The sequence below is a fragment of the Elephas maximus genome, chromosome 4, assembly GCF_024166365.1.
Source record: "Elephas maximus indicus isolate mEleMax1 chromosome 4, mEleMax1 primary haplotype, whole genome shotgun sequence".
In the NCBI taxonomy this organism is placed as follows: domain Eukaryota; kingdom Metazoa; phylum Chordata; class Mammalia; order Proboscidea; family Elephantidae; genus Elephas; species Elephas maximus.
The window spans coordinates 137,396,071-137,684,428 of NC_064822.1; the positions used below are offsets into that span (position 1 = coordinate 137,396,071).

General features: G+C 38.5%; 4 protein-coding genes and 1 long non-coding RNA gene across 10 annotated transcripts; 2 read left to right on the plus strand and 3 right to left on the minus strand.

Annotated features, from left to right (window-relative positions):
* Positions 1-1,536: 1,536 nt before the first annotated feature.
* Positions 1,537-54,582, minus strand: CAPS2 (calcyphosine 2). Of its 5 annotated transcripts, none has more exons than XM_049883913.1 (18): positions 54,522-54,582; positions 47,138-47,247; positions 43,346-43,395; positions 41,382-41,427; positions 41,167-41,292; positions 39,319-39,495; positions 35,296-35,418; positions 29,590-29,657; positions 23,416-23,532; positions 18,827-18,901; positions 17,871-17,966; positions 17,684-17,777; positions 14,633-14,751; positions 13,189-13,265; positions 10,184-10,338; positions 7,421-7,540; positions 4,403-4,499; positions 1,537-2,004 (listed from the first exon to the last, which is right to left on the minus strand). In XM_049883913.1, the coding sequence occupies exons 2-18, from the start codon at positions 47,216-47,218 to the stop codon at positions 1,829-1,831; spliced, it is 1,797 nt and encodes a 598-aa protein (XP_049739870.1). In that variant the 5' UTR covers positions 47,219-47,247; positions 54,522-54,582; the 3' UTR covers positions 1,537-1,828. The 5 variants fall into 5 exon arrangements, with proteins under 5 accessions (XP_049739870.1, XP_049739869.1, XP_049739871.1 ...); XM_049883912.1 differs by having other exon boundaries at positions 53,799-54,576; XM_049883914.1 differs by having other exon boundaries at positions 47,138-47,242; positions 54,522-54,557.
* A 9,192-nt stretch (positions 54,583-63,774) lies between these two features.
* LOC126075816 (uncharacterized) lies at positions 63,775-69,334 on the minus strand. Its single transcript, XR_007517280.1, has 3 exons — positions 69,240-69,334; positions 68,048-68,317; positions 63,775-64,165 (listed from the first exon to the last, which is right to left on the minus strand). It is a non-coding gene; the product is annotated as an uncharacterized LOC126075816 (long non-coding RNA).
* A 12-nt stretch (positions 69,335-69,346) lies between these two features.
* Positions 69,347-137,810, plus strand: GLIPR1L2 (GLIPR1 like 2). Its single transcript, XM_049883922.1, is given in 7 exon segments — positions 69,347-69,457; positions 69,460-69,632; positions 80,706-80,951; positions 82,805-82,908; positions 100,438-100,523; positions 126,398-126,424; positions 126,507-137,810. Coding segments are annotated over 7 exon segments (1,107 nt in total). The 5' UTR covers positions 69,347-69,399; the 3' UTR covers positions 126,920-137,810.
* GLIPR1 (GLI pathogenesis related 1) lies at positions 69,478-183,249 on the plus strand. 2 transcript variants are annotated; one of them, XM_049883920.1, is made up of 8 exons: positions 69,511-69,565; positions 126,398-126,424; positions 159,181-159,607; positions 160,392-160,637; positions 176,189-176,301; positions 179,682-179,767; positions 182,262-182,288; positions 182,392-183,249. In XM_049883920.1, exons 3-8 carry the CDS (start codon positions 159,434-159,436, stop codon positions 182,544-182,546), a joined length of 801 nt encoding a protein of 266 aa, XP_049739877.1. In that variant the 5' UTR covers positions 69,511-69,565; positions 126,398-126,424; positions 159,181-159,433; the 3' UTR covers positions 182,547-183,249. The 2 variants fall into 2 exon arrangements, with proteins under 2 accessions (XP_049739876.1, XP_049739877.1); XM_049883919.1 differs by lacking the exon at positions 126,398-126,424 and having other exon boundaries at positions 69,478-69,565.
* An 88-nt stretch (positions 183,250-183,337) lies between these two features.
* KRR1 (KRR1 small subunit processome component homolog) lies at positions 183,338-196,207 on the minus strand. The gene is made up of 10 exons (XM_049883918.1): positions 196,111-196,207; positions 192,614-192,786; positions 191,588-191,722; positions 191,281-191,406; positions 191,105-191,188; positions 189,709-189,765; positions 188,473-188,643; positions 185,571-185,648; positions 185,365-185,458; positions 183,338-183,670 (listed from the first exon to the last, which is right to left on the minus strand). Exons 1-10 carry the CDS (start codon positions 196,193-196,195, stop codon positions 183,528-183,530), a joined length of 1,146 nt encoding a protein of 381 aa, XP_049739875.1. The 5' UTR covers positions 196,196-196,207; the 3' UTR covers positions 183,338-183,527.
* Positions 196,208-288,358: the final 92,151 nt, after the last annotated feature.

Sequence of the window (288,358 nt, forward strand, 5' to 3'; positions counted from 1 at the left end):
AACAGCAAAAAACATATTATGAGTATGCATATTCTACCTCTACATGAAAACAGCAGTATTGGATAATAAAAGTTACATCTTATTAATAGAGAAACATCTTTAAAAACTGACATATGGATATTTATAATAAGAGTGGAAATTTATATTAAGAGGATACTACTACATTAACATGTTAAATTCCACAAGTACCCTCCTCCACCTTTCTTTTCCAATATAACAGCCTTTACATTTTTCTGATTATAATCACAGGAAATTATGACATACCCGTATTGAGAAGAGATTTTTTAATACGAACTAAAAAAACTCAATGGCAAATACTATATGCATATTGGGCAGCCATGGTATTAGTCATTTTAACACAAAAACAATTTGCAGGATTTAAGATGTCTATGGTTTTACAGTTAGAAGAATTTTTCTTTCCAAAAAGAAAATGTGACTCAAAAATAGTTTGAGAGACATATTTCTGCCAAGATATCTTCTAGCATATTACTTTAATTTTAATAACCTAATTGGAAAATAAAAAGCCAAGATCTAAAGAATTAAGCCAGTGAAAACAGAAATAAAAGGCTTGTACACATTTCTTTTCTGATATTATAGTAGAGAGTTTTAGTACCTCCTCAAATCTTAAAAAGTATTACCTTCAACTTATTGGGTTTACACATATCATTAAAATGCTGACCAGCCATCTTCTGATAATGCTGCCAAAGATACAGATGGATAAAGCAATATGCCTTAAGTCATGCTATACAAAGTATATATTCCTATTTTTTAACCACTTCTTAGTTTGTTTGACACTTTGTTTTCTAACTTGCGTTAACATATGAAATTTAAAATCATGAACTTGGAAACAACCCTATAAAGTTCTTCTATCCCTCTGAATCCCCAGGGAGAAGTGAAAATATAAAAGAATTTAGAAAAAAGATTACAATATATCCAACCATTAAATATTCAGAAAATACTGTTTTATTTACATTTTTATTAAGAATTATTCAATTATCCCTTAGATTCATTATGTGATAATGCACATATTAGAGCTCTTTATTTAATAACGTAAGAGACCATCCCCCTCCCATTTTCATTGTTTCTAGCTAACTGTAGATTCTATGCAGGTAATAATAAAAGAAAGACTAGAATTTGTCACTAGAATAACTGCATTGCACTGTATAAAATAAACAATAGCACATACTTTGCAATTACAAGATAAATCAGTGTTTAAATAAGGATTTTGGGGATAAGCCTCCATCACGCTAAACATCAATGTTACAGAAAACATCTATAATCACACTGCAAGGGAAATTTCCCTTAAACATCCTTTAATTCCTTTAACGTTTTCATATCTTTAAAACAAGTTGTTTAAAACAAGTTTAATTCCTTTACCATTTTCATCTTTAAAACATATTTCAGTTTCATTCGCTTTGGAGCCAATTCCAATTTATCAGACTGAGACTGCTGCAATTATATCTTAGAGAAAATGTTTAAAAAAAAAAAACAAGTATGAAGACAGGAAACCTGGTTATTATATAGAGGCAACCCTAATACAGATGTAACTTTCCTATGGAGCTTAATTATTTTAAATAGGCTCTAAAGTAGATTCAAGATAAATCAAAAGAACGTATCTTTAAAAACATATAGACAGGCACGTGTACACACACACACACACGTACCACTGCCTCTGTCTTTCTAAACATTTCTCTTTCTAGACACAACTTTTTTGAGAAAAACCAGAGTAAAGAGAGTCCTAGAAAAATACATTCAGTGTTCGGCCACACTTTACATTCTATCTCGCCTATAAAATGTCTAGTGCTGATGACATACATATTTTTAAAAACTAAATTCCCCATGGAGTACGTACGATATTAACAAAATCTTCATCATCTACTATCCCTACACTTAGGCCCTCATAGTAATCTTCAAATTCACAGTATGACACTTCATCGGACTTGCTGCGGGCATCTTTTAATGTTTCTAGAAAAGATGATTTGATTTCTTCCTCTGTGGAATGACCTGTAAAATAGTACTGGCTGTGAAACAATCTCCTTAAAATTTCAGTAAAATGACTGATGATGGTAAAGTAATATTTAATCAGCTCACGAAATCTTCTCAACAACTTGAAATCTTATGTCAAACTGCCCTCCAATTTATTTAAACATTTTCTTCTGTGAAAGACAATTTCATGGTGGATAACTTTGAAACACTTTTGGAAGTATCACTTAACCATCTGGTAGGGTCTATTCTTCATGTGTATGCAAAACAGTAGTCACCATTTTAGGTATTCTTACATTTCTCAGTATTTTAGAGGATTGAGCTTTATTCTCATTGGAATTTTGGAAAGAAGAAAACAAGTCAGAAAAATTGCAGGCACTAGTTGTTTTATTAATTAGTTGCTTATTACTGCACCCAGAAAATATTAGAGCAAACGCACGATTCGGGGCCAATGAACATCTTAGTTGGAACTACTTTAACTTCATTAAATCATCCCATTTTAATCTGTGACACTAAGTAGACTATCTCCACTGGGTTCAATGAAATATGATTGACTTTTATCCTATAGGAAGATGTTATTGAGAACCACATAGGTAAAAGGATAGCAAGTCTTTAGTTTGTTATTTAAAGAGAGAACATAAATCCATCTTTTTCTTAAATTTGTTTGATTTTTAAAATTTTTTTAGAAAAAGAGCAATAAATTATTTAAATAATGACCTCTGATTACATTGTGGCCATTTAAGAGAGGGAGAGATCTTAGTGTAATCACCATTTCTGTAGGGAGCCTTCACTGACCACCCCAAATCTTGGTACTCTACCACAGAACTTTTCTCACTAATTTGTCCACCACCCCCAAAGAGGGGAGGCTGCCCTTTGGTCAGTACTGCTCCACCCCAGGATCCTGGCATTGAACGTAAATGAAAAAAGACACTCATCATTTTTCTTTTAATTAAAAAAAAAAGGAATTAAAGATGAAAGGAAGATACAGAAGATGGTCAGATAATAAAAAGAGTAAAAGGAGGCCCATATGCAAAGGCAGAAAAAGGGTCAGAAGATAATAATAATCTTTCAAAGAACAATATCCCAATCTCTGTGACTCTCTAAAATCTTTTACAGTCATGTTTCACTTTAAAATGGCAAGTTTCAATGGGAATACCACCCTGTTTATCTAAAAGGCTGGACAAAAATAGGGTACGAGTTGAATCTGTTTCACAAACCAGAAATTCTCCAGTAGACTTAGATAATAATGCTTTTTGAATGCCTTTCAAACTGAAGGAATAAAATCTGCTTTGGATATTAAGAAGTTTGCTGTCTTTTATAAATATATGTGAGAGATAAAGAAGAAGCACATTGTTCTGTTAAAAAAGACATATTGAATAAACAAGGACTGAATAAGTATGATATTTAGAGGTAATATGTAAAACAAAATGAATTTGTGATTGATACGTTAGCCAAGGCTAAAATTAATCAAGATCTACTCTATGCAAAAACATCTAAATTTTGGTAAGAAAGATTTCTTTCTCTGTTTATCATTTATACTTTTGAGCACATGAGTTTTAACACTGTTTTTTTTTCCTAAGGAAAACACTTTTTATTTAAATATATGTTTCAAGTAGTCAAGAATTTTATACTGCCTTTTTGTCCTCAACCCCAAAACATCTGCTTTCCATCACTTGTAACTAAGCTCTGTTTTGTTCTTTAAAAAAAAAAAAATCCGTTGCCGTTAAGTTGATTCCAACTCATAGCAACCCTATAGGACAGAGTAGAACTGCCCCCACAGAGCTTCCAAGGAGCGCCTGGTGGATTCGAACCACCGACCTTTTGGTTAGCAGCCATAGTTTTAACCACTACATCACCAGGTTTTCCCTCCTTCTTTCAGAGACCAGAAAATATATTTTTTTTTACCAGAAAATATTTTAATGAACAAACACTGAATTTCTAATACCATCACACAGAATCACCTTTGGGGAATCCCATTTCTGTTAAACCCTAACATATTTTTTTCTGTCCATGCCTAAAGAAAGATACTCCCTCAGCCCACCTTAAATCCTCCAGTATTAATAACTTACAAGCAGGTACAGTAAAACTAACTCAGAGGACGTGCATGTGTAACTGCCCATTCTCTAGAACTAGTCTGTTCTGTTCTTTCTAACTCAAATACTTCACCATTTTCTCAGTACGAAATAAAGTTTCTATCTTGATTATAAGCATAAAAGAAAATAAATAAATATAAAAAAAAAAGCCTAAGAATTTTCAAATCAGAAAGGGAAAGTAACTGTCAAGTTTCTAGTTTAAGATTTTTGTTTATTTCCCCCATTAATGGTCCCAAGTCCACACTATACATTAATATAATTTAAAGATACTGCTTTTTTTAAACTAATATTTTAGAAGTAATTGCATTTTGACTCATAATAATTACCTGAAATTACTTGAGGGTGCTTCTTTGCACAGTAACATTTTCTTATATCTATAATAGGCACACTGCCAGTTTTGTTGAAATCCAGTTTCATAAATGCCTAAATAAAGAAATGTTATTTTTTTCTATGAAATCATTAGACATGAGAACTTAATTTTCTATTTTCAGTAGGTTATTTCGGAGTTCTGAACAAGACAATTTAAAAGTACTTAACTGATACATAAGGAAAGCATCACGAATACAAGGAAACAGATACTGGAGGTAGGTATTAGGAATATGGCACTTAAGGATCAGTTCTACCACTTTCTAGCATCCTGACTTTGGGATAGTAACCTAAGCTCTGTTGCCCTGGCTTCCCTTCTGTATAAACTGAAGAGCTGGGGTACCTGACCTCTTAGGTAACTTCCAGCTCTAGGATTCGTTTGATGCTGGTACATAGCCAAGACAAAAGTTCCAGGATTAAAAGTGAACATGCAAAATATTCTATCACGAAAATCAACAAGAAAGTAGAATACCTTATAAATAAGTTTTGTTCCTTTACTTCTTGAAATTTAATACTGCCTTTTGTAATGCTAGCTGTTTTATTGCTCTTCTAATTCAATGCATAAGTAACATGAATTATTTTATTGGGAAGAGGGGTAGGTACATAGAAACACACAACCTACCCAAAGCCACGTTTACAGAAGAGTCAAAACACTAGAATCAAGTTTGTTTAATCACAGTATTATATTCATGGAAATACGGTACCTTATGACTCTTCCTTTGTCCTCTACTCTGAGTACCAAGAGTTACGAAAGAGACACATTCAGTTTCCACTCCTGTCTATAGCACGTAGGGGGGCAAGCCACAGATACTGTCTTAGTTTTCTAGGGCTGCCATAGGAAAATACCTCAAAATGGGTGGCTTTAAAGAACAGAAATTTATTTTCTCACAGTTCTGGAGGCTGGAAGACTGGATCAGGAGACCAACTGTGTTGACTGCATCTAAGGGTTCTAAGAAAGGAATGGTTCCATCCCTGTCTCCTATCTTCCAGTGTCCTGCACCCTTGGTGCTCCTTTGCTGATTATGGATGCATCTGACTGTCATCACATGGCATCTCCTCATTTGTGGCTCTCTCTTAACGTGTCTGTCCCCCCCTTTTATAAGAATCACTCAGAAGGAATTAGGACCAGGGCCCACCCTATTCCAGTATGATTTAATGGATAATATCTTCAAAGAAAAACCCCATTTCTCCAAACAAGATTACATTCACAGGTACAAGGGTTATGATGTCTACGTATCTTTTTTGGAGGGGGGACACATTTCAACCCATAACACTCTGTCCTCTGGTCCCCAAAAATGCATGCCCTTCCCATGTACGAAATACATTCACCCCATCCCAGCATCCCCCAAAATTTTAACCCATTCCAGCATCCACTCTCAGTCCAAAATCTTAACTTTGGAATCATCTAAATCAGGTATAGGCAAGACTCTGGGTATGGTACATCCTGGGCCAAAATTCCTCTCTATCTGTGGGCCTGTGAAATCTAGGATATAAGTTTTCTGCTTCCAAATCCCAATTTATGGAACAGGGCTACAGAGGACATTCCCATTCCAAAAAGGAAAATTGGAGGGAAAGAAGAGATCATGGGTAACAAGCAAGTCCAAAACCCAGCAAGGCAAACTGTATTACATCTTAAGTCTTGAAAATAATCCTCTGTTCTCTGGGACCAGCTGGGCAATGGCCCTACACTCTGGGCAGTGGAAAGAGAGACTCATACACAGGGAGAAGATGCCATGTGAAGGCGCCATCTACGAGCAACAAAGGAACACCAAGGATTGCTTGCAACCACTAGGATTTCCTCTCTCAGAACCGTCAGAAGGAATCAACACTGATTTGGACTTCTAGTTTCCAGAATGATGAGAAAATAAACTGCAGTTCTTTAAAGCCACCCGCGTTGTGGTATTTTGTAATAGCAGTCGTAAGAAACTAGATACTCAAACCTATCACCAGCAGATGTGAGGTAAAAATAAATGCAAATTTATAAATATTATGTGATGAATTTGTTTACTTTAAGGTTTTTATTGTATTTTCTTGGCCAGTAAAGATAGGGATTTTGATTTTTCTACTTGAAATTTATACCTGATATAATTGTTTATACCATTCTATAAAATTAGCTTTGTTTCAATATTAGATACACATATATTTTGTATTAAGTACATATACAAAAGAAAAAGATAAATTTTGAAAACTATACTGCTCAAAAATTTGCTCTTAAAATGGCTACCAAGAGCCCAAGTAATACACAGTTTCCCTTAAAAATAAGGTATCCTATTTTAATTCCAATTTAATGTGGTCATTTTAATCTCCATTTTAACATGGAGCATGCATATTATGAAAATCAAAGCAACATTTTTTAATCATCATTCTAAAATTAAGGAGTCCTGGTGGTGCAATGATTAAGTCCTTGGCTGCTAACCAAAAGGTTGGTGGTTTGAACTCACCCAGCGGCTCCAGGAGAAAAAGGCCTGGTGATTTACTGCTGTAAAGATTACAGCCTGGAAAACCCTATGGAGCAGTTCTACTCTGTCACATGGGGTCACTGTGAGTTGAAACTGACTCAATGGCAACTAACAATGGTCCTAAAATTACATGTATTGAGCACTGACACTGGGACTGCCACAATGCTAAGAATTTTACATATATCATCTCATTCAATCCTCACACCAACTCTGTAAGATAGGAAACTAAGGCCTGGGATATTTAATAATGCATAGAGTCATACAGCTACTAATTTTTGGAGCTAATAATTTGTGAACCGAAGTTTAATTTAGATTTTTTAAAATATTTTCCTAAAGCATAAGTTATTTTATTACTTATATGTTAGCATGTATATGAGTATATTTGTGTCAACTAAACCAAGCATATAGTACAGGTAGAAAGATTTAAACATTTTAAACGGTAATTCATTAGAGTTTTGAAATAATGAATCTAACAGTCTATTAAAAGTAACAATTAAAAAGACTACTTAACAAAGTTACCTTTCGCACAAAGGACTTCCTATATTCATTCATTTCACCAATAATGGCACGTTTGAATTCTCCATAGTCAACCTTGTCACTGCCACTGTCATTCAGAATTAGCCATGAGGACTCAAAATCCTAGAAATAATTACACAGAGATCACTGCTATACCTTTAAGTTATGTATGGTAACACCAAAAATCATCATAGAAGTATGTTGTTACATCTTTTGTAGCCCTAGACAAGGTAACAAAGTAGCTCACTTAAGAAGAAAATTCCGAGAGGTCACATATATATCTAATCGTATTACTATAAGGAACTCATGGTAAACAGTTCTGGAAAGTTAAGAGCCATTTAGTATCTGAGAGACACTGGAGGGACCCCAGAGACTCTGGACCCCGGACACTCTGCTAACTCAGAATTGAAACTACTCCCGAGCCCCACTTTTCAGACAAAGATTAGACAAGCCTATAAGACAAAAAACAACACACGTGAGGAACATGCTTCTTAGTTCAATCAAATATGCAAGACCAAATGGGCAACTCTTATCAAAACCAAGAAGAGAAGGCAGGAAGGGACAGGAACTGGATGAACGGACACAGAGAAGCTGGGTGGAAAGGGGGGAGCATGCTGTCACACTCCGGGGATTGCAACCAATGTCACAAAACAGTACGTGTAGAAATTTTCGAATGAGGAATTAACTTGAGCTGTAAACTTTCACCTAAAGCACAATAAAACTTTAAAAAAAAATGAACCATTTAGGAGTAAGTCATAAATTTATCTTAAGTTCAATTCCTTTTCTACACAAAAAGTATGCTTTACTACTTACTTTGTATTGAACATTCAATTTTTTCTTAATTATGTCTGACAATTCAAAAGTAATTTTAAGTTCCTGAATGCCCCCAAATAGCATCATAACCACTAATTTTATTTCTGCTAGTCTTTGTGCATGGAAGATTTGAATGACTCTAATAATATTCCATAATTCACACTGCAAGATGTTATGTGGAGTAAATTCCTTATGCCAATTTGTTCACTTCACCACTGTCATTAACCTTTTTGGCAAATGCACTTTTTAACAGAATGTTCCATTCACACAGCTCCTGACAATAAAGAAATTCTAATTTTATCTCAATTACTAATTATCTGTGTGACCGTGGGCAGAGGCACCAAGACTTTCTACTTTTCTGTTGTTTTGTTGTTGTTGTAGTAGTAGTTTTTGGGTCTTTTTCCTGTGAAACGAAGAGGTCAAACTAGAGGATCCCTGGTGGTTGTCACTATGTGGGCAACAAGATTCAACATTATGGAAAACACAAAAGACAGGTAAGTCACAACAATGACAGGCAACACCATATTGGCATAAAATTTTACAGTTCATGAGGCATGTCTCCAATAATTTTTCTCATTTGAGCCTCAAACCAGTTCTCTAATTGTAGGTATTTCCGGTTTGTGCAGGCCAAAAGAAAAAAAACCAAACCTGTTGCCGTCGGGTCAGTTGACTCATACAGAGCCTATCAATCAGAAAAGTTCAGAGATCTGTCCAAGATAACCTAGTTTTAAGTAGTAAATCCAGAATGTGAATGTGTATCTATCAACTTCAAGTTCCAGTATTTCTTCTACAAAATACATTGCATCTTATGACAATATCATTTGAAGAAAAAGAGAACAATGCAAGGGAATTCCTTATCTGAAATCCTTGAGGCAGATGTGTTTCAAATTCATATACTTGGAGAATAAAATCCAAATTTAGCATGACATACAAATCTTTAATGTAAAGGACCCTACTGGCCCTTCCAGGGTTATTTCTCTTTCTTTCCTCCTTCCCTCCTTTCCTTTCTTTCTTCTTTCCTTCCTTCTATTCATCCATCCATCCATCCATGCATTCAAATTAATCCACGGACTATCTGTTTAGCAATAGCTGTATGCCAGGCTCTGTTCGAGATGCTGGAGATAGAGCAGGGAACCAGAAGTGCAAGGTTCCTGTTCTAATGAGACTTACAGTCCAGGTGCAGGCAAAGCCAGACAATATCTGCAGAAGTGGTATGAAGAAAATAGAGGATCAGGGGCCAGGTGGGGGTGCTCCTCTAGACAGGAGTATCAGGGTCACTTTCCCAGTGGAGAAAGATGTGGCCTGAATCATGAGAAAATCAAGCCATGCAAAAATCTAGTGAAAGACTACTCATAGGAGTACAGTATACATGAGGTATACATGAAGGCTCGGTCATGGAAAAATGAACATCTGCAGTTCCTGGAACAGACCACATGCTCTCTCCTCTCCATACCTTCACATGTGCTTCTCCTGCTGAAATATCTATGTTCCTCTTCTCTGGTTAATTCCTGCTCATCCTTCAAAACTCAGCTTGGATGTAGCCTCCTCCAGGAATCCTTCCATGATCTTCCCTCCCCTTCATCCATCACCTGGTTCAGAACTAGGTATTTCTCCCATGTGTTCCCAAAGCACCCTTTATTTAACACATGTCATATTTTTATAATCATGTATATATCTCTCCTTGGATTATAATGAGCTTGAGAGTACAGGGTATGTCTTCTCAGCGCTTAGAACAATACCTGGTTAGCAGAATCTTAATAAATGTTTGATGGTGGAATGAATGTTGAAATTTTAAACATTAACCGAACTTGTTGCCTGGTGACTTAACACTGAAAACAGAGAATAAAGAAGAAGGCAACAACAAAGGAACTACTAAAATATCAGGAGAAAAGTGAATAATGCCACCTAAGAATAATGCATTATTCACTGCAGAGAATTAACTGTGGTACATACCTTTTCAGACACTTCTAAGTGAAATAGTTTTAGAGCTTGCTTAAAATCTGCCTTATCTAAATGTCCATTTCCTTCTTTATCCAATTGTCGAAAGTATTTTCCCAGTCCAGTCAAAATACGAACACCTCTTTTATGCAGTTTTACTTTTAGTGCATCTGTGTAGCAAGAAGAGACATGGGAACGACATCTTTCTTGTACAAATGCATCAAAACTGCAGTTGTCCTTCTTGTAAGAAAACGAAAGTCAATATAACTGAAAAAAGTAAAATACAACCAAGTCACGTGTATGGCTGATGACAGAGCCTGGAAAACAGAATGCCTTTATTATAGAGAATTGTATATAAAATCACATGTAAATATACCAGGAGTATAGCACCACTGTGTGGTGAAAGTGTTATATTTTAAATCTAGGAAAATAATATGTTTCACTTTATTGGCATGCGAATAACTGATGTATTACAAATAAAATCTTTTTTTTTTTATTTTCAAGGCTTCCCTTTCATCTAACAATCTTTAATCTTAATCTCTTTCCTCATTCTTTGTTGTTACCAACTAAACTACACAAATGATGCAAAGCGAGTCGCTCAAAAAATCATCAGCCCAAGTTTTACAAAATATTGAAATCTTCAAATTGTAGCTTATATATCATCAAGGCTTTGGAGTGTTAATCTACACTTACACATTTAAAGTCACCCTTTAAGGGATTATTTTCTCAGGCCCCTAGCATTCTGTTTGTATCTCAATGACTTTACTGAATGCAGTTTGTACCATCTTGACTTCTGAAAATACAGGTAACTTCATTAAAGCAGTTATTAAATATAATACAATTATATTTAATTAGAGGAAAGAAGAAGGAGGCATGGTGGCACAGCGGCTAAGTGCTTGGCTGTTAACCAAAAGGTCAGTGGTTCCAACTCACCAACCCCTCCACAGGAGAAAGATGTGGCAGGCTGCTTCTCTAAAAATTGAGTCTTGGAAATCCTATGGGGCAGTTCTACGCTGTCCTACAGGGTCGCTACGAGTCAGAATAGACTTCACAGCAATGGGTTTTTGGTTTAGAGGAAAGAACAAAAATAAACAATGTCACTGATACAATAAGATCCCTAAGTGTCACCTATTGCACTGACCATGATAGAGAAAACTATTCACTAACAACAGCATCAAGATATTTTGGGGTTCAGGTTCTTGTCCCAGACAACGTTCAAATCTGTTTCTAGTCTTCTTACTGTGACTCCCTTATCATCCTTAGGAGATAAATCAGGATTTATCAAAATTTCTAAATTATATGTTGATTTCTGTGATTAGTTCTGTGTTCAGCGCGTTTCTCCCTTCTAAACTTCAAGATTCAAAAGAGAAATTGCCTATTTTGAAGCCACTGTAACGTAGTTACATGCTTGGACTTTAGAAACAGACTGCCTGGGTTTTATTTTTAGCTGTAACACTAAGTACATGACCTTGGGCAAGGTATTTAACCTTTTAAAGTTTCAATATTTTCATCTGTAAAGTAAGAAATAATTATACAACATTATCCTAATACATATTAAGTAGTTGGAACTGGGCCTGGTCTATAGCAGATGCACAAAAAATGTTGATTATCATTACACTAATGCTCACTACTGAATCCTCAGGGTCTAACAATGCTGAGCACATAAACTAGGTATAAAATTAGTAAACTGTTATTATCAGCTAACGTGTATGTTCAGTGTGTTCAGAGATAATCATGTTCCAGGAAGTAAGTGAAAACACTCAATAAAACATGAATGAATCCTGGAGTATTTTCATATAATAGAGCATCTAATGGATATTCAAAGATCGAGAGCGTTATTTTCATTTGTTTTATCTTCTTTGCAGGTATTCAGTAGAATAATTAAAGTGAATACCCCATAAACCTGTTGCAGTCAAGTCGATTCTGACTCATAGCGACCCTTCAGGACAGAGTAGAACTGCCCCATTGGGTTTCTGAGGAGCAGCTGGTGGATTCAAACTGCTGACCTTTCGGTTTGCAGCCAAGCTCTTAACTACTGTGCCATCAGGGCTCCAGAAAGTGAATATATATATTATATAGCACATATAATATAGGTTACATATAATATGCAACTACTCAGTTATTAAGGAGATGCCTTCAGAATGACAGCAGTATGACTGGGTTAAAATTCTGTCCCCAGATTGTAATGAAAACCAATAGTTTTTTTGTTTGTTTTTGTTTTTAAGAAGGAGGGGTTCAATATAGGCAGCAATGCTTTACACTCAGCAGAAATACCTTAACTTCATGAAATGTTTCTGACGTCCCAAAGCCTACGTATATTTCATTCACTCCCCACAAAAACCTTTGAAACTTAATAGAATAGGTACTGTTATCCCGATTTTAGAGATAAAGAGATACAAGATACTTACACAAGGACATATGTCTATTATGGAGCCCTAGGAGAGAGCTAACCAAAAGGTCAACAGTTTGAATCCACCAGCTGCTCCCTGGAAATCCTATGGAGTACTTCTACTCTGTCCTATAGGATCGCTATGAGTTGGAATCCACTCAACGGCAACGGGTTTGGGCCTTTTTTTTTTTTTTTGGTTATATATCTGTTAATCACCAGCATCAGAACATGAATCTGGTTCCCATTCCAGCATTTTTTCTTCTGCATTAGGCCACCACAAATCTCTTTAGGATATTACCTAATAATACATTAAACTAGTCTTATATTACAAAAAATCATTTTTACTTTTTATCCAATTAATGTGCAAAACCCATATTTTCTAGTAATTTCTGTAATTCTTAAAGTCATAATTCACATAATACTAGTTATTCAGTCAGACAGGATTGTTAAAGTAGGAAAAAAATTTTCAAAATTTTAAGGTATGTATTCTTCTCTTAAAAAAAAGGTAAGAAAACAGGAAAAATAAATCAAGTGCCATAAAACTGAGAAATATCTGGAAATGCTGCTTTACCACTTACAAATGAAACGTTTGAAAATTAAAGCTACTTGAGAATATAGTAATAATTCATACCTTGAATGGCCTTGAAGACCAGCCTATCATTGGCTTCTTGACTAGTTACATCATCTCCATGTTCCTCAGAAGCAGTTCTGCAATTGATATATTCACAGTGATAAAAATATATTCTGTTTTGCAATCAAGGGTACAGGAACTCTAAGTTCTTCCTGCAACACACTCAAAGAAATCTCTAACAGTTGGAAGAAATACTTAGTGGTTAATCAAGTCCCACCTCTGCCCGCTTCTTTAAAACCCATTAAAAAACCCATTGTCATCGAGCCGATTCTGATTTGTAGCAATCCTATACAGAGTACAACTGCCCCATCGAGTTTTCAAGGAGGGCCTGATGGATTTGAACTGCCCACCTTTTGTTAGCAGCTGAACTCTTAACCTCTACGCCAGTAACCACCATAACAACCCATTTCTGTCGAGTCGATTCAATTCTGACTCACAGCAACCCTATAGGTCAGAGTAGAACTGCCCCATAGAGTTTCCAAGGCGTGCCTGGTGGATTCGAACCACTGACCTTTTGGTTAGCAGCCGGACCATTAACCACTACACCACTAGATCTTCCAATAGGCTCCTTAAATATGCTACAAGAGCTGAAGTCCTTAAAATCTTCTAAAAACTACGTTTAAACATATACATGTCTTGGGAAACCCTGGTGGCGTACTGATTAAGCTCTCGGCTGCTAACTGAAAGGTTGGCAGTTTGAACCCACCAGCTGCTCCACGAGAGAAAGATGAGGCAGTCTGTTTCCATAAAGATTTAAGAAAAAAAAAAAATTTTTTTTTTTTTTGCCTTGGAAACCCTATGGGACAGTTCTACTCTTGTCCTATAGGGTTGCTATGGGTCAGAATTGACTGAGGGGAAATGGGTTTGATTTTGGTTTTTTAATGGACATTTAGTAAACAAATCATTGTCATTTTGAATTATATTTAGCACCAAGAAAACTCTATGATTAATATTCAAAATTATTTAAGTGAATATTTTGACTCATAGCATTATTTTTTATTATCCATATAATCAATCAAGAATACTGTCCTCAAGGGGGACCGAAGTTCTACTTTATGTTAAAAAAAAAAAGTATCACCTTAACAATATAGGAAAAATTGTTTTAATATTGTATAGATATTCCATCTTTTAAAATTTCTTGCTTTAATATTATACAGTAAAATAAAAGTATTACAACAAAGACACATTAGGAAAGTACTTTAATTAACAAAATGGAACATTTTAATCTTTAATTAATTGCAACTGCTCCCATACGTGGAGTATATTTGAGTACAAGATAGCATATAAAATATATACAGTCTGCTGTGGTTTTAAAAAATATAAGCTTTAAGTAAAGTCAAAATGCTTTGGGATAAAATCTCATTTTAAGCTAATAAAAAACAGTATTTTCACTTAAGATAATACAGTGTTTCCTTTCAAAATGACAAATTCATATTGGACTTACTTGAGAGAATCCAAAGCTATCTGATCAACATTTGTGATTCGAAGTATAAGTAATGCGTTTTCTTTTACACTTTCCGGAAGGCTAGGATGATCAGAACTCAAAAATGTCAAATTTGCACCCTAAGGAAATTGGCAGAGGAATTATTTAAACCTAGAGAGTAAGTACTAAAATATGACTAATCCTAATTTTAAAATATTCAATCTTGATTATATATGACATACCATACTTTATAATGATAAAAAACTGTATTTAAGAATAATATTTAGAAACTACACAAGCTTCAGTTAGTCTTACAGAAAAAGGAGTATCATAATCAGTCTCTCAATTAAAACAATCTTGTAATTATAGATTCATGTGGAAAAAAATGAGAAACTCAGATTTTTAAATAAGAATTATAGAAAGAAAGGACAAGTGGGCACAATCTAATTTATAACATCGCCAGTTGCGGAAATGCAGCTTTTGCTTCACGGAAAGATGCTCTGCCAACTGACGGACCACGATAGATTCATCACACTGTTCTACCTGGTCTTTCGATGATAAACATCACTTAAATAGAAAAATCAATTTTTAACCTAATTAGAGAATCAAGGCTTCCATAACAAAATTCCTATCAAAAACCCTTAATCTAAACTTAGAAAACTATTTCTTTAATTGCTGAGTTAATCAAATAGATATAGCCTGTCACGTGAGAATCATTGAAAATATTTTCCAAGTAAGAAAGCATTGTGGCAGTGCTTGCCAGCAAAGGTTGCCGACAGGTTGCTTCATGTCTGCCAAGCTGATGGAAGCCGCTGCCTGAGTTTGGTGGCAAACAGAGTTCCCTGGCTGGTAGGTCCACCTTTGGGCAGCTTCCCCTTTCCCCTCAGTGTTTGCATAAATATTTTCATTTCTGTCAAAATGACTGGGGAAAAGGCTGTGAAGTGCACTGAGGATCTATGGATCTATCGCCTGATATTTTTAACACTAGTAGCTTTCTAATGGTTAGTTTAAAAAAAAAAATTTCTTATACAAAGTCTAGAAGACAAATTCTTACTCTAATAAACATCCAAAGTTGAGATCGTAAGTAAATCAGGGCAGAATCATTAAAGTAAGGTAAATGGTACATTGGATTTGGTTTCAAAGCTTTGAGGCCTATAGTACCTTACAGTGTTTTTCTATTCCAAGCAAAACACAAGTATATTATATACGTAAGCATGTATGAATACCATTAAACAATTATAATTATCATATGCAATTGAAAAGCTACTTCTCCTCCCAAACAGGCAGCTTTATATTTGTATTGAAACGCAGGTCAGTTACAAAGAGAAGAGCAGGGTAGGTTAGCTCTACCAGGTTTTTCTATGATAAGAGATTATCTTCAGGCCTTTTTCACATATCCATGGAAATGAACATAGTAACTTATCAAAGATGAAACTTAATAGATTTTAGTGAAATAACTACAGAGTGAAAACTTCACAATTTTCTTTCTGAGTTATCCCAGAGTGCTCTTTCTAAATCACGAACCTGCTCACGCCACCTCCCTCCATCCTGCCCTCACCTCATCCTTCAGTGACTCCCCAGTATATTTCAGATAGCTCCTTAACGTAAGGCTGGGTCCCATGTTATCTGCACTTATCATAGCAAGTCGCATTGCCTTGGAAATACCTATTCACGTGTCTGCGTCTCTCATTAGACTGTAAAAAACCAGTTGCTGTCAAGTCAATTCCAATTTGTGGCACCCCCATGTGTGTCCGAGTAGAACTGTGCTCCACAGGGATTTCAACGGCTGATTTTTCAGCAGTAGATCACCAGGCCTTTCTGCCAAGGTGCCTCTAGGTGGACTAAACCTCCAGTCTTTCAATTAGCAGGAGAGCATGTGAACCATATGCACCCCCCAGAGATTCCCACTAGATTGTAAGCACTATAAAAGCAGAGAATGAGTATAACTTACTCACTGTCTCTCTCCAGTGCTAGTGTATGAATATATACTACATCAATGATTCCTGTGGATAATGCTGCATTTTAACCACGAGGTAATGCATGAATATAATTATTTACTGTTTAAGAGAACGATACAAACCCTGGAAGCACTGATGACGCAGTGGTTAAGCACTCAGCCGCTAACCCAACTGTCGCTTGTTCTAACCCATGAACCACTCTACTGTAGAAAGATGCGGCAGACTGTTTCTGTAAAAATTACAGCCTTGGAAACCCTATGGGGCAGTTCTACTCTATCCGATAGGGTCACTATGAGTTGGAAAAGACTCAAAGGCAATGGGCTTGTACAAACTGCAATGGACTCAGACTTATGCTTGGGAAATATCAGCGATAAAGGGGGAAGAAAGCAACAATGCTATGATCAATCCATTCTAAGAAATCCTTGAGACACACCATATGCCAGGAGTTGCCCCTCCCCCAAAAAAACCAAACCCACTGCCGTCGAGTAGATTCCGACTTATAGCAACCCTATAGGAAAGAGCAGAACTGCCCCATAAAGTTTCCAAGGAGCACCTGGCGGATTCAAACCACTGACCTTTCGGTTAGCAGCCGTAGCACTTAACCACTACGCCACCAGGGTTTCCTAAGGAGTTGCCCAAGATGGGAAATTGTAAGGACAGGCTAACTATCAGATATATGACACATCCAGAAGCCAAGTACCCCTCTGTACGGAGGAAACCATGCATCCTCAGAGGATATGCCTGTTTTAGGGTTGGATTCCTCCTGGAGCTACTGAGCTGGCCACTTAATGGTACACGATTGTAGAGCTTTAAAAACTACTAAGAGACAAGCTCTCCTGGAGACTACCTACATTACGGAATTGTGGGGAGGAGTAGGGAAGACAGGGAATAAATGCTGTGCTTAGATACAGACCATGAAGGGATCTGGGCCTGAGAAGCGAAACCTCCTGGGCAACATCAACCATTAGCCACTCACACAAACGTCCCTGCTCAGGAAGGAGGAGAGGAAATAAATTGGAGACTAGAAATCCTGCTCCTCTCCCCCCACAGGATCTTCCCCAAATCTAGCACCCGATACTAAACATTTGTGGATGCACATACACACTTAACTTACAATATAAAAATCACCAAGTTGGTATTGTTTTCCTTTCCTTCTTCCACGCTGATGACTATAAATGTTTTTTTGGATGAAAGGAAGCACATTTGTTCTAGAAGTTAATGGTAACAAAAAAAAAGTAAAGTTATTCAGCTGCTCTCCAAAGCAATCATCTTGAGGGTTGTAACAATGTTTTATGGCATACCTATTTTTCCCAAATTGCCGATATTCATAAACAGTAAGGGACTGGTCATGAGTAAAAAAGAACCCAATCAGCTCTCTACAAGTATCATGTCCATTTCTAGAAAAATAAAAAGATATCAAAGATTTTCAAATAAGGGAATCATTTCAAATTAAATAATAATAAACTAAAATCGTGCCCCTCAATGAGGACTAGCATAATTCTTTCAAGTGTACGGCAATGAGCAAGGATTATAGGAAGCCACAGGGAAAACAAAGCACAGCTGGCTGAAGTGTGGATGGAATTAAAACCTTGATTTTACAGTGATGTGAATAGGAATTTATTAGTGTATGTTACTAAATAGACATTTTCAAAATGTCTTTTCTTTTCAGTTAAAAATAATAACAATGAGATTAGTTAAATTTGTCCCATTTAAATTAAAAATATAAATTCAGACCAAACATTTTTAGGTAATAGGTATTGACTTAATCTACTACAAAAATTATAGGAAATGCCTATTGAAGAAAAACTTAGAAGTACTTATAAAATCTTAAACTTAAAAAAATGTTGAACTTCCAGCAAGCCACTCAAGGATATACATTTATCGTCACCGATTGTCATGGAAAAGCTTAAAAATCACTAACCAAATATGTTAACAAAAAGAAAACACACACAGACACATTTTACTAGCAATAGTACACAAAGAACATCAAGTAGTATTATATATTGCTGAATTTATAAGACTAGGATAACATTAAAGAATTGGCTACCTTGTTAATTTACTGCATTTATCAATAATCTATTAACCTGAGCCATAAAAATTAAATTAAATAAAGCAGCTTACATAAAAGATAATTGTTAAATGGTTTAGGATCTCCTAGTATTAATATATATCTTTAAAAAAAATCTCTTCTAAATTTCTGAAAAGAGAAGACATTGTATAATCACAGGATTAAAAAGTCTTATAAAATCATAATTACCTTGATATGATCCTACCATCAAATTGTAATTTATTGGAAAGCACATTTTCAGTTAATGTAGAATGGGTTCTTATTCTGTTAAGAAATGCATTTTGTTAATAATTTTTTAAGTACCTATGTCTTACACAAAGAATAAAAATACCAAAAAAAAAAAAGTTATGTTAATATTTTATCTAAGGAATCTGTTGTTTTGAACAAGGCACCAACTGGATAAAAGTGAAGGCCCAAGCCTCTCTTTTTTCAGATGGCTTATTTTAGCAGACACAAAGGAAATAACCTTGATATATAGTATATAGGAAGCCCTGGTGGCACAGTGGTTGGGAGCTACAGCTGCTAACCAAAAGGCTGGCAGTTCAAATCCATCAGCCACTCCTTGGAAACCCTGTGGGGTAGTTCTAGTCTGTCTTATAGGGTCTCTGTGAGTTGGAATTGACCCGACGGCAACAGGTTTGGTTTTTTTGGTTATAGAAAATGGGTGATACTAGAACCTATAGTACCAAAGTGCTACAAAAACAAATACTAAACAGAGAAAGCACATTTGTGATGCTGGGTGCCACTATAGTCATCAAGTAACCATAAAAGAAAGGTCAATAAAATCTCAGATACGGCACCCAGAGTTGTGATATCACTGAGCCATTGGGCCAAAACCAGCAACTGCTTACCTCCAGGCAACTAGTTATATAAGAAAATAAATCGTGACTCATTTAAGCCACTATCAGTCAGATTTTCGGTTATGTGTAGCTGGAAACATTATTTACTAAAAAAACAAATTAGTAGAAATGAGTTCTGGATAAAGTTCCAGTACTGGCATAGGTACCAACTATCTGGGAGACCTCAGATGCTTATTTAATCTTTATGGCCTTCAGATAACACTGATTGATATCACAAAGACTGCCAACTGTAAAATTCTGCTCGACAGTATGAGGCAAAACCCAAAAGCACACTCCTTGGCAGGCTACTCCTAACAATCTCCTTCATATTAAGAGAAATTAGGATTCAATGTTATACTTTTCCCTCCTGTTCTCAAATAATTTTATGATAGTCCCATTAAACTGCAAATATAATGACATTGTAATAATGTGAAAAGAGTCCTGGTGGCACAGTAGCTAAGCACTTGGCTGTTAACCGAAAGGTCAGTGGTTCAAACCTACCAGCTGCTCCAAGGGAGAAAGATGTGGCAGTCTGCTTCTGTAAAGATGTGGAAAGAGCCTTGTAAAGGCTTGGAAACCCTGCGGGTGCAGTTCTACTCTTTCCTAACAGGGCCGCTATGAGTCAGAATTGACTCAATGGCAATAAGGTTTAAAGAGTAAGAAGTGTGCACGTCACTGAGATCTTGAAAAGCTATCCCAAAAACATCAAACCCAGTGCTGTCGAGTTGATTCCGACTCATAGCTCTATAAGATCTGGGTCTCTGAGAAAGGCAATTAGGAGACAAGGTGACCAAATGAGAGCTTGTGAACACAGGCAGTCTTGAAAGCACAGTCATCTCAGTTCAATTTAATTTACTGGTATCGGTTTATTGTTCCTTTCAAGACATATTTAGTGAATGCCTACTGTGTGTTTGGAACAATACTGAGAAAATAACCACAATAGTAACACCAACCAGTTATTGAGCATTTCCTAAACATTAGTCTTTGTTAAAAGTTCTTTATGTGCATTGGTTCATTTAATTCCTGCAATAACTCTATGGGTAAATACTACTACCCTCATTATACAAATAAATTTTTACAGAGGCAGAGAGAGGTTAAATAAGTCCCCCAACACCATAAAACTAGTAAATGGCAAAGCCAGGAAAATTCTTGCTCTTAAACATTACATTGTATCGCTTCTCAATGGTGAACAGAATTCAGTTTAACAATGATAAGTTAAAGCTATAGCTTTAAGGAGCCTAGTGTCTTTAGAAAGACAAAAATAAGTAAATAGGCAATAACATAAAATGGAAAGGGCTGGGGTTTTAAGTAATCATAAGTAGCACCAGTACTCTCTACCCAAGTTTTTAACAAATGCAGAAACAAGAATCAGGCAGATGAAGACCAAAATATGAGTTTTGTTATTGATAAAGCTGTTGGAAAACATGGTTTAGGTAACCAAAAAGAAAAACCCATTGCCACTGAGTCAATTCCGACACATAGCAACCCTATAGAACAGGGCAGAACTGCCCCATAGAGTTTCCAAGGAGCATCTGGTGGATCCGAACTGCCGACCTTTTGGTTAGCAGCTGTAGCACTTAACCACAACACCAGCGGGGCTTCCATGGCTTAGGTATACAGCAACAATAAACTAAGCCCTTCCTGCTAAAATTAAACAGATTAACTCATTCTCATGGGGGTAGAGCTGTAAAACTTAATGCATAGAGCCAATTATGCACTTCTGGAAACAGTTGGCTCCCAAGAAAAGCGGGTATGATTTACTAGGCTACACATCACATGCCAGTTCCTGCTTCCAACTTTAAAAAGTTCTTTTGTGAAGAATGAATGAGGGAGATGAAATCCATAAATTCAATAATTCTAATCAATATCCCCACAGAATTGTTCATCAAACTAGACTAGATAAATCTAAAATGTATATTGAAGAGGAAAGGGTCTAGTATGCTAAGACAACATTGAAAGTAAACAAAGCTCAGGTTTACTGTAAAGCTATAGCGAGTGCATCAGGGTAATACTGGTGCAGGAATAATTAACAGATAGATGAAGGCAAAGAGAAAGCCTAGAAATTGGCCTTGGATTTTTGGCAAGTTGATATATGACATGTGTCACATTCTAATTCCAGAAAATAAGAATGAGATCCAGAATGACTTTGTAGTAGGCAAAGAGTTATTAAAGAGGATAAAAAGGACACTAACCATATAGGAGAAAATTGGTAAACTGGTCTACATTAAAACTAGGAAATGCTGTTAATCAAATACACCATCAAGAGAATGAAAAGGTAGTCAGGGAAAGACACATGCAAAGATTGTATCCAGAATATATAAATAAGTTCCACGAATCAACAAAACAGGCAACTCAAAAGACTTGAATAGGTATGTCATACAGGAGAGTATCTACAAGGTCAGTAAACATACAGAAAATGTCGAACTTCATTAGTAACCGGAACCTGTTGCCCTTGAGTCAATTGTGACTCACAGCAACCCTATAGGACAGGGTAGAACTGTCCCATAGAATTTCCAAGGAGGACCTGGTGGATTCGAACTGCCAACCTTTTGGTTAGCAGCTGTAGCTCTTAACCACTACACCACTAGTGACCAGTGAAATGTAAATTAAAATCACAAGGAGATACCAATACACGCCCATAAAAAGAACTAAATGAAAAAGATAGACAATACCAAGCAATGGCAAAGATGTGATGCCACTTTCATACACAACTGGTGGGAGTATAAATTGGTCCAACCACATTGTAAAAACTATATGGCACTATCTTTTAAAGCCAAATATATGCATACCTAATGATCAAGGAATTCCACTTCTAAGTATAGAAATGAGCGCTTAGTTCAACAAAAGGTATGCACAAAAAAGTTCAGGGCAGGACTATTTAGAGCATAGTCAAATGTCCATCAACATCTGTAGATATATAAATTGTGGAATATTTATACAATAAAATATTGTACAGCAACGAGAAGAAAGACAACTACAAGTAATAACATGGGTAAGACTCACAAACACAGCGTTAAGGAAAAGAAGCCAGACACAAAGAGTGAATATTTTCTGATTCCATTTATATATTGTTGAAACCAGTCAGCACTGATCTATGGTGTCAGCATAGGGGGATTAACCTGGAGTGGCAGAGGGATGTGGTTAGTAACCAGGAGGTGGGTACAAGAGGAGCTGGAATTGTCTTGTTTGTTGCTCTAGGAGATTGGCACATGGGTGTGTTCAGTTTGTGAAAATTCCTTAAGCTCTACCCTTAAATTTTATATGCTTTCCAGAATGTGTATTATATTTCTTTTAAAAAAGGAAAGTTTAGATGCCTTCAAATATTTAAAGTTTTGAAAACAAAGGCTTCCAGAAAATAAGAATGAGACCAAGAGATAAAAGTTATAAGAAAGTACTACTTAGGAATCACTGCAGTCTATAAATAAAGAGAGCTCTTGTAGGAACAGGTAGATTTTCAATCTGTATCAAAGCTGAGGTTGGTTGTCAACAGTCAGTGAGTCTGTTGAGGAATTCAAGTGGACTGGACCACAAGACTGTAAAAGATTTTATAAGGCCCAAAGTAAAATGCAAAAAAATAAATTATAAGCAATGGTAATTTTTCTCATACTACTTCAGTAAGATTTAGCCAATATATTGTACACATACAAATTTACCAGTTACTACGTTACCTGTTTTTAAATATGTTATTTCCTGGGGTTGTGGTTGTTACTCCCAAGCTACTAATAAAAAACTTGAAGGACAAAGAGAGTAAGGAAATATCCCAATATCTTAAAATGACAAAATTGTGATCTGAACTTCAACCTTCTGCCTCCCTTTACATATAAAAAAGCAACAGCAACAAAAATATTTTTCAGTTGAACACAGAAGTATGTTTAAAAAAAAAAAAAAACCATTTGGAACATATTGCATCCTCTCTTTACGTAACTAACATCTTCTTACTTTGTTTCATGCAATGTTCTCTTCCTAAACCCAACAGGTGCCATCTTTGGATCTGGAAGGGTACCAGGGCTTCGTGTCCCACTGGTGAAATTTTGTTCTGGATCACTGATTACAGCCCTATGTAGGAAAACACAAAGTGTGAGCATTAAATGTGATCATGTGTTGCTCCAGCATTCACACATTCATAAGCAGTTGGAAAAACACATATACTAAACACAAATTTACACTACTGCCAAAATCATATTTTTGTCAGATATGAATAAATTAAATTACAAAAAAATACTGGCCATAAAAAAGTGACTATCTGGCTGGCTATTTTTCCAGAAGTATTACCTACACATAAATTGAAACCTTGGGGGAGTTAAGAGCTTCATGTCTTTATGATTCTGGAAACAAAAAGATGCTTTACTGGTTTCTGATGCTATAGGGAAGGGGAAAAAAAAAACACAGATCAAGGAAACTAAGGATATAAAGTGATAAGTACCACAATAGAAATGTAATGGGAGAGTGTAGGAAAGGACATACTTAAGGCCTGGAAAGGAAGAAATAGAGAAGAGTTCAGTAAAGGCATCCCAGAAAAGGTGATACCGCACTGACTCTTCAAAGGTGAGGCAAAGTTAGCACTGAGAACAGCAGGAAGGGTACCCCAGGCAGAGGAACAACATATACAAGGGCACAGGTGTTGGACAGTAACAGTGCATTTGAGGAACTGGACACAGTGTAATGGATTAAAGTACAGACTCTGGAATAGTCAGCCTGGGTTCTAACCTCGTCTCTGCCAATTAGCTGTGTGGCATTGTGCAAGTCACTTAACTAGGCCTCAATCTCTCCATTTATAAAAGAGAGGTAGTAACAGTACCTATCTCAAAGAATTATTGTGAAAATTAATTGTGTGATATACACATATTGCCCAAAAAAGTGCCTATCATTTAATAAATACTATGTTTTTTTTTTTATGTTGCTGTTGGAAACCCTGGCGGTGTAGTGGTTAAGTGCTATGGCTGCTAAACAAAGTGTCGGCAGTTCGAATCCACCAGGTGCTCCTTGGAAACTCTATGGGGCAGTTCTACTGTGTCCTATAGGGTTGCTATGAGTCGGAATCGACTCGACGGCTGTGGGTTTGGTTTTTTTTTTTTTCTGGTTATATTGCTGTTGGTGTCATTGGTCATTTTTTGACTCATAGTGACCCCATGTGACAGAGTAGAACCGCCCCTCAGGGTTTTTTAGTTTAATCTTTACAGGAGCAGATCACCTGGTCTTTTTTCAATGGAACTACTGGGTGGGTTTGAACCACCAACCTTTCAGTTAGCAACCAAGCTTTTAATCATTGCTCCACAGGGCTTCTTAATAAGTACTACAGAAGGGTTCAATATTTGAGCTCATGTCCCCAGCCCCTCTTTTACTACATATTCTACTGAAGCAGCCTATCAGGTGCCGTTGCAATAGGCTCAAAAAGAGAGAGTAAGGGCCTATACTAAGGTGGCAGAAGAAACACATGGAAGATGAAACAGATTTAGAAAATACTGGCTTTTTGGAAAAGAATTGGCTTTTGGAGGTCATCCAGTAGAAAGGTCTATAATAACCCACAATGTAAAAGGAGATTCAATTAATAATATAAGAAACATGAAAGTCACACTGTTTCGTGGTTTGTTTTTATTATTGTTACTGTTATTTTAGGAATTGCAGGCTATCCTCATATTCTTACTCCCTTCCTTATTCAGCTTGGATTCCATGGTTCATCATAATTTAACTCCTACACACATTCAATAAGCTTGCCCTCTCTGGCTTTTTTCCTACTTGATGGTTTGAACAGGGATGGTGGGAGTGTGAGTGTAAATTTATTTTGATGGTAGAACTAACGGGGTTCGCTGACAAACTGGATACAGGATTTAAGAGAAAGAGAGGGATCAAAGACATCGCCAAGATGTTAGGTCTAAATAACCGGAAAAATGGAGTGGCCACGGAGGAAGGTTAAAGAGGATCTGGGAAACAGGGAAAATGTTAAATTGGAATCTTAGACTAGGGAGGCATCAGCACACAGATGATTTTTAAAGGCATGATACTAGATGAGATCACTTAGAAAGAAAATGTAAGTAAAAAATTGAAGAGGTCCAAGATCTTAGCCTTTGGGCACTCCTACATTTAGAGACTGGGGAGATGAAGAGGAAACAGAAAAAGAGACAGAAAAGGAACAGAAGAATGGAGAAAAACCAGCCAAGTGTGGTGGCAAGAAACCCAAGTTGAAACAACAAAAACTGTTTCAAAGAAAAGAAAGTGATTAACTCTAAGTGATTATGCTATAATGGGTCAAATAAATGAGAACTGCGGAATCGCCATTAGTCTCTAAAATGGGTACCACCAGTGATGCTGTTCGGAATCGACTCAACAGCACTGGGTTTTTTGGGGGTTAGTAATGCTGTGAAGAGAAGCTGCTGCAGAATGGTGGGGGTGAAAACAAGGTCAGTTTAAGAGACAATGAAGAGATACGTCGGAAACTGTCCATACAATTAATTGTTTCAAGGAGTTTACTGGAAAACATAAATGTAGAATATCCTTTCTCTCTGCCACCTATCTAAATAATACATTTTTTTCAAAGCCGATTTGTCTTACTTCTTCCTTGAAGACTTCCTAGACCATTTCAGACTATCTTGAAATCCTACCATATTTACACGTTGTCATGAAACTTAGCATGTCACGTATTAACACTTTAGTATATAGTTTTCTAAGTGTTATATGTAAGTCTTGTTTTCCCTGCAAGGTCTTGATATTCTTGACAGTTATACCTCAGTTCCCCAACTGCACACCAAGTTACCCTGGAGCATCACAGTGAGCTCAAAGGGGCACTGCAGGATATCTTTAATCTTTTTTATGGGGGCCAACTATATGTAAAATGTACCATTTTCACTATTTTAAATTTTACAATTCAGTGGCATTAAGTGCATTCATGATGTCGTACAACCCTTAGCACTATCCAGTTCCAGAATTTTTCATCATCCTGAAAGGATATCCCATAATCATTAGTCACTCTCCATTCCCCTCTTGTCCCAGCACCTGGCAACCACAAATCTCCTTTCTGTCTTTATGGATGTGCCTATCCTGGCTATTTCATATAAATGGAATCACACAGTAAGTGGTATTTTTGTGTCTGGCTTCTTTCCCTTAGTAGGATATTTTCAGGGTACATCCATATTGTAGCATATATCAGTGCTTCATTCCATTTTGTGGCTGAAAATTCCATTTTATGGATATACAGAATCTTCGTTTATCCATTCTTCCATTGATGGGAATTTGGGTTGTTTCCATCCTTTGGCTATTGTGGATAATCTGCAATGAACATTCATGTACAAGTTTTTGTCTGAACACTTGTTTTCAATTCTTTCGGGCATACACCTAGAAGTAGAATTGTTGTTGTTGTTAGGTGCTGTCCAGTAGTCTCCAACTCATAGCGACCCCATGCACAACAAAATGAAACACTGCCTGACCCTGCACTATTCTCATGATCATTGTTATGCTTGAGCCCATTGTTGCAGCCACTGTGTCAATCCATCTCGTTGGGGGCCTTCCTCTTTTTTCCTGACCCTCCACTTTACCAAGCATGATATCCTTCTCCAGGGACTGGTCCTTCCTGATAATATGTCCTGATAAAATAGGAGACGAAGTCTTGCCATTTTCACTTCTAAGGAGCATTCTGGTTGCACTTCTTCGAAGGCACACTTGTTCGTTGTTTTGGCAGTCCATGGTACAGTCAATATTCTTTGCCGATACCACAATTCAAAGGCGTCAATTCTTCATCGGTCTTCCTTATTCATTATCCAGCTTTTGCAAGCACATGAGGTAAATGAAAACATTATGACTTGGGTCAGGCACACCTTAGTCCTTAAAGTGACATCTTTGCTTTTTAACATTTTAAAGAAGTCTCTTGCAGCAGATTTGCCCAATGCAATAAATACATCATTTGATTTCTTGACTGCTGCTTCCATGGGTATTGATTGTGTGATCAAAAATGAAATCCGTGACAACTTCAATCTTTTCTCCATTTATCATGACATTAGGAGTAGTTGGTAGGTTACCGTATTTAAAGAAGCAGCACCAATCTGTACTGCACAGCAGCTGCACCATTTTACATTCCCACCAGCAATGTATGAGGGTTTCAATTTTTCCACATCCTCATCAGCACTTTTCTTTTTAACAGCCATCCTAGCTGGTGTGATGTGGTATCTCATTATAGTTTTGACTTGCATTTCCCTAACGATTAATGAGTACAGAAGACCAAAATGGCATTGATGCCTTTGAATTATGGTGTTGGTGAAGAATACTGAATACACCATGGACTGCCAGAAGAATGAACAAATCTGTTTTGGAAGAAGTACAGCTAGAATGCTCCTTAGAAGCAAGGACGGTGAGACTTCATCTCACATACTTTGGACGTGTTATCAGAAAGGGGACCAGTCCTCGGAGAAGGACATCATGCTCGGTAAGTAGAGGGTGGGCGAAAGAGAGGGAGAGCCTCAATGAGATGAACTGACACGGTGTCTGCAACAATGGACTGAAAAAACATAGCAATGACTGTGAGGATGGCACAGGGCCAGGCAGTGTTGCATTCTGTTGTACGTAGGGTTGCTATGAGTTGGAACCGACCCGACGGTACCTAACAATGACTAGTGATATTAAGCATTTAAATATCTTCTTTGGAGTAATGTCTATTCAAGTCCTTTGTGAATTTTTTTTTTTTTAATTAGGTTGTTTATCTTTTTGTTGTGGAGTTGTAACAATTCCTTTTATATTCTATATACTATACCCTTCTCAGATATATGATTTGCAATATATTCTTCCATTCTGTGGATTGTCTTCACTCTCTTGATGGTGTCCTCCGATGCTCAAAAATTATAATTTTGATGAAGTCCAATATATTCATTTTTTTTCTTTTGTCGCTTGTGCTTTGGGTTTCATATCATTGTCAAATCCAGGGTCAAAAGATTTACCTCTGTTTTCATCTAAAAATTTTATATTTTTAGTTCTTATATTTAGCTCTTTGATCCATTTTGAGTTAGTTTTTGCATACGGTGAAGTGAAGGCAAGCATCCAACTTTGTTCTTTTGCATGTAGGAATCCAGTTCACTCAGCACCATTTGTTAGAGAGACTATTTCTTCATTGAACTATTTTGACATCCTTGTCAAAATCAATAGGTTTATTTCTGTACTCTCAATTCTATCCTATTGTTCTCTATGTCTATCCTTATCCCAGTACCACACTGTTTTGATTACTGTAGCTTTGCAGTAAGTTTTAAAATTGCGAAGTGTGAGTTTTCTAACTCGTTCTTCTTTTTCAAGATTGTTTTGGCTATTCAGGGTCCCTTGAAATTCCCTATAAACCGTCTTTTCCATTTCCTCAAAAAAGGCCATTGTGCTTGTGATAGAAATTGCATCAAATCTTTAAATCACTTCTGGGAGTACTGTCATCTTCAAAATATTATGTTTTCTAATCCAGGAACACAGGATTTCTTCCCATTTATTTTTCTTTAATTTCTTTCCATAGTGTTTTGCAGTCTTCAGTATATAAGTCTTGTACCTCTTTGGTGATATTTTTAATTTGATGAAAACACAGCGATACGTGACATCTGTCTGACACCATAAAAACCACTAATTCAAGATAATTTATAGCTTCAACAAGAGATCATGGTATACTCCTTCAGTAATGTCATATAGTTGCAAATCTGGGATTTCTGCAGTTGCTGTGATAAGAAGGAAGTGTAAGGTGAAAATCACTATGGAAAATGAAGTGAGGGTGGCAGTATCCTAATGATTCCAAGGTTTGAGAGATACTGCAATGCTCTAAGGGAGAACATATCCTATTATTAAGTAATGTTGGTTAATTAAGAATATATTTTTTTAATGCAATTTATGTGAACTACTTTTCTAAGCAGCCATTAAGTTTTAGGAAATAAATACCTATTAAGTCATTTAGACCTAAATATTTAATAAATGGATCTGTTACATATTTTTAGTGGCCTAGGAGTGCTATGAAAACACGGTAAAACACTAAAGGTGCAGTGAATAAAGAATGTTTGGGAACCTCTGAGTTGGTCAACACTGACCAGTGATGTAAGTGTCGCGCATGAAAAAGAAACTCAATGAAAACTTTCTGTATGGATTTCTGCAACCACCTACTCTTACCTAGACAAGTGGTCTATCATCATTTGCTCAGCAACAGTCTGCTTCTTTCTCTCTGCAGCTACAATTTCCTAAGACAAGAAAATCTCATTTTTCATAAAGCAGAAGAACAAAACAATACTTAACATAGGAGTCCTAAAACATAAACATTTCCAATTTCCATCTTGAATATACATCACTATATCTTAATACATAAAATATAGTACAATACTTTATAATGGTATTAATAAATTTAAGGTCCAATTAATCTATTAAGTACAGTTTATTTCCTAAAAGGTAATGCACTGAATTTTTGGTAGAAACCATGAGAGATTTCCACCACCTGCCTTTCCATCTTATGGAGTCAGAATAAAGGGGGAGAAAACTATAATGTCCCTTCCCTTGAGAGATGTCCTGCAGAAGGCATTTTAACCTACCCCAAGCATACCCTCACTAACACAAAGAGAGTTTGGTCTAACACTATTCACCATTAAAAAAACAGTTGCTGGTGAGTCAATTTCAATTCATAGTGATCCAGTGTGTTGCAGAGTGGAACTATGGTCCATAGGGTTTTCCAGGCTGTGACCTTTCAGAAGCAGATTGCCAGGCCTTTCTTCTGAGGCAACTCTGGGTAAATTTGAACTGCCAACGTTTTGGTTAGCAGTCAAGTGCTTAATCATTTGTGCCACCCAGGGACTCCTGTTCATCAATAAAACCAAAACCAAACCCAGTGCCATCGAGTCGATTCTGACTCATAGTGACCCTATAGAACAGAGTAGAACTGCCCCATAGAGTTTCCAAGGAGCACCTGGTGGATTTGAACCGCCGACTCTTTGGTTAGCAGCCATAGCACTTAATCACTACACCGCCAGGGTTTCCGTTCATCAATAGAAGGGGCTAAAACTGAATTTGAATCATTTAGCCCTACATCAAAAATCGGAAAAAAAAAAAAAAAAAAAACTCCCATCATTAAAAGGATGTAATCCTTTCTATATATAAAAACCACTGCTGTCGAGTATATTCCAACTCATAGTGGCCCTACAGGACAGAGCAGAACTGCCCCACAGGGTCTCCAAGGAACAGCTGGTGGATTGTTACTGCTGTCCTTTGGTTAGCAGCTGTCTTAGTCATCTAGTGTTGCTATTACAGAAATACCACAAGTGGATGGCTTTAACAAAGAGAAATTTATTCTCTCACAGTCTACCAGGCTGCAAGTCCAAATTCAGGGCGCCAGCTCCAGGAGAAGGCTTTTTCTCTCTGTTGGTTCTGGAGGAAGATTCCTTGTCAAAAATCTTCCCCCTGGTCAAGGAGCTTCTCAGGTGCAGGGACCCCAGGTCTAGAGGACATGCTCTGCTCCTGGTGTTGCTTTCTTGGTGGTATGAGATCTCCATCTCTCTGCTTGCTTCCCCTTCCTTTTCATCTCTTGAGAGATAAAAGGTGATGCAGGCCACACCCCAGGGAAACCCCTTTTACATTGGATCAGGAATGTAACCTGGGTAAGGGTATTACAATCCCTCCCTAATCCTTTTTAACATAAAATTACAGTCACAAAACGGAGGACAACCACAGAATACTGGGGATCATGGCCCAGCCAAAGTGATTCACACATTTTTGGGGGGACATAATTCAATCCATGACAGCAGCCTAGCCCTCAACCACTGTGCCACCAGGGCGCCTTCAATATGTACACCACACACCACCACACCCATTGCTGTTGAGTCAACTCCAACTCATAGCGACCCTATAGGATAGAGTGGAATGGAGCCCGTTGATAATACTTGGTCAATTTTCTCAATTATTGGTTTAATTAAACGGTCTTTATATTATTTTTTTCTTTTTCCAACTCATTCTAATGTATTTTTACTACTTTTTAGTTCATCTCAAATTCAAAAATTTATAGTAATTTGATTCTAATTAGATTTTAAGTGCAACTATAATCGCTTTTTGAAAGACAATAAAAGAGGTTAAAAAATTAAGAAGTCAAAATAGAACTTGTTCTGTTTTTAGAATGTAAATTACTATCATCTCATTAATCACTCCAATAAAAGAAATCAAATAAAATATTGTGGTTTAAGATAGAGGCTTTATAATTTTGGGGATAATGTTTTATTTAAAACTGTCACAAAGCATCAAATAAGAATGTCTAAAAGCATATCATAAAAAGTAAAAACCTGAAAAAGTTAATTACAATTATTTAATATTTGTCTATAATTGAATTGTTTTTTGTTTAGTAGAAATTTAAGATGCATAGTTGACACATCCAAATATGTACCATATATAAAGTTTATGCTAGTTAATATGTAACTGCATTTTTTGTTGTTCTCTAAGCCTGTGACACTTTATAATGATGTTTGTCTAGTAATAAAATAGTAATTAGAAGTTGGAAAAATTATGTAACTTATACAGAGAAAGCAAGGTTGTAATATTTAAGGGTGATTCAGAAAGTCGGTGCTGACAAAAGCGTGTTGAAATTATATACAGAAAGGACCCATTTATTCAAAGGGCAGACTTTGGTTCTGCTACAGTGGAACATAAATATAAAACTGAGACAGACAGGGTTAACTGTGCTGGCAGAATAAAAGAGCTGTTAAAAGATTCCCAGTGAAACCCAATGCCTTTGAATTACCATCTACAAATTGGGTAAACAGGAACCACACCCTGTCAACATGAGCTAAGGCTGAAACAACCCATGAATTACTATCTCCCTTTTAGTGTTTTTTTCTAGTCTTTTCCCCCTTTACAGACTTCTGCATGCACAGAAGAACAAAGTGTGATTGCTGTTTAACCTTCCTTAGCCCTCCGAAGATGGCGATGTAGTGCCAAAGATCAGTGCGCTTACGCTATATCCCATAAGTGATGTCAAGGGCTGCCTAGAAGACTCCATCTTGGATATCAGTGGGTTCCACCTTGGATTCCAGATGTGCATGCAACCTAATTAACATGTACCACCATTCTGAGAAGTACTCCCTCCTTGAAAGAAGCCTGCTAAATATTCATTACTCTATTGTCTCCACCGAACCTATATAAGCCCTTGCCTTGCTTCCCTTTTTGAGTCAGCCTTTTGGAAAGGCCTAGCCCCTCATTGACTCCTTTTGCTTGACTCAAGCAAGATAAAGCTTGCTGAAGACAAAGTTTGTCTTTTGTGTGTATTCTTACTCGAGAAAAGACAAGGACCCTTTGTGTCAGATTGGCGATTGGTAACAAAATCAAGAAGCAAACAAAAGAGGTAAGGATAATGAATACCATACAGCCCATGCTAAAAGCCCACCTTGAGTGCTAAACATTATGGTGGTTTATACTTTCTGTAAGAAAGGTTAGAACCACAACTGGACTGGACTGGACCAAAAGCAAAGAAGTTTCTGGGATAAACTGAATACTTCAAAGGTCAGCGGAGCAAGGCTGGGGGTTTGGGAACCATGGTTTAAGGGGACTTCTAAGTCAATTGGCAAAATAATTCTATTATGAAAACATTCTGCATCCCACTTTGAAATGTGGCATCTGGGGTCTTATATGCTAACAAGCGGCCATCTAAGATGCATCAATTGGTCTCAACCCACCTGGAGCAAAGGAGAATGAAGAACACCAAGGTCACATGACAACTAAGAGCCCAAGAGACAGAAAGGGCCATGTGAACCAGAGACCTACATTATCCTGAGACCAGAAGAACTAGTTGGTGCCCGGCCACAATCAATGACTGCCCTGACAGGGAGCACAGCAGAGGACCCCTGAGGGAGCAGGAGATCAGTGGGATACAGACCCCAAATTCTCATAAAAAGACCAGACTTAATGGTCTGGCTGTGCCTAGAGGAATCCCAGCGGTCATGGTCCCCAAACCTTCTGTTGGCACAGGATGGGAACCATCCCCGAAGACAATTCATCAGACATGAAAGGGACTGGACAGTGGGTGGGAGAGAGATGCTGATGAAGAGTGAGCTAATTATATCAGGTGGACACTTGAGACTGTGTTGGCATCTCCTGTCTGGAGGGGGGATGGGAAGATAGAGAGAGTTGGAGGCCGCCGAAGTTTTCACAAAAGGAGAGACTGGAAGGGTTGACTCATTAGAGGGAGAGCAAGTGGGAGTAAAGAGTAAGATGTATATTAATTTATATGTGACAGACTGACTTGATTTGTAAACGTTCACTTGAAGCTCAATAAAAGTTAATTAAAAAAAAAAAAAGAAAGGTTAGAACCACCCTCAGGCGCATTGCTTTAGAGGTCTGTGTAAGCATAAAGGAGCCCTGGTGATGCGGTGGTTAAGAGCTGGCCTGCTAACCAAAAGCTTGGCAGTTCGAATCCACCAGCAATAAACATAAAGCATGTTAGAAGTCACACTGAAGCAAAAGATCTGCTAACAACGAAAAATGGCAAAAGAACTAGAAGAGATAGACATAAATACCATAGTCATTGCTTCTGTGATTCATTTAAGTAGTAAAAAATTAACCAAGAAAGTTTCCATCTACATTTTTTTTAAATGGTGCTAATTTCAGAAGTCTTGAAAGTTCACTCACATAAACATTTCCTTGGAAAACTCAGACAGATGAGTGTTACCACAATATAAGTAAAATTTCCTTGATGGTGAATTTAGACATATTGGCGCTATCAATGCAATCGTAAGGAAAATAAGTCTACTCACCCAGATGACTCTGAATTACACCAAGAACAACACCCAGGGGACCGTAAGTATTGGTTACATCTGTACCAAGTATAACTTCAGGAATATATCAATATAAGCCTTATTTTATTTTTAGGATAAGCTCTTTTATTTTGGGATAATCCTGGTACTATTCCTTATTCTCTCCAGCATAAATATCTAATGGGCATAAAAAATAATGAGCATAGAAAAAGAACTATAAGAAATGTAGCAACTTAGGACATTCCTAGAAAATCAGTCCACCTAGTCCAGAGATTGATTATACATTGCTGTCATTTCAGAAGATATTGATTCTGGAAGCTTGTGAAATGAATAAAATATATATTACAATTTCCGCTCAGTGATAATGGTAATGTAACTAGCTAAATTCATATCGCTTTATTATTCTTTGGTTTATCTAAGCCAGAGTTTTCCCAACTCACAAGCAATCACACACTGATATCCCATTAATCCATTACAGTTGTACCTAAGATATTAATCACCTAGAAATGCCTGGGGTGGTTGGGCTCCAACTTCACATAGCTTTGTCCACTCTCCCTAGGACACTGTCCAAATGTTATAATTACCTCTTTGTGCCAGAACTGGTCTAAGCAATACTCATCAAAATTACTCTAATTGATTTTGTAAAAGCCATAATTTTATATTGGGAGTCTAGAGTTTTGATTTCGTTTTTCCTTTTCCTGAAGAAAATTTACTTTATTCCTGTGTTTTTCCTTAACTGGCCAGAGTTTCACTAGTTTACTTAGCTTTTGACTTTCAGAAAATAAGTAGGTTACTTTTTTTTTTTTTTGGACAATACCAAATAAATTCACTAACATGAATAGTGGCCAATTAACATTTTCCACAGTACAAGCAAATATTTTACAAAGTTTCCAGGCGGTATTTCCACATAAAATAGATCTATAACATGTCAATCAATTATACAAACGAGGACTCATTTTTCACATTAATGAATATTCATCTCTATCCAAATTCAATTCTTAAAATTACTTATTTAATTTTAAGTCCAAAAAATCTTGGAGGACAAATTACCTTAATGGCTTATCAAATAATTAAGTAAAAAATGCTGATAACCTACTGCATCAGATTTTCTTGCACTCCATAGTGCACTGTAAGGGTTGTCTGCATAGCCTTGCTGTAAGAGAGCTTTTCTATCCAGAGTTGTAAGATCATCTTCAATGGGTTCTTCACCTTGCACACTCTATATATAAAAGAGATAAATGAACCATAATATATATTTAGAATAGTTGTTTTAAACAAAATGAGGAAATAAATAAATACTGAATATATCTTTCTTCAATCATGTTTAAGATGTCTTTCTGAGTAGGGCTGAAGAATACAGATTATGGCAGGTCAGATTGCCTGTGTTGGAATCCAGCTCTTCTACTTTGTAGCTGAATGACCTCTCTGTGCTCCAGTTTACTCATAGATGAAATAGGAATTAATAATAACATCTACTTCACAAAAAATGATTGAATGAAATAATACATGCCCAACACTTATAAAGTACCTGACACACAGTAAGCATTCAATAAATGTTACCACTATTTTAACCATTATTATTCATGTTGAGTCTTTGTAAAATTAATAAATGTAGGCATGCCCCCTCCTTCATAAGATTAAATACGGAAGTAAAGTTATAAAGGATGAGCTATATACTTTGAAGAGACAAAAAAAATATTTTTTTCTCTGAACATGCATATAAGAGAATATGCTTATAAGACATATTTATATGGCCATAACAAAAAATGTCCCAATAAGATAGCAATTTGTCTAAAATGTAATAGATACCAAGAGTTTTTCTCCCAGGGCTCATTCTCACTTTCAATCTTCTTTGAAAAGTCAGATCCCACCCTTATATTCTGCTGTCTTCATGATCTTTGATTGCTACACAAAATTTTATTATATGATTTATGATTTATTGCCCGACTCTCCTACTGGGATATAAGTTCCACGAGGGCAGGAACCTTGCCTGTCATTTTTATTGCTGTATCCCTGGTGCTAGAATGGGGGACCAGTAGGAGTGAGCACTCAATGAATATTTAATCAATGAATGAATAAACGAATCCTATTTAAGTATTTAAGGAGCCCTAGAGCTCATTTTAGAGCTCTGGCAGAGCCCTGGTGATGCAGTGGTTAATCATTTGGCTGCTAACCAAAACGTCAGCAGTTCGAATCCACCAGCTGCTCCTCGGAAACCCTGTGGGGCAGTTCTACTCTGTCCTATAGGGTCACTATGAGTTGGAATTGATTTTAACGGGTTTGTTTTTTGGTTTAGAGCCCTGGTGGAGCCCTGGTGGTGCAATGGTTAAGACCTTGGCTGCTAGTCAAAAGGTCAGCAGTTCAAATCCACCAGCCACTCCTTGGAAACCCTATGGGGCAGTTCTACTCTGTTCTATAGGGTCGCTATGAGTTGGAATTGATTCACCAGCAACAGGTGGTAATGACCCAACGGCTACGTGCTTGGCTGCTAACCGAGAAATTGGCAGTTCGAACCCATCAGCCGCTCCACAGGAGAAATATGTACCCTATGGGGCAGTTCTCCTCCGTACTACAGAGCTGCCATGAGTCAAAGAGATTCGACAGCAATAGGTAATTAAGTATTTATCATTTGGAAATGAATTTAAGAAGATATTTTATAATCGTATTTCTGTACCCACTAAGAAATTTGGTTTTCCTAAATAATGATTTATTTAAAAAGGGACCAAAAAGACGTTTAACACTATATGGGAAATCATGCAGAATAAATTAACAGATATGTTTAAGAATAGGCAAAGCTGTACATAATGTTTAGGTTGAATAAACTTTCAGAAGCATTTTATTTTGTTTCAGCTTGTTTTTAACCTTTTAGAAAAGGGAAAAAATAGTGACATCTCCATGTGGTATCTCAGATTGGTTCTAGATAGATCCTACATGGATTTTAAAAAATAGCTAGTATGCTATACCTACTCATAAATTTATCATTTTGTCTTACCTACAGGAAAATGTTAAGTAAACGTAATCATCATACTTCCCTGAAAATACATTCTTGTAGAAAGTAAACTGAATAAAGAACAGCACAACTTGTCCAAGGCAAGGTCATGTAAGCTCCATAGACACATCCAAACTCCCTGAGGGACTGAATTACTCGGCTGAGGGCTGTGGGGACCATGGTCTCGAGAACATCGAACTCAATTGGTATAACATAGTTTATAAAGAAAATGTTCTACATTCTGCTTTGTGAGTAGTGTCTGGGGTCTTAAAAGCTTGTGAGTGGCCATGTAAGATGCTCCAGCGGTCTCACCCAGTCTGGAGCAAGGAAGAATGAAGAGAACTAAAGACACAAGGGAAAGACTAGTCCAAATGACTAATGGACCACAAGTGCTACAGCCTGCACCAGACTGAGTTCAGCATAACTAGATGGTGCCCAGCTACCACCACTGACTGCTCTGAAAGGAATCACAATAGAGGGTCCCAGACAGAGCTGGGGAAAAATGTAGAACAAAATTCTAACTCACCAAAAAAAAAAAAAAAAGACCAGACTTAAAGTCTAACAAAGACTGGAGAAACCCCGAGAATATGGTCCCCAGACATCCTTTTTTCCTTAATAATGAAGTCACTCATGAGGTTCACATTTCAGCCAAAGATTAGACAAGCCCATGAAACAAAAAGAGATTAAATGGGCACACCAGCCCAGGGACAAGGATGAGAAGGCAGGAGGGACAGGAAAGCTCATAATGGGGAACCCCAAGGTTCAGAAAGGGAGAGTATTGACACGTCATGGGGTTGGCAACCAATATCACTAACTACTGTGTATATTAATTGTTTAATGAGAAGCTAGTATGCTCTGTAAGCCTTCATCTAAAGTACAATAAAAATTAAAAAAAAAAATACTTGGTACCGCAAAGTCAATAAACTTTATTAAATACAGGGGAAAAAAAAAGTCTGGGCAAGTGCTCTCTTCTTATGGCCAGTAGTATCATACACTATGTTTCCAAGCCCTTCTTTCCAAAAATCAAGATTGACTTTTTCTGTGTGCTTATGATAGGCCACTTTGTAAGTTCATACTTTTCTTCTATTCTTTACTATGGATTTACATCTGAAATTAAATAGGAGTCCCTAGCTAGGACAAATGGTTAAGAATTTGGCTACTAACCGAAAAGTTGGTGGTTTGAATCCCTGGAAAAAAGGCCTGGCAATCTACATTCAAAAGGTCACGGCCATTGAAACCCAAGGGAGGACAGTGCTACTCTGACACACGTTGGGTTGCCATGAGTCAGAATCAGCTCAACAGCAGCTGGTGGTTAATAATAAATAAAAGAATAGCAATTTAAGCAATTGATGATGTTTTAAAAAAAAGTCTCTCAAAATAAAGCAGAATGCATTCCTGGAACGACAGTTTTAGAATAAAACAGCCGTACCATAAGGTCAGAAACCAGTTCTTAACTTTAAAACTTAGATTGTGAGCTAAAAAAGAAAAAATACGTGTGTGTGTGTGTGTGTATATGTATATGTATATGTATATATACATATATTGTTTTATTTCTAATCCAAAGTCAGGTGAAAAACTGCTAACAGGAAAAAAAAAAAAGATGGCTAAGTCATATGGCTTGAATTTCCTCATCTGAAACGGTGATGATAAAAACAGTACTATCCCTTAGGGTTGTTATTGAGGAATAAACTATACATAAGTAAATCACTTATAGGTTTTAAAAGTAAACACATTTAGAAAAAGTGCCCCTGGCACACAGAAAGTGTTAAACAAGTGTCAGCTATTATAATTATACAGCTAATAGCAAGATATGTTATATAATACATGCAACTGTTTTCTTTAAACTCCATTGTTGTTGTCGTTGTTAGACGTTGTAAAATCGATTTCGACTCATAGTAATCCCATGTGACAGAGCAGAAATGTCCTTTAGGGTTTTCTAGGCCACTATCAGAATCAACTCGATAGCAACGGGTTTGGGTTTTTTGGTATCTTTATGGGAGCAGATCCCCAGAGCCGCTGGGCGGTTTCAAACTGCCAACTTCTCAGTTATCAGCAGAGCACATAACCTTTGTGCCACCAGGGCTTCTGAACTCCATTAGTATTATTATTTTATAAAGCCTCATACATTACCTTCTCCTCTGTCTTGTTTCTTGGAAATGGTTGACACGTGATATTTGATTTTGTCTTTTCTGCATTTCTCTGACTATACTGTTTATATCCCTCTTTCATTTCAGTTTTGTATTGCTGGTATTTTAGTTTATATTTGCCTGTTGGTGCTGGCAGATTTTCAGGAATTACATTCTGCTCCTAGAGGGGAACAAAAACGTATATATATATATAGAGAGAGAGAGATAGATACATATAACCATATCTTATGCAAATAAACATGAGCCTTCTATATCTGTTTGCCAACTACACTCTCCCCCACCTTGAGGTATTTTCCTAAGGACACATGCTAATTGTTTTTTACATGTTGTTGTAAATATATATATATATACACACACACACACTACCCACCAGAAAAAAATCATTATTAATATTATCAGGTTTATTATTTAACCTTAGCATTTATACCCAAGAAACAGACCGCTAAACCTAGCTTCTAAACAGAAGTGGTATTTAAAACACTGAGCTGGAACACCACCGCTGATTAAGTGGAGCAAACAAACGTCTCAGAACGAACAGAAGCCTTAAACACCAGTAAGGCTGTCTTGTTTACCAGCTGAAGATCAGTCCTAGCTCTAAAAAAAAATAAGAGGAGAAAACGACTTTGCTTCCTTCTAGGCTTTATTATTATGATTTTCTACCCGAGAAGAACTCCATTGTCAATCATTTCTTCCAGAATAGCATTAGGAATTGGAGATCACTAATTATGAGAAGCACTGGTTACATTTCTAGAATACTGAGATACTCTGCCTTCATGTATTACTTGGTTCCCTGCCACATTTCCATGGGAGGAGAGATTATAGAGCAACAGGTGATAAGAGAAACCTATTAGGAATACTAAGCAAATACAAGAACATACATACATACTGGTGCATCGAGGAACCAAAAAACCAAAACCGTTGCCATCAATTCCAACTCATAGTGACCCTAAAGGACAGAGTAGAACTGCCCCAAAGAGTTTCCAATGAGCGCCTCGTGAATTCAAACTGCCAACCTTTTGGTTAGCAGCCATAGCACTTAACCACTAGGCCACCAGGAACAGTACATTCCAAAAGGAGCACAGCAAAGCCATTCCAGCCCTGGAAAAGTGTTAAGAATATCCTAAAGTCTAACCCTGAAGAGAAAGATGAGGCAAAGCTTTAGGGTGAAAATTGTAACAAGATACAGACAAGGGTAGTATTTGTGCAAATTTACCCAAAATGAGACTGAGGAAAATATCAACAGAGCTAGCTACAGGAAAAAGATTAGCAAAGACAAAGAAGTAAACCCTACACAATGAAAACTGGTCAGAACTTGTATTCTTAATATGAAATTAAACACTAGATTTTGTCGGAAGTATAAACATATCCCAAGGAGATCCACTGGATAAGCATAATTATTTGCCTCATAAATACATGGGGTCGCCCTGAGTTGGAATCGACTGTACAGCAGCTGTTTTTTCTTTTCTTTCTTTACCCTAATAGCCTAAAGTATGAACCAATTTCCAAGAGCACAACCTTACGTTGTTAAACTAGCAAAACCTGATCTAATATTCGGCCATATTTTTTAAATTACTAGATTCCATCCCAGGATATGCTTGTTCTTGACCAATTTTATAAGAAATTTTAAAAAATTGCATTTAACACCTATGAGGAAAAAAAATGTAAAACAAAGTAAAATTATTTCATTAACATTATGATTTGGGATTTTGATATATAAAATATTTAAACTGGATAAAACGTAGACAGAATGTAATAAAATTTCTGGATTAAATGTAGTTCTAATAACACATACCATAATTCTGAAAGTTGTTAATAAGCAATAAATACTAACCAGTTCATTTAGATGATCCTCAGTATAAGACATCTGACAAGGTGTTACCCAACCAAGAGCAGGGGATGAATTTGGTGGGTTAAAATAAATATGCGCTGTACTAAGTGGGATATTTGAAAAGCCATCCTAGAAATAAAATTAAATGGTACTTACTAGGTTCTACATATAATATTATGTTCGAATTTTTATTATATTAAATATCAAGTAAAATTTACCTCATCATCAGAGTCAACAAGGCTTCCCAAATCAAGTCGTGGGACCCTGAAAGAAATAATCTCTACATCCCATAACTTTTAAAAATTAGATTTTAATAATTACAAATCATATGTTACATCTTATATAAAAAGGTACACTGAAGCCAGGGCTGTATTGAAGCTGGCTCATACCAGCTTGTGAGAATCTTTTGTAAAATGTTCAGTATTTTTCAAACTGGTTGTTTGAACACAGGCTTTATTGAAAATTACATTGAATAAACTTACAATTACATAAATTACACTCAAAAGAAAAAGATGCTCAGAACTGATCACATCCTAATAACTTTACTGTGTTTCACTATTATCTGTGATCTAGACGTTATTTACATCTATTATATCTGTATAATAACATAACGGTACACATCTCTTTCCAACTGTGTTCAGCACTGTCATGCAGGTAGGCTTAAATCAGCCAAGATGGGAGTATTCACACAGAAATCGGCAAATGTTATGAATCCGAAATTATTTTGCTGATTGCTGAGACTTTAAAAAGTGGTGGAGAAAATTAATGCAGATTAAACTTAAAATGTGTCGTGTCTGTAGCTGTTATATTGTGAACAGCACCAAAAAAAAAAAAAAAAAAACTGAAGAAATGTTGTTCTGGTATTCAAAACTATTACTCAATACAGCAAGGAAGTAACATGTCACTCTAAAGTAAATGAAAATATCAGTTAGTACTCATGTTGGAACTACACTGGTTTATCAATCGCAAACACAAGTTTGCAACAGATGCAAGAATTCAGCAAAAATCAAAGAAAGCATTCTGTGAGAATCAACTGACAATGAGATTTACAATAGTTTATGTATTTTATTACTGTGTTAGTTGCTAATTGTTTATATCAGTAAAATTTATAAAATTATAAATCAGTTTGTTTATTTATAATCAACAAGTAACATTTATAACCTTATAATAAACTATCAAAAAACCAGTTATTAAACATTTACCAGCACGCCACTCTCAGCAGCCATTGTCACACACTCAGTACCTTCTATCTGGCGCTTGCGTCTAGCTCAATTTTTTATGTTTAGATGGGCATTTATTACTAGCTATGTAAGAGATACCTATTACGTAGAACCACATGAAATTGATATTTGCCCATTTTTAATGCACACAAATGTCAATTTCATGTGGTTCAATCTAATAAATTACTCAGATGTTCACTCGTATTTTCTAAAAAGTCCTACAGTCTAAACAATATCTGAAAAAATATAAGTCTTATAATTCCAAATATTAAAAGGCAAAAATAATGTAAAATATAAACATAATATATCCTGGTCCAAATATAAGATCATTTTAATAAGACTGATAAAATTATCACATTCCTCATGATAAAATTGAGACCCAGATATATTTATCACTAAATTCATTTGACTATTCCAATTATAAAATGCAAAATTTTACATATCTTGATGAGTTGGAATCGAATCAATGCAGTGGGTTTTAGGTTTGGCTTCAATAAATGCATTTAGCTAAATTTTCTAAATAAAGCAATATTTTAACTTTTTCAGTAAAATTCAAAAATCATATTAAAGAAGATGAAAAAACAAAAGATGAGATGTGAAGTCTAGGGAGGCAGTGAGTTTGTGTTAATGGTGGTGAAATAACTTGGAAAAGGATATCAAGAACGATGGCACATCTTCAAGAACATAACCAATGTCTTCCGAATTGTACGTGCAGAAATTGTTGACATGGTATATATTTGTTGTGTATATTTTCATCAAAAAGTACTATTCATAATCCTGCCATTCTATTACAAGAGCTATTTTAATTTTGTCATAGTAATTTTCTTTTTTTTTTTTCTATACGCACGTAAATTTTTCTGCGGTTCACAATCATCGCTACATACACAATTTTACTTTTTTTTGTCAATATATCACAAATATTTGCCAATAAAATAGTTCAAATGTGAAGAAACATGACTTACACAGGTGAGCATGGATTCTGGATTGTCCATGATTCGGAAGTCCATCCTTGCTTTAATAAAAAAGAGAGAGAGAAAAAAAAAACAGGTATGCATATACCATTTATTTGTATTTTAAAAGATAAGCGATGACGCAATACAATAAAGCTAATTATAATTCTCAGAAACTTCATTTTTCAAGCCTTTCCTTACTGGTTGGAGATGCAATAATAAGCAAAATAGATAATCCCTACCCTTATAGCACTGTCTGCTGGGGAAGACAGTCACTCTACTGAACAGTTATGTGAAAAATAAGTGCTATGGTAGAGCAGCTGCACACAGCATGTATAAGGAACCTAGTCTAGGGAGTTCAGGAGGCTTTTGCTGAAGAAGTAACCTTTAAACTGAGCTCTGAAGGATAAGTGGGAGTCAGACAGATGAAGAGAAAAAAAGAAAAATTGGCTTTGGGCAGGAGGAACAACGTGTGTTATACAGGCCCACAGGCAAGAGTTAGCTGTTGGGAAGGAGTTATATCCAGAGTGGGAAAAGGTAGTGACAGAGCTGTTTCATTATAATCCAAGGAGCTTAATGCACGCATTATAACTTTTGTTCCAAAAGTAATGGGAAGAGAGTGCAGGGTTTTAAGAAAGGAAGTGACACCTATACACATGTAAATGTTCAATCTCAGTACCAAAAACATTGTGCAAAGACATGAAACTTACAGTGAGCTTAGACCATGGAATAAGAAGTATGCGTCAGTCTTAGGGAAAGTTCAAGTTAATAAGAGCAAGAAATAATTCATCCATCAGGGCTTGTATCTTACTTCTGAGATGTTATCTAATACATCATTGTTTGTGATTTGGATAACAAGTATAGAAATTACACTCAAGACTGAGTGTCATCACTGACCATAAAAATAAGAAAATACAAATTCAAATGGGTATCACCTTTAATAGGAGATTATTTTAAATACTAACCTAATAAATAGTTAAATGTAGAAATAATAAAAATCACAAAATGATCATTTCAATAGAAAAAAGAAAAATCCATACAACATAGCCTAAAATAGCAGCACACTTTCATCACTCAGCAAATACATTCTTAATTGTATTTGGGAAACATCATGTCATCATCTAACTTTAGGAAAAAAGAAAACCTAAATATATGTAGCTATCATAGTCGTTGTCATCATCATCATCCCCCAGAAAATATTTTAATATACCTATACACAGTCTTTGAAGTCAAAAGCGTAACTTTCAGAACGGCAATTAACTTTCTTGTCTAGTTCCAACAAAATTGTGCCAGTCAATCCTTACAGTTTATAAGTTCCTATATCAGGAGTCAGCAAGCTATGGCCCATGGTCCTGTTTTAGTAAATAAGGTTTTATTGAAACAGAAACACATTCGTTTACAACCCGTCCGCGGTTGTGTTCACAACACAATAGCAGAGTTGAGCAGTTGCGATGGAAATTGCATGGCCCCTGGTGCCAAAAATATTTACTATCTGGCTTTTTACAGAAAACTTTGAGCATTTTTGTATCCTACCTTTTTTTCATCTTTCGTCATAAGCTAGTTAGAACTGGAGTTCAAAATCCTAGCTCAGCCGCTTAGATATGTGACTTTCGGCAAGTCTCTTAATCTCTAAGTGCCTCAGTTCATGCATGTCTGAAGGTAGTCTAATAATAATACCTACCTCAAAAGTTTGTTGTAAGAATTAAGTGATATAAGTTATTAGAACACTTACCACGGTCCTTAATAAGCAATAGGCATTCAGTATTTGGAGTACTAAGAACAGCCAGATGACATACATCACTTACATATGTTTCTAAATTAAATTTGATATTTACCCAAATCTGTTCTGGATACATGGACAAAGTAGCTTGAAACTTGTACTTAATCAATGAGATACAAAACAGTGATATCATGATGGCTGAGAGGTGATAAAGTCCTAACAATAAAAGCCTAGATTCTCGTTTGACCTAGATAACACAATGTAATATTAATCCTCCAAATATTTTAATTTGGGTTTAAATATAAAAATAGCAGGTTGGTTGATCTATGTTTCATCTGTTGTTGTTAGTTGCCATCAAGTCAGATCCAACTCATGGGAATCTTATGTATAACAGAACAAAACTGTTGCCTGGTCCTGCCATCTTCATGATTTTTAGTATGTCTGAGCCCATTGTATGTTTCATACTCTTGTATATTTAATCATGAAATCATCTCCACTCTGGTTGTCTTCTCCATCTTCTTTGCCTGTCAAAACCCTGATCATTCCAATAAATAGGAGATGTCATTCCTCACTGAAACCTTCTCTAATCCCCAGATTTAACCATTCCCTCTTCTTTGAATCTCCATATTTTGTATGTATTTCAATAGTTGAACACAGTTCAACACAAGTTCACTCAGGTGAAATTACAGATCTTACCTACAAGACTAGAAGCTGCCTGATGGGAGAGTCTTCAACTCATTTACTGTTCAGTCCTTAGCACCTAGCATTGTGCTAAGCGCATTAAAAGTGCAAAATAAATAAATTCAAAAGAATCTAGTCATTGAGATTTCATTTTTGAATTATCAAACTGTACATTTTAAAGTGAATATAAACTACAGCATATATAATAACCATTGAATTATTTTGCTGGATTTTTAATAATACAGAAAATGCTTATGCTTTTATGTTACACACAAAAAAGCAGGATACAAAGTTACATATGCAGTGTACAATGGTGTACCAGTTATGCATAAATCCACCAAAATATTAGTAGGGCTTATCCTGTTGTTACTGTTAGCTGCCGGTGAGTCAGTTTCTACTCATTAGCGACCCTATGCACAACAGAACAAAACACTGTTCAGTCCTGCACCATCTTCACAATCGTTGCTAGGTTTCAGTCCATTGTTTTAGCCACTGTGTCAACCCACCTCATTGAGGGCCTTCCTCTCTTTCGCTTTACTTTACCAAGCATGATGTCCTTCTCCAAGGACTGGACCCCTTCCTGACAACATGTCCAAAGGTACGTGAGATGAAGTCTTGCCATCCTTGCTTCTAAGGAGCATTCTGGCTGTACTTTTTCCAAGACAGATCCGTTCGTTCTTCCAGCAGTCCATAGTACATTCAATATTCTTCACCAACACCATAATTCAAAGGCATCAATTCTTCCTTGGTCTTCCTCATTCACTGTCCGGCTTTCATATGCATACAAGGCCTATGAAAATACCATGGCTTGTGTCAGGTGTACATTAGTTCTCAAAGTGACATCTTTCCTTTTTAACACTTTAAAAAGGTCTCTGGCAGCAGATCTGCCCAATGCAATGCACTGTTTGATTTCTTGACTGCTGCTTCCATGGGCTTTGATGGTGGATCCAAGTAAAATGAAATCCTGGACAATTTCAATCTTTTCTCCATTTATCATGATGTTGCTTCTTGGTCCAGGTTGTGAGGATTTTGTTTTCTTTATGCTGGGATGTATTCCATACTAAAGGCTGTAGTCTTTGATCTTCATCAGTAATGTTTATCCTAGCGGTGGAGATATTGATGTTTTCTTCTTATTCCTACTATTTTTTCTTTTTCTACAATTTCTGCAGACATGTTATTTTAAAAATAATACTAATAAAATAAAAACAAGCTTAATTTTTAAGAAGAGAACCAACTCAATCTTCAAGTAATGATTATCTTCAATTCCGGTGGTTCATTTCTTATAACCTAGGAAGCACAGGTCTTAAATATGTGAGTATAAGTAGTCATAAAAAATGAGGAAAGGAAACAAAAGACTATTTAGTGAGTCATCCTGCAAGAGGAAAATTATTTAGCATACATACTTTTAGTGGCTTCTTTCTTCCAGAGAATGGCTGAGTTTGGCTCCTAGGAGAAGCAGCAACTCCCTTAATCTCTAAATCCATTCAAGTTCACGTATTTACCAAGCACTATACTTTGAAAAAGGTAAAATAAAATTAAAATGATTCTTTGTACTATAATTTTAAATAAACCATGTAAGTATATAATAATCCTACATGGAAGGAAATCAGGTAGTTAATCACTTTTACTTCTTTCCCTAAAATCAATTCTGTGAAAAAAAATTTTTTTTAATTACATTATGTAAAGGAGCCCTGGTGGCAGAGTTGTTAAGCACTAGGCTGCTAACTGAAAGCTCAGTGGTTCGAACCCACCAGCTGCTCCATAGTAGAAAGATGTCACAGTTGGCTTCCATAAATATTACAGCCTTGAACAATACCCTGCTCAAAAAAGACTGGATTATAGAAGACATTTAGGATGGAATGAACAAATTCAGAGAATCCAATGAAAATGAAAACACTTCCTATCAGAACCTCCGGGACACAGCAAAAGCAGTGCTCAGAGGCCAATTTATATCAATAAATGCACACATCCAAAAAGAAGAAAGGGCCAAAATCAGAGAATTATCCCTACAACTTGAACAAATAGTAAGAGAGCAACGAAAGAAACCCACAGGCACCAGAAGAAAAAAAATAATAAAAATTAGAGCTGAACTAAATAAATAGAAAACAGAAAAACAATTGAAAGAATTAACAAGACCAAAAGCTGGTTTTTTGAAAAAAATCAGCAAAATTGATAAAGCACTGGCCAAACTGACAAAAGAAAAACAGGAGCGAAAGCAAATAACCCGAATAAGAAATGAGATGGGCAATATAACAACAGATCCAAATGAAATTAAAAGAATCATATCAGATTACTATGAAAAACTATACTCAAACAAATTTGAAAACCTACAGGAAATGGATGAATTCCTAGAAACTCACCACCTACCTAAACTGACACAAACAGAGGTACAACAACTAAATAGACCCATAACAAAAGAAGAGATTGAAAAGGTAATCAAAAACCTCCCAACAAAAAAAGCCCTGGTCCAGACGGCTTCACTGCAGAGTTCTACCAAACTTTCAGACAAGAGTTAACACCACGGCTACTAAAGGTATTTTAGAGCATAGAAAAGTACGAAATACTACCGTACTCATTCTATGAAGGCACCATATCCCTGATACCAAAACCAGGTAAAGACACCACAAGAAAATTATACACCTATATCCTTCATGAACTTAGATGCAAAAATCCTCAACAAAATTCTAGCCAATAGAATTCAACAATATATCAAAAAAATAATTCACCATGACCAAGTGGGATTCATAACAGGTATGCAGGGATGGCTCAACGTTAGAAAAACAATTAATGTAATTCACCACATAATTAAAAGACAAGAATCACATGATTTTATCAATTGATGCAGAAAAGGCATTTGACAAAGTTCAACACTCTCAGCAAAACAGGAATAGAAGGAAAATTCCCCAACATAATAAAGGGCATTTATACAAAGCCAGCAGCCAACATCACCCTAAATGGAGAGAGCCTGAAAGCACTCCCACTGAGATCGGGAGCCAGACAAGGATGCCCTTTATCACTGCTCTTATTCAACATTCTGCTGGAAGTCCTAGCCAGAGCAATTAGGGTAGATAAAGAAGTAAAGGGCAATCAGATTGGAAAGGAAGAAGTAAAAGTATCCCTATTTGCAGATGACATGATCTTATACACAGAAAACCCTAAGGAATCCTCAAGAAAACTACTGAAACTAATAGAAGAGTTCAACAGAGTATCGGGATCCAAGATAAACATACAAAAATCAGTTGGATTCCTCTATACCAACAAAAAGACCGTCGAAGAGGAAATCACAAATCAATGCCACTTACAGTAGCCCCCAAGAAGATAAAATACTTAGGAATAAATCTTACCAGAGATGTAAAAGACTTATACAAAGAAAACTACAGTATACTTTTGCAAGAAACCAAGAGACTTACATAAGTGGAAAAACGTACCTTGCACATGGATAGGAAGACTTAAAGTTATAAAAATGTCTGTTCTACCAAAAGCAATCTATACATTTAATGCAATTCCGATCCAAATCCCTAGGACATTCTTTAATGAGATGGAGAAACAAATCACCAACTTCATATGGAAGGGAAAGAGGCCCCGGATAAATAAGGCATTACTGAAAAAGAAGAACAAAGTAGGAGGCCTTACTTTACCTGATTTTAAAACCTATTATACTGCCACAGTAGTTAAAACAGCCTGGTACTGGTAGAACAACAGATACATGGACCAATGGAACAGAATTGAAAATCCAGACATAAATCCATCCACATATGAGCAGTTGATGTTTGACAAAGACCCCAAAACAGTTAAATGGGGAAAAGACAGTCTTTTTAACAAATGGTGCTGGCATAACTGGGTATCCATCTGCAAAAAAATGAAACAAGACCCATACCTCACTCCATGCACAAAAACTAAATCGAAATGGATCAAAGGCCTAAATATAAAATCTAAAACGATAAAGATCACGGAAGAAAAAATAGGGACAACGTTAGGAGCCCTAATACATGGCATAAACAGTATACAAAACATTATTAAGAATGCTGAAAAAAAAACTAGATAACTAAAAAAAAAAACTAGGAGCTCCTAAAAATCAAACACCTTGCTCACCCAAAGACTTCACCAAAAGAGTAAAAAGATTACCTACGGACTGGAAAAAGTTTTTAGCTATGACATTTCCGACCAGCGCCTGCTCTCTAAAATCTACACGATACTCCAAAAACTCAACTACAAAAAGACAAATAACCCAATTAAAAAATGGGCAAAAGATATAGACACTTCACTAAATAAGACATTCAGGTAGCTAACAGGTACACGAGGAAATGTTCACGATCATTAGCCATTAGAGAATTGCAGATCAAAACTACAATGAGATTTCATCTCACTCCAACAAGGCTGGCATTAATCCAAAAAACACAAAATAATAAATGTTGGAGACACTGTGGAGAGATTGGAACATGTATACACTGCTGGTGGGAATGTAAAATGGTACGACCACTTTGGAGATTGATTTGGCGCTTCCTTAAAAAGCTAGAAATAGAACTACCAAACAATCTAGCAATCCCACTCCTTGGAATATATCCTAGGGAAATAAGAGCCTTTACACGAACAGATATATGCACACCCATGTTTACTGCAGCACTATTTATAATAGCAAAAAGATGGAAGCAACCAAGGTGCCCATCAATGGATGAATGGGTCAATAAATTATGGTATATTCACACAATGGAATACTACGCATCAATAAAGAACAGTGAGGAATCTGTGAAACATTTCATAACATGGAGGAACCTGGAAGGCATTATGCTGAGTGAAATTAGTCAGTTGCAAAAGGACAAATATTGTATAAGACCACTATTATAAAAATTTGATAAATAGTTTAAACTGAGAAGAACACATTCTTTTGTGGTTATGAGAGGGGGGAGGGAGGGAGGGTGGGAGGGAGCATTCACTAATCAGATAGTAGATAAGAACTACTTCAGGTGACGGTAAAGACAGCACACAATACAGGGGAGGTCAGCACAACTGGACTAAACCAAAAGCAAAGAAGTTTCCTAAATAAACTGAATGCTTCGAAGGCCAGCATAGCAGCAGCAGGGGTCTGGGGACCTTGATTTAAGGGGACATCTAAGTCAACTGGCATAATAAAATCTATTAAGAAAACATTCTACATCCCACTTTGAAGAGTGGCGTCTGGGGTCTTAAACGCTAGCAAGAGGCCAGCTAAGATGCATCAATTGGTCTCAACCCACCTGGATCAAAGGAGAATGAAGAACACCAAGGACATGAGGTGATTACAAGCTCAAGAGACAGAAAGGGCCACATGAACCAGAGACTACATCATCCTGAGACCAGAAGAACTAGATGGTGCCTGACTACAACCAATGACTGCCCTGACAGGGAATACAACAGAGAACCCCTGAGGGAGCAGGAGAGCAGTGGAATGCAGACCCCATATTCTCATAAGCTCAGACGTAATGGTCTGACTGAGAGTAAAGGACCCCGGTGGTCATAGCCCCCAGACCTTCTGTTGGCCCAGGACAGGAACCACTCCCGAAGCCAACTCTTCAGACATGGATTGGACTGGACAATGGGTTGGAGAGGGATGCTGGTGAGGAGTGAGCTTCTTGGATCAGGTGGGCACTTGAGACTATGTTGGCATCTCCTGCCTGGAGGGGAGATGAGAGGGTGGAGGGGGTTAGAAGCTGGCGAAATGGACACAAAAAGAGAGAGTGGAGGGAGGCAGCGGGCTATCTCACGAGTGGGAGAGTAACTGGGAGTGTGTAGCAAGGTGTACATGGGTTTTTGTGTGAGCTACTGACTTGATTTGTAAACTTTCACTTAAAGCACAATAAAAATTATAAAATAAAATTCTAACCTGGAAAAAAAAAATTACAACCTTGGAAACCCTATGGGGCAGTTTTACCCTGTTCTATAGGGTTGCTATCAGTCGTAATCTACTAGATGGCAATGGTATTACATATGTCCTATAAAAAAAAAAAATATATGGTAGGCTGAATAATGGCCCCCAAAGATATTCATATCCTAATCCCCAGAACCTGTGAATACGTAACCTTACTTTGCGGGGGTGATTAAATTAAGGATCTTGAGATGGGAAGATTATTATCTGGTGAGCCCAATGTAATCACCAGGGTCCTTACAAGAAGGAGGCAAGAGGATCAGAACGAGAGAGAGAAGACATAAAGATGGAAGCAGAAGTCAGATAGGAGAGAAGATTCTAGGCAGCTGGCTTTGAAGATGGAGGAAGAGCATGGGTAGTCTCTAGAAAGCTGAAAGAGACAAGGAATTAAATTCTCCCCCTAGAGCCTCCAGAAAAGCCAACCCTAGTTTGAGCCCTTAAAGACTCAATTTGGGACTTCTGACTCCAAATTAAGTTCCTACTGTTTTCCGGAGTTACTGGGTGGCGCAAATGGTTAAGTGCTTGCCTGCTAACTGAAAGCTTTGCAGTCTGAGACTACAGCAAAAAAATAAGTTTATGTTGTTTTAAGCCATTATGTTTGTAGCAATTTGTTATGTTGTTGTTGTTGTTAGGTGCTGTTGAGTCGGTTCCAACTCATAGTGACCCTATGTACAACAGAACAAAACACTGTCCAGTCTCGCGCCATTGCAGAAATATAGGACTAATGTGTGTCTTTCTTCTTTACCACAATGAAATACATGTATTTACTCTTTCCCCAAACTTTTATGAGTTTTGGTTTTGACGGAGGAGGTTGATAAAAATATTTTTTAGCAAACAGTATTCTTTATCTAATAAAGAGAATAAAACGTAGTAAATGGTTCAATTAGTAATTATGTGCTGATAGGTAATATTAACCGACTTGCAAATATGTAATAAAAGTCAGACAAATATCTGTTATCAAAATTTTGTGTATTTTATTTTACACTTCAACCTTGTATTGAATTTTTTAAAGATTCATTCATATTGTTTTTCTATTATTCCAATTGCATTTAATTAAAGAGCAAAACAATTTTGAGGGATTCTGTTGTTGTTTTAAAGAAATGATAGTATGGCATAGTGCCAACCCTGAGTCAGATACTTTAAAATGCTGATTCACCCCAAAATTTGAGCTTGGGTAAGAACTTAATCACTCTGAACCCAGTTTCTGATGTGTAAAATGAATTCAGTACTAACACCGTTCTCATCACTTGGCATATGATAACACTCAATATGTGATAACTAACAACCAACCAGCCAGTTGCCATGGAGTTGTTCCAACTCATGGCAACCCCATGTGTTTCAGAGTAGAATTACACTCCATAGGGTTTTCAATGGCTGGGATCTTTCAGAAGTAGATTGCCACGGCTTTCTTTCAAGGTGCCTCTGAGTAGACTTGAACTGCAAACCTTTCAGGTAGCAGCCAAGCACTTAATCATGTGCATCACCCAGGGACTCCTGAAAATAATAGGAACTTCATAAATATTTGTTGAATAAGTGAATTCAGTCAATTCAGGTATGAGTTAATTCAGAATTACACAGTATAGAAATGGTTCATCCTGATATCATAGGAGTACTCAAAGGAAAAGCCCTTCATTTATGAAACACTGTGGGATCTATGAAACTAAAGCAATCTGGCTATCAACACCCTATTTCAGAGAATCTTAAAATTTGGACAGAACCTCAGCGATAAAACAACCCAACCTTGTGATTTTTCAAAACAAGAAAAGTGAGACCCCAATTATTTGCCAGTTATTGCAGAGCTTGAATTCACACACAGGTTTCAGACCTCCTCCCAGGATTACAACTCTGCTGATGCAGGTAATAGAAGGAGAGGGAGAATTAGCTGCAGCAACTAAAGAACGGCAGAAACCTAAAGTTGGTGGCATAAGAATCAACATGCCAAACAGATGACCTGTGAGCCAACAGCTGGCATGCATGCCAAGGGCTGTCCTTGTCCTAAGGCAATGATTACTCAGTTCAGGTATGCTTGGGAGGGCAGAAGTGCACTTCTGAATGCCATCTGTCCCCACCCAAACTGCTGTAAGTCATGAGATGTTATTGATAGTTCCAAGTCTTTCTATATTATCTTTCATGCTAAAAAAAAAAAAAAAGTCTGAACTCACCCCTCGTAGGCATTTAAAGAATAATTACTTCCAATTCCATTTATCATCACTTCTTTCTTGATGAACGAAATAAGTTGTTATTATGTTGACTATAGCAAGTCATAAGATAATGGAAAGTGAGTAAGACCTCAAAATTGCCAAATCCAGCCCATAAACAAGGGGAGACAAAAGAGACATGGAAATACAAATTGGGATGTAAAATGTGTGAGGTCAGGGGCCACGCCTACCTTGTTGGCCAGTCTGAATGAACCCTGGGGTCATTTCTAATTTCAAAAAAAGAAAGAATAATCTTCCTGGCTCCCAGGCCACTACCTGCAAAAGGTAGTCCTGGGGAGTCCTGGGGAGGGATACAGGAGCAGCAAACCTCACTTGACCCAACAAGCTGGGAGGGCTGAAAATGGTAATAAACCAGGATGACTCCACCAAAACTGCCTTCAGGTAGGCAGGTGATCTGAAGGGATAACCTGCTTTGTCACTGTCTAGGTACTCGGGGCCAGGGCCGAAAGGGGCAATTCCCTGCGCAGGTTCAAGCCAACCTAAGGCCGCGTCAGTAGGTTGCCTAGCAACAAGCGCCTCCACACTAGAGCCTCCATTTGTCTTCATCGACTTCCAGAGCGAAAAAAAAAAAGTCATAGGCCCAAGCCCTTCGATCCTCCCAAGAAGCTGTGTCCCTCTGTCTCCACAGGAGACTCCAGGCCGTGCGGCTCTCGAAGAACTACTCACGAGAAAACAGAAAGTGATGAAACCGTTCTAGCAGCGTCTACCGGAGGAGCCACCGCTGAAGCGGCTCCGCGGTGCCTAGAAACCCTGGCATGGAGCTGGAGCGGACTCACTCACCTGCACTTCTCCAGCGCAGGGAGAAGGCCAAAGTCCGGCCCGGAAACCGGGCAGTTGTAGTGAATTCTTTCTTTCATTATATTCATTATATTCTATTATATTCTACTGTGTGCCCAGCACTGAAATGGGCGTTTTGATATTACGTACAGCATATGCTGTAATATCTGTTCTCAAGGAGCTTGCAATTACTTAAAAAGATGAAACTGCTGTATAGTGTTATACAATAAAAAAAAGTGTTACACAATACATAATATAAATACATACATATATATTTACATGTAAATAATTAATATAGATTGCATATATATATATATATATATGCACATGTGGTTGTTGGTTGATTCCAGCTCATAACAACTCCACACGACATAGTAGAAGTGCCCCATAAGGGTTTTCTTGACTGTAAAAGGTACAGAAGCAGATTGCCAGGTCTTTCTCCCGCTAAGCCGCTGGATAGGTTCAAACCGTCAACCTTTTGGTTAACAGCTGAAGCTTAAACATTGCACCACCGGGGCTCCTTATATAATGGAAAGGGCAGAGGCTTAGGAATCAAGAAAGTTCCATTTTATTCTTTGCTCTACCACAACTCTATATTTTTGTTCTGCACACAATGTCTTTGAGCTTCAACTTCTCATCTCGAAAAGGAAAATTCTGGTTTAAGTTATTTCTCAGGTTTCGTTCCACACTAACATACCGTGCTGTTGTTGTTGAGTGCTGAATGAGTCCATTTCAACTCATAGCAATCCCATGTGACTGAGTAGAACTGCCCCAGAGGGTTTTTTTGGCTGTAATCTTCAGGGAAGCAGGTCACCAGGTCTTTCTCCCATAACTTTCCTAAATTACACAGCCAAGTGTCAGATACCCAAATTAGAACTAAGATCTTCTGAACCCTAATCCAGTTCTCTTCCCGCAAGATCATTTTTTTTTTTCTCACCGCTCTCTTTCCAAATTTATCTTCTGTCAAAAATATATGCATCTAAGTTTGCAGGCTGGAGGTAGTTTTGTACTAAAAATACAAATACATTTTTTTATTAACTTTTATTGAGCTTCAAGTGAACGTTTACAAATCAAGTCAGTCTGTCACATGTAAGTTTATACACATCTTACTCCGTGCTCCCACTTGCTCTCCCCCTAATGAGTCAGTCCTTCCAGTCTCTCCTTTCGGTGACAATTTTGCCAGCTTCCAACTCTCTCTATCCTCCCATCCCTCCTCCAGACAGGAGATGCCAACACAGTCTCAAGTGTCCACCTGATATAATTAGCTCTCTCTTCATCAGCATCTCTCTCCTACCCACTGTCCAGTCCCTTTCATGTCTGATGAGTTGTCTTCGGGAATGGTTCCTCTCCTGGGCCAACAGAAGGTTTGGGGACCATGACCGCCGGGATTCCTCTAGTCTCAGTCAGACCATTAAGTCTGGTCATTTTATGAGAATTTGGGGTCTGCATCCCACTGATCTCCTGCTCCCTCAGGGGTTCTCTGTTGTGCTCCCTGTCAGGGCAGTCATCGATTGTGGCCGGGCACCATCTAGTTCTTCTGGTCTCAGGATGATGTAGGTCTCTGGTTCATGTGGCCCTTTCTGTCTCTTGGGCTCTTAGTTGTCATGTGACCTTGGTGTTCTTCATTCTCCTTTGCTCCAGGTGGGTTGAGACCAATTGATGCATCTTAGATGGCCACTTGTTAGCATTTAAGACCCCAGATGCCACATTTCAAAGTGGGATGCAGAATGTTTTCATAATAGAATTATTTTGCCAATTGACTTAGAAGTCCCCTTAAACCATGGTTCCCAAACCCCCGCCCTTGCTCCGCTGACCTTTGAAGCATTCATTTTATCCCTGAAACTTCTTTGCTTTTGGTCCAGTCCAGTTGAGCTGACCTTTCATGTATTGAGTGTTGTCCTTCCCTTCACCTAAAGCAGTTCTTATCTACTGATTAATCAGTAAAAAACCCTCTCCCTCCCTCCCTCCCTCCCCCCTTCGTAACCACAAAAGTATGTGTTCTTCTCAGTTTTTACTATTTCTCAAGATCTTATAATAGTGGTCTTATATAATATTTGTCCTTTTGCCTCTGACTGATTTCGCTCAGCATAATGCCTTCCAGGTTCCTCCATGTTATGAAATGTTTCACAGATTCGTCACTGTTCTTTATCGATGCGTAGTATTCCATTGTGTGAATATACCACAATTTATTTACCCATTCTTCTGTTGATGGACACCTTGGTTGCTTCCAGCTTTTTGCTATTGTAAACAGAGCTACAATAAACGTGGGTGTGCATATATCTGTTTGTGTGAAGGTTCTTGTTTCTCTAGGGACAAATACATTTTTAAAGCATAAAAATAGTGAAAGCAGCATGTATAATGTAATTACTCCCTCTATTTTGTCCTTGTACTCCACAAAATTATTCCACTCATTATGCCCACACCAAAAAAAAAACAAACCAAACCCATTGCCATCAAGTCGATTCCGACTCATAGCAGCCCTCCCTATAGGACAGAGTAGAACTGCTGCATAGAGTTTCCAAGGAGCGCCTGGTGGATTTGAACTGCAGACCTTTTGTTTAGCAGCTGTAGCGCTTAACTACTACGCCATCAGGGTTTCTATCCGCACAAAGCAGGGGGGGGGAAGCAAAATTAAATTGAAGAAAAGTAAAAATGAAGAAGCAAAAACTAAAACCTCAACTTTTAAAAAGTTACCAATGATCAATACATTTTGACCAAGGCAAAGGAAGACATTGAGAGAAACCCAAGAAAAAGTAAAGGCAATCACACGAAATAAGATAACATATACAACAACAGTAAAAACAATAATTAACAAGCAGATAAAAACATCGCTAGATATGCATCCTGAAAAGGGAAAGGAGGGTATATAGCAGTATACCTGCACACATATATAGGTTAAAAAAAAAAAATTTTTTTTTTTTTTAGGCTGTGGATATCTTTACATACATATTTGTATCTGTAGCATGTATATTCATACATACAATAGAGCGCAAAGGGGGCACAGTCATAGAAGCTTCCTAGACACAACAAAACACTTCGAGGAACTAAGTTACTGGGACTGAGGCCTGGGGACCATGATGTCAGGGACATCTAGGTCAATTGGCATAACATAGTTCATAAAGAAAATGTTCTGCATCCTACTTTGGTGAGTAGCATCTGGGGTCCTAAAAGCTTGTGAGTGGCCACCTAAGATATGTCCATTGGTCTCATCCCATTCAGAGCAAAGGAGGATGGACAAAACCAAAGACAGAGGAAAATATTAGTCCAAAGGACTAATGGGCCACATGAATCACAGCCTCCACCAGCCTGAGCCCAGAAGAACTAGGTGGTGCCCAAAAGCCACCACAGACTGCTCTGAACAAGATCACAATAGAGGGTTTTGGACAGAGCAGGAGAAAAATGTAGAGCAAAATTCAAATTCGCAAAAAAGATCAGACTTACTGGTCTGAGACTAGAGGAATCCCAATACTATGGCCCCTAGACACCCTTCTAACTCAGAACTGACATCACTCCTGAAGTCTACCTTTCAGTCAAATATTAGACCTATAAAACAATAACCCGTGAGAAACGTGCTTCTTAGATCAGTCAAGTACATAGACCAAATGGGCAATACCTGCCCAAAAGCAAAGATGATAAGGCAGGAGGGGTAGAAAAACCAGAAAATTGGAAATGGGGAACCCAGGGGAGGAAGGTGGAGAGTGTTGACACATTGTGAGGATTGCAACCAATGTCACAAAACAATTTGTGTATAAATTTTTGAATGGAACTGATTTGCTCTGTAAACTAATTTGCTCTAAAGCACCATAAAATGTTAAAAAAAAAAAAAGGTTACCACTGACCCTTAAAAAAACTCTGTTGCACAATTAACCTTGACCATTCCACAAAAATACATTCAAGAAACTAACATTAACAAACACCTGTGTCTATTCCTGGCACTTAGGCATAGTAAACCTAAATTGTTCAGTATTTCTGAATATAGTTCTCTTCGTCATTAGGAACATCGAAAAAACACATTTATACAATAAACAGCATTTTGTTAAAACATCCGTTATAAGAACTATAATCTTGGAATATGTGTTGACTCTGTAAATTGTACTGTTTTGCTCACTTTCAAAACAATTCATTATTCTATGAATGTTGTTATTGTTACAGCCAGTCAATTTCTCTACACAAAATGAAACTGATTTAGCCGTATGTTAACCTTTTATTATTTTGCTAATCCACAATAGTTTGCATTTGAAACTCAACTTTTACTTTACATTTTCATTTATTTCTTCTTTTAGTTATTCATGCATTCAACAAATATATATCGAACACCTACTCTGTGCCAACATATCCTACATTAGTAAAGTGTATAAGCCTATCCAGTATTGCCTTTTAAATTACTGATTGAGTCAAAAATATATATTTATTTATATAGCCCCAACTACATAAATAAAATATAGTTTCTGCTCTCAAGAATCTTTTAATTGTATACAATATTACTATAAAATGAAAGAATGCTCATTCCTTCAATCTCTCATTCAACAAATATTTATTGAGGGCTTATAGGTTCAGTACCTATTCTAGGTCCTAGAGATAATGTAGTGAGAAAAAGGTGCTATATTGGTGAAGGCTACAATCTAATAGAGGAGATAGATATTAAAGAAATTAATAATGTCAGGTAGTGAAAAATATAACCAGGCATAGACACTGAAAGGTGTGGAATGTAGAATGATCAGAGAAGGCTTCACTGAGGGCAATTCAGTGAAAAGCATTATAGTCAAGAGAACAGTAAGTGCAAGGGGCCCGAGGAGAGAGCATCCTTGGCTGGTGGTTGTGAGTAGAGCAGAGTGAAGCAGGGAAGAATGGTAGGGAAAGAGGTCAGACAAGTAATCACAGATCAGATTCTGTAGTGCCTGTGGGCACTAGCCTGGTGGTTAAAGCACTCAGTTACTAACCCAAACATCAGCAGTTCAAACCCACCAGCCCCTCCATGGGGAAAAGACGTGGCAATGTGTTTCCATAAAGATTTACAGCCTTGGAAACCCTATCGGGCAGTTCTACCCTGTCCTATAGGGTTGTTATAAGTCATAATTGACTTTATGGCAGTGGGTTTGATTTTGGTTGTTTGGTGGCCAGGAGCTTGTTGCTGTTAGTTGCCATTGAATTGATTCTGACTTATGTCAACCTCGTGTTTAACAGAACTAAATGTTTCTGGATCTTGCACCATCCTCAGGATCATTGACATGTTTGAGCCTGGGACTTCAGATTTTATATTTAAGTGGGATGAAAAATCACTGGAGGATTTTGAGGTGAGGGGAACTTGTGTTTTAAAAGGAATAATCTGGCTGTTCTAAGGAAAACAGATTGCAGTGAGAAAAGAATAGACACAGAGAAACTGCAGGAGGATACTGCCTTAGTTCAGTCAAGAAAAGACAGTAGACCTGGCCAGGGTGTTAGCTCTACACAAAGTGGGAAGAAGTGGTTGGATTTGGGATATACTTTAAAAGCAGAGCTAATAGGGAGAGTCTTCTTTTAGGAAGCAGTGAATTTCTGTTTATGGTGATGGGGAATTTGTCAACAATTTTTGTAACCGAACGAGGGTTCTTGTCCTGTCTTATTAGCTGATGGAAATAAGATGGACGTTACACCACCAGCTGCAAGGGAAACAGAAAGTGGAAAATTATTGTTGGTGCAAACAAGAACTACGTGGGGCCAAGCAGTTGAAAGACCGTGTACTCCCAGTCCCAGGGGAGCTTGGAACTTTTATGCCCTCCAGTCCGCGGGGGCGGGATTGGTGCCCCAAACCCAACACCTCAGTCCCTCGTATGTCCATATTTGGAGATCCAGGCCCTGAGTTATTTGCAAAGGAAGGAAACTTTCGCTTTGCAAATGAGCTCAGGTGCAGCTGTGCGCTGGAAAACATCTTCCTCTCCTGCAAAGTTCAGGCCAGGGGTCAGGTTCAGGGCCACGGCTCTTCAGGTCCTGCCCACGTACCAAGATCTTGGTTTGGATATGTGCAGAATTTTGGCACTAAACTCAAACCGCGGTTAGAGCCAAGCTGCAGTTAGAAACTGCCGCTTGGCAGGCTTCAAGGGGTGGGACCGCAGAGAAGCACGGGAATACTCAGCGGCTTTTTCATTTTGAGTGATGGTTGCAAAACCTGATTAATGTAATTGGTATCACTAAATTATATACCTGAAGAATGTTTAATTGGCAAGTGCTGTTATATACATTTTTACAACTAAAAAAAAGATCATTCACACACACACAAAAATAGAGCTAACAAGATTTGTAAAGAAGTTGTATATGGGAGAAACAGAAATATAGTACATCCACTCCTTACTTATTGACATGATTAGTTTCCAAAAACGTAAAAATGCAAAGACTGGCATTATAGGAAAATGGGGGATGACTACATCATTACATAAGTGCCAAATTACATCATTCCATAACTACCAAATGACATCATTCCATAACTGCCAAATCACTGAGAATCATGGCCTAGCCAAGATGACACATAATCTTAACCATCACAGCCAGCATTACTCTTACCTCGCACCGTGGTGTTCGCTACTGCCAGACATATGTCATTAATGAGCAAAGTAGTCAGATAGTAGATTTTTTTACTCTTGTCGTAAATGCTACATCTGGGATAACAAGAGAGTTGGTAAGTGAGGAGTGGGTGTAATAAGATAAGCACATGAAGTATTTTCTGAGAGTAATAGGGAAAGAGGAACAAAGTAATAAGAAATATGAAATGTTTTAATGATAGGAGATTCCTACTAACTGGATGACTTCATAAGAAGAAGTCATATTTGATCAGTCTTAAAGGACTTGTTTCATTTATTCATCAGACATTGAACTCCACTATTGACAGGCTGGGACTACAGTAGTAATAAAATAAAATAAATCCCTACCTTGTGGGGCTTACATTCTAGTAAAGGAAGAGACAATAACTACATAAGTAAATTATATCACAAAATGTGAAAATAAGATTTATGGTGAAATATTAAAGTAAAAAAAGGGAAATGACGGTTATAGGTTGTATAACATAAAATAGAATGGTCCGGAGTCTCTGGGTGGTATAAATGGTTAATGTGATTGGCTGCTAACCAAAAGGTTAGAGATTCAATTCTACCCAGAGGCACCTTGGAAGAAAGACCTGGTGATCTACTTCCAAAATATCAGCCATTGAAAATCTTCTGGAGCACAATTCTACTCTGACATGCATGGGGTCTCCATGAACCAGAATCAACTCAACGGCAATTGGTTATGTCTTCTCTGGATTTTGGTACCTACATGCTCCAATTTCGTCTCTATAGCCTTGTAAGGAAATGAAATCTCTGCTGGTTTCTCGGTTTCCCAACAAGCTGCCTCAGCCTGGACAAAGTCCAGATTTCCAGCTCTTGACCTGGGCTCGGTATCAGCAAACGGCTGCAGGGAAAAAGCAATTTCTTACCATCAACTCTGAAATCTCAGCCCCCCTAATACTTTGTTGCCTTAGCAAATCTCTTGAATACTGTTTTGTTTTACTTATTTTTTTGGATTTTCTAATTGTGCTTGATGTGAGCTTTGGCCTGTCACAAACTACTCCATCCTGGAAGTTTAAGCAGCCACTGACATGGGTCTCTAAGGTAGTACTGAATGGGCTGCAAAGGCTACAACAAGCTGGGATACATGGTAGGAGTTATTCCTCCAACTTGTTCTTTTTTCCAAATTATTTGGGAGTTATTTGGCTATTCTTGGCCTTTTGCTCTTGCAAACTAATGCTAAGAGAAGCTTCTCAGTTTCACAGATGACCTTGTTGGAATTTTGTAGAAATTACACTGAATTTATAAATAAATTTGGGAGAATTAACATCTATTATAATTTTTAAATTATATATTCTATTTGTTTTTTGCTGATTTATAGAACTATAACACTTTTTAAATACTAGTCTACTATCCAAGAATCTTACCTAAATCTCTTACTAGTTGTAATTGCTGATTCTCTTGCATTTTTTTAATGACATTCTATTATCTATGAAAAATGCAATTTGTTCTTTCTTTTCATCGTTATATCTGTTATCTATTTCTCTAATAATAATAGTCTGGTTACCCTCCAGTGTAATGCTGAACATAAGCTGTGATTGGCGACTGTCTTTAAAGACAACGTTTCACCATTACATGCAATATTTGCTTTAGGTTTTTAGTTGGTCTTCTTTGCTAGGTTTTGGAAGTTTTCTCTTTTCCTTATTTTTTCTAAGAGTTTTTATCTTAAATGTTTAATTTTACAAATTTCTTTTTCTGCAACACTTGAAATGATCCTAATTTTTTTGCTTTAATACCTTAGTGTTGTGAATTACACCAAAGGATTTCTAATGCAACACAGCCATATTCTAAAATTTCAAGGAGTGTGAAGAGCTAAGTGGTGGACCAGGAATTCAATATTCTTCATGTAAAGATTTAACCTGGTCATAAGGTTTCTACTACAGTTGGCTGGGTTGTTGTTAGTATTTAATTCACCATATTTGTGTTTCATTTGAGAATTGTGATTGGCTTATAACTTTTTGTAATTTCTCTTTATATGGCCTTGACTTCAAGCTTGTACTAAGCCTCATAAAATAAGTTGGTGGTTGGAAACTACTTCTCAAAATGTTTTGGTTACAATTTATATAACATTGGGATTATTTCTTGCTTGGATGATTCAGAGAAGTTTTCTGTAAGACAATTTTGTTGTGCTCTGTGTGTGCATATTTCCGGATTTTTAATTACTATTTAATTTCTTTAATGGTTATGCAATATTCAGGTTTGGGAAAAAATTAGCAAATTTTCTCTTTTAAGTTTTCTAACTTACTGGAATTCTCTTGTACTTTTATCACTGCTCTATCTGTAGTTATATTCCATTTGTTTACATCCTATGTCTTTTGTGCCTTTTCTGTTTTTTCGTGATCAGTCATTATTGAAAACCAGCTTTGCACCTTGTTGAGTATCTTTTTCAGAGACAAGAAATGTAGCATAATGGTTAAAGTATAAACTTTATAGTCAGATGCTTTAATTTATGAGGTGATTAAAAGGGTTAAATATAATAAATCACATAAAGTAATTTGGGCCCCATACAAAGGAAGTTCTCAATAAATTATATTTTTGTAATTAACTTTCTCATTATTTTCTATCATTTCACTAAAATTATTTCTTTCATAGCACTGTTACCGCAAATGGCAGATTCGAGCTGCCTGCCACAAAGTCAATACTGAGACAGGAGGGAGGTAAGCAGCAAGAGGGCTTTAACTGAATACCAGTATGCAAGAAGCAGAGGGGATAGGCTCTCCCAAACTCTGTCTGCCCCAAAAGGGCTAGGTGAAGGGTTTTATAGGGAAAGAAAGGCTAAGCCCGAGGAGTCTGGAGAATTTTTAACTCCCCTTTGAGGTGGTCTTGCAAACCGGCTGCCAGATATGATGATCTGTTCAAGGTATTCTTAGGGTCCCTTCTGGCATCATTGAAGTTTGGTCTTCTGATATCACCGTCTCCTGACTCTTCAGTTCCCAGATCCTAGTACTTGTTTTTCATCTTCAGAGAGAAAACATAGGTTAATCTTAAACTTTTACAAATTCATGAGAGAACAATCAGAGAGCAAAGAATCGCAAGGCATGCTATAGCTCACAGGGGTTTCATCAGTTCCCATAAACGTTAACTATTCTGCCATCTGGATGTTCAAGCAGTATTTTCCCATTACAGCACTTGCCAGTTTCTGACACGATAAATTTTATTTATTTATTCAATTTTAAATTTGATGTTTTCTCCCCTCACTTTCCTATGGGAAAAAGGACTTAATTTCTCTTGATAACTATTATATCCAAAGCCTAGAATCATGCTCAGTACATTGTTGTTGTTGTTGTTGTTAGGTGTCGTTGAGTTCATTTCAACTCATAGCAATCCCACGTGACAGAGTAAAACTGCCTCGTAGGATTTTCTAGGCTATGATCTTTATGGGTGCAGATCACCAGGTCTTTCTCCCACAGAGTTATTGTGTGCGTTCAATCTGCCAACCTTTAGGTTAGCAGCCAAGCACTTAACTGTTGATGCTGAAAATATGAATAAATGAATGGAAAAATAAATAAATTTTTAACAAAGCACATGATCATATTAGAACGACAAACAGGGAAGAAAATTTTGATGGAGAAAAGAAGTGCAGCAAAATTTGGAGAAAGGGCCACTACATAAATGAATGAGATATTTAATGGACTTGGCTGGGCTCCCAAATCTCAATATGAAGGAATTCCCTTCTTTCAGGGACATGAAATTGGGTGTTATTGATTGCCAACAATAAAACTATCCACTTTATAGTTTTGTCTATTTTGGGATCTTGTGCCTTCAACAGAGAAGGCATTTCTGGAAATATTTGCTCCCATGACATTGTTGGAAAGGGGGCATCATAAAAATTCTTAAATAGTGTGGAATGGGGGGAGGGGAGGCAGAGAAGCTTTCCTTCTCTTAAAAAAGTCAAACTAATTTTATTAAGTTGATTATCTTACTAAAAAAGTCCGAAAAACCAGTGAATGCTTTTAATTTTATAATATTTTCTTTCCTATTTTAGATCAGAGACATGATATATTCAAAATATTTCAGTGTTAATTCAATTATTTCCTTCCTTTGAAAGTAAATTGAGCTCCTAACTGTTCTGTCGATAGAATATCCAGATTGGAATGCAAAGGGGAAAACGCCTCAGTGGATAGCATGTAATCCATTCTGCCTGGTTTTCATTCTTCTGAGAATATTTTTATAGAATTAATCATTTAATTGTCATTTTTATACAAAATAATTTCCCAGATATGACTATAAAGGAATAGTTTGTGGCCAAATACAACTCATCAATAGTTTAACACGCTACTAAACCTTCCACTCTCTTGTCTGTTGCCTAAACTTAACGTCTTTTTTAAATTCTAAAGGCATTTTGTAGTGTGAAGGAAGGTTGAGCAATAGTCTTAAGTTTCTTTTAAAACATCACAATTATAGTATATATGTATTAAAAAGGAACCCTGGTGGTGTTCTGGTTAAGCACTCAACTGCTAACTGAAAAGTCAGTGGTTTGAATCTACCAGTGGCTTCACAGGAGAAAAGACCCGGTGATCTGCTCCTGTAAAGATTACATTGTAGGAAACACTATGGGGCAGTTCTACTCTGTTCTGTAGGGTTGCTATGAGTTAGAATCAACTCAATGGCATACAACAACATGTAACAAGCTCTCATTTTCTAACTAGAATGGATTGCCATGGTAGTCACAGTAAACTTAATAAACTAAAGATGTTTCAGATTTTATTTTCTTGATGTGCCAGTGGTTTCCTTTAAGAATAGCCTCAACATCATTCAGAATTAAAATGGGATTTAGGAAAGTTTCAGGTGAAATTTAAGATCATATATTATGGTCATAGCCAATGGTTGGGGAAATAAGGACGAATGAAACTCAAAGAGGGGAACCAATGAAATTTTAAACCTTCGAAAATAAATGTATGTCCTGAAAATTAAAATCATGCTCTTTTAGGTGAATATTTAAAAATGTGCCCTGTATAAAATAACAGGGTGCAGACAGTATACCTTAAAAAAAAAAAATTGCTATTGAGTTAATTCTGACTCATAGAGACCCTATAGGACAGAGTAGAACTGCCTCCATAGGATTTCCAAGGAGGAGCTGGTGGTTTCAAACTGCCCACCTTTGGATTTGCAGCTGTAGCTCTTAACCACTGCACCACCAGGGCTCCAAAGATACACAAGAGTATCTGTAGTGTAGATAACAGCATCTCTACAAATCAAAGAATGAGTGAATTCTGGCATTTCTTTTGTCTGAAGAAAAAAAAGCATTACTCAGTTAATTCAGTTTTAAAAATTGTTTATGCTGAATTGTTGGCTATTGTGGACTAAATTATCTGGATCTTTTTCTTCTCAATAAGTCAACCACAAGGGTGCCAAGGCCACTCAAATGGGAGAAAGAACAGTCTTTTCAACAAATGGTGCTGGGGAATCTGGGGAGCCACATGCCAAAGAATGAGGTTAGGCCCTTACCTGTATATACAAAATACAAAAATTAACTGAAAATGAATGAAAACCTAAATATGAAAAGTAAAATTATAAAATTCTTGGAAGAAAACACAGGAGCAAATCTTCAGAACCTTGAATTTGACAATGATTTTGTAAGTATGACACCAAAAGCACAGGCAACAAAAGGAAAAACAGATAAATTGGACTTCATTAAAATTAAAAACTGTTACATCAGATTACACACCAAGAAAGTAAAAAGACAGCCCACAGAATGAGAGAAAATATTCGCCAATTATATATCTGGTAAGGGTTTAATATCCAGAATATATTAAGAACTACACAGCTCAATAACAAAAAGACAACCAAGTTAAAAAATGGGCAAAGAATTTGAATAGATATTTCTCCAGAGAAGATACACAAGTGGTCAATAGCTACATTAAAAGATGCTCAACAACATTAGTCATTAGGGAAATGTAAATCAAAACCACAATGAAATACCACTTCACACCTGCCAGAATGAGAGTAATCAGTAAAATGAAAAATAATGAATTGGTAAGGATATGAAGAAACTGGAACCTTCAGCCACTGCTGGTTGGAATGTTAAATGGTTCAGCCACTGTGGAAAACAGTTTGGTAGTTCCTCAAAAAGTTAAACATAGGATTACTATATGATCAAGAAATTCCACTCATAGGTATGTACCTAAAAGATTTGAAAACAAGGACTCAAACAGATGGTTTTACATCACTGTTCATCGCATAGTTATTTGCAACACTGAAAAGGCAGAAATAACCCAAACATCCATGGACAGATGAATGGATAATCAAAATATGGCATATTACAATGGAATATTATTCCATAATTAAGGAATTCCATTTTTTCAGCACTAGCCACCTTCACCCCGTAATAGGCTCTGTTGTTGTCATTGCTGTGTGCCGTTGAGTCAATTCTGACTCATAGTGACCCTATACCACAGAGTAGAACTGCCCCATAAGGTTTCCTAGGCTGTAAGGAGCCTGGTGGTGCAGTGGTTAAAGCACTCAGCTGCTAACCGAAAGGTTAGCAGTTCTAGCCCAGCAGTTTCAATTCTCCGCTCTGTGGAGAAAGATGTGGCAGAGGCTTCTGTAAAGATTACAGCTTTGGAAACCCTATGGGGCAGTTCTACTCCATTCTGCAGGGTCCCTATGGAGCAGACCTTGGGTTTGAACCACCAACCTTTTAGTAAACAGCAGAGTGTTTAACATAAACCCATTGCCGTCAAGTCAGACTCATAGTGACCCTACATAGAATAAAACTTCCCCATAGGGTTTCCAAGGAACGGCTGGTAGATTTGAACTGCCGACCTTTTGGTTAGCAACTGAGCTCTTAACTGCCGTGGCACCATGGCTCTGCAATAGGCTCTAGCCATACTTACATACCTCTCCCAGGGTGTATTACATGCTTTTCTCTTTTAAGAATGCTGTCTTCCACCTTTCTGCTTCACCTTCTTGTTATCACATTCTCCAGAAAGGCTTCCCTGGTCTTCCATAAGGGAGTTAGTTGCCTCATACATGCAAAAGTAACATTATGGCTTTGCATTTATCACATGTATTAAAAATGCTTGTTTGTGAATTCTCTAAACTGTAAGCTTCTTGAAAGTGGGGTCTATGTTGTGTCCACTGGTATTTCTCAATCACCTTACACAGCGCCTGGTAATAAATATTTAGAAAAAGAATAAAGGAATGAATGAAACCACCTTGTGTAGTTCTACTGCTTTTCAACTGGGTGCATGATAGATACTTTTTAAAAACACACTTATTTTTAGAGTTTTTTTTTTTTTTTTGGACAGTTACAATGCCTTCTTTGTGGCAAAATTCTTCCCCAACATCAATGATTTTGAATAACTGTTTAAAGCTATTGAGCACAATATGTTATATGTCAACGAGTATCCCAGAACAAACACGCACTTTCGATTTTGTGCCTAGAACTTAAATGCTTTAAAAGTTTCTCTTGAGCAAAATGTTTACTGGTAAAGACAACAGGACCAAAATCTGCTAGGACACCAGCCATTTTTGCCGGAAAGAAAGAAATGCAAACAAAAAATATGTTCTTTTCTACTATGAAAGCAATTTTTCAGAGGTGAATATGAATATTTTTATTCCAGGCTGTCTCATACACTGCCGGTGAGAGAAGAACTAGAAATAGTTTAACCTTCTGACAGTTCGATGATCCCCAGTCAAGCCCCCTAAAATCCTGAGTTTCTCACTATTTCATTTATTTTATGGTTTTTCACAAAGGCTCATTAAAACAATGAGAGAAAATCTCAATCAGTGAAGTCGGTCTTAACGAGGATATTCTTTTGCCCATGTGGACAATAAAGAGCACAATGTGCATCAATTTCCCAGTTCAACACGATAAGGAGGAGGAAAAAAAATTAACATAATGATCATTGGTATTGCAGGAGAATGATCATTTTCCCTTACATAATTTTTTTAATCAGAAGGCTCCTAAAACAAATTACTTAGCAATTAACATTTATTGATAACTTATTAATGAACCATGTCACATCATTTGGTATCAGAAATCAAAACTGGACAATATTTAGCTACGTTAATTTAGTGCAAAGCCTACATTCAGTTAACTCAAGTCTCTCCGGAGGCTGTTCGACGGACATTCACTTTCTCCACCCGGTAGTTGACTCTTCCGTCGGCGGCGCGCACTACCCAGTAGACTGGCAGGTCACCGGGGCGTGCCGGCGCGTGCGCACTGGCCAGGCCGCGGCGGGTGGACCATGGAGTCCCCAAGGCCCTTCGCCTCGGAGTGGCGGTCTCAGCCGCTTTCCCTGGCGCCATGGGTGTTTTGAAGCTGTGGCTCTGTGAGCTCTGGCTACTGCTGCTGGGTTCCGGTTTGAACGCGAGATACTTGCCACTCGAAGAGGACGTAGACTTTATCAATGAGTACGTGAACCTCCACAATGAGCTCCGGGGCGACGTCATTCCCCGAGGGTCTAACTTGCGCTTCATGGTGAGCCCCCGAAGGCAGTTGCCAGAACCTCCAACAACCCTTGTCACTTCGCTCCCCTCAGCCTCAGAAAGTCTGGAACACTGCTCTGAGGCTTAAGGATGGTGAAGAACCGCCCTTTTAGTTGGGTTAAATTAGCTTTTCACTAGCTTTTGCCTCAAACCTCTGCTAAGATCAGTTTTTTTATATTAATTTTTCTGCTTGGGTATTCGAAGCTTATGCAAGTAATGTAAATATGGTCTCTACCTTTATTGTATGCATAGTATAGGTCTGGTGGTGCAATGGTTAAGCACTGGGCTGCTAACTGAAAGGTTAGTGGTTTGAACCCACCCAGCGGCTCTGCGGGTAAAAGATTACTGCCAAGAAAACTTATGGGGCAGTTCTACTTTGCCACATGGGGTCTCTATGAGTCGGAATTGACTCCAGGGCACCCAACAATAGGACTTTGATTTCTCACATGAATTTTTTTTTTCTTCTTCCCACCTACATTTCCTGTCACTTCCTTGGGCTGGTGGGCAGAGTTTCCTAGGGCTCCTTTCATTTAAGAAGCATCTGGGGTCCTAATTTTTTGCAGCAATCTCGGTCCCAGCACCTGCCTTATGTGGCTCTGTACCCACATCTTGTTTTTACACGTTGGTGGAACTTATATCCGGTCTAAGATCTCTCTTCAGTTAGGGCTCACGAATTCACCCTCTGCATTTCTGACACTTGTGTACTACCTTTCTTTCTTCTGAGCTCAGATATGGATTTAAGAATTTTTTTATCAGTTGTAGGTTGAACCACATGAAGTGTCCAGCCATTTTGTGACCTAGAAAACCCAGCAATTTCATAGGATTCAACCTAAGCATTTCATTTAGAATTTGTATGAGTGTGCATTACTAAAGGAGTTTGTATCTTAGTTTCCCGGAACCATATTATATTATTGGGTATTAGGGGCATGGAGTCCACCCCTTTCTTTTCTAGGTTCTCCTGAGGATGGGTGAATCCTATTTCTAACCTAATGTGGTTATACTGGGAGAGGGCCCAAGGCTTGGGCCTGGGCTCCCCTCATGTGCCAGAAAATGGCCTATGGTTTTATACCTAATACCACCTTCTAATATTACAGATAAAATTTTTTTTTTTAACATTGCAGTTAAAGTTAATAACTGTCTTAGTTACATTCCCTGTCCTCTGCGTCCCTAAAAGCAATAAGTTTCATATGAATCATTCCTGTCCCTTTTTTAAACTTTTAAATATGTATATGGTTATCCATGCCAAAAATACACTTTATTTTAGTTTTTTTAATGTTTCCTTAAATGGCATCAAAAAGAATCCACCAAACCCACTGCCATCGAGTCAATTACAGTGGCAGTGGGTTTAGTGGGTTTTTTAGGATGGCAGTATGTAGTATGAATGATTCTGTTACTGGTTTTTTTTTTTTTTTTCAGTCAAAACTATGCATTTGAGATTTATTCAGGTTTGCAGGTATAAATCTAGTTCACTCATTTTTAATTGCTGTGATAATTTATCCCACAAAGATAGCATTTTTTCATCTATCCCCTTATTTTTGGGCATTTAGGTCATTTCAAAAAAATAAAAATAGGAAAATCCTGAAAAATGAGGATGACGACCAGCCCTATCAGATTGTATTTATATAAAGCGTCAAAAATTAAAGAACAATGTAGCACTGGTATATTAAAATACAGACAGACCAGTGAAAAGATACAGAGAGTTCAGAAATAACCCAAATACATAAGGGAGTGTAGTGTATGATAAAGACAGCATCTCAAATTCGTAGGATAAAGACAGACTTTTTAATAAATTGGTGTTGGGAGTTTTGGGTAGTCATTTGAAAAAGATAATGTTGGATCCATCCCTCATTCACACACCAATATAAACTCCAAATAGATCAAAGATTCCTCAAAACTGGCTGACAAAAGTGTTGGTAGACTTTTGTAATTCTACTAGTCTGATAGGAGAGATACAGTATGTGCAGATAGTTTTAATTTGTGTTTATCTTACTATGAGCAAGGTTAGCCATCCTTTCATGTGAGTAAAGGTCTGTTCATGTCTTTAACCCATTCGTTTTTTATCAGGTTTTTCCCTTCCTTTTCCACCACCCCACTTTCTTTATATATCAGGGAGATTAGCCCTTTATCTGTGATATAAATCGTAATTATTATTTCTAGTTTGTCATTTTAAAAATCTACTCATTGTATTTTTGGCCATTCAGAATTTGTATTTATCAGTTTTAAATTGTTTCTTGATTTTGAGTCAAAGTTAGAAAAGCATTCCTTTCTCCATGCATTGCTGGTGGGAAAGCAAAATGATAATACCTACTAAAATAACATGTTTTTAGTCTTGGCCTTATGATCCCATTTTTGAATATCCTACAGATATACTCACACAAATAGGAAATGGTATCAGTGTAATGTTATTCACTATAACATTGTTTAATAATAACAAATTATTAGGAAGACTCTAATGTCAAGCACTGAGGGGCTGATCTAGCTACACAAGGGAATACCACAAAGCTGTGGAAAAAAGTGAGGAAGCTCCCTGTAGTATTATATTTCCAGGATCTCGGAAAAAGCAAGGTGTATTATGCATTTTGTGTAAGAAAAGGAAATAGATTAAAAAAAAAATGTGTATTTGCATAAAAAACATTGGCGAGATCTACAAGGAACCAATTGGTTACCTACTGAATGCTATGGGGAAGTGGGATGTTGAGGGTGGGGAGCAAGATAATAACATGACTTTTCAATGATTTTTTGTGGTTTTAAGTTAGTAATTAGAAGCTGTAGTGTTAAAAATTAAAATATTTTTGAGAATAAAATATATTTCTAAATGCATGGTAATGATGTCAGTAGGAATTGTAATTAAGTGCTAAACAAGTATTCTTGGAACAACAGATCCATGTGATAAGAAAAAAAATGTAATACCTAAATATTAAAATGATTCTGAATACTCACAGCAAAATCCAGGAGTTAGTCTCTTCCCATCTTCAGGCAAATAAAACATCAAAATGGAAGTGAGCATAGTTACATAGTTTTTATTTTCTAAATGAATTTTTACATGTAATTTTTAAAATGATAATTAAAGATGGGAAGAGCTAGTTGAATTTCCAAATTAACAGAGAAGGAGCAAGGAATTAAACTTGATCAAGTCTTCAGTATAAAGAGAGACAAAAAAGAAATGACAGTAGGAAATAAATTGCAAACATGAAATAGAATTTAAAAAATGAGCTAAATATTAATTATCATAGCAAATATGAATGAATTACATTTCTGTATCAAGAATTACAGATTGATTAAACAAACAAAAATCCAGCTTTATCTCATTTGTAAACATATATTCCTAAAACAAATTGAAAGGATTGAAAATAGAGATGATTATAAATTATCACAAAAGTTCTAATAAAAAAAGAGGAACAATAGTATAAAACAGTTCAGATATGAAGATTAAAGACATTAAAATAGACAAAAAGAAATACTATGTAATGGGAAAAAAGTATAATCCATGAAGATAAAATAGTCAAAGACATTTGTGTACTAAACATCACAACAAAAAATACATAAAGTAAAATCTAGAAATCACAGAAAGTTTGTTTAAAACATAATCATTGTGGGATTTTTTTTACATTTTGTTCCAAATTTGACAAATGAAGTAGATTTGAAAAATAAACTGATTATTTAATACAATAAGTTAAAATCGGACAAAATAAGAATTATATATAATTCTTATGCTCATGGAACTTTTACCAAAAAAATACTGTTTTCTCGATCATAAAGAAAAGCTTAAGCAGAGGTTTTGCAGGCTATATTTCTGGCCACAACTTAACAAAACTAGAAAGCAAGAACAGAAAATGATGTTTAGTAGAATCTTAACTACTTAGAAAGTAAGCAAACTTTTAAATTACCTTTGGATCAAGAATAAAAGCCAAATATTTCCCCACATGTAGACACTTAACATCAAACATGGAGTCCTTGGGTGGCACAAACAGCTAAGCACTCAACTACTAACTGAAAGGTTGGTAGTTCTGTCACCACAAATCGTGGATTCAAGCTGCCTGCCGCAAAGCCGCTACAGAGACAGGAGGGTGGTAAGCAGCAAAAAGGCTTTATTGAATACTGGTATCCAAGAGACAGAGGGGATAGGTTCCTCCCAAATTCTGTCTGCCTCAAAAGGGCCAGCTGGAGGGTTTTATAGGGAAAGTAAAGCTAAGCCTGATGAGTCTGGAGAATTTTTAATTCCGCTTTGAGGTGGTCTTGCAAACCGCCTGCCAGGCAGGATGATCTTTTCAGGGTATTCTTAGGGTCCCTTCTGGCGTCATTGAAGTTGTGTCTTCTGATATCACCGTCTCCTAACTCCTCAGTTCCCAGATCCTATCACTTGTTTTTCATCATAGGTTAATCTTAAACCTTTACAACGTTAAGAGAGAACAATCAGAGAGCAAAGAATCGCAAGGCATGCTATAGCTCACAGAGGTTTCATCAGTTCCCATAAACATCAACTCTTCTACCACCTGGATGTTCAAGCAGTATTTACCCATTTCAGTTCGAACCTACCCAGAGTTCGAACCTACCCAGCCTCAGAAGAAATGTCTCACAGTCTGCTTCCAAAAAGTCACAGACTTGAAAACCCTATACGGAGCAATTCTACTCCACAACACATGGGATCACCATGAGTTGGAATCGACTTGATGGCAACTTGTTTTATTTTGTTTGTTTGTTTTTTAATATCAAAACATATGGTATATATGTAAAACTGAAATTAAAGGAAAAGACAATCATTTGATATAAATGTTACATCAAAAGACTGAGAATAAGTGAACTAAGAAATTCAAGAAAAGCAAAAAGAAGGAATGGCAGAATAAATTGAAGAGGTGAAATTAATGAAAAAAATTTAAAAAAAACCCACAAAACAGTATTCTACTTAAAAGAGAAATGGAAAAGAATGAACACACTCCTGATAACACTATGGGAAGACAAGAAAAAACAGACTTTTTTGGAGTGAGAAGAATTATAACCACACATACAGATGTTGTCCGATTAGGGTCTGTACCCTGGAGCGTCGAGCCAATGAAAGGTGCTCCAAATCAGGAGTAGAAAGTGTATTCAGGAGATGTGTACGTCACTGGGGACCTGACAGCAACACAGGCTATCTCTATGGAGCCCCCAAGAGCAGTTTCACTTTCGAGCTTATGTAGAATATCACAAGGGTTTAGGTGTGTCTTTGTAGGCTGCAGATGGCTTGGCTGGAGGAGTTATTCATTACAAGATAGTGTCAAAGGTCTCTTAGTCAGACTAAAGATATACATGTCAAACATTGACAGAACAAAGTTATTTGCATCAGATCAAACAAAGAACAAAGTCATTAACATTAGGTCAAAACAAAGTTGTTAACAAAGATGCAGAGGAGGCAGGCAGAGGAAGGAGAAAAACTTATAGGTTCATCATGACGTTAGTTATGTCAGGGTCTCAGCTGCCCATTTTGAAAAAGGAGAAAACATGCTGGTTATTAGGGTCACACAGATGAGATTACCAGAATTGTAAGAGAACTTGTTCAACAACGTCAATAAATTCACATATATTGAAAAAATTACTTTTCTAGCAAAATGTAAATTACAAAGTAAAACCAGAAAGAGCTAGGGTATTCCTATGCATATCAGATTGTTGTGATCCATAGGCTTTTCATTAGCTTATTTTGGGAAGTAGTTCACCAGGCCTGGAAGCTCTGCCAAGGCCTGTTTAGCATCACAGCAATACACATGTACAAGCCTCCACTGACGGATGGTAGCTATGCTTGAGGTGCAGTGGCGGGAATTCTACCACTTAACCAATCACCGCCCACTAGAGAACTGTAACAGACCAATACTTTAGAGAAGAGCAGCAAGGTTGTTGAAGATTTATTATTTAAATAGGCCTCAGTCCCAGGTTGTTGTTATTGTTGTGTGCCCTGGAGTTGTTCCGACTCATAGAGACCTGTAGGGCAGAGTAGAACTATCTCATAGGGTTTCCTAGGCTGTAATCTTTACAGGAGCAGATAACCAGGTCTTTCTCCCAAGGAGCCACTGGGTGGGTTTCAACCTCAGACCTTTCTGTTAGCAGCAGCCCAGTGCAACGGCTGAGCCACCAGGGCTCCTAGTTCAGTTTATAAGGGAGTTATTTCTAAATAATCTTCAAAGAATAGTTACTTCCAGTGTTATTAGAATTGTACTATATGTTTAAAAAATGAGACATGGGAAATTTCTCAATTCATTTTATAAATTTAGATTAACCTTAATATCCAAATCTGCTAAACAGTGAAGAGAAGAACAGAAAAATGTAGATAAATTTCATTTATGAGTATCCATGTAAACTTCAAAATAAAATAGCAAAGAAAACCCAACTATGTATTAAAATAATATTCTCTAGTCTCTTATAATGTTATTCTTTTACTCCCCATCAGCCACACTCTGTATATTTTCTTTACTTAAATCTGCTCAGTTTCCAAAATTGCTAATATATATTCAATTCTTCATCTGCAGCCTTCTATCTTTCAGCTAACTTGTGAAGATACTCCCCATGTACTGAATGGGTGGACAGATAAATGAATTAACAAATGTTGCAGTGTAAAAGCACAAAGGGAAAAATTAGAAGACAAAGATAATAGATTGCAGATTTCCCAAATTTGTCCAATAGGCAATGTGGAAAGAGAAAACAATAAAGGGGAGGAAATTAAGAAACACTAGAAGCAAATTTCCCAGAGCTGAAGAAACACAAGAGTTTTTAGATTAAAAGAGATTTCAGGAAAAAAAAAAAAATGTGAAAGGCTGGATATCTATCAGGTACCCTGTTTATCTCATCCACACCAGTAATCTCTGCCTTAATTGCCTATTTACAATTCTTTAGATTGTAGATAACTGGTCACAGTGTAAATTAGTTGTGTCTGTTGAAATGCAGTGGATCATTGCTCTGTGGGTAGACCTCAGACAAATATATTGGGGAAAAAATCTTAAAATTTACATGTTACCTACAAAGGAGCATGAACATGGGCTCGGCTAAACAAAGGCTAATGGCTAACAAAATTCTTTACTTTTTCAAAGCACATTTATCAACATCTTCTTAAAGTTTCTCATTAAGTATTTCATTAACTGCTACTTGAAACCTTACCCTTTGTGTTCAAATGTAATTTCATTCAAGGCTGAGGAAAGGAATTTGGAAGTATCATAATTTATTTGCACATTATTGTTACGTACACTGGAGTCGATTCCGACTCATCGCGACCCTGTGTATAACAGAATGAATCACTGTCTGGTCCTGCGCCATCCTCACAGTCGTCATGCTTGAGCCCATTGTTGCAGCCACTGCATCAGTCCACCTCATTGAGGGTCGTCGTCTTTTCTGCTGACCCCATACTTTACTAGGCATGATGTCCTTCTCCACGGACTGATCCCTCCTGACAACATGTTCAAAGTATTTGAGACAGTCTCACCGTCCTTGATTCTAAGGAGCATTCTTGTACTTCTTCCAAGACAGATTTATTCACTCTTTTGGCAGTCCATGGTATATTCAATATTCTTCGTCAACGCCACAATTCAAAGGTGTCAATTCTTCTTTGGTCTTCCTTATTCATGGTCCAGCTTTCGCATGCATATGATGCAATTGAAAATACCATGGCTTGGGTCAGGCGCACCTTAGTCTTCAAGGTGACATCTTTGCTTTTCAACATTTTAAAGAGGCCCTTCGTAGCACATTTGCCCAACGCGATGCATCTTTTGATTTCTTGACTGCAGCTTCCATGAGTGTTGATTGTGGATCGAAATAAAATGAAATCCTTGACAACCTCAATCTTTTCTCTGTTTATCATGATGTTACCTCTTGGCCTAGTTGTGAGGATTTTTGTTTTCTTTATGTTGAGGTGTAATCCATACTGAAGGCTGTGGTCTTTGATCTTCATCAGTAAGTGCTTCAAGTCCTCTTCACTTTCAGCAAGCAAGGTTGCATCATCTGCATAACACAGGTTGTTAATGAGCCTTCCTCTAATCCTGATGTCCTGTTCCTCATATAGTCCAGTTTCTCGGATTATTTGCTAAGTGTACAGAATGAATAGGTATGGTGAAAGAATACAACCCTGACACACACCTTTCCTGACTTAAAACCACTCAGTATCCCCTTGTTCTTTCTGAACAGTTGCCTCTTGATCTACATACAGGTTCCTCACGAGTGCAGTTAAGTGTCCTGGAATTCCCGTTCTTTGTAATGTTATCCATAACAGATCCACACAGTCGATGCTCTGTAAATCAGAAACAGTAATAATACATGCTTCATAAGGTTATTATGAGCGTTACATGAGATAATGCTCTAAAATATTTAGAATACTGGCTGGTACATGATAAGTATTTGGCATATAAATTATACACAAAATAAGTCAATAGAAGGATGATCATTGGAGAATTGTTTGCAAAATGGGAAACAAACTAAAGGTCATTCATTACCACTGGAATGGTGACATTTATTACAGGCTATTTATTGATACCTTGGAGTATGTGCAGAGTTTGTGAAAACTGACATCTAGTTGTGATGATATGGAAAGATCTATTTAAGTGAAAACTGCAACTTACCAGTCAATATGGCATGAGCACAAGAGTGCAAAAGGAAATAATCACAAAGTAGTCAACAAACAACCAAACTTATATCTTATGTTTGAATGTATGTGTGTACATACAATGATAGAGAAATGTATCCATAGGAAATTTTTTTAAGATAGTCACCTTTCCTAAGTGGGAAAGGAAGTAGGTGTGGTATATTCTAAATACCTGATTTGTTTAAATATTTTGTATATTTATGTATAATCTGTAAAATTATTTAACTAAGAAAGCTCCAAGGAACTCAGTATTACTTTTCAAAATTAGTTAATTTTGAATACACTGTAACATATGTACTCTTTAATAGTCCCTGAGTGGTACATTTTGATTTGACAACTGTTTTTGTAGATTTTTCTGTGTGTATTGTTTTTGTTCTTGTCCTTAACTAAACAGTGAACTTAATGAGCTGCTAGATGATGATAAAAGTACACTTTTCTGGGTGTTTCAAGATAGCTAGCCAAGGAGTAGCATCTTTGATTTATATGTGAATTTTAGAATCCAAGGTACTGACATATTTGAATTGAGTGACTTCAGATGTAAATTGAAAACTCCATTCTGAATTAAATTAAGATTTTCATTTCTACACTTTTAAAGAAATCATTCAGCCTTTTGTCAATGTTTGCTGCTTGAAAAACAAAAGTCAGAGCTTCTAACCTAGAGAGATTTACCTGGTGCCTGTTAAATGTTTACACAGCCGGCCCCAGAGAAGACGTCTTACTGATAATGTTAAATGAAGCTAGAACCAATAAATAACTTAATAGCCAAGATAAGTATATATCAAACTGTATCCCCATTTTGACTTACAAATTAAATTTCACTCATTAAGATTTTTCCATTGCAGTCTACTTGTTATTTGCAAATTGGTAACTGGGTAGAAACTAAGTTTGTTAAGGAGGCTAATCACAACTGTAAAAATCTTGACTGTTGATAATAAAAAGAATGCAGAGATTCGAGCTTTAACTTATGTAAATAAACTTACTGTCTTAACTGTGAATTCTAGAGCCCTATCTCACTCTCCCTCGGGTGGATGGGTAATGTTTACATTTCAGAAGTCTTTAGATTTAGAGCTGATTTAATCTTCATTCTGCATTTCAAAGATTCCAATTAAGCTTGACTCAGCTTGCAAACCATTACAAAACCCCTATACCAAAAGTGTTTATGCATTTCACTTTAGAAATATTGCCTTAATGAAATTATATCAAGTATAAGAGATTTGTGTTAGAAAGTTTACAGTTTAACCACCCCTTGTAAATTTTTTTTCCTTCCCTTGAAAATGCTCTGATGTGAACTCATTTGCATTTGTTTACTTTGCCTGTTAAATATCCCATTGTTCTGCCTGCAAAAGCAGACCACATGCTGCACTTGATTTAAATGCCATGTGTTCTCCCTCAAAATGAAATTATTCTTCCAATAAAATTTTTGTTTTAATATCTCTCAGAGTGTTAGTCTAGTGTTTCTATTAGGACATATATTTTCTCACATTTCTAGGAACTTCCGTATGTGCCTATAATATTTATCAAGTACTACCATGTGTTGGAAACTCTGGTGGCATAGGGGTTACGAGCTACGTCTGAGCTGAGTCAGAATTGACTCAATGGCAATGTGTTTGGTGTTGGTTTTTTACCATATGTTAGTGGAAATCAACTCGATGGCAGTGGGCACCATATGTTTTGGAGCCCTGGTGGCACAGTGGTTAAGCGTTCGGCTACTAACCAAAAGGTTTGCAGTTCAAATCCACCAGCTGCTCCTTGGAAACCCTATGGGGCATTTCTTCTCTGTCCTATAGGGTTGCTATGAGTTGTAATTTGACTGAACAGCAGTGGGTTTTGTTTTTTTTGGACCATGTGTTTTTATGCGTATAATTTCTCAGGTTGTTCTCCTAACCATAATCTCCTTGAGGACAAAATGTATGTCTGACTTCTCATTGTATTCCTCACAATACAATGTTTTGCATGTAATTGGTGCTCAATAGTTCCTGAATTAATAATATTTAAATTATGTATTAAAAAAACTGAACCCATTGCCACTGAGTCGATTTCGACTCATAGCAACCCTGTAGGACAGAGTAGAACTGCCCCCATAGGGTTTCCAAGGAGCAGCTAGGAAACTGGTTAGCAAACTGGTTAGCAGCTGAGTGTTTAACCATTCCGCCACCCAGAAAATTCCGTGGATTAAAAATAGATGTTGCTAGTTCTGAACAGATTGATTACATGTAAGAGTTCTATAGTAATTCATATCATCTAACGTTTAGATATTTTAATTATATTTTCATGGCCCTTTGTCTCAGAAAAGTTGTTTTATGATTGTATCAGAAGTTTTTCCCTATAAAAATTCCACAAACAAAACCCATAAGTACAAAGTTAGAATGCTGTTTTTCTTAAATCTAACTATGAAACTGCAAGGAAAATAGAGCACAAAAAACCTTATTACTATTATTTTGTTTTCTTTGCTTTTTGCATTTTTTTCAGACTTGGGATGTAGCTTTGTCACGGACTGCTAGAGCATGGGGGAAAAAATGTTTGGTTACACCTAATATTTATTTAGAAGACCTAAATATGGCCCATCCTACATTTAATGGTATTGGTGAAAATATCTGGATTGGCCCTGAAAATGAATTTACTGCAAGTATTGCTATCAGAAGTTGGTATGCAGAGAGCGTAAACTATCATTATGAAAATGACAGTTGTACTGATCACTGTTCCCATTATTTGCAGGTATCTAATTTTTATATTATTGTTAATTAAATAGACTCCTTAATTGCTTTTCTCTCTAGTTTTTATTGATTATATTTCAGTATATAGATAAACTCAGTTGGTAAAATGTTTACTTCTAAAAAATCAAATTCTTATCACTCGTAGATACTCAAAATGCCTGTAATTCCATTTGTTGTATGAAGCATGCCATTAAGACAGTCCGTGAATATAGTAACCCTAATCGCCATACCCAAAGACGAAAGATGCTTTTCTAACAATAATTCACATTGTAAAAGGAAGCAAGAACCCAGCAAATAAAAGTTATTTTGAACTTATTGACCATAAATTAAAATAAGTTATTTTTTGCATAGATCAATACATGTACTATTGTCTAACTGATGGATTGAAATATTTTTAATTCAGTTTAATAGCATTATTTCCATGTGTCATGTTCTAACAATCCACCCTCACGCTTTATGCTCCAAGAATATTGGACCACTTGTTATTTCCTGTACGTACCTTTATTATTTGACATATCACATTGTTTAATAATCATGTAATTATATATGCTACTACATTGAGGTCAGGGACCTTGTCTCCTTATTATTGTTCTCAACACAATAACGTGACATTTTTAGGTCTGCAATATTTGTAGCAGGAATGAAGAAATTATTGCATGAACTTCCAAGCTTATTTAAAAGATGGCTATTTTTCAATCGATAGACCCAAGTGTCATGTTTTATGTAGAATCTAAAATCTTGGGATTTGTTCATGTTGAATTCATATCTTTTGTTTCTTTAAATGAATCATATTGAAAAAAAAAATCGATCTGCTGTTTCCTCTTCTAGAAAGTTGTAGCAGTCCTCCACTGACTTATATCAAAGCTAGACTCCTCAGTATGACCTCAAGACTCAGTAAACTAACCAAATCTAGTTCTTGACATATTCCTCTGTATTTTTTACTCCTTAATTCTGCTCAGTTGTAGCAACTTAAATGTTCTTGTTTCCAGTATTTGACCTGCTTGACTCCACTTCAGTTCTTGCAGACAGTCTGTTCTCTACTCTTTTAATGCATTACTCTATTTCTTTTAAAATCACACTTTTAAAACCACTGAGACTTGAGATTAAAAAAAAAAATAGAAACATTCTTCTCTCTTCCACAGAGGTTAACAAAACAAGTGCTTTTGGAACTATTTGAATGATTAAAGCCATCCAGAGAATTTCTTAAGTGTGTTTAATTAGTCCCATCTTTCATTCTAATTCAAGACCCATTTTTCCTTTAATAACTCTGTTCTTATGCCCCCTTTTCTTAAAAAAAAGAAAAACAAAACAAAGCCCGGACTCTCATTATATCTTCTAATGGAATTTCTTCAACAAAAGGGAAAATTAAATACTGGTAGCATTCACTTATTCTGTACTCTTACATCTCTTTTCCTTTCCTCCATACTCTTAGTGTTCCTCTTTTTCTCACTTCTCTGCTTAACCTCCATCCTTCCAAAGCTTTGTCTTCTCTCCCTTTTCCTTCTTCCTACCTGCCTATGACCTAGAACTTTCAGATTCAACCAGAGGCTGAAAATTGACCCATCAGCTGTGTTTTCCTTAGGCTCTGAAGCATTATTCTGGATCAGTATTTCTCAAACTGTTTTTCCTAGGAATACGGTAGTGGTGGAATCTATTAATGTGTTACCCTAAACACAATTTTGGAAACACTGCCCTAAGTCCATGATAATGTTCTACCTGTATCTAAATGAAGAATAGTTCATATTCCTTGAATCCTTTGGTTAAAGATTATATGGGAATGGAATATATTATTTATAACATGCTACAGTAAATGTTTAGGATTATATTTTGTTTTCTTTGAAAATTTTATTTTAGCTTGTTTGGGACAACACTTATAAGGTTGGTTGTGCTGTTTCTCCATGTTCAAGAGTTGGACATATTAAACATGCAGCAGTTTTCATATGCAACTATGCACCAGGGTAAGTTTAATAAGATAATACAAAAACAAATTGGAAAATTTTCAAGGTTATGTTTTTCTAACTTTCATCATGTTCTAAGTTTTTTTGGTGAACTATAAAAGAACTAAATATTAAATACAGCATTAATCAAACATTAATTAGATAATTTATATTAAAGAAAACCAGTGCTGTCAAGTCGATTCCAACTCATTAAAAAAATTCCATAATAAAACAAGTCATAACTTGATATACTGATTTTACTTACAGAATATCTAAGTATCATCTTCTAGAGGAATGTTAACTAGTGCACTGTTTCACAGTATCTAGCCTAATTAGCATAGGTTTTAAATCATTTTCCAAATTACTTTATTCCCGTATTTATAATAAAAGTCAATAGAAAATAAGACTGTTGTTGTTGGATGCCATTGAGTAGCTTCTGATGCATAACGACCGCATGTGACAGAGTAGAACTGCCCATAGTGTTTTCTTGGCTATTGTCTTTGTGGAAGCAGATTGCTGTGGCACACTTGAGTGGGTTCAAACCGTCAACCTTTTGGTTGGCAGCAAAACATTTAACCTTTGCCACCAGGACTCCTCAGAAAATAAGGTTAGATATGTTGAAATTTATGTTATAAAAATTGCTTCAGGAATACATCAGTTTTGTGACATTGTCTTAGTTTCCTAATGCTGCTGTATCAGAAATGCCACAGGTATGTGACTTCAAAGAGTAGAAATTTATTTTCTCACAGTTTAGGAAGTTCAAAGTCTGAATCAGGATCTCTGTCCTGCCAATTCCTTCCTTATAAGTAGCCTGGGCAATCCTTGTTCCTTGGTGATCTTCGCATGGCATCTGTCTTCCCTGGTTTGTGCTTGCTTGTCTCTGTCTATTCTGTCCTCCTTATAACTCAGCATTGATTACTTGGATCCACAACCAGTGGCCCATGGAAGCAGTAGTCGAGAAATCAAATGATGCATTGCATTGGTCAAATCTGCTGCAAAAGACCTCTTTAAAGTGTTAAAAAGCAAAGATGTCACTTAAAGGACTAAGGTGCACCTGACCCAAGCCATGGTATTTTCAATCACCTCTTATGCGTGCAAAAGTTCGGCAATGAATGAGGAAGATCAAAGAAGAATTGATGTCTTTGAATTATGGTGTTGGTGAAGAGCATTGAATATACCATAGACTGCCAGAAGAATGAACAAATCTGTTTTGGAAGAAGTACAGCCAGAATGCTCCTTAGAAGCAAGGGTAGCGAGACTTCATCTCACATATTTTGGACGTGATATCAGGAGGGACCAGTCCCTGGAGAAGAACATCATGCTTGGTTGAGGGTCAGTGAGAGAGAGGAAGACCCTCAACGAAATGGACTGAAACAGTGTCTGCAACAATGGGCTCAAGCATAGCAATGATTGTGAAGATGGTGCAGGACAAGACAGTGTTTCATTCTGTTGTACATAGGGTTGCTATGAATTGGAACTGACTGGATGGCACCTAACAACCACAGGACACATCCCACACTGGTATGGGCTCATTAACCTGACAAAGAAAGCCCTATTGTTGCCAGGTAGAAACCCCAGGTTCTGCCCAGTGTGACTCATCCCAGCCAATAAACAAGAAACCGAGGTGGGAGAGTGGAAAGACCCCTTTATTTCTTTGCACAAGGAAAGGAAACAGTCGGGGCTACTGCTGCCAAGACCGCTTAGTGAGGAGGAAGGTTACTTTTAAGGGGTTTACAGGTAGGAAGTTCATACAAGTTACATCAGCAGCATTCTTAATCATAATACACAGGCACAATGGGGTTTACGTATAACTTCATGCATCATATGTTCAGGAAATGGCAGTTTAACTCCACCCAGAGGTGGGGAAGTTACTATGCATGAGGTCTAGAAGGTTATCCTGAATGTCAAAAGGGCGTGTAAACTGGTTTCTGCCAATTTCCTCTAGTTTCAGGTACGAGTTAAGGAGAAGGGAACCAGAATTTTAATGTAAAGTTATGGGGCATGCCAAGCAAGCTGCTTGAGACAGTGGAATTTTCTGTAGCCTGGGGACCTCTGTCTTACTATTCCCAAACAGGGATTATATCCAAAGGTATGGTGGTGGTGTTATTGTGTGTCCTCAAGTCAATTCTGACTCATAACTCTCCTACATGACAGAGCAGAAATGTCCCATAGGGTTTCCAGGCTGTAATCTTTACAGGAGCAGATAGCCAGGTCTTTTCTCCCATGGAGCCACTGGTGGGTTCAAACCACCATGTTTGGCTAGCAGCCAACCTCTGAACCATTGTCTTATCAGGGATCCTTATTCACCGGTATAGGGGTTAGGATTCCAATACGTATTTTGGGGGGACACGATTCAATCCATAACAAACAGAAATTGACCGCCCTTTGAGGTTGCATTATTAATTGGGGCTAGTCTGGAATCATAAAATCTCAGAGATGGAAGGGTACTGAAACATTTTCTATTCACGTTGTCCATATGAAACTTTAATATTCTTTCTACGTCTTTATGGTTATTTACCCTATACCTGCACACCTCACTATCATGGGAAATAATTACCTTCTCAAATATCTTCTGCTTCTGGAGAGCTCTGTTGGAAAGTTGCAGGTCAATAAACAATATATAATAAGCAATATTATAATAACTTCCAAATAAGTGAGAAAATATCCTAGTCAACATTTCAAATAAACAGTATATATTGCCACTAGAATTGAGAAGAAATTTCTGCCAAATAAAATGCTTCTGCGACTAAACAAACAAACACACAAAAAAGAAGTGATTACTGATTGTATTTCCCTAGATAGAGAAACTGGTATAACTACATGTTATAAGTAGAATTGAACTCAAAAAGGTGTTTCTACCCAGGAAGCTTTGACCATAAACCCCCCCAAAACCCAAACATGTTGCCATCAACTCAGCTCTGACTCATAGCAACCCTATAGGACAGAGTAGAACTGCCTCATAGAGTTTCCAAGGAGCTCCTGGTGGATATGAACTGCAGACCTATTGGTTAGTAGACATAGCACTTAACCACTATGCCACCAGGGTTTCCATAGGCATGCAAAACAAATTTGGTGTGTAGGCTTCCTTTCATCCTTGCAGACTGGGAGCATTAGGATTTTTTACTACATGGAGAGACTTTTGAAAGTTATTACTAATTGGTATTGCAAATTCAAGCAGAGGACTGGGAACTGGACAAGAGGAGGGCTTCCTCTGGGTACCAGTCCTATTTATTTACTCAGCAACTATGTACAAGGCTCTGTTCTGTGTACTAGCGAGACCAAAAAAGGCTGCCCACATTTAGTTTAGAGCCTTAAGAGACACTAAGTGAATGTATAATATTTTAATTTCAGATAATACAGCATAAAAATAAAGCAGGATAAGCAAATAGGGAATGACTGGTATGGGAGATGGATTAGGACAGTTATAGGAAGGGTAGTTACAGAAGTAGGTAGCATTTGAGCTGAATGCTCAAAGCTGAAAGATGGTTAATGAATGTCCTAGGTAGAAAGAACTTGTATAAAACCTCTGAGATGAGAATGAGTTTAGCATGTTTCAGAAATGAGTAACTGTAATGAGAAGTAAGCATTGAGATGGAGAATTAGATCACAGCTAGATCAAGCAGAATACCATAGACCATATTAAGGATTTGGGATTTTATTTTAAGTAATGGCAAAGCTATTGGAAGTTCTTAAGCAAATGAGTGACATGATTGGAAGTTCTTAAGCAAATGAGTGACATGATCTATGTTGTGAAAAGATTTCTTAAAAGAGAGAGAATGGAGTATAAAGAAACAAGAGTAGAAATAGGAAGAACAATTAGGAGGTTGTTTCTGTAGTATAGGCTACAGAGTGTAGTATCTTAGATTAGGGTTTTAACATGTGGGTTGTTTTTCTACTTTTGCATACTAAATTACCACAAATTTAGTGACTATAGCAATGCCCATTTATTTGCTTATTCTGTAATTCTGAAGTCCAGGCACAGTGTGGCTGGATTCTCTGCTCATGGCCTCAAAGGATGAAATCAGGGTGTTAACTGAGTTCTCATCTGGAGGCTCTGGGGAAGAATCTGCTCCCAGCTCTTTCAGGATGTTGCCAGAATTCAGTTCCTTGTAGCTATAGGATTGAGGTACTCATTTCCTTGCTGACTGTCCAGCCGGTAGCTGTTTAGCTGTTCTCAGCTCCTAGAGGGATGTGTAGTGGGCTAAACTGGCTCCCCCCAAAATGTTTACGTTTTAATTCCCCAGAACCTGTAACTATTACCTCGTATGTCAAAAGAGTGAATATTATCTTTGGCAAAAGATGTGACGAAGTTAAGGATTTTGAGAGGAGTTTATGCTGGATTATCCAGGTGGGCCCTAAACACAATCCCATGTATCCTTAAAAGAGAGAGGCCGAAGGAGATTCAACACTAGACACGCAGAAGAGGAAGAGGCAATGTGACCACAAGGCAGAAATTAGATTGATGCAGCCACAAGCCAAGGAACACCTCGAGCCACCAGAAGCTGAAAGCGGCAGGGAACAAATTCTTCCCTAGGGCCTTCAGAGGGAACGCGGCTCTGTCAATGCCTTGATTTCAAGCTTCTGGCCTTTAAAACTGTGAGAGAATAAATTTCTTTTGTTTTAAGCCACCTACTTTGTGGTAATTTGTTAAAGTAACCACAGGAAACAATACAAGATGGAAGAGTTAAGGAGTAGATTTGGCCATACAGAAAATAAGTGAAATCAAAGACAACCTTGAAACATTTTCTCAGGGCATAAAAAATGAGGGATAAAAATGAAAATACACATGAAAAAAGAAAGCAAATACATAGATAAGATAAATCTGCAAATTGGTGTTCCTAGAGGACAGAGACAGAGAACAAATGGAACAGAAATGGTGATAAAAAACAATTTTTATAATCTTTCAAGATCCCCATATAAAAATTAAGGTGTCTCCAGTATATCAGAAGAAAAACAAACAAAACCGAAACAATATGTATGTATAATTATTTTTTAGTGATTTTTTAATTTTAAATATAAAGATGCATACATGTTTAAACATTATTCAAAAAAACCAAACCTGTTGCCGTGGAGTCAATTCTGACTCATGGTGACCCTACAGGACAGAGTAGAGCTGCCCCATGGGGTTTCCAAGGAGCGCCTGGTGGATTCGAACTGCCAACTGTTTGGTCAGTAGCTGAACTCTTAACCAGTAAGCCACCAAGGTTTCCTTAAGCATTATAAAACAAAGTAAATAAAGCAGTATTCATTAGATTAACCTTGAACTTAGATATTGAAGGTGGCACAAAGACCCTGGGAATTAGAGGTTAACAGTTAATTTTATTAACTGAGCTAGGAAGAAGATTTGGGGTGTAGGAAAAAGGACTTGTTTATTTTCAGACACGTTGCACCTGCAGGTGACTGCAGAACCTCGTGTAGTAGATGCATCAAACACTGACTAGATGATTACACATTTTTTTACACAGCGCCCATTCTGAAAACACTTGTAGTCTGTTGGGAAAGAAGTGTGTAAAGAAACAAGAACATCGACAAAGTATACGCACACATCTGTATTTTAAATAGAGGAGAGTTGTAAAGGCAGGCGTAAAATCATAGAGGAGTTTGGACTGGATGTAGATTTAGAAGCAGTTAGCTTTGATGCATAGAAGATGTGTATTGGGGGACAAGAGGCAAATAAGGAAGATAAAAGATCTGGGGCTGGGGAAAATGACTCGAATTTAGGTCTGGACTCTTAAAATAAGTATAGTGTTCAAAAGTATTGAGTAAAGAAAATTTGCTTTATGTAATAGTTAAGTAATACAACCCGGTATGTAGTACCATTTTCTTTACTTCATGGGCAGATAGCTGGAATATATTTTCTAGCTTCCCTAGCAGCTTGGTAGGGCCAATGGAATGTAGGCCACTTTGAGGCCTGACGCCTGTAAACTTGCTATGTGATCCTTCACCCTCTCATCTTCCCTCGTCTGCTGGGTGGGTGGATAGAATCCAGTGGATGATTCAGATGTCCTAGAAGATGTCAGGGCCACAAGATGAAATGAGCTAGGATCCCAGCATGACTTCACGGAGAAAAGCTCCTTATTATAGTTACTCCCTGAGTATATTTGAGTCTTTTTCTGGACTTTCAATTACGTTCTTTTTGCCTGACTAATTATTTTCCAGTATCACAGTACCACATACGAAAATATTTTAGTATATGAAAATAAAGCAGGTTCGCAGTTACTCTCAGAAATTTCTTGACTCTTCATGCATGTTTATATTTTTTGTGCAATTAGAAAACAAAAACAAAAAAAATTCTCTTACATTTTTATATAATTCAACAACAAAAAAACTCTTGGCAAAATTTTTATTGGCTTAAGGAGAATTCACATTTTTAAGAAGCTATATCTTGCTATCCAAGAACATGGTATGCCTTTCTATTGTTCAAGGTTTTGAATTTCACAGTGGTATTTTTCAATTTAAGATTTCTGTCTATAGGCCTTGAATATTTCTTGTAATTTCTAAGCTTTTTTTTTTTTTTTATGTGTGCTGCAATTATAAATATTCTTCTAGTATATATTATGTTGTCCCTATGAAGGCTTTTAAGTCTAATTTGTTGGCTTGTACCTTGAGCCCATGTTAGTAATGGTGATAATGGCCATCCTTGACTTGTATGAAGTTGGCTTTTGGGTTGAAATAGATGTATTATATGAAGGAAGTATCCATCATTTCTATTTTATTGAGAGTTTTTAATCAATAATGATTTTTACTCAAGTTCCTTTTTATTATCTGTTGAAATGTTCATGTAAATGTAATCTTTTCATCTACTTATAATATGGAGTATTTATTTTCTGGGGCTTCTGTAACAGTGTACTACAAACTGACAGAAATTTTTAAATGACAGAATTTTTTTCTTTCACAATTCTGGAGGCTAAAAGCCCAAATTCAAGGTGTCAGCAGGGTCAAGCTCTCTCTCTGAAGGCCCTAGAGGAAGAGTCCTCCTGGTCTATTTCAGCTACAGGTAGTCCCAGGTGTTTTTTTGGTTTGTGGAAACCTAACTACAGTTTCTGCCTCTATTTTTACATGGCCATGTTCCTTGCGTATGTCTGTGTCTCTTCTGTTTTTATAAGGACCCCAGTTATATTGGATTGGAGCCAAGTCTGTTCCACTATGGCCACATGTTAACTAATTACATCTGCAAAGATGCTATTTGCAAATATCACATTCACAGGTACCGAGTGTACATGTCTTTCGGCACACACAATTCAACCCATAACACGTGAATTTTATTACTAGACATTCTAATATTAAATGACTCTTGCATTTCTGCAATAAACTCCACCTGATCATGCTATTTGATCGTATTTTCAATATGTTGCTGGATGTTGTTTGCTGTTAAGTGGTAATGGATTTTTGTGTAGATAATCATAAATGAGGGTTGTTTTCAGTCTTCATATGTATTTCTGTGTGTGTGTGTGTGGAGAGAGGCTTCTTTAGGGTTTTTGTTTTTTTTAATCAAAGGTATGCATATAATTAAAAATTTAGTGGTAACTTTTGTTAATTGAATTTGTCCTTTTAAAAGATTTAGTAAGCTTCTACTTTGAATAGGCCAATAAATTTTTTGAGAAGTAACGCATTGAAAATGACCTTCTTAGTCCATAGTAACTGATCAATTTAGATTTTCCATCAATCTGGTTTAGTTTAACAAAATTATATTTTCCAAAAAAAATAATAAATTCTTCTAGGCTTTCAAATGTGTTTGCATAGTGTAGATAATCCCGTTGCTGTTGAGTCAATTCCAACTCATAGCAACACTATGGAACAGAGCAGAACTGCCCCATAGGGTTTCCAAGGAGTGGCTGGTGAATTTGAACTGCCGACCTTTTGGTTAGCAGCCAAATGCTTAAACCACTGCACTACCAGGGCTCTATAGTGTAGGTAAAAAAAAAAAAAAAAAGGTAGTATCATTTCTTTGGTTGTATATTTGCATTCTCTCCCCTTTTTCCCTAATTATGCTAGTTTCTCTGCTTTATTTATTTACAAAGAACTAGTTCTTAAATTTGTTTTACTATTTTTTCCATTATCTAGTTCACTTGTTTCTCTTTTCACTTTTATTAGTTTCTTCCTTACTCCCAATTTTACAGCATAAGCTTTCAGTTTTTCACCTTTTGGTATAATGAAAGTTACTGTTTTTTGTGGATACCATTCATAAGAAAGAAGAGATTTTTTCTGTTTCTAGTTTGTTAATAGATTTTTTGTTTTGTCATGAATATGTGTTGAATTTTGTTAAATGCTTTTTCTACATATATTGAAATAATTGCATACTTTTTCTCCTTTATTCTTTTAATATGGTATAATATGTTGGTTGATTTTCAAGTACTAAAATTTCTTATTTATGCTTGACATAAATCTCTCATGGCCTTGATGTATTATTATTCTTATGCATTTCTTGATTTGATTTAATAATATTTTTGAAGGTTTTCTGTGTTGATGTTCATGAAGATAGTGTTTGTTTGTTTGTAATGTTCTTGTCAGGTTTTGACATTAGGGTTATGTTGACCTGATAAAACAAACTGGGAATGTTTATTTATACCTCCTCTATTTTCTAAAACTGTTTGTGTGAACATAGTTTTATCTCTTTCTTAATCACCACTAAAACCATCTACCCGAGTGGAATTTTTATTTGTGAAAAGATTTTTGATAAATTATATTTCTTTAGCAGATACAGAAATATTCAAGTATTTTGTTACATCTGGTTTAAATTTTGATAAGTTATATTTTTCAAGAATATTATCTACTTAAGTTGTTGAAATTATTTGCATAAATTTCTTTTTATTTTTTAAAAATTTTTTATTCTTCAGAGGAAGGTTTACAGAACAAACTAGTTTCTCATTAAACAGTCAGTACACATATTGTTCTATGACATGGGTTGACAATCCTGCAACATGTCGACACTCTCCCTTTTCAACCTTTGGTTCCCTATTACCAGCTTTACTGTTCACTCCTGCCTCCTAGTCCCTGCCTCTGGGCTGGTGTGCCACTTTAGTCTCGTTTTGTTTTATGGGCCTGTCCCTTGTTTGGCTGAAAGGCGAACCTCAGCAGTGACTTCATTACTGAGCTGAAAGGGTGTCCAGGGGCCATACTCTCAGGGTTTCTCCAGTCTCTGTCAGCCCAGCAAGTCTGGTCTTTCTTTTTGAGTTAGAATTTAGTTCTACATTTTTCTCCAGCTCTGCCCAGGACCCTCTATTGTGATCCTTGTTAGAGCAGTCATTGGTGGTAGCTGGGCACCATCTGGTTGTACTGGACTTAGTCCGGTGGAGGCTGTGGCAGGTGTGGTCCACTAGTCTTTTGGACTAATCTTTCCCTTGTGTCCTTAGTTTTCTTCATTCTTCCTTGCTCCCGAAGGGGTGAGAACAGTGGAGTATCCTAGCTGGCCACTCACAGGCTTTTAAGACTCTAGATGCTACTCACCAAAGTAGAATGTAGAACATTAATTGTTTATAAATTACGTTATGCCAATTGAGCTAGATGACCCCCAAGATCAGGGTCCTCACAGCCCTTGGCCCAGCAGTTTGGTCCCTCAGGGAGTTTGGATGTGTCTATGTCTATGAGCATCCGTGACCTTGCCTTGTACAAATTGTGCTGGCTTCCCCAGTATTGTGTACTGTCTTACCTTTCACCAGCATTACCACTTATCTATTGTCTAATTAATGGTTTTCCATCCCCACCCCTCCCCTCCCCATAACCATCAAAGATGGTTTCTCCTTGTCTGTAAACCTTCTCTTGAGTTTTTACAGTAATGGTCTCATACAATATTTGTCCTTTTGTGACTGACTTATTTTGTTCAGCATACTGTCCTCCAGAGTCATCCATGTTATGAGATGCTTCACAGATTCATCGTTGTTCTTTATGGTTGTTTAATACTCTGTTGTGTGTATGCACCACAGTTAGTTTATCCATTCATCTGTTAATCGGCATCTAGGTTGTTTCCATCTTTTTGCTGTTGTGAACAGTGCTGCAGTGAATGTGGGTGTGCATAGGTCTATTCGTGTCACAGCTCTTATTTCTCTGGAATATATTTGTAAGAGTGGAATTGCTGGATCATATGGTATTTCTATTTCTAGCTTTCTAAGGAAGCACCATATCATCTTCCAAAATGATTGTATTATTTTGCATTCCCACCAACACTGCATAAGAGTTCCGATCTCTCTGCTGCCTCTTCAACATTTGTTATTTCCTGTTTTTTTTGATTCATGCTAGTAATGCTGGGGTGAGATGGTATCTCATTGTGGTTTTGATTTGCATTTGCATAAACTTCTTCTTAATATTCATTTATAAGCTTTTTAATATCTGTAAGATCTGTAGTAATATCTAGTCTTTCATTGCTGAAATTGATATTCTGTGTTCTTTCTCTTTTTTTTTTCTTGACAATCTAGGTAGAAAAAAAATCTAGGTAGAGGCTTTATCAATTTTGCTGATCTTTGTAAAGAACTTTTATTTTTTTGGCTTGGTTAATTTTCTTTATTGTTTGTCTATTTTATTGATTTCTTCTTTCACTTTTATTACTTCTTTCCTTTGGGTTTACTCTACTCTTCTTTTTCTATCATCTTTAGGTAGATTCTTAGGTCATTATTTTATATGTTTGTTCTTTACAAATAAAAGCATTTGAAACTCCACATTTCCCTCTAAGTATAGCTTTAGTTGCATCTCATACATTTCGACATATATTTTATCATTGTCATTCAGTATTAAATACTTTATATTTCTCTTGTGATTTCTCTTTTGACTTGTGGGTTATTCAGGCATGTTATTTAATTTCCACCTATTTACCTTTTCTAGCTTCTTTGCTTGTCTAGTAATTTTTGGTTGTATAATAGACCATGTGTTTTGTATGTTCTAGTGGCTCTGGATTCTGTTATCTTCCTTTGAAAAGTGTTGAATTTGTATGTTTTGTTTTATGGCACTTAAGTTACTGGCACATTATTTGGTTCATGAGAAGGTTTGGTTTTAAGTTATGGTGGGTCAAGTCTATTTTAATTTTGCCTTTCATCCTAGAGGATAGCCCTTAGTCTTTGGACATGTTCTTTTCTCCTAACTCATAGACTTTCAGTGGAATTGCCAAGGTGTTTACCAAGCCCTCTAATGACTTGAACTCCAAACTTTGTCTTCCCTGGAAGCTGCTGAGATCTCAGCTCAACTACTTCAGCTTTCCTTACTGTTGTTTTCTTCTGGGTTCCTTGGGATTTAACCCTGCACATTTGCCATACAGGAATCAACAAAGAATTACAGGGAAATTTCTATGCAGATTCTAGTGTTCACTTATCTCTGACTGGCTATCTTTCTGGAATTTTACCTCTTTATTTTCCAGACTCTGAAAGTCTTGAATTTCAGCCTCTAACTCCTCAGCCAAATAATTCTGCTGTTTTCTGCTGAAACTCTAAACTCTGTGCACTGTGAAAACTAGGGAGGTGGGTGGGGAGTTGCTCTCTAAATAAATGTGGAGCTTTAAAATAGTTATTTTAAAATATTTTATCCAGACTTTATACAGGAGGGTTGGTAGTGCATTCAAGCTACTTTGCTGTTATTGGTAGGGAAACTCCTCTCAAGGCATTTTGTTTTCTGGATATTTTTCTTGAGTTTTAACTTTAAATATTTTGCTGCTTTGTTTTTGGTTTTCTTCTTCAAAGGTACTGTTTACTGTAAAATGCTGTATCATCTGTCTTCTACAAATGTTGTTTAATCTTTTGTCATTTATCTCTAATCTCTATTGATCTTGTTTATGCTCATATTTCTCAATCTTGCCTTCTATGACATTCACCATATTTTCTGTGATGTACTCCTCATTTGTGTGATGGTTTTATTTTTCTCTTCCACTTTTTCTTGAATCCTGACAGCTTACATTTTATTTCTTTTCTGATTGGCATTCTTGACTTATGGAGGTAGGGTTCTTTCATTAATATTTTTCCTGGAAATATATTTCATCAAAATTTTTCTCTGCTCCATGCCAATATTTTTAGTGATAATTCTTTGTCTACCATTTTATATGCTTATTCCTTTCCTCCTTTCTTCTTGCAGTTTTTTTTTTTTTTTTTTTTGGTTATTTCATCTTTAAGTGAGGTTAAATCTTCCTGAATCAGCTCGTTGCATGACACTCAAATCAGGGAAGAAGAAAGCCCATAAATCTATAGCAGCAGATTTTTTTTTTTCTTTTTATGTTACAGGATTATGTGTGTGAATTAGTTCTCTTAGCCTAGATCTCATCTGCCAGGGAAGATTAGCAGTTTTAGTTTCATGAATGGACTGTTTTCTGCAAATAGGACTTCTCTGAAGGATTCTTTATTCAGCCCCTACCTCTGCTTCCTTTTGGGATCAAGTAGTTCCTTAAAGCTGTCACAACGAGCCTGCATCCTCAAATCTAATTATTGCTTACAAAAAGTATTGCTTTTAGATATTAACATAAGCCACTTTCTTTGGAGTTGTCCTCTAATAACTTTTTTCTGAGATCTACAGCAATGAATTCTTCTTTTGCTACATTTTCATACTCTTATCTTTATTGCCTTTGGCAACACTTCATCCAATTTTGTGTTTATAGGTTCTGTGTCTCCAGAATCTGCAAAACTGGAATTTGTGTTTATGTTTTCCTTTGCTTTCGGAGATTCCCAAAAGGAAAAGAGAGAAAGTGCTGAGTTTAGTGTATCAGGCTACCAAAAGCCTAAAATTTAGTTTGAGTTCCACTTTGGTCTGAGGATTATTCAGGAGTATCCTTTATTTCCATGTATTTAGAATTTTACTTTTTTTTTTAATTAATATACTCATTATAATCATCCAATGCAGCATATGCTATAACATAATAAATATAATACTATTTTGAGTTTTAAAAGTTTTCAAGTGAACAACTACATAATTAACTTTATAAAATGTTCCATAGATAATCAAAAATTTATACTTTGTATTCAAACTATATATGAAGTTATATCTATTTAAAATATATTTTATATTTCTATTACTTTCTAATTTTTTAGTCCTAGCCCACTAGATATTGCACTGTGACTGGATTTTTATCAAGTTTTCCTTGGTACATTTTGAACACTTTTACTCTCCCACTTCCTCTCTGACTAATGCCTACTTACATTTAGGTTAATGGGTTAATAATTCCTTCTTACTTCCCCTCTACTTTATGCTCATATTTCTCAAACTCTACTATTTTAAGAATCTTTAATTTAGCACTTCTCATGTGGCTCAGTGGAAGAAAGGGCTGGCGATCTGCTTCCATAAAGACTACAGGCAAGAAAAGGAATAAGTCATCTAAAATTCAGATTTTAAGAGGGCAAGCAAAGTAAATACTTAAAATTATCATATCAGATTTAGGGAGAACCATTTCCATGGCGTATAGGAGACCAATGCCAGATTGGAATGAACTGAGGAATGAGAGGAAGCCAAGGAAATAGATACAGTATAATCAACTTGTTCAAGGCATTTAATTGTGGGGGGTAAGAAAGAGGGAGGGCACTAAGCTGCAGGAAGAATAAGATTAATGCGGTTTTTTTAAATTGTTATTGTTTTAAGATGGAAAAGGTGTGAGCATGTTTAAATATTGATATGACAATGCTAATACAGAATGAAAGGTTAAGTATACAAGGCAGAAGGAGCCCTGGTGGCACAATGTTTGAGTACTCACCTGCTAACTGAAAGGTCAGCGGTTCGAACCCACCAGGAGTTCCAAGGGAGAAAAGACCTGGATATCTGCTCTTGTAGAGATTACAGTCTAGGAAACCCTCTGGAGCAGTTCTACTCTGTCCTATATGGTCACTATGAGTTGGAATTGACTTGATGGCACACAACAATATAAGGCAAAGGAACCCCTGGCTAAAATATAGGGTTAAGCACTTGACTACTAGCCAAAAGGTTGGCTGTTGGAACCCACTGAGGGGCACCTCAGAAGATAGGCCTGGTGATCTGCTTTGTAAGGTCACAACCTTGAAAGCTATGGAGCACAGTCCTACTTTGCACATATTGCGTTGCCATGAGCCAAAATTGACTTGATGGCAATTAACAACAATAACAAATACAGGGCAGAGTATATGTAATTAAGGCTATAGGTCCCTAAGAAGATGGAAGGGCATATGAGCTTTAGATAGAAGGAGGAACGATTTTTCAGTTGAATTAGAATGGAAGGAAAGTGGGAATAGGTATGTTTGTGATATTTAGTGAAAGAAAATTTCTCAAGTTTCAATCTAACAGCTAGTGAAGTAGAATAGAACATGTCCTGAAAGTGAAGGAGGAGGCAGAGGAGCTGGAATTTTAAATTTTGATGGTTGAGGAAGGTTTGAAACAGCTGCTGTGGAAAGTGAGAAGTCAAAAGGAAGTTGACTTGGGAACTACAGAAGAATTCTCTACCTAGTTTAATAGTTTTAATAATTTTTCTCCAGCAGCACTCCTGGAGCAGACATGGAGCATGCTGATAGATGAATTCCTCCAGTTTTTCCAACACTGCAGTTTGTCAAGTGAATATGAAGGAAATGAGTGCAAGACGTTTTCAAGTTTCAGCTAGAGAATATGTGAAACAATAGACTTAAGCTGGATGGAGAAGAGAGAATGGGATGGCTAGTGAGAAAATTGGAGAGAAAATAGACTCAAGGTATCAATGAAATTGATAAACAACAGTGGCAGGAGTAAAAGAGTGAGCAACCTGAAAGGATAAGAGATTTAGACAGTGAGTGGAATGTCTGATTTGTGAGTTGAGAGATGAAGCAGTTTAAGGGAGGACAAGATTCAGAGTGTGGCTTATAAGAGTAGTTGATAATTATGGAATATTGGGTAATTGAAGTTATAGTTTTCAACATCTATCTTTAGCTTTTTTGATGGTGAAGACATCCAGTAACAGAGAAGCCAAGTTATTGTATGAATCATCCATATGAATCTTGTAATCATACTCGATTCTAGGACAGTGGAAACATTTGGTCTGAGCCAGGTGCTGAAGACTTCAGTGAGTAAAGAGGTGTAATCAGAAAACCCTGGTAGTGTAGTGGTTAAGTGCTACGGGCTGCTAGCCAAAGGGTTGGCAGTTTGAATCTGCCAGGCACTCCTTGGGAACTCTGTGGGGCAGTTCTACCCTGTTCTATAGGGTCGCTATGAGTTGGAATCGACTGGACGGCACTGGGTTTTTTTAATCAGGAAATAGATAGCTGTCTTGAGGAGGGTTAGAAGATGGTCCAGCTAAATAGTATTGGCCTCAAAGGAGCTTTATCAGCTTTTAACTATGGCCCCTGATCCTTTAGGTGCAGGATGTGGAAGTAAAGAGAAAAGACCTGGCCAACTGGGTTTTACAGAAGGTAATATAAAGTAAAGGAGCCCTGGTGGTCCAGTGCTAATGTGCTCGGCTGCTAACCCCACCATCGGTGGTGCAAACCCACCAGCCACTCCACAGGAGAAAGATGTGGCAGTCTTAAGGTTATTGTGTACACACAGGGATAATTTGAGGCAGAAAATAACAGGGTTCATACTTTTTTGACCTTGATTAGGCCCAGGATATAGTCATGGAGTTTTTGAAATAGACATGTTAGATGTGTCAGAAGGAGAGACAGATGGAGTTTCTAACTAGGCTATCCTGTTTGCTGCTTGTTAACATTGGTTTTTTTCTCCGGTTTATTGGAATAGATTCTTTAAGTCTTCTTGGTAAATCTATAGATCCTCCAGATAGGAACCAGAAGCCAGGGCTGTAGTATTTATCAGTAAGCCAATGGGGCTGCTTCTTGGAAAATGCACAGGCCTGAAAATAGCCTATTTTGTCTGTTTCTTCAGGCACTGCCAGGGCAGCTGTGAAATTTCAGTAGACTTTGCTGGTTATAAATACTTATCTATTGTTCTCTCCTAATCTGGCACAATAATTCCAACTGTAGCTGTGGAATTGTACTGTAGTTTCAGACTTGAGTTGATTATGATTCAACTTCTCAGAAACTCAGAGAAAGAGATGCCTGGCATTTCTAGCAATCTGATATAAACGGTGATTATGAACTTCAAATATTTTAAAAAGAAGACTCATTGTATTCTAGCACATGTGATTGATTGATTGATTTGCCTTCCCAGTTGCTATTCCAGGCTATGGTTATCAGATATTATGATCATGGGGTGATTGGCCTATGCTCTAGAGCCCAAAGGCAGTCTTTAGTAAGTAGCTTTTTGCAAAGATATAAAGACAGAAACACCACTTCCCCCCTCCCCCGTCCCTGGCATCTTGTGAGAGGATAATCTCTGTTTCTGTGTTGGAGGCATATGTTTCAGTAATAAAGAGTTAGGGCAGAAAAAGTAGACTAGGGTGTAGGTAAAGGTGACTAAATCAGTTCTGGAGGTTCTAGAAGGCTGGTGCTCTGACTGGAATCCAAGCAAAATACACTTCTTTCTTGATAGGGAAACAGTGAATTTGGAGAAGTAATATATAATCTGCACATAACTACCAACCTCTAGATATCCTTGATGGAATGGAAAGCTTGCAATTCAAGGATATCTAATACCATGTTGGGAGTCATCAGAACCCTTTGAATAAATAAGAGATGGCTCAGGAATTTGATATTCAGGTTTTTGAATATGTATTTCTTAGGTTTGACCGTTCTTCTAGATGGCTGAGGTTGGCTCAACCAGGGATGTATATACCTAAAGTTTGTTTTTACTGCTTCTAGTTGCACACTGGGTATATGTGGAATCCTGTTTAAAGGACCAGGATTAGTGCCTCTCCTCCCACTCAGGACGGTCTTTTCCCAGTTTGTCTCCCCTATTTTTCTAATACTATATCTTTTATATAAACTTCCCAATTTGTATCTACTTTCCAACCTTTTTTTCACAATTAGCCCTGGGTAATTGATGTAATAATTTTCCACATCTGTCTTTAGCTCTGTACAAAGTATTGAATCATCTTTGTAAAATCCCATTTTCATTTGTTTGCTTGTTTATATATTTATGTATTTTTTCATTTAGACCTCAAAATAGGCTATATGGTTGGATCTTTTGGACAATAGGCATTTCAGGATTTTACAAACTCTTCAGATAATTAAGATACCATTTCTACGGAACTTTTAATATGTTTGTCCCAGGTAGAGAGAAATTATTTATAAAACATAACATCAGTGTTTTAGAGGATTAATTTTGCCACACACTAAAATGAAAGGTTTAAAATCCACTCATATTTAAATTACAGTACTTTGTATCAAGGACGTAGGAATTAGTCTGACAAGAGACTGTTTCCTGGGGGAAGAAAGGGTATGCTTACATCTCCAATTTAAGTACTTCTTTGAGTCCATTGGAGACCCTGGTGGCATAGTGGTTAAGAGCCACGGCTGCTAACCGAAAGTTCAGCAATTCGAATCCACCAGGTGCTCCTTAGAAACCCTATGGGGCAGTCCTGCTCTGTCCTCTAGGGCCGCTATGGGTTGGAATTGACTCAGCGGCAATGGGTTTTGAGTGCATTTTCTTAATCAAATCACTTCATTGAACTAATTAAAAACTCATAACTATATTATTTAAATCACATATAAAAATTGAGACTTTTTTCCTAACTAAATGTTTTCTGCTTTTTTGTAGAGGAACTCTGAGGAGAAGGCCTTATAAAGGTGGATTATTTTGTACTGAATGTGGCAGAGATGACACATGCACAGATAATTTATGCAGTAAGATAAAGAAAATAACTGAAATGTGAAAAGGAAAAAAAAAGTCCATGGTGCATTGGACAAGAAAAATGAAGTGATTGAACACTAGTTTTTTTTCGTTGCCATGTTAATATTGTTCTTTTGATCAGAATGATATTATCAAAGGAGGGTTGAAACAGAATCAACTTGAGAGATTTCTAAGCTACACAGCCTCTTGTACCCTTCCTCACCCCTCTTCCTGCCCCTAAGAGCATACCGGAATGTCATAAAGAATGAATGAGACCTAACAGTTATACTCTGAAGAAAGTATCATAGTTAATAGCACTCTAAGAGTGAGAACTTTTGGGAGCGACTGCTCTAAAGGATGAGGTATCCCAAATACATATACAAAGAGAAAGTTGGTAAACTAGCAAATGTTTTATAGCCTTTTCTTTTAGCTCCCCCCCCCCCAAAAAAAACTAAAGTCTCCCAAATATTCGGCAAGAGAAAAATAGAAAATATGTTTCATTATATTTTTCTTTTAGTTTTCCCAAACATAAGTGTATATAATCCAAAAGAATAACTATATCTGGAATATACAGTACTTAGAATGTAATAAGGGGTAAGGTCAGACAGGAGATAAGGAACATATTATGCTTTTGTGCATATCACACTTTGGGAATGAATCCACTCCAAGATTTCTATCCTTGCTTTACTTGAATTGTGAAGCAAAGTCTTTTGCTTTTTGTTCTTGCTCTTGCTCTTCTACTTCTCATCTTCTTCCAGAAAAATTCGCTCCTAAAATCATTAGGTAGGTCAGAGCTGCCAAACAGAGGGGCAGCCTGGTGTCATACGTTAAAAACATAAGCAGTATGATGAGGGATCCACACAGGATGCAGCAGGCATAGGGAGGCAGCCTCAGCAGAGTGAAGACAGTGTCCACACGGGTTGCAGCCTGGCACAAGAAGTCAGAGCCGTCATGGAGTAAGGCATGAGCCCATGCATGAGGTCATGCTTCAGGTATCAAAGCCATAGCAGGGTAAGAAGTATCTATGCAAGGAGTAGCTTGGCATGTGGTATCTGAGCCCAGGCAAGGTGAGGAGAACATCAGCACGGAGTGGGAAGGGACAGCCTGGCATAGGGTGTCAGACTGAGCAGATGAGGAAGGTATCCACGGAGGGATGGGCTAGCACTGAATGTTGGAGCCCAAGTGGGATGAGTAGAGCCTTCAAGTAGGGGGTACCCTGGCATGAAGTATCAGAACCTGAGCAGTAAGGGGGCATTCATGCTTAGGGGCAACCTGGTATGAGATGTCAGACTCCAAAGCAGGTGAGGAGCCTTCAGTGTAGGGAGGACAGGCCGGAGCCTGAATGGGGTAAAGAAAGATCCACACGTTGGAGCATCTAGAGCTGGGATTCAGAGTCTAAGCAGGGGCTGGGGAACCAAGAGGAGGGCCAGCCTGTAGGTTGCCAGATTAAATACAGGATGCCCAATTAAACTTGAATATCAGCTTGTTGTTGCTATTAGGTGCCGATGAGTTGGCTCTGACTCACAGCAGCCTTATGTATAACAGAAGGAAACGTTGACCAGTACTGTGCCATCCTCACAATTGTTGCCATGTTTGAGCCCATTGTTGGAGCCACTGTGTCAGTCCATCTCACTGAGGGTCTCCCTCATTTTCACTGACCTTCTACTTTACCAAGGATGATGTCTTTCTCAAACGATTGATCCCTACTGATAACACGTCCAAAGTAAGTGAGACAAAGTCTCACCATCCTCGCTTCTAAGGAGCATTCTGGCTATACTTCCTCCAAGACTGATTTGTTTGTTCATTTGGCAGTCAATGGTATATTTAATATTCTTCGCCAGCGTTGCAATTCAAATGCATCAATTTTCCTTCGATCTTCATTTTTCATTGTCAAGCTTTTGTATACATATGAGGTGATTGAAAATGCCTTGGCTTAGGTCAGGCACAGCTTAGTCATCAAAATGACGTTTTTGCACTTCAATGCTTTGAGGAGATTTAGTATAAATATACCCCAAATATTGCATGGGATATACTTACACTAAACATTATTTATTGTTTTCTTAAATTCAAATTTAACTGGCTATCCTATATTCTTTGTTCCCTGAATCTGGCAACTCTAACAGCCTGGGATGAGGTGTCAGAGCCTAAGCAGAGTGAGGAGAGCATCCATGATGGGGAGGAGATAGAGGCAGTGATAGGAGATTAGTAGTATAATAGAGGATTGATCAAACAAGTAAATACGGATAATGATAATGAGAGCCAGGTTTCTCACTGAGAAATACAGAATGGAGTTATAAATATATAGAGATAGAAAACTAGCATGAACCTTGTGGTGTTGAGTTGAAATTATAGGTATTGGTGTGAACTTACGAACTTCAAGAAATATAAATACAGGAATAAACATAGATGTAGATGTGCACATATGTATGTATATACATACATATATTCCTTAACTCTGAGAGGGTCTTAGAGTAGCTGCCCCACCCTCCAAAAGCAACGAGCACGACTAGCATTCAGATCTTGGTTCCTAAATTCTGTTCTACTAAAAGAAACCAGAATTCATTGGAGAAAAACCTGACTCCAGGGCTGGGGCAGGAAAAGTATAAGATGAACCCAGAACATCTTTTTGTATGTAAAAGCAAGGAAGTGCTCAAAGAATAATGGGATCGTGTAACAAAAAAGGACACAGAAGTTGTAATTAGAGACCCTCACTGGTCAAATCTGGAACAACTCGAGCATTAAAATAATAACAGTAGTAATGGATTATAGCCCATAGGATAAAATAGGAAACTATGAATTCATATATACATATCAGTATAAATTAATAAATTGAAAGTTCTATGAGGAAGAGTTATTTACCTAGTTTCAAAGTAACTTCCCATAAAAATACTTATTAATTACTAAGGGGAAAGGCGCAATTTCACATTGGAGCAACTTGGCAGATGATGGCTTAATCAAGGGTGCAAAGTGAACATGATCAGTAATGGAACAAATTAAAGCCATGTGCTTACTGAGAGGATGCAATGAGAAGAAGGCAGCATTACTTCTTTGGTATTCCTGCCAAAGATGCATAATCTGATCCAATCACGAGGAAGCATTGAACCAATCCAAGTTAAGGATTTCTTTAAAAAAATGAAGATTTGTCTACAAAAGTAACAGTCCTATTATCTTAAAAAATGTCAAGATCATGAAAAGCAAAGAAAAAATGAACTGTTCTAGGATAAAGCAATGTAAAGAGACATGAAAGTTAAATGCAATGCATGGTTCTGTACAGAATTCCTTTACTATGAAGGGTACTGGTATAATTGGCAAAAGTGGAATAGAGTCTAAGGATTAGATGGTGGTAATGTAAGAATGCTAATTTTCTGATTTGGACAGTTATATTATGGTTACAGAAGAATGACCTTGCTTGGAGGGAATACACACTGAGGACCCTGGATGATGAGGCATCTGGTTGGCAACTTACTTTCAAATAGTTCAAAATTAAAGTTATTTCTACTCACAACTTTTTTGTAAGTTGGTGATTGTTTCAAAATTTTGGTAATTTAAAAAAAAAACAGTAATAATAAATGCAGAATCTCAGGAAAGTTTGGAGGCTTTTGTTACATATTCCAGGAGAGAGATGGAAGTTCATATTGGAGCATGTAAGTGGAATATGAGTAAAACAAATTTGATTAATATTTGTGAAGCAATATTAGCAAGTCTTGGAGGCTAATTTGATAGGGTGATGAAAGTCTCAGGTCACTTGTAGATTTGGGATTTGGTTGTCCAATGATGTAATTTATTGGGTTATATGAGGGAGGAGGTGATGACACAGAGATGATGGGTTCACTTTTGAACATTATTAGCTTTAGGTACCTGTTTAGCTTCTGAGTAGATAAGACTAGTCAGCTTCAAGTACAGATCAGGGCTATCTTTGAGAATTATGAGCATATATATGTGGTTAAACACATAAAAAAGGAAGAACTCACCCAAGTACAAAATGTAGAGAAAGAAGAGTATTATAACAAGGGTGGTATCCTGGGGGAAAAAAATGAAAAGACATAGAGGAGAATCTCTTGAAAGATAATGAAGAGAAACAGTTGTAGGACAATAAGAAGAAAGTACCCTAGTGTCACAGAAGCAGAGGGAATGAAGTACTTAGCAAGAGAATAATCAACTGAGCAATACGCAGCAGAGAGGCCCCATTGAAAAATGAAGAGAGCCCATGAATTTGGCATTGTGGAGAACATTGTAGACCCAGGTGAGAAGTTTCAGAGGAATGGTAGGGGTAACAACCAGACTGCCATGGATTGAAAGTGAATGGAAAGTAACAAGTAGAAATATTTAGGGCACTATCGCTCTGTCAAAAAAGCTTCTAACTTTCCACTAAATACCAATAAAAACACTTTCACTTAACAAATATTTATTAAGTGGTGACTATGTGCTTTTTTTTTTTTTTTTTTTTTGTGCCAAATGGAAACCCTGGTGGTGTAGTGGTTAAGTGCTATGGCTGCTAACCGAAGGTCTGCAGTTCAAATCCATCAGGTGCTTCTTGGAAACTGTATGGGGCAGTTCTACTCTGTCCTGTAGGGTCGCTATGAGTCAGAATTGACTCAACGGCAATGGGTTTTTTGGTTTTTATGTGCTAAATGGAAATCCTGGTGGCATACTGGTTAAGAGCTGGCTGCTAACCAAAAGGTTGGTAGTTCATGTGCACCAGGTGATCCTTGGAAATCCTATGGGGCAGTTCTACTCTGTCCTATAGGTTTGCTGTAAGTTGGAATCGACTCAGTGGCAAATTTTTATTTTTTTAATGTGCCGAATAGGTGCATTGGTGGCACAGTGGTTAAAGCAATCGACTGCTAACCGAAAGGTCAGGTCGGTGGTTCAAAACCACCAGTGGCTCCTCGGGAGAAAGATGTGGCAGTCTGCTCCTGTAGAGATTTACAGCCTCAGAAACCCTGAGATTGCTATGAGTCAGGATCAACTCGACAGCAGTGGGTGTGGGGTTATCTGCCAGACACTGCGTCATGAAGTGAAAATAAAATAATGAGAGAGTCACTTCTTGCCCTCTTTTAACTTACAGTGTAGCTAGGAAGATAGGTATTTAAAATAAGCAATAATATTGTAAAGCATAGGACTGTCATGCTTTTAACATTTTTTATATATTTGTTTAAAGTTCATATGTATGTATTCCACCCACCACTGCCGTCGAGTCGATTCCGACTCATAGCGACCCTATAGAACAGAGTAGAACTGCCCCATAGAGTTTCCAAGGAGCACCTGGCAGAATCGAAATGCTGACCTCTTGGTTGGCAGCTGTAGCACTTAACCACTATGCCACCAGGGTTTCCATGTATGTATTAGCACCGTAAAATCAGGCTACAGAGCAGTTCCATCACTGTAAAATGACTCCCTGTGGTACCCTTTTGTGGTCATACTCTCTACCCAGCCCTAACCTCTGCCAGCCTCTGAGCTGTTCCTCACCTTGTAGTTATTAGGTGCCATCCAGTCAATTTCCGATTCTCAGTGACCCAATGTGACAAACTAGAATCACCTCATAGAGTCCACTAGGCTGTAATCTTTATAGGAGCAGATTGCCAAGTCTTTTCTCCCAAGGAGCTGCTGAGTGTGTTTGAACTGCCTGCAGCCAACCGTTCTGCAACCAGAATTCCTTTTCATCACCTTAGTTTTGTATTATTTGAGAACGTAATATAAAAACCCCAGTGCCGTTGAGTCGATTCCTACGCATAGTGACCCTATAGGACAGAGTAGAACTGCCCCATAGAGCTTCTAAGGAGAGCCTGGTGGATTTGAACTGCCGACTCTTTGGTTTGCAGCGGTAGCACTTAACCACTGTGCCACCAGGGTTTCCGAATGTAATATAAGTGGAATCATATACTATGTAGCCTTTGGAGACTGGCTTTTTTTTCCTTCACTCAGCATAATGCCTTTGAGATTTGTACACACTGTTATGTATATCAGTAGTCTGTTCTGTCTTTGCTGAGTAGTATTCCATTATATAGTTGCACCAGTTTATTTATTCACACATTGAAGGACTTTTTTTCCCCATTTTTGGCAGTTATGAACATAACTGCTATAAACATTTGTGTACAGGTTCTTTTTTTTTAATGTGTTTTTATTTTTCCAGGGTAAATACCCAGGAGTGAGATTGCTAGATCATATCATGTGGGTTGACCAGACCATTTTCCAGAGTGGCTGTACGATTTTGCATTTCCACTAGCAATGTATGATAATTCCAATTGCTTTGCTGAAAAAAAAAAAAAAATTTTTTTTTTTTTTTTTTGCTGTCTTATGAGTACTTGGTATTTTCAGTATTATTATTATTTTTTAGCCCTTCTAATAGGTTTGTGGAAACCCTGGTGGCATAGTTGTTAAGTGCTACGGCTGCTAACCAAAAGGTCTGCGGTTCAAATCCACCAGGCGCTCCTTGGAAACTCTATAAGGCAGTTCTACTCTATCCTATAGGGTCACTATGAGTTGGAATCGACTCGACAGCCACAGGTTTTGGTTTTTATAGGTTTGTAATGGTATCTTGTCTTGGTTTTAATTTTCATTTCCCTGGCAGATAATGATGTGGAACATCACGTGCCTATCTGTCCTCATTATACCCTCTTTGGTGAAGTGCCTTTTAAAATCCTTTGCCAATTTTTTAATTGTGCTGTTTGTTTTCTTATTTTGGGTTGTAAGAGTTCTTTATTTAGATGTAAATCCTTTGATCAACAAATGATTTGAAAATAATTTCTCCCAATCTGTAGCTTTTCTTTTCATTCTCTTAAAGTATCTTTTCGTGAAACAAAGTTTATAATTTTAATGAGGCCCAACTTATCAATTTTTTTTCCTCTATGAATTCTACTTTTGTTATCATGCCTAAGAATTCTCTACCTAACTCAGGTCTCAAAGATATTCTCCTGTATTTTCTACTAAAGGCTTTATAGTTTTGTATTTTATGTTTGTTGTTGCTGCTGTTAGGTTCCAACTCATAGCAACCCCATGCACAACAGAACAAAACACTGCCCAGTTCTGTAGCACATATTCCTATGCTTGAACCCATTGTTGCAGCCACTGTGTCAATACATCTTGTTGAGGGTCTTCCTCTTTTTCACTGACCCTCTACTTTACCAAGCATGATGTCTTTCTTCAGGGATTGATCCCTCCTGATAGCATGTCCAAAGTATGTGAGATGTAGTCTCGCCATCCTTGCTTCTAAGGAACATCCTGGTTATATATACTTCTTCCAAGACAGATTTGTTTGTTCTTTTGGCACTCTGGGGTACATTCAATATTATTCTCCAGCACCACAATTCAAAGGCATCAGTTCTTCTTTGGTCTTCCTTATTCATTGTCCAGCTTTCCCATGCATATGAGGTGATTGAAAACACTATGCCGTGGTTCAGGTGCCCCTGAGTCCTCAAGGTGACATCTTTGCTTTTCAACACTTTAAAGAGGTCTTTTGTACCCAATTTGTCCGATGCAATGCGTCTTTTGATTTCTTGATTGCTGCTTCCATGAACATTGATTGTGGTTGAAAATAAAATGAAATCTTTGACAGCCTCAACCTTTTCTCTGTTATCATGATGTTGCTTATTGGTCCAGTTGTGAGGATTTTTGCTTTCTTTATGGTGAGGTATAATCCATAATGAAAGCTGTGGTCTTTGATCTTTATTCATCAGCAAGTGCTTCAAATTCTCTTCACTTTCAGCAAGTAAGGTTGTGTCATCTGCACATTGCAGGTTGTTAACGAGTCTTCCTTCAGTCCTGATGCCCCATTCTTCTTCATAGAGTTCAGCTTCGTGGATTATTTGCTCAGCATACAGATTGAATAGATATGGTGAAAGGATACAACCCCGATACACGCCTTTCCTGACTTTAAACCATGCAGTATCCCCTTGTTCTGTTTTAACAACTGCCTCTTGATCCATGTACAGATTCCTCATGAGCACAATTAAGTGTTCTGGAATTCCATTCTCTACAATATTATTCGTAATTTGTTATGATCCACACAGTTGAATGCCTTAGCATACTCAATAAAACACAGGTAAATATTTTTCTGGTATTCCCTGCCTTCAGCCAGGATCCATATGACATCAGCAATGATAACCCTGATTCCACATTCTCTTCTAAACCCAACTTGGATTTCTGGCAGTTCCCAGTTGATACACTGCTGCAGCCACTTTTGAATGATCTTCAACAAAATTTTGCTTGTATGCAATATTAATGATATTGTTTGATAATTTCTCCATTTAGTTGGATCACCTTTCTTGGAAATAGGCATAAATATGGATCGCGTCCAGTCAGTTGGCCAGGTAGCTGTCTTCCAAATTTCTTGGCATAGATGAGTGAGCACTTCCAGGGCTGCATCCATTTGATGAAACATCTCAATTGGTATTGCATCAATTCACAGAGCCTTGTTTTTCGTCAATGCCTTCAGTGCAGCTTGGAGTTCTTCCTTCAGTACCATATGCTACCTTCTGAAATGGTTGAACATCAACCAGTTCTTTTTGGTTTAGTGACTCTGCATATTCCTTCCATCTTCTTTTGATGCTTCCTGCGTCACTTAATGTCTTTCCCATAGAACACTTCAGTATTGCAACTCAAGGCTTGAATTTTTCCCTCAGCTTGAGAAATGCTGAGCGTGTTCTCCCATTGGTTTTCTATCTCCAGGTCTTTGCACATGTCAATCTAATACTTTGTCTTCTCAAGCTGCCTTTTGAAATCTTCTATTCAGCTCTTTCACTTCATCATTTTTTCCTTTTGCTTTAGCTACTCGACTTTTAAGAGCAAGTTTCAGAGTCTCTTCTGACATCCATTTAGGTCTTTTCTTTCTGTCCTATGTTTTTAATGGCCTCTTGCATTCTTCATGTATGATGTCATTGATGTTATTACACAACTCGTCTAGTCTTCGGTCATTAGTGTTCAATGTGTCAAATCTGTTCTTGAGATGGTCTCTAAATTCAGGTGGGATATACGCAAGGTCTTTCTTTGGCTCTTGTGGACTTGTTCTGATATTCTTCAGTTTCAGCTTGAACTTGCATATGAGTAATTGATAGTCTGATCTGCAGTCAGCCCTTGGCCTTGCTCTGACTGATGATATTGATCTCTTCCATCATCTCTTTCCACAGATGTAGTCAATTTGATTCCTCTGTATTCCATCTGGTGAGGTCCATGTGTATAGTCGCCATTTATGTTGTTGAAACAGTATTTGCAATGAAGAAGTCATTGGTCCTGCAAAATTCAATCATGCGATATCTGGCATCATTTCTATCACCAAGGCTATATTTTACAACTACTGATCCTTCTTTGTTTCCAACTTTCTCATTCTGATCACCAGTACTTATCAGTGCATCCTGATTGCATGTTCGATCAATTTCAGACTGCAGAAGCTGGTAAAAATATTCAGTTTCTTCATCTGTAGCCTTAGTGGTTGGTGTGTAAATTTGAATAGTAGTCATATTAACTGGTTTTCCTTGTAGGCATATGGATATTATCCTATCACTGACAGCATTGTACTTCAGGATAGATCTTGAAATGTTCTTTTTGTCCATGAATGCAGCGGCCATTCCTCTTCAAGTTGTCATTCCTGGCATAGCAGACCATATGATTGTCTGATTCAAAATGACCAGTACCAGTCCATTTCAGCTCACTAATGCCTAGGATATTGATCTTTATGCATTCCATTTCATTTTTAACGGTTCCCACTTTCCTAGATTCATACTTCATTCATCTAGGTTCTGATTATTAATGGATGTTTGCAACTTCATGAGAGCTAAAATATGGCCTTGAGTATACCCCACCTGAATTTAGAGACCATATCAAGAATAGTTTTGGCTCATTGAACACTAATGACCAAAAACCAGACGAGTTATGTCATGACATCAAGGACATCATACACGAAGAAAGTAAGAGGTCATTAAAAAGCCAGGAAAGAAAGAAAAGACCAAAATGAATGTCAGAAAAGACTCTGAAACTTGATCTTGAATGTACAGCAGCTAAAGCAGATGGAAGAAATGATGAAGTAAAAGAGCTGCAAAGAAAATTTCAAAGGACAGCTTGAGAAGACAAAGCAAAGTATTATAATGAAATGTGCGAAGACCAGAAGTTAGAAAACCAAAAGGGAAGGACATGCTAGGCATTTCTCAAGCTGAAAGAATTGAAGAAAAAATTCAAGCCTCAAGTAGTGATATTAAAGAATTCTGAGGGCAAAATATTGAATGACGCAGGAAGCATCAAAAGGAGATGGAAGGAATACACAAAATCACTGTACCAAAAAGAATTGATCTACATTCAACCATTTCGGGAGGTAGCATATGATCAAGAACCCATAGTGTTAAAGGGAGACCACCAAGCTGCACTGAAGGCACTGGCGAAAAACAAGCCAGCAGGAATTGATGGAGTACCCGTAGAGACGTGTGAACAAACAGATGCATCACTAAAAATGCTCATTTCTCTATGCCAAGAAATTTGGAAGACCGCCACTTAGGCAATTGACTTGAAGTGAACCATATCCGTGCCTGTTCCAAAGAAAGGTGTGATCCAATGGAGTGTGGAAATTATTGAACAATATCATTAATACCACACAAAAGTAAAATTTTGCTGAAGATAATTCAGAAATGGTTGCAACAGTACATAGACAGGCAACTGCCAGAAATTCAAACTGGATGCAGAAGAGGATGTGGAACAAAGAATGTCATTGCTGATGTCAGATGGATCTTGGTTAAAAGCAGAAAGGTGTTTGCCTGTGTTTTATTAACTACGCAAAGACGTTCAACTGCGTGGGTCATAACAAATTATGGATAATATTTTGAAGAATAGGTATTCCAGGACACTTAATGTGTTCATATGGAACCTATACATAGACGAAGAGGCAGTCGTTTAAACAGACCAAGGGAATACTGAGTGGCTTAAGATCAGGAAGGGTGTGTATCAGGATTGTTTCCTTTCACCATACTTACTCAAGTTGAAGTTGAAGAAAATTAGAGCAAGTCCCTGAGAGCCAAAGTACAACCCTGAGTATAAAAAACCGAACCAAACCCATTGCTGTCAAATTGATTCCGACTCATAGTGACCCTGTAGGACAGAGTAGAACTGCCCCATGGAGTTTCCAAGGAGTGCTTGATACATTCAAAGTGCCGACCTTTTGGTTAACAGCCGTGGCACCTAACCATTACTTCACCAGGGTTTCCACCTTAAGTATATCCCGTCTAAGTTTAGAGTTCATCTAAAGAATAGATTTGATGCATTGAACACTAATGACAGAAGACCAGACAAGTTACAGAATGACATCAAGGACATCATACATGAAGAAAACAAGAAGTCATTAAAAAGAAAAGACCAAAATGGATGTCAGAAGAGACTCCGAAACTTGCTCTTGAGTGTAGGGTAGTTAAAGCAAATGGAAGATATGATGAAGTAAAAGATGAAAAAGTGGTGACGTTTCCTTTCACCATACTTAATCCGTATGCTGAGCAAATAATCTGAGAAGCTGAACTATAGGAGGAAGAACGGGGTATCAGGATTGAAAGAAGACTCATTAACAACCTGCTATGTGCAAAAAAAAAAAAAAAAAAATTTTTTTTTTTTTTTTTTTGTGTGCAGATAACACAACCTGGCTTGCTGAAAGTGAAGAAGACTTGAAGCACTTACTGATGAAAATCACAGACTACGATACAGATTACATTTAAACATAAAACAAAAATCCTCACATCTGGACAATAAGGAAAATCATAATAAATGGAGAAAAGTTGGAAGTTGTCACGTATTTCATTTTACTTGGATCCACGATCAACGCCCATGGAAGCATCCATTAGGTAATCAAACATTGTATTGGGCAAATCTGCTGCAAAAGACCTCTTTAAAGCATTAAAAACAAAGATGTCACTTTGAGGGCTAAGGTGAGCCTGACCCAAGCCATGGTATTTTCAGTCACCTCATATGTATGAGAAACCTGGACAATAAATAAGGAAGACTGAAGAAAAATTGAAGCCTTTGAATTATGGTGTTGACAAAGAGTAATGGATATACCGTGGGCTGTCAAAAGAACAAATAGGTCTGTCTTGGAAGATGTACTGCCAGAATGCTCCTTAGAAGTGAGAATGGTGAGACTTTGTCTCATGTACTTTGGACATGTTACCAGAATGGATGAGTCCGTGGAGAATGACATCATGCTTGGTAAAGTAGAGGGTCACTGAGAGAGAGGAAGATCCTCAAAGAGATGGATTTACACAATAATGCGATAATGGGTTCATACGTAGGAACAATTGTGAGGATGGCACAGGACCAGGCAGCATTTTGTTCTGTTGCTCACAAGATTGCTAATAGTTGGAACTGACTTGATAGCATCAGCAATAACAACAGTGTTGGGTTGAATGATTTCTCCTACTTTATTCTTTTTTTTTTTTTAAGATTGTTTAGCTATTTTCAGGGCCTGTGACTTTCATATAAGTTTTAGAATGAGCTTGTGAATGTTAAAAAAAAAATTTTTTTTTTTTTTTTGCTGGGATTTTCATAGAAATTGTATGAAACCTGTAGATCAATATGGGAAGAATTGACATCATTACTATGTTGATCTTCTAGCCATAATTAAAGCCCTGGTGTCATGGTGGTTAAGAGCTCAGCTGCCAACCAAAAGGTTGGCAGTTCAATTCCAATGGCTGCTTCTTGGAAACTCTATGGGGCAGTTCTAGTCTGTTCTGTAGAGTCGCTATGAGTTGGAATCAACTTGATGGCAATAGGTTTTTATCCATTAATGGAATTTGTTTCTTCATTCATTGGGGTATTCTTTGATTTCTTTTATCAGTGTTTTGCAGTTTTCAGCATATAGATCCCATACATGTTTTGTTAGAGTTTTGTTTTGTTAAGTTGTGTGTTGAAGTCTCCTACTGTTATTGTGGAGCTATCTATCTTACTTTACAACGCTGAGTTTGTTTTATGTATCTTGTAGCCCTGTCATTGGGTGCATAAATATTTAATATGGTTATATCTTTTTGGTGTATTGTGCCTTTAATCATTAGTTAGTGTCCTTCCTTATCCTTTCTGATGGATTTAACTTTAAAGTCTATTTTGTCAGAAATTAATATTGCCACTCCTGCTCTGTTTAAATTGTTGCTTGCTTGATATATTTTTTTCCCATCTTTTGACATTTAGTTTGTTTATGTCTCTAAGTCTAAGGTGTGTCTCTTGTAGGCAGCATGTAGACGGATCGTGTTTTTTAATCCATTCTGCCACTCTCTGTCTCTTTATTGGTGCATTTAGTCCATTTATGTTAAGCATAATTGTGGATGGGTATGAATTTAGTGCTATCATTTTGATGTCATTTTTTGTGTGTTGTTGACAGTTTCTTTTTCCCACTTAATTTTATGTGCTGAGTAGATTATATATTGTCCTTTCTTCATATTCATTGTTGTTGATTTTGTTTCTGCTGAGTCTCTATTTTTTTCTTCTATTTTATTTTGAGGAGTAGGATAGTTTGTCTCCTTTGTGGTTACCTTGTCATTTACCCCTTTTTTTCTAAATTTAAACCTAACTTTTATTTTTTTGTATTGCTTTGTGTTCCCCTCCATTTGGAAGATCTATGACTACATTTTCTATTCTCTCTTTATTGCTTTAATGATGTTTTCTATTATGTAATAACATTGTTGTTTCCCTTTTTTGAGTGTCTTTTAATCTTGATTTATTTTTGTGATTTCGCTGTCTTGGTTGACTTCTGATTGCTCTGCCCAGTGTTCTAGTCTTGGGTTGATACCTGATATTGTTGATTTTCTAACAGAACTCCCTTCAGTATTTCTTGTGGTTTTGATTTTTACGAATTCTCTAAACTTCTGTTTATCTGGAATTGTCCTAATTTCATATTCATATTTGAGAGACAGTTTTGCTGGATATATGATTCTTGGCTGGCAATTTTTTCTCCTTTAATTTTTTTATATAAGTCATCCCATTGCCTTCTTGCCTCCATGGTTTCTGCCGAGTCGTCCGAGCTTATTCTTTTTGACTCTCCTTTGTAGGTGACTTTTCGCCCTAGTTGCTCTTAAAATTCTCTCTTTATATTTGGTTTTGGCAAGTTTGATTATGTCTTGGTGACTTTCTTTTAAAATCTACCTTATGTGGAGTTCAGTGAGCATCTTGGATAGATATCTTCTCATCTTTCGCGATATCAGGGAAGTTTTCTGCCAACAAATCTTCAACAACTCTGTCTGTATTTTCTGTTATCCCTCCCTGTTCTGGTACTCCAATCACTCACAGGTTATTTCTCTTGATAGAGTTCCACATGATTCTTCAGGTTTCTTCATTTTTTTTTTTTTTAATTCTTTTATCTGATTTTTCTTCAAATATATTGGTATCAAGTGCTTTATCTTCAAGTTCACAAATTCTGCCTTCCACTTGCTCAAGTCTGTTCCTCTGACTTTCCGCTGAGTTGTCTATGTATTTTTATTGTTTATCTTCTGAATTTCTGACTGCTGTCTGTCTGTGGATTTTTCCAGCTTATTAAATTTTTCTTTATGTTCCTGAATAATCTTTTTAATTTCTTCAGTTGCTTTATCTGTGTGTTCCCTGGCTTGTTCTGCGTATTGCCTCACTTCCTTCCTGATGTCTTGAAGGGTTCTGTATATTAATCTTTTGTATTCTGCCTCTGTAATTCCAGGAAGGCACTTTCATCTAGAATATCCCTTGATTCTTTTTTTCAGAGCTTGTTGAGGCAATCATGGTCTGTTTCTTTATGTGACTTGATATTTACTGTTGTCTCCAAGCCATCTATAAGTTATTGTATTAGTTTATTTTATGTTTGCTTACTGTCATACCTTCTTGCTTTGTTTTGTTCTGATATGCCCAGATGGGTTACTTGAGTGAGCTGGCTTAATTATTTTTACCTTTTGAGCTCTGACATCCTGTCCTCAGTTGGCTTGAGCTGTTATCAGGTATATCAGCCTAGGAGTACCTTCACTTTTCTTATATGAATTCAGCTCAGATTTATAGGTAGCTGATCATCAGGTGTGTGGTACTGGCTGTGTCCTACCATCTTAGAGGGGCAGGGGTGATTGGTGTAGGTACCGGTATCTGGTTGCAGAAGGGTGTCACGCTCTGAACAAGGCAGGGGGCTAAGAATTGTCCACCACGTGTCTCTGAGGAAAGCGTGTCCCTGTTCCCTAGAGCGTGCTGGTGGGTGGGTTCTGCAGACGGGCCATGAGCACCCAATGTTTTTGGTTGTAAGAACTGGGAGGTACCAGTTATCCTTGGCCCCCTGTCGTAGGTGCCTGGGTGACCTGAGTGGAGCCACCAGTCCTTAGGCCCCTGATGTTGGTAGGTAAGGACCATGTTCAAGAGGCAAAGCAATGTCGAACATCAAACACGCACCTCTCCGCCACACAGCTGAAATGATTGGTGCCTGCCAACAACGGTTCATTCACCTGAAATAGGCCCACACAGGTCCATGCAGAGGGGAAAGGTACTTAAAGCCCATGGACTGTCTATATCTGGACAAGAGCCGCTTCTGTCCTGTGCTCCCCCTGTTAGTGGAGCTGGCAAATTATCTTTTCCCCAATTGCAAATTTATTCCTTCTTTAATACAGGGAGGATGGCTCTAGGCGCTCAACAGGGCCTATCTCAGTCCCAGGGAAATCAGCCACTGAAGTCGGCTTGGGGGTGGGGAGCGTGGTACAATATATGCAAGTACTTAGGTTTTGCCAAGAGCCCTGTTCATCTCTCGTTCTGGAGGTGTGAGTAGGCGTGTGGCTGGCTGCTTCTTCCTGAGGAAACTGCAGCCCAACGCTAGTACCAGTCCACCACCGCCACTCCTGGGAATGGTGCCTGAGGGCTCCCCCTGATTCAGGTCCGGTAACTGCTCTCTGCTTCTGAACTGTCTTTTCCACCCCTGTCCCTCAGTTTGTTTTCTAAGCTTGCCTTTGGTGTTCAGGGCTCCTGGCTTGTCATAAATATCCTCATTTCAGTTGTTTTTTCAGGTCTTTGTTGTAAGAGGGCTCGCCAAAAGCATTTGTCTATTCTGCCATTTGGGCTCCACCTCTCAACATATGCTCAGCTTCTTGAAATGATAGTTTTATATCTTTTGCCAGACTTGGGAGGTAGTCAGCCATTATTTCTTCAAATATTTTTTTCAGCATCACACTCTCTTTTCTTCTGAAACTCTGATGATATGAAAATTAGACTTTTTGTTGTTGTCCCATGAGTTCTCTGAGACTCTCATTTTTTAAAAGCTTTTTTTCTCCTTTTTGTAGGATAATTTCTGTTGATCTGTCTTCACGTTCACTGACTCTTTCCTCAGTCATCTCAAGTTTGCTATTCAGTCTTTCCAGTGAGTTTTTTGTTTTGGTTATTTTATTTTTCAGTTCTAAAATTTCCATTTTGTTCTTCTTTATATCATCTATTTTCTTGCTGATATTTTGTATCTTAGCTTTTATTTCAAGGTATTCATGATTGTTCAAGCATTTTTATAATAGCTTCTTTAAAGTCTTTGAGAATTCTGGTATGTATGTCATCTTGTCATTGGTGGCTGTTGATTGCTCTTTCTCATTTGAATTGATAGTTTTGTGGCTCAATTGTATCCTGAAAATTTTGAATATTATTTATGAGACTCTAGATCTTGTTTATATCCTATTGAGAATGAAGGTATTTTTAATTTAGAAGGCATCTGACCTGATTGGATTCAAGCCAGAAGCTATAACTTGCCTTCTGTGGGCTATAATTCTAATGTTCAGTTTTCAAAGCCTTTTCAGTACTATTCAGATCTATTCAAATGTGTACCACCCAGCGTTCAGTCTGGGACCTATGGGAAGGTCTATCAGTTAGCTCTAGGTCTTTGGCGTGCTAAAGCCCACCAATTAGCTCAGCTTGAGGCTTTTGATATGCTAATTAGTATCAGTTCCATCCATGTGAAGGTTGGGAGTGAGCCCAGAAGTTTATAAACAGCTTTATATGGTTGTTTCCCCAAGCTCCCCCTTCTCTACTGCCTGGTACTGTCTGGTTCCTTGGAGCTTTTTTTTCCTGTCCTGTACCCTGGTGGCATAATGGTTAAGTGCTATGGCTGTTAACTAAAAAGTGGGCAGTTCAAATCCACCAGGCATCCCTTGAAAACTCTATGGGGGTAGTTCTACTCTGTCCTGTAGGGTCGCTATAAGTCAGAATCAATTTGACAGCAATGGGTTTTTTGGTTTTTGGTTTAGCCAAAAACCACCCACTTCCATGATTGAGCCATGTTCAGGGCCTACGCAGCAGGACAGAGTCTTCTACTATTATTGTAGAATTGTCTGTTTCTCCCTTCAATTCTTTCAGTGTTTGCTTCATATAATTTGGGGTTCTGATAGTAAGTGCATATATATTTATAATTGTTTTTTCTTTTTTGATGAATTGACTATTTTATCATTATAGAGTGCCCTTCTTATCTCTTTGAACTGCTTTTGACTTAATGTACATTTTGTTCAATATTAATATAGCCACCCCAACTCTCTTTCGGTTACTATTTGCATGAAATATTTTTTCCATACTTTCACTTTCAACCTATTTGTGACTATGGTTATAAAATGTGTCTCTTGTAGATAGCATATAGATGGATCATGTTTTTTTACCCGTTCTGCCACTCCTTGCCGTTTTGCTTTTGTGTGTGTGAGTCTTATACCTTTTTGTCCCTCATTTCTTCCAATACTGCCATCATTTGTGTTTAGTTGATTTTTTTTGTAGTTAACTTTTTGATCCCCTTCTCTTTTCTTTTTATGTATATTTTTTGAATATTTTCTTTGTGGTAGCATGAGGATGACATTTAACATCTTAAAATATAACAACCTAGTTTAAATTGATACCAGCTTAATTTCAGTACCATACAAAAACTCCATTTCTCTACCACTCCTCCTCCCTTATATTGTTATTATCATAAATTACATCTTTGTACATTATGTACCTAATAACATAAATATATAATTATATTTTATGAATTTGTCATTTTGGATCATGTAGAACACAACTACAAGAGTTACAAGCCAAAAAACTGGCCCTTACATGTAATCATGAGTTTACATTATTGGAGATCCTTTTTTTTTTTTTTCTTTAATATGACCTCGAGTTATTGTCTAATGTCCTTTCAATTCTATCTGAAGGACTTCCTTTAGCATTTCTTGTAGGTTAGGTCTAGTCATCATGAACTCCCTCAGCTTTTATCTGGGAATGTCTTAATTTTGCCTTCATTATTGAAGTTTTGCTGGATGTAGAATTCTTGGTTGACAGTTTTTTTTTTCCTCCAGCATTTTAAATATGTCATCCCATTGCCTTATGACCTCCAAGGTTTCTAAGGAGAAATCAGCACTTAATCTTATTGAGGATCCCTTATATATGTAACAATTCATTTCTCTTTTGCTGCCTTCGGGATTCACTTTTTTACCTTTGATTTTACAGCGTTGTTTATAATGTATCTCAGTGTGGGTCTCTTTGGGTTTATCCTACTCAAAGTTTGCTGAGCTTTTTGGATTTGTAAATTCATATCCTTCATCAAATTTGGAAAGCTTTCTGCCATTATTTTTTCAAATATTCTGTCTCTTTTTCTCTTCTCCTTCTGCGATGTTCATGATGCGTAGTTGGTTTTCTTGATGATGTCCCACAATTCTATTAGGCATTGCTTACTTTTCTTCATTCTTTTTGCCTTTTATACCCAACATTTTTGGTTGATTTATCCTTTAGTTCTCTGATTCTTTTTTCTGACCGCTCAAATCTGCTGTTGTTCTCCTTCATTGATTTTTTAACTTCAGTTATTATGTTGTTCAGCTGCAATAATTCTGTTTATTTTTGTAGTGTCTATCTCTTTACTGATATATTCATTTTCTTCATGTATTGTTTTCCTGACTTCCTTTAGTGCTTTCTCCATGTTTTCCATGTAATACTGTTGTTTTAAAGTCTTCTAGTCTGTCTGTTATCCAGGCTTCCATAGAGATGATTTCACCCCCTTGTCTTGTTCTTTAGAATGGGACGTTCTTTCCAGTTTCTTTGTGTGCTTTGTAATTTTTTGTTGAATCAAGGGCATTAGAGTTTATAATGTGTTAGCTCTGAACATGTGTTTGAAGTTCTCAATTCCCTCCCTATACACAGTGTTTTCCAAAGCACTAATCTATGCAAGAACTCCTACTCTGGGTTCTCCTTCAGTTCTTAAGAGTTAAGTGTCTGCTTCAGTCACACAGTTAAAAAACCCATTGCCATCGAGTCGATTCTTACTCATAGCAACCCTGTAAGACAGAGCGTAACTTCCCCATGGGGTTTCCAAGGCTGTAGTCTTCCAAGCAGATTACCACATCTTTTTCCCATGGACCCACTGGTGGGTTCTGACCTTTTGGTTAACAGCTGAGCACTTTAACCACTGTTTCACCAGGGCTCCTTTCACACCATTTAATCTTAGGCAATTAAGGGAATTCACAGCCTTCTGTCATTGCTCACCACTCTCACCCCAACCCTGTGTGAACTCCAAATCAGGCCAAACCAAGGCTCCAGTCCTTTAGGCAGCTCCCATACAGATCAGAAGAGACACACGGAATAGCCCACCTGCAAAGGCTGCTTTACGTACTCCAGAGCCAGAGATTAGGCCCCCTCCCTGTGAACGCAGACTGTATTCATCTCTGCCATAGCTGCAGCAGCTGTTGCAGTGGCTGCTGCTGCTAAGCCAGGAGGGTGATGGGTGGAGATAGTATTAAAAAAAAAAGATACCTATAGTTTAAAAGAGGTATTGGCGTTCAGTGGTAGAATTGGTAGAATTCTAACCTTGCATGGGTCTAATTTCTGGTCAGTGCATCTCATGTGCCACCACTCGTCTTTCAATGAAGGCTTGCAGGTTACTGTAATGCTGAATCGGTTTCAGTAGAGATTCCAGATGTAGACAAAGTAGGAAGAAAGGCCTGGCAATCTACTTCTAAAAATCAGCCAGTGGAAACCCTATAGATCACAATGATTTCATCTGCCACAGATCATGGGAATAGTGCAGGACTGGGCAGTGTTTCATTCCATTATTCGTGGGGTTGCCATTACTTGGCAGCCAACTCAATGGCAGCTAACAACAACTGTTTAAAAGTCACGTTTTTCTTATTTCTGCGTATGTTTAGTTGCACTACACTCCTCCAGCTTTTCAGAATTCTTACAGAGTTGAGTTTACAGATTTCTAATTGCTTTCCTTGGGAGATCTTGAGTTGGCATTGGGATCATGGACCTGCCGAGGCTATCTTCCAACTCTCTGGAAGATCAATTTTTAAAGAGTGAAATAAGTTTGACTCTACTCCATTTTCCTTATAAGTAAAGCAGAAACCAAAAGGAAAACAGGAAATTTAAAAAAGCTCCATCTGACTAAAATTTGGAGTCATTTGCCACCCTGTACAAAGTGTACATAAGGATAACCAAATTCAGAAAAGGTATTTGTAGCTGCATATCTCAAAGCCTATACAGCACAATTTTCCAAAGTAAATGGCAAACCCTAAGGGGCAAATTCAATAATTCTTTTTTTGAGACAATAGAAACAGAATGCACAGAGTGGAATCAGGAGCTCCTAAGTAGTTTTCCACCAAGGAAAAATAGGAAAGGCAGCTCAAATGAAAAATCACCTAGAAAAATGACATACTTTCAGTAAGCTATCTGTCCTAAGTAAGACTTTGTATTTGGACAGCCTGGCAACTGTCAATCTCTGTCAGCTAAAGAGAAGTAAAGTCTAAAAAAGGACCTCACACATACAATCCTGTGATAAGAAAATTTACAGTAAATTAGGAAGAATTAGAATGAACCTGGAGACTGACCTGGCTCCTGTCCTTCACAATAGCTTGCAAGTACCTGGTCTGGGAAAAATTCATTTGTTCAAAGATGAATAATATGGCAGACAGATCCTAAGGTGACCTTCAATGATCCCCACCTTTTGGTATTCATGTCCTTGTATAATCAATCCCCTCCTCATGAGTGTGGGTGGGATCTGTGACTTACTTCTAATGAATAAAACGCTACAAAGTTAATCTAATACCACTTCTGTGATTATATGACATTATATAGCAAAGGTGATGGTATGTCATGCCTGTGATTTTGCTATGTTGTATAAGAGTCTATATTGCTAGCAGACTCACTCTGTCTCTCTTGCTGGCTTTGAAGAAGCAAGCAGTCATATTGTGAACCGCCTAGGGAGAGGCCACTTGGCAGGAAATTACAGGTTGCCTCTTGGAGCTGAAAGTGGTCTCCGGCAGACAGCCAGCAGGAAACTGATGCTGTAAGTCCAACAACCACAAGGAAATGAATTCTGCCAACAACTTAAGTGAACTTGGACAAAGACTCTTCTTCATTTGAGTGTTCAGATGAGAACACTGTCCTGTCAACACTTTGATTTTATCCTGGTGAGACCCTGAAGCAGAAACCCAGTTAAGCCATACCTGAACTCCTGATCCACAGAAACTGTGAGATAATAAATGTGGTTGTTTTAAGCTGTTAAGTTTGTGGTAATTTATTACACCGCATAGAAAATTAATACAGATAAGACTGGTACGTGATCTATGCAAAGAACTCCAAAAAAAAAAAAAAAACAGGAGAAAAACAAACAGCAGAAGAAAAATGCTCACCAGAAGAATGTTGCCACGGAACAAATAGAAAATGAGAACAGATATAGCATCTTCAATTCAGCAAATCTTAATAAGGCATATTAGTACAAGAGATCAAAGCAAAGACACAAAATTTAGGGAAGATACATAAAGACAACAGAAGAAGATGAAACTACAGGAAAAACGTGAAGGAAAAATGTAAAACCATTACAGAACTGAAGATTACATTGGAAGCAGCATGAGAAACTGACACTGGGGGAAAATAGTAAGGGTTATAGAAGTCAGGTCTGATAAATGCATCAAGGAATTAAAAAAGAGTGGAGAGAAAATAATAAATATACACTAATAAATTCAACATGTGAATAAGGCCCTAAAATACAGAAACAAAATAAACAGAAAATAAAATGCTAGATATAGAAATTTAAAGACAAACTTTTCAGGATAAAAACACTTGAATCTTAACATCTGAAGTGTACACTGTATGCCAGTAAAAAGGTGAATTACTGGATGCCAGAGAAAAATAAAGAATCCTTTAAGTACCCAAGAAAAATGTAAAATCGTGTGTTAGAGAGTTGAACAATCTGAGTACAGTCAGGAAAACAGCCACTTTAATTATTCTGGCAATAAAGTGTTTAGTATAGGCAATACAGCTTTCACCAATATGAAAGTCAGGGAAGTTGCCGCAAAAAGGCAGAAAGATGGGACTCAGAAGGTCATGGAAGCAGAAACTGAAGACCTGAAGCACCAAATAAGTGATTCACAAAAGCTTTCCAAAAAATCAATGCAATTCTCAAGAATCTTTGAGAAATCTTCTACCAACTCTCTCAGTATGTGGCCACAAAGTAGATAGTTCCCCAGTTCTACCAAGAAGCCACTGTAAATCTTACATCTGCCCATGTCTCTGACTGAAACCACCTCTGGATAATAATGGCCTTTGCTTCTCTTACATCTTCCAAATTCTACTTGAGCTCCTGACACTGGCAAACTCTAACCTGAAGCTGTATGGAGAAATGAATTCTAAGAAATGTAGTTCCAATTTCAGCTCTACCATACAGAGGCAACTTTACATGGGTATGGTAATAATGCTGAGTTCATAATTAACAACACTTCATAGAAAGGAAACATTCAGGCTGGCCTCAGACTTCTCTACAACAACAGTTGTAGAGACAGTGGAGTGAAGCTTATATTGTTCTAATGAAAGAAATGTCAACCAATAATTTATGTATAGCCAAACTTATTATTCAAGAATAAGCAAATAGACAAATATATTTGAATACATTGTTAACTCATGGTATATAGTTCTCATATGCACTTACTCAATAAACTCCTAGATAACTAGACAATAGATAAGTGGTAACTTTGGTGAAGGGTAAGACAGTACACAATACTGGGCAAGTCAGCACAGCTTGACCAAGGCAAAGTCATGGAAGCTTCCTGGACACATCTAAACTCCCTGAGGGACCGAATTACTGGGCTATGGGCTGGAGGCCATGATCTTGGGGGACGTCTAGCTCAATTGGCATAACATAGTTTATAAGGAAAATGTTGTACATTCTACTTTGGTGAGTAGCATCTGAGGTCTTAAAAGCTTGTGAGTGGCCATCTAAGATACTCCATTGATTTCACACTGCCTGGAGCAAGGGAGAATGAAGAAAAATAAAGACACAAGGGAAAGATTAGTCCAAAGGACTAATTGGACCACAACTACCGCGACCTCCACCAGACTGAGTCTAGCACAACTAGATGGTGCCTGGCTACCACCACCAACTGCTCTGATGGGGATCACAATAGAGGGCCCCGGACAGAGCTGGAGGAAAATGTAGAACAAAATTCTAACTCACCAAAAAAAAAAAAAAAAAAGACTTACTGGTCTGACAAAGACTGGAGAAACCCCAAAATATGGTCACCAGGCACCCTTTTAGCTCAGTGATGAAGTCACACCTGATATTCACCCTTCAGCCAAAGATTAAAACAAAATGAGACTAAATGGGCACACCAGCCCAGGGGCAAGTATGAGAAGGCAGGAGGGGGCAGGAAAGCTGGTAATGAGGAACCCAAGGTCGAGAAGGGGAGAGTGTTGAAGTGGGGTCGGCAACCAGTGTCACAAAACAATACGTGTATTAATTGTTTAATGGGAAACTAGTTTGCTCTGTAAACCTTTGTCTGAACCGCCCCCCCAAAAAACTAAAGTACAATAAATAAAAAAAAAGAAAGGAACTGAATTAATGGCCTGAGGAAATATGCACTTAATGCCACTAATTCAGAGAGAACAATAGACATATACATAATTCCCTCAGGGCCGTGGAAGAATGGGGTCATCTACTCAATGTGAAGGAGAATACCAGAGGTGGACAAAAGACACCAAGAGCCACTCAGAATCTGGTATCTGTGACTCAGTATTCAGAGATGAAGAGGATGAAGGCCCATACTCGGGGTGAAGGACCAATGACTTCAGCAACCTAAATTGCCCCGTGATAAGCCTGGCACCTAGTGGGGTGTGCAGAAAAGACTTAACATAGTAGGCTGCTATTCTTTGAAACACTGGCTATAAGATTGGCCCTTGGCTCATGGAATTTGGATTTCTGGGGGGTTTCTACCATTCCCAGAACGGAGAGGGTGGCTCACGGTGCCTTACCCGTTTGTGCGAACAATATGCTTTACGCTGAACATCTGCTTCCCTTCTGGGCGTCTGGAAAGTTGGTATCTGCTAGGCAGAGCATGCCTCCATAGCCAAGCCCCAGTAAAAACCCAGGGCACTGAGTCTCCAGTGAGCTTTCCTGCCTAGCGACATTTCACACACGTTGTCACAGCTCATCTGCTGGGCACATTAAGCACATCCTGTGTGACTCCACTGGGAGAGGATCTTTGGAAGCTTGAGCCTTTCTTCCTCTGGACTTCATCCCATGAGCCTTTTCCCTTTGCAGGTTTTGCCCTGTAACCTTTCATTGTAATAAATCATAGCTATGAAAATAAATAAATAAACTCTCAGAGGATGCCCTTCACCAAAAAGAAGAGATGAATAGAAAAACTGGTGCATAAGAACAAATAGTAAGCAAGCAATCTTAGTAACTGATGGAATGACTAGAATAAGCCTGCTGGCTTTAGTTAGAAAACAAAATGTGAATGTAATAAATTTTGGCAACATACAAAGGATGTAATTAATAAAATTTTGAAGGAGAAGGGAGAGGTAGAAAAATACGCTTATTTATTCAAATTTTATAGCCAGGAGATAAAAGATATTATTTAAATCTGATAAATCAGACAATAAAGGTATCAGTAAATTTAAGTGTATTTAAACATTAAATCATTTGCATAAGTAAAAGAAGAATGTGACCAATGAAAATCAGTGATGGGAAGTGAAAGCAAATGCAAAGAAGAAACATACTAATTACATCATTGTTCATTCTAAGGGATCAATAAATACACATACAAAGAATAAAACAGAAAAAATACAGATCATATACTAAGATTTTTTTAAAGAAATACACATACAAAGAATAAAATAGAAGAAATACAGATCATATACTAAGAGATTTTTTTAAAGAAACAGCCCTAAAATAGAAAGCATTCATAAAATATGAAGTAAAAAATAAGACCGAGCACAAAAAGACTAAAATACCTTCAGAGATCCAACAAAAGGTCAATTTATCTCGCCTAGAGAGTGAGTTCTAAAATTTCCCCCAAGGGTAGTAGTGTTGCAAGACAAAGCCCATGGTTGCCATTGGGTTATCTATGTGTGAGAACTCATTTACTTTCCCATTCTCTTTCCCAATGGAAGCAGGAGTAGTAGTACTGACCCTCTCTATCCAGGTGGGAAGAAAATGGGAATTTAATTTCTGAAGAATGTTATGATTGTTTTGGGTTAGATAGCTAAAAATAATAAATGCCAAGCTATAAGGTTAATGTTGTTGACCAGGAAATGAAGAGCAACTAAAAGCTTCTGAAAATAAGAGGTAAAGGAGGAAAGTAAGTAAATTCAGAAGATTAATTTGGAGTGATCTGGGGTGGAAAAAAGAGATGTTGGAGCTGGAACAAACTTTAGAGGGCAGAAGTGAAGTGATGTATAAGGTGACACAGTGATTTAGTTAGTACTAGAATCCACATTTTCTCACTCCTATACAAACTTTTACACTCCTCTTTAGGAAACCAGGTGACTTTTCCTAAAGGAGAATATATTGTACTTTACAACTGGTGACTGGTTTGTGGGGGAACATCAAAGATGATTGCATGATGCCTGGGAACTAGGAGAATGGTGACACTATGGTTGGAAAGATTATCTTATACTCTAGAAAAAGAAGAAATTTTATGTAATTCTTTAAGAATTTTCTTTTTCTTTCTAGGTAATGCAGATCGTGACGAAGTCATATGTATGTATTGTTGCCCTTTATTTCTTGACTGATTTAACTTCTCTGTGTGAACTCCAGTTTTCAATTGCTTCTTTATTTACAGATTACCGATTTTGGTATCCAAGGTGGGAAGTACCCCGGCCGATTGTGTGTGATCCACTGTGCATATTTATTTTAATACTGAGACTACTGTGTTTTATCCTATGTACCATACTAGTTTTGATAGTACAGTACCGCTTTCCAAATATCTTATTGGAACAACAGATGACATTTACTCCTGATGAATCTGAAGTAGAGGAAGAAAGAAAGTTGAAGGAAGAGAAAATGAAAATGAAAGAGGTAGAAGAGAAAAAGAAAGAGGAGGAGGAAAAAGAGAAAAGGAAAATGGAGGAAGAGGAAACTGAAAAAGAAGAGGAGGAGGAGGAAGAGGAAAAGGAAGAGGAGGAAGAGGAAAAGGAAGAGGAGGAGGAGGAAAAGGCAGAAGTGGGAGAAGAAGAGGAAGAAGAGGAAGACTAGCCACTAGCATAAGCCAAAAATATAATATGAAAAAAGCAAATAATAATAATAAAACACTGACCTTTAACAAAAAAGCAAATATACAGACCACTATTGCAATAACTTTTATTCCTTTCTCTTTACCAGACCCATTCAACAAATTTAAATTGGAAAAAATAAGTAAACAAAAACCATGTATTGTGTAGTAAGTATTGTAAGCTCTTGGACACATAGAACGATAAAGATGTGATGATAGAAACACTAATCTTAAGATTTCACAATAGTATCCTGCTAAAGAAGGGAATTTCCATTTCGTAAATATGTTTGTATCTCTGGTTTAGCTATTTTGTAATGAGTTCATACACCTCTCAAGTATTAGATGAGATTATATATGTAAGGTACTTAGGACTGTTCTGGGTTCAGAACAACCATTTAATAAATATTTGTTGTTTATACTACTACTATCATAGTGGAGGATGGTGGTATTTTCCATGTGATACCAAGGCATCTAATATCATCATTTTTGTGGTGTATGTGTTTGGAATGCTTGAGGTGGTACTTGTACATCTTATTAGGAGACAAATTTATCATTTCTACTTCATGTTCAATATTTCATTAAAGCCTTGCTATAATTTTTTACTAAATGATATAATTTATTGCCACCAAGGGTTCATAAATGCCAAAAATTTGATTAGTTGTGATTGAGCAGTCTGGCTGCTTCTAAATTTAGCTGATGAAATAAAACAAATTTTTAAAAATAGTTAATTGTAGTTATTCCATATGTGCATTTACAGTTCATATAATTAGTAAGATAAATGAACAACTTGTCACTTATAATACTAATAAATGAACTGAATAAAAATACTTAGCATAGCAAAATATACCAACTGTTATTAACTCTATATTTATTAGCTCTATTCTTTTAATTGTGTCAATATTATATTAAAAGTCTGTTCTAAAATGGGGCAAGATGAGAATTATTTGAAAAAGCCCTGGAACCTCCTCTTGGGGGTTGGTAATTTGGGGGAGGCGGGGAAGTGTTGTTTTTGTGGGTTTGTTTGTTTTTTTCCTTTATTTCTTAAGTTTTGTTTTTTTTTCCCAAGAACTACACTTTAGGGAGATTAAATTTTTTTATTTCTATGAAGTCAGCCTCTTTTCTACTCAGCCTCCTAACTAAATTGTAAGTAGAGAAAAGGGCTGGATCTCTACACTGATTTTATTTATTATTATTATTACATATTTGTATACCACTTCAAAAGTGCTTTCACAAAATTATTTAATACTCAAAACCACTCTATTTTTTTTGTATTGCCTCCAGTTTTAAAATGCAAAAACTAACCTTGGATTTGTGAAGTGATTCAACCCAGGACTAAGAATAAATTCATTTCTGAATGTTCAGATGCATATCTAGAGTCTACATATTCTCCAGCTAATTTCTTGGAATATGATAACTATTGGCCAGTGGTTCTTAACTGGGGGCAGTTTTGTCCCCCTCCTCCCGTCCCCCAGGACATTTACCAATGTCTGGAGACATCGTTCATTGTCACACCTGGAGAGGTGCTGGCAGGACAGCCACCCACAGCAAAGAATTATCTGGTCCAAATTGTCAATAGTGCTGAGGTTGAGAACCTCTGTCCTAGGCATATTTCCACCCTGGACATGTATGAATTATGGATGTATTGGACATGCTATTATATTTCTTTACACTTATACTTTCCTGGAAATTGTTCTGCCTTCCTTTCCCCACCCCCCTCAGCTTTTCATATCCACATGGTTACAATTAGAGCAGTCACTTTGTTATTGTGGTTTTTCTTTTGTCACTGGATGGTTCACTGACCCCTTCTGGGCCTAATAACAGCCCTTTGGATTAGGGATCCAGATAGATATTCAAGGCGGATTCTCCTGGGGAAAAACGTCCTAGTGATATATGTATTTGTACAAGCTTTGGCTGTGCTAGGTCCTTGAGATAAGTGTGCACAGGCTTATAACCTAACTATCAATAGATTCAACAAAGACACGATCCTAGAAATTGTTCTCGATTCTGAGGATTGTGCAGTTTATAAATAGTCAAAAGACTGCATTTTAGTCAGTAAACAGATCCCAAGCTTGTATGGCTAAATGCACAAGTGAGAAGCTGACTAAGCTGAGCCGTTACCCATGGGAGCAATGTATTTTCACTGGGCTTTCTAAGGTATTGACATTTTTTTCTGCTTTTAGCTTTATAACTGAGTCCCTGACAAAAACAAGAAAAAGGCTACAAGCCCAGATTGTCCACAAATACTCAAACTTAGATATCAACAATTCAAGAAGTAGCATTTTCTAGCACAGACAATACAAGAGTGGATGAACTAGGAAGTATCTTAACTAAGGATGCTCTCAATAATTCATATCAACCCCAAAGCAGTGCAGTAAATGAAAATTAAAATGTGCCATTTAAGCCACTATTACACAAAGTTGGGAGCAACAGAGCATTAAGGGTAATTTCCATGTTAAAAGAATTGTTACAAAGTTCACATCGGAGGGCCGTTAAGACAGATCACCAATTGAACTGTTCACAAGAGATCTCTGGAGTTGTGTGTGCAGGGATAGAGATGAAAGTTGTAACTCAAATCATAAATACCCAAGTAATTTTTAAACTTTTTTTTTTTAATTCCAATCCTTATTAAGAGCAGAGATTCAGTTATATGTCTCCAAAATAAGAACATTAAATTCTAGTAATCTGTGACTCACTATACAAATGTGACTGTTAGAATTCCAGTAGGATTAATAGGCTGGATCAGTCCTGCCTCCCATGGGACTTAGGCAGATCTGGTGCTTATAGAGTCCACCTCCCGAAGGAAGGAAATCTCTATAGATAACATACTTGTCAAATTCTTTGAACATAGGCTGGGAGGAAACAGAGTGGAGAGTTTGGTCATGCTGTATTTGCTGCCTGTTATTTGGAACATTTCTCAACACTGCCTCCTCTGGTAGGGCAGGGCATATAATAAAAGATGCTAGATGAAGGAAAAGGTAAGTGGTAGTTCAGCCAAGCAACCCTATTTCAGCACTTTAAAGAACAGTGGAGAGCAAGAGAATGTGTTCTTAGCAACCTTCCTCCATATGTCTGCACCCCTTGAGGAGCAATCTTGACAGAAGACTCCAGCATTGAGGCAGCCATTCTGAGTCTGTAGCTATGAACTTGGACAAAAGGCTGTCCTGGATAGGCAATAATGAATGAGCATTGTGGATGTGGCCAGTTTGTAATGGGATAGTCGTGATTTGGAAATAGGAGTGAGAGTAGTAGGATACTTAATCAGGTTTTTTTCCACCTAAAAACCCAAGGAAAAATTTTACCTGATAAAATAGCCTGGCCATGTGCAGAAATGCCAGGCAATTAACAAGTTTAGGAATCTACAAGGTAATGAAGTTTACACCAAGTTCAAGTTCCTAAATATGGTGGGAGGGACCTGAAAGTGGCTTTCTCTGCATAAATGAGTACATTTTGTGTGTAAGCAAAATGACGTTGCTTTTGTGGGTGGTCTCTAAATCTTACATGAAAACTATAGTCTTGACATAATGTAGTACAGTGGTAATTGGCTTAGGAGCCATAAGCCAGAAAAAACAAACAACCCTGATTTTTATGAATGTTGGAAGCCAAACCTCATATCATCTGTTCTTGTCTCATGTCGATAAAATATACCTACATCACTTTTAATGGCTGCAAAAAATTTCCATTGTATGCTCTATATGCCTCATATTATTGGACATTCATATCCTTTCTAACATACTACATAAATGACAGTGACTGTGGGTTGTCCAACTAGAAATGAGATTCCCCACTACTTTAGTTTATTCCCACTTGCTGAGGGTGTCGGGGGCAGTTGCCCTGTTAATCTCCCTCTCCACACAATTCTTAGAAAGAGGGACTTACAAATGTCCAGTACTGTTAAAGTGCTAATTCTTCTACAAGTGACCAGCTGGTAGCAGGAGAAGAGCACAAGGACAGCTGGTTCTCTGAGTTTCTTCCACTCTACTCACTGGTCTTCTCTAGAACTTCCTCCATCTTCTTTTCGTTTTTGGTTGCTGCTCTGGCTGCTCTCTCCTTGGGTCCAGGACTTAAATCCAGGGCTGACTTACCCAGTAGGCACAGTAGGAAGTACCTAGGGCCCATGATACTTTTCAGGGCCCTCAAAAATGTTTTCTTTTAAAATAAAAAAAAAAATGAATACAGTAATAATGAACATATAGTAATTAATCCAGCCTGGACTGTATTTGTCTTTATACCAACACAGTCATAAAATATAATTTTTAATAATGTTTTATGGAAGAAGATGCTCACAAAGTCAGAAGTGCCTAGGGACCAGCCCTGGCGCTTAGGCTGGTGGTTTCTTCTTGTGTTTGGTGTGTAACGCTATCCCGCAAGACAGACATGAGAGAGAAAAGGGAAGGAACTAGCTTGATACTTTGAAACCAAGCCCTGCCACACACACACGTATCTGAGCATTTGTCCGTTTATTGAGATAAATTGTTAGAACCAAGATGTCTGGATAAAACAGTATACACATGTTGAAGGCATTTGTTATGCCTTACCAAAGTAACTTTGGAAAATGTTAACAATAGGAACAGTGTATGAGTACCTGCCTCTCCATCCCTTCCCCACTATAGAGTGCTATCATTCTTTTTACGCTCTGTCAATCTGACAGACTACAAATGGCAACTCCATATTTTAATTTGTGTTTTTAGTGCTAGTGAGGTTGGACTTTTTTTTCTTACGCTTATTGGCCATTTGCAGTTCTTGCATTGTTTTCCCATACATGTTTGGAGTTTTTATCATTTTCTTATTGGTATATAAGAATACTTTATATTCGAGGAATCCAATCTTACTGTCAAGGAGCCCTGGTGGTGCAAAGGTTAAGAGCTCGGCTGCTAACCGAAAGGTCAGTGGTTCAAACCCACCAGCGGATCCATGGGAGAAAAGACCTGGCAACCTGCTCCCATAAAGATTACAGCCTAGGAAACCGTGTGGGGCTGTTCTACTCTGTCACATCATTGGTTGCTATGAGTGAGAATCAACTTGATGGCACACAACAATTAACCTTACTGTCAAATGGTTGCAATATCTGTCCCCAGTTTGTCATTTGCATTTTTATTTGCCTGTAGTGCTATTTAGAATCTCTCTGTGTAGCAAGAAAAATAACCCCAGTAACCCCAGGACTATATCGTTATATCTCACAAAGAAGGATGGACAATCTGCCTTATTAGCTCCAGCCCAAATCCTAGGAAGGCCTCTGATTGGCTTGGCATGGATCATGTTCCCATACAGAGCCAATCACCATATCCAGAGAATGCAGAAAAGGATTGAGAAGAATCTGATGGCCTAATTTAGGTCATGTGCTCATTCCAGTAATTGAAGATGGAGAGACAGGGCACCATGATTGACAGCCAAACCATAGCTACATGAAGCTATGGGAAAATGCTCAGGATGCAGAAATACCACAGTTACCATAGTGAAATTGCAATAATATCACCTCAGTTTTTCCCAAACTGATAGCCAGTTGTCCTGAAATCTGTTCTTGAATAATTACTCCAAAAATAATGCTTGGGGCCCTGGCGGCTCAGTGGTTAATAACTGTAGCTGCTAACCAAAAGGTAGGCAGTTTGAATCGACCAGCTGCTCCTTGGAAACCCTATGGGGCAGTTATACTCTGTCCTGTTGAGTCGCTATGAGTCAAAATTGACTTGTTGGCAACGGGTTTCATTGTTTTTTGGTTTAAATAATGTTCAAGTACATATGCCAAAAAAACCCCACAATTTTGGCCAGATACAATTTTGGATTTGAAAATGCTGAATTTAACAAAGTTAAGCTTATTTCTTTACTATGTACCACATAAGTTCTCAGAGCCTTTGATAGGCTAAATTTGAATTAGGGATTGCTAAACTTGGTGGTGCCCTGGTGGTGAAGTGGTTAAGAGATCGGCTGCTAACCGAAAGGTATACACTTAACAGCAATGGGTTGGGGTTTTTTAGTTTTAAACCAGGTTGGGGAGCCCTAGTGGTACAGTGGTTAAGTGCTTGGCTGTTAAGCGAAAGGTCAGTGGTTTGAACCCACCAGCCACTCCATGGGAGAAAAGACCTGATGATCTGTACCCACAGAGATTTACAGCCTAGGAAACTCTATGGGGGTAGTTCTACTCTGTGCTGTATGGTCACTATGAATTGTAACTGACAGCACACAACAACAACAAACTGGGCTGGGAATTTGAATTTACTCAGTGTTGCCTCAGAAGAAAGGCCTGGGGATCTGCTTTCATAAGATTATAGCCAAGAAAATCCTGTGGAGTGCAGTTCTACTCTGAAGCACACAGGGTCATTAGAATCTACTTGAAGGCATTAAACTGGGTATAGAATATGTAGTGTTCCATGCTTACAATCATCAAGCAGTTTCTCACATATCTGCTGTGCTTTTGAGAGAACATTGGTAAAATGCTGCCATGTATTAAATTCTTAGAAACACTTGCATTCTTTTTGGACTTTCGTTTTATTCCATTGATCTGATTAGTTAAGATTGATAGTGAGATGTGGATTACATTGAGATGCTATTAACTAAGAGACCTAGGAATATCACACCCATCACACTCCACTTTCTCTCCCACCTACACCCCCACACATACTTCCCTAGCTACATGAGAATTATGGAAGGCAAAATATTTTTCTCTAAGTTGAAGAACCATAATGAGCTTGATGAAACCATACCTAAACCCATTGCCATCTTTTTTGGTTAGTAGCCAAGATCAAACCATTTGCACCACCTAAGGACCAACTAAAAACCACGTCTAAACCCATTGCCTAAAAAAAAAAAAAAAACCCATTGCCTAGCTGGCCTTTATTAGGACCTCATTAAGAGTCATGATTGAGTCAGTCCATCTCCCATAAAGTCAACTGGTTTTTCTGGCATGGCTAGCCCCCACCTGAGTCACCTTGTTAGCATAAACCATCAGGTGTGGTCTGGAGGCCTCATAAAAGATAGTCAATGGGGAATTCCTAAGCTTTTAGAGGTTATCACACAGGAACCAAGGACAAAGAAATTCTTTCAGTAGAGTTAATGTAAGGCCCACAGGTGACTTGGTTGAGGATTCTGGTATCTCTGTGACCTAACTTCTGCTAAGTTTTATTTGTATGTCTCCTACATAAGGCAGAGACTAGGTATCTCCATTGTATCTCCAGTCTGATGCAGCACCGCCCCTTCCCTCCTCTTCCTTCATGGTTAGAGTGTGGTTGAGAAGCTGTAAATAGAGAAATCTGTCTTGTGACCATGAGATAAAAAGCATGAGCAGAAAAGCCACACACTAAAGATGACAGAGCAGAAATGTAGAAAGAGCTTGAGATATTAATGACATTTCATTGCTCCTGCATCAGGCCTGGACTCCCTGTGTTTGAACTTCTTATTCTTTTAGACAACGAATCTGCTAACAGAAAAAAAAAAAAAAAAGTTGAGAATTAGAATGTCCAAAGGAAACAGCAAAGGTGCTTTTGAAACCACCATTTCCTTTTGGTTAAGTCTCAAAATTGTCGGATTATGCTGGCTACATTATTTCTTTTGCCAATTTTGTCGTTTATTCCTCTCTGAAATGTAAACATTCAGGTTATGTTCAGATGCCTAACAAATTTAAATCAGGAATGACTATATCTAGCAGCAATATTCAGTATGACATAGGTACTTCATAAACCCACACTTTTTAATTAAAAATTTACTTGCAAGTTACCTTTATCCTGTTTGGTAGTTAGGCCACTGTAAATGGATTTTTGTCCAACTAACATCCCTCCTTTCCCTTCAGAAACAACCTCAAGACAATGAAACTCAAAATGCAAAAGTTTCTGTTTAATGGACTTCTTCTCGGAGTGTAAATACTCATGCAAATATATGAAATACAATCATATTTATTGTCTTAGTTATCTAGTGCTGCTATAACAGAAATACCACAAGTGGATGGCTTAAACAAAGAGAAATTTATTCTCTCACAGCCTAGTAGGCTAAACACCCAAATTCGGGGTATCATCTGCAGGAGAAGCCTTTCTCTCTGTGTTGGCTCTGGAGGAAGGTACTTGTCATCAATCTTCCCTGGTCGGGGAGCTTCTCAGTGCAGGGATCCTGGATCGAAAGGACACCCTATTCTCCCAGTTTTTGTTTCTTGATGGTGTGAGATCCCCCTGTCTCTCTACTTGCTTCTATCTTTTATGTCTCAAAATAGGTTGATTTAAAACAAAACCTAATCTTGTAGATTGAGTCCTGCATCATTAACATAACTGCCCTTAATCCTGCCTCATTAACATTATAGAGACACATAGGAAAATCACATCAAGTGACAAAATGGTGGACAATTACGCAATACTGGAAATCATGGTTCAGCCAAGTTGACATATATATGGGGGGCACACAATTCAATCCATGACATTTATTAGTGATTTAATACATTGACATGTCTTAGTAGCTCAACACACAAAAAAAAGAAATAGAATATATTTAGTCCTAGTTTTCTTCTTCTTTGAGTTTTAAGTCAAAGTGTGTCCTCCTACATTTCCACACCTGTGAGTGAAGTTGTAAATTGTGGTCTCATCAGTGATGGATATACTCCTTATAAAAGGACCATCAGTAAAAACTCACTTGTTTCTGTGTGACTGTGTTTGGCTTTGGCTTTGTTGACTTTGATTTTAGATCTCAAATGACCTCGGATAATGACCAATGATAAACTTCCTGTTTGGTTTCTGGTCAAGCTGGCTATTTCCCAGTCCTTCTTCTCTGTCTGATTCATCGTTCCTGGCACTGACTTTGGCCTAAGCTTTTAACCCTCTTTTCAATGGCAGCCCCATGGAATCCTGACTGAGCCTGTGTACGTTGGGTTAATAAAACTGGTAATCCCCTGGCAGGACTGATCAAGGAAAAAAAAAAAAATAGAGAAAAGAAGAATTACCAACATTTGGAATAAAACAAGGGGCGCCACTAGAAAGCCTAGAGAAATTAAAAGAATAGTAAGTGAATATAATTAATAACTTTTTGGCAATAGATTCAAGAGTTGAGAGGGAATGGACAAATTCTTGAAAGATACCACTTCCAAAACCAACATGAGAATAAGTAGAAAAGCTGAATGGTTTTATGTCAAGAATTGTGAAGGGTCTAAGATTTTATGCTATTTGCAAGCTAACAAATTACCACAGCTTCAAGGATCCTGAAAGAAGATACAAGACTCCTGGGCCAGAGACGGAGGACAATATTTTACTTACAGCAATATTTGTGATTTAAAGCTTTTAAAAAAACATGCTTGTTTATTAAAATTTGTTTTTGTTAAAGATATACGTACACATAAATTAAGAAATCAAATAATTCTCTATGGCCTGTAATAAAAACATAGTTGTCCCTCGGAGCCACAGCTGACAGGTCATGGTTTACAAGCTGTTTTAGCAACGAACCTGCTAACAGAAAAAAAAAATTGAGAATTAGAATGTCCAAAGGAAACAGCAAAGGTGCTTTTGAAACCACCATTTCCTTTTGGTTGAGTAAGCCTCAAAATTGTCAGATTATGCTGGCTACATTATTTCTTTTGCCAATTTTGTCTTTTATTCCTCTCTGAAATGTAAACACTCAGGTTATGGTCAGATGCCTAACAAATTTAAATCAGGAATGACTATATCTAGTGGCAAAATTCAGTGTGATATAGGTACTTCATAAACCCAAACTTTTTAATTAAAAATTATTTAGAAGTTACCATTATCCTATTTGAGAGAATTTATAATGATTTTTAATATTTAGCCATCACAATTATCTGAAGATAACTGGTACCAGAAAAAGACTGTTTAAAACAAATCTACTTTAACCAAAAATTCAAAATAAATTGTGGAGTAAGGGATTTAAATGGGGTTTTATTTTGAAAAATGAAAGTAAAACTTTGGAAATTGAGTTCATCCCTCCTCCCCCTCATATTTAAATGCTTAAGTGAGAGTTCAATTATGGATTAATTTTTAGAAACAAAAAAGAATAAAATGAGTGTTAAGAAATTCCACAATATTTTTGGCAAAGTTATGTGGTACACAGAACAGCATATTTTTTTTCACATTTGACTTTCAAAGTAAAAAATAAAAGCATTGCCGTCGAGTTGATTCCAACTCATAGTGACCCTATAGGACAGAGTAGAACTGCCCTCCCATAGAGTTTCCAAGGAGAGCCTGGCGGATTTGAAATGCTGACCTTTTGGTTAGCCATTGAACTCTTAGCCACCACACCACCAGGGTTTCCTACTTCAACGTAAAGAGGGTCATTTAAAAAGGTACAAGAGGTCATCATCAATTTTCCAAAGAACTCCCATAATCTTTTGACATTTAAATCATTCTCATATTAAGGCCTAATGGAGCCATTATTTGTTGATTTGTTCTCCTTTAAATGCTAACTACTTTAATTATAGTCAGTTGCTTATTTGCCAGTGGTTTTCATATAAATTTCTGAAATCCTGAATCTTTTGTAAGAATTGCAGTTTTACTTTGCAGTTGACTTATTACATTTGTATTGTATTGTTGGATGTTGACACTACTGCAAAATTAGCAAAAACCCTACCAAGATGTTGACTCTTCCTACAAGGATTAAGAATTAATGATAGGAGACAGGAATGTTTGAGTAGAAAGTCATTATATAAGTTTATTAGTGAGTTTTGTGTGTGTGTGTGTGCTTTGACTTCTTTTGCTACCCTATGCTACCTTGTAACTTTGAGGACTTGAATATGAATATTGGATAATGAGAATGATTATATTATAGTTGTTATCCAAGTGTGTGTTAGGACAGAATTCTATAGAATTTTCTGATATTAGGTTGGGGTGTCGTCATCTACTTCTTTCTAATTTTAAGCTCATATAGATAAGAAACTTGAATTTCAAAATGATTTGGAGGATCAAACAAATAGGATCTTCTTTTAAATATAAGATTATACACACAGTTTATAGCTGAAAAATCTTCCTAAATTGTTACCAGCCCATATTAGTCACAATATTCATACTGATCATGAATTATTTATTTAGACATCACTGTCTTAAACATACATTAGCCACAATGTAATTTTAAATTTTCTAGTACCCACACTAAAAAAATAAAAACAAACAGGTAAAATTAATCAGGGTAATATAATTTATTTAATTCAATATATCTAGAATACTATTATTTCAACAGGAAATTAATTTTTTTAAATATTAATGCGATAGTTTACATTCTTTTTGCATTACTAAGTCTTTGAAACTTGGTGTGTGTTTTACACTTGCAGCACATCTCAATTTAGACTAGCCACATTTCAGTGCTCAGTAGCCACATGGGGCTGGTGGCTACAGTATTAGACAGGAAGTGCCTGGGCTCTAGAGCATGTCTGCTACAATATTCAAGTAAGCTTCTGTTTACTTAATATGACTTGAGGTGGGGAAGTCTCCTGAATCAGAGTGACAGACAGTAGAGAGATGACATAATAATGAAGACAGCCTACACTTGCCTCACAGTTTAGTGGAAAAGAAAGACATGTATGAAAAAGAAGTAACGGAGCACAGAGGAAAGGCATTGCCTAGGGATTCAGAAAATGCATCACAGAAAAGGTAACATTTGAATTAGGCCTTAAAGGTTGAGTAGAACTCGACAGAGAATGAAGGGAGAAAAGGGCAGTCTGGTTAGCAGGAACAAAGGCACTGAATCATGGAAGAGCTTGGCATTTGGGGTTTGCTGAAAAGCTAAATGTAGCTGAACTACAGGGGATCAGGGGTCCAGGTTGGCTAGGTGGCCTAAGGACTGCAGAAAAGTTTGGATCAACTACTGTTCAAAATTAAAAAAAAAAAAGGGGGGGGGGAGATCTGATTTAAAGTGTCGCCAAGCAACAGCAAATTTTGGGATGTCCTTCAGCGCGGTTTTTCCAGTTTCGTATAGTTCTATTTAGTAGAAGATGTCCATGGGTGGTGCAAAGAGTTAACTCGCTCAGTTGCTAACCAAAAGGTTGGAGGTTTGCATGCACCCAGACTGCCTCAGAAAAAAGGTCTGGTGATCTACTTCCAAAAATCAGCCATGGAAATCACTATAGAGCATAGTTTTACTCTAAAATATATGGGGTGGCCATGAGTTGAAAGTGACTCGACAACAACTGGTTTTGGTACTTAGTAGAAACTAAGGTAACAAATTTTTTTGATCAATGATTGGCTGAGCTAATTCATAGGAATGTAATGAGAGTGAGACTACTGAAGATACTGGTAGAACATGGTTGTGATTAGTGATTATTGGTGCCAGCTATAGAAAAAAAAAAGTTGGGGTGGACTGAGAGAATAAGTAGATATAAGAAGCCTGTGAGGGGGCCAAGATGGCTGACTAGGTAGAAGCTACCTCGGATCCCTCTTGCAACAAAGACTCGGAAAAACAAGTGAATCGATTACATACATGACAATCTACGAACTCTGGCCATCAAACACAGATCTAAAGAGTTGACCTGAGTGACAGAGACTGAGAACGAGCAACCACGGGGAAGCAAGGACTGCTTTTGGAGCCTGGAGCCAGCGTCCCAATCAGAAAACCTTGGTGCCGGGCTTTGGACGGGGCGCAGGGGAGCTGAGCACGGCATCCTGAGATGGCACAAACATGGGATGCAGCCCTAGCCCCCAGAAGTGACCTCAGGGGAAGCCAAGCCAGTGCACGCAGGCAGCAGCACAGCGACACGGCTAACAGGAGGAGAAGTCACAGGGAGGCAGCAACTGATTTTGGAGCCTGGAGTGCAGCGTCCCAGCCGGGGAACCTTGGCGCTGGGCTTTGGACTGGGAGTGGAGGAACTGACCCCGGCTTCTGAGACAGCACAAGCACAGGACGCGGTCCTGACCCTCGGGGGCAGTCTCAACCCAGCCAATGCACACAGGCTACACACACCTCGGGAATCTCAGATAAAACAGTCATCACCAAGCAAGATAAGTAACTTTGTCTGTATTCTGGGGTGCTTCTCTCTCCTATCTATCTGATCCCTCCCCTCCCCTTCCCAGGTGGCTTCATTAACATTGGAATTTCCTGAGCCAGAGAGTGAAGTGCTCTGCGGTTTTTGTTTTTGTTTTTGGTCTTTTCCTAACCCATTCTCCTGGCCTGAGAGAAGCAGCTACAAAAAACCCAGGGACCAAAAATCCTTCCCTGACTTCCTGAAATTGGACTAAAAATACAGAACCAGCTCCATCCAAGCATATGAGATCCACAGTCTTGGGCTTTCATCACCATAGGGAACAAGGTGGCTATTATAATGCAAAGGCAATTCTGATAGGGATCTGACTGTAATTGTTTTAGCAGATTACTGGAAAGACAAGTTTACCAGGTCTGATATCTCTGCATATTAAACAGAGCCCTCACTGACCAACAACGGGGAACTGAGGGCTGAAGCTCCCCCCAGATCACCTAGCCTCGTGCCTTAGGGGTCTGAGGATGGTGATACCTACCTATCTGTAGAGGTACATGCATTGGGTGCCTAAGGTACAGCTGCAGAGACCACCCACCAAAGTGCTTTAGGAATAGAGACACACCTACCTCACTGGCACTTGGGGGAAGCCTGTCAGCATCCTGCCCCCCTTGGAGTGTGACCCCCTGCTGCTACTAGAATCTGGTGCATACAACTATCACCACTGCTCCACTAGGTGGATAGGTGACAGTCTGCACCACACACCTGGTGACCCAAAATCAGATTCTACTCAAGAATAGTGAATGGACTCTTAGGCTTATATATCTGGTAACAGCCCAAACCAGCTGGTAATAGGACATAAGTGATTCAAGGGCTACAACAATCAAGACAGCACAATCTAGTAGCCCATCTACATATATTGAAAGAAAACAAGATAAGACTTAGTGAGCAAATATAAAATAAATCATTACAATATCTTATAGATGGCTCGGAGACAGCAGTCGATATCAAACCACATAAAGAAGCAGACCATGATTGCTTCTACAACTCCCCAAACAAAAGAATCAAAATCTTTCCCAAATGAAGATATAATCCTGGAATTGCCAGATGCAGAATATTAAAAACTAATTTACAGAATGTTTCAAGACATGAGGGATGACCTCAGAAATGAAATAAGGCAATCTACACAAAAAGCCAAGGAACACACTGATAAAGCAGTTGAAGAAATCAAAAAATTATTCAAGAACATAGTGGAAAGATTAATAAGTTGCAGGAATCCATAGAGAGACAGCATTCAGAAATCCAAAAGATTAACAGTAAAATTACAGAATTAGACAACTCAATAGGAAGTCAGAGGAGCAGAATCAAACAATTGGAATGCAGAGTGGGGGAGCTGGAGGACAAGGGAATTGACACCAATAAAGCTGAAAAAAAATCAGATAAAAGATAGAACTGCCATGTGGAGAGGAAAAGAAGGTGATACAAGGACAATACAAGTTAGGTTTTTGCGTAGAAAAATAGGGGTAAATATTAAGGTAACCACAAAGAGGTATAACAACTCCATAACTCAAAATAAAAACCAAGAAAAACATAACTCAGTAAACATAAATTCAACTACTATGAAAATGAGGAACACACAATTTACAAAGAAAAACAGCACAAAAAAGTAACTGGAAAAATGAAATTGTCAACAACACACACAAAAAGGCATCAAAATGGCAGCACTAAACACATAAAAAAAAAGAAAGAAAAAAAAACATATCTATAATTACGCTGAATGTAAATGGACTAAATGCACCAATACAGAGACAGAGAGTCTCAGACTGGATAAAGAAACACGATCCGTCTATATGCTGCCTACAAGAGACACACCTTGGACTTAGAGACACAAACAAACTAAAACACAAAGGATGGAAAAAAATATATCAAGCAAAAAAGAGCAGGAGTAACAATATTAATTTCTGACAAAATAGACTTTAAATCCACCACAAAGGATAAAGAAGGACATTACATAATGATTAAAGGGACAATTGACCAGGAAGATATAACCATATTAAATATTTATGCACCCAGTGACAGGGCTGCAAGATACATAAAACAAACTTTAACAGAAGTGAAAAATGAGATAGACACCTCCACAATTATAGTAGGAGACTTCAACACACCACTTTCGGAGAAGGACAGGACTTCCAGTAAGAAGCTCAATAGAGACACGGAAGATTTAATTGCTACAATCAACCAACTTGACCTCATAGACTTATACAGAACACTCCACCCAACAACTACAAAGTATACTTTTTTTTCTAGCGCACATGGAACATTCTCTAGAATAGACCACATATTAGGTCATAAAACAATCCTTTGCAGAATCCAAAACATCAAAATATTACAAAGCATCTTCTCAGACCAGAAGGCCATAAAAGTGGAAATCAATGACAGAAAAATCAGGGAAAAGAAATCAAATACTTGGAAACTGAACAATACCCTGCTCAAAAAAGACTGGGTTATAGAAGATATTAAGGAGGGAATAAAGAAATTCATAAAATGCAATGAGAATGAAAACACTTCCTATCAAAACCTCTGGGACACAGCAAAAGCAGTGCTCAGAGGTCAATTTATATCAATAAATGCACACATACAAAAAGAAGAAAGAGCCAAAATCAGAGAACTGTCCCTACAACTTGAACAAATAGAAAGTGAGCAACAAAAGAATCCATCAGGCACCAGAAGAAAACAAATAATAAAAATTAGAGCTGACCAGTGTCAGTTAATTGGGGAAAAGATAGTCTTTTTAACAAATTGTGCTGGCATAACTGGATATCCATTTGCAAAAAAATGAAACAGGACCCATACCTCACACCATGCACAAAAACTAACTCCACGTGGATCAAAGACCTAAACATAAAGACTAAAACGATAAAGATCATGGAAGAAAAAATAGGGACAACCTTAGGAGCCCTAATACAAGGCATAAACAGAATATAAAACATTACCAAAAATGACAAAGAGAAACCAGATAACTGGGAGCTCCTAAAAATCAAACACCTATGCTCATCTAAAGACTTCACCAAAAGAGTAAAAAGACCACCTACAGACTGGGAAAGAATTTTCAGCTATGACATCTCTGACCAGCGCCTGATCTCTAAAATCTATATGATTCTGTCAAAACTCAGCCACAAAAAGACAAACAACCCAATCAAGAAGTGGGCAAAGGATATGAACACGCACTTCACTAAAGAAGATACTCAGGCAGCTAACAGATACATGAGAAAATGCTCTCGATCATTAGCCATTAGAGAAATGCAAATTAAAACTACGATGAGATTCCATCTCACTCCAACAAGGCTGGCATTAATCCAAAAAACACAAAATAATAAATGTTGGAGAGGCTGCGAAGAGATTGGAACTCTTATACACTGCTGGTGGAAATGTAAAATGATAGAACCACTTTGGAAATCTATCTAGCGTTATCTTAAACAGTTAGAAATAGAACTACCATACAACCCAGAAATCCCACTCCTCGGAATATACCCTAGAGAAATAAGAGCCTTCACACAAACAGATATATGCACACCCATGTTTATTGCAGCTCTGTTTACAATAGCAAAAAGCTGGAAGCAACCAAGGTGTCCATCAATGGATGAATGGATAAATAAATTGTGGTATATTCACACAATGGAATACTACACATCGATAAAGAACAGTGACGAATCTGTGAAACATTTCATAACATGGAGGAACCTGGAAGGCATTATGCTGAGCGAAATGAGTCAGAGGCAAAAGGACAAATATTGTATAAGACCACTATTATAAGATCTTGAGAAATAGTATAAACTGAGAAGAACAGATACTTTTGTGGTTACGAGGGGGGAGGGAGGGAGGGTGGGAGAGGGTTTTTTACTAATTAGTTAGTCGATAAGAACTGTTTTAGGTGAAGGGAAGGACAATACTCAGTACGTGGAAGGTCAGCTCAATTGGACTGGACCAAAAGCAAAGAAGTTTCCAGGATAAACTGATTGCTTCAAAGGTCAGCGGAGCAACAGCGGGGGTTTGGGGACCATGGTTTAAGGGACTTCTAAGTCAATTGGCAAAATAATTCTATTATGAAAACATTCTGCATCCCACTTTGAAGTGTGGTGTCTGGGGTCTTAAATGCTAACAAGCGGCCATCTAAGAGGCATCAATCGGTCTCAACCCACCTGGATCAAAGGAGAATGAAGAACATCAAGGTCACACGATAACTGTGAGCCCAAGAGACAGAAAGGGCCACGTGAACCAGAGACTTACATCATCCTGAGACCAGAAGAACGAGATGGTGCCCGGCCACAACAGATGACTGCCCTGACAGGGAGCACAACAGAGAACCCCTGAGGGAGCAGGAGAACAGTGGGATGCAGACCCCAAATTCTCATAAAAAGACCAGACTTAATGGTCTGACTGAGACTAGAGGAATCCTGGAGGTCATGGTCCCCAAACCTTCTGTTGGCCCAGGAGAGGAATCATTCCCGAAGACAACTCATCAGACAGGGAAGGGACTGGACAATGGATTGGAGAGAGATGCTGATGAAGAGTGAGCTACTTGTATCAGGTGGACACTTGAGACTGTGTTGGCGTCTCCTGTCTGGAGGGGAGATGGGAGGGTAGAGAGGGTTAGAAACTGGCAAAACCATCACTAAAGGAGAGACTGGAAGGAGGGAGCAGGCTGACTCATTAGGGATAGAGTAAGTGGGAGTATGGAGTAAGGTGTATATAAGCTTATATGTGACAGACTGACTTGATTTGTAAACTTTCACTTAAAGCACAATAAAAATTATTAAAAAAAAAAAAAGGCATACAGAAATAAAAGAAGAAGAAGCCTGTGAGTCACAATAAATACAGAGAGCAGATTTTGTAGCAAGGAGAGTGCCAGAGATGTGAGAGAGTAGGAGACTGTGGCCAGAATAGGACCTTGGAAATAGAGCAATTGCAGTTGGTAAAGCCCAGAATAAGTCCATGTGAGTGATCTGTTAAAATCAACAGACTAGAGTTGGTTTAAAAAGTTTGTAGACAGAGAGATAATTCAAATAGATACAGAGATTATATAGGCTGAGGCTCAAGTCTTCAGGGGTTGTAGGAGACGTCCAAGGATGATGATGGTAAGAATGGAATTTGGTACAAATGAATGTCATGTCCCTGAAAGAAGGTCATTGAGGGAAGGCTCTGTAGCAATTGTCCTGAAGCTGGAGTGGGAATCTGGGAGAGTTGTGGTCCTACCACGAAGATACAGTGAGTGAGAGTAAGTGAGTGCCTTCAACCTAAGCACTTTTCAAGGGATAGGATGTTCTCAGGGCAAAGCAAGATAGCATGGGCTAAACAGTCATTCTCATACTTTTGTGGTACCTCAAAAACGTTGGGGAAAACCAATGAAAAACCCTAGTAAGTTGTTACGGTGGGGACATTCTAATACACACCAGTGTTTGTGAGCCATTGGTGTAAAGGTGAGAGACTGCCCTAGATCTAATTGCACTTCTTTCACTTTACTAACTGTATGAACTGGAACAATTTAACTTGAAATAACTCTGGCCCTCAGTTTCCTCCTCGAAAATGTGGCTATAAATACTTTACCAGAATTTTAAGGGAGTAAACACTGATTGAGAACTTTCCTTGTCAAAAATGTGGCTATAAATACTTTACCAGAATTTTAAGGAAGTAAACACTGATTGAGAACTTGTAGCACAGGGCTGGTGAATGGACCGCAGTGAACTGGCAGGAGTTAGTTGTCCTCTTTGAGTAAGTAGAACAGTACTACATGCAACTATTAAACTTCTCCAGTTTGGGGCAGGGCGAAAGCTAAAGGGCAGAAGATGAAGGCATGTTGCTGTGGTAACTGCATATCCGTTCTCACAGTTCCTCCCCACAAGAGCTGCTTTTCCTGCATGCAACTTACAGTTAGTACAAAGATCAGCTACCGAGAGGCTGGTAGTGTAACTGCTGAAGCATGGTAGACGTTGTCTGAGGTCACCCTAGCAGAAAGGCCCTGAAGACACTTGATGGCATGCAGAGAGAGCTTCCACTCTACCTTACACAAATTGAAACAGCATTACTCTACAGAGAAACAGAAACGAGAGCACCAGGCAGATTTTTATGATGAAATTGTGTTAACTTATATTTGGACCACAAAGCCATTACTTATCAAATTAGGAAATGCAACAAGAGTATGTAAACCCTCAATGAATGGCTTCCTCAGAAACATATGTATGCTAATGAAAGTTTTAAAAATATTTATAAAAAGACAAATACCACCATGTTTAAGAATTTAGAAATGCGTGTCACTCAGCTATCCCCTTAACATTATCTTCAGATCCATTGTTTAAAAAGTAACTAAAAACGAGTTGTCATAAAGTCAGTTCTGACTCATGGTGACCCCACATGTCAGAATAGAGCTGTACTCCATAGGGCTTTTTTGTTTTAATAATATTTTATTGTGTTTTCAGTGAAGGCTTACACAGCTATTTAGGTTTTCCATTCAACAATTTCTACACAAGTTGTTCAGAGACATTGATTACATTTTTCACAACGTGTGGACATCCTCATAATTTCTGTTCTGGTGGTTCTATTTCCATTAATCTAGTTTCCCTGCCCCCTTACATTCTCATCTTTGTTTTAAAGTAATTGCTGACTATTTGGTCTCATATGGGTGATTTTTTTTTTTTTAAAGAGCACGGTCTTTATGGGTCATAGTCATTAGTTTTGGAGACAATTTGTTATTTAGCTACAAGGTGACCTCAGGGGTTAGTTTTGGTTTAAGGTTTGAAGAATAGCTCAGGGCAGTATTCTCAGGGAGTCCTCTAGTCTCTGCCAGTCCAATAGGTGTGTGTGTGTGGGGGGGGGTGTGTGTGTGTATATTTGTTTTGTTTTTTAGGAATTTAAAGTTCTGTTCCACATATTTTCTCCCATTCTATCAGGTCCATCTATTCTGTCCCTTTAGAATAATCAGTAGTGGTAGCCAGGCACCATCTAGTTCTTCTGATCTCAGGGTAGATGAGGCTGTGGTTCATGTAGACTGTTCCTGTAGACTAGTTTTTCTTTGAATCTATAGTTTCCTTCTTTCTCTTTTGCTTCAAATGAGTAGAGACCAATAGTTGTATCTTAGATGGCCACTCACAAGCTTTTGATAGCCCAGATACTACTCACCAAACTAGAATGTAGAACATAACTTTAGGAACTGTATTATGCCAATAGACCAAGATATCCCACAAGACTATGGTCCTAATTCTTCAAACCCTGAAATCCCGTGAGGTATTTGGTTATGTCTAAGACATAGCTGTAACTGTGCATCCTATGTGCTTTATTATATATATGAATATATGCGCATACGTCTGTAGAGTTTTTAATGGCTTGTTTATGAAAGTAGATCACCAGGCTTTTCTTCTAGGGCACCTCCGGGTGGACTTGAACCTCTAACCTTTCAGTTAGTAGCAAGTTAACCGTTCACACCATCTAAACCAAAAAACTAAACCAAACCCATTGGCATTGAATCAATTCTGACTCATAATGACCTAATAAGACAGAGTAGAATTACCCCATAGAGTTTCCAAGGAGTGGCTGGTGGATTCGAACTGCCGATATTTTGTTTAGCAACTGTAGCTCTTAACCACCAGGGCTCCTTTGCACCACCTAGGGACTCCAAAAAGTGACTACTCTGTTTCATTTAGAGCAGAATTTACTTCAGGACTTGTGGGTTTGGCTATTTCTCTTATACCACATACCAAGTCAAAAGTATAATGTAGAAGTTCCCCTGTGACTTCCTCCTTGGGCAAACTGTGCCTCAGCGTCATTTAAAATTAGGAAGTGATGAACTAAAATCTATCTTGCAAAGAGAGAGAAAACAGGAAGTACTTAAACCAGATATATACATACACATGGTTCCAAATGGTTTCAAAGTTTACGTTAATGTATGGTCCCAATGCCCATATGCTGATGGTGGAAGTATAAATTAGTACAAACTCTTAAAGGGCAATTTGGCACCCTATGTTTTAAATCTTTAAAACATTCGTATCTTTTAAACTAGTAATTCTATTTCTAGGAATCAATCCTACCAAATAGGAAATGTACATCATGTTTAAAAATATCCACGGCAGCAATTTTTTAACAAAGAAAAATTGAAAGCAATCCGAATATTCAACAATAGAGAATTTTTTTAATTAATATTTTATTTTTGGTGAAAATACGCACAGCAACACTGTCTCCCGTTCCATAGTTTCTGGCCATAATAATTGGTGACATTGGTTATATTCTTCACATTATGTCAGCATTCTCATTATTTCTGTTCTATTTATTTCACTTCCATTAACTTAAACTCCCTGCCCCCCAGCCTTCTCATCTATATTTTAAAATAGCTGTTGACCCTTTGGTCTTATATAGATAATTAAAAAAAGAAAGAACTCGATACTCAAGAGTGACAACCCCTGCTCGTTGAGCTAAACTCTTACTTAGCTTAAGGTAACTTCAAGGGGGAGTTTCAATTCAAGGTTTGAAGAGCAACTCAGGGCCACAGTCTTGGTGACTCGTCTAGCCTCAGTAACATGGGTCCAGTAAATCTGTACTCTTTAAGAATTTGAAGTTCTGTCCCACATTTTTCTCCCTTTTCAATAGGGAACTTTTAATATAAATTATGTTCAATTCATTTCAGGAAACACTGTGCAGCCCTCAAAATATTTATGAAGAGTTATAATAACCAAAAGCACACTTACAGAATGATGGTAAGTGTAGAAAAAAAGCAGGATATAAAATTCCATAAAATTAGGCCCTCAGTGGATTTTCTGGGTGGCACTCTGCTACTAGCCAAAAGGTTGGCCGTTTGAACCCACCCAGAAGAACTGCAGAAGACAGGCCTGGTAAGCTGCTTCTGAAAGGCCACTGCTTTGAAAACCCTATGGAGCAGTTCCGCTCTGCACACATGGGGTCACCATGAGTCGGAATCGACTCAACAGCAACTAAAAACAACAACATGGCCACAAGTAACAAACATGTATGTATATGTATGTGTGTATTCATTCATATATATTCGTGTGTGTATGTAATCACATATATCCATGTGTGTATGTATATATATATAAATATATATACATGTTTACACATATAAATACATATGAATGAATAACAAAGACTAGTACACCAAAATGTTAAGAGGGAGTCTTCCATGTGGACTTGTTTTTTTTTTTTTTTTTTTTTCTTTTTTCTTCTCAACAAGTCAGGATTCTTAGTTGTGAGTAAAGGAAGCCACTCTGGTAACATTAATCAGATAGGCATTTATTAAAAGAAATTAGGTAGCTGACAGAATTGTTGAAGCGGCTGGAAAAGCAATCTCCAGGCTCAGCTTCCCAGAGCAATGCCTAGATCGGGCTAACAAGAAATCATCACCTTGGCTACTGCTAAGCAATAAATGCCAACAACCGGACTTTTCTACAATGACTGGCTTCTAGCTCTTCTAAAAAATTACCATCTCTTAAGCTGCAACTTCCCAAAGCTGTACACATCTGCTGCCACCGATCCTGCAAAAGAGCAAGCTTCGTGCAGAGACTTTCCTCAGGTTGCTCATCTCCAAATCAAAGTCTCGGAGGTTTTGAGCAGAGGAGTGACACAGTGACTTATATTGTAAATGGATAAGTCTGACTGCTGGGAGAGTACATATGTAAGGGGCAGACAAGAAAGCAAGGAGACTACTGAGGAAGCTATTGCAATAATCCAGGCAAGAGATGAAGGTAGGTTGGTAGAAGGGGTATTAGTGAGAAGTGGTTGAGTTCTGGATATATTTCTAAGATAGAGTTAATAGGATTAAACATGGAAAGTCTGGGGAGGAAAAATACAGATGACTACAAGATTTTGAACTGAGAATTTGAGGAAGATCATAGGTGGAGATGTCAAGGAGCAGTTGAATACATGGCAAAGGCTTGAGGCTAGAGATAGAGATGTGGAAATACTGTGATTAATGGCTGGCACAGTGGGGCAGTTGTCATTAACTCCATAGGACAGTGGGAGGGAAGTCTAACTACAATTATGGGCATGCCCGGGCTTTTCTGGTCAAAAGCCTATTTTCATGAAGACAAAGGAGCGTCCAAGGAACCTCGGTGGCTCAGTGATTAAGAACTCGGCTGCTAACTGAAAGGTTGGTAGTTCAAACCTACCAGGCGCTCCACAGGAGAAAGATGTGGCAGTCTGCTTCCACAAAGGTTACTGCCCCGATGGGGCAGTTCTGCTCTGTCCTACAGGGTCCCTGTGAGTTGGAATTGAGTGGACAATGATGGGTTTGGTCTTGGATTTAAGGAGCCTCCTAGAGGGAATTGATACTGAGCCTTGTTCTGATCACCTCCTATTCACTCTGTTGGTGAAGGAGGGATTTCCTGCCCTAAATAGTATGAGGTGGCTGAACACATGACAACCAATATGGGACAGATGAGACTGACAGCAGTTTAATAGTCACATACACTCACAGCGCAGGGAAAGAGGACAGTACCTGCCATGCAGGACCACAAAGGGACTGCCTTTGGGAATAGAGTGAACAAGCAGGGGCTGTGGGAGGCAGGCTTTGCAATAACAAGAGAAGAGGGTCCTATGGGAATATATGACTGGTTTGTTCCAGTAATTCTATAGGCTGGCAGGGAACCAAAGCTCATGAGGTTGAGGACCAGGTGGAGTGCAGCTGGTCCAGCTGATAGGGGAACTAGCCAGGTGGGGAGCTTTTTCCACTGGATTGGTAGGGGGGCATATCTGGTGACAGCAGAGCTAGACCTTTGGGGCCTTGTGAAGCTCAAAGATGTGAAGGCAGGACCTGAAATTTTAGGCTTTACAATACAAGCTTGGCCCAATAGAAAATTCCTTAGAGCTTGACAGAGAGGGTAATTTTGAATAGCATGAGCACTGTCACTTGGGTTTATCTCCTAGTCCAAATCCTGTAGGAGGGCAAGAAGGGTGCAGTAACAACTGAAAAGCATCAGGGCATGGAGCGTTGTTTTGGGACCCACTCTGGTCTGGGCTCTTTGACATACCCCTATGGGAGGCTCACGAATCAGTGGCTACACAGGAGAAGAGGCCAGTGTCTGGACGTAAGCTCTTGGTGAAAATGGACTTAACTCACCAGGTAATGTGAAACAAGCCCTTTGATAACCTTTTATGAGTGGTTTTACTGAGCTCTGAGATCCTGTGTTAGGCAGTTGGGGGCAAAAACAAGTGAGATTTGTGTTACTATCTTAATTTGATGCTGTCGACTAGTCCTGGGGAAGGAATCTCTGGTTGTAGTACATATAATCACTAATAAAAAACAATTGAGAAAAGGAGAATAGCAAGAGTGGTTAGAATAAATTTTTTCTTTTTTTAAGTTTAAGAAATTGAAAAAGAAATACCACATCGCAGAATCCTTAGTATACAGAAAAGATTCAATATAGCTATAGTTATGCTTGGAAACCGTGGTGGTGTAGTGGTTAAGAGCTATGGCTGCTAACTAAAAAAGGTTGGCAGTTCAAATCCACCAGGGACTCCTTGGAAACTGTATGGGGTAGTTCTACCCTGTCCTATAGAGTTGCTGAGTCGAAATTGACTTGCCGGCAACAGGTTTTTTTGGTGTGGCATAGTTACACTTGAATATACAAATATAATTAACCTAGTTGCTGAGACCTGCTAGAAAGTACATATAAGCCAAAATCTTCCAAGCATCTTGGATTGCTGGGCAGAAAAGAAGAAATATATAAGAAAGCTAAAAACTTCGAAGCACAGCAGCCTACAAGTGTTTTAGTCTAATAACTAAAGAACACCAGTATTCCCTAGCTTGTACATTCTTTTAGAAGAAATGAAGGTACATATCAGCAGGAGCATTTATTCTTATATAAGAAGTACCTTTGAATAAGATGTAGCATTTGCATACCATTTTCCATCTAAATCTCCAAAATACATTGAAAAATGAATTATAGGATATCATTATGGGTAATTCAGTCTATCCCTTTCTAAAATTAGGGAAAAATAATTGATTTAGACTACCAAATGAATACCAAATACAGAGGTATGAGAAATCACAAGATAATCTACTTAACACCATCTTGAATATTTTGCATCAAAATCTACTGTGAATCTATGACAATAATTTCTATAGTATTAAAATACATTTTTCTAAATATTTATTTCATTTGTAGTATGTAAATACCAGTGCCAGTTGTCATTGGTTCGATTCTGAATTATGGCGATCCCACATGTGTCAGTACAACTGTGCTCCAGAGGACTTTCAATAGCCGATTTTTTAGAAGTAAATTGCCAGGATTTTCTTCCTAGGTGCCTCTGTGTGGTCTCAAACCTCCAACCTTTCAGTTAGCCATTGAGCATGTTAATGTTACACCATCCAAAAAAAACCCAAACCTGTTGCTGTCAAGTCAATTCCAACTCATAGTGACCCTATAGGACAGAGTAGGACTGCCCCATGGAATTTCCAAGGAACACCTGGTAGATTCAAACTGCTGACCTTTTAGTTAGCATCTGTAGCACTTAACCATTATGCCATCACGGTTTCCTACACTCAGGGACTCCTGAAAAGAGAATAGCAATAATAGCTAACATGCTTATTACTTGCTATGTGCCAGGCAATCTCTAAACTCATTTTACAAATATTATTTAAATTCCTTAATAATCTAAGTAAGTAGGTACTATTGTTGTCCCCCAAGAGTCCTGGGTGGCATAAATGGTTAATCACTCAACTACTAACTGAAAGGTTGGCAGTTCGAACCCATCCAGAGGAACCTAGGGAGAAAGGCCTACTGATTTGTTTCTGAAAGGTCACAGCCTTGAAAATCCTGCAGTGCCCAGTTTTACTATGTGGCATATACAAAGAACTAACTTTGGTGTTCTGTGTCTGGTTTCTGAAAATAGCCTGAGCAATTCAGGTAACTTCTGTCTTTCTAAAAGAGCCAGGCCATACTTAAATATATGTAAACGAATTTAAAAAAAAAAAAAAATTGGGAGCATCTAATTCATCTCCTTGGCAATAAGTCTCTGGAAGAGAGGGGGCATGATGGGGTCTCCACTGTCCACACCCTCTGAGGTCTGATGCTTGCCCATGTAGCAGGCCATGTGGGCTTTGGAATATAAAAATGACCAGCTGTGGAACCTCGTGGCCTCCTCAGCTGTGGTTCTAATGGCCAACACACATGGCATTAAGCTTATAGCCCACCTAAGTGGACCTCCCAGGGGGAGACTGACAGTAAGTAGGATCCCATTGTATCCTTCGTTCATGAAGCCAGGTAGAAGACTTGGGTGGAAGACTTCTTTACCGTATGTTTATGCAAATCATGTGCGCCTTCTACATTTGTTTGCCACCCACGCCTTCCCCTCCCCCATGAGGTATTTGCATATGCCACTATGCTAATTTTTTTACACGTTGCCGTAGAAAAATTAGCATAGTGCCCTTATGAAAATACCTAGCGAGGGGAGGGCACTATTGGCAAACAAATGTAGACAGCGTGCATTATTTGCGTAAAAATACAGCATACCCACCAGGACAGTTTCCAGAGGCCAGGGGATGGTGTGTCATAAAACTGTCTCATTTAAGCCCCCCACCCACAACACAAAGTGGGACGTGCATGGAAGTTTTCATCTCTACCCAGGCTGCTTTTGAGGGAGTCAATTGCTGTATGCTGTCTGCCTCTTATTGTAAGTAATAAAAGCTACTTTCCATATGCTAATGTGTGTTCAGGCTTTCATCAGAACAATGTGATAGAAATGGAGCAATCCATACTAGTTATTGGTGCCCTTTTTCTAATGGACTGTCTAGAAATTGGGGACCACCTGTGAGTATCAAACAGTTTTCGCATATTGTATTAAAAAAAAAAAAAAATTTTTTTTTTTACAGCTTACTATATGCCAGGCATTTTCTAATCTCTTTTTACAAATATTTTTCTTATTTAAATTCTCTAATCAATCTAAGTAATTAGGTACTATTGTTATTCCCAGGGAGTCCTGAGTGGCAAAAATGCTTGAGCATTCAACTACTAACCAAAAGGTTGGCAGTTTGAACCCACTCAGAGGAGCCTAGGAAGAAAGGCCTGGCAATATGTTTCTGAAAGGTCACTGCCTTGAAAACCCTATGGAGCACAGTTCCACTCTGCAACACGTGGTGTTTCCATGAGTCAGAATCGACTTGACGGCAAGTGGTTTGGTTTATTATTATTCCTATATTTTACACGTAAGTAAGTTTTTTAAACCAAAGCACAGAGAGGTGAATGTCTAAAGTCACACAGCCAGTACGTAGGACTTGATTTGAGCCCATACAATCTAACAATCTAATGAATTTAACCACATAAATCACTAACCACTAAAATCAGGCTTTAGAATCAGATAAACCAAAATAAATAAATAATCCAAACCAATTGCCATTGAGTTGATTCTGAGTCATGGAGACCTGTGCTCCATAGAGTTTTCAAGGCTGTGACTTTTTGGAAGCAGATTGCCAAGCCTTTCTTCCGAGGCATCTCTAGGTGGGTTCAGTTAGTTTGTGTCATCCAGGACTTCTTTGGAATCAGATAGACCTTATGTGAACATCTTACTGATGTTGTGTTCTTGGTTCTTCCCCTCAAAAAAACTAGTTTTAATTTATTTCCTGATTATTAAAAAAACTACATGCTTAATGTAATAAAATTTGAACAACACAGAAATTTTTTTTTTTAAAGAATAACTTTAAGTGCCATCATTCAGAGACAATCACTGAAAACAAATCCTTTGTTAATACACGTACACATATTTATCCTGATGAAGACTCAGGGTAATGAGAGGGAACCCACTGCCGTCAAGTCGGGCTGATTCCGACTCACAGCCAGCCTACAGAATAGAGTAGAACTGCTCCGAAGGGTTTACCAAGGAGCAGCTGATGGATTCAAACTGCTGACCTTTTGGTTAGTAGCCGAGCTCATAACCACTTTGCCGCCAGGGCTGTAATGAGAGGAAAACTCATAGCAATGTTGTAAGCCTTCTACCAAGTGGAGGCTTGCATTTGTTTCCAGGTAAAATTCCTGCTATAGTGGGGCAACCCGCATCTGTGGGCTTTTGATGTGGAAATGTATTGTGAACAGAGAAGTCTGAGGGCTGTGGCTCTAAGGAGCTAATTTGTTCTGCATAATAGTCTAAAACAGATCTCTGTGGAGGACAGTCTTGCCCTTCTGCTATTTTCAGGAAATTAGGAGAGAAATTCTTTCTAAAATCAAGATAGTATTGCTTCTTCTTAGAAGTTGTATTTTTACAACTGGGATTGCATAAACAACCACAAAATGTCCCCAACTTTGCTTGCTTGCAAGGTCTTATTTTTTTTCAGTGTTCAAAACTCAGACAGTCTAGCTCACAGAGACTCAGAAAAAGAAAGGAAGCAGGCCCAGGGCCTGGTTATCACCTCAAGCAGGAGGAACATTTCACTATTGATTATCACTACCTTAATCAAAAAGTTGCCTCTGAGCCCCAGACAAGGAGATGGTTAACCTAGGCCAATACAGTGGAAACGAATGCTAGTAGAAATTAGGCAACCTAGACAATATTAGAAATTACATATGAGTATTTTGTGAAATTTGTGTGTGTGGCAAAAGCAAGAATTCTGGCTTGTGGTTCTATAATCCTTCTTTACCTTTAAAGAGTTTTCATCAGAAATACCTCCCCTGCCCCATTCCATTCACCATATTTCTTGATTTTTCTAAAGACAGGTGTTTTCTAAAACTAGATCATACCCAACCCATTGTTAAAAATCCTCTAATAACTTCCCATTAGTGTGGTGATAAAATGCAAATCATCAGCACAGTTCAGAAGATCTTCCTGATCTGATCTTTCTTCCCTCCCCAACTGGCATGAAAGCATCGTTTGGCTTTTGAATTCCACAAGGCCAGGTATCATGCTTCCTCTCAGTCATAATCAATACCTAGGGGGCCAAGATGGTGGAATAGACGCTTTTGGTGAGCCCTCTTAAGACAAAGACCCCAAAAAACAAGTGAAACAAGTATATTTATGACAAGCTAAGAGCTCTGAACATCAAAGGCAAGGTTAGAAAACAAACTGAGGGGAAGGGGGAGAAAGAGACAGTTCAGAAGCAGAGAGGAGTTAGCGGAACTGAATCGCCAGTAGCCCTCAGGCACCATTCCTGGAGCAGCTGTGGTGGGCTGGTACTAGCATTCGGCCTCAGCTTCCTCAGGGAGAAGCAGCCAACCACACAGCCTACTCACACCTCCGGAACCAGATAAGAACGGTGCTCTCAGTTAAAGCTAAGTATTTGTGTATATTTTACTGCGCCTCCCCCTCAAGCCGGCTTCAGTGGCTGATTTCCCTGGGACTGAGATAGCCCCTATTGAACACCTAGAGCTATTCTCCTGGCCTTGGAGAAGGAATAAATTTGCAATTGGGGAAAAGATAATTTGCCACCTCCACTAACGGGGAGCTTAGAACAGAAGTGGCTCCTGTCCAGGAATAAATGGTCTGTGGACTTTGAGTACCTTTCCCCTCTGCATGGGCCTGTGTGGGCCTATTTCAGGAGAATAGGCCCTTGTTGGCAGACTACAACCGTTTCATCCATGCGGTGGAGAGGTGGGTGTTTGATGTTTGACATTGCCTATTAAACAGGGTCCTCACCTACCCACATCAGGAGCCTAAGGATTGGTGGCTCCACTCAGGTCACCCAGGCACCTGTGACAGGGGTCCAAGGATAACGTACCTCCCAGTCCTTACAACCAAAAACATTGGGTATCCGTGGTCTGTCTGCAGAACTCACCCACCTGCACACTCTAGGGAACAGGGACATGCTTTCCTCAGAGACACTTGGGGGACTATTCTCAGCCCCCTGCCTTGTTCAGAGCGTGACCCCCTGCTGCAACCAGATACCGGTACCTACACCAATCACCCCTGCCCCTCTAAGACTGTAGGACAGAGCCTGTACCACACACTTGATCAGCTACCTAGAAATCTGAGCTGAATTCATACAAGAAAAGTGAATGGACTCCTAGTCTGATAGACCTGGTAACAGCTCTAGCCATCTAAACAGGACGTCAGAGCTCCAAAGATGAAAATAATCAAGATAGTTCACTCAAACAACCCATCTGGGCATATCAAAACAAAGCAAGAAGGTACGACACAGTAAGCAAACATAAACTAATACAATAACTTATAGATGGCTCAGAGACAACAGTCTATATCAAGTCACATAAAGAAACAGACCATGATCACCTCAACAAGCTCTCAAAACAAAGAATCAAGGGATATTCTAGATTAAAGTGCTTTCCTGGAATTACCAGAGGCAGAATACAAAAGATTAATATATAGAACCCTTCAAGACATCAAGAAGGAAATGAGGCAATACGCAGAACAAGCCAAGGAACAGCTGAAGGAATTAAAAAGATTATTCAGGAATATAATGAAAAACTTAATAAGCTGGAAAAATCCATAGACAGCAATCAGAAACTCAGAAGATTAACAATAAAATTACAGAAGTGGACAACTCAATAGAAAGTCAGAGGAGCAGACTTGAGCAAGTGGAAGGCAGAATTTGTGAACTTGAAGATAAAGCACTTGGTACCAATATATTTGAAGAAAAATCAGATAAAAGAATTAAAAAAATGAAGAAACCTGAAGAATCGTGTGGGACTCTATCAAGAGAAATAACCTGTGAGTGATTGGAGTACCGGAACAGGGAGGGATAACAGAAAATACAGAGAGATTTGTTGAAGATTTGTTGGCAAAAAACTTCCCTGATAACGTGAAAGATGAGAAGGTATCTATGCAAGATGCTCATTGATCTCCACATAAGGTAGATTTTAAAAAAGAAAGTCACCAAGACATAGTATAATCAAACTTGCCAAAACCAAAGATAAAGAGAGAATTTTAAGAGCAGCTAGGGATAAATGAAAAGTCACTTACAAAGGAGAGTCAAAAAGAATAAACTTGGACTACTCGGCAGAAACCATGCAGGCAAGAAGGCAATGGGATGACTTATATAAAAAATTGAATGAAAAAAATTGCCTGCCAAGAATCATATATCCAGCAAAACTGTCTCTCAAATATGAAGGTGAAATTAGGACATTTCTAGATAAACAGAAGTTTAGGGAATTGGTAAAGTAAAAACCAAACCAAAACTGTAAGAAATACTAAATGAAGTTCTTTGGTTAGAAAATCAATATCAGGTATCAACCCATAATCAATACCTAAAGAGCATATCTATAGACAGAGACATTGGTGCAGTGGTTCCTTCTCTATTCTTGCCATCATGCCAGGATTCCTACTTCACAACTAGACATGTAATTCCTTCCCCCCCTAATTCCCTTCGTTCCTCTAGGCCTCTTTTCGCGTGCTCAATACCTAGCTGATAGCAGCATCAGTGAAGACCTCCTCTGCTGTAGGCAGCCATCCCTGCCCTTCTCAGAATGAGTTAAGTACCCTCTTGTGATTCCTTATCTCCCTGTGCTTTCCTTTATCCAGATCTTCAACCCCGTGTATTGTAATTCTTTCCCACCACAACACAGCTTTTATCATTGTGAGCTCCGTGAGGGCTGGGACTGTGTTTTTATCTCTATATTACTAAGCTAATGGGTTTGGTTTGGTTTTGGTTAATACACAGAAGAGGAATTGAATATGTGATGAATTAACATGGAGTTCCTGGGGAGTGCAAACGGTTAATGCACTCGGCTGCTAACCAAAAAGTTGAAGGTTTAAGTTCACCCAGAGGCACCTTGGAAGAAAGGCCTGGCCATCTACATTAGAAAAATCAACCACTGAAAATCCTATGGAGCATAGTTATACTCTGACACACGTGGGGTTGCCGTGAGTCAGAGTCAACTCAGCAACAACTTCTTCTTGTTTTTAATTACTATATAACTAGCTCACTTGACCCTCCCAAACCTTCTGTAATTAAGGCGATAGAAAAAGTCCCATTAGCCTCATTCTGTAGGCAGCTGAGGCTCAGTGAATTCGGTAACTTGTCCAAGCTCTTACAGCCAGCTATGAACAGACCTTAAACTAAAATCTTTATTTGAGACTGATGCTCTTTCTACTGCTCGCTTTTTTTCTCTCTCTCTCTCACTTTCTCTCTCTCCCTCTCTGTCACACACACGCACACGTTTCCCCCTTCGTGAATGAATTCTAACAATGTTAACTAGATTTGTCAACCACTGTGTGCTGATACAACTGTAAAGAAAAGTTTTGCTTTTCTTTTAATATTTTGCCAGACATTTATAAAAGGAAATCATGTGATTTTATTTAATCATCATAATCCTCCATTTTAAAAAAAATGGAGACTTATTTCCTCTGGAATTTCTTTTGGAAAGATTTCCCAACTCTAAAGGAAGTCTAATGAAACCTCATAAAAATTTATGTTGATTATAATAGGTGCCGTGTCACAGAGAACCACTGAAAAGACAGGGTTAAGAGCACAAAATAAGCTGCAAACCATATATGGAGAAACCATTTCTTCAAACTTGTGATGAACTCATGTTCTGCTCTCTGCTTTGTCAACGCTGAAGTCAGCTGTGCTCCGTGTAGCTGAGGGCTGAGAACCAAGAAGGAAGCAAGCACACTTTCAGAACCTGTGATCAGCTTCATCTCAGCCTGCGAGGCTTCATGCCTGTCAGAACGACAGAGCATGCGGGCCACACTTGCCGCAACGGTCTGGATGGTGTTTGTAGTCTCCTGTTACGCATACACAAGGAATACTCTGCCAGATATCGAAAATGAGGATTTCATCAAAGATTGTGTTCGAATTCATAACAAGTTCCGATCGGAAGTAAAGCCAGCAGCCAGTGACATGCTGTACATGGTAAGGAGAATATCAGTGTTGGTGGCATAGTCAGTCAAAAACAGCTTACGTGTATTGATTTGGGGTGGAAGTCCTTGGCATCCCTGCATGATTTTTTCATGTAAATTCACAGTCTGTGTTTGAGACACATCCAGTTTAGCTCTGTTTACCTAACTCTTGTTAGATGCCAGTCCCACAAGTGCATTTTACTTCTCTTTGGACACTTCCTTTCCTCTGCTCTTGAGTGGATTTTACTTCTCTTTTTTTTTGATATTTTTTCCCCTTTAATTTTTGTGGCTTCTTTTCATCTCTCAGTTCTCTGTTTTTGTTGCTGGCAGAGAATTGTTTTTCTATGGAAAGCAGTATGTCATCTGGGGGGAAAGGATGGGATTTTGATTCAATCGGGGGTGGGTTTGAATCCCAGCTCTGTGACGTGGAGCTGGTTTTTTAACTCCCTGAGCTTCTTGAGATATGGGCCCAGTGGTAATTAAATTATATAATATATGTGAGACATGCACAGTGCACAGAATTTTGCACATAATAGTCCTTCAGTGATATATTGATCTATTTCCCTCACTTGGAGTCTAAATTTCACAAAACCAGGTCATCATGTTTACTGCCATCCACCCCTAGTCGATACTAAACGACCACACTTATAGAAAGGACCCATGTGCAGGGTTTCCTTCTCTATCCTTGTTGTCACACCACGTTTCCCATTCAAATTCTCACTCTACTCACCCCAGTTACATTGTTGGGTAGCAGTTTCCATTCCTGATATCTCTGTTATTTAATACTTATTTTGCAGACTTGGGACTCAGCATTAGCCCAAATTGCAAAAGCATGGGCAGAAACTTGCCAGTTTAAACATAATGTACAGCTGAAGTCACCCCACAGGCTGCACCCAAACTTCACTTCACTGGGAGAAAATATCTGGACTGGGTCTGTATCCATATTTTCTGTGTCTTCAGCCATCACAAACTGGTACAATGAAATCCAATACTATGACTTCAAGACTCAGAAATGCCAAAAAGTCTGTGGCCATTATACTCAGGTAAGTATCTGTCGTATAATCTCCTTAAACTTATTTTTCAAAGGTGAGGAGAAGAATGTGATTTAAGAACATACATGTAGTCCCTGACATAGGACACACTCGAGTTACAACAAATCACACTTACGGCTGTCTTTTTTTTTTCATCTTATTGTTAGTAATGTGCACTACATATGGTGTTAAAATATATCTGTAAGTTTATATGTAATGTCTTCAACCCCCAAAGACAAAATTCAGATTTATAAAGATACTAATAATAAAAGGCAATACTAATGAGAACTAAAAAAAAATGAGGTATCCGATTTATGTCAGAACTCACTTAGGACGGAGTCGGCAGAAAGGAATCCCGTGACAAGTCAGGGACTACCTGTACATAGTAAGCTAGTGTGCCTGTAAGTATTCAGGAGTAGGGGCTATAGGCTTACTTTCAAAAAATCAAATAAAAATAATTCTAAAAAAAAAAAGAATGGACTCCAGTATCAGAGGGGATAGTGTTGAAAAGTTAAGTGGTAGGATTTAAGGCCCACCAATCTGAGCAGGGAACCCTGGTGGCACAGTGGTTAAGAGCTCAGCTGGTAACCAAAAGGTCAGTAGTTTGAATCCACCAGCTGCTCTTAGGAAACTCTATGGGCCAGTTCTACTCTGTCCTGTAGGGCCTCTGTGAGTCAGAATTGGTTCACCAGCAGTGAGTTTATAATGGTTTTATTCTGGACAGGCTTTAAATAACTCTGGTAACCAGCTATCCTCACGTGGGGTTTTATTCCATTTGTGAGCAATCAAAAGACCTCATGACTGACTTGATTTCCAGGTTCCAGCTGGCATGAGTCCTTTATGAAATGTGAGGCAGTTATTTTGGAACTGTAAAATTGGGACAAATAAGCCTGTCAGACAATAATAAGAACTGATGCTTCCACAACCTCTCAGTCGTTCAAGCATTAAGAATCTTTTGTGTGCCAGGCCCTCTGCCACACAAAGAGTTAAGAACGGTCCCAGCCCCAATGGGGAGACCAACACGGAAACTTACATAAACCATCTGTGGTTATTCTGCCCCTCAAATCCACAGTACTAGTCCCAGTAGCCACATGTAGAGCCCCTCACTGAGATTCTTTTTATCCCAACTGGTTTTGGCTTCCTGATCCGTACTCAAGTTTGCAGCAGTTTGGAAACCATCCCTAGCTAGCATCTTCTGTAGTCTTAATATGCTGCTTTTCTGTCCAAGCAACGTCTTGCTGGTTTGCTCTTATTTCCTGGCTGTTGTTGCTACATGCCATCAAGCTGGTTCTGACTCACAGGGATCCCGTGCACGATGGAACCAAACACTACCTGCTCCTGTGCCATCTTCATGATTATTGCTATGCCTGAATCCATTGTTGCAGCTGCTGTGCCTGTCAATCCATCTTGTAGAGGGTCTTCTTCTTTTTTGATGACCCTCTGCCTTACCAAGCATGATTTCCTTCTCCAGGGACTGATCCCTCCTGGTAACATGTCCAAAGTACGTGAGATAAAATCTCACCGTCCTTGCTTCTAAGGAGCATTCTAGTTGTACTTCTTCCAAGACAGATTTGTTCATTCTTTTGCCAGTTCATGGTATATCCAATATTCTTCTCCAGCATCACAATTCAAAGGCATCAATTCTTCAGTCTTCCTTATTCATTGTCGAGCTTTTGCATGCATATGAGGTGATTGAAAACACCATGGCTTGGGTCAGGCGCACCTTAGTCCTCAAGTTGCTTTTCAACACTTTAAAGGGGTCTTTTGCAGCAGATTTGCCGAATGCAATGCGTCTTTTGATTTCTTGGCTGCTGCTTCCATGGGTGTTGATTGTGAATCCAAGTAAAATGAAATCCTTAACAAACTCAGTCTTTTCTCCGTTTATCGTGATGTTGCTTATTGGTCCAGTTGTGAGGACTTTTGTTTTCTTTATGTTGAGGTGTAATCCATACTGAAGGCTGTGGTCTTTGATCTTCATCAGTAAGTGCTTCAAGTCCTCTTTACTTTCAGCAAGCAAGGCTGTGCCATCTGCATAACGCAGGTTGTTAATGAATCTTCCTCCAATCCTGATGCCCTGTTCTTCTTCATATAGTCCAACTTCTTGGATTATTTGCTCAGCATACAAATTGAATAGGTATGGTGAAAGGATACAACCCTGACACACACCTTTCCTGACTTTAAACCACTCAGTATTCCCTTGTTCTGTTTGAACAACTGCCTCTTGATGCATGTACAGATTCCTCATGAGCACAATTAAGTGTTCTGGAATTTCATTCTCCGCAATGTTATCCATAATTTGTTATGATCCACACAGTCAAATGCCTTAGCATAGTCAGTAAAACACAGGTAAACATCTTTCTGGTATTCTTTGCTTTCAGCCAGGATCCGTCTGACATCAGCAATAATATCCCTAGTTCCGTGTCCCCTTGTGAATCCGGGTTGAATTTCTGGCAGGTGCGTGTCAATATACTGCTGCAGCTGCTTTTGAATGATCTTCAGCAAAATTTTGTTGCCATGTGATATCAGTGATATTGTTTGATAATTTCCATATTTGGTTGGGTAACCTTTCTTGGGAATAGCCATAAATATGGATCTCTTCCAATCGGTTGGCCAGGTAGCTCTCTTCCAGATTTCTTGGCATAGATGAGTGAGCACTTCCAGGGCTGCATCCGTTTGTTGAAACACCTCAACTGGTATTCCGTGAATTCCTGGAGCCTTGTCATTCGCCGGTGCCTTCAGGGCGGCTTGGACCTCTTCCTTCAGTGCCATCGGTTCCTGGCAGCCTAGGTCAGACCAGGAGCTAAAGAGTCTGAACTTACGATTGGGCCCAACCACAATCATCTGCTGAAATGAAGTGTGAAAGCAAAAGCATTTCTCACATGTTGTTTTTAGCTGCCATTGAGTTAGCTACCAACTCATCGTGACCCGATGTACAACAGGATCAGACTGTTGCAGGAGACCCAAGTTCAATTCCTGGCCAACGTACCTCAGGTGCAGCTACCACTCATCTGTCATTGGAGGCTTGTGTGATGCTGAACAGGTTTCGGTAGAACTTCGAGATTAAGTCAGACTAGGAAAAAAGGCCTGGCAATCTACTGCCAAATATCAGCCAGTGAAAACCCTATAGGATATAGTAGAACTGCCCCCATAGGGTTTCCAAGGAGCAGCTGGTGGATTTGAACTGCCAACCTTTTGGTTAGGAGGCAAATGCTTAACCACTGGTCCACCAGGGCTCCACTATTTTCCATAAAAAAAAAAAATTGGAAGATGGCGGACTAGGCAGACGCTACCTCGGATCCCTCTTACAACAAAGACACGGAAAAACAAGTGAATCGATCACATACATAACAATCTACGAACCCTGAACAACAAACACAGATTTAGAGACGGAGAACGAACTAATACGGGGAAGCAGCGATTGTTTCCAGAGCCTGGAGCCAGCGTACCAGTCAGGTACGGCACAAGCACAGAGACCTGCTCCACCCCCCTGAACTAACCCCGGGAGGGGGACTAGCCGGTTCCACGGGCGGCGTGGGACGCAGCCGTTAGGAGAAGTCCCTGGGAGGCAGTGACTGATCTTGGAGCAGAAAGAGCAGCATCCGAGCCGGGGAACCGTCCCGCAGGGATTTGGACTGCACGCAGGTACGCCATAAACACGGAGAGTTGCTCCACCCCCTGAACTAACCCCGGGAAGGTGACCAGCCGGGTCGCGCGGGCGGCGGCGTAGGACGCAGCCGGTAGGAGAAGTCCCCGGGAGGCAGCGACTGGTATTGGAGCGGGGAGAACAGCGTTCCAGCCGGGACACTCGGTCGCGGCACAAGCATGGGGAGCTACTCCACCCATCTGAACTAACCCCGGGAGGGGGCCCACCTGGTTCACGGGGGCGGCACGGCCACGCGGTTGGAGGGACGAGAAGTCCCCGGGAGGCAGCGACTGATTTTGGAGTCGAGAGTGCACCGTCCCAGTAGGGGAGCCTTGACGCTGGGCGTGGGGCTGGAAGCGGAGGATCTGACCGTGACTCCAGCGGGCCAGACCCCCTGGGGGCAATCTCCACACAGCCAGCACACATAGGCGACGCGCCCGCGGGAATCTCAGATATAATAGTCATTCCAAGCAAGACAAGCAACTCTGGCTATATTCTGAGGTGCTACTCTCCTATCTCTCTGTTCCCTCCCCCACCCTCCTCAGGCGGCTTCATTAACATCTGAATAGCCTGAGCCAGAGGGAGAACTCTGATAGGGATCTGACTGCTGTTTTTTTTTAGCGGATTTTCTGGAAAAACTAGTTTCCCAGTGATGGCTCGGAGACAACAATCCATATCAAACCACTTAAAGAAGCAGACCGTGACAGCTTCTCCAACCCCCCAAACAAAAGAATCAAAATCTTTCCCAAATGAAGATACAATTTTGGAATTATCAGATACAGAATATAAAAAACTAATTTACAGAATGCTTAATGATATCACAAATGAAATTAGGATATCTGCAGAAAAAGCCAAGGAACACACTGATAAAACTGTTGAAGAACTCAAAAAGATTATTCAAGAACATACTGGAAAAATTAATAAGTTGCAAGAATCCATAGAGAGACAACATGTAGAAATCCAAAAGATTAACAATAAAATAACAGAATTAGACAACACACTAGGAAGTCAGAGGAGCAGACTCGAGCAATTAGAATGCAGACTGGGACATCTGGAGGACCAGGGAATCAACACCAACATAGCTGAAAAAAAATCAGATAAAAGAATTAAAAAAAATGAAGAAACCCTAAGAATTATGTGGGACTCTATCAAGAAGGATAACCTGCGGGTGATTGGAGTCCCAGAACAGGGAGGGGGGACAGAAAACACAGAGAAAATAGTTGAAGAACTTCTGACAGAAAACTTCCCTGACATCATGAAAGACGAAAGGATATCTATCCAAGATGCTCATCGAACCCCATTTAAGATTGATACAAAAAGAAAAACACCAAGACATATTATCATCAAACTCACCAAAACCAAAGATAAACAGAAAATTTTAAAAGCAGCCAGGGAGAAAAGAAAGGTTTCCTTCAAGGGAGAATCAGTAAGAATATGTTCTGACTACTCAGCAGAAACCATGCAGGCAAGAAGGGAATGGGACCACATATACAGAACACTGAAGGAGAAAAACTGCCAACCAAGGATCATATATCCAGCAAAACTCTCTCTGAAATATGAAGGCGAAATTAAGATATTTACAGACAAACACAAGTTTAGAGAATTTGCAAAAACCAAACCAAAGCTACAAGAAATACTAAAGGATATTGTTTGGTCAGAGAACCAATAATATCAGATATCAGCACAACACAAGGTCACAAAACAGAACGTCCTGATATCAACTCAAATAGGGAAATCACAAAAACAAACAAATTAAGATTAATTAAAAAAAAAAAATACACATAACAGGGAATCATGGAAGTCAATAGGTAAAAGATCACAATAATCAAAAAGAGGGACTAAATACAGGAGGCATTGAACTGCCGTATGGAGAGTGATACAAGGCGATATAGAACAATACAAGTTAGGTTTTTACTTAGAAAAATAGGGGTATATAATGAGGTAACCACAAAAAGGTATAACAACTCTATAACTCAAGACAAAAACCAAGAAAAACGTAACGACTCAACTAACATAAAGTCAAACACTATGAAAGTGAGGATCTCACAATTTACTAAGAAAAACGCCTCAGCACAAAAAAGTATGTGGAAAAATGAAATTGTCAACAACACACATAAAAAGGCATCAAAATGACAGCACTAAAAACTTATTTATCTATAATTACCCTGAATGTAAATGGACTAAATGCACCAATAAAGAGACAGAGAGTCACAGACTGGATAAAGAAACACGATCCATCTATATGCTGCCTACAAGAGACACACCTTAGACTTAGAGACACAAACAAACTAAAACTCAAAGGATGGAAAAAAGTATATCAAGCAAACAATAAGCAAAAAAGAAGAGGAGTAGCAATATTAATTTCTGACAAAATAGACTTTAGACTTAAATCCACCACAAAGGATAAAGAAGGACACTATATAATGATAAAAGGGACAATTGATCAGGAAGACATAACCATATTAAATATTTACGCACCCAATGACAGGGCTGCAAGATATATAAATCAAATTTTAACAGAACTGAAAAGCGAGATAGATACCTCCACAATTATAGTAGGAGACTTCAACACACCACTTTCGGAGAAGGACAGGACATCCAGTAAGAAGCTCAACAGAGACACGGAAGATCTAATTACAACAATCAACCAACTTGACCTCATTGACTTATACAGAACTCTCCACCCAACTGCTGCAAAATATACTTTTTTTTCTAGCGCACATGGAACATTCTCTAGAATAGACCACATATTAGGTCATAAAACAAACCTTTGCAGAGTCCAAAACATCGAAATATTACAAAGCATCTTCTCAGACCACAAGGCAATAAAACTAGAGATCAATAACAGAAAAACGAGGGAAAAGAAATCAAATACTTGGAAAATGAACAATACCCTCCTGAAAAAAGACTGGGTTATAGAAGACATCAAGGAGGGAATAAGGAAATTCATAGAAAGCAACGAGAATGAAAATACTTCCTATCAAAACCTCTGGGACACAGCAAAAGCAGTGCTCAGAGGTCAATTTATATCAATAAATGCACACATACAAAAAGAAGAAAGAGCCAAAATCAGAGAACTGTCCCTACAACTTGAACAAATAGAAAGTGAGCAACAAAAGAATCCATCAGGCACCAGAAGAAAACAAATAATAAAAATTAGAGCTGAACTAAATGAATTAGAGAACAGAAAAACAATCGAAAGAATTAACAAAGCCAAAAGCTGGTTCTTTGAAAAAATTAACAAAATTGATAAACCATTGGCTAGACTGACTAAAGAAATACAGGAAAGGAAACAAATAACCCGAATAAGAAATGAGAAGGACCACATCACAACAGAACCAAATGAAATTAAAAGAATCATTTCAGATTATTATGAAAAATTGTACTCTAACAAATTTGAAAACCTAGAAGAAATGGATGAATTCCTGGAAAAACACTACCTACCTAAACTAACACATTCAGAAGTAGAACAACTAAATAGACCCATAACAAAAAAAGAGATTGAAACGGTAATCAAAAAACTCCCAACAAAAAAAAGTCCTGGCCCGGACGGCTTCACTGCAGAGTTCTACCAAATTTTCAGAGAAGAGTTAACACCACTACTACTAAAGGTATTCCAAAGCATAGAAAATGACGGAATACTACCCAACTCATTCTATGAAGCCACCATCTCCCTGATACCAAAACCAGGTAAAGACATTACAAAAAAAGAAAATTATAGACCTATATCCCTCATGAACATTGATGCAAAAATCCTCAACAAAATTCTAGCCAATAGAATCCAACGACACATCAAAAAAATAATTCACCCTGATCAAGTGGGATTTATACCAGGTATGCAAGGCTGGTTTAATATCAGAAAAACCATTAATGTAATTCATCACATAAATAAAACAAAAGACAAAAACCACATGATCTTATCAATTGATGCAGAAAAGGCATTTGACAAAGTCCAACACCCATTCATGATAAAAACTCTTACCAAAATAGGAATTGAAGGAAAATTCCTCAACATAATAAAGGGCATCTATGCAAAGCCAACAGCCAATATCACTCTAAATGGAGAGAACCTGAAAGCATTTCCCTTGAGAACGGGAACCAGACAAGGATGCCCTTTATCACCGCTCTTATTCAACATCGTGTTGGAAGTCTTAGCCAGGGCAATCAGGCTAGATAAAGAAATAAAAGGTATCCGGATTGGCAAGGAAGAAGTAAAGTTATCACTATTTGCAGATGACATGATTATATACACAGAAAACCCTAAGGAATCCTCCAGAAAACTACTGAAACTAATAGAAGAGTTTGGCAGAGTCTCAGGTTATAAAATAAACATACAAAAATCACTTGGATTCCTCTACATCAACAAAAAGAACACCGAAGAGGAAATAACCAAATCAATACCATTCACAGTAGCCCCCAAGAAGATAAGATACTTAGGAATAAATCTTACCAAGGATGTAAAAGACCTATACAAAGAAAACTACAAAGCTCTACTACAAGAAATTCAAAAGGACATACTTAAGTGGAAAAACATACCTTGCTCATGGATAGGAAGACTTAACATAGTAAAAATGTCTATTCTACCAAAAGCCATCTATACATTTAACGCACTTCCGATCCAAATTCCAATGTCATATTTGAAGGGGATAGAGAAACAAATCACCAATTTCATATGGAAGGGAAAGAAGCCCCGGATAAGCAAAGCACTACTGAAAAAGAAGAAGAAAGTGGGAGGCCTCACCTTACCTGACTTCAGAACCTATTATACAGCCACAGTAGTCAAAACAGCCTGGTATTGGTACAACAACAGACACATAGACCAATGGAACAGAATTGAGAACCCAGACATAGATCCATCCACGTATGAGCAGCTGATATTTGACAAAGGACCAGTGTCAATTAACTGGGGAAAAGACAGCCTTTTTAACAAATGGTGCTGGCATAACTGGATATCCATTTGCAAAAAAATGAAACAGGACCCATACCTCACACCATGCACAAAAACTAACTCCAAGTGGATCAAAGACCTAAACATAAAGACTAAAACGATAAAGATCATGGAAGAAAAAATTGGGACAACCCTAGGAGCCCTAATACAAGGTATAAACAGAATACAAAACATTACCAAAAATGATGAAGAGAAACCCGATAACTGGGAGCTCCTAAAAATCAAACACCTATGCTCATCTAAAGACTTCACCAAAAGAGTAAAAAGACCACCTACAGATTGGGAAAGAATTTTCAGCTATGACATCTCCGACCAGCGCCTGATCTCTAAAATCAACATGATTCTGTCAAAACTCAACCACAAAAAGACAAACAACCCAATCAAGAAGTGGGCAAAGGATATGAACACACATTTCTCTAAAGAAGATATTCAGGCAGCCAACAGATACATGAGAAAATGCTCTCGATCATTAGCCATTAGAGAAATGCAAATTAAAACTACGATGAGATTCCATCTCACACCAGCAAGGCTGGCATTAATCCAAAAAACACAAAAGAATAAATGTTGGAGAGGCTGTGGAGAGATTGGAACTCTCATACACTGCTGGTGGGAATGTAAAATGGTACAACCACTTTGGAAATCTATCTGGCGTTATCTTAAACAGTTAGAAATAGAACTACCATACAACCCAGAAATCCCACTCCTCGGAATATACCCTAGAGATACAAGAGCCTTCATACAAACAGATATATGCACACCCATGTTTATTGCAGCTCTGTTTACAATAGCAAAAAGTTGGAAGCAACCAAGGTGTCCATCAACGGATGAATGGGTAAATAAATTGTGGTATATTCACACAATGGAATACTACGCATCGATAAAGAACAGTGACGAATCTGTGAAACATTTCATAACATGGAGGAACCTGGAAGGCATTATGCTGAGCGAAATGAGTCAGAGGCAAAAGGACAAATACTGTATAAGACCACTATTATAAGATCTTGAGAAATAGTAAACCTGAGAAGAACACATACTTTTGTGGTTACGAGGGGGGGAGGGAGGGAGGGTGGGAGAGGGTTTTTTATTGATTAATCAGTAGATAAGAACTGCTTTAGGTGAAGGGAAAGACAACACTCAATACATGGAAGGTCAGCTCAACTGGACTGGACCAAAAGCAAAGAAGTTTCCGGGATAAAATGAATGCTTCAAAGGTCAGCGGAGCAAGCGCGGGGGTCTGGGGAACATGGTTTGCGGGGACTTCTAAGTCAATTGGCAAAATAATTCTATTATGAAATCATTCTGCATCCCACTTTGAAATGTGGCGTCTGGGGTCTTAAATGCTAACAAGCAGCCATCTAAGATGCAGCAATTGGTCTCAACCCACCTGGAGCAAAGGAAAATGAAGAACACCAAGCCCACATGACAACTAAGAGCCCAAGAGACAGAAAGGGCCACATGAACCAGAGACCTACATCATCCTGAGACCAGAAGAACTAGTTGGTGCCCGGCCACAATCGATGACTGCCCTGACAGGGAGCTCAGCAGAGGACCCCTGAGGGAGCAGGAGAGCAGTGGGATGCAGACCCCAAATTCTCATAAGAAGACCAAACTTAATGGTCTGACTGAGACTGGAGGAATCCCGGCGGTCATGCTCTCCAGACCTTCAGTTGACACAGGACAGGAACCATCCCCGAAGACAACTCATCAGAAATGAAAGGGACTGGTCAGCGGGTGGGAGAGAGACGCTGATGAAGAGTGAGCTAATTATATCAGGTGGACACTTGAGATTGTGTTGGCAACTCTTGTCTGGAGGGGGGATGGGAGGATAGAGAGAGAGGGAAGCCGGCAAAATTGTCAAGAAAGGAGAGACTGAAAGGGCTGACTCAAGACGGGGAGAGTAAGTGGGACTAGGGAGTGAGATGTATGTAAACTTATATGTGACAGACTGATTGGATTTGTAAACGTTCACTTGAAGCTTAATAAAAGTTATTATAAAAAAAAAAAAAAATTGTCCATAGTGATGTTTAATTGTCAGTTTAAGGGTACAGATCCTCATTTATTCATCCAGTGTTCAAGCTCCTCCTCTATGGAAGGCACTTTGAAGGCATTGGTGATATGTCTTAGTTCAGATTCCCTAGAAAACAGAGTCTGAGACAACAGCTTATGTGCTAACACTTTATTGAGAAGCATAATACCAAAGAAGAGAGATGAGGGAAATGGAGAGTGAGGCAAAGAAGGAGGGATACTGCCAGGGATGGTCCCTGGCCCTTAGCAGTTAATCTTCTTTTAGCAGAGGCAGATGAGTAAAGAGTGCCTTACGGTGCATGGCAAATGCACCTCAGAGAAACAGATTGCCACATGAGCAAGGACACAACAACCAATTGGGGCCAAGGGACGTGCAAGTCTTCACATGGCAGGAGACACATGAGTTGGTTCTTGAAAACTGAGTAAGAGTTTGTCAAATAAAAAGGAAAGGGAAGAGAATTCCAGGTAAAGTTAACAAGGTACACAAGGTGTGCAAGGTGTACAATGTATACAAACAAGCCTGGTACTTCAGAGGAATGGCAAGGAGCTCAGGATGCCTAAGGTAGAGAGCGGAAGACTTTTAAACTGACAACAGACTCCTAAACCTCATGTGTACGACCGAAGACATTCCAAGTCCATCTTTCCAGGGAGTCAAAACGAAAGGACAAAAAGTGAGATATCAGAGATGGTCTCCCCAAATTAACTGAGCTTATGTGTAGATTTTCCCCTTACATCCAGGGGGAAAAAGGAGAGCTAATATTTTGGGCATGAAAAAATCTATTTTCTAAAAACCAGCCCTTTGCATACAGACATCAGAGCCCAAGCTAAGACATTCCTACCTGTTCTATTTAAGAGACCACTGCCTTCTTTCCCCACTTCAAAAGATGGAAGGATGTCTAGGGACCCCTTGGGTATAGCGAGATGCAGCAGCAGCAGAAACCACTTTTTCAGTGCGTGTGGCGTTTAGAGGGAGGCCTGGTGGCGCAGTGGTTAAGAGCTCCGCAGCTAACCAAAAACGTTGGCAGCTGGAATCCACCAGCCACTCCTTGGAAACCACCAGCCACTCCTTGGAAACCCTGTGGGGCATTTCTGCTCTGTCCTATATGGTCGCTATGAGTCAGAATTGACTTGATAGCAAGGGGTTGGTTTTTTGTTTTGTTTTTTTGGTGTTTAGAAAGGTGCTATTATCCATAGAGGAATAAATAGGCTCAGAGAGGTTAAGAAGTTATTTTCCCGATGTCATTTAGCTGTTAAGAGCTGGCATGCAGATATCAGGGATGTTGTAAGGGTTAAATAATATAATAGATGTAAACTATCTAGAAAAGTACTAGTATTTATAGGTGTTGAACAAAGGTTAGTTCCCTTTGATAAGCTGGCTTCCCAGCACTTATATTGGAAGAAAGCTCTGACAGCTTGACTCCCTGTTTTCTTACTTGCAAGAAATCTTGTTGCAGGATTTAAGACTACTCAGTTGCCATTTTGGAACCCTGGTGGCACAGTGGCTTAAGAACTATGGCTGCTAACCAAAAGTTCAACAGTTTGAATCCACCAGCCGCTGCTTGGAAACCCTATGGGGGAATTCTGCTCTGTCCTATGGGGTCGCTGTGGTTTGCAATCAACTCGAAGGCAACAGGTTAGTTGCCATTTTAAGTACATTCCAGGAAGTTACCTCAAGTGGATATTGTAACATCCTGCTTACCTCCATCTCTTATTGAAAAGCAAGCTATTTGCTGATTTTAGCCAATTATGCGTGGTTGTACTGAGTGAAAGCAGTGGACTTAGATCCACTATCTCCTCACAAAATGTATGGTGTTTCTGGATGGATTAAATCAATACTTTAGCTCTGTCTTCACTGGAGACAAACCTGCATTGAGGAAGAATGTTGATATATGAATATCACAGATTAAACCAATTAGATATTTTGGTGCTGACAGTTCAGCTTTGTAAAGTTTGGGAATATGTGGGCCGGGGTAGCAGATTACTTCGGTTTGATAGTGCTAGGCCTCTTCAGTAGATGGCACTATTGATTTTTATTCTGTTTTCTGTTTCTCTGCTTGAAATTTTATTTTTGCACTCTCACCGAATCAGTGGAAGTGTGACAAGTGCCACAATTTCTCGAGCTGATTTTATATATGTTACAATATTACCACCATCCTGATAATGAGCCAGATGGACTCATAGTGAGATTGCAGGAGGGTGGAGAACTGGGGTTGACAGTGAGAAGGGAGAAAGATGTCCCCTCTACGTTTCCCACACGCAATGCTTTTGCTGTACCTGTTTAGAGTCCTTTGTTCTGGAGGGCTTGCTAAAAGGGAAAACACTCTGAAAGCATCTTGCTTGGGGCATGCGCTGTTCTCACAGTACTTTGTTGTCAGGCAGAATTAGGTTTCAATGTCTCATCTATAAAATAGGGACAAAACACTGATTTACTGAGTTGTTGTGAGGGTTAGACGTGATAGTGTATGTAAAGTGCTTAACACTTTACCTGGCACTAAGTAAATTCTCAGAGTCCTTGGGTGGTGGAAAGAGTTAAGGTACTCTCTGCTAACCGAAAGGTGGGTGGTTCAAGTCCACCCAGAGATGCCTTGAAAGAAAGGCCTGGCCATCTACTTCTGAAAGATCAGCCATTGAAAATCCTGTGGAGCACCGTGGTACTCTGACACACATGGGGTCACCATGAGGCGGGGTCACCATGAGTTTGGATCACCATGAGTCAGAGTCAACTGGCAGAAACTGGTTTTTTAAAGGCTCTCTCTCTCAGGAAGATAAAGCCCTAAGCCACTTCCTTGACCTGCCCAAACTAGAGTTCCCTATAGGGCAGGCCTGGGAGTGAGGTGCACAGGGAGGTTTCCTAGGGAAACAGCTGGTTTACAGCACCAATCTGGAGGGGGGGTCCCTTGCTAAAGAAGAGCAATGCACCTCCTCCGAGCTGTGAGAGACCAGTAGCTTCTTTCCCAAGTCCACCCACCGACAAAACACGGAGCAGGACAGCCTGCGAAGAGAAGCAGCCTCCCCTGATGCTTGCCTACCTCACCCCTGGCAACCCCTCACCTCCCACCCCACCTTTAATCTTGAAGAAGCTCAGCCTAAATCCTCAGCACCCCAACTTTCGCTCTATACTCTCTACCCAAGGAGAGATTACTTATCAATTTAAAAAGGTAAACCTGATATTTTTCTGCAGCTGCGCTGGTCTTGTTTCAGCTCTGTCGGTGAGTTGTCATCTTTCTCACCTTGGGTTCACACAAGGTGTTGCTTTCTTCTAGAAGACTTCTCATGGCTCTCAGACAAGCACACTTCCGCTTCAGCTCAACCTCACTTCCTCAGAAAAGATTCCCATGCCAAGTCAGTCTTCACTTGGATTTCTAGTAGATAGCTGCGGTCAAGTCAGCTCTGACTCACAGCGATCTTATGTACAGCAGAATGAAGCCTTGCCCCGTCCTGTATCATCTTCATGATCACTGGCATGTTTGGGTCCGTTGTGACTATTGTGCCAATCCATCTCACTGAAGGCCTCCCTGGCCCTCACTGGCCCTGTACTTCACCAAACGTGATGTCCTTCTCCAGCAACTGTGCCCTCCTGATGATGCATCCAGCAAAAGCAAGTTGGGTTTTCATTGGCTAATTTTTGGAAGTAGATTCCCAGGCCTTTCTTTCTAATCTTTCTTAGTCTGGAAGCTCAGCTGAAATTTGTCCTTCAGGAGCGACCCTGCTGGTATCTGAAATATCAGTGACATAGCTTCCAGCATCGAAGTAGCACACAAGCCAGCAAAGTATGACAAACTGACAGATATTTCAGAATTAACATGGCCTAACAGAACCCCTCACCTATGCTCTCACCCACCCTCCTTCCCTGGTTTTCTCCATCTCAGTAAATATTGCTCAGGCCCCAAACCTGAGTCACACTTTGTATCTTCCCTTTTCACCCCACACCCAAAACAAAAGCAAATCCTTTCAGCTTTACCTCTACACTATGTCATGAACCTCATCAATTCTCAAGAACTCCACTGCCATCACCCAAGTGTGAGTCACCATCTTCTTTCTTGTACCATTGAAACAGCCTCCAAAATTGCTTACCTCTTTCTTCCCTTGTCTCTCAGTCCATTTGTTTCTTAATTAAAAAAAGAAGAAGAAGAAGAAAAGAAACCATTGCCATTGAATCAATTCTAACTTTTGGTGACCCCATGTGTTTCAGAGAATTGCTCCATAGGGTTATCTTGGCTGTAATCTTTACAGAAGCAGATCACCAGGCTTTTCTTCTGTGGTGCCCCAGGGTGGGCTCAAACCACCAGTCTTTAGGTTAGTAGTCGAACACAAACAATTTTCCATACCTAGGGACCTCTTTCTCTCTTAATAGCTATAGTGAAACAGGAAAAAGAGCTTATCACATCGCTCACCTACAAGTTTCTACACAATCTCTCCTCTGCCTCTATCACCTGCCACTCTCCCCACCTCATCAGATCCCAGCTCTACTACCTCCTGTCAGTCTAACATGCCAAGAAAATTCCGTCTCAAGGTCTTTGTCCCTGCTGTCCCCTCTGCATGGATGCTCTTCGTCCATCATTGACGTCTCCTGAGTGTTCACCCTGAGTGATGCCTCCTCATCACTCACACCTCAGCTCAAATGCCTCCTCCTTAGACATGTCTTCACTGAACAGCCACATTAAAGCAGCCCCCCTCTTCCTCATCAGTCACTTTTAGTCGCATGACCCTGTTCTGTTTCTTCATCGTACTATCAGAATTCTCGTAGTTGTTTATTTTTTTCACCCCCAACAATAATAATTTCATGTCTTGTTTCCGACTGGGTTCTGAACTAGAACTTCTCTGGTGGTCATTGCTCTCACCAATTAGAATGAACAGCAGCAGCGTACCTCACCATGGTTACGTAGGCTTAATCATACTCGAGTGTCTATTTTATTATCTCTGTTAAAAATCTGTATTTTCTTTTAGGTTGTTTGGGCAAACAGTTACAAAGTTGGCTGTGCAGTACAATTTTGTTCAAGAGTTTCTGGCTTTGAAACTCTTTCTGATGGAGCACATTTTATATGCAACTATGGACCAGCGTAAGTCCTTTTGAAAAAAATTAATTCCTTATAAAATTATTTATCTTAATTGAAGAAAATCTGGATAATAAAAGACAGCATAAAGAAGAAAATATCTTCCTTTATTCTCTACCTAGAGATATTAACTGTATTAACATTCTGGTACATTTGTTGTGTGTTTGTGTGTGTGTGTGTGTGCTCTTTATATAGACTACATAGATACACACACACATATTTTAAGAGTAGCAAGACTAAAACGTTTGTCAGGGGCATAGATTAACTGGATATAATCATAGTGCCACAAGATGGGAAGACTGATGTTACTTTTTATTTATTGGTTTGTTAAAATCTTACATGATTTTCAAAACAAAACCTGTGAAATGAATTCTTGAATTTATATGACTTATTTACTTTTGAACAGTTTGTTTCTGAAATGGTTACAATTTTTTCTTCTTTGGAAAATAGGGGTTGCATGTGACTCCTCACTTCCTTTATACTTATGTATTTATGCATATACATCAAACACATTTAGAAAACTGAGATCATATTGTAAATACTTTGTAATTTTTACTTAAAATTATACCATGAGCATTTTCCATGTCATTAGATTTTCAAAGCATTTCAATAATAGTAACAATGATAGATAATGCTTTATATAATGTTTACTACATACCAAGTACTGTTCTCGGAGCTTCACATATATTCACTTATTTGATCTTCTTTACCACCACGTATCTGCCAGTTTGTTGTACTTTGGTGGCTTATATGTTGCTATGATGCTGGAAGCTATGCCACCAATATTTCAAATAGTGGCAGGGTCATCATTAGTGCACAAGTTTCAGTAAAGTTTCCAGACTAAGACTAGGAAGAAAGGCCTGGTGATCTACGTCTGTAATTAACCAGTGAAAACCCTGTGGATCACAACAGAATACTGTCTGATATAGTCCAGGAAGATTAGCATCTGAGGTTGAAGGCGCTCAAAATACAGAGTGACCACAATGGATTTGAGCATACCACTGATTGTGAAAATGGCACAGGACCAGGCAATGTTTTGTTCTGTTGTACGTGAGGTTGCCATGAGTTGGAGATGATGCAATGGCAACTAACAACAACAGTTTCCAGTAAAAGTCCACGAGGTAGACCCTATTATTACCCTGTTTTGCAGATGAGAAAACTGAGGCACAGAAGGGGAAAGTGAACTGCCCAAGGTCTCACTGTTAGTGATTGTCAAGGCTGGGCTTTGACCTGGACCATCTGGCTCCAGTGTCTGAGATCTTATGGTAATACCACAGTCCATCTATTGAAGAATTTAGATTGTTCCCTGTATTGTCTTTAAACATATGATGAACAACTTTACATGTAGGTCTTTGGTCACTTCTGTTTCCTTATAATTCCTGAAAGTAATACTACTAGGTAAGAAGTATGATCATTTTTAAGGTTTGTTTTTCCTTTAATCATTTTTAAGGTTTGTTTTTCCTTTAATACATGTTGCCAAATAACCTTACAGGATTATTATATGAATTTATAATTTTTCATCAGCACTGGATATTGTAATTTTTAGGAATTTTTACATTGGATGCAAAATGGTATTTCATCTGTTTTCTTTTACATCTCTGTGATTACTACTGAACATAAACTTTTTTTCACCTGATTGTCTATTTACATTTCTTCTTTTGTGAATCACATGTATCCACCCCATTATTCCTGAGAATTCTAGGGGTATGGGGTGCTTAATTCTCAAGTCACCTGTCACTCAAGCTCTGGAGTCTTGCACTCAGTGAAGTTTCCATTGCCTGTGACTGTTTTGATACCTCTCCTCCTGGCTACTCCCGGTCTCTCTGATCTGCATTATCCAAAACCAGTGACACAGCTCTCTTCACCCCGTTGGGCACCACTCAGCAATGCTATGGTGTGTATGGTGAGGCGAGGATTACAGCACAGGACAGGAAGTAGCAACCTGGCCTGTCTGACAACACAGTACCCGATGTGCTTTGGCCATCACCGCCTTGGGGACCCTTATTCTTTTCATATCTTTTGCTTTAAAGATCTATCTTCTCTCTTCCCAGGGCCCAGGGCCTCACAACCCCTATCTTAGGCCAGTAGGGGAAACACTAGAACTTCCTGCTTCTTTGTTGAACAGAATATTTTAGGTTCCTTTGCCTCAATCACTCCCATGCAGACAAATCTAGGCCTTTTTAGTAACATGTTTTTCCTAAGATGAATTCTGCCATTCCTTTAACCCTCACAACTGCCTTTGTTTTTAAATTAGCAGTTTTGATTTTTTCTTCTCTCATAATTTGGGACACATAATTAAACAGAGAACGAAGAAGCATAATGTTTTAAACAGTCTAGAACTGAAACCACTTAATGAGTGTCGTGCATCTTAACAACAGATATCCTCATGATTAATGTCGTTCTGGAGCTTATCCCCTGAAGTTGCTATCAGAATCTCTACTATATTCTTTGGACTATATTCTGTGGTGTAGGGTAAGCACAAGTGTAAATTTAATTTCTGAAACAGCTGAAATTAATTTGGAACCAAACAAGATTAGAAAATATATTTTGGGTTGGAAATGAGGAATTAATGATATCGTAATGCCCCTACAGGGGAAGTTCTTAACTTTGCAGTTAAAAGTATAGCGTTGGGGGAAGGAGAGTCCATGAACTTAGATTAGAAAAAAACTTCCATTTTTATTTTCACTAATTTCCACTGAGAATGAAGGCGACACTCCACGACTGTATTCACAATACCTGTGACTTTGTATTAGCAGTACCTCTTACATGTGTCTCTGTAAATATATTTTCATATCACATTCCAGTTGCTGCAGGGATCTGAAGAGTCGATGGTTCATCACTACTTTGAAATTACTGCAATTATCAGACCCCCTGCTAGATCTTATTTAATACTTAATAAAACAAAAAAGCCATCGAGTTGATTCCGATTCATAGCAACCCTATAGGACAGAGTAGAGCTGCCCACATAGGGTTTTCAAGAAGCGCCTGGTGGATTCGAAATGCTGACCTTTTTTTGGTTAGTGGCCATAGCTCTTAACCACTATGCCACCAGGGTTTCCTTAATACTCAGTAGAGAAATACATATTACTATGTCACAAGTTACTTCATCTCTTAGAGCCTTAGCTTCCTTATCTGTAAAACGGAAATAAAAATAACTTCCTCCCAGGGTTGTTCTAAGAATAAAATGATGTAGATTAAGACCTAAGCACACAGAATGAATTCTGCAAATACTAGCAGCCTTCCTTCTCTGTTTCCCTTTCTTTACTTCCTCCCAATCCTCTGAATTTTTAGACCTCCATCCTCCTATTGTACTGGATTAGTCGAGGATTCATAGTAAATTGGAAAAGAAAAACAACTCTCCTAATAGACAACGTTCTCCTTTACAGAGGAAATTACCCAACTCTGCCATATAACAAAGGAGCCACTTGCAGTGCCTGCCGCAGGAATGACACGTGTTTGGACCAGCTCTGCGGTAGGTTAATAAAAGAATCTACCAAAAATACAATGTAATTCAAGCTATTGTAACTTCCTATACAGTTAAGAATGCCAACATTTGCTATATCCTAAAAGCTATTTTCAAGGAAACTGGCATCAGGTAGCAATCAAACCAATTGTTTACTGTCCTAGGAATTCAAGATAAATTTAGGAAGCAAACTGTACCTCTTTTAATCAGTCCAAAAAAAAAACCCCAAAAATGATTATGGTGTTGGAATCTGTAGCCCCAAGATGTACTAATTTCAGCAAGATAAAAAAAGGTGTGTAACAAGGCCATCCAAAGTAACAGAATTCTATGCTTTGTGGTCCTACCTATCCAAGGCACTCTAAAGGCCTGCATCTTCATCTGTGGAACTAAATAAATGCAACAAAGCTGCAGCGTGGCACTCTGTATTAGCAAGACAGCACTTCATGAGGGATAGAGTGTATGAAGCCAATGAAGATAATGTCCCCAGGATATTTTTCTAAACTTCCTAGCAAAATTCTGCTTTTTCAGTTTTGAAGTGTTAATACAAAATTAGTTTCTGGTTCCTACTGCAGTCACGTGCCTTTCCACTGCAGTATGTTTTTGATTTTTTCCCATGGTGTGAAGAAGGGAGACCTCAAACTGTTAGTTGTACAAACCCTGTGGTATCTTTAGTGTCCACACCTGTACCTAACTGAACTCCTCAGAGCTGCTGGGGTGGGGTGGGGTGGCAGGTAGGGGGAGGATATCCTGGACCATGTTTCACCGCTGGAAATTTGGTTTGGAGAAAGTGTTCCACAGCTTAGATGTTATCTAAGGTCCATTCCAGCTCTAAAACTGTAAAATTCTACCAAACTGCTTGTTCCTTTCCTCCCCATTTGTAAACACTGAAGTCTCATCTTCACTCCAGGTACAGCAGCACTTTTTGGCCCAGCTTTCTGAGCCAGTCATTTTTCTCCCAGTTCAACCATTCTTTATTTTACTATCAATCTTGTGAAATCACTGGGATGTAGCCACATAGGCATTCAATATTTAGTTTTTCATTTCATGTTGCTACAGCACCACAAAGCATATTGTTTTTTCCCAAGTTTGGCAGTACAACATGAGTTAAAAGTATGGGTTTTAGAACAAGATACCTACTAAGTTCAGTATCCAGTTCTACCACTGTGACCTTGGGTAACTTACTGGACCTGTTTCCTCAATAGTTAAATGTGGATGACAGTACCTCTTCACTCTCAGGTTTGGTGAAATAATTCAATGAAAAAAACCAAAATATTCATGCTTAGAGCAAGGGCGTGGCATATAGCAGTGCTCAATAAATATTAGCTGTTATACCCAAATCCATGCTCCCTGTAATCCCAAACCTGGAGTTTACTCTTGGCGTTTTCTTTGTTCCCAGACTTCTACGTGACATGTTTGTATGCCCATGAGCAGTTCTCATGAGACTCCTTTAAGACCAGTGATGAAAACTGAGAGGAGTATTTTAAATTATTTAGAGAGTAACTGTTGCCACTGTTGTCTGTCTTCCCGACGAACTCTAAATTCCAGATAGGTAGGAATTATGCTTAGCTTGTTCACCTCTGGAAACCCTGGTGGCGTAGTGGTTAAGTGCTACGGCTGCTAACCTACAGGTCTGCAGTTCAAATCCACCAAGCGCTCCTCAGCAGTTCTACTCTGTCCTATAGGGTGGCTATGAGTCAGAATCGACTCAACGGCATGGGTTGGGTTTGGTTTTTTGGGTTGTAGTTATGATATGTAAAATGATTTTCCGTAAGTAGTAGTGATATCGTTTCCTTTGGAGTCCCTAAACATGCTGCTGTTGATTCTAACTCACAGCGACCCCAAAGGACCGAGCAGAACTGCCCCATAGAGTTTCCAAGGAGCGCCTGGTGGATTCGAACTGCTGACCTTTTGGTGTGCAGCTATAACACTTAACCACTACGCCACCAGGGTTTTTTGGAAGTGCTAGGGCTACACACCAAAAGGTCGGCAGTTCGAATCGACCAGGTGCTCCTTGGAAACTCTATGGGGCAGTTCTACTCTGTCCTCTAGGGTCGCTATGAGTTGGAATCGACTCAGTGGCAGTGGGGTTGGAGTCCCTAGGTTGCGCAAAAGGTGTACATGCTTGGCTGCTCCTCAGAAGGTTAGATGCTTGGGACTCGGAAGAAAGTCCTGGCAATCTACTTCCGAAAAATCAGCCATCGGAAACCGTATGGAGCACACTTCTGACACACAAGTGGTTGCCATGAGTTGGAAACGGCTTGACAGCAACTGGTTTTTATAGTTTCCATTATATAAAAAGCAATTTGATAAAAAAAAAAAATTTAGTACAGGTAGTACAAAGAATCATGAAAATAATACATGAACAATTACCCTTTGAAAATCACTGCAATAAAGCCAAAGTAGGTGTTAACGATTATAGAGACTTAGCTTTTTAAAAATAAAACAAAAGCTTCACCATTATCCAACCTTTTAATTTTTCTTTTCCTTTTCCCTGACTTTACAGCTAACCCACAGCGAGACAAAGTCAAACGTATGTATATAAATCTTAAATCGTTTCATTAAGAGCTATGTGAATTATATCACTGCATTATGAGAAACAATGTCTAAGACGATATTCTATGTTTGATTCATAGGTTACTACTCTCTTCAGTATCCAGACTGGCCGATATCCTTACGTAACAGATATACCTCTCTCTTTCTCATTGTTAGTCCACTAATTCATATACTGACTGTTATAATTACCATTTTGATCAAACACAAATACCCTAATTTAGTTCTTTTGGAATAATACAATCCAGGACAAAAAAAATCATTCATATATGACTTTTTTAAAAACAGTAACAAGTGAATGTATGTCTAATTTGAAAAACATTTCAGGAAACAAAGTGTGCTCTTACCAAAAAAAAAAAGAAACTGTTCTACAGGATAAATTCATCTTTACTTTTCACTTTTCTGTGAATAAACATTATCTTTGGTAAGAAAGCTAGCCTCTCTATGTCTTGGCTTCCAAATCTGTAAAATGAGTGAGTTACACTTAGGTGATTCTAACTCTATCGGCCCTCATTTTTAGTTACAAACATCTCTACGTTACTTGTCATATGCTGCCTCGACTCTGAACATCTGTGATTTTTTTCCCTCACTCTACTGCAACTTGGTATCTCTCTGTTTTACCTCTCCCCAGATTTAGGATAGAGTACTAATTAAGGAACTTGATTTAAGAGGCTTATGGGCTATATAATCTTGGTATAAAAAGTAAAATGTTTAGTTGCTATCATTAAAGAGGGAGAGAGAACACTGAAAATTTGATTTGCCTCAAAACCAAATGCTGGGACATGATAATATTTAATAGTCTAACCAGTGGTGTCAGTCACTGGATTTTATTGATAATTACAATAGCTAAACAATAGTTCGATGGCAGTGGGTTTAAACAACACTCCAAAAATTTTATATAAAATAACCTAAAGAAATTACTCCTAAAATCACAATTAGGCAAAATCTGCTTAGAATAGATTAGGCCCAACATACACAAAGACATATATATAGGTTTCTAGTACAAAATTTTTCCAAAAAAAACCCACATGAATATAATAATTTATTTATAAAGAACTCTGTTCTGGAAACAAAAGAAACTAGAAAAAAACGATCAAAGTATTCCTTCTCATAGATACGGCAGCTAATGCCTAGTATACCTCAAAATCCTTTACAAAAGGAGATAGCTTAAGAAATGCTAGTTCAGGGTTTTTTTTTGTTGTTTTTTTCTTTTCCTATGTTACTTTTTTTTCTTCTTTTTCTTTTCATTTGCTTCCATCTTAAGCTTAAGTTCTTCAGCTGTAAGTGCTCCCAGTTTCTTATTCTTTGCTTTCTTAACCTTTTCTTTGATGGCAGCCACATCAATTTTAGTTTCATTAGAAGCTAGACAAGTGAAAAACACAATATATGTAATTCTTTACATTTTACCAAATAAAGCATAAACAATATGTGGTTAGGACAATAATTTGAGAGTACTGTTACAACTGAAAGGTAATATAAAATACCTGCCTAAATGCAGGAAATTCTGAACCACCATTTCCAACTTTCTTCAAATTAACAATAAATCATAAAGTAAAGCACTATGACATACATTAGTACAAGTACGCACAAAAATAACTTTAAAGCTGAGAAATTCAAACCAGTTACTGAATTCAGCCTTATTAAAATTGTATTTTTCCTTAAATCCACTTGAGATCAGATTATTTTTATTCTTTTTATATTCTTTTAGGACTTTAGACTACTCATTAATATGCCAATTATCTATCATGTATAAAACTAATTTAAAATTACAGTTCATGAAGAATATTACATGTAACCCTTTAAGCCTCAATACATTTAATTTGCTAACCATGAAACCACAGGTTAAAACTGATGTTATCTAACACCACAACAAAAAAAAATCAAAATAAAAATTTTTCAAATAGTTCAATGAATGAGTAGTATGTTATTTAACAAAATTTCGGCAGTAAAAACAATAACTTAGGTAAGTTTGTGAAGGTTCTCCTATATAATCAACCATATAATCAATGTCAAAAACATGAATAAAATAGGGGAAGGAAGCACAAAACAATGCAACCTTTTCTGACGATTTAAAGTACAGTATTCAAAGCACAAAAGTACTGGAGGATAAAAAGTTCTTACAAACTATCCAGCAACTTGAGGAACAAAGAGATTTAAAGCTTCCACTATAGTGGAACAGCTACATTTTAAATTGCTACTAGAGACTAAGGCTAAATTAGCTAGTGAGTACCTTCAAAATACGTAAGTGCATAAACTGGAAATTTTAATGCTTAATGTTTTTAATTTTATATAACCTATTTTTTATCATCTACAAAGTAGAATACAGTATTTTTAAGTTAACACTGCCATAACATTAAGATAATAAAATAGTAATGGGTTACAGCTGTTTTTGACCACTAGGTCATGTACACTCCTGCCACTATGCCCACCCTCCCACACTGTGCCACTATTCACTTTGGAGGGTTACTTTAGGAAGCATACAAGTATTACCAGAGAAAGGGAATGCAAAAGACGAGAAAATAAATCAGGTAAAATGAGGCTAGAAATGAAGCATAAAGGAAAAGTGCTTTTCCTTAGCATCTTTTTAATAAAAAAAAAAAATAGCCTCTCAATAATTTCTTCCTGTCATACCGTTAGTGTTCTTTAGCCCAAAGTAATGAGAAATCCATGCTAAGAGTAATGGAACCAAACTTTAAGCCAAAGAACACACAAAAAAATGGAAGAAAAGCCCAACCTCTTACGAGCCCTTTCTGACAGGCATGATAGCAAGCTCAGGGGTGTCACTGCTTCACTGTTACCTTATCTCTACAGGGGATGCACTGCTCTGGTTATGGCTCTCACAACAAAGGGTCCCTCCCCAGCCCAAGACACAGACAGGGCACTGTCAATCTGGAATACCCTGAAATAGCCATTAGTTACTACTAAATAATAAATTACCCAAGACATTTATTGTTCCTTGGATTAATGAAATGCTAAGATAATTGATGGAGGATACGGTTATTTTTTTACTTGATAGTCAGAGATTCGGACAAATTCAGCTGAAAAACAAACATTACCTTCCTTGGGCTTCACAACTGGTTTTTCTTTAGGTGGAATAAAAGCTTTCTTTCTTTCTTCTTGTCTCTTACTGACAGCTTCTGCTTGTTTAGCCTACGTTATTAATAGAGCATACGTTAGTAAAATAAAATTCACAGTTAAATAAGGATTCAAGTTTCCATGAGCTCTGCTAATAATGTTGTGAGGTAGACATAAACAGTATTACCTTTATTGCTTCCATTTTCTGTCGCTTCTTCTGACTTGCCTTCAAAAAGTATTCGCCACTAGCCAATTCTTTATCAATCTGTAGAAAAGGGCATTTACAATTACTTCAGGAATGATGTAGATGAGAAATCATTTCCTAAGACTGAAACCTAGGAGTAAATTTTTAACTTTGTAACTCTGGACAAAGGACTATTTGAATACACAGCTTCAGACCTTTTTTTCCCAGATAATAAATTCAACCATTGCTAGACCCTAGAATGGGTACCAAACGAGTATAAGGCAGCGTTCTTGGACTCCATAAGCCTATTAATTAGTAGGGGACATAAAGCAAGTACCCAAACCCCTACAGTGAAGGCTGCATATGAAAATATAGTCCACTTTCCCCAGCATATGTTGTTCCCTACCACACGTATAGGTAGAGTGAGCATTCAGTATGGGACACAAGGTGATTGAAAGTATATAAAAGAACCAAATTAGTAATTACAGATAATAATTATCCAAGGAAAAACAATTATTTTCAACTCTGTAAGAATTAACAAAATACAACTGACAAAGGCCACACTGCATGTGGTAAGGCTGTTACTGGCTAAAATTTAATAAAATAAAATCTGCAAAATTAGACCTGGAGATTGGGACTTAAAGGGAATTCATGGTGGCCGAAGCTAATTCAGTAAAATCTGATATTAAACAAAAAAAAAGTTTGAAGAATCAAATCCTCACTGTCAAAATTATACATGGAAAAGTAAATTTAATAAAAAACATAAAAGCATAGAAAAATTAGAACTATTTTACTGCACTATAAAGAAATTTATTCAAGACTTGTATCAGCTTAATAGTATTTAATATGGAAACACTCCTGTGCAGAAATTTCAGTATTAGTATAGTTTCAATATAAATCTTTACAAAGTCATAGTGTTTTTGGGATTAGGACAGAGTGGTTAAAACTCCCTATGACATTCTTAAAGGCAAGACATAAAAAGAAAGAAGTGTACTCTAAGCTCAGGGAAATACATGCACAAAAAGCACGGAAGTGGTCAAGTAGATGATGTGTTCCTGAGATGCACTACACTTTGGTTTAGGTGGAGTGAAAGGTCAATGTTTCAGCAAAGTGTAAGAGGAAATTGGAAAGACAGTTCTGGAAAAGCCTGAAAAGGCCTTTATAAAGAAGCCAGGATATGATTTGAAATGACTGAAAGTTTCTGAGAAGAGACTAAAGTAGCATTTTAATAAGGTACAGAAGAAGAAAGAGAAAACAGTAAGAGACTGAAATAAAGGCAATGGCGTTCAGAATGATGAGCAACTGCCAGGATTTGGTGATTAATTAAATACTAATTAGAGAAAAACCACAGTTGGTTCATTCAATATATAGTCAATAAGTACCCTTGTTCTATCTATCTTATATAGTGTTATCATATCCAAGGCACTGTTCTAGGCTCTTTACAAGTACTAACTCATTTAATCCTCATTAACAATTCTTTGAGATAGGTCTTATTATTACCCTCATTTTATACATGGAGAAACTGAGGCATAGATGAATTAAACAGCTTGACCAAAGTCATATAGCAAATAAGTTGGCAGAACAAGTCAAATGAGACATCGCTGTCTTCAAGAAACCTACAGTCATAGGAGAGAAAGACAAGTCAATCAGTAATTATAGGACAGGGCCATAAGAAGTATGGCAGGTGCTATGGAAACATGATTTAATAACTAGATCCCTCTACTTTTCTCCAACTATCAGTCTCCTTCTGGCTTCACTTTCCAAAGTAGACCCCATGGTCTACCACTTCCATTTTTTTGCACTGGAATCATCATTCCTTTTCTCCCTTTGACCTTTCTTCATACCTTCCCTGAAAAAACCCCAAACACAGGGCTGTGGAGAGGATGGTATATACAAAGAGATAGGGTTACATGCTGAGTAGAAAGAACTAGTAGAGAGGGAAGACTTCAAGATACAGCATAGGGAGGGGATAATGAAGCAAGACCCCTTAAGGAATAGTTATAAGGTAGAATTCAAAGAAGTAAAAAGGTTGATACAAATAGGAAAAAAAAAAAAAATTGTGATAAGAGAAGAGGAAGATGAGAAAATTCTTATATCAATTATTTCAGTAAACGAAAAGGCAAAAGTCATCTGCTAAGAGTGGGAGAGTCTGAGGGAATTAAGAAGATACACCGAACTGCCAGACAATATTGAGAACCTACCTGAAGCTGGAAACATGAATCTACAGTGGATTGAACCCAAAGATATTATTTTCTCCTACTATGTTTGGTAGTCACAGTATGGAAAAGAAACCACATTTTTGGACTGATCCAAGTTTTAGGATTTTTCAGGGCAGGTGTGATAGAAAGAAAGGGAGGCATGAAAGAAAGAGTGATGGGCAAGAGTGAAACAAATTCTGGTCATGCTGAGAAATGAAATGAAGCCTGAAGGCAGTTGACGCAATGGGAGAAAACGGAGGGATTCATAACTTAGAGAAAGGGTAGATATTAGAATTTAAAATTTCAGAGCTGGAGCAGTCATATATATAGTACATTGTCACGGGAATATTATAAGACAGAGTAAGTATTGTAGGGCTAAACCATTGGGGTTTTTTTAATCCATAAAACGTTTACAGTGGCTACAGGGACACACTGCCACCAACCACCTTAATGAGTTTATACTCATGATGTAGAGTCTCCACTCCACCCCTCACTTCCATTAACTTAGCCTCAAAATTAAGTTCATTTACACTTACCTTCAGTTCTTACAACTCTACACACTCAAATGTGTACGTGCATGCACGTGTGCACGTGTACACACATACATGCACAGAAATCCCACCTAAAATACCCACAATAAAGTTTTTGACAAAATAGATTTATTTAGTCTCCCCCTCTTTTAAAGAAATTCAAGATTTAATACTGACCTGACTTTCTGGCTGTGGTGGTGGGAATGGTGTATACTCTTTCTTAACAGTTTTCTTCTTCGGTTCCTTGCGTTTATTTACATTTTTGTGTTTGAACTGTGGCAAAAATCTTTCCCAACTTTGTGATCTTAGTTCAGAATCTTTTGCCAATTCTCGTTTAATCATTAAAGTCTTTAATCAAGGAAACATAAGAAGAAAGTAAAAATTTTTAATTTCAAAAGTCATACATTTGTGAAACAAATACAATAAAAACATTGTTTCTATAAATGATGAAATTAAAAGAGGTAAGCAGTAGTTCCTAGTCTCTCTGGTGAGATTAAACCAGTTCCATAAAGAAAAACAGGGCTATCTCAAGCATGCATAATTAGTCAAGCATTAGAAAACCATTAGAAATTTAGATTAAGAAATGCAGAACTGTTAAAATATTTGAGATGAAAATGAAACTAATTCAGCTTTTTGACTCTTATTGCATTAAAATCATAAAATTCAAGTTAATAATAGCAAGGGGTGATTTCTTATTAGCTCTATATTCCCTGTGAGCAGAAGTGTTTAGTAGCCACCAAGATCTTTCACAGGCAAAGAGAAAAGCAGAATAAATGTGTTCATGATTAGATAAAATCAATATTCTCCCATTTCTGCCACTCTGCTCGAACTTTATGGACATTGATGCATCAAAGGATACAAACCAGGCATTAGATGCACCGCTAGCTCTCCTTTTATGTGCAATGTCCCAGTGTAACTGAAAATCACTTTTTCACTTCAAACTCAGACACTTTTAAGTTTCAATTGATTGCTCAACAAATATCCATCACCATGGCTCATTATACCATGGTTATATTTCCAAGCACAATTATGAACTTTGTACACATAGTAGACCTCTCTCAAAAGGCCTACAATTTGAGTTTGAAATCCCAAAAAAGGTTTTAACGTGGTAAGATATCCCAGACTTTATTTAAAAGAAGTATAATTGATATAATCTATGACAAATTCCATGAAGCTCATTTTCATTGTATGACAATTACATAATACTCAATAGTTTTCAAACTGTGCTCTTAAGGCTGGGGTGAAATAGAAATGGAGTTAAGTGGCTAAACTCTACCTTTAATTTACACAAAACAGCTCTGCTTTACCTATTTTATATATTAGCTTTCATAAAATATTTAACTTCAGGAAAAGTTTCTGTACCTAAGAGAAGTTTAACAACCACCAATATGGTGATATATAATTAGCACTCACTTTAATGTTATATATTGGATGAATATTCTTCATAGTATCTAGGACTACTTTCCGAACCTGAAATTTATGAATAAAAATAAATTAGTCACAAGGATTTCAATGAATTGGATACGAGAGGACTACTACACTACAAAATATCCTATGTATCAAGCAATAGCTACCAAATTGAATATACAGTAAAACCTGGGTGAAAGCTGAACTTGTGTAAGATGGGAATCTGTCAGAGAAGAAAAACTCAAATATTTTCCACCTCAAATATTTTCCTCTAGATAGTGACAGGAAAGTGGTGACTATACCCTGTCAAAGGCAGAAAAATTGTGAGACCTGGAAAAACAAGGCAGTCCTATGGAGTACCGGCTCTCACAGGTTTCGCTGTAGTAGTCCCTTCAACTGCTGAGTGGCTTCCAGAACTTTCGTAATAGTCACCCTCTTCTGAATACAATGAAGTTTCTCAACTTTTCTGTTAAAATGTGGTACCTAGAACTACAACAACACTCTGGAGCTATTTAATTTAGGGAGAAGAGGGCTGGTTTTAGAGTCAGAAAGCGTAAATTAAAATAATGGGACTGCCACTTCATATAGGAAAGTCCCATCACTCTCCTGTTCCAGGTTTCTCATTTGTAATATGGAAATAAAGCTATCTTTACCTCAAAGGTCCATTGTAAGAATTAAATAACGTATTTTAAAGACTATAAAGTATTCAAGATATTTAAACTGTAATTGCCTTATGAGAAAAAGGCAGATAATTTATGAGAAAGAGGTCAAAACAGAATTACTATTAAAGGGCCTGGAAAGGAACCAAGATGGAAAACCTCACAGCCACATTTAGACAGGAACAGCATCAAAGAGAGTGAACAGAAAATCTCTGCTCCACAGATTTTCTTATAACATTAACTTAACAAATTAAATAAAATTCTCAAGAAAACGTTTATTAAACTCTGCATTAAAAATTCAAACAAAACAAAATATATCTTTAAAGAAAAAAGTCTTCAGAGTCTGCCCTCTACTGGCTGAATGCATTACTGCAAATGAGATCTATGGAAGTCTCCAATCATTTGAGCACACGTAACTGTTTCTGGTATGTGCTATGGAACCAAGATTTTAAGCACTCATTTAAAATTTGTAGTGGGAAGAGTGATGATGAGCAGACTTTCTAATTCAGAAACAGATTCTCCACAGTTGCCAAAGGTTGACCATAATATGTTAGGCTCCAGGAGTGGTAATTCATTCAAGTAACATGAAGTGCAAATTATTTACTAATGGGAATCAAACAACACATATTTTAAAAACAAAGTAATTATAAAACCATATTTAATCCAATGAACTATTACAACCAAACTATTTAATTTTCTCTCTGATGCAAATTAACTGAAGATAATAAATAGTTCTCATTTACCTCTTTTAAGCCACTGAAGGGTCCAATGGCTGACACCGTGTTTCCCTGAACCATAACGTAACAGTTTGTTAACAGTTCCAATGCCTGTCTCAAAAGAACAATAAGTTGAAATTTAGTACACTGAAAAAACTAATGATAGAGGTAGATATTTATGCCTTCCACTGATTAAAAAGTACCTTCAATGTAGATCCTTTGGGCCCAATAAGTCGTTGTCTTCTTTTTACAAATCTTTCTTTATTTCGTACTAAAGAACCTATTTTAATGATGTCACATGCAACATCATCCTGAAGAATTCGTACTGCCTTTTAGAAAAATAAAGATAATAATCTCATCAATATTGTTTACAAATATATTTCTTTACCAGCCCAAGCTACTATCTAAGCATAAACATGAAGAGTATATAGCAAAAGATTTTATATGCTGTTATACGCTGTCTCTAATATTCATACAACCAAAGCAAAATTTTTGCAATTTTAGATTTACCTGCTCAAATGAAACACTCCTTGCTAAAAGTTTTATTAGGTCTCTGGCCCTAATGATGATATATGGGTCAAAAGTCTTCTTTGTTGTACAAACAGTCATGCTGCCCTCAATCAAGTCCAAGGTTGCATTAACGTGCTACAAAAAGGACAGAGCAAACAAGCAGTTGTCTAAGATTGCATTCAATTTTAGATAATTATAGCACTCATCTTAACCAAACCAAACCAAACCCCACTGCTGTTGAGTCAGTTCAGACTTACAGTGACTCTATAGGACTGAGCACAACTACCCCACAGGGTTTCCAAGGCTGTAAATCTTTACAGAAGCAGGCTGCCACATCTTTCTCCCACAGAGTGGCTGATGGGTTCAAACTGCTGACCTTTCAGTTAGCAGCCTTTTGGTTAGCAGTGCTTAACCACTACCAAACCATTTATCAGTTTCTGTGCCATTAAGTCATCTTTCAAATTCTTTCAACTCCCACCCTGAAGAAGCTGGAGAGTTAAAAGATAAAATAATAACTTGATTACTTTCATCCTTCACATAATATCAGAAATCTAAGCAATTGAAACCACTTATACTTGGCTTTAGAATACACTGTATTACTAGAATAAAGATTATCTCTAGTTTAAAAAAAACACATTAATCCAAATGAGACCATACTTTAGACCTAACATAGAAATGTAAAGCTATATAGCTTCCTCAGCCTGGACTCAGCTCCAATCTACAATCCACTCCCTAGATGAAACAGACTTTCCCTTCTAAACTTTCTTCCAACTGGTTAGGGAACTAAGGGCAAAGTAAAAACAAATTATCATAGATTCAGCAAGAATCTGTAATTATGAAAATTTAAGCATTTATTCTCAAAAGAAAGAATAAGATTTAAACAAAGCAAATAAAAATAATATTTTCTGACAAATGAGCATAATCTGAGCAATATTTCAACACAGTGAGTTGATAAACAATATGCTTAATGTAAAGGTAAAGGTATAAACGAGAAAAATCTTAAAGAAATGGATAAAATGTACATACATGTTCATTCAAGGCTTTCTGTACCAGTGGCCAGCATTCTTTCAGGTAAGCCTCTCTGTATTTTGGGAACAAAGTGGCAAAGCTGCTCTCCTCCAGGAGTCCTCTGGGATTGTCCTCTTTGGAAAAAGCTGGTTCTTTCCAACCATCCGGAACAGTGAGGAGTTCTGAGTCACCTATAGAAGGTAAAAAATTTACACGCCACATTTTATCTGTCTTTTGGACACTTTTTGAACACTTCTATGTACACATTCACAAGCTTCCCAATACTCTTCCTTACACTTTCTCTCCCTCTGCTTTTTATACATTCAACAGTCAAAGAAAATGCCTCTGTCATTATCATCAATACACTATATTATCTGTTTATGTTTTAGTCATCTCGTAAGTTCCTTAAAGGCAAGAACTCTCCTCTTCCTTGTATCCACACAGGCAGGCATATGCTGACAGATAGTGGGTACTCAAGAAACTTCTACTACACTAAACTACTGTGGAATTTGAGATCCAAATATCATTTTGTTTACATCACTATCTTAACTATAAATAACTTTTCTGACTTCCCTGGAATAGAGCCCAGACACACGTAATATGTGTCCATGGGTGTGTACATATGCATGAAAATGTCAAAGGCTGATTCTCATGTATACTTTCCATTAATGATAACTTATATAGGGCTTTAGGTTTTGCAAAGAGTTTTCAAGTGCCTTATTTCTGTATGCCCTTCATGACACTATGAAAGGTAGCAAGAACCAGGATTATTATTCTCATTTTATGGGTAAACACACAATCCAAAAAGGATAAGTGACTTGCTTAAGGGAACACAAAGCTGATTCAGTTTAGGACTTTTTTCACTCACACAAAATGCTTCCAAAGGACCATAAATTATCTCTCACATTGTTTTTTAAAAGTTGTGGTCCTGGATTTTAAGACCCTCTTAAATCCAATAGCTATTCTCTAATCTAAAACTACTCAAAAGTATGATCCACAGACTTTCAGCATCAGTATCACCTGGGAGTTTGTTAGAAATCCAGTTCTTGGGCCAACCCCAGACTAGGGAACCAGAATCTCTGGGGTAAGGCCCAGGAATGTGTGTTTTAACAATCTCGTCAAGAGACTCTTACGTATACTAAAGCTTCTCAGACCTGAACCCATTGTATCAATCCCAGTCAGGTAAACTTATTTTCTGCTTCGTGTACTCATATCCAGTTTCTTTTTTCTGGTTCAGATCACAGAAAATTAGTCAGATGCATGTTTCATTCACTCCCCCAATATCCATAAAAAGCCCTCAACATTTGAAAACAGTAATTACTTAAAATACATATCTGCTCAAGTCCCTACCCAATTTAAACACTTCAATGACTATGAATTAATAAGTAAGAAAAAGATAAATCTACCTACCCTCCCCCCAAAAAACTGACAAAACAAATAAGCAGGAATTTCACAACAGAAGAAAACACAAATAGCCATTAAAAAAAAAAAAAAAAAAAAAAAGGGAAAAGATGCAGAGCCTCATTAATAGTCAGGAAAGCTCAAATTAAAACCACAACCAGATACCTACCAAAATGACAGAAATTAAAAATGTGGGTAATACCAACTGTTAACAAGAATGTGAAGCTATGAGAACTTGCATCCACTGCTAATGGGAGTGTAAACGAGTACAACTCCTTTGGAAAAGATTCAGCATTACTTGCCAGCCCCTACACTCCAGTGATTCCACAACTGTACATATAACCTAGAGAAACACTCTCAAGAGTGTACCAGGAGACAGTTCAAAAACGTTTATAGCAATATTGTCCATCAACGGTAGAAAAAAAAATAAAGTACGGTATATTCATACAAAGAAACACCGTATAGCAATGAAAAGAATACACTACAGCTACAAGTATCACCCTGCCTGAGTAGCAAGAACAGAACTAAGCCTAGGAAGCAAGACACAGAATAGTTTATTTTCATTCACACAAAATTTAAAAAAAAAGGCAAAGCTAAACCATTTTGTACATAGGCAAAAAAGGCTATAAAGAAAAGCAGTACGATTAACATGATTCAGAATGGTTACTTCCGATTTAGAGAAAAGGGGAAGAATATGATCTGGAAGGTACACGCAGGAGACTCTTGAGGTATGGTAATGCCGTATTCTACTTAATGAACTGGGTGCTGGTTTTCTGTGTATGGTTTTATTCTTTAAGTTGTACCTATAGGGTACACTATGCTAAGTACGTTATATTTAATTAAAAAAAAAACTGGAAAACCTTGTAACAACAACCTTTTAAAATCTCCCCGATGACTTCAGAATGAGTCGAAGTGAGACAGGACTAGGTTAGAGCAGGTTAGGCCAGGAAAAAGACAAGCAGAACCGAGAGTGGAATAAACCACCTGACCCACGTCCTGGAGATCAGAACAGAATACAAAGGCCCTGTGGGCAAAATGTACTGGCTGAGGGGGCTGAGGGGTGGTACAACTGAAATGTTGCAAACAAACTGTTTATGTAGTTTTTGCAGGACTCCACAGGAGCAAAGCAGGTGCGAAAGAAGTAAAAGCAACCACTGTTTGCCCTTCCCCTGCCCGCCAAAGGGGGCGATGTGACAAAGTGACCCAGTGTGCCTGTGTCACATCCCATAATGAGTTATGTCAGGGAGAACCAAAGGACTTCCATACTGAAAAAATCCTACATGCGCACTTGTATCTGCATAATCCAACCCCTTCTCAGAAATCTCCGCCCCCCAGAACCTCATGAATAAACATCAAAACCCCTCCTCCCCCACCTTATTGAAACCCTTAAATACTTGGCTGTTAGGCAAATCGGTGAGAGTCTCTAAAGGTTCTAGCCTTTACTGTCTCCTTTTGTTAGCTGCTAGCAAAATCAATTTGCTTGTGTGACTCCAGGCTGCCTCAATAGTCTTATTAGGCAGAACGAATCCGGTTGGGTTCAGCAGAGGAAGGGGCCCTCGGTAACAGGAGTCTTTAACATTTCTTACAAGACTGCTTGAGCAGTCCCAGAGCTATTTCTCTAGCCTGTCATTCACGCTGAAAAAAAGGACACTCCAGATCTCTCTTTCCCCGTATCCCTATGTCTGCCTGATTCCTTTATTTTCAGGGTTCTCTCGGGTTACAAAACGAGCTCCCCACCGCTACGCTACTCCACGTCAATCCTCATGCTGTCAACGACTTCCAGCCTCGGTCGCACAGAAATCCCGCAGCGCCCTCCGCAGTTTATTAATCCTCATCCGTTTACAGGTGACGGATTGCTCAACACCTTAACTTTGAGGAGTCGCCAGCAAAAGCAATGAATTAGGAGCCCGTGGTTGGCTCTGTACCTGCCTTCAGTTGTTCCTCTACGCCCAGCCAAAGCATCCTCCTCCCCTGTCCCGTTCACTGTTGCCAAATACAAGTTCTCGGCTCCACAGAACAGACTCGAGACGGCCCTAAACATCCACAGCGAGCGGAAAAAAAAATGTCAACTTAATGCCCACAAACCGCAGCCTTCGGTTCTCCCAGAACCTCACCTTGGTTCTCCTGCTTCGATTTCTGGTTACGAAATCGGCTTTTCCCAGCCGCTGCCCCTGGCACATTCTCCGCGGAAGACGCCATCTTAACACTGCTTCCGATGGCACCGGAAGTTGAACGATTCTCAAATCCCACCGGCTAAAATCCCTGTACTCAAAAAGAGTTCCGCTGTAACTCAGGCAAAGAAAAAAATCTGCGCAGTCGCCGTTGTGCCTGCGTTTGAAGCCAAACATTTTCACAAACCACAGCGCTTCTTCTACGTGGCCAATAGAGGGCTGGAGATGTCTTTCCTAAGATGCACTGCAACCTCTAATAGGCAGAAATTTTGAAGGCGCATAATTATGTTAAAAATTTTGCTTTTATTGTTTCTTATAAACAGGAAGGATTTCCTATACTCTTAGAATTTGCTCAAAAAAGAAAAAAAGCCCTATAACAACAAATAACAACAGGTGAAGGGAAATAAGGAGTAATTCCTTCGGTGTTCCCAGAAGTCCTTTGAAGCCAGTTTTTTATTATTTTCAGTTTAAGTAACTCTCAGTCACTAATAAATGCGGATAGAGCCAGGCTTCAAGTCCAAGCAGTCTAATCAGTGGCAGGTCCAGAAAGTCTACTACAGTAAAGGGAATTAAAGCTGCAAATGTGTTGGAAGGAGGGAAGGGGGGCAGGGAGCAGGTCTTTTGGTAATATTTGCAGAACAAACATACTTTTGATTTAATAGCAAGATTTTCTACAGAGGCTTTTATTCCCTCTTACATACATATAATTTAACTCATTTTAATGTTAGCATTTGTCAGAGCCCTGGTGGCACAGTGGTTAAGAGGCATAGCTGGTAACCAAAAGATTGGCAGCTGGAATCCACCAGCCGCTCCTTGGAAACCCTATGGGACAGTTCTATTCTTTTCTGTAGGGTCGCTATGAGTCAGAACCGACTCAAGGCCAATGGGTTTTATTATTATTATTATTATTTGTCAGATGAATCTTACCTGCAAGAAGAGAATGCCAGAAAGATGTTTGCCAGTGTTTTACTGACTATGCAAAGATATTTGATTGTGTGGATCATAACAAATTATGGATAACATTCCCAAAGAATGGGAATACCAGAATACTTAATTGTGCTCATGAGGAATTTCGGCATAGACCAAGAGGCAGTAGTTTGAATAGAAGAAGGGGATACTGCATGGTTTGAAACAGGAAAGGTGTGCATCAGGGTTGTATCTTTTCACCATACTTACTCAATCTGTATGCTGAGCAAATAATCTGAGAATGTGGCATAAGGATTGGAGGAAGACTCATTAACAACCTGACATATGCAGATGATATAACCTTGCTTGTGGAAAGCAAAGAGGACTTGAAGCACTTACTAATGAAGATAAAAGACTACAGTCTTCAATATGGCTTACACTTCGACAAAGAAAACAAAAATTCTCACAACTGAACCAATAAGCAGCATCATGATAAATGGAGAAAAGACTGAAGTTGTAAAGGATTTGGCTTCACTTGGATCCACAATCAACACCCATGGAAGCAGCAACGAAGAAGTCAAAAAATGTATTGCCTTGGGGAAATCTGCTCCAAAAGACCCCTTTCAAGTGTTAAAAAGCAAAGATGTCATTTTGAGGACTAAGGTGTGCCTGATTCAGGCCATGGTGTTTTCAATCGCCTCATATGCATACGGAAACCCTGGTGACATAGTGGTTAAGTGCTATGGCTACTAAGAAGTCAGCAGTTCAAATCTGCCATGTCCTCCTTGGAAACTCTGTGGGGCAGTTGTATTCTGTTCTATAGGGTAACTATGAGTCGGAGTTGAGTCAGAGGAAGTGGGTTTGGTTTGCTTTTGGGTTCATATGCATATAAATGTTGGACAGTGTATAAGGAAGACTGAAAAAGAATTGATGCATTTGAAATAGGGTGGTGTCGAAGAATACTGAATATACCATGGACTGCCAGATGAACAAACAAATTTGTCTTGAAAGAAGTATATCCAGAATGCTCCTTAGAAGCAAGGATGGCGAGACTTTGTCTCAAGTACTTTGGACATATTATTGGAACGGACCAGTCCCTTGAGAAGGACTTAAGTTTGATAAAGTAGAGGGTCTGTGGAAGAGAGGAAGACCCTTGACAAGATGAATTTACTTAGCTTTTGCCAAGAGTGCCGTTATTCTCTGGTTCCAGAGGTGTGAGTAGGCTGTGCAGCTCTCTATCTCTCCCTGAGGAAACCATGTCTGGAATGCTACCACCAGCCCTGCCACGGTCCCTCCAGTGGAATGTGCCTGAGGGGTACTGGTTTCCACTGAATCAGGTCTGGCAACTCCTTGCCACTTCTGAACCGTCTCTCCCACCCGCCCCCCCACCACCCCGCGCCACTCAATCTGATTTCCTAACTTTGTCTTTGATGTTCAGGGCTCCTAGCTTGTCATATATATAATTGTTTCACTTGTTTTTTCAGGTCTTTGTTGTAAGAGGCATCACCGGAAGCATCTTACTACTCTGCCATCTTGGCCCAGCCTCCCTATCCCATTTACATAAAGCAAACAACTTATTCATTCATTCTTTTGACAAATGCTAATGAGCACCTATGATGTTTCAGTTCCTGCTCTACACACTAGGTTCTGTGATAGGGGCTAGAAATAATAACACCACCTCATATAAATATATGTTTGTATTTGATTTTACAATGAAGAAAACAAGTACAAAGACACACATTAAACTTTCAAGATTAGCTACCTCAGGGATAAAGATGAATAGAAAACTGAAATTAGGCAAAACGATTGTAAAAAAAATAGGTGCACATGAAAAATAGCATATTATTGTGAGTGTGTGCATGCCTAGAGGCATCTATGAAAAGATGCTCAGGAAAATGTTCGCCATGTTGCCTTAAAGTATGGGTACATGGCAATGAATGACAATTAAATAACAATACCAATACTCATAATTTAAATCATTTTATTTTAAAATGGTTGAAATCTGAACACAAATATGTTCTCAGATCCACAAAGTAATTTCCAGAAAATGTAATGATAATACTAGAGAGGGAAAGAAACACTGCCATATCTAAAGGGTTTCATGCTCTCTGGGCTGCAACAACAGACAGACCCATTTTGATGGCATTCTTCTCCCTGGTCTTTTAGACAGTCTAGCCCCACTTGCAGCTCCCACCCTCCTGCAGGAGGTCTGCACCAGCTCTTACCCCGCTTATTCATCTTCCTGTGGAGGGTACGTTGGCCCCACAAATCTCCTTTGGAATTACAGACCTTAATTTCTACAGCAACCAGACAGGGAGTGGGCAAGAAAGGAGACAGGATGTGGTTTATCAGTGTCCCTGGGGGATGCACTTATCTTCCTATTGAAAAGAGGAAAAACTGGGCAAATAAGTGTGGTCTATTTTCCAATTAACCATTTCCATTTTTCTGCATTCATTTGCCAAGGATAAAAATACTTTTTGCACAGCAATCTTTTTTTTTCCTTACTTTTTTTTAATAAACAAGAAACCCAAAACCATTGCTATCGACTAAATTCTAACTCGTAGTGACCCTATAGGACAGAGTAGAACTTCCCCCTAGGGTCTCCAAGGCTGTAAATCTTTACAGAAGCAGACTGCTACATCCTTCTCCTGCGGAGCGACTGGTGGGTTCAAACCGCTGACCTTTCAATTAGCAGCTGAGTACTTAACCACAGCGCCACCAGGGCTTCTTAAGCAACCTAGATAGGGTGGCTCAAATACATAGAGTTGATATGTTTTTATTTTCTAACATGCATAAGCTGCTTATTATTCCAGTCAACCTCATAGAAAGCTTTTTAAAACCTTAAGTCAAAACTAGTTGCATCAACAACAGTAGCAATAAACGTGGCTTGGAAAATAAGGCCTCTTCTATTTCCAAGTGTGTGCATAATAAAATAGGCATCTAGTGATAACATTCAGAAAGGAAAAACTAAAACAAACTAGCTGTAAACTAGTTGTACTACGTTACATGGGGTCATTGAGAAAAAAATTAGCTCCACATGACCCAACTAAAACGAGAACATCTGTAGGAAAGAAAAAAAAAAAAAAAAGCATCAACAGAAGTGAGGTGATCTGCATGGAAAACTAGGAAACCCAGGAATCCAGGGGCGAAACTAAATTTGAGAGACATATTCAAGAGCCAGTCTTGGGATATTTTCTGCTGTAGAGTAGAATGTTTCATATGTCATTATCATGGTCAATGCCTGGATGAAATTGTTGTTAGTTCTGATTCATGGCATCCCTATGTGCTCCATAGGGTTTTCAAGACTGTGACCTTTCTGAAGCAGATCACCACACCCATCTTCTGCGATACCTCTGGGTGGGTTTGAACCACCAACCTTTTGACTAGTGTTTGAGCACTTAACCATTTGCTTCACTGAGCAATAGCCCTGCATAAAATATCCACCTCTTCCTCCAAGGCTAGGCTTAGCAACTCTCTGGATAAGGAGATAGGATCTACTGCTTTAGCTGCTAACCAGCTGATTGGTCTTGGGTAGGCACTTAACCAACTTGTTTCTTCAACTGTGAAATGAGGGAGGTGGGTTAGATTCTGTTTCTCAAACTTTAGCCAACATCAGTATCTCCTGGAGGGGTTATTAAAACACAGTTTGCTGGGTCCCACTCCCAGTTTCTAGTTCAGTAGGTCTAGAGTACAGCCCAAGAACTGACATTTCTAATCAGCTCCCTGGAGATGCTAATACTGCTGGTGTGGGGACTTGGAGAATCACTGGATGAAATGATCTCTAAGGTCTACAGCAGTAGCTCTCAACCAATTTTGCCCCTGCCCCAAGGGGTCATTTGGCAATGTCTGGAGGTATTTTTGGTTGTCAAAACTGGGGGCAGGGTGCTACAGGCATCTAGTGGGTACAGGCCAAAGACAATCCATAGGACATCCCCCACAATAAAGAATTATCAGGCCCAAAATGCCAGTAGTGCTAAGGTTGAGAAACTCTGTCTGTCACGGATTGAATTATGTCCCCCCAAAAATGTGTGTCTCGACTTGATTAGCCCATGATTCCCAGCATTGTGTAGTTGTCCCCCATTTTGTGATTGTCATTTTATGTTGAAAGTATTAGGGTGGGATTATAACACCACCGTTACCCAGGCCATATCCCTGATCCAAGGTAAAGGGAGTTTCCCTGGGATGTGCCCTGTACCACCTTTTATCTCTCAAAAGATAAAAAAAAAAGGAAGCAAGCAGAGAGTTGGGGACCTCATACCACCAAGAAAGCAAGCCATGAAAACAGTGTTATTTTCCACTCTTTTTACCTCCCTAGGGCAAAACTTGCCTGGTGTCAAAAGCCAAAGTTTCCAGGTGGCTTTTAATTACTCCCCTGGACTCCTTGGTAGGCCAATCCTGCTCCATTTCCCTCAACTTTGCTCTATCAAGTACTCCCAAACAATGGGACTTGTACATACAGTGAGTTCCTTGGGTCTAAGGATGTTCATTACTGCTTGAATATTAGTCTCTCCAGGCCCCAGGCCCACAAAACATTAATATTTGGTTGGGAATTGAATCTAACCTCTCCTACTGTTCACAGGGCACTCTTTTTCTCTTTCTGATTGTTCTCATTGATAAGCAACAGCTTTGATTTAATTTTCAATTATAATATTCTTCCCCCTAAAGGAAAACTGGAGCACATTTCATGATATTAGGTTCTACCATAGCAACAGAAGACTTTTTAATGCATGCATGAATATTCAAGATTTAATCAGTGGAATGTGAAATGTATTGATACAGCTGAGAATTATTATTTTATGCAAATGGAACAAGCAAACTACAGCCTTTTATTTGTATACATGACACTGGAGAAATATTTGAAATTTTCTGGGAAGCAGCTCTTTAGTCCTTTGTTAAGTCTCTATGTCTCTCTCATCCTTCAGATAATGGGAACCACAGATGGGCCGTTATGAAATGAGTTTTTTAGATGAAGTATTTTAAACATTTAATGAGTTTATATTTGAACAAGTTACTTCATGATGCTAATAATATGGTGACATTGCTTCTTTACTGTTTCAAATTCTCTAATTAAAAAGTTTAGCTTACTTGACACACTTGGAGGCAAAAAGAAAAAACAAGCTTTAACACTACACTTTTGCCTGAGAACGCTTACTGGGGATTTTAACCTCTCTGGTTTTCCAGAACTTTCCTTTACTAATGTGATTGAAATCTATGGGGTACACATAAAATTTTACATACAATTTGGTGGGCTGTTCATACACCCCATGAGGTTCTCCATAGATGCCCTCGGTTAAGGGCCCTTGCCTTAAGCCTCCATAGTAGAAGTGTCTCAGAAGCCTTGATCTTATGAACATAGTAGTCCTTTTAGAGCCTTCCAGGAGAGGCAGAGGGGATGGAGGGACCACTTAGCCTTAAAAAATAATCACACCCCTTCTACAATTAGAATTTCAGTACAACTGAGATCCTTGTATGTAGGTGTACTTCTCGAGACTCTGATTACAAGTTATAGAAACTCAACATAAAGTAACTTAAGTAAAAAAGAGGGTCTTTGGTCTAACATAACTGGGAAATGGACTAGAGGCTCAGTGATGTCATGAAGACACTTATGCCCTCTCACAATTTCTCTCTCCCCCTTGTTCCCCTGCCCCCTTCTATACTTGGCTCTGTTTTCCTCTGGACTGTCTTTATTCTAAGGCAAAATTGTCCACCAGAATCTCGAGGATTTACATCCCCAACAAAGAACAGTTTCTTTTTCCTAGACTCCTGTTAACCAGTCCTGGGTCACATGCTGGAGCTAGAGGTGGATCACACCCAAACAAACTGTGTGGTCTGGGAGTAGGAAAAGTATGACTTCTACAGGAAAATCCAAAAGGAGGTGGATGGATGCTGGTCAGAGGGTAAAACACACAATGTCCACTACAGTGAGTACAGTAAGTTGTCCAAGGGATTAATAGATTTTCAAGTTTAATCCATTGCCTCCCCCCACACCCATGCTGTCATTTCATTAAAATACATCACGTACTTGAAAAATTACTTAGAGCCAGTCACAAGGTAGATGATGGATTATTTTCTAATGTTTTTTTGGAGAGGAAGGTAATAATTCTTTCTATCTGCTGCAAGGTTTTCAGACCTGGGTTGATTTGTATTTGGCCAAGCGCGTGTGGCAATACTGAAAAGTGATCTACTGTGACCTACTGTAATTGTGATGACTTGGTCTCTAATGTCTATTCTCCCGAAAGCACGGTCCCTAGAAGAAATGACTGTAATTTTTCTTTTAATTTTGAAAAGAATAAAAAAGCAAAATACAAGGAACAGTAGTCATTCAAGACCCAGCCACCTAGACTTAATAAATGTTAACATTTTGTCGTTTTTGCTCTGGATTTACACAAATGTGAGTGTATAATAAAATCTTACAAACATGCAAAATTAAAATCACTCTTTTATATTCTTTTCCAGACACAATAAAGATATGATTTTATTTTTTGAACTATCTTAGGCTTAGAAAAAGGCAGATTGACTAATATAACCAATCCTTTTGTAGCCATAATTCAGGAGATATAAAATATTACCAATTAAAGCCCTGTGCACACCTCTCGAGTTTCATTCTTCTCCTTCCACCAGAGACAACCACTATGAGTTTGGTGTTTATCACTACCATGTCTATTTTTTGACTGCTATGTATACGTACTATATGCATGTATAGTGAATGTCTAAAAACTATGTAATAATGAATATTAATAATTAGATACATGTTCATTAATGTGTAAGGCATAATGTATGTATGATAATATGTATCATATATAGAATATGTAACTCCAAATTCATCTTGTTTAAGAAGGTAACATATAAAACCAAAAAAACAAATAACCAAACCCATTGCGGTCAAGTCATTCTAACTCATAGAGACCCTGTAGGACAAAGGAGAACTGCCCCAAAGAGTTTCCAAGGAGTGGCTGGTGGATTTGAACTGCTGACCTTTTTGTTAGTAGCTGAGCTCTTAACCACCAGGGCTCCTTGTATATGGATGGATTATATGTTACATATACAAAAACTATATGTGTGTGTGTCCTGCTATATATACTTTCCTGCTACTGGATTTTCTTTTGTGAACATTTTGTTTTGAGATTTAATCATGTTGAATACATGTGCTTGTAGTCATCTATCCATGGTATATCGCTTCGGAAATTAGTTTATAGAAGACATCACAGTTTCTGCCTGGGCTGAACGCTATCTCTTCTCTCTTCCTCTCCCCTGTCCTTTCTTCTCTCTGTCCAGGATCACTCAATCTGGAGGAAGCCAGCTGCAATGTAAGTACCCTATGGAGAAGTTCATTTGGTGAGGAACTGAAGCTCCTACCAACAGCCCGTCAGAGAGCTTGAAAGCTGGTCCTCCAGCCTAGTTGAGCTTTCAGATGACTGCAGCCTCAACTAACACCTTGATTGCAGTCTCCTGAGAGACCCTGAGCCAGAAGCATCCAGTTAGGATGCTCATGAATTTCTGACCTTCAGAAACTGTATAGATGTTTGTTCCTTTGAGCTACAGATTTGGGTGGGGAGTAATTTTTTTTTACAGAGATAACTGACATAATATTGCAGCAAGTATAAGCATTCATTAAAACATCATATTTTGATGATGTGGACATGAATGAACCTTTTTTTCAGTAGAAATATTTTACTTTAGTTGTTGCCACTAGAGGGTGCAATGGCCACATATGATGGCATAAGAAAAGCATTGAAAGGCTACTATTTCCGCGGACCCTCTGACATCAGAGATGCAGAACACCTGAGCTAGCGGTTCAGCTCCGAGAAGTTACAGATGAGAAAACTGACCTTCAGAGACATTAACTGCTTGGTGCAAGGTCACACAGACTGAGGTCTAAGTGCACATTTAATAACATGCAGACTAGGTAACTACTCACCAATTCTGTTGTGTTTGAAATGCACTAGGTTTTTTATTTAACATATTAAGATTTTCAAGATCACAAAACTTGTGATGATTACAACCATCCCATTGTTAGGTTCCATTATGTGCGTTACGTGATGTGTGTCTTTTCATTTAATCTACTCAGCACACCTTTGAAACTTATACTCATCAAAGCGTGAGGGTCATGAGGGTCAGAATCCTATTCAAGGGCATAATGCTAGAAAGTATCAAAACAGAAATTTGAATCTGATACAGCTTAAATCTCAGTACGATGATTTTTTAGGGGACAAGTCACTGTCTTTAGTTATACCAGGGAAATCTTTTTAGTATCTTGAGATTTTCACTTAAGTGGTGGCCGTATAGCATTGGAAAAGAAAAGATGATTTTGATGACTCTCCTTCACACGCACACACACCCTTCCCCCCACACACCCCCACACATATTGCTCCTGTCCCCTGCTCTAACTGACCAGCGATGTGATCTTGGGTAACCTTCCTAGAGCTTCATTTTGTTGCACCTTATTCATTTCTCAGGTGAGAATACACCTATCTCCTTCAAACACTCAGCAGCGATGGTATGGTGATTAATGAGAAAATCTTCATGAATTTCATTTGATTGGCAGAAGACAGGTGCTTAACAAAGCTGAAAAATCATTACAATGATAAGTCATATTTTAGGACAGGTGAGCAGGTGTACGGCAATAGTGGCTTGGCTGCGGATGTTACCACATGAAAGCAATGAAGTCATATCAACATCTCAGCAACATTGAGTTAGCAGCAAGGGAGGCACAATATTAGGCTATTCACATGATGCTGCCAGACAGCAGCCATGTTGACAGGATACCATTTTTCTTATTGAGCAAAATGGCTTTGCTCACCACTGCTGCCTGGTACATACTGGTACATTTCCAAGGCAGGCAAACCAACATCCTTAGGAGAACTACCTCATCATTGTGGTACACAGTCTCCAAAGAGAGCCACAACAGATACCTTCCCTTCTTGTACATGCATGCCTCTCCTCATGCCAAGAGATGGAGTCTATTTCTCCTCCCTTTGAAACCAGATTGGTCTTGTGACTTGCTTAGACTAACAGAATGTAGTGGCTGTGACTCTCTGCTAATTCCGGGTCAAGCCTTTAGGAAGACCGACAGCTTATACTTTTTCTTTCTTGAAAGAGAGCTGCACTGTAGGAAATTTGATGACACTGAAACTACCTCACTCTGAGGAAGCCCAAGCTAGCCATGGGGAAGGGATGCGGAGAGAGGGACGGAGAGGCATGTGTGGCCAGTTCCTGAAAGTTCCACTTATTTCAGCAGAGGTGCTGGACATGTGGGTCAAGAAGCAATCTTAAATATTTCTGTTCCAGTAGATACCACAGAGAGCAGAACTGCCCAGCTTAGATTATAGAACCAGAAAAACTAATAAATATTGATGATTTTCAGCCATTAAGTTCTGGGGATATGTGTTATGAAGCAATAAATATTTGAAACACCTAGGAAACACTGGTGACATAGTGGTTAAGAGCTACAGCTACTAACCATAAAGTCAGCAGTTCGAATCCACCAGGCGCTCTTTGGAAACTGTATGGGGCAGTTCTACCCTGTCCTATGGGGTCACTGTAAGTCGGGATTGACTCGACAGCAATGGGTTTGCTTTTTCTTTGGTATCAACATCTAACATAGGGTCATATATCACTTGACACCTTCCCTTTGTGAAATGAAACAGAGGATTCTTTCAGAGAAATAAAATGGGAAAAATGAGTAACACTTCGGCAAGGTGGAGGGGATTAAGCTATAATTCCTTTTGAGAGGATACAGTTTTTAGCTTCATAAGAGTTCTGTTAAAAGAGAGCAATTTTTCCTTCCTTCATTCACTCACTCATCCATGCCCATTAAATAATTGTTGAATAAATTTATCTCCTATTAAGCACCGAGCACAGTTCTGGGCATGAAGTATACAGTGCTGAATGAGACAGATAATGTCCCTGAGATCATGGCGCTTACATTCTAATTGGAGAAGACAAATAACAACAACATCAAAAAGATAATTTCAGCTAGTGATAATGCAACCGAGAGTGGCTAATGCGATGGAATTTTCACAGTCTTTCCAAGAGTCCTCCCCAGCTCATCAGTAATAAACCAATAGGCAGAAAAAAAGAAAGAAAATGTTCCCTTGAGCTTGCAGTACAGTATAATCATCTGCAGCCTAATTAGCAATTTCTTGGTCTGAGTATACACTCCTGATTCGTGGTGTGGGTAGGGTCTTCCTGTGTTGGATTTTATATCTCTAGCTTAGCTAATGCTGAAACCAATCTGCTGAGGTGGATTTATATTTTATTTTTTCTCTCCGTAGTTTATCACTTTGGGGGAAGGTCAAGATGAGATATGCTAACTCTTGAGAAATCAGTTTGGGGGAAGGTCAAGATGAGATATGCTAACTCTGGAGAAACATGAGATATGCTAACTCTGACCCAGGTGCTGCATTTTAACACAGTTCCTGTGACGTAGTCATCATAGTACTCAAAGAAAATAAACTTGAATTAGGAAAGAGAAACAAGGAATTAGGCCCTTTACAGTCTTAAAATTCTTAGAAGGCATCAGTTACTCATTTTCCTCTGAGGAAAGGGCATTTTTTTATGAGGAAATCCCTCTAAAGTAAAAAAATCCCTCTCCTTCGATACATAAGCATGATTCTGTGATACGCTAGCATTTTTGTCAAGGTGCTTCCACATTCTTTTAAAATCATCACTGACTTCATTGAAAGAGAGAGCTTTATTTTGCTTTCTTTCCTTCTTCATTTTCTCACACAATATTCCACCAATAATATACACTTAATAAATATTTGTTGAATGAGTGAATATTGGGTAGAGTCCAGTATCTGAATTTCAGCTCTGCCACCTAGTAGTGGTGTGACCTTGGTCAAGTTACTTAACTTTTCTACATTTCTATTTTCCCAATTGTAAAGAAGGGATAATAATATTTTCCATGATTGGTTGCAATAAAAGCAGGGTTTCAAACTTGTTTGTGCCAGCTCAAACCTCTGCTAAGAATTTGTATCTCTAACAAGTTCCCAGATAATGCTAATGCTGCTGGTTAGGGACCAACCCTGAGAACCACTGAGATCAGTGGTTCTCAATATTTTGAGATCAGTGGTTCTCAAAATTTATTATACATAAGAATCGCCTCGGGATCTTGTTAAAATGCAGATTCTGATTCAGTATATCTGGAGTGGAAAAGCAAATTCTTAGCAGGGGCTTGAACTGGAACAAACCAGTCCAAAGCCATGAATACAAGTGCAACGAAGTTATATGTATGTATATATATGTATAAGAGCTCAGTTACTAATAGAATGGTTGCCAGTTCGAATCCACCCAGGATGCCTTGAAAGAAATGGCTGGCAGTCTACTTCCAAAAGATCACAGCTTTTGAAAATCCTATGTAGCCCAGCTCTACTGTGACACACATGAGGTCAACATGAGTCAGAACAAACTCTGTGGCAACTGGTTTGATTTTATATATATGCAGTGGGTTTTTTTGGTATATAGACGCTATGAGTCGGAATCAACTTGATAGCAACGGGTTTGGGTTTTTTTCTATAGACACATGTTTGTATGTATGTCACAGTGCCTGTACATGATTGGAGGGTATTTGCCTTTAGACACAATCCAGGAAAAGAGAAGATCATTAGTACTAGAATTCATTTTGAGTGCATTTTTATTTAAATAGTGGGTTTTCAAACTCTGCTGTCTTCTAAGACATATTTTTATTTGACCAGTATTACTCGGCAATGGTTGAGCATCTACTATAATTTATTGAGACTCACCATTCGTGGAAACGTAACCACTTAATTTTAATTGTTAGCTTTAATTAAAAAAGCATTAATTTTACGTCAATGATGTAGTGGGGAATGGGCAGAAGAACAAAGAAAAGGAACAACAAACTTAACTCATTTTACAACTCTGATTGAGGTTGGATTACACAGAGATCATGTCTTCTGAATTGGCACCACAGCCCTTCATTTCCATAGAGCAGCAGTGTGCCACCAAGGTGGCTAGAGCAGGCAGCGACAGAAAACAAGAGTGACACTGAGTCTGCTACAGAGGTTTTATGAATCAGGATGGAGAGTCTCACTTCTTTCCTTGTTATGAGCTGAGCCCAGAAAAACTTTTTTTTTTTTACTTCTGTTTGGAGTGATTTAGAAACTATATTCCAACTATGAAAAAAAGACATAGAAAAATGATTCTGTATTTGCATGAATTTACCCTCAATTTTTACTTTAGTGGCAATAACAACTGAATCCATACATAATTTTTCTTCTGGAGAGAAACATCTGTTTCCACCAAAGCACCCAGTTCTTTCTCTGGCTACCAGGCATTGAGTATGCTGTTCCCTCTATCTGAGATACCATCTTCCCCTCTTCTCCTTTCCTTCCCTTTAGTTGGTACCTCATTTCATCCTTCAGGTCCCTGCCAGGAGTCGTATCCCCAAGACATCCTTTGCTGTCCTACCCCGAAGCCGTGTTGGGTGCCTGGCTCCCCTTACACGAGCCCCTTCACGCTCTAGTCTAACCGCCTGTTTGTCTGTACTTGCACTAAAAGTTAACTGGGAGGCCAAGGTCTATGCTTGGTTCAAAACTGCATCCACAATGCTAGAGGAGTGCCTAGCACAGAGAAGGTATCCAGTAAGTTTTTGTGTGTGTGTGTGTGGCGAAAGTATACACAAAGATAAAAAAATCACCCAGTGCCTTTCCGACACACCATTTCAACAAGAGCAATTCAGTGATATTAATTACATTCTTCAGGTTGTGCTACCATCCTTGCTATCCTTTTCTGAATTATTCTTCCACCGGTATCTTAAAGTTTTTTTGTTTTTTTTTAATTAAATGAATAAAAGAGTTTTTAACACTTTCCATACTGGTCTCTTTTGTCGTCATGGCATATCAGTGAGCAAGAGAAAAACCAGCCATCATGGAATAGGACAGGGTCCTTTCCCCACTCAATGTGGAGTCCCTGGGTGGAGCCAACAATTAGGTGCTTAGCTGCTAACCGAAAGGCTGGAGATTCAAATCCAGGGGTGCCTCAGAAAAAAGGCCAGACAACCTGCTTCCAGAAGGTCACAGACATGAAAATCCTATGGAGTAGTTCCACTCTGCAACAACATGCGGGTGCCATGAGCCGGAATTGACTCTTTAGCTTTTTGGTTTTCTTCTCTTACTACGTCTTGATCTTTGCATTCCTTCAACAATCTTCGATCACAATCTACTTGCTAGAGATTTGTGAACAAATAAAAGTCCCATGTCGTCAACTATATTACAAGGTTCTCAAAGGCTAGGACAGGCGATCTTCTTTTGAGTGACTAATGTACTGCTAAATATGGAGTAACTGCCCAGCCAACTTCTATTGGATTAATTAAATGGTATATAAAACGAGACTCATTAACTCATGTGCACAGCTTCCTTCACATGTTTTCCTAAAGAATCTGGCTTCATTCTGGTCTGATTCACTAACTGTCTAATGCCAGAAGAACTAATCTTGAAATTCCTGTGGTCATGGAAAACCCATTATAAAGTTTCCTGAAAAGGACCCGGGTAGAAATTCGGAAAAAAAAAATTTGATCTTCAATAAGTAAAAGTCATAGGGTAGAGAGAAATGAATAACACAAATTTACGGTTTTTGTCATTTTTTATGCTGGTCACATATTTTTAGAATAAGTGGATGAGGAATGATCGATACAGAATTTTAACAAAATTCAAATGAGATGATGATTGTAATCTTTAGAGTTTAAGCTTCATTTGGCAAGGTGAGAACATGTAATTGTTGAGATTTACCACGATTTTAAAATGAATGATAATGAGATAAAATCATGATTAGAATAATTAGCTTCAAGCTAAGCCATTTGTTTTAGACTGTAATTTAATAAGAAACAAAGTAATAATATTGACCTTACTGGATAGTTGCTTTAAGGGGAAGAAACTATAACATTTAGGGGGATTCAAAACTTCTCTCCTTTAACCACTAAGGAAGAGCCTTTCTGCTTTCACCAGTTGCCATCAAATTGGATCTGGACTCATCGTATGTCAGAGCAGAACTGTGCTTCACAGGGTTTTCAACAGCGGATTTTTCAGAAGTAGATGACCAGGCCTTTCATCTGAAGCACCTCTGTGTGGACTTGAACTGCCATCCTTTCAGTTAAGCTTGCACCACCTAGGGACTCCTACTTCTGTCAAGATACACTAAAGTGACTGCTCTTATCTTACGAAATCTGTATCAATCTAAGTCTTTGGTGCTTTATCCTGCAGTGAACATAACCCAGAAACCCAGTGCCGTCAAGTCGAGTTTCCAAGGAGTGAACATAGGGGCTTATAAATAGATTTAGAAATAAATAGGAACAATAAATTATTCCTTTCTATAATGCATTCTTACCTTGAGTAACAAATGACTGAGAGATTTCCAACTACTTGCATGCCTTTCTGACCAGGCAATCTGTGTAATCTGATGGCATTCTCTACTCCCCAGGAATCTACACAGCATCCCTGTTAGAAATGAAATGAGACAGAACAATTATCTCTGTAAACCTATGCATTTTACCAAGTGTTACAGCAAAAAGCTAAGGCTATACCCTAGAAGTAAGCTGATGAAAACATAAGATAAACAGCAGACTCCAGAGATATGGCAAAAATAAAATAACGTGTTTTATCACAGATATAGGGTAGGGGGTCAAAGAATGTGTGAGCTGGTTACACATTCCATTCCACCCCCAACTGCTCAATGAAGATTCCTTAGGATTTACCGCGACAGATACTATTGTAATCTCTTTAGCCCTCTTAAGAGTATATGTTTGGCTCAATCCCCACCCAGAATTTCTGGGTCTGTATCAGATAACCACCAACTTTTCAAATAGCGGGATATTTTACCGAAAATATCTTCATCTGCCATTGCATGCAGATTCACAAATAGGAGGGGCTTAGGCCTGGGAAAGTGGGTGATTAGGGAGTCAGTAATGGACTAGGTAGGAAAATCTTCTCTAGCCTAGTACTTATTGGCTCTTAACCCAATTTCTGCTGATGACCTGAGTAACTATGGAAATGCTGGTGATTAGGGAAAAAAATAGGTCACTTAGGTGTTGTTTTGCATTGTTTAGCATTTTGGACCATCTAGTCATTCATTCATTGATTTATTCAAGAAAAATATTGTGCCTGCTCTATCCCCAAATTTGTATTGGACCCTAGAAATACTAAAATTAATGAGACAGACATAGTTCCTACCTACATTCAAGCTTACAGCGTTAAGGTGAAGGATGACACTAAATGAGTATTTACAATAAAGTGTTACAAAGTGATGAGCACTTCTTCCAACTGGTAGACTAGAAAAGGACACCAAAGCCTTCATCATCTGGGTATCCTAGTGCAAGTGACTTCATGCCCAAGCTTCAATTTCAGATGTAAAGTAAGAGGGCTTGGACAAAATGAGTTCTAAGGTCCCCTCCGGTGATAAGGTGCTACGATTCTATTCACATCTCTGCAGGATTGATGGTATATTCCAGGTCTTTCTCTGCAAGAATAATTTGACAACTTTTTGGAGACTGAGAGCGGGCAATAGTTATGTTTCTGATCATTGTAGATTGGCAGCTCTGGAGCTCGATTTTGGAATCCTGAGATGTGCACTCAGGTCTACAAAAAATTCCCTGGGAAGAAAATCCATGTGGTACCCCATAGGGTCTTACTTTCTGTTCCCAAAGCCTCCCCCCGCCCCTTTTGTGTGTGTGTGTGGGTGTGTGCGCGCACGCGCGCACGTGTGCACCAAACTGAGTGGGCTTACAGCTCTGTTCTGGTTCATTGTTAGCTCTTACATGCCCCAAAGTCACCTCCTTAGAAGGCTGCACCCTATCATTTTCTCCCTGAAGCAACCAAGTGGATTAGTAAGAACCCCAATTATTCTTCTTAGACCTGCCATTACCAAAATAAGGGGATGAGTCATATATGCAAACAGAGATGTAAACATGTCCCTATGTTTTCCATAGTCTCCAAACTAAATATTTCCATATTAGATACTATAATATGGATCGCTCAATACCTTTTCCAACCCCTTCTCTCTTGTTTTCCCTTACTATTGAGCTTGGAAAATTATAACGCTCAATACGCAGCCTCTCTTTCAGCTAGGAGTAGATATGTGACTCAATTCTGGCTTAAGAGATGTAGATGGAAGTCGCTGGGAGACGAAGAGAGCTTCTAGTTGCTTTGCTTTTCCCATTCTTCCTGCTTGGAACATGCTCATGATAGTTGGAACTACAGCAGCCATTATGAGGATGAAAGTTGTCACTAAGACTGGTGGAGCAGAAAGAGAATGAACTTAGTACTTTGATGACATTTTAGAGAAGCTGTCTCAGCCATGAAGGGGGTCTTATTTCTCGTACGTGTATACAATCCTAACTGATAAACTCCTAAGAGTAATGCTGATCATATATAGAAGAATCATATATATAGCTTCAGGGTGACTTTGGCACGCTTTGCAGGAGCCCAAAATCGATCAGACCATGCTTATAGTTTTTTGAGAGTATAAAATCACCTTGATTTTCTCCTGGTAATTTATAAGTAGATATTCTGATGAATAAATATTAGAATATTATAACTAGATATAAATGAACCTGCCAGGACCTACCGGTCTCAAGAAGAATATGAAAATACTTTCAATTTTGTGAAGCCCAGAGTTGTATAAGGCATTGTGCCCTTTCGGAGGGATAGAGTCTGAGAATGAAAACATGAGTTTTTAAAAATTCAAAGCTGGCTCAAATTCCACATCATGAGGCATATTTAAATGTCCCACTCCAGAGAAGATGTTTTTCAGATATTTAAACATACTGAGAATTTGCGAGGCCCTTTGTGTCTTATTAAACAAAAAGTGTTTTGAAAACAACCTACTCTAGGCAAGTTTGGACAAGTTATGGAACTTTGGTCTTGTTCAATTTCTCATTTGTAAACAAGTGTAATAACAAATACTCCTAAGATTGTATATATTGCATACAGTTAAGTTTCCAATAAATGTTATTTATTATTTAATATCATGGTAAAAAACTTTATCTTAGAAAGTTTTGTTTCTATCTCATATTTACCAGCTGCTCCTTGGAGACTCTATGGGGCAGTTCTACTCTGCTCTATAGAGTCGCTATGAGTCATGATCGACGGCAATGGGTTTTATGATATTCAGGTTATATCAGTCTTTATGGGTAAGACATCAACAGTAATATATTTTACTAGATGAAAAGTAAGCTGACTAGACTATAAGGTCCTTGAAGACAAGGAACATTTTTGCCCAGCGTCAAGCATAGTGCCTGGCAAATAGTAGGCGCTCAATAAACACTTGTTAAATACACAACTGAGCCAATGCTATGAGAGGAGGTGAAAGGGATTCCCATGAGCATCTCTTTATTATATTGCATTTCTGAGGGGCCAAATACAAGAGCTATATTTACAGCATAAAGCTTTCACTGTATCTGTGTCCTCATTTCTGAACTCCCAGAGCTTGTTTTTGGCTACAGTTATTATTAGCATTATGAGAAGGCTTCAGGCGGACTGGGTTCTCTTTGTTATTTATTCATTTGTTTTGTTTGTTTTCTCCAAGTGGGATAGGAATGGTGTGGGGATTGACCTTAAACCACTGAATTATTCATTAAAATCTCACATTCTCAAGCAGGGAAGAGCAGAACATGAAACGAGGAACAGATTTTAACAAGTGTCTGGAGTTCCTTTTGTGTTTCTACGACCCCACAGATAGAATCTAGGCAGTTTATTTACAAAAGATTAATATTTTGTTTCCTAAAAAATGACTCCATCAACAGCAGGCCTTCCTTGGAATTTTTAGGCTGGTGTGCACTGTCTTATGAATGCAAAATAAGTTCTTGATGAAAATGGAAATTGATAAGTGAGGTGAGCTCAGCAGGTGTCCCTGACTGCCCTATGCATGCTTGCAAAAGGAGAGAATAAAATAATGAGTTTAGATTCTGTCCACAATCCAGAATAGGAAAAATGAAGAAATTCCTGTAGATACTGCGGTATGATTTTCTCAACATCGGGTTCCATAAAAATTGACTTATGCTGTCTTGTTGACATTTGACATATTCTTAGGCACTGTGTCTATTATTGATTGCATTAGTTTTGTTTGGTTGCAAATAACAGAACAACTCAAAATAGCAGTGGCTTACACTGGATAGAAGTTCATTTCTTTTTTATGTAAAGAAGTCCAGAGGTAAGCAGTCCTAGGCTGGTGTGGACATTCTTAATAAACATTTCATCTCCAAGGCTAGAGAGAAATATATGCATTTTAAATAGAATTGTGGGAGATTTGAGAGATTCCACAGTGGCTATGGTTTTGATTAAAATTAACTCTACATGGTTCTTAGCTAATTCTAAAATTCACCCAAAAACCGACAACCAAACTCACGGCCGTCAAGTTGATTCCGACTCATAGCGACCCAATAGGACAGAGTAGAACTGCCCCATAGAGTTTCCAAGGAGCACTTGGTGGATTCAAGCTGCTGAATCCACCACCTTTGGTTAGCAGTTGTAGCACTTAACCACTATGCCGCCAGGGTTTCCTCTAAAGTTCACATTCACTCTTAAATAACAAAGTTGTGCCACAATTTAGAATATTTTAAAAATAATGTAGACTGCTATAACATTTTAGGGAAGAATGTTCCAGAGACTTATGTCAATATAAAAAAGGCAATTTCAAAAATACTATGCTCTCCCACTTTGAAGTGTGGCATCTGGGGTCTTAAACGCTAACAAGCGGCCATCTAAGATGCATCAATTGGTCTCAAACCACCTGGATCAAAGGAGAATGAAGAATGCCAAGGCCACAAGGTAATTATGAGCCCAAGAGACAGAAAGGGCCACATGAACTAGAGACTACATCATCCTGAGACCAGAAGAACTAGATGGTGCCTGGCCACAACCAATGACTGCCCTGACAGGGAGCATAACAGAGAATCCCTTAGGGAGCAGGAAAACAGTGGGATGCAGACCCCAAATTCTCATAAGACCAGACTTAATGGTCTGACTAAGACTAGAAGAATCCTGGCGGTCATAGTCCCCAAACCTTCTGTTGGCCCAGGACAGGAACCATTCCTGAACGCAACTCATGAGACATGTATTGGACTGGACAATGGGCTGGAGAGAGAGGCTGATGAGGAGTGAGCTACTTGCATCAGGTGGACACTTGAGACTATGTTGGCATCTCCTGTCTGGGGGCGGGGGGGATGGGAGGGTAGAGAGGGTTAGAAACTGGCAATACAGTCATGAAAGGAGAGACTGGAAGGAGGGAGTGGGCTGACTCATTAGGGGGAGAGTAAGTGGGGGTATGTAGTAAGATATATATATACATTTATATGTGAGAGACTGACTTGATTTGTAAACTTTCACTTAAAGCACAATAAAAATTATTTTTAAAAATATGCTTACTGGAATAAGTGCATGTGTGTGTGTGTGTGTGTTCATTCTAGGATCACTGAACTGGATTAGAAAAACTTTTCTATATGCAAGTCCTATAATTTCTTTTTTATAGTATCTAATAGTATTCTTGCAAACTGTGGTGCTATAGTGGTTAAGAGCTATGCCTGCTAACCAAAAGGTCTGCAGTTTGAATCCACCAGGCACTCGCTGGAAACCCTATGGGGGTTTTACTCTGTCCCATAGGGTGGCTATGAGTTGGGATTGACTCGAGGGCTATGGGTTTTGTTTTGTTTTTTAATATAGTATTCAGAGCCCTGGTAGCATAGTGGTTAAGAGCTCAGGCTACTAAACAAAAGGCTGGCAGTTTGAATCCACCAGCTGCTCCTTGGAAACCTTATGGAGCAGTTCTACCCTGTCCTATAGGATAGCTATGAGTCAGAATCGACTGGACAGCACCGGGTTTGGTTTTTATGTAGTATCCAGTGACCAGATATGTTTTTCCACAAACATTGTACATCTACGATATGCAAGTCACCTCCACCTGGTCTAAGATGTAATTCTTTGCCTTAAAGGGCCCAGAAACCATAAATACAGAACTCCAGATGCCCATACTATGTCCCAAGTGGTAAATGCTACGTAGAAGTAAACTGGGAGGAGGGAGTGGGGTGAGTCAGGAGGGGCTTGTAGGTTTGCCCTCTGATGTGAGAGAGAGCGGGACTGCATAGAAGGGGATCTGGCCCAGCTTAAGAGTCTTGTGCCCAAAGGCAGAGAACCATTCCCATTGTAATTTCTATTCAGCCAGACCATGTCTTTAATCAGCTGTGCCATCAGTGCCTTCAAGGCAATCCTGCCACTCCATAAAAAGAAACTCCTAAATTGGGCTTACGGTCAGTGAATAGGAAAAACCCATCAGTGCTTAGCAGCCAGGCACCCCTTAAGCATAAATTGAAGGTTGCTGGCCTCAGTGGCAAACAAGGGGCAGCAGAGGGAGACCAAAAAAGACCAAAATCACTGAACTGTCCCTGTTTTCATGCTCTCCTTTGTACCCTTATTTAAAAGAAAAATGTAAACTGAAACCTCTCCAAACATAAATTCATCTCAGCCCTCCACAGCTCTGTACTTTATGTTGAATTTGCTGATATCAATAAATTATGTCTATGTCCTCAGACATTTTCAGTAATTCAATTTATTAGAAAACCAGATTTTCTCCACTGCCAGTTTTCAGCTTGATCCAGACCCCCTTCTGTATGTACTCTCATCATCTTCAGAGAGGGATGCAGATGTGCAAACAGGGCTAAAAACACATTTTGTTTTCATCCCTTTAAGGATCGGAGTCATTTGCCAAGTATAGCCTTAATACTTGTGTGATGTTTCTAAATGTGTCCTGACTAAGGCATAAAATTCTCTTTAAATTTTTTTGATTTACGTATTTTTTGTTATTGTTGAGAATATACACAGCAGAACATATACCAATTCAATAATTTCTACATGTATAAATCAGCAACAATGATTACATTCTTCAAGTTGTGCAGCCATTCTCATCCTCATTTTGTGAATTATTCCTTCCCCCATAACACAAACTCACTGCCTCCCCAAGTTTCCTATCTAATCTTTTGAGTTGCTATTGTCCATTTGATCCCATATAGATAGATCTTGAAAGAACACAATGCTTAAGGTAGACATTCTTTACTAGCTAAGGTAAACTATTGTTTGGTTTTAAGAAGACATCAGAGGATATTTTTGGTTTAAGTCTTCAGGGTTATCTCAGAGCAATAGTTTTAGAGGTTTCCAGCCTCTATGGCTCCAGAAAGTCTGAAGTCCATGAGAATCTGGGATTCTGGTCTGCATTACCCCTTCTGATCAGGGTTTGACTGTAGAATTTTTGATCAAAATATTCAGGAACAGTAGCCAGGCATCATCCAGTTTTTCTGGTCTCATGACAAAGGGGGCAGTTGTTCATGGAGGCACACATTCCATTCATTTCCTCCTCCTATTCCTGGCTCTCCTTCTTCCTCTGTTGCTCAGGTGAATAGAGGCCAATTGTCGTGCCTTGGATGGCCGCTTGCAAGTTTTGAAAACCCTAGGTACTACACAACAAACTGGGAGGTAGAACAGAAGCACTAAACACAGTATTAGGCCAATTCACTGGGGAGTCCCATGGAATCATGACCCTAAATTTCTAAACCAAGAAACCAAATCCCATGAGGTGTTTGGTTATACATAAGCAGCCTCAATGGCTACTCTTTTTTTGTCATTGATGTAAATATACCTGTTACGCCACTTTTAAGGCATAAGACTCTTTTATAAGAAGAATTGCTCTGTTGTTTCTTTTTAAAAGTTTAATTAGGAAAATTTTATTGTGGTAAAATATATGTAACAAAACACTTGCTATTTCAACTATTTTTAAGTGCACAATTCAAATACAAATATGTAAACAAATCATTATATTTTATACATGTTACTTCTGTTGTTAGTTGCTGTAAAGTCTCAGCTCTGACTCATTGTGACCTTATATATAACAGAAGGAAGCATTGCCTGGTCCTATGCCATCTTCATGATCATTGGTATGTTTGAGTCTATTGTTGTGGCTATTGTGCAGTGCCTTCCAACCTAAGAGGCTCATATTACAGCACTAGATCAGAAAATAATCTGTTGTGGTTCATAAGGTTTTCATTGGTTGATTTTCAGAAATAGATTGCCTGGCCTTTCTTCCTAGTCTGTCTTACTCTGGAAGCTCTGCTGAAACTTGCCCACCATTGGTGGCCCTGCTGGTATTTGAAAGACTGGTGGCATAGCTTCCAGTTTCATAGCAACAAAAACCCACCACAGTGTGATAAATTAACAGATGAGTGATGAGATATCACATTAAAGGTGCATAATCAAGAGTCATGGTATCTTAGAGGAAGAAAACCTCAACATGCCCAAAGGGTATGGCAGGCTTCACTAGAAGGTTATGTTTAAGCTAATTTTTAAAAGAATGGTGAGTGAAGAGCTACAATAATTCAGTGCCATTAATCATGAAGTATATGGCCTCCCTGGGAGGTGCAAATGGTTAAGTGCTCGACTACTAGTGGAATGTTGGTGGTTCAAACCTACCAAGAGGTGCCTCAGAAGAGAGGCCTGGCAACCTGCTTTTGAAAGTTCACAGCCTTGAAAACCTTATGGAGCAGTTCTAATCTGCACACATGGGGTCTCCAAGAATCAGAATCGACTCTGCAGCAACAAACAACAACAATAACCATATGTATGAACTGGGGAGGGCAGGAGGAGTAGGTTGGGTCCAGATGAGGGAGGGCCTTGAATTCCATGCTTAAAATTTTCAACTTTATCCTGGAGATGGTGGAAAGCTATTGAAAAATTTTAAAAAAGGGAGTGGCATGGTCAGATTTCCTGTTAGGTAGATGATAAATTTGAGGGGGCACAGCTAGAGATAGAGAGATCAGTTAAAAGGCGATTTTAATATCATCAGGTTTGGAGGAAGACTAATTAACAATCAGCAATAAGCAGATGATACAACCTTGTTTGTGGAAGGGGAGGAAGACTTGAAGTACTTACTGATGAAGAGCAAAGACCACAGCCTTCAGTACGGATTATACCTCAACAAAAAGAAAACAAACATCCGCACAACTGGTACAATAAGCAACATCATGACAAACGGAGAAAATATTGATATTATCAAGGATTTCGTTTTACTTGGATCCACAATCAAAGTCCACGGAAGCAACAATCAAGAAATCAAACAACACATTGCACTGGGCAAATCTACTGCAAAAAACCTCTTTAAAGTGTTACAAAACAAAGATGTCACTTTGATGACTAAGGTACACCTGACCCAAGCCATGGAATTTTCAATCACCTCACATGCATGCAAAAGCTGGACAATGAATAAGGAAGACTGAAGAAGAATTGATGTCTTTGAATTACGGTGTCGGTGAAGAACATTGAATATACTGCGGACTGCCAGAAGAATGAACAAACCTGTCTCAAATGAAGTATAGCCAGAACGCTTCTTAGAAGCAAGGATGGCAAGTCTCATGTACTTTAGGCACGTTATCAGGAGGGCCAACTCCCCGGAGAAAGACATCATGCTTGATAAAGTAGATAGACAGTCAACAAAAAAGAGGAAGACTCTCAACAAGATGGATTGACATAGGGGCTGCAACAATGGACTCAGACATAATAACTATTGTGAGGATGGCACAGGACTGGGCAGCATTTCGTTGTGTTGTACACAGGGTCGCTATGAGTCAGAACTGGCTTGACGGCACCTAACAACAACAATAGGCAAAAACATTTCAAATATCAGATAAAGGGCTATAATAGTGGAGACACAGGTGGGGAGAAGAGAACTCGGAAATATTTAGGAAGTAAAAGCATCAGAGCTTAGAGACTAACAAAATGTAGTCAAGAATGAGAGGGTAAAGATGTGTCAGTTGACTCCATGAGTTTTGGACGTCAGTGATGTGGTGGACAGTACCATTAACTGAGATTAGGAATGTAGGAGAAGCAGATACAAAGAAACGGTAATAAATTCTGAGTGCATGGGTAAATCCATATATACAAGCTTGGTTCTCAGAGAAGAAGGCAGGGGAGGAGAATGAGATTTTTGCATCATTAATGTATAGATCACGGTTAAAACTGCAACAGAGGCTGAGTATACCTGAAGGGAGCATGCAGAGCAGAAGTGAACTAGGAACGAAGCTCTAGAAAGCATCGATGTTAGAGAACAAATGGATGATAAGATGAAAAGAGTACTGTCGAAAGTGGCAGAAAAGCCCTATAAGCCAAGGAGTAGGGTTTCAGTAACAAAATGTGGTTGCGTGTGTGTACCTGTATGTTTTATACAGGCAGTCTCTGGGTTACGAACATTCGATTTATGACTTACATACAACCTGTAGATACAAGCCGACGCCCCCAAAGCGTATTATATTTAAAATTCGAGGTACATACGATGGTTTATAATAACAAACAGGTGCTACTTTGTGAGGCAAACCAAAAGATTATTATTATTACTGTACTATTACGCTAAAAATGTTTTAGTGTATCCGGAAGTGTTTCTTTAATGTTTTTTATGCGTAGAAAGGTATACCATATGCTATATACTAAGACAAACATTTGACTGATATTACATACAAACTGTGCCTAGCTGTTTTGACTTACGTACAAATTCTACTTGAAGACAAATTTAGGAATGGAACTTGTTCATAATCTGGGGACTTTCTGTATTTCTAACGCAGATCCTATTTAGATACTTCTACTCACTCACTATCTTCAAGTAGCCCTGTTGGTACAGTGGTTAAGTTCTCAGCTACTAACCAGAAGGTTGACCATTTGAATCCACCAGCCACTCCCCAGGAGAAAGATGTGGCAGTCTTTTTCTGGTAATGGATTTGGTTGTTTTTTTTTTTTATTATTCACTATCTTCACTCTTTATAAGAATACCTGAACTTTTTATTTATGGAAACGCAAGCATTAAAAACAAACAAAACTTTGAAATTCTTGAGTGCACATGGTTCTAGAAAAGAATTAGGATTTCACCATGCAGCTCGTTTTCAGCCAGCAGGATGCCGCCATTATTGTTAACAGTCATAGCTGATAGAAGAGTTAAAGTAACTCTTCTTGAAGAGAAAGAGACCCCTTTACACCTAAAGTAACTAAATAAAAACCCCTACTATTACGCAAATTGAAAACCAGGAGGGAAATTTTAATTAAAAATATTTATAGCAAGCAGAATACCAGCTGCCAGTTTCTCTCACCACTCATGAATGGATTTTGCAGCTGGTCATAATTCTCTCTTATTTCAATCAGCTTAACCAATAATAACAGCTGTTCATTAGGCAGGGGAAGTTTTATGAGCATCCATGTGATATGTAATAACTGGTTAAGAAATCTTTAATATAAATGGTTTTTAAGAGAACAACATTTTGGTTTGATGGATCATTGCCTAAAGGACCATCATTTCCTTAAATAAGTAAAACTTTTCTTTGACCTCAAAGGTTTCTCTGTCTTCCATATGGCTCAAACATTTCTACAAATTTCCAAATCTCCTCATTTAAAATTATAAGAACATTTTAAACTGCATTAAACAAAACTAGGAAAAACATAACAGGAAGGGGATTTGGGAAGGGGTGACGAATATATACAAGGATGAATTTGATGCAATGTGGTCTTTCTTAAGACACCATGTTCTTGAAAGTATTAGCAATCTCATTCACAAATCCAAAACACCACTAAGTCAAGGCCTAATCATAGTTGTTTGTTTTGTTTTGTTTACTAAGTTGTCAGGGCTTTCTCTAGTAAGACATGTTCTAGGAAGTGAAAAACAAAAGTCAGACAAGTACTCAACAAATGAACAGAACATACTATAAGGAATTTAGCAAATTTATGATGTGTGTTGAGAGGAAGTCGATGACTCTCTTGAGAAGTATCCACAGTAAAACCTGTTGCTCAGATCTTGTTGGGTGAAGGCAGCATTGTCCCTGTTACATACTTATGCAGAGTAAAACAGATCTGACTAGTAAGGCTAAATAACGGAAGAAAAAAAAAATAAATAAATCACGAAAGAAGATTTTAACAGAATTAATGATCCTGCTTGAAGGAGAGAGAGTAAAAAGAAGTTCAATGGAAACTGGTCTTATCAAAAAAACAGAACCAAATCTGTACCTTTGAGTCAGTTCTGACTCATGGCAACCCATGTGAGCTTCATAGTGCTTTCTTGGCTGTAATCTTTATGGAAAGAGATTGCCAGGACTTTCTTCCACGGTGCCACTGGGTGGATTCAAAGTGTCAACCTTTTGATTAGTAGCAGAGTAAAACTATTTGTGCCACCTGGGGACCTCAAACAGATCAAAGGTATCCATAAATTGGATGCTGTATTTCAATGTGTTCAGGATTCCTTTGTGTTCTCTTTTCTAAAAACTCTCCCAGCTTCCCCTTGGTAGAGTAGAAACTATTATTTATTGAATTCAACTAGCTTCATAACTAGTTTTATATCTTGAAAGAGACTGACACAAGACACATCCAACACTAATCCTGTCTCATTAACATAACAAAGACAACCCATTCCCAAATGGGATTATAACCCCAGGTAAAGAGGTTAGGATTTAAAACACGTAAATTTTATAATTTTTTTTTTTTTTATTCTGGGGGGATAAAATTCAATCCATAACACCAAGCAGCTTTCTCTTTACCAGACTCTCTTTGAGGGGAAAGGAAGTGGCTTCATTTTTCTATTTAAAAGTAAAATGAAAATGTTCTAGATGACTTTAAGGGGCTCTTTCTTCTCTGATTTTCTTCTAAAACTTTGAGCTCCTTCATTTGAGTTGCTTTACTAAGTTTACATGGCAGGCATAGAAATAGTAACTCAGCCAGTAAGCCAAATTTATTTCTAAGTGGGTCAGAGACTTAATTTTGAAATAGAAGGTAATTGGCAGGACATATTGGAATAGAGCCAGGGCCATTCATAAAGGACAGGAACATCTGATTTTTTTTTTAAATAGATGAAAGTGGAAAAACAAAATTAGGGGGTGTGAGACAGAAGGAAAATTTGCAACACTGGGACACTTCTGTTATTTCATTTACATGCTTAGAATAACTTGTTTGAAGCAAAAAATACAAATATGGGGCTCCGAGATGGCAACTAAACAAGCAGAAATGATAACTAAAAAGAATCCTTTCGTCTTCCTATTACATTTGACTGGACAACCCCATTGAGATTACTTACTGGCTGCTGTATAATCCTCATATTTATAAAATTACATGCTCATGATTCTCTAATCAGATCAGGACGGAATAATTAAAGTCTGCAAAGTACAAGTGGTTATCCCTCCTCTCATTCCATAAATACCCGGGGGATTATCAATTAAAGATGCTCTCTCAATCTGCTATGAGAAATTTCCATGCAGGAAGTCAGTTGAATTTTGATTATACCAAATTCTCTGTTTCCTACACTCTCTTCCACAAACTGTATATCAATCTTAGATAAACTTTTATGAACATGCTATGTGCCCTGATACATAAAGTTGTGAGGAAACCATATTACATGAAGTAAAGAGGCATGTGGTTCAACCTTAAGGATGTTCATCTCCTGTTATAACATTAGAGTTGTGCAACACTGAAGATGAGTTTTTTCCTATCTTTTTACCTGTTCATTTTCTTTTAAACCAACTTGAATCTGTAGACCTTGTGTCTACTTCAGGTCTATTGCTTTTACCCTTTAACTGCACTGTTTTAGAAACACACTTTAAAACGGGTGCTCATAGCACTTCTATAAGGATTATTTTAATGGTCTAGTAGAGAGAAAGAGGAGGGAAAAAGAAAAAGAGGACAGTCAGAATGAAAATTTCAGATCATTTCTTTGTTTTCCTTTCTTCTAATTCTTTCCTCTGGCTCTCTCTGGTTTGGAGGTGAGAAGATTGGGCTAAAGGGGAAAGCATTCTAAGAAGCTTAAATTGAGCAGAATCTGTAGGGCCATAAGTCATAAGTCAGCTAGAAAGGAAGAGAGTGAATGTAATCAAATATAAGTTGATGAAGGTACATTAATTCTCCTTCCTATTTCTATCCCAGTTGTCTATAATTAAGGAGCCCTGATGGCACAGTGGTTAAAGTGGTTGGCTGCTAACCAAAAGGTTGGCCATTTGAACCCACCAGTTGCTCCGTGGGAGAAAGATGTGGCAGTCTGCTTCCGTAAAGATTTACAGCCTTGGAAACCCTGTAGGATCACCATGAGTGGGAATAAACTTGATGGAGGTGGTTTGGCAGTGGGGGTATCTGTAACTTAATATGAGGAATTGAGTAGAAAAAAACCTGAAATTTAAATTTCCCTTTTACTAAAGATATATTTCCTTACTCATTCAAATGAAAATTAAGACAAGTCTCAATTTAAAAAAGGCTATGAGTAAATTAACCCCCCCCCAAAAAAACCAAACCCATTGCCATCAAGTTGATTCCTACTCAGAGTGACCCTATAGGACAGAGCAGAACTGCCCCATTGGACTTCTGAGAAGTGGCTGGTGAATTCGAACTACTGACCTCTTGGTTAGCAGCCATACCTCTTAACCACTACACCACCAGGGTTTCCAAGTAAATGAAAGATATGTCCAATTATTTGTAAAGAGAGTCAATTGAATAGACATAAAATTGCAAATTGACTTCCCAATCTTGGTCTTAGGTTTGTTTTTCATATGGATCATTCTTTATGAACATTTGTATAAGCAAAAAGTATTTTTACTCACTAGTAGGAAAAGTATCTTGCTTCATGTACTCACATGAGGTATTTAGTGACACCGTGTTATTTTTATCTACCGAGCAGCCAGAGATTAATTTATATGTATATATGTGTATATACATATACACCAAAAAAAAAAAAAACATTGTTGTCAAGTCGATTCTGGCTCATAGTGACCCTATAAGACAGGGTAGAAATGCCCCAAAGGGTTTCCGAAGAGTGGCTAGTAGATTCAAACTGCTGACCTTTTGGCTAGCAGCCCAGCCCTTAACCACTGCGCTATCAGGGCTCCATGTATACATACATACTTATATACATACACACACACACATACACACAAACATACACATAATGGGGGCAGATGGGGGGCAACTACTTGTATTTTTGATGCACACTTGGTTGAATCCTAGGATGTGGAACTTGTGGATACAGAGGACCAACTGTAAACACTTGGTTTGGCTGGAGTGGGGCACTTGGGCTGGATGATAAGAGTAAATAAGGAAGATAGGGATGCAGAGGTATTTTGGAGGACTTCAACGGTCAGATAGAGGAGTCCAGAGAGAATAATGCCTAAAACTTGTTTTTGTTGGTGATGGGCAGTTGCTAAGGAGAAAAAAAGATGTCTGAAAACATCAGATCATTGAATTAGGGGACAAAATGTTTTTATTCAGACAAAATTAATGAAATGAACTACTCCAAAGAAATTTGTTCTTCTGAATTTCTTCCTTTGCATATACTGAGACTCTAACAGTCAGTTAACCTGGATTTATTTAATCAATAAATGTTCACTGGATACCATAGTAAATTAGCATGTATTGAAAACCTACCATATGCCAGACTCTGTCACATAATCCTCACAACAGCCTAAGGTATGTTAGCACACTCATGTTATGCTAATTTTACAGAAGGAGGACTGATTGCTGGCCCAAGGTCACAGCACTTGAGTGATTAATAGGACTCAGGTCTCCAAACACAAATCTCATTCTCTTTCTACTATTTCCCTCCACTCCCAATCTGTTTCAAGCACTGAGCTGATTAATTATTTTAAAAACAAAGCAACACTGATGCACAGTCACATATTAATATTTTTATTTGCATATATACTGCTGTATAGTTGGAGACAAATGGTGATAATTTTAGGAGTTTTAATAATTCCCCTAAATCAAAAATAGGAAAACTTTCAACGGGTTAAACAAAGACCCAGGAAGAAATAAAAAATGTCTTATAAATGGATATCCAAGTAAATGTCTATTAAGTAGTATGTTTTATAGAAATTAAATTTGCACTAAAAATAGAGATTTTGATTTTTGACATATTTTGTAGTTCATAAAAGAATTATATTAGCAAATGCAGTACGCATGACTCCTTCTTCAGAGTAGAGTCCTATGCAGCATCGAAAGCTGATTGTATCAAATTTTTATATGTTCTCATGTCAAATGAACCCAATTCTTCTATGTGCAGAATTGGTCCCTGGATGGTGCACAGTTTGCATTGACTACTAATCTAAAGGCTGGCAGTTCGAGCCCACCCAGTAGCACCGAGGAAGAAAGCCCTGACAATCTGCTCCCATAATGCTTATAGCCAATAATGATTAGAGCAGTTCTACTCTGTAACATATGGGATCATCACAAGACCGAATAGGCTCAGCAGCCATAGGTTTGGTTTTTGGTACGTATTTCATTCTTTAAACGAATACGTAATAAATGCTTGATATGTGAAAGATAAATGTGTTGCTGGACTTTGATGAAAAATAGATTTTAAGAAATTGGAGATGGTTTCACAGAGAGCAACAAAAAGGGTAAAAAACTCAAGCATGTATAGGACTCAAACAGGTAATATTAATAAATGAAACATTTGATACGACAATAGAGAATGGTTCGATTTAGGTGTACGTACATAAACATCTTTTCATTTTTAAAACAATTAAATTTCAAAGGATCCTTTGAAGTCACTGGTTAATTTTATTTTAAACTAGTATGCATATGAGTCAGAACTGAATCGACAGCACTGGGTTTATGTATATTTAGATAATCAGGGACAGTTGTGTGCTGGTCAATGTTTAACAATTGGCTCTCTGGGAGGAAAAAAAAGCTCAAATTTTAACATCTGAAAATTTCTGTGGGGCAAATATTCCCACCAAAGGGAATATTTCAAACTACTAAAGGGTTGTCATCGAACATAAAGTTGGGAAGAGATGAACAATAGCACTCCATTATTTTGTATTTTTACCATACAGATAAACCCATTGCTGGCAAGTTGACTCTGACTCATAGCGACCCTATAGGACAGAGTAGAACTGCTCCATAGTTTCCAAGGCTGTGATCTTTAGGGAAGCAGACTGCCACATCTTTGTCTCGAGGTGCAGCAGGTGGGTTCTAACCACTGACCTTCTGGTTAGCAGCTGAGCCCTTTACCACTGCACCACACGGGCTCCTTACAGATAACCAAAACAAACCAAACCCGTTGCAATTGAGTTGATTCTAACTGATAGTGGCCCTATAGGACAGAGTAGAACTGCCCCAGAGAGTTTTCAAAGAGCACCTGGTGGATTCGAACTGCTGACTTTTTGGTTAGCAGCCGTAGTTCTTAACCACTAGGCCATCAGGGTTTCTACCTCATGGGGCATAAATAAGCTCAGGAGCATAAATAATAGTAAAATGCAGTAAAATAATTAAGAAGTGACGAGTTTTGAGCATTTATCAACTTTGTTTTGAATATAATTTATTTAATTTAATTTTTAATATTGGCCATATTAATAAAAACCAAGAACCAAACCAGTTGCTGTAGACCTGATTCTGAGGCATGACTACCCCATGTGTGTCAGAGTAGGACTGTGCTCCACAGGGTTTTCAATGATGGATTTTTTTGGAAGTAGATCTCCAGGCCTTTCTTCTGAGGTACCTCTGGGTGAACTGGAACCACCAACCTTTCAGTTAGTGGCAGAATGTGTTAACCATTTGCACCATCCAGAAATTCCTGTATTTTACAACTGCCTAGCAATTTCCTAAAAATTTAACAATCCACTTTTGTGAGGAATATAAACTGCCTGCAGCCCACAACTGGGAGGCCAGGAAAAAGAAAACAGGCCTAAAAAAGTCAGAAGAATATTGAGGCTAGGCAAAGTCAAAAACTTTTACCTTATGTGAGTCGTATATGTGAGTCTATACTGGATCAATCAGATATTCACTAATATTTGTTACTAATATTTATCGCCAGGCAGCTCTTTACACCTAATTTCTTGTTTATTCCTTTCAACAGTCTGGTGAAGTTGTATTGCTATTACCTCCTGTTGACAGACAATGAAACATACACAGAGGAGGAAAACAACTTTTCTATTGGGAGAGCCAGGGATTGAGTCCACATTGGTTTGACTCGAAAACCGATGATCTTAAAAAACGACATACCATCCCCAAGAGAGTGTAAACTTGCAGCCCTCAAAGCCACTCACAGTTCTGATTTAAAAGAGCAGAGGATTTGCTTCTGCATCAGAAGTTCCAAATTAGCAAACATCATGCAGAGTAAGGAAATTACAAGGACGCGAGAGGAACTTCCTCACCTGGACTCTCCTCTACCTCACTTCTAAGAAAGACTGCTCAGCTTACTACATCATTTACTTTCTATGCACTTATTTTCATCTGGGCTTTCCAATTTCTGAAAAAAAAAAAAAAAAATGTGGTAAGGCTACTTTTTTTTTTTCTTCCAGTTTCCTAGATTTTCAACAACTGTTCTGTGAAGTATGGGGCTCCACTATTCTGGCTCTGCTTGTCAGAGTGATTAATGAGATTTAATTCCGCGCTGTCTTCTTCACCATCTTTCCCCTTCCCCCAATGACTAATAACTCTTCCACAAAGTCCAAACAAATGGCAACAGTATCTGGTTTTTATTTTTGGAAGTTTTCCCTAGCCAAAATGCATAGAACCTCTTCACAGACAGCAGCTTAGAAATTCCTGCCAGGATTCCTGCCCTTAACAGCCGCACTTGATATGGCTAGATGGCCCGTTGACTGATATCCTGGGTGGCATCATGCCAGCTCACAAATTGTCAAGCTATTTGAATCAAGAATCAGCGCGGGATGGTGATAAATATAGACGGGCATCCTGCAAAACAACCCTGCGAGGGGCCATATCTTCTTCAGGAAGTACCTTTGTGCCAGCACTAAAGCATTAACACCACATGTCTTTTTCTACACTTGACATCTGTGGACACTTAGAGTGTGTGACAAAAGGAGAAACAGAATGAGAGTGGAAAGGAAGACGAGAGAGCTTACAGGCAAGGCTAGTAAACCAGAGAAGGATGAATTACCACTGGGGCCCAGAAGTCCCTCTCGCTGACTATTTAGCTTGCAAGGTTCTCTACAGGCACCTTATTTCAAGGCCAGCTTTTAGTAGAGAATAATTGAAAGAAGAGATCAGGAACAGACAAATCAAACCTCTGTTTCTAGCCATGCCATAAAAAAATAAAAACAAAATTGTTTGCCATTGAGTCGATTCTGACCCATGGTGACCCCGTGTGTGTAGAGTAGAACTGCTCCATAGGGTGTTCAAGGCTGTGACTTTTCGGAAGCAGATCACCAGACTTTTCTTACAAAGCATCTCTGGGTGAGTTCGAACTGCCAATCTTTCTGTTAGTTGAGCGCTTAACTGATCGTGCCATCTAGGGACTCCTACAGACTCCCCAAAAGATCTGCATTGCTCAATATGCCACATAGCCACCAGGTGAAACGTTAGGATAGGAACTAACTCCTTCTCAAGACAGGCACAAAGAACTGAGTTAAAACATGTCATGAAAATATAGAACAAAATTCTAACTCACACACACACACACACAAAGACCAGATTTACTGGTCTGACAAAGACCGGAAAAACCCTGAGAGTAGGGTCCCCAGACACCTTCATAGCTCAGTCATTAAGTCACTCCTGAAGTTCACCCTTCAGTCAAAGATTAGACAGGCCCATGGAATAAAACAAGACTAAATGGGCACACTAGCCCAGGGGCAAGGACAAGAAGGCAGGAGGGGACAGAAAAGCTGGCAACAGGGGACACAAGGTCAAGAAAGGGAGAGTGTTGACATGTCTTGGGGTTGGCAACAAATATCACAAAACATTATGTGTATTGTTTAATGAGAAACTAGTTTGCTCTGTAAACCTTCACCTAAAGTAGAAATAACAAACAAACAAAAAATGTCACGAACCCAGATCTCTGTAGTCCTGAGGGAGTGAGAAAACACGGCTGTTCAGACAGCTCCAGACACCCAGACAAGTTTGACATAGCTTTAATAAATTCATCAGTGAAATTAAGATGCCTAGTAGTCTAAATATGTCTGTGAGCATGGGAGGACGTCAGGTTCAGGAATCGTGGGACTGAAACTCTGCCCTGTGGCTAATTTAAGGCTCAAGAAGGTTGACAACTGGCCAAGTATTATTTTACAGATAATCCTCAATTTCCTCATCTGTAAACTGAGAATAAAATTAAAAAAAAAAAAGAAAAGAAAAACAATGCTGTTATGAGGCTCATATGAGATAGTTTATACAAAGCACCTTGTAAACAGTAAAGTTCCTACAATGTATCATTAAGTTTTTTGGATCAGCTCATTCCTTTGTAAAAATAAGTTACAACGCTGATACCCATCATATCATTACCACTAGTTGCTGTCAAGTCAACTTGGATTCATGGCGACCCCAAGTGAGTCAGAGTAGAATTGTGCTTCATGGATAACTTAAAAATCATGTAGAGAACACGCTATGTTAATCATGACTCTAATATATTGATACTATTGTTTTTGAACTGGTAATGTTTTAAAATTAGCCATTTTGGGATATCCTATCTTCAGGCTAATAAGGAAGTCATTGAACTTTAAAAAGTTATCTTGTTGAAGAATAAAGTAGGAGGACTGCCACTACCTGACCTCAGAACCTACTATACAGCTACGGTAGTCAGAACAGCCTGGTACTGGTACAACAACAGATACAGTGACCAATGGAATAGAATTGAGAACCCAGATGTCACCTGATCTTCAACAAGGGCCCAAAGTCCATCAAATGGGGAAGACAGTCTTTTTAACAAATGGTGCTGGAAAAACTGGAGGTGTATCTGCAAAAAAACGAAATAGGACCCATATCTCACACCATATACAAAAACTAACACGAAATGGATCAAAGACCTAAATATAAAGCCAAAAACTATAAAGTACATAGAAGAAAAAATAGGATCAACACAAGAGGCCCTAATACACGGCATTAACAGGATAAAAACCATAACCAACAACATATAAACTCCAGAAGATAAGGTAGATAACTGGGATCTTCTAAAAACTAAACACTTAGGTTCATCAAAAGACTCCCCAAAAGAGGAAAAAGAGAACCTACAGATTGGGAAAAAATTTTTGGCTATTACAAACCAGACAAAGTTCTAATCTCTAAAATCTACAAGAAAATCCAACACCTCTACAACAAAAAAGGCAAATAATCCAATTAAAAAATGGGCAAAGGAAATGAACAGACACTTCACCAAGAAAGACATTCCAGTGGCTAACAGACACATGAGGAAATGCCGCAGATCACTAGCCATTAGAGAAGTACAAATCAAAGCCACAATGAGATACCATCTCACCCCAGCATTGCCAGCACGAATCAAAAAAACAGGAAATAACAAATGTTGGAGAGGCTGCGAAGAGATCGGAACACTTACGCACTGCTGGTGGGAATGCAAAATGATACCACCATTTTGGAAAACAATATGGCATTTCCTTAGAAAGCTAGAAATAGAAATACTCTATGATCCAGCAGTCCCACTCCTAGGAATATATCCTAGAGAAATAAGAGCTGTCACACAAATAGACATACGCATACCCGTGTTTATTGCAGTGTTGTTTACAACAGGAAAAAGATGGAAACAACCTAGATAATCATCAACAGATGAATGGATAAACTGTGGTACATACACACGATGGAGTATTACGAAGATGAATCTGTGAAGCATCTCATAACATGGATGAATCTGTAGGGCATTATGCTGAATGAAACAAGTCAATCACAAAAGGACAAATATTGTATGACACCACTACTGTACTGAAAATATTTACACACAAAAAGAAACAATCTTTGATGGTTATGAGGGAGGGGAGAGGTGGGGATGGAAAAACACGAAATAGACAATAGATAAGTGGTAACTTTGGTGAAGGGTAAGACAGTACACAATACTGGGGAAGCCAGCACAACTTGTACAAGGCAAGGTCATCGATGCTCCACAGACACATCCAAACTCCCTGAGGGACTAAATTGCTGGGCTGAGGGCTGTGAGGACCACGGCCTCGGAGAACATCTAGCTCAATTGGCATAACAGTTTATAAAGAAAATGTTCTACATTCTACTTCGGCGAATAGTGTCTGGGGTATTAAAAGCCTGTGAGAGGCCATCCAGCTTACTCCACTGGTCTCACCCCTTTGGGAGCAAGGAAGAATAAAGAAAACTAAAGATAAAAAGAAAGATTAGTCCAAAGGTCTCATAGACCACATCTACCACGGCCTCCACCGGATTGAGTCCAGTATAACTAGATGGTGCCTGGCTACCACCATTGACTGCTCTGACAGGGATCACAATAGAGGGTCCTGGACAGAGCTGGAGAAAAACGTAGAACAAAATTCTAACTCAAAAAGATAGACCAGACTTGCTGGCCTGACAGATACCCTGAGAGTATGGCCCCCAGACACCCTATCAGCTCAGTAATGAAGTCACTCCTGAGGTTCAGGCTTCAGCCAAAGATTGAACAGGCCCACAAAACAAATGAGACTAAAGGGGCACACCAGTTGTGGGGCAAGGACTGGAAGACAGGAGGGGACAGGAAAGCTGGTAATAGGGAACCTAAGGCTGAGAAGGGAGAGCGTTGACATTTCATAAAACAATAAGTGTACTGTTTAATGAGAAATCAGTTTGTTCTGTAAGCCTTCATATAAAGTACAATAAAAAAAGAAAAAAAAGGTTATCTTGTTGAGTTACCTTCAGAATTTGTATATAAAGAAAGAAAATCAGTTTCAGGAATCACTGCTCATTTGAGACCCAACATTGTTGTTGTTAGGTGCCATCAAGTCGGCTCAGACTCGTAGCCACCCTATGCACAACAGAGTGAAACACAAAGCACTGCCTGGTCCTGTGCTGTCCTCACAATTGTTGCCATGCTTGAGCCCATCGTTGCAGCCACTGTTTCAATCCATCTCGTTGAAGGTTTTCCTCTTATTTCTGATGCTCTATTTTACCAAGCATGATGCCCTTCTGCAGGGAAAGATCCCTCCTGATAACATGTCCAAAGTATGTGAGACATAGTCTCGCCATCCTTGCTTCTAAGGAGCATTCTGGCTGTAATTCTTCCAAGACAGACTAGTTCATTCTTTTGGCAGTTCATAGTATACTCAATATTCTTCGCTAACACCACAATTCAAAGGTGTTCATTCTTCCTTGGTCTTCCTTATTCATTGTCCAGCTTTCGTATGAATATGAGGCGAATGAAAACACCATGGCTTGGATCAGGTGCACCTTAGCCCTAAAGGTGACATCTTTGCTTTTCAGCACTTTAAAGATGTCTTTTGCAGCAGATTTGCCCAATGCAATGCATCTTTTGATTTCTTGACTGCTGCTTCCATGAGCATTGGTTGTGGATCCAAGTAAAATGAAATCCTCGACAACCTCAATCTTTTCTCCATTTACCATGATGTTTTTGGTCCAGTTATGTTTATTTTCTTTATACTGAGGTGTAATTCATACTGAAGGCTGTGATCTTTGATCTTCATCAGTCAGTGTTTCAAGTCCTCTTCACTTTCAGCAAGCAAGGTTGTGTCATTTGCATAATGCAGGCTGTTAATGAGTCTTTCTCCAATCCTGATACCCCATTCTTCTTCAAAGAGTCCAGCTTCTCGGATTATCTGCTCAGCATACAGATCAAATAGGTATGGTGAAAGGACACAACCCTGACACACACCTTTCCTGACACTAAACCATGCAGTATCCACTTGTTCTGTTCAAATGGCGTCCTCTTGATCCATGTACAGATTCCTCATGAGCACAACTAAATGTTCCAGAATCCCCATTCTCTGCCATGTTATCCATAATTTGGTATGATCCACACAGTGAATGCCTTAGCATAGTCAATAAAACATACAGGTAAACATTCTCTGCTTTCAGCCAGAATCACTCTGATATCAGCAATGATATACCTGGTTCCATACCCTGTTCTAAATCTAGCCTGAATTTCTGGCAGTTCCCTGTCTATATACTGCTAAAGCTGCTTTTGAATGATCTTCAGCAAAATTTTGCTTACATGTGATATTAATGATATTATTCGATTGTTTCTGCATTCATTGGATCACCTTTCATGGGAATAGGCACATATATGGATTTCTTCCAGTTGGTTGGCCAGGTAGCTGTCTTGCAAATTTCTTGTCATAAAACAAGTGAGCACTTTCAGCATTGCATCTGTTTGTTGAAACATCTTAATTGGTATTCTGTCAATTCCCAGAGCCTTGTTTTTCACCAATGCCTTCAGTGCAGCTTGGACTTCTTCCGGCAGTACCATGGGTTTCTGATCATATGCTACCTCCTGAAATGATTGAACTCAGACCAACTCTTTTTGGTATAGTGACTCCGTGTATACCTTCATCTTCTTTTGATGCTTCCTGTGTCACTTAATATTTTCCCCACAGAATCCTTCAGTATTGCAACTTGAGGCTTGAATTTTTTCTTCAGTTCTTTCAGCTTGAGGAATGCTAAGCCTGCTCTTCACTTTGGGTTTTCTATCTCCAGGTCTTTGCACATGTCATCATAATACTTTACTTTGTCTCCTTGAGCCACCCTTTGAAATCTTTTGTTCAGCTCATTTACTTCACCATTTTTTCCGTTTGCTTTAGCTACTGGACATTTTAAGGGCAAGTTTCAGAGTCTCTTCTGATACCCATTTAGGTCTTTTCTTTTTCTCCTGTCTTTTTAGTGACCTCTTGCTTCCTTCATGTATGATGTCCTTGATGTCATTCCACAACTCCTCTGGTCTTCAGTTATTAGCGTTTAACACGTCAAATCTATTCTTTAGATGGTCTCTAAATTCAGGTGGGATATACTCAAGGTCATACTCGTGGACTTGTTCTAATTTTCTTCAGTTTCAACTTGTAACTTGCATATGAGTAATTGATGGTCTGATCCGCAGGTGGACCCTGGCTTTGTTCTAATGACATTGAGCTTTTCCATCACTTCTTCCCACAGATGTAGTCAATTTGATGTCTGTGTATTCCATCTGGTAAGGTCCATGTGTTGGTGAAAAAAGGCATTTGCAGTGAAGAAGTTGTTGGTCTTGCAAAATTCAGTCATGGACTCTCGGGCATGGTTTCTATCACCAAGGCCACTTTTCCAACTACAGATCCTTCGTTTCCAACTTTCGCATTCCAGCCACCAGTAATTATCAGTGCATCCGGATTGCATGTTTGATCAATTTCAGACTGCAGAAGTTGGTAAATATCTTCAATTTCTTCATCTTTGGCCTTAGTGATTGGTGCGTAAATTTGAATAATAGTCGTATCAACTTGTCTTCCTTGTAGGCATATGGATATTATCCTATCACTGACAGTGTTGTACTTTAGGATAGATCTTGAAATGTTCTTTTTAACAATGAATGCAATGCCATTCCTCCTCAAGTTGTCATTCCTGGCTTAGTGGACCATATGATTGTCCGATTCAAAATGGCCAATACAAGTCCATTTCAGCTCACTAGTGCCTAGGATGTCGATCTTTATTTGTTCCATTTCATTTTTGAAGATTTCCCATTTTCCTAGATTCACACTTTGTACATTCCATGTTCCAATTATTAAAGGATTTTTGCAGCTGTTTCTTGTATTTTGAATCATGCCACATCAGCAAATGAAGGTCCTGAAAGCTTGACTCCATCCATGTCATTAAGGGCAACTCTACTTTGAGGAGGCAGCTCTTCCCCAGTGATTTTTTCAGTACCTTCCAACCGGAGGGGCTCATGCTCCAGCACTATATCAGCAATGCTCCACTACTGTGAATAAGGATTACACTGGCTAATTCTTTTGAGAAGTAGACCCCTGGGTCCTTCTTCCAAGTCTGTCTTAGTCTGGAAGCTCAGCTGAAACCTGTCTGCCGTGGGTGACCCTGTTGGTATTTGAATACCAGTGGCATAGCTTCCAGCATCACAGCAACACACAAACCCCTACAGTATGACAAACTGACACATGTGTGGGGGCACCCAACATAGTATCTACTTTATTCACCTGACATACTCTGAATGACTTTGGGCTCAGATAAAAATTCAAGTTCACCCTCAGTGGAAAATATTGTTTTTTTGCTTCATGTTCACAGTTTCACATAACTTCAGCATTTGAACCTCCACTTGATTTTTGTAGGCTAAGCAGGGTAGGTAATACTATGCCTGGTTTACCAAGGGTCAGAGAGATAGAGGTCTGATATGAACTCCGATTTTCTATTTCCAGAGGAATTTATTGTCCTATGGAGACTTCCTCAGTGAAGCCCTCATTCTCCCCTCCATCCAGACTATAAACAGTTTCCTTCTTTGTGTACACACACGCATGAGTTGCTCTTGAGTTGATTCTGACTCGTAATGACCCAGTATGTGTCTGAGTAGAACTGTGTGCTCCTTAGGGTTTTCAATGGCTGACTTTTCGGAACTAAATTGCCAGGCCTTTCTTCTGAGGCACCTCAGGAGGATCCGAATCACCAATATTTTGATTAGCAGTCAAACACGTTAACTGTTTGCACCATCCAGGGACTTCTATGTTCCACTAGTTCTTGGTTTGGTACTCAGTTTAGCACTGGGCACATTGCATCCTAGCTCTTTGTTTCAATCTCTAGTTGGGTGAGAGCTCCTTGAGGGCGGGAATCCTTTCCAATTGCTCTTTCCTAACACTTAACAAAGGAGTCCCTGGGTGGTGCAAATGAAGCGGTTCTACTCTGCACACATGGGGTCACCACGAATGGAAATCGGCTTGATAGCAACAATAACAAAATAACAATTGCACTTAGCATGGTGCCTGGTACATAATAAAGTATGCTCAATAAATGTTTGATGGATGGGTGGATGGATGGATGAATGCAGAAAATTTTTACTATGAGGCAAAGTAAATAAGCAAAAAGGAGTTTACAACATGTGAGCACATATCTAGCTTGATCAAATGCTTATCTATTTACAATCTTTCCCTTATCTCTGGGAAAAATGCCAGGTATTTTGATTCTGAGTATTCTGAACAGTATACAGTCATAGCAACCTCAGAGGAGCCTGAGTTGAGGACACTGTATGAGGACTAATGTTCTTAATAGAATTTTGTTTAGTGCTTCTGTTTATTTGAATGTATTGGTATGTGTGTGTGTGTATGGAGACTTTAAAGTGCTTCATCCACATGTCTTCTTAATTGTCACAATCTGGTGAGCTGCGCAGGGACAGGATTATCACCTTATTTCATGAACGAGGAAGATGGGGAAGCTTGGCTCGCTGAGACCACTCAGGCAGCTTTTAGGAACGAGAAGATTGGAAATGCTTCTCTTACTCTTGGTATTTCTATTGTGTGAAAGTTCCACTAATCTTAGCAAAAGAGTAATCAAAATGCATCTGCTACCCAGGGACCCAAACACTCACTCAGATTCTGCAACCCAGGGAACCTGTGGCTGTACAACTCAGAGCTGCCACAATCAAAAACATACTCTGTCAATTCTGTTTAACCTCTGACACCTAGGGCCCAGAGTTCAATTACTGCCAGTTCTTCCTCAGGACTGGCTACATAATTTGAGTGGTCCAGTGCAAAATAATAATCCAGAAGCCTTGTTTAAAAATTATTAAGAATTTCAAGAATGTGACCATAGAGCATGAAGCCAAGCGCAGGCCCTTCTGAGTTTGCACACCCATGGACCATCTCTGTCCTTGCTCTTCTGTTATCCTTCAGACCCTCATCAAGTTTTATTTAAATTATTTCTCTAATATCTCCTATCTTGTCTACCTTCTTCCAGTATTACCCTACTGAGCATATCCTCTATCCTGGCATCGGGGTGAAATTTCTGAACTAAAAATCTGTCGAGGTCATTGTTGTTGTTAGTTGCCATCAAGTCAATTCTGACTCATGGCAACCCTGTGTATAACGGAACAAAATGTTGCCCAGTCCTGTGCCAGCTTCAAGATCGTTGGTATGCTGGAGTCCATTGTTGTAGCCACAGTGTGTTTTTAGTGTCTTCCAACCTAAAATGCTCATCTTCCAGGACTATATCAGACAATATTATGTTGTGCTCCATAGGGCTTTCACTGGCTAATTTTCAGAAGTAGATCACCAGGCCTTTCTTCCTAGTCTGTCTTAGTCTGGATGCTCCACTGAAACCTGTCTACCGTGAGTGACCCTGCTGGTATTTGAAGTGGCATAGCTTCCAGCATCACAGCAATACACAAGCTACCTCAGTGCAGCAAACTGACAAACGGACCTCTATGGAGGTCAGTACCTTTCACCATATTCAAGAAGTTGGAGAAATAGATGCTGATGTGCATATAACATTAATCCTTCAAATTCCCTATAAAAGAATCTCAACTGGGATCCAAACTCAGGTGATTTCAAAGTCCATTAACTTTTTACTATGCTACACAGTCACATGAAAACGTTCGCCTTACTTAACGTGTATGTCCGTGCCTTTGTGATTTTCACATGCTGTTCCCTTTGCCTGAAAAAGACTCCCTCTACCTCTTCTCTTCCTTTTCCTTTTCATTCCCCTCTCCATACATAATGGAAAGACATATACACAAATCTTTGTGAAAACTTTTCTTATTCCCTTAGGCCGAGTTTTAGGTGACCCACTAGAGTATCCTATGCAACTCTTTGCTTACTATTCTCTTCTTGATCATTTGCTCCTTGAATGTAATAATCTTCTTATCCCTAATCTTGTTGATTGAGTCCTCCCTCATTAACATAACTGCCTCTAATCCTGCCTCATTAACATAATAGAGGTAGGAGTTACAACACATAGGAAAATCACATCAGATGACAAAATGTTAGACAATCCCACAACACTGGAAATCCTGGCCTAGCCAAGTTGACACACATTTTGGGGGGGGGGGGGGGACACAATTCAATCCATAATAGGATCTGTTATAGTTAAACAACAATAATAACAACAACACTTAAACATAAACCCTCTGAGGGCAGAAAAGTTTGTTTTACTCACCATAGTCTCTCCAGAACTCAGAACAATCACTGGTACACATTGTAGATACTAAATAAGCATTTTCTAATTGAATGAATACTGTAACTGTATGGCGAGCTGCCTCCTGAATTGTGTGCCCTTGATTCACATCTGCAAGATCCATTGCCATCTGCGCACTCTAATGACTCTCTGAAACTGGACTCAGCCACTGAAATTGTTTTGTGGCAAACGTGTCAGGCAGTAAAATCAAAGAAATGAATCATGGAAACCCTCTATATTTGGAAAAATCCTATGCTAACTTTATTATAATATTGCAAAGGTCCGTGTAAGAGGTTACCAACAAATGAACCTGAACTCTAAATTTAGAGAACCATATTGTTTGTCTTACCTGGGCTCAGCTGGGCTCACCCCATATGACCGAATCCCTAATTGTATCTCTCAAGCAGGATGTGATCTGGTAAGGAGACTGGCCCCAAACACCACATGTGGTCATAAAATTCGCAGTTTATTGCCTCCTCTTTTCCTTTTATCAGCAGGGAGATGATGGAGGCTCCTAAAGCAGAGAAGTGGTGGTAGTTGAACTTCAGGCTTTAAGTATGTACTTCCAGGCATTTTGCTGTCTTTCACAGCCAGTCTCCAGCTCAACAGACCAGAGCACTGAGTGAGATTTATGTGAATTCCTTACTTAAATAATTAAGCATGACTTATCAGTGCTTTGTCTATCTTCAAGAGATACTTTTGAAGGATTCTTGATCCTATTGCTCCACTCTACAAAAAAAAAAAAAAAAAAATCTTGCTTTATTTTCAGCACTCGATATGCCTCTAAGAAAATACTTTTTGCGCATACAATTAATTTTAAGCTGTTGGTGTGAGGTAAATAATGCTGATATTAATCTAAATAAGTGGGAATGAAGTTCACTACCCTGTCAATAATTAATTTGTCACCCTCCAAAGGCTATTATCAGAATTACCACTATTCTTGTTCCTCCTTTTTAAAGATTTCTAATGAAGGTTGCATTCTGATTCTTTAAAACTAGTCCCTCAGCACTCTGCAGAAAACAACAGCAAATTAGCAACCTTAAGTGGATTTTTGTGCTAGAATCGTCCTGCCTACAATGTTCAAGGAAGAGAAATTAGTCTCTTGAGAACAGTCTAAACTAGTCCAACAATTTGCTTGAAGAAAGTTCTAAAGTAAGACTACTTTCACTTTGTTTTTAAAAATAGAAACACATGTGGTGGTATGAGTTTGGTGTCCATGAAGTGCTACATCCCAGACGGAAGACATGAGATCCTTGTTTTTTTCACAAGCATTAGCTCGATATTAAGAAGACCTTTTAATTCTCCATTTTTCTCCTCTCTTAAGAAATCATGAGCTCTAGAACTGAGTGCAATAGTAAGCTTGGGCATTTCTCTACATTGTACCAGGGTGTATGAGAAACATATTTGGAAGTTGTTGGCCTTATTTTTGCCCTTGCTTTTGTTTTCCATTCAGGATTTCTCCCACCTTGTGCACAAATCAGTATACCTAGAGTTGGAGAATTTGTGCAGAGCTGGCTTCTGCAGAAAAGTGCTTAAATTCTTCCATTGAATTTTGTCCACCCTGTTCTAACTTCTGCTATCACCCCTTCAAAGGTCCAAAGGAGATCTGAGCTTTGTTTATGAGGGAAACAGCGAGGATGAGTCAACTGACAGTCCAGGGACAGGGAGTAATGAAACACTGGGATCAGGTGGTGGCAGCTTCAGCTCCTTTCACACAACACTGAGCAAGAATGAAGACGCAAGGGCACCTTTCAGGGAAAATCAGGGGTGAGGATTGTGTCAAGGTCTTGGCTATGCTGAAGCTCCCACCGGCCATTGTTGTCTTGCAGAAAAATTCCCAGCTGTGTAGCTGGCCTGATTTATGGAAGGGCTTAGGAGTTTATGGTAGAGATGCACTAAAAATTATTTTATAATCTGGTTGGGCACTAAACATAATCTATGAAGCCTTAAGGGTTTAGGGTCGCTACTCATTTGGACTAGGAGAATGGGGCTGCCGAAAGCCAAGGGAGCAGAGTTGCTCTCCCAGTGAGCCTGGAAGGCAGAACTGTAGCCAAATGGCGAGGGGCCTCCACCCAGAGTACAGCGAGCATGGCCAACACCCAGGGTCTGGAGGCGGGGGCCACTGCCTAGATGATTTCAGAGAAAAGAGGGTTATTTTCAAGCCTTGAGAGCTAATGAAAATTGTTCTGCTGGGTTTTTTACTGTTTTAGTGCCCATTATTCCTTCTTTCCCTCCAATTTCTCCCATTTATATTGGAAATGTCTACCTTGCGTCTGTTCCACCTTTGTACTTTGGAAACAGATAATTTGTATTCTAGATTTCTCAGGTTCATAAATGAAAAGGAATTTTGCCCCAGGATGGAATTTAGACTTGGAATTGCTTTAACACTTTTGGGATGATATTATGGGGTGAAAGTATTTTACATGTAGCAAGAACAGGAATTTTGTTTTTTTTTTTTTAAAGGGTGAAATGTCATGGATTGAATTGTGTCCCCCCCAAATATATGCCAACTTTGCTAGGTTATGATTCTCAATATTGTGTGGTTGTCCTCTATTTTGTGATCTGATTATCCTCCATTTTGTGATGTAAATCCTAGCCTCTATGTCTGTGGTTACGGTCCCATTGTTACCAGGTGGAAACCCCAGGTTCTTACTTGGCATGACTTGCATTGGCCAATAAATGAGAGACTGAGGTAGGAGAACAGGAAAGGCACTTTTATTTCATCAGACAAGGAAGTGGGGTCAGTCGAAGCTGCTGCTGCCAAGACTTGTCACCAAGGACGGGCAGGCAGGTTACTTTTAAAGAGTTTACAAGTAGTGAGTTCATACAAGTTACATCAGCAACATTCTTAATCATACTACGCAGGCTCAGTGGGGTTTACATATAACCTCCAAGCAAAAGCAGGATTCAAATGCAAAGCTGAGGTGAGAGGGAGCGGTGCAATGCAACAGTATAGCGAGGAAGCCAGGTAAAGAATACAGCACTGTGGGGACTCTGTCTCACCGTTTGGGAGTGAGCTGTCCTTTATGTTAATGAGGCAGGATTACACATGTTAATGAGGATTAGGGTGGGATGCAACACCCTTATTCAGGTCACAGCCCTGATCCAATATAAGAGGAGTTTCTTTGGAGTGTGGCCTGCATCACCTTTTATCTTACATGAGAGAGATGTGAGCAGAGAGAGAGGGACCTTCTGCCACCAAGAAAGAAGAGCAGGAGTGGAGTGTGTCCTTTGGACCTAGGTTTCCTGTGCTGAGACCCAGGGGACAAGCACCTTCTCCCACAGCCAACAGAGACAGAAAACCTTCCCCTGGAGCTGACACCCTGAATTCAGACTTCCAGCCTCCTAAACTGTGACAATAAATTTCTGTTTGATAATAAAGTCATCCAATGTGATATTTCTGTTATAGCAGCACTAGGTAACTAAGACAGAATTTGGTTCTGTCTTGTATTCTCATATGATTTGAAAGCTGGACAATGAATAAGAAAGACTGAAAAATTGATGCTTTTGAATAATGGTGTTGGTGAAGAATATCGAATATACACCATGGACTACCAGAAGAAAGAACAAATTCATCTTGAAGAAACAACCAGAATGCTCCTTAGAAATGAGGTTTTGTCTCGCTTACTTTGACCATGTTATCAGGAGGGACTAGTCCCTCTAGAAGGACATCATGCTTACTAGAGAGTCAACGAAAATGAGGGAAACCCTCAGCGAGATGGATTGACACAATGGCTGCAGCAATGGACTTACACATGGCAAAAATTGTGAAGATAGTGAAGGACTGGGCAGTGTTTCGTTCTAGTGTACACAGGGTCACTCTGAGTCGAAACCGATGTGACAGCACCTAACAACAACAACAGGAAGCAGTGAACAGTCTGAATATTTCACAAATTATCTCCCAGGTTCAGCTTCCAAGGACTGCCCCTTTTGTAAGTCTATGGTTTGTATTCTTTTGTGAGTGGAGATCAGATCACTATTTTGGGAACTGACGGAAGGAACAGTCAGCTTGGCTGTGTTCATGCTCTTGAGTGTATATAAGCAGCCACAAAATTTGGCTTCTTAATGTGAAATGACACCTGATAGAGAACTGTCCCCCAAGGAGGTATCAAACACAAAAATTCCACAGGAGACTAAGAAGCATGAGTCCAGCGGAGCATACACACTGAGCGAAGGAATATTTACATGTGGTAAAAGGAACTGGTGAAAGTCAACTCTGTAATGAATATTAAACAGCCTCCCATATGCTTTATTGGGAGATAGTCATTTGGGACCTGGCTGAAGGATAGAAAGTTCTCTAAAGGCCATGTTAAAAAAAATTACAAAAGATATTTATATTAATACTTAACATTTATTTAGTGTTTTTATGAGCCAGATACTGTGTTAAGTATTTTTCAAGCGTCAGTTCATTGGTACATAATTAAATTTTTTGAGAAGGGAACTATTGTGATTGCCAGTTTTACAGTTAGGGAAACAGGTTTATAAAGATCAACCAGCCAGGTCTGTCTGAGCCTAGTGTCCAAAACATTAATGGATAGACCCTCGTCTATCCTAGTCACTCATAATTTCAAAGTCAGGCATTATATTAAATAAAATCAAGGAAGAATCTGGAAAATGTGAATAGTTGTTGGACTCCAAGGGCCGTTTATGATGGAGAATCCTTGAACTCTCCCATTAGGTAGCCAACCAGAAGTGAGTTGTATGTGAATAATGAAATAAAAAAAACTTTACATGTCTTCCTCACAGAGTAAGAATATTTTAGAATAGTAAGCCTGTCAAAATCACAGGCTTTCCTTTGAAATACTGATTTTTTCTTAAAAAAAAAAACCTGATTTTCAAAAATACAGGCACTGTGCTCTTTTCATTGCTTTGTATTTTACTAAGTCGCTTATGGGACCTGTTTATTTACTACAATCACCCGTACCCTATCTACTCAGTGGCTCTGGGGATCTAACATTCTAGGGAAAGGTAAGCATGCTGAAAGGACTTTTCCTACTAAATGTTACTTTAACTCACATGGTTTAAAGGGTCAACACCTCTCCAGGAAAAGCACCGGGGTAGGTAAGTGAAAGGTACATTCCAAGTGCTAGCACTGGAGCAGCAATGCTTGTGCTAAAAGCACTAATATTTGTGTTCCCCACTAGAGGGCAGTGCTTGAAAGAATAACTATCATGAGCTCCGAGGCTAGGCAGTACCAATTACTGGGACAATCCCTGCATTGTTGTTTCTCCTAACCCACCTTCAGAGCACATAAAGGTTTTATTTCTTTGGAGGAAAAAGGAGAAATAAATATGTTTGCTCTAGCATGAAGTACAAATCAATGATGATGCTGTCTTAACTTGCTGAGCACAGAGAAAGAGAAATGCCAGTGAAGTTTAATATTCAGAATTGCTAAAGAAGAAATGAAAGAAGACATCCTTAAAAATGCAGGTGACATCTCTGTACAATAAACTCTGGAAGAGAGGACATTTGTTGAAGTGGCGACCAAATGCTCAGAAAATGAGTCCTTCCTCTTCTGGTTTGGTCATTAATAGAACTGACTGTGAAGAGCAACTCACTTTAAATAAACATCTGTTATTCCTTCATCAGTGTAGCAGTCACAAAGTTGTACAGTACAAAACACAAGCTCAAAAATATACATACAATGTCACGACAAGGTTAAGATCTGTCCTTTGAGGAAGGGCATGAGCTTGGGAGGGAGGCTGGTTAACTATATTTGCAGATAAAACTTTTTTTTATGTTGTTGTTAGTTGCCACGGGGTTGGTACCAACTCATAGCGACCCGATGCTCAACAGAATGAAATGCTGCCCGGTCCTGCACCATCCTCACTATCATTGTTATGCTATAGGCCATTTTTGCAGCCACTGTGTCAATCCATCTCACTGAGGGTTTTCCTCTTTTTTGCTGACTGTCTACCTAACGAAGCATGATGTCTTTATCTAGGAACTGATCCCTCCTGACAACATGTCCAAAGTATGTGAGATGTAGTCTCGCCATCTTTGCTTCTAAGGAACATTCTGGTAGCACTTCTTCCAAGACAGATTTGTTGGTTCTTTTGGTAGGCCCTCTTCAATATTCTTCTCCAACACCACAATTCAAAGGCGTCAATTCTTCTTCAGTCTTCATTACTCATCATCCAGCTTTCACATACATATGAAGCTATTGAAAACACCATGGCTTGGGTCAGGCGCACCATAGTCTTCAAGGTGACATCTTTTGCTTTTCAACACTTTAAAGAGGTCTTTTGCAGCAGATTTGCCCAATGTAATCCATCTTTACATGGACTGCTGCTTCCATGGATGTTGATTGTAAAGCCAAGTAAAATGAAATCCTTGACAACTTCAATCTTTTCTCCATTTATCATGATGTTGCTTATTGGTTCAGTTTGTAAGGATTTTTGTTTTCTTTATGTTGAGGTGTAACCCATACTGAAGGCTGTGGTCTTTGATCTTCATCAGTAAGAGCTTCAAGTCCTCTTCACTTTCTGCAATCAAGGTTGTGTCATCTGCATAACACAGGTTATTAATAAGTCTTCCTCCAATCCTGATGCCCTGGTCTTTCTTCTTCAGAGAATCCAGCTTCTTGGATTACTTGCTGAGCATACAGATTGAATAGGTATGGTAAAAGGATACAACCCTGATGCACACCTTTCCTGACTTTAAACCAGGCAGTATCCCCTTGTCCTGGTCAGAGGACTGCCTCTTGGTCTATGTATAGCTTCCTCAGGAGCACAATTAAGTGCTCTGAAATTCCCATTCTTTCAAATGTTATCCATAATATGTTGTGATTCACACGGCAGAATGCCTTTGCATAGTCAAAAAAACACAGGTAAACATCTTTCTGGTACTCTCTGCTTTCAGCCAGGATCCATTTCAAATCAGCAATGATATCCCTGGTTCTGCATCCTCTTCTGAATTGGGCTTGAATTTCTGAAAGTTCCCTGTCGATGTACTGCTGCAGCTGCTCTTGAAAGATCTTCAGCAAAATTTTACTTATGTGTGATATTAATGATATCGTTTGATAATTTCCACATTCGGTGGAATCACCTTTCTTGGAAATAGGCATAAATATGGATCTTGTCCAGTCAGTGGGCCAGGTAGCTGTCTTCCAAATTTCTTGGAATAGATGAGTGAGTACTTCCAGTGCTGCATCCATTTCTTGAAACATCTCGATTGGTATTCCATCAATTCCAGGAGCCTTGTTTTTTGCCAATGACTTTGGACTTCATCCTTCAGTACCATTGGTTCCTGCTTATATGGTACCTCCTGAAATATGTGAACATCGACCAATTCATTTTGGTATAGTGACTCCTTCTATCTTCTTTTGATGCTTCCTGAGTCATTTAGTACTTTCCCTGTAGAATCCTTCAATATTGCAACTTGAGGTTCGAATTCTTTCTTCAGGTCTTTCAGCTTGAGGAATGCAGAACGTGTTCTTCCCTTTTGGTTTTCCAGCTCCAGCTGTTTGCGCAGGTCTTTATAATACTTTACTTTGTCTTCTCTAGCCACCCTTTGAAATTTTCTGTTCTTTTTTACTTCATCATTTCTTCTTTTTACTTTAGCTATTCGTCGTTCAAGAGCAAGTTTCAGAGTCACTTCTGACATCCATTTTGGTCTTTCTTCCTTGTCTTTTTAATGACCTCTTCTTTTCTTCATGTATGATGTCCTCGATATCATTCTACAACTTGTCTGGTCATTAGTGTTCAACGCAACAAATCTATTCTTAAGATGGTCCCTAAATTCAGGTGGAATATACTCCGGGTTGTACTTTGGCTCTCACAGACTTATTCTAATTTAATTCAGTTTCAACTTGAATTTGCATGTGAGTAATTGATGATCTGATCCACAGTTGGCCCCTGGCCTTGTTCTGACTGATGATATTGAGCTTTTCCATCGTCTTTTCGCACAGATTTAGTCAGTTTGATGCCTGTGTATTCCATCTGGCAAGGTCCACATGTATAGTCGCTGTTTATGTTGGTGAAAAAAGGTATTTGCAACGAAGAAGTTGTTGGTCTTGCAAAATTCTGTCATATAATCTCTGGCATCTTTCTATCATCAAGGCTATATTTTCCATCTACCTATCCTTTATTTCCAACTGCTGCATTCCAGTCTCCAGTAATTATCAACACATCCTAATACATGTTCGATCAATTTCAGACTGCAGAAGTTGGTAAAAAAAAAAAAAAAAAACCTTCAATTTCTTCATCTGTGGCCTTAGTAGCTGGTGTGTACATTTGAATAATAGTAGTATTAACTGGTCTTTCTTGTAGGCTTGTAGGCATATGGATATTATCCTATCGCATACACTGTTGTACTTCAGAATAGATCTTGAAATGTTCTTTTTGACAATGAATGCAATACCATTCCTCTTCAAGTTGTTATTCTTGGCATAGTAAACCATATTATTGTCTGATTCAAAATGGCCAATATGAGTCCATTTCAGCTCACTAACACCTAGAATATCAATGTTTAGGGGTTCCATTTCATTTTTGATGGCTTCTAATTTTCCTAGAGTCATACTTTCTACATTCAATGTTCCTATTATTAATGCATGTTTGCAGCTGTTTCTTCTCATTTTGAGTCATGCCATATCAGCAAATGAATGTCCATGTCATTAAGGTCAACTTTGCTTTGAGGAGGCAGCTCTTCCCCACTCATCTTTTGATGCCTTCCTACCTGAGGGGCTCATCTTTTGGCACTATATCGAATGATGTTCTGCTGCTATTGGTAAGGTTTTCACTGGTTAAATCTTTTCAGAAGTAGACTGCTGGGTCCTTCTTCCTACTCTTAGTCTGGAAGCCAGGCTGAATCCTTCTCTTCTATGGGTGACTCTGCTGGTATTTGAGTACCTGTGGCATAGCTCCCAGCATCACAGCAACATGCAAACCCCCATAGTATGACAAACTGACAGACACCTGAGGGTAGATGCATATAAAGGCTATGTAATCTGGTCAAGAATCCTGTTTTGGCTGCCTAATCAAATCTTCCAGTAAAAGTATCACTAATTAGATAGATGGCCAAAGTGGAGACATTGCTTCCTTAGACTGGAATTAAAGCCCATAGTCAGCAGTCTTACTTCTAAATTAACAAGGACACCTGGAGCCTGAATAATTAATTGAGGATTCATGGTTTTCAGAAAAGGATGGTGAGAGTAGGGTTAGGGAAGGAATATAAGTGAAGCAATGAATAAGGAAGACTAAAGAAGAATTGATGCCTTTAAATTATGGTGTTGGTGAAGAATATTGAATGTACCACAGACTGCTAGAAGAGCAAACAAGTCTGTCTTGGAAGAAGTATAGCCAAAGTGCTCCTTGTAAGCAAGGATGGAGAGACTTCATCTCACGTACTTTGGAGTGTCATCAGGAGAGACCAGTCCCTGGAGAAGGACATCATGCTCTGCAAGGTAGAGGGTCAGTGAAAGAGGAAGACTCTCAACGAGTTCGATTGATACAGTGGCAGTGATAATGGGCTCAAACATAGCAACAGTTGTGAGGATGGCACAGGACAGGGCAGTGTTTTGCTCTGTTGTACATGGGGTTGTTATGAGTTGGAACTAGCTTGATGGTACCTAAAAACAACAACAAAGTATGAGTTTATCAAAGAGTACCAAATCTAAAACTTCTCATTTTTCCTGGATTCAGCTCAGATGACTCACCAATCAGTAGGCAGTTGTGAAGTCACAGAATTGGAAAATATTGGAGATCCTGGCACTGTGCTGGGTACTGTGGGAAGTTACAAAAACTGTAAGTTTTTCCCCTGCCCTGAAGGATAAAATGCATACACTCAACAATACAAGGCAGAAGATGAGGGATACAGTGAGAGTAGAAAGAGATCAGATGTGAAGATGGGGAATAGAGGGTTCTACTGCCATCTCAGTTCAATAAAACAGGCCTCTTCCCTCTAAGAGCTTATGGTCTAGTGGAGATAACCCTGCACCTAATTAGCCACCTGCTCCCCTATTGAGAGGGCAACTGTACCTAAGGAGGATTGGGTGTTAACTCTGATTTATTCTCAGCCCTTGACCTGAAGACCCCAAACATAAGATTCCTAACAAAAATCACCATCGTCAGGAAGAACAGGAGTCCAGTGCACTCCTGTAGCTGTGTGACCCTGCCCAAGACAGACAGCTAACCAACTCTGCACACCACAGACAGTTTTCCTCTTTGTAGAATGAAATCGCACATATGCCCACGTCACAGACTCAGTGTAAGGAAGGGCAGGAAATAAGGGTAGAAGTCACTCCGATGCCTCTCACAGAGCTCTTTGTGTTTTGGAGCCATCATGACCTCATAGATTTCACTAATTTCAAACAGATAGCTTTATTCAGCTGTTCATTTTGGACGTACAAAAATTTAGCTCTAGATAAATGGAGACCCTATTATTCACATTTCAAAGGATCTTTAAGAGCCTTAAAGCAGAGTATTTTTAAACAGCCTTTTTTTTCTCAAACGAAATGGTTACAATTGCAGAATGTTTGATCTGAAAGTGATTCTAGAGATCATTTAGTCTCCTCTCCTCCTCAATTTATGGATAAGGAAATAGCAGTTGGGCTTTTTTTCCCTGAGTCAAGAGTAAATTTTAGAAAGAGCTAGTTCTAAATCCGTGTCTTCTGAGTCTCGGCCCTGTCGATTGGTCAGCTGAGAACTGAAAACACAAGACTGGAATCAGAAATAAACGTGCTGTTGCTGTTCATTACCATGGAGTAGATTCCGGCTCACGGGACACCATGTGAAATATAAACATAAAGTGACTTTAAAACCGTCATGTTAGCAAACAGGAAGAAGATTTGCTTTTTAAAAGAATTCTATATTATGAAAGTTTTCAGAAATATATCTGTAGAGAATATTGATATACCAGTATCAAGAGTAAAAAAGAATGTATGTACACATGCTATTTATTATATGTAGTCATCCACCAGGTTACCTCTAGCCTTATCAAAATCAACATGGCAATAAAACATCTCTGTGCCCTACCAACTTCTTAATAAAATGCATTAAGTTTGTTTTCCTCATATGTAGAAAGATAAGGGTTATTAATGGCAGGAAGTGCTTATCTACAAAAGGTAAAATAGCAGGAAAGTCATTTGATGACTTATCTAGGCAAAGAAAAAAAATAATGGGGGAAGGAAGAAACTTCAGAATAAAGGAAAGCTTAGGGAATGAAATAAAATCAGTATTCATCATGATTTGATATTTGTAAATTGAAATCTTTACTGGAAAGCATTCACATATTTTAAATGGAAGGGGGTAATATAATTATGCAAATATGCCATCTGCAAATGACCAATTAAAATTACATGAATAAACTGTTGTACGAACTTTGCTAGAACTTTTATGAATAAAGATGATCACTTTGCCTCCAGCATGGTGCTTCCAAGAGGGTTCTGGAACGGTAGCGGGTGATGAGCTATAGGCACGGGTGTGAGGAAGAGGTGACCTCAGACAGTCTTCTCCAGGTGTCTGACTTGGATTCTTGTATAACCACGTCAATAAGCAGAGTTATTGGTTTCAAGAACCTCATCTCACAGTGACTTAAATAAAAGGTAGAGAGCTATCTTCTCTCTAGAAAACAGAAAAATGGAGCACTCAATTATATCAACTTTGATGTGTGCTTAGAGCAGTAATGTTAAATGGGCAGCCAGCTCTCTGCTTATCGGCCAAGTCACTGGAGAAATAAACTCTTGTGTTTCCTTGCCTGTCAGTCAAAAAGTTTGGAAAGTATAATTTCCACGTTGAGTGTCAGTCAATAACCTCAGTCCTGAAGAAGACTACATCAAGGCTGGATTAGTTTGCATTTAATTTCTGTGAATTTACTTGTTTCTATGGTCACGAGGTTTTAACTTCCTCTTCAAAATAAATCAGATACTTGTATCGATACAAAGATTTTCACCCTAATTTACCTGAAATTATACATAAATACATATGTGTGTATGTGTGTATCTGTATGTGTTTAATAAATACAAGAGTCCCTGGATGGCTTAAACTGTTATGTACTTGACTACTACCTGAAAGATTGGCAGTTCAAATCCACTCAGAGACACCTTGAAAGACAGGCCTGGCAATCTGCTTCCAAAAGGTCATAGCCTTGAAAACTCTGCACACGTGGGTTGCCCTGAGTTGGAATTGACTTGATGGCAACTGACAACAGCAAATATTCAGCGAATGTAGTAAATTTAATCACAACCTCTACTTTCAAGTAACAGGCACTAGGTATTTGAGAGCCATTCTTTTTTCTTTTTTAAGCAAGAAGGAACATTTTGGATACATTTGGGTGTTTGTGAAGGAGAAGGAGTTTAAATTCACAAAGGCTTGGAAGAAGTAGTTTTTATACAGAATTACAATGTGCTGTGTGTACTGTTTGTCTATATATCTACATATCTGTATATTACTAAGTTGTTTTTGAAAAAAAAATTTTCATCTATAGACCCTTTATTATTATTAGTTTTTAATCCTATCAGAAAAAAATAACAGATTAAAGCAGAACTGCTCTGGCTGTGACTGGGAAGAAGCCCACATGCAGGTTGGCTCTGCCCAGGTCCCCACCTGTGGGCTTTTAAGGAGAGCTGTCTGTGCTTGGGACAGCGGTAGTGGTGCCTGAAGGAATGGCTATGACCTCATGACAGTTGCTTTCGGTAATCTCAAGAAGAAATATTTGCAACCAACCTGTGTAACAGTCACCGAACAGGCTGCTTCAATTTTTGCCAACACCAGAGATAAATATTTAGTTATTACTAATCAATTAAGCGTAGTGGTTAAGAGCTGCGGCTGCTAACGAAAAGGTTGGCAGTTCGAATCCAATGGGAGCTCATTGGAAACTCTATGGGGCAGTTCCACTCTGTCCTGTAGGGTCACTATGAGTTGGAATCGACTCAATGGCAACAGGGTTTTTTTTTTTTTTTTTAATTAATTAATAAAATATATGAAAATATAAAATATACAATCCCATTTTTTACTGACTGGAAACACTGGCAAAATTAACACAGGTGCTAAATGAATCCCATGCATTAAACATCCCACAAATCATAGCCCATGAATAAAAAAGACTACTTGAGCCAGTGAAGTTGAGTGGCATAACAGTGGGGATGTTTAGGAAGAATTTAATGATAGCCATTGATGAAGAGTGGATCTCAATTTATCTTCTATATTGTGGTGGGAGGGGGCGGCTTATTCGTTTCTCGTCTATGCACACTTTTATTTCCATCTGTTAAGAAACGTATTTTGCTTGTAGTTCAATATTTGTACAGTTGGCCAAGAGGTGTTTAATCATGTATTTGGATCAGTGTTGGTTGGGGACTGTAAGCTCTCGGAGGACGGGACTCACAGCTGCTTAACTTCAATCCTTTGCCAATTGCTGTATGCAGTCATGCATCTAGGGATGGCCTTGGGGACAAATCCCTTTCTGTGCTTCCTTTCCCTCCTCATTCTCCCTCTGGTCCCTATTCAGCCCTCTTAATAAGAGTAAGCCACTTCCTTCTGTAAAAAGATTCCATCTGCAGAAATTTCCTCTTGCCATCTGCTATGTAGGACTAAAAATGCCATAAAATGTACAGCAGATTTGGCTTTACCCATAATAATTTTAGGAGGCTTTGTACTCCACTGGCAAAGCATTGCTTTCTTCCATTTATTAATTTTTTTTTTTTCGTTAACATTAAACTCTAGAACTAGCTTAACAGAGTATTCAAATAAAGCCCAGGTGATCAGGCTTTACAGTTCCAGGGACGTTTTACACTAAGTGCCAGAAGTAGATGTGATAGGATGATAGGTGAATTAAAGCCTCTTTTTTTTTTTTATGACAATGTAGCAGCCAGGTTGGGTCTTTCCTTAAACATGGGCTCTACTTCCCCTGAAAGCCCTTGCAAATTACATCTGATTCCTAGGTGTCCTCCAGATCAGGAAAATCAATGTCACCAAAGATTTATTCTTAAATTGCTGTTTCAAACTACAGAATCTTCATGCTTTCAAAACTTGCTTCAAGTTGACAAGGGAAGCGTGTTGTTGTTGCATGCCATCGAGTCAATTTCAACTCATAGTGACCCAACATGACAGAGTACAACTTCCCCTTAGGGTTTCCTAGGCTGTAATCTTTATAGGAACAGATTGCCAGGTCGCTTCTCCCATGGAGAGGCTAGTGTGTTTGAACCACTGACCTTTTGGTTAGCAGCTGAGCACTTAACCATTGCACCAACTTAAAGGAAGTATAGTTCTTTAAAATTTATATGTTTCAGTTAAAATGGGATCAGTGCATTGGCCTCAGGCAGTAGAGTAATTTTCAGTCTTTGGTCAATAAATTAAGCCCTAAATGGGATTCATTTTTCACCTGTGTGTATTGGGGGGGAAGAGACAGAAATCAAGGCCCCTGAAGCTTTAAATGAGCATTTACTTGAAACAATTGGTAATTCATTCACTCATTTACTCATTCATTTTATAGATGTTTACTGGGTGCCTGAGATATACCAGACATTGAGTTGGAATCTACTAAATGACAATGTTTTTTTTTTTTCTTTGGTGCCAGGATTGGAGTCCCTGGGTAGGGCAAACAATAAAGTTGCTGCTAGCTGGAAGGTTGGCAGTTTGAGTCCACCCAGAGGTGCCTTGGAAGAAAAGCCTGGAGATCCCCTTTTGAAAAATTGCCCATTGATTTTGGAGCACAGTTCTACTCTGATGCACATGGGATCACTGTGAGACAGAATTGACTCCATGACAAGAGGTTTGATGCCAGAATTGGGTTTCAGTGAACAAGGCACATTTCCTTTCCTTAGAAGTTTATAGGATAGTGCCACAGGCACAGAAGTGAACAGCAATGTGCAGGCAGAAGATGAACAGAGGAGGGGCTCCTAGCCCAGCCCTGGGGATGAGGGTGGCATTGAGATGAACTTGGTGGGTGAGTAAGGGAGACTGGTGAGAAGTCAGGAGGGAGAGATAATCAGGCGCCAGAATTTGAAGGGCCTAATGTACCATATTAATTTATCTGACCTTGATCTGCCTTTTCCTTTCTCAGACTTTGGTATCCTGGTGTGGCCCATATCCCAAAACCACAGGATAAACAAGAAATGTCTTCCGGGAGCACTGATTTTGCTTAGTGGTGAGTAATTTAAAATATTTGTTATCAAAGGAGTAAAATACAAAATCTGCATAAATTCATACAATAAATCATGAGCTTCCCAAGATATTTTACTTGTGGTAACTTCAGGGGGCCCTGGCAATGTAGTGCTTAAGAGCTCAGGCTGCTAATCAAAAGGTCAGCACTTCTAATCTACCAGTCACTCCTTGGAAACCCTATGGGGCAGTTCTATTCTGTCCTATAGGGTCGCTAGGAGGCTGGGAGTTGGAATCGACTTGACAGCAAAGGGTTTTGGTTCAGTAACTTCAGGCTGTCCTTCCAGGCCTTCTCTCTCTTCTGCCATTAGGAGAATCCTTGTGGAAAAGTTTGCAAGCCACAGTGTGGTGGAGAGCTACAGAGGGTTTTATGTAGACTACGGACAGGAGCCTATTAGCAGTTTAGAAATCCCCAGGCTGCAAGGTAGATAATGGTTTGGGGGAGGGTGAGAGTGAAAACAAGAACAGCTAGGAGGCTATTCCGCTCACACACATGGGAAATTATACTGGCTCTAACTAAAAAAAAAAAAAAATTTTTTTTTTTTTTTTTCTAACTAGGGTAGCAGCAGCACAGGTGAAAAAGGTGATTTGCAAGATACTAAAAAGAGAGATTCAATGGGATCATTGCTGATTCATGCATTTATTTAATAAGCATTTATTGAGTGCCTCCAATGTGCTAGGAATTTTCTAGATTTACAGCAGGGATTGATGCAGAAAAGAGCCCAGACTTTTTGGGGTTTAGATCCTAGGGTAAAGAGAGAAAAAAAACATGTAAATAAGAAACTAACTCTGGCATATAAATCAGTCATAAATGCTTTGAAGGAAACGAACTGGGCAATGTGATATCGAAAAATCAAACCTACTGCCATCGAGTTGTAGCTCTTAACCTCTACGCCACCAGGGTTTCCATGATAGAAAATGTTTAAACAAATAACCAGTTGCCATTGAGTTGAATCCAACTCATAGTGACCCCACGTGTGTTAGAGTAGGACCATGATCCATAGGGTTTTCAATGGCTGATTTTTCAGAAGATCACCTGGCGTTTCTTCCTAAGTGCCTCTGGGTTGACTCGAAATGCTAACCTTTCTGTTACAGTAGAGCGCTTAACTGTTTGCACCACGTGGGGACATCAGAAAGTGTTTAGGGAGAAGAGAAGTAGATCTGGAAAGGGATTTAGATAGTGAAAGGGGAATAAAAGCAAACGGGATGGGTGGATGATGGTGTCCTACATTGAAACCTGCAACACAAGAGAAAGGAAGATTTGAGAAGAAATGAAGTTAAGTTCAGCTTGGGAGATCATGAGAATATGTCCAGGAGAGAATTCCTCTGGAATCTGTACTAAAAGTGTGAAGATTATATATACACGTACATTTATCTATACTCATGAATGTGCACACACAAAAATACATACAAAGACACCACATGGAATCCTCCACACAGAGATTGGGAAAGTAGTAAAACTAAGATCAAAAGAGTAGCAATGTGAAGCCAGAGTGAGGTCCTAGAGATCTCTTGAGCAGGTGTAGGGGTTTGAATGAAAGACCATCTATCCTTCATTAGTCAAGGATCATCACCATGTATGTAATGATGCACATTACCATACCTTCTGTGTTGTTAGGTGCAGTTGAGTAGATTCTGACTCATAGTGACCCTATGAACACAGAGTGAAACACAGCCTGGTCCTGCGCCATCCTTACAATCATTGCTATGCTTGAGCCCATCTTTGCAGCCACTGTGTCAATCCATCTCATCTCTTCTCTCTTCCGCCAACCCTCTACCAAGCATTCTATAGATACAGTCAAATATTGACAGGTTTGATTTAGTACAGGCACTGCTTTATTTTTATTAGTGATAAGAGCTGTCAGTGGGTGCATAGGGAGCTCGGGGGAGCAGCTGGTGCTCTGCTTCTGGGTGCACTCAAGACATACATGCTCATCGTCCACCTGAACTTCACAAAGGCACCTGCACGGTCCCCAGAGAGACTCCAAACTCTAATGAAGCCCATGCCCAGCAGCACAGGCAAACCATTAAGATAATGAGGGAGTTTAGTATTCTCCCATGTAAGTTCCCTTGAGCCCCAATTAGGAAATCTAAAGCCCCAAAATTCTGAAGATGTGTTGACGTTGAAAAGCCCAGATTCTTTCTTCCCCACATTGTCACAACGTGAGGCAGTGAAACTCCAGCCTGAAAAAGGAGGAATCACAAGGAAACCTTTCTGGGAAGAAGCGCAGGAACAGAACATAAACAACAATTTTTTTTTCCCTCCAACAGTTCCTCCATTACAGCTGAATGTCCTTCTTCACCCACTGTTGCTTAATAATGTCAGCATTTACATTGACCTTTAAATTGGTCATTTGACTGGAGACAGTTTTCTGTGAGGCTTATTTAGCTAGGAAAGTACCCACTGGCTTATACTGAAATCCTTCATAATTATAAAAGCCGCAGATCTCACTCTTGGAGTCTTCCAACAACAACATTGAAGAGACTCCACCTTTAAGAAGGAAAAAAAAAGTGCCGGCATGAAAGGACACTTTGAGTAAATGAAACTGTCTTTGCTGCTGTGAAGCTTAAAATAGGCCTTTTCACGCATTATCCTATTACAGTTGATGGAAAAGAATGATTCTTTCCCAGTCATGGGTATATATGTTAAGAGGAGGCTTAAAAACCCTAGTGTTCTGGCCAAAGCCTGAAAGACAGAAATCTAAGGATATTGGTCACTCAGGAATAGACCAAAAAGACTGGACATTAAAAGAAGAGACTAGTATATGAAATAGATTACACAAGCTTTCCAAAATCATATTCCAGAATTGAATATGGACATGTGATCATCTTTGTTTTTCTTTCCTTTTTTTTCCCACATGCTCAGAAGAGTCAGAAGATCCCTGACACATACCTCAGCCCTAAGGCTATTTCTATACTTGGTTGTGTTGCCGTAGACACCAAAAAATCCCTAATTTTCTAAGTCTAGACATCATGGTTGATAGAGGGTCAGCGAAAAAGAGCAAGACCCTCAACCAGATGGACTGACACAGTGGCTACAGCAATGAGCTCAAACATATCTGCTATTGTGAGGATGGCACAGGACCAAGCAACGTTTTGTTCTGTTATACACGGGCTTGCTATAAGTCGGAAGAGCTCGGCAGCACCTAACAACAACAGACATGAGGGGGATATCCAATGACCAAATATGTATGCCCATTTGTAGTCTTTTTCCAGAAAAAAAAAAAAAAAGATCAGGTGGATTCTTTGAATACAAGTCTATAATGATGCACACTTTTCCTGACTTTAAACCACTCAGTATCCCCTTGTTCTGTTCTAAAGACTGCCTCTTGATCTATGCACAGGTTCCTCATGAGCACAGTTAAGTATTCTGGAATTCCCATTCTTCACAATGCTATCCATAATTTGTTATGATCCACACAGTTGAATGCCTTTGTGTAGTCAATAAAACACAGATAAACATCTTTCTGGTATTCTCTGCTTTCAGCCAGGATCCATCTGACATCAGCAATGACATCCCTGGTTCTGTGTCCTCTTCTGAATCCACCTTAAATTTCTGGCAGTTCCCTGTCGATATACTGCTGCAGCTGCTTTTGAATGATCTTCAGCAAAATTTTACTTGTATGTGATATTAATGATATTGTTTGATAATTTCCACATTCAGTTGGATTGCCTTTCTTGGGAATAGGCATAAATATGTATCTCTTCCAGTCAGTTGCCAGGTAGCTGTCTTCCAAATTTCTTGGCATAGACCAGTGAGCACTTCCAGCACTGCATCCATTTGTGGAAACATTTCAGTTGGTGTTCCGTGAATTCCCAGAGCCTTGTTTTTCACCAATGCCTTCGGTGCAGCTTGGACTTCTTCCTTCAGTACCATTGGTTCCTGATCATATGTAACTTCCTGAAATGGTTGAACATCGATCAATTCTTTTTGATATAGTGACTCTGTGTATTCCTTCCATCTTCTTTTGATGCTTCCTGCGTCGTTTAAAATTTTCCTTGTAGAATCCTTCAGTGTTGCAACTTGAGGCTTGAATTTTTTTTTTTTCCAGTTTTTTTAGCTTGAGAAATGCCGAGCACGTTCTTCCCTATGATTTTCTATCTCTAGGTCTTTGCACATCATTATAATACTTTGCTTTGTTTTCTGGATCCCCCTTTGAAATCGTCTGTTCAGCTTTTTAACTTCATCATTTCTTCCTTTTACTTTAACTACTTGACGTTCAAGAGTAATTTTCAGAGTCTCTTCTGACATCATTTTGGTCTTTTCTTTCTTTCCTGTCTTTTTAATGACCTCTGACTTTCTTCATGTATGTTATCCTTGATATCATTCTACAACTAGTTTAGTCTTTGGTCATTAGTGTTCAATGCATCAAATCTATTCTTGAGATGGTCTCTAAATTCAGGTGGGATATACTCAAGGTCATACTTTGGTTCTCGTGGACTTGTTCTAATTTTCTTCAGTTTCAACTTGACTTGCGTATGAGCAATTGATGGTCTGTTCTGCAGTCAGCCCCTGGCTTTGTTCTGACTGATGATATTGATTGTCTCTTTCCACAGGTGTAGTTGTTATGATTCCTGTGTATTTCATTTGTCGTAGTCCACGTGTATAGTCACCACTTATGTTGATGAAAAAAGGTATTTGCAATGAAGAAGCCTTTGGTCTTACAAAATTCTATCATGTGATCTCTGGCATCATTTCTATCACCAAAGCCATATTTTCCAACTACCAGTCCTTCTTCTGTTTCCAACTTTGACATTCCCATCACCAGTAATCAGCAATGCATCTTGATTTCATGTTTGATCAATTGCAGACCACAGAAGTTGGTAAAAATTCTCAGTTTCTTCTTCTTTGACCTTAGTGGTTTGTGTGTAAATTTGAATAATAGTCATATTAAGTGGTTTTCCTTGTAGGTATATACATATTGTCCTATCCCTGACAGTGGTGTACTTCAGGATAGATCTCAAAATGTTCTTCTTGACAATGAATGCAACACCATATCTCTTCAAGGTGTCATTCCTGGCATAGTAGACCACATGATTGTCTGATTCAAAATGGCCAATACCAGTCATTTCAGCTCACTAATGCCTAGGATATTGATGTTTATGCATTCCATTTCATTTTTGATGATTTCCAATTTTCCTAGATTCATACTTCGTATATTCCATATTCTGATTATTAGTGTATTTTTGCAGCTGTTTCTTCTCATTTTGAGTCATGCCACATCAGCAAATGAAGGTCCAGAAAACTTGACTCCATACGCGTCACTAAGGTTGACTTTACTTTGAGGAAGTAGCTCTTCCCCAGTTGTATTTTGAGTGCCTTCCAACCTGAGAGGCTCATCTTCTGGCACTAAATCAAACAATGTTCAACTGCTATTCATAAGGTTTTCACTGGCCAATTTTTTTCAGAAGTAGACCTGCAGATTCTTCTTCCTAGTCTGTTTTAGAGTAGAAGCTCAGCTGAATTCTGTCTGCCATGGGTGACCCTGCTGATATTTGAATACCAGTGGCATGGCTTCCAGCATCACAGCAACATGCAAGCCCCCATAGTATGACAAAGTGACAGACACATGGGGGGGCCTCATGTTAGGCTGACATTTTAAAAGTGTTTAATTTAATTTTCAAAACAAACCATGATGTAAGTAACATATCCAGTTTAATGATATAAGGAAGCTGAAATTAAGAAAAATTTTCACTTGCCTAAATGTCACTTAAGGAGTCTCTGGGTGGTGCAAATGGTTAAACACTGGACTACCAACCAGAAGGTTGGCAGTTCAAACCCACCCAGAGGCACCTTGGAAGTAAGCCCTAGTGATCTTCTCTGAAAGAGCATAGCCTTGAAACCACTATGGAGCAGTTCTACTCCGCACACTTGGAGTCTCCGTGAATCAGAATTGACTTGATGGCAGATAACAACAACATCACTTAACATTGGCAGGAAGAATATTCAAAGTCGGTATCATTTGATTCCAGAGACCATGTTTTTTTCTCACTGTTTCTCCATCTTAGAAAAATCAGAGAGAGAAGAAGGTGAATAAATTCAAGGAAGACTCACAGTATGAGAGATAGGTGCTGTGTGGGGAGGGCAAGCTGTCCACCTTCAAGAGTCAAAAGGGGCCATTGTTAGCTTTTGCCTTGGTGAATTTATTATTGCTTAGGGTTGACTCTCAATCTTGCAAGTTCAAAAATTTAATTTCATCTAGATTCTAAAGTTGATCCAGCTAGAGAATATCGTTTTAACTTTCTCAAATTTCTCAAAGGTTTATATACAAACCAAAACAATTTTTAAATTTACAAAAGGAGAAATATAACACCCAGTTTAATGAACAGTCACATGTAACTGAGCAGACATTCTCTTTACATAGATAAGCATTGTGATATGCCAAATTACGATCAGAAAAAGCAAAATTTTGTATATTATCAAAATATATACCGTACCAGACTCTGATAGCCATCCCCACCATTAAGATTTGATCACCAAGGCACCTAGACCAAGATCTGAGTTTGTCTTGACAAGACATTCTTTTTTTTTAGATAATACCAAAGAACCAAACCCATCAAGGTCAAGTTGATGTCGACTCAGTAGAGCTACCCCACAGGATTTCCAAGACTGTAATCTTTGCCACATCCTTCTCCTGAGGAAGCAACCAGTGGGTTTGAACTAGCGACCTCTTGGTTAGCAGTTGTGCACTTGATCACTGTGTCACCAGGGCTCCTTTTTCACATAATACTTACCGTGGTTTTCATGCAAATAACATGCGTCTTCAGTTTGCCAACCACTCCCTGATGCCTCCCTCCCCACAGTAAGTATTTTCATAGGTGCGCTATGCTAATTTTTTTAGTTGGATTATGAAAATACCTGGGGCGGGGGAGCAGTTGGCAAACAAATGTAGAAGGTACACATTATTTGCATAAAAACACAGCAGATGTAAATGGCCAATGTTTGCTCTGGGTCTCTTCCTTTTCTCATGCCTCCATGGCTAAATAATCCCTGTAAATTAATACTACATTACCTGCATTAATTAAGTTATTGACAATCCTGGAAGTCAGGGGTCCATTTTCTTTTCAGGTTTTTTGGAATACATTTCTGTTTATGCATTACTTGTTCACAGCTCAACTTTTAGAGAGTAGTCATTAACTTTATCCAAGAAGAAAAACGAATCATTTGGGGGCTGTAGCTGTACCTGGGACAACAAAAAAATCCAGTTTTTGCAGGGTTGACATACTAAATCGGATACTAAGCAGACACTGAAATAATACTGATTCTACATGCAAAAGGCACAATTTATTTGGCACAACTGTCCCTTAATCTGCTGTCTCATTAAGAAAAATTTCAAGCAGCTCATTTGTAGCATGAATCTATCATTCTGGAGAAAATTTTTCTCATGAGTAATTATATGAAATTTAAATAAAAATGCTGCCACCAAGTAAATTTGTTAAATTATGCTCTTACTGTATTAGGGCCTCAATTTAATTGTCATCTGTCTGTAAATACTAGAGAAGAATTTACCATCACTCTAAGAAGATAATGACTGGCAGTTCTCCATATATAATTACTCGAAGACAGGACAGCATTGTGTAGACTGAAAACATTTGCACAAAGAATATGGTTTATGTATGAGGTAAAGTAAGGACACAGAAGAGGAAATACTACTTTGAAATCTATTACAAATATCAGGAAAAGATTGGGAAAAGACAGTACCATTAGATTTAATGAGGGTTTCTTTCCAATACGTAATTATGATCTCATTTACAGAGAAAAATGTTCTTTGGTTCTAGACTTCTAAGAAGCACATCAAAATACAATCGGGCTTACGTTATAAATATCAAAGAAGAAAAATGGAGGAGAGATAATTATTTATATCAGGTCTGTTACTCTTCTAGTGAGAAGATACGGATGTTAATGGAACTAAACATGTCTGGTTTTCAGGTCAGATGACATGGAAGCAGGATATATTTAGAATGAATGGAAGGTGACTGGGTTTTTGGGTAAAGTAGGCACTGGGTGGAGAAATTCAAGGAGCAAGAAGTCCCTCCCGCCAAACCCAGCCCTGCAATCACTGCCAGGGTAATTCCTCCATAGAATTTCTCCATGAAATTGCTATTTCTATTCAAATTTGAAATACCATTGGGAGTGAAAGAACCTTATGCAGCTACTAATTATTTACTTCTTAGTGTGAAATAATTTCAACATTTATTTGACAAAATTTATTTATGTACCAGGCCCTGTCACAGGCACTGAGGATACAATATAGGACTAACATAGACATGATTCCTTGTCCCATGGATCTTAGATTCCAGTTGAGGAGACAGCCATTAATCAAATAACCCTTAAATAAGTGTTCAGTTACAGACTGATGATTAAGAGAAAGCTGGACCAAAAAAAAAAAAAAAAAAGGGCTTGACCGCATCTAGGCTGGGGTCTTGGGGAAGTGCTCTGAGGAAGTGAATGCTGAGCTGACTTGCTGAGGGATGAACAGGAGTCAATGAGGCGAAGAGAAAGGTGAAAAGTCATCCTGAGCAATAAGAACAGTATGTCATAAGGCTCTCCCCATGGCAGAAATGAGCATGGCCCCTTCCAGGAACTAAATGATGTCCACTGTGGATGGATGGCAGAGACAAGGGAGCGATAAGAAACTGGGAGCTAGGCTGAGACAAGAGTGTGCAGAAACAAGGAGGCCATATTAAGGGCTTGGCATTTTATCTTAAGAGGAATGGGAAGTTGATGAAGGTTAAATATGGGGGGTGGGGTGGGTAGGAGGGAGTGGTTATTATGAAATATGTATATTTAAAAGATAACAATATATCCAATTAATAGTGAGTTTTAAGAGCTTGGAAGAAAACGAATCACTGAGTGATGGAGGCGTGGAAGACGATGGGATGGAGAAAGGGTAATGTACACCAGGCAAATGTTGACTCCTGGTTTTCATAGGACGAATTCTGTCTGGACTCTGCTAGATATTCCTATATAGAAGTCCTGAGATTAGCATGACATGTAAGAATATTTCAGAGTGAGGTAAAGCAGAAACTGATGTTGGGAGCGATTCCGGGAACTTGGGTATAATACAGTAAGTTATTTTAATACGGGAATGCAGAAAAGTGGATTAGCAGACATATAAATGGTTTTTAAGATAAGGGGCTGGTTGGTGCTCAGTATAAAGATCTATGGTTCTTTACAGCGAGACAATGAAGAATAAGCCTCAGGTGAAGTTAAGAGTTATCGGTAGTGGCAATAACATGACTTTAGTTTTCCATGCCATAGTTAGTGAGGTCTTCCTGAAGATGGGCCAGACTTCTGGACTCCAGGTCATTTGTGGAATTCTAGAGACTAGCCACAGCAATCTCATTGCATCTCAGTATCAACTGTGTGCTATACACTGGGGTAGAAATGAGGCTATGTCTCAGTTTAGAGAAAGTGTCTTAGGAGCAGATATGCTAACTGATGTTAGAAATCAGAGAGCTACAAAACAGACAAGTACGGCGTCATAAATTTATTTATTAATTCACTTGTCCCTTGATTTCTCATTCAGCAAGTTTATTCAGTACCATCTTTTGGAAGATGCTTTGCTATGCCTAAGTCCACAAAACTAAGAACTAAATCAGTTCATTTTATATAAAAACTAAGAAATTACAAATGTAATTTTGCAGGTATAATACATAAATAAATTTTCTATTTAGATCATGAGGCTAGAATTTAAGGACTCTCGTCTACTATGTGACTATATGTCTAAATTATAAGAATCGTTTTCTCAATGGACACCATTTTTGAGTGAATAAATTAAAAAAAAACTATAATAACTTTTTGTCCAAATGCCATATTTCCATCAACTTCTATTTTTTGCTCCCAAGATAATATTCTTTTATAATACTAGGATGAGTCCCTGAGTGCAAATGGTTAATCTGCTCAGTTGCTAACCAAAAGTTTGGAAGTTCGAGTCTACCCAGAGGCACCTCTGAAGAAAGGCCTGGCAATCTACTTTTGAAAAATCAGCCATTGAAAACCCTGTGAAGCACAGTTCTGCTCTGACACAGATGAGGTTGCCATGAGTCAGGATCAACTCAATAGCAACTGGTTTTTATAATACCAGGATGTAGGAATATTTCAGGTAAACAACTGAAAATGGGTGAAAAAGATTTCTTTTTGCTTGTATTCATGTCTATGCAAATTGGTATAATCACATTCCACTGTAGGATGTAAGATTTTCAGAACCATCTGGCAGTGGAAAAATAAATGTGCAGTGACATCCTACGAAGCAACTTCTTTGGCAAAACAGTTCTCAAAAGGGAGAGTAGCCCAAGTTCCCATGGCAATAAAACTGTGCCGCATAAAAATCCCCAATATCTCGGCTGTTATTATTTAGCTCTGTAATAGAAAGCCTTTCCACTGTGGCAGTAAGCAGATGGGCAGGGGCTACCTCTTTTCTTCAGAGTTGGTAATTGGTCAAAAGATCAAGAGACAATCTAATTAAAAGTTCTCCTATTTACTTAAAAGATTCATCAGGGCAAAGCCAAAATGCTAGGGTAGAAATGAAAGGGCGCCCAGTACTTGAGAAAATTTAGAAGAAAAAAAGAATAGCAATATCTTCAGCACAATATCATGGCTTAAAAATATCTGAAACATTAGATTAAAAAAATACTCATTAATTGTGACTACAGGGAATTGGTGGCATAAATACTAAATAAAAAATAATATGTAAGCTTGCATGAAAAATTGGAGGACCAAAACTAACATTAAAAAAAAAAGGCATTGTCAAGTGTGTGACTCCTTAGTACCTAGAGAAGACTGACCGACAAGTTCCTCAGAACACTCGCTCTGGGGTAAAGAAAAAGTTAGAAAGGCAATAAAAACACACACCAATTCTTTCTGTTGTTGAAACTCTTTGACACTGATCAGCCTAAATTTGGAAGGCAGTATTTTCTTGATTGAGTCATTGATACCATTTCTATTATCATGTACAACTAGAAAAGGGATTTTTAATAGCCCAGAGTTCATAAATCCTAGAATACACATTAATAGCCTTCCAAGGAGCCTGTGACCCCCTGCCCCCAATCTTAACAATAAATAGTATTGTGATGGATTTGTGTTATGTCAACATGGCTACTCTGGAACCAAGTTTCCCAGAATTCCCTCCTCTGCAAATTTACAGGTTAATGGGGGCCTCAAGAGACATTTTGCACAAGACTTGAGAGGTGAAAATGGGGTAGTAGCTGTCTTGTTTTTGTATGCTTGAAAGGGGGATTCAGGGCATGGAGCCCGGTTGGAACTCATGCAGGTTGTCACATATTTGCAGGCTCACCTTGTTGGCATGGGGCGGCAGCTGGGCTCCTGCCAGGTCCTCCTGCTGGATCAGCATCCCTGACTTCTGGACCAGGTGCATATTTAGCTCCCTGATGGAAGGCACCGGCTTCTCCTTTATCCTGCTTGTCTTTGCTTCCTCTGCTTCACATCCATCTTCTTTTCCCTACTGCTTCAGGAACCAGCAACAGACACAGAAATCACAGCTTTGCACCCTTCCTTAGACCCCTTAACTGGCTCCTACAATGCTGAAATGTCAAATCCCTATAATTGAAAGGTATATAAATATATACACATATACAATTAGTATATACATTTATACTTACTTTACTCCTACAACATACGATTGAATAAGACCAAATATAAGAAAAATCTGTTTATCCTGTAAATTCTTATTTAGCTGAATTTTTTCCTCATAGCACAAATGATTCCCTATAAAATTGCTCAAATCTCCCATATTCTCTTAAGCAGTAACAGCCATAAAATCTGTTCCTTTGTTATTATTTTCAACTACCATATTATCTCTTAAATAGCAATAGACTTTACTTTAAATAGCAATACACAACACTTACTGAGGGCTTATTGTGTAGCAGGCACCTTTATATATATTGTCTAAAAAAAAAAATTGATGCCTCATGACAATCCAGTGATGTAGATACTGTTACTGGCCTTGTGCTCCAGAGGAGGAAGACAGCTTAGAGAGGCTAAGTAGCCTAAGGCCATGAAGTAGGGATTTGAACCCAGGTCTCTCTCCCTTTAGAGACCATGCATTTAACGACTATACTCAATTGTCTCTTAGAAAACTTCTTGAAAGATAGACACTGGCTGTCCCTACATGTTAATCACATATTGCCTGCTCATCTGCTTTACAGTAAAGATAGAATATATGTAAACTGCCTGGCTAACCTGACATAACAGCATTCAGCGCCACAAATTCTCTTTGGTTCTCCACCCCCTCCACCAGCCATTACAGAAGAAAGTTTGCAGAGGTTCTGTTTACCTCTGTTCTCTTGTCAAAGTCACAGTGTTAAATGTTATAGTTAAAAAATGACTCCAAAATCTAAGTCCCCACACCCAAATTCACCTCTAAATTCTAGACCCACATTTCCAATGGCTTGTTGAACATCTCCGTGGGCTGTCGCTCTAGCATTTTAAATAGAACATACCTTCTCCTTCCCACCCTTCCCCTCCAGTTTTGTGTTCTCTGGTGGTGGGGCAGTGGCCGTGAAGTCTAAGCTTTTTTCTAATGTGTTCCTCTCCTACCAGGATGTGCCCAGGGTGCAGGAACCCAGAGGAGAGCTAGGACACAGTTTCTTGGAATGTCACTCTTACTCAGCAGTAAGTGTAAAATTATTCCTCTCTCAGATACTCTCATGGCTCATTCCTTTATTTGTTTGCAATTTTTGCAAAAAATGTCACCTTCCCAATGGGCCTACATAGCCATCTCCTCTGACACATAGCCATCTCCTCTGACACATACCCCTCTGCCCTCTCAGCTTCCCTTATCCTGCTCTACTCTTTTTCTCTAGCCCTAATCACCTGTGAACACCTATTTGATTTATTTATTATGTCTATTGTTATTGACAGTCTCACCTCATAAGAATGTTGGCTCCACAACGATAAAGATTTTTGTTAAGTTTTGTTTATCAATTTACCACCAGTGCCTAGAACAGAGCCCATAGTTGGTACTCTATAAATATTTGTTGAATGCATTAATGAACAAGTTTTATAACAAAACAAGCACGGCTATATTATGGCATGAACTGTAAAATTTGTACGAATTGAAAACACATCAGCGGAGATAATTTTTTTCAATATCTTGGTACACATTTTTCACCTAAATAAAAAATTTAAAGGAAAATTTCTAACACTGTGAAAAAGGCAAAGCAGTATCACTTGCTTTAAGTAGAGAACTGTACCAAAAATGTGGAATTACTAACATAAAAAATATTACATAGGTACCACTTAAAATAGTCCATTATTCCATTAGTAGTATATGTTTGATACTTTGGGAAATACTGGCCTAAGAAATTTAAGAAGATTCCATTAGAGATCACTAAATCCTAGATCTGGATGGGATTTTAGAAACTAGCTCATTTTAGAAATGAAGAAATGCAAGCTGAGAGAGATTTAATTACTTGTTGCCAGCTACACAGTGATTTTTAGAGGCTTGTGGCACAGAGGCTAAGAGCTATGGCTGCTAATCAAAGGGTCTGCAGTTCAAATCTACCAGCTGCTCCTTCGAAACCTTATGGGGCAGTTCTACTCTGTCCTATAGGGTCGCTATGAGTTGGAATCAACTTGACAGGAATGGGATACCACCCGTGAGGAGGAATCGACTTCACAGCAACTAACAACAACCACCTTATTTTGGAGTCCCTGGGTAGTGCAAATGGTTAGTTCACTCTGCTGCTAACTGAAGGATTAGAGGTTCAAGCCGACCCAGAGGTGTCTCAGAAAAAAGGCCTGGTAATCTATTTCTGAAAAATCAACCATTGAAAACCCTGTGGAGCACAGTTTTACTCTTATATACATGGGGTCACAATGAGTTGGAATCAGTTCCATGGTAACTGGTTTACCACTTTTCCAGGACAGGTTTTTGCTTGTTTCGAGCCGTATCGTACCATTCACAACTAAACAAAGCCTCTCTGACATTTACCTGCCTCTGAGCTTTTGTCTCTCTTGACCATTTCCTTTTGTGCTTCTTGATCCTTTACCCCGTATACTCGGCCTCATCTTAAATGCCGTCTTCTCCAAGAGTGCTTTATTTGTATTTGTCTGCTAGCATATGTTTGTACTCTTTTTGCATTATATTGGTCTCTTTTTGTGCTTATATGTATTGCTTTTCTTGGGCTTCGGTAGAGATTTTGAGTAGAGAAACAGCCTTATTTTTATATATTTCCTCTGTACTACCTAGCGTGGCATCTTACAAGCAGTTTGTGCTCAATAAGATTTTGCAATGAACTGAATTGAATCTTATTACTATTTGGAAACAAAGCAGTGGAAAACGTGATGCTGGTGGTCTCTCTATATTATGAGGCCTATCTGTTTGCTATTACCTGTTCCCACCTGCTGTCATGACTAGCGTAAAACACCATCTGCTACCACCTTTTCTCTTCCAAGCCCGAGTTGGCACTAAACCTGTCAGGCTCTAAAACAGATTTGCCTAGTCAGCATTATTCTCCCTAAATGATTTTTTTTTTTTGCTAATTATTAAAGTTCTGTTTTATTTTATTTGCCTCTTATGAGTATCTTTGAGATGTGAGCAAGGTAACCAATACTGAAATCAAAACAATCTGTTAAAACTATATGAAAAAAGCACTGAGCAAGCCTTCAGGTTTGGAGGTGAAGCCAGAGTTACAGATGGAAGAGTGTGACCTTGGGGTGTCACTTAACCTTCCTGGCTGTCAGGTTTTTCTCCTTTAAGATGAGAGAATCAGGTGAGTGGCTCTAAGAACCCTTCCAAATGTAACACCTCTGATAGCAAAAGTTCTTCCTTTAGGGCAGTCTTACTGCCATTTCCTTCACAAGTTCTTCCTGGCCCCTACCCTGGGAAAAATGAATCACTTCTCTCAACTCCTATAGCGCGTAATTCTCACCTCTCTTATGGTAATATCTTATCTTGTGCTGTAGTCAAGTTATCTGTATAATTAACTACCTTGCTCCCTTATACTGTCCCCTTAAGTTAGGGGTCCTTGAATGCATTAGAGTCTTTGTAACTCCCCAAATGCTTAGCAGAGTGCATTATAGATACCCCAAAAGCAAACCGACTGCCATGGAGTTGATTCCGACCCATAGTGACCCCATAGGGTTTTCAAGGTTATAAATCTCTACGGAAGCAAACTGCCACATCTTTCTCCCAAGGAGCCACTGATGGTTTCGAGCTGCCGACCTTTTGGTGATCAGTCCATCGCTTTAACCACTGCATCATTAGGGCGCCTTGCATTATAGATAGTATGTACTTTATAAATATTTATTGACTGAGTGAATAAATTAATGAATTCACTGAAAAAGTATAACATCATGATAATCCTATGCTGTAAGAAATAAGAACCAAAAATGTTACTGAACTGACTGGGTGATTAAAGAAATTGGAGCCAGGGTTATGAATTTTGGTCATCATGCAAAGCAATTCCAGAAAATAAATGGTAATGCATTATTTAAACATACTAGCAAGATGATGTTGTTTTTAGGTGCCATCGGGTTGGTTCTGACTTATAGTGACCCTATGTGCAACAGAAGAAAACACTGCCCGGTACTGTGCCATCCTCACAGCCATTACTATGTTTGAGCCCATTGTTGCAACCACCGTGTCAATCCATCCTGTTGGGGGTCTTCCTTTTTTTTCCCTGACCCTCTACTTTAACCATGATGTCCTTCTCCAGGGACTGGAGATAAGATGTCCCTCCTGATAAGACATCCAAAGTATGTGAGACGAAATCTCACCATCCTCCCTCCTAAGGAGCATTCTGGCTGTACTTCTTCCAAAACAGATTTGAGGTATTTAATATGTAAATATCATAGCATGTATAGAAGAATAGGTCATGCTACACAGGGACTGGGAACACAGGTTCTAGAGATGGATGCCTGACTTCCCATTCTGGCTCTTACTTTCTATGACCTTGGGAAGGTTACATAACTCTCTGTGCTTCAGTTTATTATCTGTAACATGAGTGTATCCACTTCATAGAGTTGCTGTGAGAATTAAATGAGTGTTTGGCACATATTAAATATTGAATAAATGTTTGCCATTATCTTACAGTTAGTACTGAAATATTTCAATATGTCTGTCCTTTAAAAGGTAATAATAAAGAAAGCTTTCTCCTGGAAGCACTTTGAGATTTTTTCAGCTCTTATGACCATCGAATATGTCCTACTTACATCATTATATCAGAACAAAAATATCTTCACTTAAAAATAGCTAGAAAGCACTGAGGCGTTTAAAAGGTGACCTGGATTATTGCCCATCCAAAGTCAGTTTATTTTTCCAGTTTGAAAACCCTGCAATATTTGCTTGATTAAAATCCTGGCAAAATACGAACTGCACACTGTACTTATCTTCCTAATAATATATGCACCTCAGGCAGAAAATTAATGAGCATGAATCCCTCCCCTTAATAGTTCAGAAAGAAAATTATACAAGATTCTTACATCAGAAACACCTTCCTTTTGAAGTCAACCAAAGCACTTCCCAAAATCTATCATTTAATGTTAATTCTGTGATTAGGACACAGGCTTCGTGACCAGACAGACCAGGGTTTACATTCTGGTTCTACCGCTTTCTAGCTGAATGAAACAGAACATGCCACTTCACCTCTCTAAGCCTCAGCTTCTCCATTTGCGAAAAGAGAGTAATAACGATTTCTTTACTCAACAGCTTAGTGTAAGGATTAAATAAGATCACATCAAAGGTACTTAGCACAGTGTCCAGCTGAGAATCAATGATCAGTTCAGTACATGCTTTAGCTATTATTATTTCTGATGAAACATATCTGCAATTATATCAGCAAAACAGTAAATTTTAAGACAACTTAGGCATATAGCATTTCATAAAGATGTTCCAGGTTTCTACAATACCAACTGATTGAGCAATCAGGGGAATTTTTTATGAAAGGCAAAATTTTGCTTGAGCAATGAATAGCCTTTTTAACAAGGTTTACATACCCTGGGGTAATGATACCACCATGATAAGTCTCAGTGTCATCTTCCTTGTTACGGACAACTGATGATCCACACAATTGTTGCCCAAAACGCAGACAGTTACACTTTACAGAGTAACAGGCAGAAGAATGAGATGCTCTGGCAAGGATATGGGAGTATTCTTGAAGCTGGAGGACCTCCAACATTTTGCCTGGTTTAAAGGATATGAACCTTGATAGCATGTCTACCTGACAGCATCTAGAATGGAGGTGGCTGCCTCATGACCAGCATTGCCTTTCCACCTGACTCCCCTCCCCACGCCCTCCCCCACCCCTATGCTTTCCTGACTTCTCACTCCATTGACTCCCGCAAGATCAAGTCTGAGAAAGAACATGAACAATTCAACCAAGGCAAGATGATTTCACCATACAAGAAGATTGCTTTTCAGCCAACCTAAAATATAAAAAATGTCTCCTGAAAAAGAAGGAACTATAAACTAGCAGTCTGAAAAAAAACGTAGTTTTATAGGATTTGTCTTTTTTGGTAGGTTGATGATTTACAATTGTAAAGTGCCAAGTTCAAAAACAATTCCACATTTGATAATGAGTAGAGAAACGGCCTCTAATTTTACTGAGGCTCTTGAGTTCTGCTGTAATTTATAATATGCTTCCTGACAGCTCACTGAGCTGTGCATGTATATTTTTTTCACCTCCACACACAAGTCCTGCTCATAAGCCCACAAGCTGTTTTAAAACTCCAGGCTTCCAGCTGCCGTTCTCATAAGACACGGCAGATCTATAATTTCTTCAGATATTTTTATAAATGGCTCCTATGCATGGGGAAGACTTTATGAGGCTAAAGTTATCAGAAACTTCCATTATGAAACAACCCATTACCCATTATTAGCCCCCATCACGCAGCCTGTGAATAGAGAAAAAGCACAGAGAAATGTCATTAAAGATAAATGAAAATGCCGGAAAAGATGGAACAAGAGACATTTGTCTAACTCTATGTACTACAGGTACTGAAGTGTAACTGTATCTCATTCATGTTAGGTCATTAAGCCAGGGAGAGCCCAGGGACACTAAGAACCTTGGCACTTAAAATTCTGTAAGCATTTAGCTCTCTCTCTGTCCCTCGTTCCCTCACTTCTTTTACCCCTTCCTCTCTCCCTTTATCCCTCACATGAAAACTCTCTCTTGTTCAAAGAACAAAAGCAAACCTGTTTGAGGAAAAAAAATAAATCTTGTTTTTTCTTCCAACTCATTATTCTTCCACAGATATGAAAGCTATTATACCATCCTTGTACCACACAATACCACTGAATAGTACCAAGCACTCTAAGAGATAATTCGTTGAGTAGTTGCTTCAATTATAAAAATCATCCAGACTGGATAATTAGACCCTCTTCTTAATTAAGAGGCCATTTCTATTCATCACCGCACATGAAGGTATGAAAATGGATAGATTTAAAACTGTCTTTGTAAACTGGGCTTATTCCAGGATTCTGGAAATTGTGAGATCTGGTGGGTTAGCCTGGCAGGGTCCCTTTATGAAAGGACAGAGAATCTCAGAGGAAAAGCTCATTCTAACGGCAGCGGTGGGTCCAGAGGTGACTTCTAGGAAAATGAGCCAGAGAATCAGGGTGAGAATGATTCTGGGACAAGACAGTCCTTGCTACTCAGGTTATCATTTTCCCAACACCCACAAACCTTACTTCTCAGAGAGGCTCCCTTGAGTGCATGACCTAAACTGTGCTCCCCATTCTTCTACCCATCATCTGTATTCTTCCCGAGTAAAATCATGTATTTGTTGGGTTTACTTGCTTACATGCCTCTTTCTTTTACTTGACCATAGGCTCCATGAGACCAGGGGCTGTGTCTGTTTTTTTGTTCTCCACTGTTTCCCTAATAACTAGTGCATTTATTTGTTAAATGAATGGACAAATGAGCTCATGAGTACTAAGGGAAAAGGGGGGCTTCGATAGAAAGGTAGAATAAAGGACAAATAATCAGGTACATCTGGCCGAAAAATCAGTATCTTCGTTAGTTTCAATTACATTAATAGGGTAAGACGTGGCACGCTTAGTGCACATATCTGCGCTTTGGGCACCAAGCATCAAGAATTTTCTCCCAGATGTTAGATAACACCATCAGCAACAAAGATACTGTCACTGGAGGTGGGGGGGGGCAGAAGGACATAATAAGACTTGTACTGTTCATAGCAATAAGGTAAAACAATAAAGGAGAGAAGGCTCCTTCCTTTGTTTCCAATCACTCTCAGAAACATTAACTGACATATTGGTAAGACAGAAAAGGAGTTTATAGCAGCATACGTATAATTTAATGCCTTTTGTGTGTGTCCATGTGTGTGTACAAGCTGGAAAGGACGTGAAATTCATTTATATGTATGATAGTTATTTTTGAGATATGAGATTTTATTTATCTCTTTGTCAATCTGTGTTTTCTTTTTTTTTCCTTTAAGCAAGAATTCCTCAAGTTTATAAACATTCTAAGTATCAAAGAGATGTTTTTTTGAAGGTACTTCAGAAAAGAAGAGCTAGTTTGGCTTATTTCAATGTGCTACCTTGAAGAACAGAGAGGAAAAGGTAAAACAATACCAGGTTACTTATAAAAGCAGGGACACGATGACCAAGCAAGATAATAAGATACTACAGTTCCTATTTCTTGTGTTCTTTTCTGCAGGTGAGCAGTTTCACTAACCTGCCATCTATGAGATATGAGGCTGGTTTAGATCTGGCCTTTTTTACTCTGGCTGAGGTCTCTGCTCTGTTCCACAGAGAGTGAATAGAAATATCAATAATTCTGTAAAGAACCATTGCCTTGATCTTTGACTTTTCCTTTTTCCTTAAGGAGCGTTTCCTCCAGTAACATCACTGTGGGTTAAATTTGAGATGTATCGGGAGCCCGAACAAATAGAATCTTCAGCTGTGTGCCCAGATAGACAATTTCAGGTCAGAATTTTGCTGTAGGTTTCATAGAATAGCCTCATTTTTATAAACACTCATGAAATCTAAAAACAGTCAAAAGAAAAAGCTAGAAAAGGTCTTTTGTTTTAAAGAAATGCTCCTAAAAATGATAGGAAAAGAAAAAAAACTGAAATGTGTTGCCCTTGGTCATTCGCCCTCATCCTGCTCCTGTTTTGTTAGATTTGCCTGCCATGGCTGGCTGCCTTCAACTCTAATGATGCCAATTTAAGGGTAAAACAAAGGCTTTCTAAAAAAAAAGTTTTAAGTGAATATGATAAATGGAAAATGCAATTGGATAATGAACAATAAAATGTAGCTTTCTATCTAGATTAGGTAAGAATATTGCCATTAAAAATACCATCTTCCCCTGGGCAATACGGGACATGACCCATAGGCACCTCTTTGCTTTTGCTTATAGCAGCCCCTCTGCCTGGAACATGCTCTCTATAGTGTGCCTTTTTGATCTTTATCATTTGTCCAAAGAGAAACTGACATCTGCTAGCTTTTGATTGTGCCCTGAGGAAGCTGTTGCCATCAAAAAGGGTAACCATTTGAGAGGCTGAGAAGTAAAGCAACAACAACCAAAAAAAAAAAAAAAAAAAACAAAACCTACTCAATGGTTGTTCTCAGTCCAAGAAAAGCCAAAGATTGATAGTTTTTCCCAACCTGCCTCCAATTTTTATTTTCCACCACGCTATCTTAGCTTCAGTGGCGTGATTAAAAAAACAACAACAACAAAAAATAAAACCTCTTTGCTTTTGCCAGCCCAAAGAAGCAAAAAGTAAACCCTTTCTCAAGTGCCCATTCTTTACTATGTAGGCCCCGCATTAAAAAAGTAATTCAGGATCTTTGGTAGCAAAGCCTCAGGCCTTTTAAAATGCAAACTAGTGAGTCACAAAAAGAAAGAAAGTTGGCTTTACCGGAAATAGTCTCCGCACTTGCTCTTCATTTCCCACCATGCCCTGTGGCCTTATTCAGAATATTTCCTCTGCTCACAAAGTGGCTCAACATCCCCAGGCATGAGAGTGTGTCGTTGATAATTTGTTTAATAATATCTCCCGCATTGCCCACCAAGAGGTGTCACCACCTTTTTTTGGATCTTGGAAATGTATTCATTCCCTAGATGCACAGGGTTATCAGCAACCAAGTGGTTGGTGTACTTGGCTTTTAGCTACATTTTGTCTACGTTTTATTTAGGTTGACCAAGTACCTAGTAATGATCAGGACAATCGGTATCAGAGGTTTCTGTCCATGAAATGAATTTTTTTTTAATGAAAATTTGATGGTAGTATTTTCTAATTAAGCAAATTTTAATGCTATCACTACCAGATATACCTTGAGGACACGTGTTTTCACAGGGAAAGACTTTTTTACTTACTCTCTGGGCCTGCACCACACGATCTTAGGCCAATTTGCTGTTTGGATGCTATTCTTATTGGTATCTCAATACAGGTGTCTGTGCAGAGCAGCTTGGCAAGACATGTTTCCCAATTCACCATAGAATTGTTCATCAACCAGGCAGGGGAGGACTGCAGGATCTGGTTAAATATTTCTCTTTTATTAGTACATAATTCAGGACAATGTTATCTCGTCTTTCTTGATTCTCATAAAATAAAAGGCAGTTGAGTAACTTTATCACAAAAGTCAATCTACCTTAAATATCCTGTTGCCATCCAGTTGATTCCGACACAGTGACTCTGCAGGCAGCGATGAATTACTCAATAAGCAAGGTACGCGCAGGCTTAATTGTGTTTACTTCCTAACCTGTACTGCACAATTTCACGTGATGGTGTGATGAAAACCATGTAAATTTGTGCACTACAGATTAGCAAGTAAGTACAATTAAGCCTATGCATACCTCAATTACTGTAAACCTGTGTATACTGTGTTTAGAGTTTCTAACACCTGACCTTTTGGATAGCAGCCTAGCTCTTAACCACAGCTCCACCAGGGCTTCTACCTTAAGTATAAAATCTTAAGATTTTAGAATTCTCATTTAACTCACTGAATTTTCCTTTTGCCTCATCTTTCTGACATAATCTACGTTATTTGTATATATACAAATGTTGTATAGAGGTGTGTATGTATATCTATCTATCCGTCCATCCATCCATTTGTCTGTAAATAATTTCCTTTCAAAAGTATTTGAGAAAAAGCTTCATGGTAAGGTTGTCCCTATAAAAATTATATCTTCATCATGAAAGGACTGCTTAGAAGTTAAAAAATCTAAAACATTTTAAAAAATCTAAAATATTCAGCGAAATGCTGAATGTATAGATAAAAACCTGTTGCCATCGAGTCGATTCCAATATAGTGACCCTATTTTTTATAGGACAGAGTAGAACTGCCCCATAGGGTTTCCAAGGAGTGGCTGGTAGCTTCAAGCTGCTGACTTTTGGTTAGCAGCCAAGCTCTTAACCACTGTACCACCAGGGCTCTGAATGTATAAATAGGAACTTCTATTTATCCCAAGTAATTTCCTATTGAAACTTCCGTTGTGATGTTCTGATGTGGGCTCATTCTGAGAAATATGATGAATCACTAGTCCTGGTCAGACATAGAGACTACAGCAACTCTCCTCACCATGAAGTCTCATTTCAAATTTAGTCAATCAGTGTCTCTATACTTATGAGGGGGCTGGGAATAAGCCCTCAGGGAACTCATATCCAAATGTGGGTGATTCCGTCACTATGGGAAAAGAGCTAACTCCAAATAGCCTTTATGAGACATCTGTTTCCTTGGTGAAGTGCTCACCCCCTTGCAGCAAGAGCACATCTTAATAATTCATCATAATTTTTTTTTTTTTTTTTTGCAAAGAGACAGCTACTCCACATTCTGTTTCAATTTGGGGGCAACTGTTGAAATGGAAAGGATTTATCTGAGTCCTGGGTAAGCCAGCATCTACAAATACAGAAGCTTTAGTTTTGAATAAGTAAGAAGGGCAATTCCCTAATTAAAAAAAACCCTTACCTGTTAAGAAAAAAAGGATTGTTTAAATTGATAGAAGTTACATAAAGCATTTCAAACCATAAAATGTAATGTGGATTACTGTCAAGATTCCAATATTGTATATATGTTTTTCTACACATTTTCATTGTTTGTCTAGAGCTTTCACTGAAACCATCTGGTGAGGCTTATTTCCTTTCCCTTCTTTCCATCAATACTAACTCATGCTGCTTCCCATTTCCTCAGTCATGCACCCCTTAATGAACTAATTGAAGCACTCAGGGCTTAACATGACGCTGCTCCTGCATTACATTTCTGTTTTAGCAGTTGTGTTTAGTGCTGCAACCTCAGAGATTAACTGGGAGTGGGAATTACCAGCACTAAAGTGCTATCACTTGAGGGAGTGTTTCCTGGAGCCTCTCAAATCCACCTAGATAGATGAATGAAGTTAGAAAAGGCTTTGTTTTTGAAGGACAGAACTGTATGTGTGTGAAGAAGCCATGAGAGAAAAACAGAAATCTGTGGCAAAAAGACACCCTCCAAAACTGTTCTAACCCTGGCACTCTAACTGAAAGTTAACAGAATAAGGATGAGGAATACAAATTAAAGTTCTCTGAGTTACTAAAGTAATTTTGAGGAAAAGAAACTTTCTGAATATGTCTTTCAACATACACACACACACACACACACACACACACACACCCCTATAGAACCTTTAACACAAATCACCTAAAAGGGTTTCAGAAGTTAATGGCACCAGATGGTGTGTGATGTGGGAGTTTTTTCAATACAGCCATTAGGAAACCAGTAAAGAATTAAAATCAGGTTGGCCTTCTGGCTAACAGATGTACAGTTCAAATGGATGTTATGTTGTCAACAAAACAAAGCAAAACAAAAGATGAGGGTAGCTCCTGTGCTATAGAAATAATATAAATAGTTCTGGTAATTCAGTTTTTCAAATACACATTCCTGCAACAGCTTATTAATGAAAATACACAACAAACCTGGGGGATGGCCAAAAATAATAAACTCAGGGGTAACATCAACAGATTGGGTTCTTGTGAATCCTTTGAAATCATGAAATAGTCACTGGACAAGACAAAATTAATTCTAAAATTTAAGAAGAAAACAGGTAAATGAGCTGAGCTTTATGGCATATGGCAGGGTCAGTGTCTCACAACCACCATGTCCAAACACTGTTAAGAATACAACTTTACCAAGTTCTCACTCAGCACATATATAGGCTTCCTTGATGTTTGTCAGTGAACTGGTAAATCATATTCAAAGTTCATGCTGATACAGGCAATTAGATTATTAATCCAATGAAATATTTTGGTCATGAAATAAAATACAAAGATAAGGCCAATAGGAATCATGCCCCTGAGTTGCTTAAAGACTGGTGGGAAAGATATGGTGTGCTCATAAGTACAGCTATATAGGTAGAACTGTCATATATGCTTGGTTAAGTTGTACAGTGCACAACCTGTATGACCATCTAGAACAGCCCGTAAATAAAATGCTGAGTAATGGGCGTTTAAAGAAGAGGGTAATGTTTTCCATCTGGGAGATCAGGAAAGGCTTCCTAGAAGAGGTGATGTTTAAGCTGTGCATTGGTTGAAAGGTAGGATTTAGACCCACAAGTGCTGGGATTATGATGGAAGGAATTTCAGCTAGAAGAAACAGCCTGCATCTTATGCCAATGGCATAAACCAAAAACCAAACCAAACCCAGTGCCGCCGAGCCAATTCCAATACCAATGGCATAGGACCCAAAAATTGATCTCGATCCTGCATGGTCTGACCAGTGTGTGCATCTGACCTGACATCGATCCTGCATGGTCTGACCAGTGTGTGCATCTGACCTGACATCGTAATGGGACTCCTTCAGCCCCACCCTGCCCCCTCCCCTCTTTGCTCAGCTAACTCACTATCAAATCTCAGTGTAGGCTTCAGTGCCTCCTACCCACCCTCCATCCCAGCCAGCCGTAAGATCCCCTCCTATATGTTCCTTAGCACCCAGGACTGATCTGTCAAGGCACTTGTTATATGCATGTCAAACCATTTCCTTAACTGGATCCTCCACAAAAATGTAAGCTCCCCAAGGGCAAAGACTGCACTTAACTTGTTCACAATTAATTCTCCAGCACCTAACGCAGGGCATGACACCTCATACGTGCCCCATAAACAATTCTTCCTATGTTGCTTACTTGAAGATATTTTTCTACTTCTAATTAACTATGTTTTTGAGAAAGAGGAACCTGTTTTCCCTACAATGTGACTTCTTTCTACAGTGTTGATACTAGTAAAGAGAAACAAAATTGTACTTAGTAAGATAACATACCCCTTCGATTTTTTAAACTCTGCTTTTGGGACATTTAGGTTGTTTTCCAATGAAATAAATAAATGATACCTCTCATTAATCTCCATTTGGCAAAAAAAATTGAAAAATAAGTTTCGGTTATTTTGAAAATACAGAGGGTATATGAAAGACTAAGGAGTTTGGATTTCATTCATCCATGTATCCATTCATAGAAAGAATATTTACTTCATGCCAGGACACTTCTGGGCATTGGGGATACAGTTGGAAACAAAACAGAAAAGGAGGGAGAGAAACAAGTTAAAAAAAAAAAAATCTGGTAATGGTAAGTGTTATGGAGAAAATAAATTGTGATTTATAGTAAAGATGCAAACATGAGAGACCGTACTTTAAGTTAGGTGATTAGAGAAGATTTCTCTGAGGAAGGTGCATTTAGCGTGAGACAAGAATGACAAGAAGTCTCTGGGAAAGAATGTACCAGGGAGCCAGTAGCATAAAGTTACTGAAAAAAAAAAAAAGTCACATATTTTACTTTAAGAAAATGTAAACCCCACTGAATGGCACTGATAAGTAAAATCTAGGCTTCTGCAGAGATCCTCTCCCTGGCTTCACTCCCTCATGGGTACAGGCTGGCCTGCTTGAAAACCAGGCCTCATGGCCGGAGGAGCAAGTCCTTGAAAGGAAGGGAGGAGAGATAGTGTTCTTTATTTTTTGTTTCAAATTCTATTTTCCATTCTGATTTCAGTGACTCTGAAGAGCTCTCCTGTCTTACCTTCCAGCTCTGAACCAGTCAGACTTCTTGCTTGCACACCTTTGAAACTCACCCTGGCTAACTTAAGATGAAAATAAGTTATTGGAAAGATATAAGAATAATGAGGATTTTATTAACCCCATGAAAATGCTGGAGAATCAAGCTTAAAGCTGACAGGAAACAAAAGGGACTAGGCAGCAGAGAACATAGCCAATGCCCCGACACAGGAACATCTGCTTAGGACACCAGAGCCAGGCACTTCTGCTCCTTGCTGCATACTGCTGGCCCTACCACCAGTGGCCACTGGCCAAGTCAGTCTCTCATACAAAACTTTATATACACCTTGCTATATACTGCAAGTTGTTCTCCATCTAATGAAGCAGCACACTCCTTCTCTCCACCCTCTATTTTCTTGTCCATCCAGCCAGCTTCTATTCTAACTCATAGAAAACCTATGTACAACGGAATGAAACACTGCCCTCAATACTACTGGCGTACTGGGTCCAGGAATTCTTTATTGTAGGGGACTGTCCTATGCATTATAAAATCTTTAGCAGCATTGCTGGCCTCTACTCACTAAATGCCCATATTCCTTCTCTCACCCCCTGTCCCCAAACAAAGAATCTCCAGACATTTTCAAATGTCACCCAGGCACAAAACGAACCAGGTTGAGAGTATTTTATCCATGCTTACTCTGCCAGGCACTTGACTAGGCGATTTACATCTGTTTTTTTTTTCACCAAGAGCCTTTTTTCTAAACAGCATTTGAATATTTTGTCCCAACTTAGGTGACTTCGACCACTTCCTTGAACAATGAACTAAATTTTTTCTAGTTCCTAACCATGGGATGGAAACCCCGGTGGTGTAGTGGTTAAGTGCTGCAGCTGCTAACCAAAAAGTCAGTAGTTAAATCCGCTAGGCACTCCTCGGAAACTCTATGGTACAGTCCTCTGTCCTACAGGGTCACTATGGGTCGGAATCGACTCAATGGCAATGGGTTTGGTTTTTGGTTTAACCATGGAATCCAATCCATCTTGGACTTCATGCAGTTGTTGACAAGGATGACTTAGAGCAGTATATGGGTCATGCCCATCTAGTTCTATTCTCTGTAAAGCAACTCAAAGGCATCCTTTTTTTTTTTTATATGACTTGTAAGCTCACTGTTGTTAAAGTATCATAGCCCTTGAATTGTAAAATACCTCTTATAGTAGGATTCACCACCAAAAAAAAAAAAAAAAAATTATATTAAATGTTCCTAAGTTTTCTTTTTAGCTTAAGTAACCATAAGTAGTCAACCAAGTTACTTAATTAAGGAAACCATAAGCATAAACATATTTGCATTCAACTTTACACTCAAACTGAGAGTGTAAGGATGGTTTTCAAATGTTAAGGTGCATTTGGGAGCTCGTTATGATGCATATTGCTGGCCCTGCCTTCCTTAGAACGACTTTGAAAAGAGCTGTAGAACTCAGGGATGCAATCAGTTCTAGACAAGGATCCCCATTAATTCTGATGTAAGTGGTCCTCTAACATACATTGAGAAAGATTGGTCTAAGCTCTCTTCCCATTTAGAATATAAAGATTTTTCTCAATCACTCCTGGCCTTTGGCAGTCATGCATACCATCACAATTATATGCTTCATTTTATAGACTGATCATGATCTTGAGGTATACTCAAGGGTGTCACAGTAATATCTGAACTTTTTATCTAACTGAATGTTTTACTTTTGCCTCTGATAATTAAATGATGTACCACTAGAACTTGAATAACTTGCTTAAAATCTACCTGGGAGCTTTCAACACACGGATGTTTGATGCTGTGGTGCTAGACTTTCATGACGCTTACATTGGCTACATCAGTCTCTGTTATCTTAGAAAGCGCTCCATTTCCCCAAATTTGGCATTTTCTATTGCCTTTCAGTGTATCACCTGGGGCTAAAACAGATAATCTTCTGAATATAAAATAACTTGTATTTCAAGGCTGCATCATAATATCATATTTAAGAGCAACTTTAAGTGACAGGGACATGAGTTTAAATTAAAATTCACCAGATTGTGATGTTACTAATGGAATTGTCACCATTTAACTATGGCCACAGTTGGATAATCAATAGCTTGTAGACACATGAAACTTGTCTATGTTTAGTCATTGACAACTCCTTATCCATTTCCCCTGTCCCTGATGGCTGGCAAATTTAATTTGTTAATGATCATAAGATACATCTGGATTTTTGAAATCAAATATGACAAAAGGTATCTTAAAATTGAAGGAAAACAACTCTTGTAACTACAATTTAAGTCTAAGTTTACTTTGGTACTCAGGATAATTTTCAAGAGTTAAAAAATGATTAGGCAGAATCATTTGAGCAGGAGAATTTTGTCTTAAGTAGATTTTTTAAAGTGAGGAATTTTATTATCACCTAAAAGAAACAGTAAAATTTTCCGAATTAATGGGGCTTCTATTTATATCACACCTACTAGTACACATAAATAATTAGCACGTTCTTAGTAAACATGATTTTCTCGCCTTAAAAAAAAAAAAGTATAGGCTAATTTAGTAATTAAGGTTTAACTTCCTTTCCCAAACAAACCACAGAATTAGTCAGGAGATACAGAAGCAGGTTTATCAGACAGGAAGCTACAGGATTAAATCTGTAAACAAAGTTAATACCAGGAAGTGTTTGGCTCTGTTTGATTTCAGAAGAGTGTTGTAAAAATGGCGTGGGGGCTGTGTCTGACCTCCTGTAACTTCTCCAGGGGAAAGGAGAATCAAGATTAACAACCCAGGGTTGATTCTTATGAGGCGAAGGTCAAACAAGCCTCCTCTCTCAGCCATCTTTACCAATTCTGACACCAGCCGTCCCTCCCACAGCACTCTCTACTTCTCTGCTGGGTTCAATAATTCATTGCAATGGCCACACAGAACTCACAGACAATATTCATGACTATGGGGTTTATTAGGGAAGTAACACGTTAGAATTCAGGTTCAGGAATGCTCAGGATACAGTTCTTCCATCAGGACAGCCTCTTCTCATCCGTGCCAACAGGCAGGCCTCTCTCTGGCCATCGGCCTCTACCCTGCTCAGGCAAGTGTTACAAAGCTCTTTTAGCTCTGCCAGCAAGTGCCCAGAGGCTCCCCACTCCATTACTAAGCCTCAGCCCAAAGGCACTCAGCTTTTTTGCTTGATGGGCTGGGAAGCCCACTGCTGCATCTCCTGCTGGTCTCTCCTGCCATCCTTTCTCTACCACTGCTTCTCTCATCTTCCGTGTTAGAGCTGTCTTTCTCAGTCCCCTGATTCCAGGAGCTTCTCAGCTTAAGGATCCTGGGTCCAAAGGATACACTCCACTTTTGGCTCCCCTTCTTTGGTGGGGGTGGTATCCTCTCTTTCCTGCCTCTGGGATGGCTCATTTCAAGCCCAGAGGGATGGCAAAACTGACAAATCCCCTTAACTGTTGCCATCCAGTCAATTTCAACTCATAGCAACCCTATAGGACAGAGTAGAACTGCCCCATAGGGTTTCCAAGGAGTGGTTTGTGGATTCAAACTGCTGACCTTTTGGTTAGCAGCCGAGCTCTTAACCACTCTACTACTGGGGCTCCCCAATCCCCTTGGTTTGCCACACTTACCCTATTTGTACAGTTCCACTCAATCACTTGGGTGGGAGTTACAAGATCATGGCAAGAAAGGGCACACAAAAGCAATCCATTGCACTGCAGATGTGTTCCACAGTGATAACCTTGGCAAATATTCCAAAATTGATTGTTTTTCTATCCATACTGTGTGCCAGTGCCTATGTTATTTGGTAGGTTAAGAACCATCTGATGGGTTCTTCTTCCTCTGTACAGAGAGTACAAAGTATAGAGGCAGAAGGAACTGCAGAAGGTTCTTTTCTCTAGGTTACTCCTCTTATAAAACTATCATTATCTACCCACTAAGACTCTAATAAGTGTTATTAGAAAACTCAATTAGACAGGAAAGCTAAAACTAACACTCAGAACTAAAAGGATGCTCATGGAACATCTCTGAATACTATCGACTGGTATCTTAGTTTCATTAGAAGATCCTTCTTTCCACTGGGGGGGAATATTTGGATTTATCAAAAGTTTCAAGAAGGCAACAGATCCTCTGCCTTGCAGAATGCCAATCCCACAGAAAAGTCCTTTCTGTTCTTCTCCCATTGGATCTGGTTTCCTAAGTGTTGTGATAAAGTAAGCACGAGATTTGGTGAAGTTGAAAGGCTCCTGGGATTTACTTCTTGGACTTAAAAGTCATGCGGTGCATGTTTGGTGATAAGTCATCTTGGAGAGTGCCGTAGGGAGTCAAGATGCAACCGTAGCCTCAGTCTCAATGGCAACAGTGAACGAGGGTCATGAAGCATACAAGCATTCCCCTAACAATTGCTGTAGTCCAAATGTAAGGAAATTATGGCCAAACCTATGATGATTGAAACTAGATAAAAGGGAAAGAACAAATGTGCACAAAATTACAAAGAAAGATGAGCCAGAACTAGAAAATTTTCACAATGAGAAGAAAAAGAGAAGGCAAAAGAAAGAAAAATAAATGCTTCCCTTTTGAAACATGGGAGACTGTGAATATAGCAATGTGATTAATAGCAATAAGAAGAAGGGTAAATGGGATTCAAAGACACGTGAGTTTTGCAACTTATTAAACCTGAAGGACCAATCCAGTTGGATGTGTCCAGTTGTTTCTTGGAGGAATAGAAATACTACTCAAGAGGGGATTTGGACAACTGCACAAAGAAGTCAATGGAAACAGAAGGAATGGATGTGTTCTTCAAGGGAGAAAGAAATTTAGGAACAGATGGTTAAGGATAAAATTTCAAAAATACATCTAGCAGATAGGGGGCCAAAAACAGGCATCTGAGAAGACAGACAATATTCTGAAAGCACGTCAGCAAAGTTTAGTGTTAGAGAAGCACATTTCAAGGAAGGGCTGGTCAGCTGTGTCAGTGATGTGTTTAAAGGCCAACAGGAAATCTAAGGCAGATGACATTATGATGAACACACTGGAAAGAAACTAAAGCAGCTTATGATAAGTTGAAGGCAAATTTGAAGGAAGGTCATCTAGTACAATCCTCTAGGGATTGTACCAATGACACCTTATATTTCATCTCCAGCTCAGACTGAACAGATGGCACAAGTGAGAATCTCTTCATATAAAGGTTTCATCTGGACCTACAACCCAGTCAACCCCATTTCCTTATTTGCCTCCAGAAGGGCTGGAAGCAAATCCCATCTGCATTCTCAGAGAAGCAGAATAAAACTCATTAACAAGATGTCTGAGCCTGGTTTGCAGTTTTATGAAGAAACTTTGCATTCACAACGTAAAACATAATACAGCACACTCTCTCATCAAGTGCTTTATATCATAGCTGTACTTTAAATGAGATGTAATTGTTATCTAAACTGTCAGGCTTAAGTACTTTAAAATTAAGTATTAAAAATAAAATTGATAAAACTATTTTCACCTCAAATATTAAGAGTTGGTTGCTTGTAAGAAATGGAAATATGGAATTTCCTTAATTTTCAAATTTAGTAAATCCCAAACTTTTTAATATAATAAATTTCTCTGTATTACACCAAGGTTTTTTCTAACCTATCCCAGAGGTTTGAAATAAAGTCTGGAATTAACATGTATTTCATTTGTGCAAATACTTCCAATTTCCATCTTGATGGATGGCACTCCTCCAGATTGTATGTATGTAACCTGAATTTTACTACTACCACTTCAAATACTTTATCAGATTTTGCTATACTATATCACACATCAAGAATTTGTAAAGACAACTTGTCCAAGGCAAGGTCATGGAAGCTCCATAGACACATCCGGACTACCTGAGGGATCGAATTACTGGGCTGAGGGCTGTGGGGACCATGGTCTCAGTGAACATCTAGCTCAACTGGCATAACATAGTTTATAAAGAAAATGTTCTGCGTTCTACTTTGGTGAGTAGCATCTTGAATCTTTATAAAAGCTTGTGACCGGCCATCTAAGATACTCCACTGGTCTTAGTCTGTCTGAAGCAAGAGAAAATGAAGAAAACCAAAGACACAAAGGAAAGATTAGTGCAAATGACTGATGAATCACAACTACTACAGCCTCCATGAGACTGAGTCCAGCACAGATAAATGGCACCCAGCCACCACCACTGACTGCTCTAATAGGGATCTTAATAGAGGGCCTCAGATAGAGCTGGAGAAAGATGTAGAACAAAATTCTAACCCATTAAAAAAAAAAAAAAAGACTTGCTGGTCTGACAGAGACTGGAGAAACCCCGAGAGTATGGCCCCCCGACACCCTTTTATTTCAGTAATGAAGTCACTCCTGAGGTTCACCCTTCAACTAAAGATTAGACAGGCCCATAAAATGAAATGAGATTAAATGGGCACACCAGCCCAGGAGCAAGGACGAGAAAGGAGAGAACAGGAAAGCTGGTAATACGGAACCCAGGCATAAGAAGGGGAGAGTGTTGACATGTCATGGGATTGGCAACCAGTATCACAAAATGATATGTGTAATAGCTGTTTAATGAGAAACTAGCTCTGTAAAACTTCTTCTAAAGTACAATAAAAAAAAAAAGAATTTATGAAGAAATAAGACTGCAGTTTGATTAATTATAGTCATGATTCAGACTACAAATCTGCCTTTGAATTAATCAAGGAAGTTTCTTCTATTATAACAGTTTTTTTACAGACATAATTTTTTTATGCATAGGTAATAATTCTACATTTTATAACATTATATCTGGTTGTAAATAACAGAAACCTACATTGAACTAACCCTGGTATCCTCACAATAACTAAAGGTCAGTAACTAAACCAAGCATAGGAACGAGGCTGGGCTATAAGAATGCTCTAGAACTAGGGCTCATTTTTGCCCTTTTGGTTAAGAGCTCCTCTTCTCTGAGGACCAGCTTCCTCTGCTCCTCTGTCATCATGTGAAATATGGAGGCCGATAGCCTCCTAATTTTATATTTATAGTTCAGCCATCCAGGGAGACACTGATTGCTCTCAGTTTCAATTTTAAAATTTTTAGGAAAAAGACTGGCTCAGTTTCCATCAGCTGTCCATTCTCAGATGAATCCACTCTGACCAAAGAGTGGGGTCCAGAAAGGAGACAGCATTCTGGACAAGGGCTGTTGGTATACATATTGGACAAACTGGCTGCCCTGAATCTATAGTCATTATAATGAAGAAGGGCTATGCCTAGAAAAGTGGCGTGTGCTACAGAGGCTGTTCTTACAAAGTGATGGGATAACCTGTTGATTTAATTGTTGTTGTGCTTAGGTGCCATTGAGCGGGTTCCAACTCATAGCAACCATGCAACACTGCCTGGTCCTGTGCCATCCTCACAAAACTGTTATGCTTTAGCCTACTGTTGTAGCAGCCACTGTGTCAATCCATCTC

What these genes read in the sequence shown, in the direction of transcription:
- CAPS2 (XM_049883913.1), bottom strand. Translation starts at nt 47,218, where the DNA reads ATGGATTTAGAGATTAAGGGAGTTGCTGCTTCTCCTAGGAGCCAAACT. An exon ending in ATGATAGACCACTTGTCTAG is followed by an intron (nt 23,533 to 29,589) that starts GTAAGAGTAGGT and finishes TTTCCTACATAG; the next exon opens with GGCTGTAATCAGTGATCCAG. An exon ending in CGGCAATTTGGGAAAAATAG is followed by an intron (nt 17,778 to 17,870) that starts GTATGCCATAAA and finishes ATTAACTTCTAG; the next exon opens with AACAAATGTGCTTCCTTTCA.
- GLIPR1 (XM_049883919.1), top strand. Translation starts at nt 159,434, where the DNA reads ATGCGGGCCACACTTGCCGCAACGGTCTGGATGGTGTTTGTAGTCTCC. An exon ending in GTGTTTGGACCAGCTCTGCG is followed by an intron (nt 179,768 to 182,261) that starts GTAGGTTAATAA and finishes CTGACTTTACAG; the next exon opens with CTAACCCACAGCGAGACAAA. An exon ending in ACAGCGAGACAAAGTCAAAC is followed by an intron (nt 182,289 to 182,391) that starts GTATGTATATAA and finishes TTTGATTCATAG; the next exon opens with GTTACTACTCTCTTCAGTAT.
- KRR1 (XM_049883918.1), bottom strand. Translation starts at nt 196,195, where the DNA reads ATGGCGTCTTCCGCGGAGAATGTGCCAGGGGCAGCGGCTGGGAAAAGC. An exon ending in CCTTCAGTGGCTTAAAAGAG is followed by an intron (nt 189,766 to 191,104) that starts GTAAATGAGAAC and finishes CATAAATTTCAG; the next exon opens with GTTCGGAAAGTAGTCCTAGA. An exon ending in ATCCAATATATAACATTAAA is followed by an intron (nt 188,644 to 189,708) that starts GTGAGTGCTAAT and finishes CCTTGATTAAAG; the next exon opens with ACTTTAATGATTAAACGAGA.